The sequence below is a fragment of the Dipodomys merriami genome, unplaced genomic scaffold, assembly GCF_024711535.1.
Source record: "Dipodomys merriami isolate MVZ:Mamm:240054 unplaced genomic scaffold, mDipMer1.0.p SCAF_4, whole genome shotgun sequence".
Lineage (NCBI taxonomy): Eukaryota > Metazoa > Chordata > Mammalia > Rodentia > Heteromyidae > Dipodomys > Dipodomys merriami.
The window spans coordinates 66769961-67041071 of record NW_027205603.1 but is presented as its reverse complement, the minus strand read 5'-3'; the positions used below and the strand labels follow the sequence as shown (position 1 = coordinate 67041071).

The 271111-nt window shown below is 41.4% G+C and overlaps 3 protein-coding genes, 2 long non-coding RNA genes and 1 pseudogene across 11 annotated transcripts; 1 reads left to right on the top strand and 5 right to left on the bottom strand.

Annotated features, from left to right (window-relative positions):
• Window positions 1–18833: 18833 nt before the first annotated feature.
• Window positions 18834–40354, bottom strand: Fzd6 (frizzled class receptor 6). The gene is made up of 7 exons (XM_069991187.1): window positions 40211–40354; window positions 38949–39286; window positions 28407–28603; window positions 26704–27721; window positions 24286–24434; window positions 22409–22837; window positions 18834–20296 (listed from the first exon to the last, which is right to left on the bottom strand). Exons 2-7 carry the CDS (start codon window positions 39123–39125, stop codon window positions 20128–20130), a joined length of 2139 nt encoding a protein of 712 aa, XP_069847288.1. The 5' UTR covers window positions 39126–39286; window positions 40211–40354; the 3' UTR covers window positions 18834–20127.
• Window positions 40355–81912: 41558 nt separating this feature from the next.
• Baalc (BAALC binder of MAP3K1 and KLF4) lies at window positions 81913–138670 on the bottom strand. Of its 5 annotated transcripts, none has more exons than XM_069991185.1 (3): window positions 138362–138657; window positions 94772–94920; window positions 81913–84430 (listed from the first exon to the last, which is right to left on the bottom strand). In XM_069991185.1, exons 1-3 carry the CDS (start codon window positions 138519–138521, stop codon window positions 84320–84322), a joined length of 420 nt encoding a protein of 139 aa, XP_069847286.1. In that variant the 5' UTR covers window positions 138522–138657; the 3' UTR covers window positions 81913–84319. The 5 variants fall into 5 exon arrangements, 1 of the variants encoding a protein (XP_069847286.1); XR_011365675.1 differs by lacking the exon at window positions 81913–84430 and adding an exon at window positions 99006–99088 and having other exon boundaries at window positions 94836–94920; window positions 138362–138670; XR_011365677.1 differs by lacking the exon at window positions 81913–84430 and adding an exon at window positions 121188–121275 and having other exon boundaries at window positions 94843–94920; window positions 138362–138670.
• On the top strand, window positions 123196–124650 carry LOC138805923 (uncharacterized). Its single transcript, XR_011365679.1, has 2 exons — window positions 123196–123496; window positions 124398–124650. It is a non-coding gene; the product is annotated as an uncharacterized lncRNA (long non-coding RNA).
• A 9626-nt stretch (window positions 138671–148296) lies between the features above and the next one.
• On the bottom strand, window positions 148297–183308 carry LOC138805924 (uncharacterized). The gene is made up of 3 exons (XR_011365680.1): window positions 179024–183308; window positions 162519–162705; window positions 148297–152689 (listed from the first exon to the last, which is right to left on the bottom strand). It is a non-coding gene; the product is annotated as an uncharacterized lncRNA (long non-coding RNA).
• An 832-nt stretch (window positions 183309–184140) lies between these two features.
• On the bottom strand, window positions 184141–233520 carry Atp6v1c1 (ATPase H+ transporting V1 subunit C1). Of its 3 annotated transcripts, none has more exons than XM_069991182.1 (14): window positions 233361–233520; window positions 219445–219609; window positions 217649–217716; window positions 212500–212585; window positions 210458–210552; window positions 209203–209294; window positions 207852–207950; window positions 205734–205802; window positions 196797–196889; window positions 196611–196704; window positions 194741–194838; window positions 192378–192504; window positions 189321–189412; window positions 184141–184593 (listed from the first exon to the last, which is right to left on the bottom strand). In XM_069991182.1, the coding sequence occupies exons 2-14, from the start codon at window positions 219574–219576 to the stop codon at window positions 184479–184481; spliced, it is 1260 nt and encodes a 419-aa protein (XP_069847283.1). In that variant the 5' UTR covers window positions 219577–219609; window positions 233361–233520; the 3' UTR covers window positions 184141–184478. The 3 variants fall into 3 exon arrangements, with proteins under 3 accessions (XP_069847283.1, XP_069847284.1, XP_069847285.1); XM_069991183.1 differs by having other exon boundaries at window positions 184142–184570; window positions 233361–233519; XM_069991184.1 differs by lacking the exon at window positions 184141–184593 and having other exon boundaries at window positions 185216–189412; window positions 233361–233518.
• LOC138805528 (general transcription factor IIE subunit 2 pseudogene) lies at window positions 190988–192178 on the bottom strand (annotated as a pseudogene).
• Window positions 233521–271111: the final 37591 nt, after the last annotated feature.

Here is a 271111-nt window from a genome sequence, read left to right as displayed (position 1 = left end):
AGGTCCGTTCCACCTGTATAAATTTTCTTGACTGGTCTAACTGGAGTTAAGTTAAAATCTTGAGTAGATCTTTCCTTTTAACCTAACTGGAGTTAGATTAAAATCCAGAGTAGATCTTTCCTCGGTCTCAGATGAACAAATGAAAGTTATGCAGATTCTAATAACGAAACCTTAATTTTAGGAGTAAGTCTTGTAACAGCCATAATGACTCGTTTAAGTTCACTTTAAATATATGACACATTAAAGAAAATTTAACATTATTACACTGGTGATATTAATTTGAAGTGACTAATCACGTTTAATCAAATTTGTAAAGCTTTTAAATGATTAGTTAAACCTAGCCACTACCTTTCAGACAAGATAAACTGGGGGAAGTGTAGCATGGGACACAGAAGCTAGGAACTCAGAAACAAATCCTATATTAATGAATAGCTTGATTAAAAGCACATATGAAATACCAGAAGCTGATGACTCAGACCTGTAATGCTAGCTACTCAGAAGGCTGAAATCTGAGGATTGTGGTTCAAAGCCAAGTTGGGAAGAAAAGTCCATGAGACTTTTTAAAATCTTCAATTAACCACCAAAACACTGGAATTGGAGCTATGGCCCACTAGAGTGCCAGCCTGGAGGAGAAAAGCAAAGAGACAGCTCCCAGGCCCTGAGTTCAAGTCCCAGTGCAGTGAGCATGCATGTACATGTAATGTATACTCATGTAAGCACACACCCACACATATACTCACACAAGCACATAAGTATTCTTAGGTTTAAGCCTTACATTTCTCTCATAAACTACAACATTTAAAAAGGGGGGAGGTGAGGGTCAACTCTTTCCCCTAACCTTGTCGGTTTATCCAGATCATTATTTTGCTCTGCAAGCTGAGCAAGAATAACTTAAAGACAGCCTTATATATTTCTTATTGTAGACTCAATTACAAGTGGAACCTACATCTTGTATTTATATTACATTTCTATTATTTTGCAACAAATTACCACAAAGATAGTAGTTTTAACATAATATAAATCTATCATCTCAGAATTTTCGTGGGTTAGGAATCCAGACTACATATAAAGCCTAGGCTGACCTGGAACTCAAGATCCTACTGTCTCAGCCCCCCAAGTGCTGGGATTACAGGCAAGTACAAATGTTTGCCACTATAAACTCCTTCCGATTAATTCAAAGCCAATTGATTAGGGATCTTCATTACATCTATAAGATTCCTCCTGCCATGCAATATAAAATAATCATGGAAATGATGTAGACTTTATTCACAGGTTGTCACTCAAGGGAAGTTATATAGGGCTTGTATTTAAGGGACTTTAATATATTTGATTTTTATCCAAAAGTTTCACAAATACAGTATGTTCCAAGAATATAAAATAGAGAAGCTAAAGTGAGAGCACTGGATTTATATAGACATAGGTGAGTCAGACACTGAATCAGTGTGATGTTGGGCAATGTACTTTAAATCTATTTGAATCTCAAATTTCTCAAATGGAGATAGTGATCGGATCTTCACAGCATGTATGACGATCAGTTGGGAGTATACTGGTTTTGCACAATGCCTGATTCTTAACGAGTACTCAAGACATATTCAGAGTAACTGTTTTTATTACATAAATCAGGAATTCCACATAGAATAAAAATGTCTCTATATAAGCTGCACGCTCTGCTGTCCATTCAGAAAACAGGAACAACTCTGATGAAGCTAGGAATGTGACTCAGTGGTAGAGTTCTTGCCTTACATGCATGAAGCCCTGGGTTCAATTCCTCAGCACCACATAAGCAGAAAAGGCCGGAAGTGGCACAGTTAGCTCAAGTGGTAGAGCGCTAGCCTTGAGCTGAAGAGCTGAGGGACAGTGCCCAGGCCCAGAGTTCAAGCCCCACGACCGACAAAAAAAAAAAAAAGAAAGAAAGAAAGAAAGAAAGAACTCTGAGTATTTAAGTAGGTAATTTAGTAGTCCATACAGAATACAAGCTAAACAGAGAGCAGACAAATTAGCAATGTGTGAACTGCCACCATCTGTAGGTTAGAGATGTTAAGTGTCCAATTAAAGCTGGAACCATGTTGGCCTTGTCCACTGGAAGCTGAAATCACAAAAGAGACAGAGCCATCTGCCTTAGAGAAGGAAAATGAGTAATATCTGGCTTCTGTCTTATTCCCTCCCTGATTGGCCAGAGTAGCCTGGGAAACAGCCTGTGGCGATCAGAGCATAGCAAAAGCAGAGAAAATGGATGTGCCAGTGATGCCACCTATCAGTCCTGAAAAGTGGGACTAAACTCTTCCCTCCACTGTGTCATGGCCTGAAACTCCCACAATGTGGTGGCTTCATCCATATTCTTAAATAACTGGATCAACAGACTGTGGGGATTGATACTAAATGGTTAATCTGTTTCATATCCTGAGCTGATAGACAACACCCTTGCCAACTCTCTGTGGCAAGAATTTGTATAATCTTTAGAGAATACAAATTGATGGGAAACTTTAGATGCTAAATCATTAGTGGAAGACGACCAAAGCTTCCTGAACTTGCAATTATGGTGAATGCATTTTGCATGAATTCCTTTTTTAAATTTCTCTGAATTTATAATACTGGACGTTGACATCTTCTGCAATGCTTGAGGGCCAATACTGGTCTATTCGGCCTGGAAGAATTATATCTCATTTATTCTGAGTCACTGCATGCTACATGCTTTCAACTTGGATTGTCTTTAATTTCCTGTCAAATTTTCTTCCTTCTTATTAAGTTACCAGAAGCTGTGCTGTTCTTCCCCTTTTCATTATCCCTGTGTATAGAGGTTTATTTTAATCAGCATTCTCTGAACAGACTCTGCATTGTAAGATTCCTCAGAAAAATAGTTCACCATGGAGATCTGGGATTGCAAATGGTGAAGATTAAAGGCATTCCTGGGCAGTTCAGATGCCTCTTTGCAGCCTGTGTGTCTCTTTCAAGACACAAAGAACTGCCTGTGGTATAATAAAAGGAAGCCAAAGTAAGCAGGACTTTTGGAATCACATCCCAAAACATTTAAGTTTACAAAATACATTCACAAACCTCCAGTCCCACCAGTAGAACCGTGGTTTCTTCTTCATTTTCCGCCCTACCTGAGTGTTATGGAGGCAATTGCTTTGTTACTAGAAAGTCAAGACCTGATCATGGAAACTGTAATGCCAATAATAGCAATCTTTCTCATGTGCAAGGTTTTAGTACAGGACAGAGCAAACTAAACATAGTTTCACCTCACCCAAAATTATGTAATACAGAATGGTAAATAGTGACAAAATGGAAACTGACTGGTGACCAGACAGAGAAAGTTTGAGAGATTCAGATGCAAAATAAGAACTAAGTTACTACCTAAAGAAAACAAGATTAATGAAATGATTCATTGTCAGTTATGACACAGATGTTCTAATTGTCAGACTTGCTAATGAAAATTAAATCTAGACAAATTTCCTTCCTCTACTTCTCACAATGATTTGAAAATAACCCTGATGTGGTATTATTACTTTGGTAATACAGTACTATCAGAACTATTATAGACATCTTCTTACTTCCTTTTCCTTTTGACACTCTGCTAGATTGGTGATTCTTATTTTTATGGACACTATCAAACCGCTAATTTATTTATGAGTTCTATAGAAAGCATGCTTTGGAATTTTATAGAATGTCCAAAGCTAGAAGAGACAACAAACAGTGTGGAAGCTACTTGCACTGAAGCTAGGAAAAGATGAGATAGGTATGTAAGTGGAGAGTGAGTAGGGGAAAGCAAGGCTTCTGTGGAGACCACCACTGGTTAAATGACAACTACTAAATTGTTATCTCAAGAAAATCACCAGAGATCAAAGAAGAATACATAATAAAAATTCTCCTGCTTAAACAGATGTAAGCATTCATTGATCCCAGCCACACACAGATTTTTGCCTAAGTTCGTGTGTGAGTGTGTGTTGGTCCTGAGGCTTGAACAGCCTAAGTGCTGTCCCTGGGTTTTGTGCCCAAGTCTAGCACTCTATTACTTCAGCCACAACTCCACACTAAGCTTTGCAGGGGGCGGGGGGGGGGATTGGGGGGGATGGGGGGGTGGAAGGCCTCACAGACTTTCCTGCCCAGGATGACTTAGAACCACCATCCTCAGATCTGAGCCTCCCAAGTACCTAGGATTACAGGTGTGAGCCACCAGCAACCGGCTTCATCTAGGTTTAAATGCATCTGGTTGAATGCTGACACAAGTGATGTATGACTCTCATATGAAGAGTGATAGGAGATGAAAATGTAAAACACCTGGCTTTGCCGGGCGCTGGTGGCTCACGCCTGTAATCCTAGCTACTCAGGAGGCTGAGATCTGAGGATCACGGTTCAAAGCCAGCCCGGGCAGGAGAGACCATGAGACTCCTATCTCCAATAAACCACCAGAAAACCGGAAGTGGCGCTGTAGCTCAAGTGGTAGAGTGCTCGCCTTGAGCTGAAGAGCTGAGGGACAGCACCCAGGCCCAGAGTTCAAGCCCCACTACCGACAAAAAAAAAAAAAAAAAAAAAAAAAAAAAAAAAACACCTGGCTTAATAGGAAATGGTGGGATTCTTGTTACTTTCATATTCAATCTGGTGCCATGTTTGGGTCATATATCCTCTTGGAAGCTCCATTATGCAACAAATTACATGTTACTATGACCTTTAATGCGCCCAGGAGCAAACTCTTAGGAACAGGACCTGTGAGGTGGGGAGGAGAAAAGCAGAACCTGCAAAGAAGAGGCGAGAGGCAGGAGGAAAACCAGGCATGGATCCTGTGCTAGGAGCAGGAGCTTGGTTCTACCACCCCTTTGCCACCTGCCCACCTGAGTTGAACTCACAATCTCTCATGTACACAAAGAAGTGCACACATGCACGCACACGCAGAGAGAGAAAGAGAGAGAGAGAGAGAGAGAGAGAGAGAGAGAGAGAGAGAGAGAGAGAGAGAGAGAGAGAGAGAACTGTGAAGTCAAGTCATTGCAGACAGACAGCAAGTATCCTTACTGTAAGATGAAGAAATGTCATCTGGGCTGGGCGCCGGTGGCTCAGGCCTGTAATACTAGTTACTCAGGAGGCTGAGATCTGAGGACTGTGGTTCAAAGCCATCTGGGCAAGAAAGTCTGTGAGACTCTTATCTCCAATAAATTACTCAGAAAAAAGACAGAAATAGTGCGGTTACTCAAGTGGTAGAATTCTACCCTTGAGTACAAAAAGGCTCAAAGATAGTGCCTAGGCCCTGAGTTGAAGCCTAAGACCAGGGAAAAAAAACGTCATCTGTTGAAGCAACTGTTGCTGGTTTTCCCAGATTCTTGGACTCTGGCTCTACAGCCCTCTGCTGAATCTTTTGTGACTTTGTGGGCTTTGGAGTTAGATGGATTTCATGAAACATTGATTCTCTTCTTTCTTCTTGCCCTTGTTGCAGCATGCATTTCCTCCTTCATGACCTTTCCCCAACATGGAATGATTGCTGTGCTCCCTTTCAAGAATGAGAACAGTCCTGTCAGAGTCCTCTGCAGACTTCTCTCCTGTCTCCTTGGTCAGGAGAAAAACCATGCTTGGTTCTTAAAACAAATTTCTTGGTGAATAATATTATCCCTCTTCTAGTATCCCTATGGGGCGAGCAAAAGAAGATGCCTTCCTGAAGGACCCAGCTGCTTAGAAGAGGGTGAACACTTGAATTCTTGTAGCAAAGAAGATGACTTACTCAAGGGTAACAACTTGGAGTGTCTGCTACAGGATACTGTCTTACTAATTAGTGATTTTCTTATCATTTTCCTCTTTCTGTCAACCTCAGGAAGATCTGGTGTGTCTATGTAGCCTTCCAGTGTTATCAATCCCTCCTAGGCATCTTTTGGAAATGAGAAGTATCCAGAAAGCTGACTTAGCATAAATCGCCACAGAGAACTAAGTCTAAAAATTCAAAGAATATATCACATGCCATTCAACCATGCTAGCCTCTATTCCTATTCCTCTCTTCTGGTGCCAATTGTTTTTTCTAGTACACTAAAGCTAATTAGAAAGCCAGGTTCTGTTTTGAGAGAATTATCCTTAGCTTATTGGTGGTTGCTAAGGAATGTTTCATAGAAGATCCATTTTATGAATGTTTTGCACAAAGCCCAAAAAGCTTATATAAATTTCTTTGTTGACTGAGTGTCTTCATAATACATTTCTTTCCTACATCTCCAAGGAGATGGAATGTGCTTCTTTTCCTCTTGGAGTGATTATTTGTGGGCTCCACTTACTAAGAAGTCTTGCCTAAGTCTGGAAAATGTCACTGACATGCTGCTGGATTTTCTAGTCAGCCATTTTTCCAAAAGTATTTTTGTTATTTTTCAGTAATTCCTCAGACATCTTCTTTCCTATATGTACTACAGTCTTCGGTTCCTGAGGAATTGGTCTGTTGGCAGAAACTCAATTATTGGGCATTTATTTCCAAATTACATTTCAATGACAGCTACCATATCTCAGTCTCAGTATCTCACACCTTTTCAGTCAAGATTATGGTGCTTGAGCTCAGTGGTTTGTTTCCACGCTGATCTGTATCGCTGATCTGTATGTGGCCTTCAATTCCACATTGAAGTATGAGTCTTAGTAATAAATCTCTACTTACAGGGTCTTCTACAAATGTATCTATTGAAAGCAGTGTACAGCTTTTGTTCTAGTCCCTTTTCTAGTCTGCTATAGTCCAATAGAAAAATTAAACTGAAATGAATAAGCAGTTTGTAGGGTTTTTTCGTTTTGTTTATTTGCTTGTTTGGTAATACTTGGTAAAAAGGTTCTCTACCACTTGAGCCATGCTCTCAGCCCTTGTATTTTAGTTACTTTTTGAATAAGTTCTCACCTTTTTGCCTGGGTTTGCTTGGACAGTGATTCTCCTATTAACACTTCCTGTTATAGCTGAGATGGCAGGCTTGTTTCACTGTACCTAACAGTTGGTAAGTTTGGTTCTCAAAACACAATTTACCTGCCTAATTTTTCATCACCTTTCATAAAACAACTTTTACATATAGAGAGAGAAAATCTGAGTTTTAGTAGACTTACATACTGAAGAGACTACGATTTGACAGTTCATTTCCTATGTCCTTCAGTGTTATCTAATTTTTTCTTTGTTGTATTTGCTTTCCCCGAAGATTGCCAGATTGACATTAAAAAAAAATTGTACACCCCCCCCCCATTTTTTCCAGGAGTTTGGGTGAGGGAAAAGAGGAAATGGCAGAGTGTGGAAGGATTATCAGAGTACTAAAACTTCCTTGCTTGGTACTATAACTGTGAGTTCACTCATACAAAGCTTTAGAATGTGCAGCACCAAGAATGAATCCTATGTAACCTACAGGTTTTGAGTATCTATATCTTTTATTAGTGACCACAAATGTGCTACTCTTAAAGGATGTTGAAAAGAGGGGGGGGCTTCATTTTTTGGCAGGCAGGGCTAAATGAGAAAGCTTTACCTCTTTTTTTTCCCCCCTGTGAACTCAATTCTACTCTAAAAATAATCTGTTTTTAAAAATGCATATGATTGGGTGAAATAGCATGGGTTGACTGAGGTCTGCAAGATATCCTGGCTCTGTTCTTTTTGTTTGTTCAAAGGATACCTGAGTCATCCTTTGAATAAAGGCTCCCTAGATTGGCGTTACCAATCACTTCTTGGCTTTTGAGCTAAGATCAAAGGAAGAATTTCTGTTACCCCCAGTACAAAAACCACTTTGGCTGTCCAATATGCAAAGAATAACCATGTAAAGTAGCATTTCTCTAAGTACCACAGACTGTTGGAATTCAGGCCTTCACACACAAAAAAAAACCCCTTCAGCCTGTTGTTCTAGATGAGAGACTCAGTGTCTGTTTGATTTATTCTCAACCCATTCTTAGACTGGGAAAATTTTTTAGCTCATCACTTGTCCTTTTCTCCCATTGTTTCCTAATGTTGATAGCAAAATGTTCAAGGATTTCAATTGAAGGTTGAAATTTCCATAAGCATAAATCACATTTCCACAGCCAGATGGTTGCTGTTACTTTCTCTCTACTCTTCACCATCTGTGGTTCCCAATGTCCTTACTCCACATAATGTCCTCTTACTTTGCTACTCATTCTGCAGCACAGGTAGGTTCAAGTTCAGGCTTAGTTGGATGGAATGATGGCTTCTAGTTGAGGGAGGTCATCAGAGAATCTGTTACTACTTTCTTAGCACATTTCAATAAAATATTGCCTTTCATGTAACAGATGCTTTGTATTGGGGGATGTTATTACCTTCAAGAATCTGATTATTAAATCAGTTAAGATGCTTACACTAAATCAGGTACTGATAGCTCATGCCTATAATTCTGGCTACTTGGGAGGCTGAGGTCTGAGGATTGTGGTTTGAAGCCAGATGGGGAAGACAAATCCTTGAGCCTTTTTATCCCCAATTAACAAGCCAAAAGCCCCTAATGAAGATATGGCTCAGGTGGTAGAATGCCAGCCATGAGTGAAAGCTCAAGAGGACAAGCCGAGACTGAATTTCAAGCCCCAGTACTGGCACACACACGTGTACATGCACACACACAGACACACAAATGCATAGATCTAGTAATAAAAAATTGACTTGATGTGACTTCAATAATGACATTGATTTTCTTTCTTAAAAGAAGTTCAGGCCAGGTACTGGAAGGTTATACCTGTAATCTTAGCTACTCTAGAGGCTGAAATCTGAGGATGACAATTTGAAGCCAGCCCAGTTGCAAAGTCCTTGAGAATCTTATCTTCAGTTAATGACCAAAGAAGCCAGAAGTCGAGCTAGTGATAGAGTGCTAGTCTTGAACAAAATGAAGCTCAGGAACAATGCCCAAGCCCTGAATTCAACCTCCAAAACTGGCACACACTAAAAACAAAGAAGTTCAGGAGGCTAAATCCAGACCAAGTTAACTCAGTGACTTACCACTTCATAAAGGATTTGGATTGTTTTTCTTCTTTCTGTTTTGGGTTTCAGCTGTGTCTTCACACCAGTATCACCAAGTATCTTCACACACACAACTGGTCCAGGTGACTAGGCTGTAGCCATCAACATCTAGAAGAAGAGGATTGTCTCTTCTTGAGGAGAAGATAGGCCTTCTCGACAGCCCTTTGTCCACTTCATATCTCATTCTCTAGTGCTTGGTCATATACTCAACCTTAAAATAATACTAAACCAGTAGAAATACCCACAATCGATTTAGGTCCATCAAGAAGAAATTTTCTTCCAAGCAGAATTTCTAGTTGCATAGGTTCTGCTATGAACAAGGTTGAAGGACTCAAGGTTGAGTTGCCTATGAGCAGCTTAATACAGATGTGTAAAAGATGACTGTTCCTTTGTCTCAGAACTTTGAATGAAGCTCAAATAGGTGAGCTGTACATTCAACGAAGAGGTGCTAGACACTAATACAATCTTTGACCCTTTGGCAGACCTACTCATCACTAGTATACTTCTAGACCATGCACTCTTTATGTATTTATTTGTACCTTGTTGCCTTTATTTAGCCTAATATTTTTGAGATTCATCCATTGTTTCATGCTTTTCATCACTGAAAAAAATTCCAAAGTTGGTTGTCTATTTACCCAAGAAAGTTACACCTTGTCACCATTTCCACTTGAAGGTAAACGAAGACTATTAGTGTTGTTGTTTTTAGTCCCCCCCACCCCCCAGAGCAGTGTTTGAAACTGGGATCTAGAGCTCTGAGGTTCTACTACTGCAGACCCACAATACCCAGAGTCAGGACTATGCTGAGAAGAGGACAGTGCCTCTCCTGACCCCACTGATGGAGAAAGGCTGGACTGTCTGAGAGACTCCTGGAAACTCCCTACGCAGCCTCCCTTTCCCTACAATTTATCACCATGACTCTTTGTTTGGAGGTCCTTGGGCTTTATATCAGGAGCAAGAATCCAAGTCTATGGGCTGTTACAAAAATATTTCCCCCGCCTTCCTGACTGAGTCTTGGAACACAGAAGGCAGAGAGAGACAGGGAGGTTCCCTTCAAATCGCAGCTCAACAGGGTGCATTATTAGAAAACTCTTGGCCCTGAAGTTAGAAGTCAAGTCCAGTATCTCTAATTCAATCCCAATTTTCTGTTGGAGTTACAGTAATCCCAGACCTTAACACATCCAGAGATATGAGCCAAACACTTCATTCTTCATTTATTTAACTCATGTGGCTATGAGTCACTGCTAATATGTTCAACAGATATGTGGGTTTCCAAGCTGCATATACAAAGTCAGGGTTTTAATTATTTTTCTTAGTGATTTGCTCATGTCTGCATACCAGCAGTAGGGCTTGGCTGACCAAAGACCAAAGTCATCTTGAAATATTTAACTTAGCATTCAGTTATAGGGTCTTAGACACAGCAAATATTCCTAAGATCTCTATCCAGAGTCCAGGTCACATCAGTTAAGCTCTAAACCAATATTAGAGTAGAAGGCAAAATCAACTATATATTTTGTTTACTAATATCATAAATGAATAAAATCTTACATTATGTCCCAGGAAGAAGTATATAGCATCTTTTGCAAAACAATATAAAAATAGAAGATGATTTTTATCTGGTGAGAAATTTTGAAAGTCATTTTTGCTGACAATGCAATTCATTGATTACCTTCATTTATAGCTGCATATATTTGCCTTTATATGTATATATAGCCACATTTATATGCACACACATACTGAATATAGATAGAACTACAGTCTCTGAATTACTTGAAGTTATAAGCTAATTAAAGTACTAGAAGTTTGCTAAACTTACACAAGTAAGTAAACATAAAATACTGTTCCAGAATGTATATGTATATTTATGTTTATGTTATTATTTCCAAGTTTTTCTCTTCTCACACTTACTGTCTTACAGGTGTCTGTTTTAATGCACTTACATTTCATTTCAGGCCTTTTGCCTGCCAACCTTTTTATATTCTTACCCCTGGCACTTACAGATTCAGTACCGTCGGTTTCTCTGTGCTTGTTGAGAGGAGATCACACATTTTTGTTTTGTCTTTGTATTGAGGGGAGCTAGATGCTGGCCTCCAAGGCCCCTGAGGCCCCCTTCTCCATTTTAGATGTGTTGTGTTCCCTTTTGTGGTTTTTCCTTTTATGAAAAATACTTTGGGGCTGAAAGTAACACGCATGAAACCTTGGGATTCGTATCACCAGTAGCAGCACCACCACCACCACAACAACATAAACAAAACTATCTTTGGACACTTGGTGTCTGGAAGGCTGGTGTATGGAAGAGATGGAAGGACCTAATTCTCCCTCCTTATGGGATTTGGCACTGGTAGGTAATGCTAAGGATATTAGCATTAATAGCAAATCTTTATTAGACACACCCTTTAATGTTCAGTTTTCCTGCAAATAAGCCAAGCTGTTGGGGAGTGGGCCAATTTGATGATTTGACTGTCATCTTAGACCCTGCCTTGAGTAGCCAGTCTATTGGCAACTGGCCAGGCTGTCATAATGGCATCCTGCCTGCTTTGAACACTTCACAGATGTCTTGAAGAAAACTATACTCCACCACTGCTGAAAACGCTAACGCCTGTATCAGGCACCTTGCTTTTGACACAATGGCTCAGCCTTCACCAGAAACAGTAAAGTCATTAGTCATGACCTCCTAATGACCTTGTCAACAGCTTCTCCAGCCCCAGATCTATTTTGAGGGGGGGGAGGAGAAGGAGGAGGTTGGGGGGGGAGGAAGAGGAGGGGGGGAAGGAAGGAAGGAAGGAAGGAAGGAAGGAAGGAAGGAAGGAAGGAAGGAAGGAAGGAAGGAAGGAAGGAAGGAAGATTGTTCTCTAGAGATTCAGCTTGTGATCAGCAGAACAGAGGACATACCTATGCAAGCCTTGTGATCCGTCCTTAGGCAAGGCTTGGGGTGGGTGGAATTGGAGGCAGTGCATATCTAAATCTATGACTGGTGGGATTAGACTCTTAGCCTAAGTAAGTATGCCTGTTCCAGTTCAGGCTTTATCAACTGGCTGTGGCCAGTCTGAGCACACCCCTCATTCCATGTTGCAATATTAGCCCCAGTGTTTCTCTTGAATGGTCTTATGCCTATTTGTGGTCTTTATCTCAGGTAGAGCAAGATGAGACAATTGCATGTAAGGTAGGAAAAAAGCTGGGTGCTGATGGCTCACAGCTACTCAGGAGGCTGAGATTCTTACCTCCAATCAACCACCAAAAATAGAGCAGTGGCTCAAAGTGGTAGAGCCATAGCCTTGAGCACAAAAGCTCAGGGACAGTGCCCAAGCGCTGAGTTCAAGTCCCATGACTGACAAATAAAGAACAGTAGAAAAACTCCAGGGCTTCCTGCCCCAGCAATGCAGTGGCAGTGGCAGTGAGGAGGCCATTGACGTTTGGCACTCAGAGCTGAGAGTCTCGATACCCACAACCTAGAGCTGGAACCCCCAAAGAATAAGCATTCCAGAGAGCCACGAGAGCTAAGGGTTCCAACACCTACAGCTTAGAGCTTTAACAATAGGAGGTGGCTGAGGAGTTTGGAAGAAAAACTAAGGGCCAAATCTGCCTATGAAGGACAGAAGTAATAATGCAAACTCTGATCTCCAGAAGGGTCTGACAGATCCTCACCAAGGAATAAGGAGCGGAGGAGCCCAATACCCAAAGCTCTAGTTGCTGGGTGTGAGTACTTTGCCTCAAACACCCACAGTAGTAAACCCCTGGCTTGAAAGTCTCTTGTTTTTAGAGCTTGACAGACCCTGGGTTTGGAAGCTCTGCCTGTGAGCCTCAGTAATGCAACACTTCACCTCTCCAAGATAAATACAGCAAAAGAACCCCATTTGTGACATTCAGTCTGAAGACCAGTGACAAAGAGGCAGTGATGATTGTCACCTGAGGAAACAGTCCTGCTGTTTGTTTTTTACTATACTTCCTGTTTGCTTGGAGCCCGCCAACAGGGGCAACTCGAGAAACATGAAACATAGCAAGCCTTCTCTCTAACAGCAGGGCTGGTTCAGAGGCACGAATCGCCAGCCAGGGCTTGCCAGGAGTCAGCTTTAGTTACAGTTCTGCAGTTTTCTGTTTTATGAACATTTTCATGGGGACTCTTGAACTGGACTTTGGGAGGCTGAAAACCACTAGGGGAAGCTCTGAGTTTGCTGGTCACTTTTGTAGATAAAATTGGGAGTTGGTCCATTCAGACTTGCAAATTTCCTGAAAGTGACATAAATTAGGTCCCAGAATCATCAGTCCCTAAGGAAATAAAGCCACAAAGTACCAACAGTTTTACTTTCAGTTGGGGAAGTGATGGCATTGGTAATAAGACATTTTATTTTCTTCTGAGTTTAGAAAACACTTTCCAAATCGGATTCCATGTTAAACATATTCAAACTGTAATAGTATATAATAGTATAGTTAGAAGCATCAGTATTAAATGTAGACAGACAGAACCTTTGCAGTAGATATAAATAGGGTTTTTTTTTTTAATTTTGTTTTGTTTTTGTGCTGGTCCTGAGGCTTGAAACTCAAGGCCTGGGTACTGTCTTTGATCATTTTTGCTCAAGAATAGTGTTCTACCACTTGAGCCACTGCTCCACTTCTGGGTTTTATGTGGTTAATTGGAAATAAGAATCTCACAGATGTTCCTGCCTGAGCTGGCTTCAAACAAGGATCCTTAGATTTCAGCCTCCTGTGTAGCAAGAGTTACAGACATGAACCATCAGTGCCTGGTCTTACAGTACATACATTGAAACCCAATGTAAGTGAAATATTATAAGTATATTCAGTGAAGATCATCTAGTGAGGAAATTACCGTGTTTGAAAGATAATTTCTTTGAAATTTTCTTTAGGACATTTTTTTATCAAGAATTAAGTAAGTTCATACTTCTTTACCTTCTTTTGTGGTAGAAAATTAGGAAAGCTTTCTTCAGACTTTTTTCCTAGTTCTTTTTTTTTTTTTTCTTTTTCTTTCTAGGGATGGAAAATTCAAACCTCAGATTTAGCTACATAAAATGTGCTCAGCTAAAAGGGGTGATATCCACCACAATGCATTGTATTCACAAACTGATTTGTTGCACAACTGCCTGAGGTTAATAAAAATATAATTTGAAAACGTACTCATCATAGCAATCATTCTCTATTTATTCCCGTTTCTGTTTAACATTTACCACTATGTCTTTTCATTTCATTTTCTGGTTCCCAGCTCCTCCACTAATGTTTAACAAAAATTTCATTCATTTGTTGTGTCACATTCCACTGCCACCTAGCTCTGGGCCCTTCGATAATTGGTTATTTCGGATCAGTAGCAGTTTGATCCCCAGTACATGACAGGGCACAGTGGCTGCAGTTAAGGCCTTTGCTATCTGGAATGGAAGTCTTTGGCTCCAGCTGTGGGCAGGGAGGTTTTAAAGATTATGCTTTCCAAGCAGAAAAGCAATGGCAGGATTTCTTGTGGTTATTACAAATTACATCTTTCATTTCCTGAGAGCTCCAGTGTGTGTCTTGGCAAAGTTGAGCTTTCCAGCAGCAGTAAGCAGACACACCCATGGGGGCGGGCATTTCTAAGACAAAAGTAGAGAAATAGGAAAACTGCCTCTGATGATGGTTTTGGTCTAGTTTTACCAGATTCCAATGGGTGTTCTGGATCCTTTCAAAAGATGTTGTTTTGGACAACTGTGTTGAGAGTTTGTAGTAGACTTTCAAAGTGAAATATTGTCTTAGCAAATCTTTGCTGCTCTACAGTTGCACATTGCCTAGGCCAAGTTTATTATTAAAATTGTAAAGCGATGGAGTTATGTAATTTAAGTGAACTTTCTTGATTGAAAAATACTATGCAATTCTAACAAAAATTAACATGATGTCTTTCTAAGATACTAGGCATTTTCTGCATCAAAGAAGCTGGTCTCAAGTCAGACTGGTAAACAACCCTGACATTTTCTTTTGAATTAAAGGTATTTTTGAAGTTACTATTTGAAACGAATTACTTGAAATTCAACCTCACTAATTACAAGTAGTAAATCTATGGCTGGAAATTCATCTAGACTGAAGAATGTGCAGTTTTATCTTCACATATCACTAATAATACAAATGTAGCAGTCAATTAGTATTTCTGTGGCATCTCCACACAGGATGTTTTTCTGGGGAATGCGTTGGTGATTAAGTTGTGACCTGTATTATCTGATTTTTTTAATGGAATACTGGTTTTTTTTAATTGCTTGAAATAATGAACAACAGCAAACCACAGATTTAAGGGTTTGGCAGGCATTTTCTTGCAAATAAGTAAAATAAACCTGTCCTGTGAAGGAGAGCTACTTAACTATATTCATTGCCAAACAGACAATTTTTCCTTCAAATACAAATAAAACTTTTGGAAAAAAATCACCATGATCAGGAAAGGTTAATCAAAGAATTAAAGGATGGAATTATAGTAAGGTATTTATTGGACACATCACCTTAGCAGACTGAAATGCTCGCCAATGGCTTACCAAACCTGTTTCTTCTATGAGATGCACATCCAGACTACATTTCTCAATTTGTTGCTGTCACATGTGGATTTGTGCACGAGTTTTGGCAAATGCAACAAAGCTAGGAATGTCTCGTGCCACTTCCAGCTTTGGCCCATGAAACTCTTTCCAGTGTAATCTTCCTCTATGAGAAAGATGGCAGAGCCGCAGACGGGAGTGGTGGATAGAAAGGGTGATGAATCATTTGGAAGACTACCTCAGAAACACCTGCATATGTGATGTGAATATAATTGTTTTTTACATGACTAAGATTTCAAGGATTGTTGATTGTAGCAGTTAGCCTAGTGCTGATTATTGATAGAAAAAGATACTTGATAAAAATCAAAATCTATAATTTTAATCGTAAAATAGACTAATCATTAGAATAGCTAATAAAACATTTTAACATGGCTCTTAATGAAATACTTCAGGAATTTCATTAAAGAAAAAAGACAAGGATGTCTTTTGCTACCACTGTGATAACTGGTAGAAGGTGATATGTTAGCAATTACTATTTGAGGAGAAAAGATTACTCACCTAGAAAATCCAGGGGAAAAAAATCAAGAGTGACCCATTAGACACTCTGGGTCTGGGCGCTGTCCCTCAGCCCTTCAGCTCAAAGCTAGCGCTCTACCACTTGAGCCACAGCGCCACTTCTGGCCTTTTCTGTTTATGTGGTGCTGAGGAATTGAACTCAGGGCCTCATGCATGCAAGGCAAGCACCCTACCACTGAGCCACCTTCCCAGCCTATATAACAATTTTTCTTAACAAAGAGTCATTAGTAATGTTATTTGTTTAAAAATAAAATTTAAGTACCAAGGTTTCCACATAACCTTTAAAAAGTAAATTATAAACCTTCATAGTCATATGTATAATATATACAACACATAGTCATATATATCATATAAAATATATATTATTAGGATATATTATAGGAACAGGAACATATTATGAAAAAAGAACAGATAAGATGCTTTGTAAAATAAGCCAATAAAACTTCAATATAAATTGAAAGGTAAATTTTAGTAAAATTTACTAAAAAGTTAGTAAATTTTCATAGAATAAAAATTTAGAGATGAGTAAATGGAGGGGGAAAAAGGTAAATTTAAGGAAGTCTAGAAAGTCTATTTTCAGAGTAAAAAGTTTCAGTGGAAAAGAACAAGGAAAGGGGAAATTATCACATGTAATTAAAGGTATTTCACTGAATGACTAAGCAGGACTAAACCCTATGCTTTGTTCAGATTTTTAGTTCTTCTTCTAATCTAATGTACTTTTTTCTTTTCCACGCTATCACATTGTAGTTAGCTGCCATGTCTCCTTCAGGTCTTCTTGCCTATGACAGGTTCAGACTTGCCTTGTTTTCAATAGTCTCCTCTTTAGGAACACTGGACAAGTGTCTTGTAAATGTCTTTTTGCTGGGATTTAATTAAGGATATAGGCTTTTCGGGAAGATCACAGGGATGACCTCAAATAACATGAAAGGTAGCTACTCCACACATGACTCATGGTTGTTGACTTCTGAGTAGTCACTACTTATGGCCGAGATTGTTGCGTAAATTTCTTCAGTGTGTAAAACCTACTCACATCTCCTCTGTTCATTGTTGTTTCTGTTGTTTTCAGTGCTGGGAATGAAAGGCAAGGCTTTGTGTTGGTCAGGGGAAGTGCTCTACCTGGAGCCTTAGCACCAATCCTGATTTTAATCTGGAAGGCATTATTTATTGTCTACTTGTGTAAGGAGTGGAGAGTTGCACTCCGCATCCACAATGGATTATCTAGGTAAATCAATCAGATAAACAGGAGAATGACTGTGTCCAGCTGGAATAAAAACTGCCAAACTGTTTTCCAAAGTGGCAGCAGCATTTCTGACCAGTAGTGAACAGGATCCTGCTGCTCTGCTTCTTCACCAAAAATTGGTATTGTGCCTTTTGGATTTTTATCATTCTAATAGATATACAGTGTCTCATCTGTGCTGATACCTTTAAGTTACATGATAGATGTCTGGTAATTCAGGTACTTGTCCTATTTTTCTCTAATCTGATATTGGTGCTAATTCATTCATTTATTCATTCGTGTACCAGTCCTGGGGCTTGAACTCAGGGCCTGGGAATTGTCCCTAAGCTTTTTTGCTCATAGCTAGCACGTACACTTGAGCTATAGTTCCACTTCCAGCTCTTTTCGTGGTTAATTGGAAATAAGAGTCTCATGGACTTTCCTGCCCAGGCTGGCTTTGAACCATGATTCTCATCTCTGCCTCTTGAGTAGTTAGGATTACAGCTGTGATCCACTGGCACCTGGCTCGTTTATTTTTGGTAATGTTTCTTCTTGTCCTCCATTGATTATAGCATAAATATTACATTTTAAAAAGTACTTCCAGATTTTATAAAGAATAACATTTTTTTCACCAGAGATGATTTTCATTTAGTTCTGCATCGTGTTTGGTTTCTAATCCAGAACTACTCTGATCTAGTGCGTGCTTCTTCTAGTTCACCCAGATAACCTGAAACAGGATTGGTTTACTTCCAGTTCACACCTACTCCAAGGCCTCTGTCCTTTGAGGCACTGTTCTGTGTATACGGGAGTTACAGATGTCCCAGCTTGTCCTCTGCCAAGCTGTCTTCTTGTCTTCTTTTTTTTTTTTCTTTTTGTCGGTTGTGGGGCTGAACTCTGGGCCTGGGCGCTGTCCCTCAGCTCTTCAGCTCAAGGCTAGCACCCTACCACTTGAGCCACAGCACCACTTCTGGCATTTTCTGCTTATGTGGTGCTGAGAAATCGAACCCAGGGCCTCATGCGTGCAAGGCAAGCACTCTACCACTAAGCCACCTTCCCAGCCCTCTTCTTGTCTTCTTGTCCTCTGTTTTGTTCAACTTTTCAGTCACCTTTTCCACATCAGCAAATGCTGCTTTGGACCAAAAAACCCCAAACCCAAAAAGCAAAACAAAACAAAAAACTCTCCAAATGTTGAATTTGAATGTAAATTTTTCTTTTTTCAGATCCTACCTAGAAATTCCTTATTAGCTTTCTGGTATTTGGGATATTGTTTTATTTCATGCATATATTTTAGCTTTCTTTTTTGGATGTTTGTCCAAATTATCTAATTGACTGTCAAGAGGAAGGGCAAGATCCTGGGTTTCCTTTGCTTCATCCCAGGTTTCACTGCCTTTGTAAAGGTTAGTAAATATAGCTATATAATTTATTTGGGGGAAAAAGTATAACAATAAATTCTGTGCCATCCTCTTCCACTGTTAAAAAGAGCTTATGATTTATTACTGATAACATCACTCATTAGAAAAATTACACAACTTTCTAGGCCAAGAATATGAAATGCTCTATAATGTCTTATACAAAGACAATTTTATTAATGAAAAGTTCACAAGGTTCTTGTATACAAAGTTATCTGTTTACAAATGTGGAAAAGTTAATATTTAAAACATTTCCATACAGTACATGATATTTTTAAACTTTAACTGAGTGTTAAACAGACAAAAAAAATCTGAAAATTTTGTTCAAGAAGTAATACTTAATGAGAAAGAAAACTAACTTTAAAGTACAAAATACATTTTGCTTATTAGGACTAAATTTTCCCCATTTTGATTGGCACTAATATTGTTAATACATTTTTGAATGTTCAATTACAGAAATAAATTCTGTATAATGTCTGAAAAAGATACTTCACCATAGAAGTATTTATAGAATTCTGAAGTTAAAAAACTACACAAAGTTTACAAAAGGGAAAAGTACAAGAAATTGTGACTGGAAATGCTCATTGTGAGTGTTCAAAAACATTAAAAAGGGTAATCAATTGCACTTGGCTTAATTTATAAAAGATTAACATTTCATCTACTAATCCTCAGGACGTGTGGTATAAAATGTGCAAGGACCAGGGAGCAACCTGGACAATCAACCCTGGCCACTCCTCCAGTAAGCACCGTTATTTGAGCTGCAGGACAGATCTGTGAAATTTCTAAAACCAGACTAAATAAAATTTACCTAGGTTAAGATGGCAAGGTAGAAGTGGTTTCTAACAGTTGAATGCTTATCACAAACCTTTTGGTGCATCAACTATTTGTTTACATTATCAAAGAATACACTTTAGAAATCCAGTGTAAAAGCTACCGAAGTAGTGCTAAAATATCAATAAAAATAAAAATATTTGAATCAATCTTCCAGGATTTCCAATAAATTCAAATCCATTTAAGATTATTTGTAAATGTATATCTGGTATAACACTAAGTTTTAAATAGTTCTACAAAGAAAAATTATGACTTTATATCCAAAAAGTGAAATAATATGTATCTTAAAATAATCTCTAACAAGGGTAGAATCTTCATAAATAGAAAAGAAGACTCCTTAACTCCCTTCTCCCACACAATTTAAAAATATTATTAACCTGAACATTTCTGTTTTCTGGTACACTGTTGTCATTAGCCTTTGTGAAAATAAATTGTATTATTGTTGAAGTCTGTTTTCATTTGCTTGTTTTCCAGCTTAACAGTAGATAATGCAGCGTTAAGTGCAAAAGAACAGAGATTTTTCTTTTTTTCAGTCCTGGGAATTGAACCCAAGACCTTGAGCCTGCTAGGCAGGTGCTCTACCACTGAGCTACATCCCTAGCTGACAGTGATTCTCGTAAGGCAGTGCATTGGTCAGGTCCAGTGTAACATGAATTTGTTTCTAGGTTTTCAAGTATCGGAATGACTGCCAGCACCCTGTTCTTTTCTCACCCCGGAAGCTGAGTGAACAAGCAGTGATGTGGAACCCCTGAGGCTGCTCGGCTCTGAAGAACTGGGAACTTGCACACTGTTGCTCTGCACCAGGCCACTCTCAGTAACGTCATTCTTTGGACTTAGCCTGGACAAAAGAAAAGAAGTTGACAGACATGGACACATGCACTTACATATACACATATACCTACATACCTACATACATGCACACATATATACATACATATCTAAGCACAAATACAATGCCAACCATCCTTACAGCTGCTTCTCATTTGCCATGAGTTTTTTCTTCTGCCAGTATCAACCTTTAGGAGGAACTAATCCATAAAAACTTAGCATATTCTATCACTTCAAAATAAAAATCCTGCCTTCAAATACAAATCTTGCTGACTTCAGAAGTTTTATCAAGTGCTACTCATGTATGAGCAGAGCACGGTGTCTAATGGGGAACACAATTACTAAGGCCAGATTGCTGCCCCAGTTTAACACATATTTTGTTTTCCTACCACACATAAGATACCATGTAAGAAGATGGTAAGACTAAGGTGAGTAAGACCTCAGTTCTGCCTTTAAGGAGCTTTTCAATCTAGTGGAGGATAAAAGCATGTATGTAGTTACAATGTGATCATATGAAAGCTGTCATGGACACAGAGAGAAGGTCAGTTAGTCCCATCTGAGAGCCAGGTAGTTAGCTATCAGAATGTTAACTAATTCAATGCTTACCTGTGTTCTGATCACCTATGGAAATCTGGGAAAATTCATTAAGGATGTCAATATCTTTTCATGTTCAGAAAATAAAACATCTTAGTTATAATCATCCCCATGTAAAACGACAGCTCTGAGACAGTAATGTAATCTAGAATTTCTCCTAGTTTTTTGTAAGGAGGGGCACAGAGTCTTATGTATATAGTCTAGTCCAGGCTGGCCTTAAATTCAGCCCACAATGGATTCAAACTAGATCCTCCCACCTCTCCTTCCAAATGTTGGGATCACAGTGTAATCCCACTCTGATATAATGCAGTATTAACAAAAACAACCTGGAAGATGAGTTGTAAATATTCACCTAAATATATAAGTAACTCTTAACAATTTACCATAAAAAATAAAAATTACTTTCCCATGGGGGGGGAGCGGGGAGGATTGGGTGGGGGGGCAGGGGGAAGATGGGAAGGGATGGGAAGGGGAAACAAAGGAGGAGGCAACAATGCTTGATAAGAAATGTACGCATTATCTTGCGCATGTATTTGTAACCCCTCTGTACAGTATTTTCACAATAAAAAAAATTACTTTCCCACTTAACAATATATTTTAGGCTTGTTCTTTTTTTTTTTTTTTTTTTTTTTTTTTAATTTTTTTTATTGTAGAGATACTATACAGAGGGTTACAGTTACATGAGTGAGGTAATGAGTACACTTCCACTTCCTCTTGAACATTGTTACCCCCTCCATTGTTTTCCCCCTACCATCCCCTCCCTCCCTCCCTTCCCCAAGGTTCTTTTTTTTTTTTTTTTTTTTTTTTTTTTTTTTTTTGATCGTGATTAAGTGATTACTTAATTTCCGGAAATTCACAGTATTGTGGAATAATGATGCTCATTTAAAGTCACAAGTTCATTCTAACTTTCCTGGAGCAAATTGTCTATCACAGTCTGTAATATATAACGGTGCTCATATGTTATATACCATATATGTGATCAGCAGCATGGGGATATTTAGTAGTGGTTCAACCAGATGAGTGGGAGTTCTTTGTTTCTTAAGTCCTGTTAGTTTTGTCATATCACCTAACATTTTGGATTCATCATCCACTTATCAGGGAGACCATGTACTGTTTGTCTCTTCGTTCTTGGCTTACCTCGCTCAACATGATTCCTTCTAGCTCCATCCATTTCCCTGCAAATGCCATTATTTTGTCATTTCTAATGGCTGCATAATATTCCATTGTGTATAGATACCACAATTTTTGGATCCATTCATCTGTGGTGGGGCATCTAGGTTGTTTCCATATCCTAGCTATTGCGAACAGTGCTGCAATAAACATGGAGGTGCACGTGTCCTTGTATATTGGTTTTAGGCTTGTTCTTAAAACTAAGAATTAAACTACTAAATGCCATGTTTATAAGGCATTAAGAGTATCTAGACACATGATAAAATGTTTAGTTTCCAAATGTGCCATATTATAATAAAAATAGATAATGCAGTGGTTAAAGCTGGCAAATACTTTTGAGAACAACATTAAAGCTTACCTTCCTTCACTCTGAGCGCCTTCACACACACTGCTTTTCTCCCTCACGCTGCCTGCCCTGCTTTTCTTGTCCACCTGTTCCCCAGAGAGTTTGGAGCTGGACGCAGCTGGGGAAGCAGGTTCACCATGGTCCTGTTCCCTTAGTTTGGGGGTGCATGCTCTGTCAGTTCTCAGGTCTCTCATGGATGCCTCTGGGGAGGTCTGAATTTCTGTCAGAGTTTCTTGTCCTAAGTAATCATGGTCAGTGATGGCCACTGAAGAAGTGCCGTGATTTGCTGTGGCTCCTGTACTGGTTCCCATGGATTTGGAAATCACCTTCAGCTTATGTGAACTTGGTTTGTAGTGCTTCTTTTTGTGTTTCACTTTAGAATTGTGCTTTAAGAAAAACTCACATGACTCCTGCAGCACTCTTCGACTTTCACTGATGGGACTATAGGAAAATCCAAGGAGAATTTACTTAATACACTTCAAGTATTACAGCAGAAGCCACAAAGGTTATCATGTGTCATTTGCCAAAAATTTTCACTCATTAAAGTTAGAAATCCTAAATGATGGATATCAGTTATAAAATCTGTAATTACAAATCTATGAAATATATGGATTTCAAAAAGTAAAATCTTCTGTATATGCTTTATTGACCTTTGTCAACACAAATACTAAACTGGTTAAGGAATTAAATAGAGTGATAAAGGGGGTAAGATTGATTGGAATTCACATGGGAAAACAGCACAAGAAGCTCCCTTCCTTCACAACTAATGCATACTAACTAAAAGAAAAAACCTCTCAAGGATAATTGTCAAGGAAGCTGAATTAAGACCATCCTTATATCCCATGTAAAAATAAAATTTCCATTTAATAAAAACTACGCAAAGAAATTAGTCAAAAATCAAAGATTGAAGGTAAGGAAATTCAAACCAACATGAAACAATGGACTGATTGTTTTTGTATTATATATAAATAAACCAAATATAAAAGTAAGCCAGAAGAAAAGAGAATAGGGAACATAGTTGAAATAAACAGTCTGCTTTTTAACTTCACAGTTAACAAGTTGCAGTGACATAACTGTGGGTGTGCGGCAGGGGCAGGCATAGGGAAATACTGTAAACAAATAAAGCCCTGTTAAATGCAATTGTTCAGACTTCAAAAACTTACTAGTAAAAAGGTCTGCAAGCTGGGCACCAGTGGCTCACGCCTGTAATCCTAACTACTCAGGGGGCTAAACTCTGAGGATTGCAGTTCAAAGCCAGCCCGGCAGCAAAGTCTGTGAGGCTCTTATCTCCAATAAACCACCAGAAAACCAGAAGTGGTGCTGTGGTTCAAGTGATAAATTGCTTGCCTTGAGCTAAAGAGCTGAGGGACAGTGCCCAGGCCCAGAGTTCAAGGCCCATGGCCAAAAAAAAAAAGGTCTACAGTTCTGAAAAAAAAAAATCTTTTTGATGAGGCTGGGAAGGTGGCTCAGTGGTAGAGCGCTTGCCTTGCATGCCTGAGGCCCTGGGTTCGATTCCCCAGCACCACATAAGCAAAAAGAAAAAAGCCGGAAGTGGCGCTATGGCTCAAGTGGTAGAGCGCTAGCCTTGAGCTGAAGAGCTGAGGGACAGTGCCCAGGCCCAGAGTTCAGGCCCCATGACTGGACTCCAAAAAAAAAAAATCTTTTTGAAACTGGAGCATTCATTAATTGAACCAATAGGGAACAATTTCCCCAAACTATACAATGCATTATATACAATGTCTATAGCTAAAGCAAACCATTTACTAACACATGCATATCTATATTGTGATATGGTATTCCATAATTTTGAGTTCTTACTGTTTTGTAAAAGCTATTTGTATTGGGATCTAATTATTAGAATAATGTCAAATAATGCAATAGGTTCTTACTCTCGTTTGCGATTTCGTTTGAAAAACCCAGCCCATTCTGCACATGTTTTTTTGCTTCCAACCCAGAAGACAGCAGAGATGCCAACAATTAATGTCATCAGGTATTTTATCATAAATAAGGCCAGGTCTGGCCGAGCTTTTGTTTTTGCCTACAAACAAACAAACAAATAAACAATGACATATTCAAAATGTAAAGTCTACACTGTCAACTTGTTAAGCTAGAATAAAAACTATGACTCTTCAATTTTATCACAAAAGGTTTCAATCTTCTAAATTGGGGTATGATTCCCTGGCCCGTTTTCTATCTTGTATGCATAGCATTCTCTTGTAAAATAATTTCCTCTAAATATTTACCTATTTTCCCCTTACTATAATCCACCGCAAAGATCCACCCAAATTCATAACATATTTTACAGTATTTATGCATTCACTTGGATGACTAGAACAAAATAAATATTAGTGAAGTGGAAAAATGTAGAAATTTCATAAAAATTATAATGCTATTGCATCAAGCATAACCTTCAAATATTAGTTTTAAATGTGTAAGTATCATAATATTCCATGTCCTGCATGATAGCTCACTTTTTGCACTTATTAGCATTTCTGAGAGCATTCTAGATCAGTACAAGTAAGGCCTTTCTATCTTTTTAGCTTAAAACCTTTTATGAGTAAACCATAATGTACTCAATTATCTTTATTTAAAGATATTTAGATTACTCCCAACCTACTTCCATTTGCAAATGTTGTAGTGATTATGTAAAATAATTTCTTTTTTTTTTTCTTTTTTTTTTTTTTTTTGTCGGTCGTGGGGCTTGAACTCTGGGCCTGGGCACTGTCCCTCAGCTCTTCAGCTCAAGGCGAGCACTCTACCACTTGAGCTACAGCGCCACTTCTGGTTTTCTGGTGGTTTATTGGAGATAGGAGTCTCACGGTCTCTCCTGCCCGGGCTGGCTTTGAACCGAGATCCTCAGATCTCAGCCTCCTGAGTAGCTAGGATTACAGGCGTGAGCCACCAGCGCCCGGCTATTATGTAAAATAATTTCTAAGTTGATATACTGTAATGATAGTGCTCATGTTCAATAAGTTAACATCATACCTCAGTATGGAAGAAAATGTACAAAATTTATTATTATCATTACTACTGCTGCTATCACTATTCTTTTGCAGTGGTAGAGAGAGACACAACTCAGAGCCTGCCATGTGCTAGTAGGCAAGTGCCCTACCCTGAAGCTACATTCCCAGACCAATTGAAGCAATCTTCCTTCTTTCTTTCCTTTCTTCTCCTCCCTCCCTCCCTCTCCTTTCTTCCTTCCTTCCTTCTCCCTCCCTCCCTTCCTCTCCTTCTTTCCTTCCTTCCTTCCTCCCTCCCTCTCTCCCTCCCTCTTCCTTTCTTCCTTTCCTTCTTCCTCCCTCCCTCTCTCCCTCCCTCTTCCTTCCTTTCCTTCCTTCCTCCCTCCCTCTCTCCCTCCCTCTTCCTTCCTTCCTTTCCTTCCTTCCTCCCTCTCTTTCTTCCTTCCTTCCTTCCTTTTTTCTTTCTTTCTTTCTTTCTTTCCTTCTTCTTTCTTTCTTTCTTTCCTTCTTCTTACTGAGTTACCCTGCCTGGCCTCAAACTTAGAATCCTCCTGCCTCAGCCTTTCTTCCTGCCTCAACCTTCCAAGCAACTGGGATTATAGGTACACTGAACACTGCAGCCAACATTTAATTTTAGTTTTCTATTGAAAAACTCCACTAAAATGCTTTTAGAAATTACATAGTTTCAGAAATTTACTTTTACAAATCTTAAAAATACCACCTATATATTAATCTTAAGTATCAAACTTTTTTTCAACTGCTTTTTTTTCAACTGCTTTTTTAAGTTAAGAAATGAGAGAATGGGTTAGGCAAAGATGAAATTCTATTTTCATAAGCATGTACTGTTAAAATTATATAATATGATGAAATTAAATATACCTCAATATAAGGTTTTTCTACTAACTGAAGAAGTAAAAGCAATCAATCCTTAACTCAGTAGAAATTACTTTCCTTTTCTTCCTCTGATGAGCCTGTTCTCCTGGCTCTGTTCTTCCTTGCCTTTGGAATTAAATGTGTGTCACTGATAGGACCTGAAGTCAGTGCTCTCCCTTGGCTTTATTGCCCAAGAGTCTCTCAGTTTGTCTGTCTGGGATAATTTTGAACCAAGATCCTTAGATATCAGCCTCCTGAGTAGCTAGGATTACAGGCATGAACCACTAGCACTCAACTTTAATTTTGAAGAGAATGAGGCACTTTACTACTATGACTGAAACTTCAGCTGAAGGAGAAAACTTTTGGGACACTTCTGATATCTAATTTTCTGTCCATGATGAATACAAGTATATGCCTAGGAACACTTTCTATGTTAAAAGTGCATAGTGACAAAATCCAAATGATAGCTCTTACCTGATAAGGACATGGGATATGGTACTGGCGACAATGATCAGAGACCCAGGTTATTTCCCAGGTAAATCTGTTCACTAGCTCATAGATGTAACATCCAAGGAGTGTCACTAAGGGCACAAGGTATAGGCCACTGAAGACTCCAATTCGAATCATAAACTTCTTCAGTTTCTCTTGGTTCCGGCCATCATGCTGTATAACTTGGCGCACATGATTTAAGGAAATAATGCCAGCTAAAAGGAGAGACAGCCCCACAAACACACAGAGGCACAATGGCAAAAGCACAAAGTAGCGAGAAGCATCCAGGTCATAAAGGCCAATGAAGCACACTCCACTAATGTTGTCTCCTTCCACTTTGTTCATCGCAAGAAGCATAACAGTAAGAAAACCTGGTATTCCCCAGGCAACAGCATGAAACCACACTGCTTTTTGTTCAATGGCTTCACAACTCCATTTCCTTCCTGCAGCTAAGAACCAAGTGATGGTCAGAATCACCCACCACACAGTGCCAGCCATTGTGAAAAAATACAAAAACATAAATAATACACTGCAAGCCTTATTTTGAGATCCTAGGACAACTGTGTCACCAAGGTCCAGCTTTTCATCTGCCCTATTACAGGCAGTGCTGTTGCCCAGCAAAAATCCAATGAAGTACATAAGAGATACAATGCTGTAACAGACAGAGTAATATATAATTGGTCTTTCTGGGTATCTGAATCTTCTAACATCAATTAAGAAAGTAAGAAATGTAAAAAGAGTTGCACAAAGACAAAATATTGAAACTATTCCAATAAAACTTTTTGCAAAGTCTAGCTCATCACTTTGAAAATACATGTTGGGGCATGGAGGTGCACATTGTTCAATTCCCAGAAACTTATAGCCTTGTCCTCCAGAAGTCTTAAGATGCCTTGGACACCAAAATCCAATATCTCTTTGTACTTGTTCTGTTTTCTTCTGAGGACCAAGCACTTCTGTGTGTGGGTCAGAAGTTACAGGAACAGTGTCATCACAATATTGCAATCTGTAAAGAGAACCAAAGAGTTAAATATACCAAGTCAACGTTTTTTATTTGCTACTTAACCCTATGCTTTCTAACTATAAAGTATTTCCTTATGAATTCATAATTGACGGGAAGACAAACAGTTCTACATAGCTTACAGGTTAGGATTCAGTAGAATGTTTTTAAACTGATCTAAAACTTGTGATGATCCATGATGCCTTATCATTCTAATAGATATTTAAATATCCAAGGCAAGTAAATATGAAAATATACTACTGGGAAAACAAGCAGTCAAATAACAATTACTAAAATAACATGTTTTTAGAACTAGTTAAAACTTAAAATTTAGATGAATGGTTGTCTGAAAAAAAAGAGTACAGGCTTGCCTATGTACAGCATATGAATTGTGTTTGAGAAATTTACTTTTTTTCATTTTGCAGTGTTGAGAACTAAACCTAAAGTTTAGCATTGCACTTTACTGACATAATTCTTTAATTATTATTTATTCCTTCTATCTCATGGGAGTGTAAGAGCTAGGTCTGTTTGTTGTTAATCATTGTGTCTGAAACACTCAATGCCATTACATTTGGCATATACTAACTGTGCAAAATACATTTGATGAATAAATAATAAAAGCCTGTTACTAAAATTCTGGAGAAATTAATTTGTATCAAAATATCAGTTTTCAGTGAAAAACATAACTTACTTGTCACATTCAAGTTCCTCAGGCCATCTGATCCCAAATGTGTCAATTAAGTTTTTGCAATCAGAATATACTTTTTCACAAAATTTTCGACAAGGTGGAACCACATGAATTTGCTCTGTGCAAGTTGGTACAAAAGCTTCACAAAGGAATGTCTCAACATTTGGTGAACAATCCAGATTTGCAAGAGGAAGAAAATGCTGTTACACAAAAATAGAATGATAGTTAGACTACAGTTTAATCACAAATGAAGCAGGTGCCAGTGGCTCATCTAGTTATTTAGGAGGCTAAGATCTGAGAATCACCTTTTGAAGCTAGCCAAGGCAGGAAAGTCTGTAAGACTATCTCCAATTAACTACTCAGAAAAAGCCAGAAGTGATGCAGTCGCTCAAGTGGTAGAGCACTAGCCTTGACCAAAAGAAGCTCAGGGACAGAGCCCAGGCCTACAGTTTAAGCCCTAGGACTGGCAAAAAGAAAAAAGAAAAAAAAAAAGAAACTAATTTCCTATTTACTTTTTCATGGATACCCCCAAAACAGTCTTTAAATCTCTCTCTCTCTCTCTTTTTTTTTTTTTTTTGGTCAGACATAGGGCTTGAACTCAGAGCCTGGGCACTGTCTCTGAGCTCTTTTGCTCAAAGCTTTGCACTCTACCACTTTAAGACACAGCGCCATTTGTAGTTTTTGGGTTGTTAATTGGAGATACAGTCTCATTAACTTTCCTGTCTGGGCTGGCTTTGAGCTGCAATCCTCATATCTCAGCCTCCAGAGTAGCTAGGATTAGAGGTGTGAGCCACCAGAGCCCAGCTTTAAGTCTCCTTTTGAGTACAGTTAAAACTTAACTGTTGAGTTCAAGAATGAACTTTCTTACAGGCAAATATGTTTAATTCTTCTAGAATGCCAACACTGGTTAATCTAATAATGTTGATGTTCCTGTACAATGCAGAGGATAAATCAATTGTTAAAGACTCAAATGCCTTTGGACACCATGCAGGTAAATGCAAACGGAGTACCTGGGGAGCAACTGTCACTCAACTCTAGCAGCCTGTCATTTGGAAATGTGAGAACAGAACTAACTGTCAGATATATCCATTTTTCGCAAGAAAACAGTTCTTGAATTTTGTGTGAAATCTCTAAAATCTTGGATTTTTCTAGGAGGTGGGGTTGTACTAGGGTTTGGACCCAGGGCCTTTGAACTGCTGAAATATTCTACCACTTGAACCCTGCTCTCAGATATTTTTGCTTTATTTTTCAGGTGGGGGTTTCATACGTTGTTTGAGCTGACCTCAGACCTCAATCCTCCTACCTATGCCTCCCAACTACTTGTGATTACACATATGAACTACTATACTCAGCTTGTTCTATGAGGTAGGAACCACTTCATCTCTCTGCCCCTCCCCATTCCAGCTGGCTTTGAACAGTAAACCTCCTAGCTCTTCCTTCCAAATAGAGGGGTTACAGGTATGAGTCATTGTGCCCAGTCAGATTTTGGTACTTTATATACTTAAACACCACGTAGAACAAACACAACAACAAAACATCATCGGGACAGAGTTAGTGGAGCTGCCACTTTTGTTGTAGGCTAATACACAAGAGCATTTCAGACTTGGGAGGGATCTGAAAGAACCTTAAAGTCAATTGTTCTCAAAGTATCTGTGTGAACGTGTGTTCATATCTTGCTTGCCAAGAAGCATTTCTTTAAATGAGAAGTTACAAAGAAGCCTGATATATCCAATACATAAAGGCCCAGCTGTCTGGCTGAGAAGGAAACCCTCCCTGCTAAGATGTCTCAGTTTTCCCCTTTGCCAGTGACCTCAAAGCACCTCCAGCCATCACAGATTGAAAATCACTGCCCTAGTCCAAATCTCAGATCACAGTGAGAAAACTAAAGCCAATTTCTTATGGAAATTATTATTGAAATTCCACAATCTACTCTGGCTAGAATTGAGTTCTTATTCCTGATCTCAGACTTTAGCAAAACAATGGCTACTGGTAACAAATCTATGCTCTCATTTATTCAGCACTTAGAAGCTAGGCACTGACCTTTTCCACATAGTACCTACGCATTGAAAGCTTTTATCTCTACCCCACAGATGAAGGGAGGGCCCCAGGAGTCAAGAAAAAAGCACTAAGTAGCAGGAGTTGTCTAAATCCCCTCCACATGGCTCTAGAGTACATATGAAATCCCCAGCCTTTATACTGTATAGTGTGTAACCTATTCTCCCTGAGAACTACCCTTGCCCAGATACAAGGACAAAATGCCAGCAAAAATGAAGGGGTGAAAATGTATCAAAAGAGAAGGTAAGAATTCTACCTGAAGGAGCTGCCCAATTCAAAAAAAATTCACAAGTCACTTTATCAAAGATTCAAGCTGTGCTTATCATTCTACATCATGCTATACTTCCCAAAGCAGAGATATTTGGGGACTCATTTAGAAGCAAAAAAATATGGGCCAGACTACTATTGAATTCAATATGCCAATTTAGTATACTAGTCAGTTAATCAACACAAACAGGATGAAAATATTTCCTCAATCTCTTAAAGTAAAATTCTTGATAGGAATCAATGTTCTTCCAAAAAATGTCTAGGCACCATTTTTAGAAGCCAAATCTCAAGATGTAAAGACTACTAACATAACTGGTTATAATCATTCTTCTTTTTTTTTTGGCTCCAGTTGTGGGGCCTGAACTCTGGGCCTGGGCTCTGTCCCTCAGCTCTTCAGCTCAAGGCTAGCGCTCTACCACTTGAGCCACAGTGCCACTTCCGGCTTTTTTCTTTTTGCTTATGTGGTGCTGAGGAATCGAACCCAGGGCCTCAGGCATGCAAGGCAAGCGCTCTACTACTGAGCCACCTTCCCAGCCCCTATAATCATTCTTCTGTCTAGTTTTATATTCTGAAGTCTGTCATAATATTACACTAGGATTGAGCACATTAAGTGCTGTCTAAACTTATGAACTAAGAAAACATTCAAACTCCTTGGTCTCTTTAGTCTATCCTCCTCCCCCACTTCCTGATACGAGAGGTGCTGTATGTTTTTTTTTTTTTTAATGTTTTAGCCATACCAGGCACCAGTGACTCACACCTATAATCCTAGCTTACCAGGATGCTGAGATCTGAGGATCATGGTTTGAAGCCAGTCCAGGCAGGAAAGTCTCCAATTAACCACCAAAAAGCCAGTACAGCTGCGGCTCAAGTGGTACATACAGTACTTTCCTTAAGCAAAAGAGCTCAGGGTCAGACCCTGAGTTCAAGCCCCAGGACTGACACACACACAAAGTGTTTGTTTTTAAAAACAACATTTATATATACATACATATACACATACACACACACACACACACACACACACACACACACACACACACACACACACAAACACACACGTGCCTAAGCAGAGATATCTTGGCAGTGCCTTGTCTTTCTTAGTACTGAAGACACAGGATATGTAAACACCTCTCCCATTTATGAAGCATGAATCAGAATCCCAATGGAACATGAAACCAAGGCAAGAAACTGTATTTGATCCTCAAATCAGGATTTATGCTTTCTACTGCTGCCATTTACTCAGTAACTTGCATGAAATGATAAATGTTTTACTTCCTGATTTACTATAACATGAAGAAGGAAGCTCTGTTCTAGTGATAGTGATAGAAATCAAGGAAATCAAGAAAATCAAGGAAAATCAAGAAATTTGAAAAGTGAATAAAAATTGTGGTCGACTTGAGCAACAGACTCAATAAAATGTAAAAGATCCTAGAATGTTCTCTATTATACTTCACAGAACAAATACTATCAAAGTATTTCTAAAATCCAGAGTAACTTCTTTAAGAAGTCAATGGACTGCTGTTGCTTACTTTCATGAATATACTCTATCTTGGGCAAGTCATCTTGGAAAGTAGGATGGGTGACAATGTTGTCAGACACCTGACACCTTGTACTCACATACTGTTTTGCAGAATGGGAACTTTTTTTTTTTTTTTTTGGTTCCGGTCATCGGGCCTGAACTCTGGGCCTGGGCGCTGTCCCTCAGCTCTTGAGCTCAAGGCTAGCACTCTACCACTTGAGCCACAGCACCACTTCTCCGGCTTTTTTCTTATTGCTTATGTGGTGCTGGGGAATCGACCCAGGGCCTCAGGCATGCAAGGCAAGCACTCTACCACTGAGCCACCTTCCCAGCCCCAGAATGGGAACTTCTTTGTACAACTACTTAACCATATAATAATAAAAAATGTAAAGAAAAAAAGGAAAGTAGGGCCTAAGAAGAATAAAAAAACAGAATTTGCATCATTTCCATAATGAAGACCTGCAATTTAATAGAAACATTTCTTGACACAGAGCATCAGAAATTTTAAATTATTTCTACAAAAGAGCTTTCCTTAGAAATTAGAGAAATGTAATTATTAATTGGTTGGTATTACAAATCAATTTTAACTTAAAACTTCAAATATTTGTAAAAAGATTGGAAAGAGTTACAATTCTAAGGAAACTACATATCATTACATGTTCATCAAAGGTTAATGAACATATGACAAATATACATGATAGAAGTAGTAAGGTTTTGTGGCACATTTTCAATGAGAGGAAACAATCACCAACACAATACATTTATCTTCCTGTGGTCTGATGAACCTTGGGAACATGCCCTCTCCCAAGGGCATGACAATTAATATACTACTCCAAGGAATTCCAAGGAACAGGAGAGAAAGTCTACCAGCACAGTGTCTCCAGAAGAAGCAATCAGGGTACTTTCCCTGCAAGTGCAACTCAACATCACCAAGGAAGGTAATCGTGTGGTTCTATACAACAGTAGCCATTATATACACTGCTGATTAGAATGCTTTTTGGTATTTATTTTGCTGCATCTGACTAATATTTTACTTTAAGAATAGCTATAGCCAGGCTATGTGATATTCTGTGAAAAACAAAGAATCGCATGAAGCATGTCCTCTCCCAACACACCATGAACAGGATAGAGAAGGAGCAGGAAGGGAGGTTAACTGATAGTGAGACAGGCTCCACTACATTCTTCTAATCAGAAAAATGAAAACTTTTAAATATCACTGCACAATAGTCATAATTTTTTAAGAAGATCCAGTTTCCCTCCATTCCTTTATTTTTAATTAAACAGGGACATTTCAATAGTTCATATCAGGGGAAAGGAAAGGTTTTATGGCTCACTTCCTTTAGACTGTTTAAAAGTGGAATGCCACATACTGTTCCAAACACAATACAGGACTTTGCTTTTGCCTGGACCTCAGTGAAGGCAATTCAAAATGAAAAATACAATATTCCTGTTTTCATTTTCCCTAGATCAGTCTTCTGGATGAAATCAGTCTCTCAAGGGATGTCAACCTCACAACCAGAGAAACAATGCTCTAGATAGGAAACAAAAGGAACACAATGGAAAACCAGCAGCCAATTGTTTTTCCAATTAGGAGTTACACTGTGCAATATCCTTTTCATGACAAAGGCAAGTAACTATTTAAAGTCAGAAATTAACTCTTTGTAATACGAATGACTTTAGATTTAGATAATAAAATAAGGAAAAACATTTCTCATAATTTTTGAAGTATAACTGAAGAACTATCTCAAGTCAGATTCTTTTGTCCTGGGATAAATTTAATTTTAAAAAATTCAGTGGGCTCCAGTGGCTCATGCCTGTAGGCCTAGCTACTCAGGATTGAGGTTTGAAGCCAGCCTGGAAGGAAACTATAAGTCTGAACTCCAATTAACCAACAACATGTTGGAAGTAGAGCTGTGGCTCATGTGGTAGACCTCTAATCTTGAGCAAAAAAAAGCTTAGCAATAGCACCCAGGCCCCAAGTTTGAACCCCAGGTCCAGCATGCACACACATGTGTGTGCATGTGTGCACATACATACACACAAATTCATGTGAGGTCTGGAAACATAGTGCAGGAGGAAAGCACTTGTGCAAGGCTCTGGGTTTATTACCACTACCACAAGAAAAGAAAAGAAAATATGTGGAAGGTAAGTAACATATTATTCATTCACAATCATGTTTATTATATATTAACACCTTTTTTTTCTTTGCTTGTACTAGGTTTGAACTCAGGACCTGAACACTGTTCCTTCAATTTTGCACTCAAGGCTGGCACTCCACTTCTTGAGCCACACATCTACTTCCAGCTTCTTGGTGTTTGATTGAAGAATCTCAGGGACTTTCATGCCCAGGCTAACTTCAAATGGCAATCATTAAATCTCAGCCTCCTGAGTAGCTAGGATTATAGGTATGAGCCCAGCACTTTAAACACTTTTAAGTATATTAAACTAGAGTTTAGCAAATGGATCAAATATGATCCACTGACCATTTTTTTAGATGCTGCCAAGTTCTACTGAAACATCTCTACTCATTTGTTCATGTATTATCTGCAGCAGCTTTTCTGCTACAACTGCATAAGTGAATAGCTGTGAGACTGCGTAGTCTGTAAAACCAAAATTGACACTTTACAGAAACTGTTTCCACTCCTTGCTCTTAACCTGTGGGCCTCCAACATTAACATTCTTAACAAACACTGGACAGCTTGTTAACACAGTTACTAAGGCTCTATCTTCAGAGATCATGATTCAGTACGTAGGTGGGGTCCAGTCTTCCATTACTAACAAGCCCATAAGCTTGTTATGACCAAGCTGATCTATGTACTAAACTGTGAGAACACTGCTCTAAACCATTTCATATAATCATAGATCAACAACAACCATAAATGCCTAAACTCTATAAAACAGGCTATCACAAAATGAAAAGTGAAGCACAAAAGAGGAATGAGCTTCCTAACTGATGGGATTCTTGGTGGCGACAAACATAAAACTGAGACAGATGTGGTGATGGTTAATACAACATTCAGGAGGCTGAAGTAAAAGGGCAGTTTTTAGACCAGCTAGGGCTATATAGCAAGCTATAGGCCAGTCTTTTAAAAATAGTAGAAGAGTAAGAAGAAGAGGGAGGATGAGGAGGAAAAGGAGGAAGAAAGAGGGAGAGGGAGGAGAAGGGAAGAGAAAATACAACCAGTTGCCATAATCATCAGCCCCTGCTCTAATATTAATTCACTGAAAATTCAACAGTGACCAGGAAACAAAGTTAGTTGGATCAGATGTGTAAAATCTAATCTATTAAGTAGAGTGTAGAAAATGGCTTCAGTAGTTATGGTTGGGAGAAAAGAGTAAGAAAATCTCATTCAAGGCAGAGCTGTTGCTTTAACTGAGACCTGAAGAAACTGAAGAGGTGAAGAAGAGAAAAGAGCAGGTAGAGAGCTCACCAAAAGATACAAAAATACAAAAAGGGACAGGAGAATAGATTCAGGTCTTGCTAGTATGTGCAATGTGGAGAGGAAAGATGGAAGCTGGACAGGAAGGAAGGGTCTCACATGACAAGCCGTGGGCACCACTCTGGATTCAGGTTTTTATTTCTCTGATTTTAAAGACTTATGGTAGAGAATTTTTTTTTTGGGGGGGGCCTCCAGTCGTGGGGCCTGAACTGTGGGCCTGGGCATTGTCCCTGAGCTCTTCAGCTCAAGGCTAGCACTCTTATGGTAGAGAATTTTAACCTCAAGGTGGACTGCAAAGATTTATATCTTAATAAAATCATCTTGGCACTAATAAAGCAGAGGATAAGGATGTTATTTGTCAGAACAAGAATTCTGTAATCAAGACACTGATGAGATGAAAAATGAAGAGCTGAAACTGAATAGAAGTTTAAAAAGTCACCTAGTTTAATTTTTCTCTGAAACTTTTTTATCCATGAAGTCTGCAAAGAAGTAAAAGACTAAATTTAAATGTACTATTTAATAAGGTCAAGGGAATTAAAGATGAAATTATGCATCATATAGATTGTTCCATGGAGATTGTTCCAGATCCTAGTGCTCAAACCCTGGACAAATAATCACTTCTCTGGGCTTCAGCAGCCTCATCTGTATAATAAAGGAGTCTTGAGTTCAGTCATAAATAATAGTATCTTTTGATATAAAATTGGCTCATTTTATAATCCTGCTCATTTTATTTATTCAATATTTTTAGAAGGAATTAATGGCATACAAAGAGGTCAGGAAGCTCTGTATAACCTTTAAGTTCATGTACAGCTCTTAAATGACAGGATTTGGACAATTCAATATGGAAGTTAAAGAAAATGCTGCTGGCCAAGGACAAATAGGAATGCAACAGGAAAAGACAACACTACAGACTAAGAAATTATATATGGATGAAAAGTCTGACCCAGGTTGATATTATTTTGCCCTTTCTTTTCCCTTTTCCCTTTTTTGTATTCTTAAGTTAATTCTGGAATTAATACTGCTTGGTGGCTTTCTTCTTGTATATCCTTTTATAACCGACTTAAGTGAGATTTGTAACAAAAATACTGCCAGTATGATGATGGATCCTGCCTGTAATCCCAGTACTCAAAATGCAGAGATGACAGGATCATGGTTCAAGCACAGTAGCAAGACCTCAAATCAACATATACCTTGGTTATGGGGGTGCACAGATAGATAGATCAAAGTCAGACTGGCTGGCTCTGGGCAAAGACCTATCATCTGTAAAAAAGGCCTAGGGTATAGCTCAAGTGGTAGAACACGTGGAAAGCTTGAGGCCCTAAAAACTTCTTTAGTAAATGCTAAAATAAAGTTTAATAATAAGGAAAATGGCATAGGACCTCGATAAGCTAACACACAAAATTACCTGGGAAAGAATTGGTAGGTAAAGAAAAAATACCTTTTTTAAGCCAGAAAAGAAGTGGTTGGTTTTAAAATAAATGTGTGGAATAAAACCTTAATTGTTTGTGGGCACTGGTGGCTCACGCCTGTAATCCTAGCTACTCAGGAGGCTGAGATCTGAAGATGGTGGTTCAAAGCCAGTCCAGGCTGGAAAGTCCGTGAGACTCTTATCTCCAGTAAACCACCAGAAAACTAGAAGTGGCACTGGGGCTCAAGTGGTAGAGCGTTCACCTTGAGCTGAAGAGCTGAGGGACAGCGCCTAGGCCCATAGTTCAAGTCCCACGACCAACCAAAAAAAAGCAACAACTTAATTGTTACTGTCTTACAATTATAGGTCTTTAAAAATAGCATGGATGTGTCTCTCCACTATCGTTATACTGCATCCTTCAATAAGTAACTTGATCTAAACGATAGGAACTTACTCACTACTGGCATTCAGACTTAATCTATATGCAGTTCTGCATAGAAGGGAAATAAAATGCTTTAAGAACATTACTGAAAAATGAGCTATAAAACATTCATTGCTATCAGGGAAAATGTGAGTGGACAATGTCTTTTTTTTTTTCTTTATGGTATCCCCACTACATAACCTAATTTAAAACTGATTAGGGCATCAAATGATTAACCAATGGAAGTCTTACTGAATCATTTGTTCAATATTCAAAAAGTTATCTTGAACCATAAGGATGTACCTAAGCAGAGTTCTTGCTTAGCATGAATGAGCCCTTGGATCAATCTCCAGTATACAAAGAAAGAAAAGGAAAGACATTCCACTGGATTGAAGAACTAGTAAATAATTTCAGTAATATAATCGTATGTCTATTTTGTATTTAAAAGCTTTCCTATTCTAGACATGAATCTACAATGAGGTAGTCAGATAACCATTCAACTAAACAACAGTAGAAAATAATCAAAGCTGCGAAATCAGAAGTCATTTTTAAACAAGCATCTATATTAGATTGGGGAAGGGGGAGGTCTTAGAAACCACTTTTACGACTTCAAACAGTTTTTCTGCAGAAAGACTACAAATATAATACATTAGTCTTTTTTCCTCCAGGAAACTTATCAAGCCAACTGATCAGTTACAGGAGGGCAGGTTCCTGTCTGTACAGGCAGCTGTTTCTTCCCACACCTCCCTACAAATTTGCATATCTCCAAACCAGAGACTATAATAGGGAACTGAGGTATACCTGAGGCAATCTTTACTGTCACTCTGCTCCTCACCTAACTTGTGCTTTCATTTAATAAGTATCTTAAAAAGAATACTTAAGTGCTATGTTGTTGTTTTTTAAGTCACTTTTAATAAAATACTACCCTCAGCCCATATTCCAATGGTTTCTTCGTTTTGGAAAAACTGAGCCATGCAAACATTACAACCACTTAGGAAAACATGTTGTGAGGGAAAGAAATGTATTCTTCACCTGACATATAACTGTAACCCCTCTGTATATTACCTTTATAATAACAACAAAAGTTGTTGTTTTTTCACTTTTAGTCCAAGCAGTATAGATTATATGTTCAGTGAATTTAAAAACAAGTTCAGGATTTACATTTTTTTATAGTCTATCATACATAATAAAATGCATAAGATATTCAGAAATCACTCATAACTATATTTCATTATAAAACAAACCCTATCTTAAGCAAATTTACTAAAAGGAGACCAAAATGTATACAAAATATGTCAGTAATTTAAATTTTCAAAAGAAATTTTCAAACTGACTTGTACAAAACTTGAAGAAATACTTTATGTTTAAAGATAAAAGAGATTCTTATAGTTTTAGAACAAACCGTTTTTCAATAAAGTCATGAAGAACTACTTGCCTCCATTTCTACAGCAGCAATACCCTGGTCGTAATGACCCATCAGATTGGGGAAGAATGTCATGTTGTAGGTCATTTTCATGCATCTGGGAACAGTGATTGGTTCACAAGTGAAAAGACTGTGCCCCCTGATGAGGGGTAGGGAAACACACGTCAACAAAAACGTGAGCATTTCCATTTTCTTCAAATTTCTGGTTTCACTACATGGCTTGGATTAACCACTCCTTTCATGATCAGAAGATTCCCATCCAAAGGCAAAAGTGTTCAAATTCTTCATTTCATTATTTTTATCATTTTGAAGGAGGCTGCTTTCCTGAAAGTAAGTTCCGGGGTCAATTGCTGTAAAAACAATCCAGAGAGTGTTATCAGCAACAGTTGTCCCAAAAATCAAATACAAATCAAATTTCACTGTAGGTAAAAGAAAAAAAATGATGGAAAATTCCAAACTAGGAAGACACTTTCCCCCGGTTTGGCTTTGGACATTATCATTTGGCTGAGGAAATCTCTTCTCTGGGGAACTGCTGATTGAAGGTTTGTGCAGCATGAAAGATAGGGTAAGAGAGGAGGGCCGAGGATGAGTCCAATGGGAGAAAAGAAAAAGATCTTAAAATCGAAGGGTCCCTTCGACAATGATGGCCACACACACACACACACACAGCTGTGTGGCTTCTTGGTGGGTGTGGGGCAGGCTTCTGGACATTCACTTGTGAGTTTTCCAGAGCCCAGGTGGAGGGAGACCTGTAGGATTCTCGCTGGGGAGGAACGAGCTCGTTTTCCGGGGCTGGGGTGGCCGGGTGGGGCACTCCGCGAGCCTCCCGGGTCCGGGAAGGGTGACTGGGGACCCGGGGAGGACGGCTGGGGGCCTGAAGCAAGGCTCTCTTTCCTTCCTTCCTCCGACGCGCTCTCCCCGCGCCGCCCCTCGGTGGCGGTTCCCGAGGGCGGAGGCGACCCCCGGGCGCCCGCCCCCCCCCCCCGGCGCCCCGTCCGCCGCGCGCCACGACCGGGCACCTGTCCCCCGCCCGCAGCCCGGCCCGCGTCCCGGCCGCGCGGGGCCCGGCGGGGGCTCCGCCTGGCAGGATCCGGCTCCCACTTCCCGGGAAACTTGGGGCCGCTGGGGTCGGGCCCGTCGCCACCGCCCGGCCGGCCGCGGCTGCCGGCCCCCGTGGGGCCCGGACGCCGCCCGGAGCCGCCGCCCCCGCCGCAGCTCGCCCCGCTCCCCGCCGCACCCCCGGGGTCCGCCCGGCCCGGGGTGGAGGGGCTCACCTCGGGCGGGGCTCGAAGGTCACGCTCTCCCTCCCCGTCACGGACCCCCGCCACCGCAGACAGCCCCCCAGGGGAGCGTCCGGGACTCCGGGAGCCGCCGCGGGGGCCGCACGCGGAGGGGGAGCCGAGCGTTCCCGCGAGACTGCGCCGCCAGGCCGGGCGGGCAGGTCGGGGCTCGCGGCGCGGGCGGGGGGGGGGGCGCTGGCCCTCAGCCCGGCCCCGCCCGCCCGCGCCACGCCCGCCCGCCCGCGCCACCCTGCGCCCGGCCGCGGCCCCTCCACCTGGACGCGCGTTCCCGGCCCAGCATGGGCCCCGCGACCTCGGAAACTTTCTGCCTAGCTTCCCTTAAACCAGAAAGAACACTCACTAACTCGGAAGTCAGGTGGCCCCCTGAGCGCGGGCCGCCCGGCCTCGCCCCGATCTGAGCCTCACTAGGCATCACTTCAACAAATTGCTGACCTCCGGGACGTGGTTTTCCTCTGCAGACAGGTCCTAGTCACAAGGAGGACACATAGGTTTTGAGAACAGGGCCAAGTCCCTTCGTTCTTAGGCTCTGTAGGGAGCACCTTGCTCTAAGGGAGAGGAGATGAGATTGTACGTGAAGCAAATTAATTTGTTCAAACACTTGACAAATGCAAAGTGACGTGTGTGTGTGTGTGTGTGTGTGTGTGTGTGTGTGTGTGTGTGTGTGTGTGTGTTGTGTGTGTGTGTGTGTGCGTGCTGGTCCTGGGGCTTGACCTAAAGGCATGGGCGTTGCCCCTGAGCTTTTTTGCTCAAGGCTGGCACTCTATCACTTGAACCACAGCTCCACTTTTGGCTTTCTGCTGGTTAATTGGAGATAATTGGAGTTCCTTTCCTGGACTGACTTTGAACTCGGATCCTCACCTCCGGAAGAGGTAGAATGATAGGGACTGAGTGGAGGCTATTGGCAGAAAACTATGCTGCTACAAAAAAGAAGGAAAGAGAAAGAAAGAAAAAAGAAAGAAAGAAAGAGAAAGGAAGGAAAGAAAAAAGGTCCTATTTCAGTACCTGAGATGAAAGACACCATGCAATAACCAGAAGTCAAGAGTTTTGAGATTTGTCAAACCTCAACATTCGAAAAGATTGAATTTGGAGAGAGGAATTCCTCCTCAGCCTTGTGAGGAAAAGGTAGTAATGAAGAAATCTTAAAGTCATTAAGGGCTGGACAGTTTATGTATTGTAGAACAGAGTGTTTTTATGTAGGAAGAAAAGGTTTCTGTGGAGGAAGTTTCTGCGTGGGAAAAATGTTTCCCACTAAATTTGTAAGCTTCCATACAGGAAGACTAGGTCTCAGCCAGGTATGACAGTGCTTGCCTGTAGGCTGTAGTCCTAGGTTATTTTTTTTTCTTTGGGGGGTTGGGGGGAGGAGGATCATGAGTCCGAGGCCAGCCTGGGGTACTTAGTGAGACCCTGTATCAAGAAATATTTCTTCTCACAAACTAAGTAAACCCTTCTCTGATCAGGCTAGGATACCTGTACCAAACAGTGCCATTTTAAAGTGATATATTTGAAACTCATGAACACATTTAAATCCTAGGTACTCAGGAGGCTGAGGATCTTGATTCAAAGCCAGCAGGGGCAGGAAAGTCTGACTATTACTCCAACTAAAAGGTGGAAATGGAAATTGGCTTAAGTGGTAGATCACTAGTCTTGAGCAGAAAAGCTCCGGGACAGAGCCCAGGCCCTGAATTAAAGCCCTGGGACCAGCACAAAACAAAAACTGTCTAGGAATGAATTTAATTAATAAAAGACCTTTATAGTGAAAACTATAACACATTAAAGAAACGAAGACAGTAGAACATGGAAAGACTTATGCTCATGGATCGACAAGCCTGCTTGTGACTATTGACCTGTCTAAGACTGTAAAGGCTTAGGGAACAAATAACAGTGGTAATACTCTCAAAGCAGGCAGGGCTGAGCCCAGGCGTGGAAAAGAACAGAGGAAAACAAGTTAGAGCAGTAGGGAGGGCCCCCTCCCTCCTAAACTTCTCTCTCAATCCCTTCCTTGCCTTGGCCTTGAAAGCTCTACCCAGGATTCCAGTCCCTGCCAATGATGTGTATGGATTTAATTACACATTGACTTCACTTAGGGCAGTCTATGAACATAACATAGAGGATAGTCTTTATTTAGAAAGTAACTTTCCCATGAAGTGCATTACCTGTTGCTCCCTGCTCTAAAATCAAATTGCTGCAGTGTTTGTAGCATAGCAATTAACCTTGGGATTGCATCCATTATGGTTGGCCAGAAATAATATAGCTTCTAATTACTACCTTTAGTATGACTAGAAAAATAAAATTTTCAGTACAGTAGTGACACTAAAGAGCCACATATTTTCATGACAGTTTGATTTATAAGATAGCCTCTTCAGAGCTCTGGTATAGTCATTTATAAATAGATTTATAATGCTAAAGAAAAACAGCTTTAGCTCTCTTACTGCTGTTAGTTGCATCTTGTGTCTGTGAGTTACCCTACAGGGTTTGTTTTTAGTGGCTTCAATATCTACCATCTGGTCATCATTAATAGTTAATATTTTAGCCTTTTTTTCTTTTAGCAAAGCAGCAGCGTTAAGTCAATTATTTGAAACAGTATTTTCCCTAATGCTAATAACATTGAGAAAAGGGTTTCTTCCTCTAATTTAGTAGTTTGAACAGTGCCTAAATTAATTTCCTTTGGTATATAAATCCAGTGGTATCCCTATTTGCATACCATGGGCTGTGGCTTTAAAATATTGTTTTTAAGACAAATAGGATAAGTTCATGGATTAGAAGAATTAATGTTGTTGAAAGGTTTATACTACAAAAATAGCCTAGATCTACTAGTATTCGTATAAAAATTCCAATGGCACTTTTTTTAAACAGACATAGAAAATTATCCCTAGTACAGCACTACAAAAGAACCTGAAACCTGAAAAATTATAGTAATCAAAGTTATGTGTTACTGCAATGAAAACTGATGTGTAGGCCAGTAGAACATTATGTGGGATCTGAAATAAAGCTATACATGCACAGTCAACTAACTTATAATAAGGTCATTCAGAATACACAATGGAGAAACAATAGCATCTTCAGAAATGGTGTTGGGGAAGAAGGGACATCTGCATACAAAAGGATGAAATTACAGCTATAAATTTAATTTAAAATGGATTTGAATTAAGCATAAGACCTGAAGTAGGAAGATTCCTAAAAGAAAACATGGAGAGGGGCTGGGAAGGTGGCTCAGTGGTAGAGCGCTTGCCTTGCATGCATGAAGCCCTGGGTTTGATTCCTCAGTACCACATAAGGAGGGGGAAAAAAAGCCAGAAGTGGCACTGTGGCTCAAGTGGTAGAGTGCTAGCCTTGAGTTGAAAAGCTGAGGGACAGCGCCCAGACCCAGAGTTCAGGCCCACGACCAGACTCCCCCCCCCCCAAAAAAAAGAAAGAAAGAAAAGAAAAAAAGAAAACATGGAGAAACATCTTTTGATGTTAGTGTGGCAATGATTTTTGGATATGACACGAAAGGCCAGGTAACTAAAGCAAAAATAAACAATTGAGACTACATCAAACTAAACACCAGTTAAGATGATGATTATTTAAAATGATACAAAAAGATACCTGACAAATGTAATCAGTGTGCAGAAAAATGACCATCCTTATATGCTATTTTGGAATATAAATTGGGAGAAAACTATATGGAGATTTCTCAAAAAATTAAACAGAACTATCATACAATCCAACAAGCCCACTTCTGGGTATGGAGCTGAAGGAAATGAAATTGGTGATCTCTAAGAAGTATTCACACTGTGGTGTTCATTGCAACGTTGTTCACATTAGCAAAGGTATGGAAACAACCTGAGAATTCTTTGGTGGGTGAATGAATTTAACAAATGCAGTCTATGTGCACAAGTGCTGAGAGTCTAAGGCCCCCATCTCTGCTATGTGTATACACCCTTGTTTGGGGCTTTTATTCAGCAAACTGTTCTTCTGTCAGACAATGTCATATTCAACTCTGTTCATATTAAACCACTGTGAAGCAAAAGCAAATGCAGTCTAAGAGAAGAGGCCTCATACTATGTATTATATGATTCCAACATGTGACATTCTCGAGGAAAATTCTAGAGATATGAAAAAGATCAGTAGTTTACAGGGGCTCAAGAGAAGCAAGGAAACTAGACAGAACCCAGAGGATTTTTATGATCTATATGATATTATAATGCTGACTATGTATATATATTGATGATAGATATTTATATATGATGTATGCACCTATCAGACCTCTAGCATGGTAGAGCACCAGGAGTGAACCATAATGTAAGTTACAGACTTTGGGTGATAATGACCCATCTATATACATGCAAATATACCTCTTGGATCAGGTGGTGAGGAGAGGGACTATAAGTGTGTGAGGTCAGGAAATACATGGATGGGGAAAAATAAAGAACAAGAGAGTGAGATAAAAAGGTTTAGAGAAGCCGGGCGCTGGTGGCTCACGCCTGTAATCCTAGCTACTCAGGAGGCTGAGATCTGAGGATCGCGGTTCAAAGCCAGCCCGGGCAGGAGAGACCGTGAGACTCCTATCTCAAATAAACCACCAGAAAACCGGAAGTGGTGCTGTAGCTCAAGTGGTAGAGTGCTCACCTTGAGCTGAAGAGCTGAGGGACAGCGCCCAGGCCCAGAGTTCAAGCCCCATGACCGACAAAAAAAAAAAAAAAAAAAAAAAAAAAGGTTTAGAGAGCCTCCCGGAACAAGACTGGCACCTGGCTTTTGAGACTCCCATGAGTTAACTAATAGAGGTAGGAAGAGTTACGAGTTCCCTATTAGGGCCTTAAAAACCTCACAGGTAAGGAAGAGTTGAGACCGTAAGAGGATCCTAAACTTTAGCTACATGATGAGTGAAATAAAAGGATGGTCTCTATCTAGATAAATGAGGATTCAGAGTGTCCTACCTATAGGCATCAGTGAAGTCAGTAAGTATGGAGAGGGGCCAGGCCAGATAGAAGCTTCACATGAATTCGAGTCAACATTGAGCTGTACTGTGAGTATGGGGGTCAGGGTCCTGAGGGATATCTTACACACACACACACACACACACACACACACACACACACACATACACACACACACACACACACACACACACACACACACACACACACACAGAGCAATGGACAGAAAATTGAGTGATGATAATTACTCTAATGGGAAATTCAGACCAGGCAGAGGACATTTCTGGAGAAGCATTGTATGTCTTGATTATATTCCATCCAGTTTGGCAAATGAAGTTCTCATTTAAGAAACCACATAGCACAGAGTTGTATGTTGGCAGACAGTGCAGAAAATATCGGAATGTACACATTCCTTGGCTTTTTTCCCCTGTTATACTGGTTTAACTATGGGTTGAGGTGTTGGCAGGTCATTGTATTCAGCAAGAAAAAAAGTAAATTGAGACATTCTGTAACTATCATAAGCTACAAGGAAACTGTATCTGGGTGAAGAAACTCATATGATCACCAAGTCAGCCTTGATCGTTTTACTTAGCATTTGATTCCTCTGAAAGCTTTTTGCGTAAGTCCATCTCATATATTTTTCTAAACCTGATTTGCCAATGTTTCCAGTTCTGGGTAAGGTGGAAACTCTCAAACTGAGGAAACAATTCTCTTTTGAAAAAGGAGTATTTCTTGTACTTGTTCCCATGATTTGGGTAGTGAGTCTTTTAAAAACATTTCTCCTGGTCAGAGGTTCTAATTTGCAAGCTGAATGGTGAACTTTCTCAGAAAAGGCAGTAAGAAAAATGACTCCAGGCAGGAAAAGCCTGGAAAATGAATGAGGTATCTGATGACATCTTAGACTCAGTGAAGAGCATCTGGGGAAAAGCTCAGAAAATACAAGAACAGGTTTTGTGACTACAAGTATAAAGCCAGCAGACATTTCTCCCCTTCATGGAGGAGGGCAAGGGGCAATACTTTGCAGTTAACAACAAAGGCTGTAACTTTAAACCTCTTTGGTTCTAATCCTGGACTGGACTTCTACCTCTGTATCTTATTATAATTAGCTTAATAACAATGATACAATTCTCACTAGTTGTTGTGAGGCTAAGTGAATTAAGTCTATTGCTTGGCAAGTTGTAATGCTTGCCAGGCAATTAGTAGTCTTGCCAAGTAATATGCTCAGTTAATGCTGGCTATTTTAGGTCCACAGGGAAAATCCCTGGAACTTTCTAAGATGCAGGTACATAATAGTGGCATAAATTATTCCAACAGGGACATCAAGGCAATCCCTAGATTTTTCCCGTCATTCCAGGAAATTCTTTCTGGAATCACACAGCAATGATTTATTATGGACCATGCATTTGCATGTTAATTGAGTGGTTCTTCTGGTCTTAGCTGAGGGCTAAGCTGGGAACTCTGCTTCTAAAAGCTAGCTGCCGGTTGGCTGGGGACACTTCTGTTTTCTTCCATGAAGTCTCTCATCTTCCAGCAAGCCAGAGTTTGTTCAAATGGAAGTCTCAGCATTTCAGGAAGGAGACTGAAACTATGGAAGGCCTTTTGAAGCCTAGAATCAGAACTGGCATTATACTACTTCAGTTGCATTCCTTTCCAGCAAAGTGAATCAGAGGCCAGGTAAAATTCAAGGGGTGGAGAGAGGCCATCTCTCAAAAGGAAGAATTTCATACTCACCTTCAAAGGAGAATGGATGCAGAGAAGGGATTAACTGCAGCCATTTTTTGAAAACCATCTTCTACACTGTCCGATGTAATAATTTCTTTCTCAGCATTTCTAGCAGATGGACATTTACCTGGAACACCTTCAAAGACGGAAAGGACACAGTTTTATGAGTCGGCTCTCAGGTCTCTCTCTCTTTTCTTTTCCTTTCTGGCTTTTGGGGTATTTTTTGTTTTTTGGGGGGGGGGGAATTTTTTTGGCCAATACTGAGGATTGCACTAAGGGCCTTGAACTTGCTTGGCTTGCTTGCTTGGTGCTTTACCACTTGAGTCATGCCAGCAGCTCCAGGCACCTCTCGTTGTTGTTGTTGTTGTTTTCTTTCTGATTAGGACGCTATAAAGACATTGACGCTCATAGAACTCAGTCATAGAACTAAAGGTCATTGAGAATGAGCTTTTCAAAGCCAGATTCCTATACAGCAAGTCTGCAGTTTCCACTGACTTACCCTAATTCTACCTTTTGGACCAAAACAAAACATTATGATGAATAATATTTATTTTTAAAAACTTCTAATTAAGGCTTCCGTGGACATATATACCAGGTACAGACTCCATTCTATCCCCCATCTATTCATCTTTCAGTCATTTATTTACGCATTCAATACCTATTCAACCTTTTCCTTGGGTCAGGCACTTGTTTCCTTGTGAGTCTCACTATGTAACCCAGGCTAGTCTTGAATTTAGGATTCTCCTTCCATAGCCTCCAAAATGCTGGGATTACGGGTATACACCTCCATATCCAGATTTAGGCAACTCATCTTAAAATGACTGGTGTAGGGTTTCAAGTAATTTAGATTTGATTCTAAGCCTCTTTTTACCACTTGCCAACTGTGTGACTGGAGAAAATTATTTAATTTCTTAATTCTCCATTTCTACCTCACAGAGCAATTATGATAATTAAGCAAAATAGCAAATAACAATGCCTGGATCACAGCAGACAATGCATGATATTCATCATTGCCATTGTTATTAGTATTATTATAAAGGGATGGTTACTCCCCCTACAATCTCACATTAGGGCCATGATCTCAGCTATGTCTCAGGATCTCAGACTCTTCTCCACACCTTGGCACTGCTTCCTTCTTCAGAATGAATATTATTCTGCATAGACAATAGAGTGTTAGGGTATCAATTTGAATCAATGGCCCTTGAAGTCTGACATATCAAACATTGAATTCTGGCTTACTCTGAGATTTAGCCTCAGTTTGTAACAAAATGAGTGCAATAATCTAAGCTTTGACACAAGGATTATATGATAGAATGTTCATTGAAAGTTCCCACACTGTGTCTGCTCTCTACCATGCTGAAGCCGTGGAATTTCATTCAATGTATTTTCATGGATAGAACCCAGAAGAAGGGTTGGGTCAAGTCCCTCTGCTCTTGGAATCTTCACTACATCTTGAGAGGAAGAGAGCAAATTCTGTGGTCCTCTAAGTACCTTCAGGTCCAACAGCCTTGGGTTCACTTACTCTATGTTGCTGCATTATTTCTTTTTTCTAATTTATTATTATTATTCTTGTTTATGTGGTACTGAGGAATTGAACCCAGGGCCTTATGCATGCTAGGCAAATACTCTACCACTAAGCCACATTCCCAGCACCATTATTTATTTATTTATTTTTTTGGTCCGGTTGTGCGGCCTGAACTCTGGGCCTGGGCGCTGTCCCTCAGCTCTTCAGCTCAAGGCTAGTGCTCTACCATTTGAGCCACAACGCCACTTCTGGCTTTTTTCTTTTTGCTTATGTGGTGCTGAGGAATCGAACCCAGGGCCTCATGCATGTAAGGCAAATGCTCTACCACTGAGCCACCTTCCTAGCCCCCCCATTATTTCTTTTATCAGAAGCACAATTATGTAAGATATTATGTAGAGAGCCCAAGAAAATGGGAATTCAAAGGCAATAATCCCATAATTGTGACAATCTCAGTTCTTCCAGAATGTGGCAAGTCTCCTTGTCCTTGTTGATCAAGTGTGACTATGTCAGATGTGTGATTGGAGGAGAAACTGCCCTCTTTTGTCCAGGCTCCAGGCACAAGCCATTTCCATGTGGTGGTGGTATGACACAGAGCATGAAACTTTATAACAGCTGTAACTCAAAGAACAGCAAACTGGACGGTGCGTTTTGCAAAAAAAAAAACAAATTAATTAATACCAGGGGCTAATTTCTGTTCAAGAACTTAAATACTCTTCAGTGGGAGAAAGGAGGATTGGAATAAACTGTGAGCTTATGATTGCTAGTGCCTTAGCATATATATATATTTTTTAAATCAGTCTTGTCAAAAGATTTCTCCCCCAGCCATGAGGAACACTCCTAATACAAGATGAGGGAGATTGCTTAATAACTGTGGGCTTTGTGATTTTTTTTAAAAAAAAATAACCATGTAAAGAGCTCCTATTAGTATTAGTAGAATATCTACAGAAAAATACAGCACATGACATGACCTTGCCTGGCTTTGGTGAAGGGTGTTGCTCTGGACCTGTCATCACATATTAATGACAACAGCCAACCATAGCTATAGACAGGCTAATTTTGCTATGGTTGGGGTAGATCCCATTCAGGGCTCAAACATTCCTTCTTTTTTTTTTTTTTTTTTTTGGTCCAGTCGTAGGGCCTGAACTCTGGGCCTGGGCGCTGTCCCTTAGCTCTTCAGCTCAAGGCTAGTGCTCTACCACTTGAGCCACACCGCCACTTCCGGCTTTTTTCTTTTTGCTTATGTGGTGCTGAGGAATCGAACCCAGGGCCTCAGGCATGCAAGGCAAGTGCTCTACCACTGAGCCACCTTCCCAGCCCCTCAAACATTCCTTCTTATGTTTATGCTCTCCTCAAAACGCTCCCTTGGAAGTTAATAAAGTCATATACCACCTCCACACACAGTGAGACCAAAGGATGATCATCTTAGAGGAGTCACACAAAGTTGCAATGCCTATGTGCCTCAGATCATATGAAATAATATTTATTGAGATGAACTCCAGGAAATTTTTTTTGTCTTGTTTGTCTATTTATCTGTCTTTGGAAGGGTAAAGGGGGGCACAGAAATGGAGGGAGAAAGGGTGAACAAATGCAGCAGTGATACTCACTAGACACTATGTTGAAAATTATACAACTTGTGGGTGGGAGAGAGCGAGGGAAGGGTTGACATTGTCTAAAAAGAAATGTACTTATTACCTGACTTATGTAACGGTAACTAACCCCTCTGTAAATCATCTTTATAATAACAATAAAAAGTACTTAAGAAAAAAGAAACATACTATACCTTTAATGATGCAGTTGAGCAACAAAAGTGTGAGGGTTGTTTTATTTTGCTTTTGTTGTTTTGTTTTGTTTTTTAATCTCCTGAGAAGAGCCCTTCACTCCCAGGTAAGTCTCAGTTACACTGTTTCTGGCGTGAACTAAGAACGGCCCCATCCATGTAGTTGCCAGGATGGTTCTGTCTTATGAAATCCTGAAGATTTCAAGCGAGGGTTATTCTGTAAGCAGCTGCCAACATTTAGGCCCCCAAAACATGGTTTGTGTAAGAGATAAATCTCCAGATCACAGTCTGTTCCACAAAAGCAGAAATTGCAGGAGAAATGGCCAACATTGCACAAAATATTCTATTTTGTAATAAATTAAACTGCAATGTATTAGAACTATTATAAAAAACATTTGTAAACATTCATTCACCCCCCTTATCTTTAAGAACAGAAGGAAAAGTCAGACATAAACAGACAGTGCAATATGTTATGGTTAAAGTTCCTTAGTGTATGTCAAAATATCACCCTTGTGAGCAAAACAGTAAACAGCAAGGAAACAGAACTGTTTTGGGCTCAACAAACATTATTTTGACATCATTGTGGACTTCCATAGCATTTGATAATTGAGTCAGTCTTTCATAATGATATGATTATAATGGTATGATAAGTAAATCAAATAAAATCCATGCTATAAGTTAAATAATAAAGAAGCAAGACACTGGTGGCTCATGCCTAAAATTCTAGCTACTTAGGAAGCTGAGATCTGAGGATCTCAGTTTGAAGTCAACCGAGACAGACAATTCCAAGAGGCTCTTATCTTCAATTAACCAGCAGAAAGCCAGAAGTGGAGGTATAGCTCAAGTGGTAGAGCTCCAGCCTTAAGCAAAAAAAAGCCAAGTTCCTAGTACCAATACAAACATAACAACAAGCTGGGCACCAGTGGTTCATGCCTGTAATACTAGCTACTCAGGAGGCTAAGATCTGAGGGTGGCAGTTCAAAGCCAGCCCAGGCAGGAAAGTCTATGAAACTCTTATCTCCAATAAACCACCAGAAAACTGGAAGTGGCATTGTAGCTCAAGTGGTAGAGCACTAGCCTTGAGCTGAAGAGCAGAGGGACAGAGCTTAGGCCCAGAGTTCAAGCCCCACAACTGACAAAAAAAAAAAAAAAACAATAAAGAGGCTAAAATCATTTCCTGGACAAGAAAACAAAAAATGCAGAAAAAAATATGTAGTAAATACATTTACAGAATTGTAATCAAAAGAAACATTTGGAGACACATTGGACTATGATTTTTCCAGACTTTCTGCATCTTACCCCACCCTCTATGATCAAAGTTTTGGATGTATTTATTTTGATGATAATTACAATGAACATTTATTGGGAACTTACTATGAGTCAGGGATTTGTTGAATGGTTGCATCATTTTGTTTAGTTCTGACTGTGACTCTATAATTGTAGGTTTAGGTGGTGTTATTTGCTTTTATTATTGCTTTTTCTTACAGATAGCTCCCAGATATTGAGTAACTTGCCCAAGATTATACAGAACCAAGATTACAAACTTGACAGAGCCAGGGTTACAAGCTTGGCAGAGCTAGGGTAGGAGTCTTGATTCCCCACCAGTCTGCCAGCTTGCTTTAATGCCAGCTTGCTCCTTCCATCCTCTGCTGGGCATTTCTGATCCTAGATCTGTGCTGTTGAATATAAAACCTGTTAACCACATGTGTCTCTTCAAATCAAGCTAATTTAAAAAACCCCTACAACTTAAAATTTCCTTCCTTAGTCATGCCAGCCACTTTTTAAACACTCAGTAGTCCCCACGTGACTGTCTGGTGGCTGTTGTATCATGTACCACAAATTATAGATCATTTCATCTCTGAAGAAAGGTCTACTAGACAAAACTGAATTCTACATCCTGAAAGCAACATTTCCTATCAAGGAACTTCCCAGTGCCAAAGGGAAATACTTAAAGGGAGGAGGAAAGAGCTATTGCTCTTTCTCTAGTAACCTCTGATGGCTAAAAATTCCAGTGTTAGAGGTGGTGGCAATGGGCCACAACCATTGGTGGGCAGAGGGTGGCAGCGACAGACCTCAGCAACAATGGTGATAAATGCCTGATAGACCTAGATAACATAACAACATCATTTCCTTCTTTCTCCCTAGTCATAAAATGTGGTCGATTCCTTAGTTTCCTGAGCTCTGTTAGCTCATCGTTCCATTCTTGCTACTTCAGCCCTCTTCTTGCTTTTGTAACTTCTCTATTAAATCTTGTATGTGAAATAACTGAAGGTTTTTTTTATTGTGTTGTTATTATTGTTGTTTGTTGTTTGTATACACACACACACACACATACATATATATATGTATATATATATATATATATATATATATATATATATATGTCAGTCATAGGGCTTGAACTTAGGGCCTGGGTCCTGTCTCTGAGCTTTTTCATTCAAGGCTCTACCACTTTGAGCCACAGCATCACTTCCAATTTTTGGGTGATTAATTGGTGATAAGAGTCTCACAGAACTTTCCTGCCACCAGACTCTCCTGCTTCAGCTGGATTGAAGTAATTTTGATTAGACTCTGACTAGTAAGCCATGGTAGAAATGAAAAGAGTTGGGATTTTATCAAGGTGGAGTGCTTATTATCAAAACTAAAATGTGTGTGTATTGCATGTGGATATGTTCTGGTGGATTGAATTCAGAACTTTGTGTGCTCTAGGCAAACACTGTACCGCTTAGCTTCATCCCTGGCCCTAAAACTAGAGGAGAGAACCTTTCCACAAAGTGAAGGCATTTGGTCAGTCACTTTTTGCTTCACTCACATTCATCCTCTCAAATGCTGATAAGAGAAGAAACAAAAATGATGGAGTGGGGAGTTCAAGATATTTTAAAAAAATCATTCAAAGTGTCTGGAAACTGTCTACTGTGGTTTGTGTCCCCCAGCAAAGGCTACACGTGAGTGTAGCTTAGTCCCCAGTTAGCACAGCTATTGAGAGGTAATTGAACCATGACTGGTTGAATTAAGAGGACTCTAACTCCATGAATGGTTAATCCATTAATAAAAGCATAGTTCAATGGGCTTTGAGAAGAGTGAGCTGGAGGAAATAGGTCACTAGAGACATGAAGGGTGTATTCTATCTTTGGCTTCTTCCTCTCTTTTTGCTTCCTCACTACCATGAGGTAAGAAGTTTTGCTCTGCCATACTTTTTCTCCATGTTTTAGTACTTCATCACAGGTCCAGAAACATGGAATCAAGTGACTACAGACTGAAACCTCTGAAACTGTGGTCCAGAATAAAGTTTGCTTCTCCCAAAGTGTTTTTTTCTGGTATTTTGTTACAGTGATGAAAAATGAATGCTTTATCTGAAAGGCATTTAACAGTGGAGAAACATTCAAGGAAACCTACTAACAATTGATAGGGTGGTACATACATGTAATCCTAGCACTTAGAAAGTAGAGGTAGAAGTATTACAGGTTCAAATCCAGCGTCAGGTAGACTGAGAGCTATCTCTAAAGAGAGAAAAGGAAGGGATAACATTGTCCAAAAAAAAAGACATGTACTCATTACTTGGCTTATGAAATGATAATCCCTCTATACAATACCCAAATAATAATAATAATAATAAATTAATAATAAAATTATATTTTAAAAAAAATGAGTGATCACTGCTCAGTCAGAATCATGGTTCAAAAATAGCCTGGGCAGGAAAATCCATGAGATTTCTTATTTCCAGTTAACCACCAGAAAACCAGAAGTGACACTGTGGCTCAAAGTGGCAGCACACTAGCCTTGACCAAAAGAGCTCAGGGACAGCACGTAAGCCCTGAGTTCAACCTCCATGACTGATATAAACAATGCCACACCAAAGCAACCAGTATACCCATGGTCATTGCAGCATCATTTACTATAGCCAAGATACAGAATCAATTCAGATAACACTCAGTGGATGAGTGGATTAAGAAAATGTGAGATACACACACACACACACACATACACACACACAAACACTCACACACACACACACACATTGGAATTCTCTTCCATTAGAAAGAATGATATTGTACCATTTGTAAGGAAATGGAAAGACTTGGAAAAAATTATATTAAACAAATTAAGCTAAACCCAAAAAACATATGTGATAACTAGAATGTGGTGACTAGAATGTGCCCAAAAATCTGTAAGTAAACACACTGAATGGTTAAAAAAAAAAAAAAAAAAACGCTTGGACATGATAAATTATACAAATCTCTACAATCACACGGTGACTTTGAGAACAAAAGGGGATATTCCTAGAAGCAGATCACAAACGTTCAATAGCTATATGAATATGATCATATGAAATAATATTTTACAAAATCAGCTCCAAGAAATGGAAACAAGAGATTTGTGGTTATTGTTGCTGCTTTTGTTGTCTTTCTTCTTGTCTTGTTTGGTGGGGCGGGAGGGAAACAATGGGAGAGAGTGAGGGAAGGGATGACATGGTTCTAAAAGCAATGTACTCATTACCTGACTTAAGTAACTGTGACACCCCTGTGTGTCACTGCTACAATAACTTAAAAATATATAAATGTATCTTAAAATTAGAAAAAAAGGAACAAAGACACCTAGAAAATTAGATTTTGTTAATAACAGTGACAGTTTATATCATTTGCACTATAATCAGTAGTTGTAATGATCTTTCCCTTGGTGTTACAGAAGTTGTTCTTCAAGTGTGTACAATGAACTTGGGACAAAGGAAGGGGAGCTGACTTTAATGCAGCTCCAATGCTGAGAGAAGTAGAATCTACCATCTACAAAAGGAGAGCTAAAATGGAGACAACTGTACGCAATCCAAAATATGTCGAACCATTAGAGAAAATAATAGAGTGCAAGGGACTACATGTGAACAGGATATCAGAATAATCTGGTGGAAACCTATGATGTCTGCCTCACAAGTTCACAGGTTGTGAGTAGTTCTCAGGAATTACTCTATAAAGACAAGTTGTATAAAACTGCTTCAATAGAAGGCATATGAGATTTATCTCTGCGATAATAGAATTTCTAGAGTGGCTATATTAGAGAAGACAATGCATGTGCTTCTTAGGAATGTGCTTGGAATGCCCTATCCTTACTCAAGATGTGCTGTCTGTAGTACCCACCCATAGTCCATTCGTATCATTTATCGTTCTCTTACATACTAATGACATCCTGCTGCAAGCAGCTGTGATTCTGTGAGGGCTTTCTCTCCACCCAGCCAGTAGCAGAGTGGGAACGTTCACAGTGGTGGAAGCATCCCTAACCAATGACACATGGAAAATGTAAGGCAAAGATCCCAGCTTCTTTTCTCCCTGATGAGCCACCAGGGAGAAATATTCTACTCATCTACCAGCAGTCCCCATAGTTCTGAGTTCTAGTTGCTCAGGGAAATACTTAATCATCAGTAAGCGCTAAATAATACAGGAAATGCTTGAGATATATGACCAAAAGGAAAAAAAACCATTAAAAATGTATATTCTGAATGATTTCAGTTATATGCACATCAACTTACCTGATGTGTCACTTCCCAAGATGAGTTTTTTCTTTAGTAATTCTCTTTCCCTTCTGCTAAAACAAAACAAAACAAAACAACAACAACAACAACAACAAAAATGTCTTGTGGAGAAGATCACCACTCACTGAATTTGGAAAGCCCTTCTTGAGATTTCCCTAGGGAACTTGTGTTAATTCCAATGCAGTATATTCAGTTGTTCTTATGAATCTGTTCTTTCCACACCATAGAAAGGAGGAAGGATCCAAGGCCTTCACAAGCAGGTCAATTACTTACACTTCCTTATACACATGGTCTTAGCACAGGAGGTTGACAGACAGCAAAAACATATTGGTTGAATGAATCAATGAATGCTATGGTTTATGAAACATTCATTTAGTATCAAACTGTTTTATAGGACAAATTTTAATACAAGAAAGTCATACATTCACACACAAATAATCACCCTGATTCAAACTGATATTTGCAACCTCTCTTTGAACAGTGAACATACAATGTAACAAAAACATCATTAAGAAGGTGAAACATGTCTAGACTAGTGTGGATAGTAATGTCAGGGGGGGAAGCTAATGGAGCGGGAGAGGCTGATGAATATAGTCATAATCATCTATGTGTATGTGTGCAAATGGAACAAGAAAACTTGATGAGACTGACAGGGGAAAGAAGAAGGGAAAGGAAAAGAGGAAAGAGTGGAAGAGATAACTCTGGTCATGATACATGTATCCATAACCAGACAGGCTAAAATGAAACAATCTTGTTGAAGTAATAGATGTTCATAGCAAAAACAATTATGCCAGGCACTTTCCCTACATTAATTTTAATATGTAAAGGAGGTATGAACTTAAAAGACAATGTACTATGCTGTTTATCATTCTGTTCGTCTTGAACTCATAAATTTTTCAGGAACTTCCAGCAGATGGCACTAATAAATACTGTCATGGGATTGAATTGGAAATTAGTTCATATTATCCAACATGAACTTACAAGTCAAAATGACTAAACCTTCTTTAGTTCAGCTAAATAATGACTGGCATTTGTTTGGCATTTTCCCCTTTACAAAGTGCTTTTAAATCCTGGTCTCAAATCCTGCCAACGTATTGAGAAAGTTTTATTAAATATTTTAAATTTCTGTTGCAAGATAATTTATATTAGTCAATGTATTGTAAATTTGTAGTACTCCAATCTTTCAGAGATCAAACTTCTCCACAGACAATTTGGGCCTAATCTTACATGTGAGAATGAAACAGAAACATACATGATTAATAATTATGTGAACTGTTTCTCTGGTTCATTATGCAATAATGTTTCCTCCCATTTGTTGTAGTATACATACGCAGCCCTTGCCTAGAAACATAGCAACCTTTGATCCCTGCAATAATCTTTTCTCATGTACTCCAAACAGATACTATGTTATGAATCAAGGAAAAGTGGTTCCCCTCATTCCTCTTTCTGGGCCTCCTCGCATCCTCATTGCAGTTGCGATCAGGCATACTTATCTCACATATCATTATGATCACTTAGGTTATGCCTGAATAGCAATTAGTATTAGTTTCACTTAGCAACTTTTACAGAAATACTTACAAAGGTCAAAACTTATTTGTCAGGGCACGTATTTATCTGGCAGTAGGGTCCCAAGTAGGAAGAGCACCTTTTCCCAAAACAGAATGATAAGCCAAGAAAAGGCAACTCTGCACCCCCCCCCCCCACCAGCAGCAACCAGATGATAGAGGAAGGGATCCCTGGGCAGCATCCTCACTCACTGCTCTCATGGTAGAGCAGTCCTAGGGACATGCCTAACTACTTAGGTGTAGATGTGAAGGATCTTGGTTCAAAGCCAGTCCAGGCAGAAAAGCCTACAACTCCATTTCCAATTAACTGGCAAATACTGGGCTTGGAGACATGGCTCAAGTGATAGAGCACCAAACATAAATTTAAAAAAAGACCAAACAAATGGCAAAGCAAGTACCTGAGTTTAAGCTCACATCCTGGCATGAACACATGTATACACACACACACACACACACACACACACACACACACACACACACACACACACACACAACTTACATACAAAGGTAAATACATCAGAATACCTCAGGCATCTCTGCAAAACACTAAAACCCAGGAAAGTAAGGAACAATTTCAGTCTCTGAAAGAAATTAACTGCTAGCTAAGATTATTATATCCAGCAATGTTATCCTTCAAATTTGATGGAAAGATAAAAACCTAACCATATCAGCTAAAGCAGTTCATCTCCACCGATCCTGATTGCAGAAGGTACTCAAGGGAATTCTACACAGAAAAGAGGAAGAAAGACTCTCACAAACATAAGAGAGTTCAGGTAAGGGTTTTAAGAGAAGAAGAGATGAACCAATGAGAATTAGGAAAGAATCAAACAAAGCAGCAGTCAAACTAAACAAACTAGTAAAACCCAAAGATAAATAATTTCTTGTTTCCTAATAGACTATAGTGGTAAAATTAGAAGTCAATAGCTAGATAGCTAGAGTATTCAAACACATGGAGACTAAATAGTACACTTTTATTTTTATTTAAAATTTTTATTGCTACTTTATAATACACATTATGTTGGAAATAATCTTTACAACTTCCGGTGGGGGTGGGGGGTGGGATGGGAGTGAAGGGGAGGAGTGGAGGAGGTGGGGGAGGGAAGGGATAGTAGGAGAAAAACAAAGGAGGGAGTAAGAATGCTCTACATGAAATGCACTCATTGGGCTGGGAAGGTGGCTCAGTGGTAGAGCACTTGCCTTGCATGCATGAGGCCCTGGGTTCGATTCCTCAGCACCACATAAACAAAAAGGAAAAAGCCAGAAGTGGCGCTGTGGCTCAAGAGGTAGAGCGCTAGCCTTGAGCTGAAGAGCTGAGGGACAGCACTCAGGCCCAGAGTTCAGGCCCCATGACCGGACCCCCCCCCAAAAAAAAAAAAAGAAAAAGAAAAAGAAATGCACTCATTACCTTACTCATGTAACCATCTCATGTACAGCATCTTTACAATAAAAGAAACAATTTTTAAATTTAATAAAAAATTTTATTGTTCTTTTAAGTGTTCTGCAGAGAGGTTATAGTTATGTTAGTCAGGGAAAGAGTACATTTCTTTTTGGACTATGTCACCTCTTCCCTGCTCTCTCCCAGTTAATAGTATATATATATATATATATATATATATATATATATATATATATATATATATATATATTCCTAAATGAACAGTAGGCCATTGAAGAAGTCAGGACAGAAATTTAAAACTAATTAGATTCACATGAAAATCAAAATACAATCTACTTTTGGATCCTTTGGGACACAACAAAGCAGAGGCAGTGCTAAGAAGAAAGTTTATAACCATGAATGTCTTCATTAGCAAGTTGGAGAGATCTCAAATAAATAACCAAATGATGAATCTCAAGCTCTTAGAAAAATGTGAATAAGCAAAACCCAAGAAAGCTCAGGGACAGCACCCAGACCCATACAACCAGCACAAAACCAAATAAAAACTAATTTAGGGGAAGTGGCACTGCTGCCCAAGTGGTAGAATGCTTGCCTTGAGCTGAAGAGCTCAGGGACAGCGCCCAGGCCCAGAGTTCAAGCCCCATGACTGACAAAAAACAAAACAAAAACAAAACAAAACAAAAAAAACTTTCACATCATTTCTTTGCTGGGTGCTGGTGGCTCACACCTGTAATCCTAGCCACTCAGAAGCCTAAGATCTGAGGATTGCAGTTCAAAGCCAGCCAGTGCAGGAAAGTCTGTGAGACTCTTATATCCAATAAACCACCAGAAAACCTGAAGTGGTGCTGTGGCTCAAGTGGTAGAGCACTAGCCTTGAGCTGAAAAGCTGAAGGACTATGCCCAGGCCCAGAGTTCAAGCCCCATGACCAAAAATAAACAACAACAACAACAAAAAAACCAATTTAGGAATATATTTAATTAATGAGATAAAAAGAGCTCCTCAATAAAAACTATAATACATTGAAAAAAATTGAAGAAGACAATAGAACTTGAAAGACATCTCATGTTCATGGATTGACAGAATCAATATTGTAGAAATGGCTAGTCTACCAAAGTGATCTACAGATTCAATGCAACTCCCATTAAATTTTAATGACATTCTTCCCAAATACCAAAAAATCAACCCTAAAATTCAGATAGAAGCACAAAAGACTTCAAACAGTCAAAGCCAAAGCAACCCTAAGCAAAAAAAGCAATGTTGCAATTATCATAAAACCTAACTCCAAATTATACTACATAGTAATAAAACCATGCCCATGGAATATGGTAGAAAAACCAGAAAAAGTCCACCCATCTGATTTCAACTGAGATGCCAAAAACAGATGCTGGGAAAAAAGACAGCTTCTTCTACAAATGGTGCTAGGAAAATTGGATATCCACATGTAGAACAATGTAACTAGACCCTAATCTCTCACTCTGTACAAAAAGTCAAATCAAAGTAGACCAAAGACTGTAATGTAAAACTAACTTTGAAATTACTATAGCAGAACTTAGAAGAATCCCAGGAAGAAAAAGGCTACATGACAACTTTCTGACGAAGACTCCAATTGCTCAAGAAATAAGAGATTAACAAATAGGACTGCATCAAATTAAAAACTTGCATGTCAAAGAAAACAATTACTAGAATGAAAATGTAACCCTACTGAATGGATAAAAAATTATGCAAACTGTTCATCTGACAAGGGATATAAATACACATACAACTTTTCTAGTGGATAAAAATTCAAGTTTTAAGAAGAAAGTAAAAAATTCCTTTCAAGGGGCTAGGAAGGTGGCTCAGTGGTAGAGTGCTTGCCTTGTATGCATGAGGCTCTGGGTTTGATTCCTCAGCACCACATAAGCAGAAAAGGCCAGAAGTGGTGCTGTGGCTCAAGTGGTAGAGCACTAGCCTTGAGCTGAAATGCTGAGGGACAGTGCTCAGGCCCAGAGTTCACTCATGACCAATTTTTTTAAAAAGCCTTTCAAGAGGGGAATCTTTTTTAATTATTTACTTTAGTTATTATAAAGGTGATATACATAGGGATTATAATTACATGCATAAGTCAGGTAATGAGTTACATTTCCCTTCATATGGTGTTTTCTCTTCAAGATGGGGATCTTACAGAATAATAATCAAATTTGCACAAAGTTGCACATCTGCATCTATCTTGCAAATTAGTAGAGTTTATAGTTTAATCTAATTAATTAATTAATTTTTGCTGGTCCTAGACTTGAATTTAGGGCCTGAGCTCTGCCTCTGAGCTTTCATTTGTTCAAGGTTAACTGATCTACTATTTGAGCCATACCTCCACTTTCAGTTGTTTTTGATTGTTCATTGGAGATTAGAGACTCATGAACTTTCTTGCACAGGTTGGCTTTGAACCATGACCCACAGATCTCAACCTCCTGAGTAGCTAGGATTACAGGCACAAACCATGGATGCCCAGCTTAATCTAATTTTATTTTGAATTCCTAATTATTATATATATTTATAGGGCTTAAAAATCAGATGGCATTAATGGCCTACCATGACATAGAAGAATCTAGTTCTTTTATCAAGGGACTTTCCTAAATGTGTGGATATCCTGTTACTAGATGATGTTCTCTGAGAGTGCTGATCCAATGGCTGAGTAATGCTTCCTAGACAAGCATGACTTCATCCTGTTAAATATTAGCTTAAGCATTTTACATATGCATCGTTCATTTTCAAGAACTTAATTGGCGGAGCTGGAAAGGTGGCTCGATGGTAGAGTGCTTGCCTTGCATGCATGAGGCCCTGGGTTTGATTCCTCAGCACCACATAAGCAGGAAAAAGCAAGAAGTGGTGCTGTGGCTCAAGTGGTATAGTGCTAGCCTTGAGCTGAAGAGCTCAGGGACAGCGCCCAGGCCCACAGTTTAAGCTCTACGACTTGCAAAAAAAAAAAAAAAAAAAAAAAAAAAAGAACTTAATTGGCATGTTTGAGCTAAATCCAAGAACTGTCTATGTTGAGATTTCATGATTTATTTTTTACCCTTCCATGCTTGACTTAGAAAAGGATAACCTTGTAACGAAGAGTATATTTGCCATCTTTTCCTTCTCCACCTATATTTTGTATAGTTTAAATAAACCTTCAAAAGGAATGGCCTTAAAGTTAAGTTCTTCAGAGTGATGAGAAGATTTGGGGAGTCTTGCTAAATTTCTTGTAATACCAGGATCTGTGTCTCTGGTCTCCTTTATTAGCTCAGGAGTTTCACTGTGTCTAGTGTCTTCATACGACCATAATTGTCTAAGGTAAACTATGTGTATGGGTGAGGGTGTGCTCCTTAAAACTCAGTACTTTCATCATTCACCTTTCCAGCCTGTTCATTTCAGTCTGTTAGAGAAACACATTTTTGCTTTTGTTTAGCTGTGGAGCCAGGAAGGCTTCTGGTTGGGAATGAAAGGAATGAGGTCATCTCTGTTGATTGAAGTCATTGTTTAGGAATGCTTTAGTTTTCTTTCCTCCAGCTGGTTTGGCGGTCCCTGTGACCTGCTGAGGTGGGCAGGGGTTTTTTGCCCAGACATGTCTAGCACTGATGGAAACTTCTGTTTTTCCTTCTCCTCTAGGCCTGAAATGTGCCCTGACTTCTTTTCCTGTTCCGTACCATTTCTCATACCCTGTGGCCATGTCCCTTCATAGTTTTAAGGATTTAAGTCATAGATTAGAAGAAATTTCTTTTTTGTTATTTTTGCCAGCTTTTATCAGAAAGAGAGAGAGAGAGAGAAAGAGAGAGTATATGTGGTGGTGGTGGGGTGATAGTATGGTGTGTGTGTGTGTGTGTGTGTGTGTGTGTGTGTGTGTGTGTTTACAGAATTTCTAGAAAGGTTCTAGGCAAAGGTTGGAGGCTTAGCCTTCCAGGTACAAACTCTACTACAGCCGCATCAGGCTTGTAGGTCTAAGTAGCTGCTCTAAAATAGATGGAGAAAAACTTGTTCTTGATCAAAGCTTTTGCTATGAATTTGGCATTGATTATGCAAATCAATTGCTTTATTCTGTTAACTTGGAAGAAACAAATCTGTCATAGACCAACACAGGAAGGTCTATAGCTCAACAGCATTACAATCTCCTGGGAATTTGTTATAAGAAAAAAATGTTCATGCCTGGCCCCTACGCTTGTTGAGTAGAAGTTCTAATCAAGTCCAGGAATCTATATGTTTACAAGCCTACTGGGTGACATCAGAGTAACTGTATTAGGTTTTCATTTCTTTAACTAAAGGCTACTTTGTAAAGAAAAGAGGCTTATTTTGGCTTATGGTTATAGGAGTACAATCTCTAGCTAGGGGTTTGATCTGGTGATATACTTCTTTCTTTTTGTTTCCCTTCCAAGGTGATCCAAACAAGAGACAACCAGTGCACATGGTGTTATCTTCAGGTCTCTCTTTCTTGGAAGCCACCAGGATTCAGTCATGGAGGTTCCACCCTAAAGATTTTATCTGATCTTTACACCATAGTCAGATTAAGTTTTCACCCTTTTAACACCTTACAATAAATACTATATTTCAACATATGAAGCCTTGGGACATTCAAATCTATCCAAATCATAGCAGTGGATCAACTGTCTTGGTTTTTTCCAGGACTGTTGAAAAGGATTCCTGGCATGCTGTCCTTTGATTGCTAAAACCAGGAGAGTCATGAACAAACCAGAACAAATTGATCCCCTCAAATGCAGCCTGTTTACATAGTCTTTCACACTTGCTGGTATGGGCTGGAGAATGTTTGTAAATCATGGAAATAAGGTACAAGTGTTACTAAAGCAAAGTGACAATGATGCTCTGTTTGTCAAAATAACTTCAGTTTAAGCAGAAAAATGCTCACTAACCACTGCTTTTCATGTACCCTTGAAGGAAGAAGGTGCCAAAATTAATTCTGAATCACTTTCAAAAGTGAGATCTGAGCAGGGCGCTGGTGGCTCATGCCTGTAATCCTAGCTACTCAAGAGACTGAGATCTGAGGATCATGTTTCAAAGGCAGCCCAGGCAGGAAAGTCCATGAGACTCTTATCTTCAATTAACCACCAGAAAACTGGAAGAGGCCCTGTGGCTCAATTGGTAGAGAGCTCGCCTTGAGCTGAAGAGCACAGTGCCCAAGCCCGGAGTTAGTTCAAGCCCCACGACTGACAAAAAAAAAGTGATATCTGAGAAGTTGAGGGAGCATGAATTGTGCAAATCAGACCCTGAATGTATAATGGGTTGTTATTTCTGTAGCTAACGTTTCCTCTTAATGTCCTCATTCTGGTGGTGTCACTTAGTCCCAGAATTTTAAAGTAAGCTCAGCCCAGAGTTTTCTCACTCAAATCAGGATTTTATTCTAGTCAAGTTGGAGATTTCACTATTCCCTATTTCCTGCCTAAATGCTGGGATCGTTCACATCACAGAACCACAGTATTGGATGCGGGGGGAGGGAGCATTTGTTCCCACTGGTATCTACAATGATATACATCACCCCAGCAGGACATTTCTAAGACATCTGGGCCCTCCATCTGCCATCCAGCAGTTGGTCCAGGAAGGTCACCTGCATCGCAGTCCCAGCCTTCAGACTGGTGGTCCCTTTCAAACTCGTAAGAGAGAGAAAGGTCTCTCCCACACTATTGTGGGATCACAGGAACTCTCAACCTTGGCAAGGCTCTGCCTCCTAGTCATGCCCTTTTGATCCCATACCAGGTAAGACTGAGGAAGTCCTGTGAGATTGTCACCTCCTAAATGGCACAGGACTTCTCAGCTTTTGGATTTCCCCAGTGTCTGAGGACCTCTCTGAGATGAGTCCTGGGGATAAATCTCAGTGCAAGACTCAGATAAGTCTCAATGGGCCCACTTGAGACCCACAACACCCATTTTCACCCCTACTTCCTTTCTGTTCCTTCCCTTTGCCCTCAGTCCATCTCATCTCATGGGGGTGAGAACTTACTCTAGCATCATCAAGGATTATTCTCAATTTATGGTATTAATGTTACATTTTGGGTGTTTTAGTAATTCAGTGGGGTCTACTGTTTTCAACGCAACATGCAAGATCTCTTAATGCTTTACCAACACAGTGCTTATTTATTTAGATCAACCATGTGCCCTACCAATGATTTCTATTTTCTAGACTCTTTTGATGGCCATCTGTTTATATTTTGAAAAATGAAAAATAAGTGTGAGTGAGGTGTGAGACTTCGGAGGTAGCTATGTAGTGATTTGACTCAGTGGGAAGGGATGGACCTTGCCTTTTTGGGTCCCTCTTGTCTCAGATGTAGATGCACTGGCTAGAGGTCCAACAATCATCTTGTACCAGGAGGCCATCGTGAAGCTGGAAGCCAGCTTAAGAGGGAACTGAAATACAAATGGAGCCCAAATCTTTTTTTTTTTAAATTTCTTAAAAATTTTATTGTCGGGCTGGGAAGGTGGCTCAGTGGTAGAGCACTTGCCTTGCATGCCTGAGGCCCTGGGTTCCATTCCTCAGCACCACATAAGCAAAAAGAAAAAAAGCCGGAAGTGGCGCTGTGGCTCAAGTGGTAGAGCGCTAGCCTTGAGCTGAAGAGCTGAGGGACAGCACCCAGGCCCAGAGTTCAGGCCCCACGACCGGACCCAAAAAAAAAAAAACCCAAAAAACAAAAAATTTTATTGTCAAGGTGATGTACAGAGGAGTTATAGTTACATAAGTAAGGTAGTGAGTACATTTCTTGTCAAACTTGTTACCCCTTCCCTCATTTTTCTCCCACTTTCCCTCCACCTCAGCTTTCTTCCCCCCAATTGTACAGATCATTTCCAACAGACTCTCTTGTGAGTATCGCTGTTGCTTTGGTTCACCCTTTGTCTTTTGTCTCACCATTTTGTTCCATTCCTTAGTTCAGATAAACATATATACCATATCCAGGGTACCAAAACCAAATACAGTGTCAACAGGGGATAAACCATAGTGAGAAAAAACACAAAATAAACAAGAAATCACATAGTACATTTAAAAAAACAACAAAGAAAAATCTTTTATGTCCATGTCTTGGAGTTCATTTCACTTAGCATCATCTTACATGGTCATAAGTACACAGCTATTGAGCTATTCTGCTCATCTGCTAGGACTATCCTAGACATAAACTAATGATTACAAATGAGGAAAACCATGGGACCTATGTTTCTTTTGGTCTGGCTTACTTCACTTCATATGATGTTTTTTCCAAGTCTTTCCATTTCCTTACAGATGGAGCCCAAATCTTTGACCATACCAGCTTTAGCCCATCAGACCTCTGCCCAGACAAATAATGACTCGATTCAAGTCTTTCTCTTTTCTGTTTTAGGTAGCATATCTATGGCAGAAGATTTGACTTTCATTTTCCCTCAGTCTATTTGCTATAGCAAGTTTCAAAGATCTATATGGAGGGTGAAAGGGAAAAGTCAAACTGCTTTTGTTTCTTACAAATTTATTATAACAACCCTTTCCTGAGAGCCACAAAACATCCCTTTGCTGTGTAGAAGAGCAAAGTGAAAGAAACAAATGCTAGTATTTCCAAATGATTTATTCTCACACAGGGACTTTATCTGAACAGTTACCATGGCTGCGATTAAAGTCTGGAACTTAGGGCTTTGGAGCTCAATGAAAAGCTATCCATACAGCTGATATCTGAAAGTGTTCCAAGAGTTTGAAACAGTGGCACAAAACCATCCTGAACTGCTGCTTCCAGCTCCTATCTAGCACTCAAGCATCTGCGTCCATGCTGCAGGATCATATTTCTTCGTTTTACCAAATTTATGCCCTTAGTTAACATTTGCTTGTTGGTCTGCAGCTTGTTGGGTTGATTCTTCAATGAATTGGCACATCCATAACTTCATAAATTACTGTGTCAAAAATTACACCAAATTTTCTTTCTTCGTAAGCAAATGATGATTTTTCAACTGTAGTCAACTACATTGTTTCCTGAAATAGGGATATATCATGAGCATGTCTTTCTTAACTATATTTTTGTAAGGCTGTGACAATTTGGTTACTGAAACAATGATTTAGCTTGTCATCTAGAAAAGTAAAATCTATTCCAATAAAAATTCAGCAAAGGCGTCTGTCTATATGAATGTAGGTCCTATTGGGAAACTCAAGCCTCTCCTTTTACTGGTTATTTATAAGGTATAATTTTTAAGTTAGTATTGATTTTAAAAATTGTTTTTTGATCAGATACCACAGGCATGACCATGTCAGCAATGAGGCCATATGACATATTTTTTTCAGGTCAGTCTCGATTATTTATAATCTATTCTGCCAATAATATAACATCATTCATCATATCATAAAGAATAATTCCAGCTAAACTCAAATACAGAATTGGGACAAGGAAAATCAAGACTAGACTAAAAATAAAACAACTACAACAAATGCAAAAATACATAGAAGCCACAAAACTGAGCTGACAATTGTTTTCCACTTGAGTTTTCAGAAAGCCAAAACAAAAAGACAGGCACAGTAAGTCACAAAATTCTCATTAGAGAAAGGAAGTAGACTACTTCCTAGTGGTCCTGGCACCAAACTCTTAATGACATTTGTCATTTGGGACTTAATTGGTGCCCTTAACTTGCAAAGTGGACAAAATTGTGCTTCACTTTTCTTTTAGTTTAAATCAAAGCTGTAAAAGGAAATGACTTGAAATTCAGTAAGTGTTCTCTCAAATGGATGTCCTAGAAAGAAAATGTTCTGAAAACGTCCATAGGAATGTCATTCTTCACAAAAAATGTGCTCCATGCTCAGATAAGTTTGGGAACCACTGAATTAATTGGAATCAAGCAGATTTTTTGAAAGCTTTTTCAGAAGCTTTGACATCTTGATGAACATTGTGGATCTCCACAAAAAGGGAATATCCACTTCTTTTTCTAGAACTCATTTTATTATGGAAGCTTTTTTTTTTTTTGAGGTTCACCTAATCATAAGCTCTGAGTTCTGTGTCATGGTTTGGAAAGGATGAGGCCATGGTAAGTAAACTGATGCTTTTGTAATTAAGAGCTATTCATGAGGTAGAGATGGGAGGATCACAGTTTGAGGCTTGCTGAGCAAAAGTATGAAACCTTATCTGAAAAACAAACTAGAAGCAAAAGTATGGAGTGTACACACATAGTATCCTCACAAGGGGATAATACAAGACTGGACCTCAGAGGATTATTTTGAGGATTCAGTGAGATAATGGAAGTAGAGTGCTTAAACAGGGAGTACTAGCTTGTGTTCAACAAACAATAATTCATGTATATGGTCCTAGTTTCAGTATAAGTCTAGCATTTTCAGTACCTAGAAGGGCACAGAACTGTACATTCCTTTACCAATGAACAATATCTTTTGTTGGTAGAGCTTTTGATAGAAGCAGATCAGACTGCTGCCTTCTCTTTTTTGGGGAGGGAGGGAGGGTCCGATTGTGGGGCCTGAATTCTGGGCCTAGGCACTGTCCCTCAGCTCTTCAGCTCAAGGCTAGCACTCTACCACTTGAGCCACAGTGCCACTTCCGGCTTTTTTTCTTTTTGCTTATGTGGTGCTGAGGAATGGAACCCAGGGCCTCAGGCATACAAGGCAAGTGCTCTACCACTGAGCCACCTTCCCAGCCCCTGCCTTCTCTTTTAAGACTCTGGAATGCAGGTAGGTAACGATGAGCACAGATGGTCTGGAAAGCAGACAAGTTGGAGGAAAGCTAACATCCCTTGCACCAATGAACTGTGCATCAAAAGAAGAGACCCAAGCCCAACTTGTATGGAAGTGTGCGATGGGGTTCCTAGGCCACACTTTGATTAGGAAGCAAGTTAGATACTAAAGCTTGACCAAGCCAAGAGAAACTTATAGACAATAGTCAAGATGATTTGGAAAAGTCATAACACTAAATATTCTGTTCCATTGTCAGACTATGGCTATAAAGAAATATCCTGACCCTTTGTTATAAAATACAGTAAATGGATTGTGATAACATTTTGAAGTATCAATTTATAAGCATATATTGTGTATTTACCATGAATCTAGTATTGTCTTGTGGCCAGATGGAAGTGATTAATGCCTTTTTGAGTTATTTTTGGAAATATTAGGAAAAATATCACTCCATTTAGGAGAAATTTGTTGGCCACAGAGGACAAAGAAATGTATCACAAAAGAACTTCAAATATCATTATAGGTAATGAGTCCAGGTAAGTGTTGAAGGCATTGATATTGACAAATTGCAAAGGCATAATCAGTATCTACTAAGGTACCCTGACCTAAGTTCCTTCATATTATACCTTCAACTTTAAACATGCAATTTCTTCCCTGTATGTTAGACATCAGTATCTCACTTGGTAAGGCTGCTATGTGTCCAGCACCAGCATGATGCCCTCCCATCAGATCTATCGTAGGCACTGCCCTTCTCATTGTTAGGATGATTATTGTATAGGTAAGGAATTGAGAAGCTGGGATTTGAATAGATACTTCATACTTGCGAGTTCAATCTCTTAGAACAAACTGTGGAACATAAAACATATTACTTGCATTAAATAACTTAAAAAACCTTCAATCCATTTTTCTTTCTCTCTCTCTCTCTCTCTCTCTCTCTCTCTCTCTCTCTCTCTCTCTCTCTCTCTCTCTCTCTCTCTCTCTCTGTGTGTGTGTGGTGCTGGGATTTATGAGTTGAACACTGCTGAGAGGCAAAGTCAGGCCAAATGGTCCAAGTTCACTTCCAGCTGCGTGATTTTCTTCTTCTTTTTATTTTTATAGTGCCTATATCTAGAGGAGAGAAAACAGTGCAGCAATGAGTCATTCGCTGTGTGAGGCCAGTGCCTTATTCTTTATGCTAAGAGACGAAAAAGACCTAACCCAGAATCACCAGACTCGGCTCAGCTGATTTCCAACGAAAGTTGTATAAGATCATTACAAAAGCAATGGACTGTGACATGTCCCACATTACCCAATTGATCTCAAGCATTGGCTTACTTTTCTCCTTTGCAGGCTCTCAAATCTGTTCTTCCTCTCTCCTCTGCCCTTTTGAATTCTTTGTTTCCACTGCCCTTGGTGTGCCGGATTTCTTTTTTTTTCTTCTTCTTCTTCCTGGTATCAAGTGTATTAACGGAGAAGGTCACGATGAGCCTCTAAGATCTAACACAAATGTGAGTCATGTCCTCCTGCTCCAGGTTTTGTTTGTTTCCCAATGGCTTGCTTGTCATCATCTTCCCTCACAGCTTACATTTCAAGACATTTAGAGAACAATCTCAGCGCTATTTCCAGAAAGGTGTACAAATCCTATCTAGTTTTTTTTCTCTAGAGCTGTGAAGGAATAATTTGGACTCATCACCTTTTGCCAAACTGAAAGAGTTTAAGTTAGCTTGCTCTAAATGGCTATTTTTCACAGGCACTGTAAATGGCTGAAAAGTTGTAAATTTTCCAGTGATTACCATTATTATTTAACAAGCAGATAAACTCCATGGAGCAGAATATCCGAGTCATTTACAATATCTAAAACATCTGAAAAGTTTCTAGATCTTTAATACAAAGATTCCCTAATAGAATCCCACAAGATTTAGTTAAACAAATCATACCACAATGTCCTAGAGACTGTGATTTACAACCCTTATAAGATGATCCATCACAGAAGATTACAATTTGACTTCATTCTCTTTATTGGCTTCTCTAGTCAAAAACAAATATGCCTTTGCTTCCATTCTAAACAGAAGGTTTGTAGATTTGTCCCTGTTTCTCTAAAGGATCATCAGTGACTCTTAAACCATCCAACAGGAACAGGTCCAGGCACTGGTGGCTCACACCAATAATCCCATCTATCAGGAGGCTGAGATTTGAGGACCTAGGTTTGAAGCCAGCTCTGGCAAGAAAGTCTATGAGACTACCATCTCCAATTAATCAGCAAAAATCTGGAAGTGTATGTTTGATTCCAGAGCACCATCCTTGAGTGAAAAAGCCAAGTGTAAGTATAAATCCCTGACTTTAAGCCCCAGTACCAACATAAACAAATCAACAACCCTCCTTCCCCAAAATACAACAACATGAAAGGAGAGAAAAAGCACACTTATACCATACCTATCATGTATCAAATAATTTCATTTTTATATATTAGTTGTCTGATTTAATCCTTTATAAAAGCCCCTTCAACTCTACTTTTTTGACAGAACAAAGAAGTAGACTTGTGATCATTAAGTAATTCATCCAAAGTTTCAGAGCCAGTGATTGGTAGGGCAGGATTTGAACTGAGCTTTATCCAATGCCTGTGGTATCTCCTCTTTACTAGAGGTTCCACATCTCCGCTTTATGTTGGGATCTCCTGGTGTATTACAACTAATTTTATTTGCTGCTGCTGTTGTTGCTAGAAATGTAACCAGTAAGCTTCTCTCCAGAGTAGGAATCTGAAGCCAGAGTAGGAAACTGAGCAGACACTCAAACTATTCTCTCTGGCTGCTTCAGTAGTGAAGGGAAAAGTTGGCAGGTGAGTAAGAGAATATTTGGTCTGTGATGGCTTGAATGTCAGTGTCCCCTCCCAGATTCATGTTGGAACTTGAACTGCTAACACAACAGTACTATGAGTTTGCAGCCTCTAGGAAGCAGTTTTCCAATCCATGCCTTCTAAACTAAAGAAGTGATTCTGAAACAGTATTCTCTTGGAAGAGCAGAGCTAGACAACTGCAAGCTGGTAGGGAAGATGTCTAGAAAGATGAGGCGCTGTAAGTGATGTCATCTACTTTGTTTTTCTTTTTTGTACAGCCAAACTGTTTCAGTTTGGTTAAGAGATTCCTGTTTCTCCTTCTCTCAGGAGATCTGATGCCAGAGCCTGGGGCAAGAAAGGACTAGTAGCCAGAGTTACAAGTGAAAATGTGTTCCTTCAAGTTTGTGTTCCCATATAATAAATTTCCTCTCTCCTAAATATCTCCACATAAATTTCCCAATGACTCGAAGTCACAACTTAATTTCATAAAGAGAAAATCAGTATATGAAATGACCGTAACTATGATAAATGCTCTGGTACATTTACTTTCAGATGCCAGGTCATGCCTGCATTTTCAAGGCTGAATCACATAGCTCAATAATAAACAACCTCCTATTTATCTTCATATTCTAGAAATGGAGGTAAGTGCTCTACATGTATATTTTACTAACTCTAACAAATACCAGACAATTTATGAGCCCCGTATTAGATATGAGCTAAAAGCATAGAGAAAAGTAAGGAATATGCATATTCACAAAGTACATACATGGTAAAGTTGGCTGTCAAACCCAAAAGAGTCTGATTCAAGATGTCCTCCTGGGTCTGTGTGTGTGTGCGTGTGCGTGCGTGTGTGTGTGTGTGTGTGTGTGTGTGTGTGTGTGTGTGTGTATTATTTATTTGCCTTTGAGACAATGTCTCACTGTGTTTTCCAAGATGGACTCCGTCCTGAACTGAGGTTAACCTCTTGCATTCACTTCTGAATAGCTAGGACCACAGGCTGGCATTTCATTTCTCCTTGGAGACGCAGCCAGCCCAGATCCTTTCTAATTCTGAAGAGAGGAAGGAGTGATTGCCATTGTAGTTCAGTTATCCTTAAGTTTGCAACACATCTTAGAACCCCTTAACTTCTTAATAGAGCCCTCAATATTAGCTTCAGAGGAATTTTAATATCATGGTACAAGATTGTTATTGTTTTATTGTTAAGAAAAAAAGTTAAAGGTAAAATTTTGCAGATTTTGTATCCAGGGTGCTACAATTTATCCTCAGGTGCTGAGATATTGATTCTACAGAAAGAGCTGTAAAGTTGCTTGTCTTCCCATATGATCAGAAGATAATGAACATTTGCTGAGTGGTCACTCACAAGTGAATAGAAAGATCAGAGGCTTTCAGAGGCAGGCAAACATAAGTTCAAAGCCCAACTCTGCTGCTTCCTAGCTGTAGGGCCATGAGTGTTCCGTTTGTTTCCTTATATGTAAAGTGGGGTTGGTAAGGCTCACTTGGCAGACCTGTTCGATGGAGAGATCATGTGTGAGGCTCCTCCAATGGTACCTGACAGGCTACGATAACTATCAGGTGGCAGACACCATATTATCTACATTTGTTATCTCACTTAATCCTCAAGTTACACCCTCAAAAAGATGATGTTATTTCCACCAAAGGGAAGTGAGCCTCCCAGAGCCTCCACAATGTCCCCAGGGCCCACAGCTGGAAAATATCAAGTTAGGATTTATCTTGTTGCACCTGAAACCTATGCTAATTTTGTCTTTCTAATCCACCAGCTGCCATCTTTTTCTTTACAAGCTAGCTGATGGTTGATTTGTTGATTAAAATACAAAGATATAATCTCTTGACAACGAATTAAATTAAAAAGAGAAAGCCAAGCACTGCTGGCTCATCCCTATAATCCTAGCTACTCAGGAGGCTGAGATCCGAGAATTGAGGTTCAAAGCCAGCCTAGGCAGGTAAGTCCTTGAGACTTTTATCTCTCATAAACTATTCAGAAAAAGCCAGAAATGCCACTGTGGCTCAAGTAGTAGAGTGCTAACACTAACCTTGTGCAAAAGGAGCTAAGGGACAGTGCCCAGGTCCCAGATTTCAAGGCCCAGGACTGGCAAAAAAAAAAAGTAGGCAAAATTTTACTTATCTCCTAGTACATGACAGTGTTATAAAAAGGGATATTTGGGTTAGAAAGGGCAGTCTTGTTTATCTTTCCCCTTTAAAGAAATTCTGTATTACACTTATCTAAAAACTAAAACTGCAAAGATCATGTTGGCAATAAATATCTAGACTTTACTGAGTTAACCTGAGTTAAAGGATCAGGCCTGATCTGTTAATAATTCCACATTTCCAAGAGCTTTAAGCATAAATTTCTTCTAGGGCTGGCTTTTATGATCTTATGAAAATGGCTTTTGGGAACAATCTGAAGTAAAACTCAGTACTGCTGAAATAGTGAAGGAGCCCAGTGAAGGAAGCCCAGGAGGCAGGGGCCAGCTTTGTGTTCAGGAATGAAATGAAATAGGATTCCTTGCCACATTGGCCTTCAAAGTCAGCCTGTCTGGTGGTTACTTGGACATGTGCCACAGGATCTTGAGAGAGTGAACTTAGGACCTTGGATAATGGATCTATGAGGCTATAGGATCAGATAAAATTGTCCAGGAGTTAAAAAAAATGGATGGAATGGAATTAACAAAATATGGGAAAATAATGGAAAGGATGACATTGATCAAGATGCATTATAATCAGATCATAATCTGACTTGTTGTATGGAAATCCCTTTGTACAACTAATTAAAATAATTTTAAAAGAGTAGACTCAAAAGAGGAAAGGTTAAAAATGTAATCTTGAGGAATAGCAAGAGTAAAGGATATATGGGGAAAGTATAAAGGAGACTGAAGAATTATCAAATCAGAAAGGTAAGGAGGACCAAAAGGAGGATAGTATTTTAAAGGTTGATAGAGAATTTATGAAAGACAGTGATGCTAATCTCACACAGAGAGGTCCAGCAAGGTGAGGTCTCCTAAGCTATCGCTGGACTAGACAATTAGATGATCAGTGAGCCTAGAGAATAAGGCTTCTCTCAGGATAGTGGAATCAGAAGCTAAGAAGGAAGTATTAAGGAATGGAATGGAATGGAGCTGGAAGGCACAGAATTACTGATGTAATTCTGATCAGTTACTGATGTTTCTGATATTCCATGCAACTAATTATAAAATTTCTTATAGTAAATATACACTGTGCATTATCTTTCCCCATGTAGTGACTTGAATATTTTTAGTTAGATTCACTAAGGTGAATGTATTTATTCATTGGGGAAAGTAGGACATGGCACTTGACTGTCTCAGCATGGTGCACTGATTTCCTCTGGAATCTTCTTATCTGTGCTTGTTGCTGGGAGCAAATGAAGCAAGGAAGGGCATACGCATTCAACTTGAGGGGTTCTATGGACAGACCAAGTTCAAATAGCAGAGGCATCTTGGAAAAATCAAGTATAAACAGTTATAAAATACTACTAATCCAATTACTTTTTAGTATTTAATATTATCTGGTCCAACTCTAAACCTATAGTATGGGTTGAAAAAATCATGGTGCAATTGTTACCTTAGCAACTTTTTTCAAACTTCTGGTTCCCATAAGTGTGTCATGCACTTTCCTTCTTAGGTCCCACTGCTCCTAATTGTCTACAACATTCATCTGTGTCCCCTGCTTGTCCCCTGCAAGCATGTAGTTTGTAGCTTCTGTTCTTCTGATGACTCATCTCTGAAGCGAAACAGAATACTCATGTAGTTATTTTTATCTTAAAGTATGTGTTTGTGGTACAATATACATAAACAAAACATTTATAGTTATGAAAAATAGGATATCTATCTACTATACAAGTGAGAAGATAGGGGATTACTTACTGGTGGAAATCATGTCTTAGAAAATACAATGCTCGCTGGGTGCCCGGTGGCTCATGCCTGTAATCCTAGCTACTCAGGAGGCTGAGATCTGAGGATCAAGGTTCAAAACCAGCCCAGGCAGGAAAGTCCGTGAGACTCTGATCTCCAATAAACCACTAGAAAACCAGAAGTGGTGCAGTGGCTCAAGTGGTAGAGTGCTAGCCTTGCACTGAAGAGCACAGGGACAGCGCCAAGCCCAGAGTTCAAGCCCCATGACTGACAAAAAAAAAAGAAAAAAGAAAAAAGAAAATACAATGCTTGACCATAATAAGAGTGACAGAAAGGAGGAGGATGTTCATATTGAAGAGTGCAACTACGGCAATATACTTACCATGGAGACTCATCAGAGAAGTATTCAATAAAGGGACATGTTATTAAACCAGCTGGGTAACTAGAGCTTGAAAAAGCTGGAAGAGTCCTGGGAATTTGTATAAAACACATCTCTTAGCCTTGCCCTATCCAAGGTTGAAGGAGCCTCATCAGTCATTGACTAAAGAATGCTGGCATGGGAGGGAAGTGAATAAATATCTATAGCACTGATTCCCTGGCAACTCTTGCCATGGAGGTGGCAAGAGAAGGTCTTCAGGCCAAGGAGAGCAGATGCTGTGGTTGAAAGTCTGCAGTGGTGTCCTGGAGAGTTAAGGGGAAGGTAAATGCGGCAGTGTCTCCTTCAGTACTGTGTTCTATCCTCTTGCTATTCTGATTCTTTTAAAGCCAAGTTTCAAGAGATTGAGTACTAGCCCACACCTACCTGCCTCATAAAAATATACAAGTTGTCTTCTAAGGTATCATGCTTATTTACTAGGTCTGCCATAACTAATATCTCAGATTGGCTGGTTAAGGTGTCAACGGATGCATGTTTTCCCTTACATGTAAAAGCTAGATATTTAAAGTAAATACATTGGGTAGTATACAAGTGTGTACAAATATATTAACTGAAATATGCTCGTTTCAAGGCATAGCTCCAAGAGTGTAATTTTTTACAAAGGAAAAATTAAAGTTCAGTAAAACACCAGGAAATGGGTACTCAAAAGAGGTGTGGCCGGGCACAAGTGGTTCCTGCCTGTGATCCTAGCTACTCAGGAGGCTGAAATCTGAGGATCACAGTTCAAAGCCAGCTGGGGCAGGAAAGTCCGTGAGATTCTTATCTCCAATAAACTACCAGAAAACCAGAAGTGGCACTGTGGCGCAAGCGGTAGAGTGCTAGCCTTGAGCTTAAGAGTTCCAGGGACAGCGCCCAGGCCCAGAGTTCAAGCCCCATGAGAGACAAAAAAAGGAAAGGGTGATGGGGCCAAGGGGAGAAGAAGAATTTTGTATATTCTACAAAATTAAGAAGAGTGAGAGAAGGGGAGAGGAGGGGAGGGATGGGTGAGAATGTTGAAAGGAGTGACATTGGTCCAGATGCACTGTATTCATAAACCGCTTTGTTAAATGGCAACTCCTTTGTACACCTACTTAAAGATAATAATAAAAAGAAGAAGAAGAGGCAAAAGATGAAGATGTCAGCTGGGTTGCTTTCTTCTGAGTCCTCTTTCCTTGGTTTCTAGATGGCGGCCATGCCCTGGCATCTCATGGGCCTTCCCTCAGAATGACCTCATTTTATACTTCATTAACACCTTAGAGACCGCTGTCTCCAAATATAGTCACATTCTGTTGACAGGAATTTAGCACTTCAGTGTATGAGTTTGGGGCGTATAGCAGATACATTGTCCAAAACTGTCATTGTGCAAAAAGGGTACATATTTTAAATTGTAATAAATTAGCCAAATTTTCATTGAAGGGTGGCAGAAGATACCACCCAAAAGATGCCACTTTGATATAAGGGTTATTTGGAGCTAAACAACTTTCTTAACATGTTCCAAGAAGAATGTTCTGACCTCTCATTGTCTTCCTGAAAGCAAGAGATAAAGCTCTCAAGTGAAAGATGCCCTCCTTAAACCAGGATGACAGAAGGATTCTTATCACCAGGAACAGGGATGACAGAATTTTGCCCAAACAAACCTTGCTAAAATAAGTTCCTATTCCATATCATTTAGTTAGCTTTCCACAGTTGCCTCTCTTTGTACAGCCTAATTAAAAAGTGTAGAGAGAGCAGTCCTTCAGCAACAGGCTGCTATTTAGTTGTTCTGCAGACTGGGGCTGCATGCCAAAGCCAGCAGCCCTCCTGTGATCTCCAAGTGGTTACTGAGACCTTCAGAACTTCTGGTATGGACAAGGAGAGTGCGTTCAATCACAGTTCCTCTCTAGATCTGGTTTGTTTCTGCCCTCTGCTGGGCATGACATAAACAAAGCTCTATAAAATATGATTTGGTGGGGTATGCAAGAGATTTCCCAACCTGAATATTCTCAATTTAATTTTCTACTTTTGCTGATCAAGTGAAAATGTAATATATCTTTATTTCAACTTGCCTAATTGCTAGAGAAACTAGGAATATTTACGTGTGTGTGTGTGTGTGTGTGTGTGTGTGTGTGTGTGTGAGAGAGAGAGAGAGAGAGAGAGAGAGAGAGAGAGAGAGAGAGAGAGAGAGAGAGAGAGAGAGAGTCAGTCCTGAGGCTTGAATTCAAGGTGTGGGTACTGTCCCTAAGCTTCTTTAGCTCAAAGCTAGTGTTCTACCACTTCAGCCATAGTGCCACTTCTGCCTTGTTTTTTTGTAGTTTAGTGACTTTCCTGCCCAGGCTGGCTGAAAGCCTTGATCCTCATATCTCAGCTTCCTGAGTAGCTAGGATTACAGGTGTCAGCCACCAGTACCCAGCTTAAGGATCTTTTTATATGTTTCTATATAACACACACACACACACACACACACACACACACACACACACACACACACACACACACACACACACACACACACATTTATATATCTGTTGATATTATTTTCTGTTAATTACTGTTTTCTCTATATTTTTTCCTTGGGTCATTTGTCATTGTTCTCATTTCATAAAAATCTGTTTCACTATAATAATTCTTTTTCTAATGTTTTTATTGTAAAAAGTACTGTACAGAGGGTTACATGAGTAAGGTAATGAGTACACTTCCTATTGAGCATTGTTGCCTCCTCCTTTGTTTTTCCCCTACCATCCCTTCCCTTCCCACTCTCCAACTCCACCCCTTCACCCCCCCCAAAGTTGTAAAGTTCGTTTTCAGCATAGTGTCTTGTACATCTCATTGTTACAATGGGTCATCCTGTATCCTTATTTAAGCGTTTTGTTATTTCGCTTCCCCTCCCTAAGTTAGAAAAATGTATACACAAGATTACAAGATGCAGGGAACTGGAATCAAATACAGTAAAAATGGGTTATAAAAGAAACAGTAAAATATATAAAAGAAACAAAAACATCACATAGTACATTATAAATACATTAAAAACAATAGCAAGAAAGAAAAAAAACACTTGTGTCTATCCTGGGGTTCATTTGCTTAACATCAAGAAAATGTGATATAGGGGCTGGGAAGGTGGCTCAGTGGTAGAGTTGCTTGCTTTGCATGCCAGAGGCCCTGGGTTCGATTCCTCAGCACCACATAAGCAGAAAAAGCCGGAAGTGGTGCTGTGACTCCAGTGGTAGAGCGCTAGCCTTGAGCTGAAGAGCTGAGGGACAGTGCCCAGGCCCAGAGTTCAGGCCTCACGACCAGACCCGAAAATGTGATAATGTGATATATATATATATATATATATATATATGAATTCTATGCCTCCATCAGAAAGAATGACATTACCACATTTGTTAGGAAATGTAAAGACTTGGGAAAAAATTATATTAAGTGAAGTAAGCCAGACCCAAAGAAACATAGGTCCCATGGTTTCCCTTATCTGCAATAACTAATATATATCTAGGACAAGCACAAAAGGTCAAAAGCTATGTACCTATGACCATATAAGATAATTCTTTAATATATGTACTGGAAATATTTGTGTTTGAATTTGATTTATGTACATAGAAGCCTTAAATTTTAATGGCACTGTCGTCTTTCTTTCTTTTCTTTTTCTTCTTCTTCTTTTTTTTTTTTTTTGTCGGTCATGGAACCTGAACTCTAGGCCTGGGCGCTGTCCTTCAGCTCTTCAGCTCAAGGCTAGCACTCTACCACTTGAACCACAGCACCACTTCGGGCTTTTTCTGCTTATGTGGTGCTGATGAATGGAACCCAGGGTCTCATGCATGCAAGGCAAGCACTCTACCACTGGGCCAACTTCCCAGCCCCTATCTTTCTTTTTTTATCTTCTCAACCACATTCTGGTTTTGTTTTTGTTTTTGTTTTTGTCAGTCGTGAGGCTTGAACTCTGGGACTGGGCGCTGTCCCTGAGCTCTTCAGCTCAAAGTGAGCAATCTACCACTTGAGCCACAGCGCCACTTTTGGTTTTCTTGTGTTTTATTGGAGATGAGTCTCACGGACTTTCCTGCCCAGGCTGGCTTTGAACCTTGATCCTCATATCTCAGCCTCCTGAATAGCTAGGATTATAAGCATGAGCCACCACTGCCGGGCCACATTCTGTAATTGATGAGAAATATACTCTAGTCTCTATATCCAGCTACTGGTCTTCTTTTTTCCTTTTTTCTTTGCTTTAAGCAAAATTTCTCAAAAGAAATATTTCTCATTTTCAAAAAATAATTGTTCTTGTCAAGATTACCAATAATCTTTCTGGTGCTAGCTACAGTCCCATATCTATCTGTTTGTTGTTTCATTTTGTTTTTTTTTTTTAATTTAATTTTATTTTATTTGAGAACATACTGTACAGAGGGGCTACAATTACATGGGCAGGATAATGTATACATTTCTTACCAAGCATTGCAGCCTCCTCCTTTGTTTACCCTTCACCTCCCTTCCCAGCCTCCCCCCTCCCCTTCATTTTGTTTTGTTGTTTTTGTTTTTGCCATTCCTGGGGCATGAACTCAGGGCCTGGGCTCTGTCTTGAGCTTCTTTGTGCTCAAGGCTAGCATTCTACCACTTGAGCCACAGCACCACTTCTGGCTTTTTCTGAGTAGTTTATTGGAGATAAGAGTCTTAAGGACTTTTTTGCCCAGGCTGGCTTTGAACCACAACTCTCATATCTCCGCCTCATGAGAAGCTAGGATTACAGGCGTGAGCCACTTGCTCTCAGCCCATCTCCATCTTTGTTCTCCAAGTCTTACCTAACCTTTTGGCAGCATTCACCAGGACTGGTCATCCCTCTTTCAGTCATTTTCCCAAATGGCTTTAGTGAATTCCCAGTTTTCTTCCTCATCTCTGCTGACTCCACACACCTTGAATGCTGATGTGTCCCAGGACAAGTCTTGTGTATTCCTTTGTAAATTCTCAAGCAGACTAACAGCTGAGCCACTGGATACCTTCTTTGGGTTGACAACTCCAAATTCACTTCCATCCCTGAGTGACTCATTCATCAAACTACCTCTGCTTGCCCAGCTCATCCAACTGGACACCTCTGTTTGCATGCATCATACTTAATAAGTACAAAATTGTTCTCTGCCCCAGAAACCTTTTCCTACACTACCTTATTATCTTACTCTATTTTCTCCAAGAATCTTTTTGTTTAACCCAAACTTTAAGAATTACTCTGGTTTCTCCCTTCCCTTCCCTTCCCATCCCCAATCCATCAGCAAATCTTAATGTTTCTATTTCCCAGATATATTTATGCCTTTCAATATTTTTTTGGTTTTGGTTTTAGCACCAGTCCTGGGGCTTGAATTCAGGCTCTGGCGCTGTCCCTGAGTTCTTATGCTCAAGGCTGGTGCTCTACCACTTGAGCCACAGCTTCACGTCCAGCTCTCTCTCTCTCTCTCAAATTACTTGGAGATAAAAGTCACTGGTATATGTCTGCTGAAGCTGGCTTCCAACTGTGATCCTTATATCTCAACCTCCTGAGTAGCTAGGATTATAGGCATGAGCCATCAGTGCCTGGTCATCTTTCAACTATCTCTCTATTCCTTCTCACTGATGTTACTCCTCAGGGATGTCTGTATGCACTGAGTATTCCGACTGTATTTGTTCTTTGTTTTCTTTTTCATTCATCCAGAGCCCCAGTAGACCTCCCCCACATTCAAACTTGTTTCAGCTCCCTGAAATTGAGTGTGCTATACTATTAATTGCTCCAAAGGTTTACTCCATCAAGTTTTACTCCGACAGATATGACAGTCAGCTTAATCACGGAGATATGTATATGCCTCTGTCAGTGTTTACATGGGAGGGTGTAGTTTGGACCTAAGATCCACCTAGGAACAACAAAAAAATGTGTGCTTTGTCTTTCTGGTCCTGGCTTATTTCACTTTCTGGTATTTTCCAGATTCGTTGATTCCTCTGCATATGACATAATTTCAGTCTTCCTTATGGTTGCATCAAATTCCCAGTGTGTGTGTGTGTGTGTGTGTGTGTGTGTGTGTGTGGTATCAAAGGCACCCTCTCATACTAGGTCAAGACCATTCTCTCTGAAGGGGTATGTGAACCTGGACCAGACCCAAACATCCCAGGAGCAGCCCAGACATCTCTATTCATTCCTCTCTGCACCAGCTCTCTCCCATCTCCTATCACGCTCATAGGCTTGGGCTTGGCCTCACCCAGTATCAGGCTGTGACAATTCTCTTTTGTGACAATTCCTGGCCATGCTGGATCTTCTTGCTGTGGTTGGCACATAGCTATGGTAGGAAAGGCACTGATTTTGCAGGCCAATTTTTCTCCCTTAAATGCCAGCTCATCACTTCCTGGTTGAGTGGATTAAAAATATTTGTGTAAGTGTAAATTGTGGCTAATAATGTTCTCTTTACCTACTTTTCCAGGCTTTTGGAGGACTCACAGTGATCACTTATATAAAAGGCCTTAAAATTTACTGCACATAAACTTAAGATCCCAGTAAAGATTCTCTGTGACCACATATGCATTTGAATTAATGACTTTATTGACAAACTTTTCCATGGAAATATTAGCCCAATAAGATAATAAGGAACAGTTCCAGTCAAACATATATTTTTAAAAAACCCAGATGACTTTTCAGTGACATGGCTTACCTTCCCCTCCCTCCCTTAGTGAAATCAGATTGTTGTGGGGAGGGGCAGATCATGGATCCTCTATTCCCTTCTTCCTCTTGCCCAAGTGGGAAAAAAAAATGTCTGCCTATAAGTAGAAACAATTCAAATTGTTAAATTCCAAAAGACATGCAGCAGTGAACTGAAGCAAATGCAGCGTTGTAAAGAGAAACTAGGCTTAGCTCATGGCTGACGCTCGGTGATGGATGAGGCCACACCTTGCCTGAAGTACTGCACACACCCTGGGAAGAACAAGCCCTTGAACTTGCAGGATCACTGCCAACTTGGCAGTTGGGGGCTCCTGCTGAGCAATGCCACTGGGGACATGAGTCACGGTTTTGCTTTTTTTTTAATTTAAAAAGTATTTCAGAACATCAAGTTCCCTAACAGCCCTTTAACAAGGAATCAAAATGAGGTTTAGGGAAACTGTTGTTGTGTGCATGGTAAAGTCTTGTACAGTGATCAGAAGAACACAAGCTTACACAAGCTTACTCTTAGTGAAAAAAAGAGAGGTCCACAGCAGACCACACGCCAAATCTTAGGGTTTAAGTCAGTCTTCTGATTATGAAGTTCACTGTTAGATTCAGGATGTAGAGTTGTGACTGACTGGACTCCAAATCTCTCAGTATCTGTAAAGTGGCTAGTATGGAACTGACATCTACAGTTTCATGAATAAATATACAATCTAGCATGAAAGAACAAATGAATAACACTACTATTTGTGTTTTAGTAATGCAAGTTAGCAATGAAAGGATTTCATATCTGAAGTTTTAATTCTCTGGACTTTGTTATACAAACACACTCCATCAAGCTATTTCTGATAAACGTGGACTTTATTGGTATAGCTTCGTATAACTTTAACCCCTACCTTTCCCAACATCAGACATGTTAACAATCCTTTAAGAATCAATCATACTACATTACCTTGAAGAAAATACATTCAGCTGATCATGTTATTCCTATCAAAACATCATTTGACAGTGTCAGCTACCTGGTTTGTTGTTGTTGTTGGTTTGTTTGTTTGATTTTTTTGCTGGCCCTGGGGCTTGAGCTCTGGGCCTGGGCACTGTCCCTGAGCTCCTTTTGCTCAAGGTTAGCGCTCTACCACTTGGGCCACAGCTCTACTTCTGGATTTTTAACTGGAGATAATGATCTCACAGACTTTCCTGGCCGGGCTGGCTTTGATCCTCAGATCTCAGCCTCCTGAGTAGCTAGGTTACTGGTGCCTGGCAAACTCCCTGCTTTTTTACATAATGCATACCAGTCTAATGTCAGTGTGAATACGCATCAACTAGGTACTGGCTTTCTAAAGTAATTACTTTGCAAATACCAAAATAGTACAGTCCTGAGGCTGTGTATGGAGAGGCCAAAGGAAAGCTGTGTGTGCTGCCACATGTTCCTGTGTCACCTTCCTCCTGTGAGCATTGTCCTATCTTTGATTACAATTGCAAACGATCCAAATGGAGAAAGAAAATTTAGCAGAAGACAAGGAAAGGGAACTAGAGAGTTGGGGGTGGGGCAGCAGGGATGCCGTGTTTGGCTGAACCTGGGGAGTATCCAAGGTTATGTGCACTGACCACAAGGATCACAGCCTGAAGGATGGGAGGCTAGTGTTCGGATACCAGATAGCAGGCATTTCCAGGGAAGACACTTCCCAGTAGCTGCTGGGGTCAGTTCTGTGAAGCTAGGTCTAATCCCTCATCCTGAGCTAAGGAGGCAAGAATGAAAGTAAGTTTTCCTTGCTTGTGGGTTCTCATATATCTGGGTTTAGAGTTATGTGGAAGCCAGCCTTTAGGTTAAAACAAGATTTGTAATGGCAGAATTTAAAAAGAAAAGAATGAGCTTGTTTGAAACCCTACATGATCAAGCCAGGAAAGCTCAGTACTGCTTTGTGAATCTTTCCCCAACTTCTGCTTTTCTGTTTTCTATTCTAACCTGTATCTTTAGCTCACTGTGTCCACAGCAGATCCAATTATAGGAAGTTTGCCTGAACAGAGGCAAAGCAAGCTGCACCTTGGCAGTTCATTAACGTATTTGAGGACTGTGCACACAATGACTGTATGTGAGAAACGGGAAGCTGAGAACATCCTAACAGCTCAAGCCAGCTGTTTGCTGCCAGGTCAGACCATTGATTCTCAAGGCACTCAGCAGCATCCACGTTCACCAAGTGGCATCCACTTCTCCAGCTTTCCTTGGCAGGACCCCGGACTGTGAAGAACCCCAGAGAAGGTCATCTGCTTCTGTTTTCAGAGACTCTGCTAGTTGATGCAGTTCTTTGTGATTCTTTTACTTCTGTCCATTGGTCGGATGCCGTCTGTAACATTAATGGTGACTTCTTTTGCCGACATCCGTTTAGCATCTCTTTTAGCCTGTTAAAAAGTTTCAAATAGTGAATCAAGTTACCAAGAGTAATTCCAAGTCCTCACATTTCCATTAATTTCTTGAGATTATTAGGAACCTACAGGAAGGCAGGAAGAATGGCCTATAAGAACACATGTATATAAGCTCCTTCTCAGAGGGTTTTAAGACATTTATTCATATATATATGAATATAAAGTATATAAAATATATATTAATTTAAAATATATAAATATAGAAAATATATAAATAACATATATGTGCAATATTAATGGGATAACATAAAAGGCTTTGATAAACCCATTGGCTGATATTTTCCAAAGTTTCTCTGTTCCTGCACCGAGCCTGGTTCAAGGAATGCTCAGTAAAACACTGTCAATGAATGAATTTGCTAAGGTCTATCAAAGGGTAATGGGCAAGTTTTTACAGCTGGCTTTAGCAGAGTAGTTAAGGTTTTAAGCTTTGAAGTCAGACTTTGATTCAAATACTGGCTACATAATTCACACTCGACAAGTGTTTTCCAACCCAATACTGAATTTCAAAATGAGGAATGAGGGAGGTAATGCATGTAAAATCCTTATCACAAGGTTTATTACTAAATTATAGTGAGAAATCTTCAAAACAGGATTATCACCAGGTTCACACCTGTAATGCTAGCTACTCAGGAGGCTGAGATCTGAGGATCGTGGTTCCAAGCCAGCCAAGGCAGAGAAGTCCATGAGACTCTTTTTTTTTTTCATGAGACTCTTATTTCCAACTTTTTTTCCCCATGAGACTCTTATTTCCAACTAAACAACAAAATAAAAGCCAGAAGTAGAGCTGTGTCTCAATTGGTAGAGTGCTAGCCTTGAGCAAAAGCACAGGGTCAGCAGCCAGGCACCCAGGCCCTGAGTTCAAGCTCCAGGACTGGCACACAAAAAAATAAGATATTCTTAAAAAAATAGGTTTATTGACATGTAAATGAAGATAAACCAATGGCAAAAGCCCAGAATAGTAACACATAGTAACACATTCACTAAATCATAGTTTCTTCGACAATATGTGCCCCCACCTACTTTTTTGCAAAGTCAAAACCACCTTCCACTAGAGGTATGAGGGAGATTTTGTGCCTTTTCCATTCAATGATGTTATGCTTGGAGTGAACATGAGATGACCTTAGGAGCTATCTCCATCAGAGGATGGACATAAATAGGTGCCACCCAATGAGAATTTGCTGCCTAGACATCAGAGAGCCTCCAGTTATCCCTGCAGGGTGGTCTCACTGAAGTGCAGAAGAAAAGGGAGAAATAAAAAGATCTGACCATTTTGCTTCAGTGTAGCCCAGCTCTGGCAAGTCATTCCGCTCCGGATCTGACAGACTGCCTCATCCACCTGCACTGTGCTCAGCTTCTCCCTCTACTTCTGCTTTCATCTCTTTCCTTCCACACGTGTTGGCCCTACAGGCATTTCCTAATGAACATCCTGCATAATGACATGTCACATCTGCTTCCTGGAAAACACAGTGTCAATCCCATGGAAGCAGCTCTCACGGTGTGAGCATCTCCCTATGTTGGATATGCACCCATGGGGATAGATGTCTATTTTTCACACACCATGACCTCTGAACTCAAGCTGGCTCTATCATCTGTAACTCATGCAAAGAAATGGTAGACTGTTGCAGCAATAAACAAAAACAAACTATTCTGTTGAGCTTATTAACAAGTGATAAGTAAGTTTCTAACACGTTGCATAATAGTTGTACACTTGTAGTTGCTACTGCTGGTGTCCCTTGTTATATTTCCTTAACTAATCTGAGATATCCTTCTAGCTGCCTAGTCCTGGCTGCTTACAAATCACAGCAGGGCCATTCTTTGGAGAGTAATCCTGATCTGATAGGAGCCACCTACCCCTGAAGTGTCAACAAGGTGACAACCTAATTCCAGGAGAGGGCCCATGGCTAATGCTGGATCAACAATGTCACTCAAGAGTTCCCTATAGGATCAAGGTAAGGCTACACTACAAGCTCAACTGAGCTCACAAGGTGCTCAGCATGATCCTCTGGCCAGCCTCCCTCCCATGCCACCATGCAGGTGCCAAGAATCAACATCTTAGACTCTGCTTCTTAAGAACCAGGCCTAAAGTAATACTTAATGGGCGATTTGGGGTGCTTAAGAACAATTTCAACTCCATTACTTTATCCATTTATTTCTGTAGATAAGATTTTATTGTTTTCCTCTTAAATATTCCAAAGGCCTAGCACAGTTCTGTGATGTAGTAGGCCCTCACTTTAACTTTAGTTGAATGAATATACTACCTTTGCAAATGTACCCTTTCTGTAGCAATCAGTGGACAATACTGTCTAGGATTATTTTTATTTTGCTTTCTTGGTACTAAGGTCTCAAGCCAGGGCCTTGAGTGTGCTAATAAGCAAGTGCTCCAGCATAAAACCACATCCTCAGACCTTTAAATGTTTATTAAATTATTATTATCAGGTGTCTGTGAACTTGCTTAGGTTAGCCTAGACAGGCCTCAACTTGCTTTAACCTGAATCTTAGTCCCTTACCTGGAAAACAGGATAATAATGCTTGCTGCTTAGATTTTTTTTCCCCCTGAGAATATGAAGTATGTCACTTAGCACTGGTAAAGGCACCAGCTTCTGGTTTGCCCAGAACTGATCCATTGTAAAACTAAAACTCTGGCAATCCAGAAACCTCCTCAGACCCTCGGCACAAGCCAGGACAGTGGTTAGACATTGATAGTGATAGACATTGCCATGACTTTCATCTCAAACATACCAATGGACATCAAGAAACTAATTCTGCTATAAGTGATGACTGTGACAACAAGACTTCTAAAAGCTGGGCTTTGGGCTAAAGAACACGTGAGAGTTCTCAATGAACATAGAATGTTCGAATAGTGACTCTGATATTAAGCAGTGAGAACAACTGTGAGTTTTCTTGGAAACATTTCAAAAAGAGGAGTTTGGGAATGTGAGGCATCACCTGAACAATGCCTGCGCCTGTCCCAGCACCGAGGACAGCCGAGAGGTTACAGTCACTGCATTTAGAGTGAACTCGGTGATTTGGAAACCTTAGACTCCAAGGCCCAATGGGAGGGAGAAAAAAGATGAGAAAGAAAGCAAAATGCTGGGTATTTTCTCTAGAAGTTCTGAGAAGGAAGTTGCTTTTCCCTCTTATGAAAAAAGAGCTAGATAGAGAGAAGAAACACTCACATCCTTTTGCCCCTCCAGACACTTTATGTAGCATAGATGTGCCCCCTCCTTGGACATAGTTTTCTGCCAGCCAAGACTTCCTATTTATATCCTACCACCTCTTTTTTTGTGACAGGCAAAGAAAATGTGTTCCTATTGCAATTAATGGCTTTAATATTTTTTTTGGGGGGGGTATGCTTTTCAATTCAATGATGAGAGGAGCCTATCTGACACCTTTTTTTTTAACCAGCTGTCTGATAAATCAATTCAGTTCTTATTTTGTAAGCTTTCTCACCATTCACTCTTGTTAAAAGGCTACCTCTTGTTTCACACCTAGTCTGACAGCTTTTCTATTCTTCACTTGCCTCATTTTAATGCCTGCAGTTTGGTGGCCTGTGAATCACAGATCTGAGTCCTCTTGATAAGGCTTCTTTAATTAAAAGTCATTTACTAGCTGTCATTTCTCCAGGGTAGCCAGATTGATGGTGATAATTTCTTGGCAGTCTCCAGCCCAGTTGGACTTGTTTCTCTTGGGTTCACAGGTCAGTGGTCTGGCTCATTCTCCATGGGGGGAGGGGGGCTGGGAGGGTAGCCTGGCTGCTCTGTAGAGACCTGGGTTCAACACTGAAGACGAAATTTTGTTCAGCCTTTTCTCAGATCCATTTGAACTGGAAGTAGAGCTGTTTCAGATTTTGCTTGGACGTGACAAATATATCTGTACCTTACACATGCCGAACCTTTCTACAGGTCTTTGCAGACAACAAAGAAAAGTAAGGCCTACTGAGGTTGGAATGTACTCAGACATCATGTTTTCTGTATTAAAGAATATTTTAATTATAAAAGCAATGCATGACAATGGGAAAATTTTTAGTAGGGAAAGACACAGTGAGAAGTCATACAATTCCATGTTCTGGCCTCTACACACGTAATCATGGCTCATAATTTCCCATAGAGTGTTGTAGAAATTGCCAGGTGCCAGTGTCTCATATCTGTAATCCTAGCTTCTCAGGAGACTGAGATATGATGATTACAGTTTGAAGCCAACTTTAGACAGAAAAATCTGTAAGACTCTTATCTCCAATTAACTACCAAGAAAAAAACAAATGAATAAAAAACAGAAGCATAGCTGTAGCTCAAGTGGTAGAGCACTCATTAGCCTTGAGCAGAAAGGCTTAGAGACAGTACCTAGGCCCTGAGTCAAGCTCTAGGATCAGAACCAAAAAATAAAAATAAAAAATGAATGTTGCAGGGATTTTCCAAATATCACAGGATTCGGAAAGTCTCTCCTTCTACTCTCTACTTCTTTCCTGGCCTTTAACCATAGTTTCAACTATTTGTGCATTTTTGTGTTTATTCACTTCTTTTCTATTTCTCATCAGATTATAAACTTCAAGAAGGTTGGGGCTCCATCTCTTTTGCTCACTACAGCATGCCCAGAGTCTAATACTGCCTGTCACATACTAGACATGTGATGAGAAATGTGAAGGTAAATCTTAAGGAAAATCCCCAAGATCAGAGCCTTGTTTGTGCTGTCCTGCTTTAGTCCTCTGGAACATTTCCTACTGGATTTTGATCATGCTCATAACTGATTATTCCTTGCACTATCCCTAAAAGACAGATGAGAATCTCACAGTGTTTATTTCACCATGAGGCAGCTGAAGCCACTCCGGTTCCGGTTTGTGCACTTTGCCCAAAGCCATATGGGTAGCAAGTCAAACAAAAGATGGTAATACCAGTCCTGCATTTCGTTCTTTCCACAGCTGTGTCAAAGCTCACTCTAAATTCTCAACCACTGTGTTTCAAGTGATGAGAGAGGAGGACAAGGGCTTTAGCAACAGAGAGAGAGAGAGGAGAGAGACACAGAGAGACACAGAAAGAGACAAAGAGAGACAGAGACAAGTTCCCATTGCAAGCCAGCCAAAACACTGCTCCCTGGGCCGAGTAGGCCAAATAATCAGCTTCTGAGTCTCTATTTTCCCAGGTGAGAAAAAATAATGCTTATCTTTCAGAGTCTTGAGGGTTCAAAATGCTGTACACAGTGTGCCTGGTCCACAGTGGTATTCCAAAACTGTCAGAAGATTAACGAGCACAGCCTTGTAGGCTGCAACTTGAAACCTTTGATTGCTTTTCAGTCAGGTTCTCTATTAATGGGAGGCAGACAATACAAAATCTCCAGTTCCCAAATGCCCTGAATTAACTTGCTGCTGCTTTGTAAATGTTTATTAATGTGAAGTCAATCTGGGAACATTCCATCTTAGCAATGCCACCCAGGGCAGGTCGCTAGCTTTGGAAGGCTGGGGGTCAGACTCTGTGTAGACACCCTCAACCTAGGGGTTTTCAACAAGTGCTGAAAGGAGGTATTGCTTTTCCCCAGATGCTGCAGTTGGCCACTAGATCCCTAGGGGCCACAGAACCTGCTTTACAAAAACTCTGGTGCTGAGGTGGAGAGGGTAGGTGCAAATGCTGGGATACCTTTTTAATCATTCAATCAACATGTAGTTGTTTTCAGTGCCTATTAGAGGAATAATCCTGGAGTCGACTCAGATGTGGACAGAAGGAAAACATATTCAAAAATCATGAATAGCGGGGTGACAATGGCTCACACCTGTAATCCTAGCTACTCAGGAGGCTGAGATCTGAGGCTTGCGGTTCAAAGCCAGCCCGGGCAGAAAAGTCCGTGAGACTCTTATCTCCAATAAACCACTAGAAAACTGGAAGTGGTGCTGTGGCTCAAGCAGTAGAGCACTCGTCTTGAGCTGAAGAGTGCAGGGACAGCGCCTAAGCCCAGAGTTCAAGCCCTACGACCGACAAAAAATAAAATAAAATAAAATAAATCATGAAGTCTGTGCTCTAAAAGCTCTTAATTTGACTGGCTTTTCTAAGACAAATAGTGATTCTCTGAAACTCTATCAGCCCATATGTAGGGTGCTGCTAAGTTCCTTCCTTCTTTCCAGGAGAGAGCTGCTGACTCTATCAAAATGCCTTCTAACAACTTTTCCCGGTGGTTTCTTTCATTCTTTCCTTCCTTTTCATGTTTCATGTTTCTTATTTTTCTTTGCCTAGGAGGGAGTCATCTTTCCTTCCCAAACTGTCCCCTGATATGTCTCCCATTGCTGTTGTCTAGGAGAAATTCTCAGGTGGTTTCCTTATGGTCCTTTCTCCACCTGGTCCCCAGATCTATGGGGTTTCATCCATCCTTCCTAGACTGGGCCATGCATTGCCAATGGCTGTCAGCCAGACACTGTGGGCAGGGCAGTAGGAGGAAGTCCCTTTGCTGAGAATTAGTCAACAGCTAATTCCTTTAGCATGGTCTGGTTATTTTGCCAAGAATAATAAAGCAACTGGAAAATATGTAGCTTTTGAAGACCTCAAGGAGGCCAGCCACATACTTGGGAGTTTTGTCTGCTTATGGCTATACCCACAAGCACATGTCCACCTGAGCTGAATACTTACGGCTTTTTAGTGGGGAGGAAGGAGTTCTACATCCAAGGAAATGGTGCATCAAGGTTACAGAGAAAATATTTGGATACAGCCCAGAATTCCTGAATGATTAATTAGCAGGAGAAGGGTAACTAATAGAGATTTCTGTCTTGCTATTTGTGGAGCTGTGTGCAGGGCTAATGATTTATCAGATGCTGTGGAGTCATGGGGGTCCTAAATGACTGGGAAAACCAAGGTGCAAAGAGGGGAGCTCCCCACCGAGACAGCCAGCTTCAACTTGTGAAAGATCATTTTTAGCACCATCATTTTGCCATTTAATACCTATCAACATTAGGTAGAAAGCAGGGGCTGAAGAGGGCTGGGGGCCGGGTGGGGGGAGGAGATTTGGTTCATTTAATGGGACATGAAGTAGAGACAGGCTCAGAACACAAGTCGCTGGTGCTCATGGTCCCTGACACCATTGGCTGTGCCCCATCGCCTGCCAGAAAGCCATCTGATGCCATGGCGAGGCATCTGTGTGCATCGAAGAGCCAGCGCTGACCCCACCACACAGAATCTTCCAGTCCCTTCACAGCACAAGTCCAAGTCTGTAACTGCTTTGTTTATTTATTCTATGTTATTTGACTCTCCCCTTTAGCCTGATTAAAACTGGCAGCTGCTTCAGAGCAAATGCTATGCTTGCCTTTTCTACTCCTGGGTCCTTGGCACTAAAACAGTGCCTGGCACCTACACAGCACTCAATGCACATTTGATGAATGGATCTTCAGAGTTCTTATAGGAACCAAGGAAGGGATTGTCCAGGCCTGGCAGGGATTGCCTTTAACACACACACTTGTTTGGTAAATCTGAATGAGGAAACTGCAGAAAGCTTGGGGACTAGGCTGTATGCTTCTCCAGAGGCCTGGTCTCTTTTTAACAAATAGAGCACAAGAACCACCAGCCAGAAGGCCTGATGGTACACAACGGGAACACTGTGGCTGCTTGGCTTATGATGGGGTGACATCCCATTACACTTATGGTTCATAGGAAAGGTAATAAATCAATAATGTACATAGAACAAATAATCTTCTGAGCATCCTAGCTTCTCAAACCAGTGCACTGCATAATCCTGAGTGTTTCCCCTTGAGTGCTGGGCTGGGAACTGTGGATCCCTACTGCAGCCCAGAATCACAAAACAGGGTGAGATTTCATGTTTCTAGAATAGCAAAGACCCAAATTCAAATGACAAAGTATGGTTTCTACTGAATGCACATTGTTTTCACACCTGATGTTGAAAAATGGTAAGTTGAGCCTACATGGCTTAGGAACCATGCAAAGAAGACCACAGGAGGCAAGTGGACATTGAAAATACATGAAGGTTGGCCAAGGGTAAAAGAGACAAACTAAGTCATAGTAGTGTACACAGTCCAAGGTACTCAGGATGCAGTGTAGAAGGACCATGATTCAATATTGGTCCGGGCAAAGTTAACTCAAGACTATCTGTGGAGCATACTACAAACTAAAGGACTTGAGTTGGCTCAAGCTATAGAGCACTTACCTGGGAAAACTTGAGGCCCTGAGTTCAAACCTCAGTAGAGAGAGTAAGTGGGGATAGAAGGGAGGGGAGAAAAGACCTAAGAAGGGAGAGGACTGGATCTTTCCCAGGGAGACTAGAAAGAAATCAGAGAGAGAGAGAGAGAGAGAGAGAGAGAGAGAGAGAGAGAGAGAGAGAGAGAGAGAGAGAGAGAGAGAGAGAGACTGGATCTTTCCCAGGGAGAGTAGAAAGGAATCGAGAGAGAGAGAGAGAGAGAGAGAGAGAGAGAGAGAGAGAGAGAGAATAGGAAGAAATCAGAAAATTTTCTTCTCTTCTTTGGGTAGACTTTAGGCTCTTATTAAGGAGCTTGCCTGTGTTTGTATAATAAAACTCTGTTGCCCAAAGCTATAAAAAGAGGTAAATGGACACCTTAGGTAGAAAACCTTGGCTTGCTTGACCTTTGAAGGACTCAGATGTCTGGGTGCAAAGACCATTGATGAACTTCAGTGATGGAGAACTTAAAGAGTTATCAGTCTCTTGATGTTATTTTGAAAACAGTTACAACACAGCCATTGTTCGTTGATTTATGAAAACAAAAGCCACATAGACTGCTGATGGATACAAGTCATCTGCCCACTGGGCTGCCTGGGTCAGGTATGTGTGGTCTCTGATCCCTTTCCAAGGCTTCCACCACTGCTGGAACCCTTACTGACTCTGCCCGGCCCTGTTCTAACTGCCAGACTGGCTGCAGGGCCGCTATGTGTGGTCTTGGGGGTAACTGTCCTTGGCTATCTCTGAGTCTCATTGCTCAGCTGTCAACTGGAGACAAGGGTATCATCATGTTATACACTGATCCAAATATTGTGAGGCTTAAGTAAGATAATATAACAGTGCTCAGCACGTCTGTTGTACTTGGAACCAATAAATAGTTACTATCATAGGCCTAAGACAACTTATCATGGACTAAACACAGAATACTGATTTTTAAGCTGTTTGGCTCTCTGTTCTCTCTGTCTCTCTGTCTCTCCTCTCTCTCTTTTTTCTCTCTCTGTCTCACTGGGGTTTTAACTCAGGGCTCCTTGGCAGGCAGGCACTCTACTGCTTGAGCCATGCCTCCAGCCTTTTTGCTTTGGTTAGAAAGGGTCTGGCTTTTTGCCAGACTTGAACAACTAGTGATCTCAAATTCCCATATAGCTTCTAATCTTAAGTGTATAAACTGGAATTCATCCACTGTTGGTTAGATTAAAAAATGGTACAACCCCTTTGGAAAATTCTTTGTCAGGGCTTACAAAGTCAAATGTATACCTATTCTATGACAGAGCGATTCCACCAAAAGAACAGAATGTCCACCCAAAAGAATGCACAAAACATTAAGTAGATCCTTCAAGGTTACTTAGTAAATTTAGAGCTGAATTTGCAGCCAGTTTCCTGATCAAAGCTTTTCTCGAGTCATCACTAATACAAGCAAGAATTTCATCAGTAGTCATGCCCTCAGAAAACAAATGGCACTGACCTGGAGGGACAGGCCCAGAAAGCTCTGATAGGAGATGGGTTTGGAGTACAGAGTGCAGCAGACTCTGAAGCAGGTAGAACACTTGGAAGAAGAGGAAGTCAGAGGTGGGAACTGAAGAGGGGGAGCAGGCTAGACTGTAGCTTCCTGAGCTGGCCTGCTCCTCCTCTGGGCTCACTCTATTGTACAAAGGGAAGTACCATAGGCCTCCCTTTTTTCTAAGAGCAACAGGCTGGGGCAGATGGTGTCACCATGCAAGAACCACTTTCTACTGCTTGCCTTGTTGGAGGGCATGAGGCAAAAGTCTAGATTTGTTTGCTACCACACTGTTCTTCTAGTTCGTTCTTCTTCCTATTTCCCACCCCTGAGACTATCCAGCTGCCAGTTTAGGATGGGTTCCTGTAACCTGCGGTCTTCTGCTGCCCCCAGAAAAGGAGACCCTTGTACAAATCTGGGCCTGACCAAACAGGCACTTCCTCCAGAGTGCAAATATCAAGGACTTATTTCCGCTGACTCAACAAAAAATAGTATCCTTCAAGGCAGGAATTGGAAATCTGCGGTAACCTTCACAAGAGAGGAGGAGAGCATTTCCTTTGCCAGTGTGCCCTTTCCCAGAACACAGTTTGAGTGTTCCTGACAAGGGGCAAGCTCCACCCCTATTCTGTGGTCCCAAGCCAATTCTGGGGCTGTGAGCCTACCTCTGTGGTCCATACGCCATTCTGTTTCTGAGTCAGAGGGCCTGAGCTGAGGGTCTGGGAATTTGGACACTGGATCCCACTGTTCATATTCTTCTCTGGGGCTGTAGATCGAGGCATACCATTGGAGGGCAGTCCATCTTCCAGCACACCTGTAGTGGTGAGAAGAGGGTGGCACCAGAGACTTACATTTGACAGTTGTTATAAACAATCCCAAGACTGTGGAGAAAAAGATAAGCAAGAAGCAAAAAGGCACCAGAAATTCCACCATGCTATCCTTTTCTGTAAAAACACGTGTGTTTTTAATAAATAATTTTGTAACTTGAAATTTTGACTTATTCCATCGATGGCAGTATTTCGGTTTCGTGAAACATTCAGCCACATTATTTTTTTCATACATCTGTTGTATAGCTGTGTTTGATATTTATTTGCTTCATTTAATCAGTCATTTATTTAATAACTCCCTTCTCATTGGCCATTTGTTTCTGTTTTTGAATAACAAACATGACAGGGATGACACTTCTTGTGGTGAAAGCTTTAATCTTCTTTACTTCCTCTGGATAAATTCTTACAAGTGAGAATATTGGCTTGAAGGCTATACAGAGATTTTTGCATAATTCCATCTCTCTGGGTTACAATAAGCATGTGTGCCTCCCGTAAATAATGCCAAAAACAAAAATGACAGAAGTTTAAATAAATGACCTCACTGAAAATGTAGGAGGACAGTGCCAGAGTTCAGTAAGTATGGAAAGTATCTGATTGGAAAGAGTAAAGGTCCCAGAAAGTGTGAAGGGGAGCAACAAAGTAGGACACAAAGAAGGAGGCGGGACTCTGCAGTCGCCATAAAGACAGGAGCAGTTGGAGTGGACAGCCATTCCACCCCTCCACCAGCAAGGCCATACAGCAACACGGGGCTGGGCTCAGAAAAGAGCACTACACTTACAAAACTCAAATCCCAAGATGCAAACATTGGTAAGACTTTCCAGATTTAAGGCACCTGCAGAGCCTTAAATCCAAGCCAAGTATACCTGGTATAGTCCCACTAGTTGCACAAACATGAAGCTGACCCTGTAGGACTGACCAGATGTGGCCAAGAAGCAAATGGCCTGTGTCCTCATCTCAGCATTCCATCCATTCCTCGGCATCTTTTCTGGGCTTCGGGACTTTCACAAGCAGTCTGAAAATCTCTCATGTGGTTCAGGGTTTTCAGTTTCCATTGGTGGCTAAACCCCAATTATAACTGTCTTCTTAACCCCACCCTCACTAAGAGGGTTTTGTTGTTATTGTTTGGTGTGGATCTTTTGTTTGGTTTTGGGGTAGCTACTTCCTCTCATTTGCCTCCAGCTTACAATAATCCCCATATCAAAGCGGCATGTTTAGGGGTGGTACAGTATAGTCTTCTACACAAGCCATACCTCTGGTGGATGAGAGGAAATTTATTTTTCCTTTGTACTTTTCTATTACTGTACAAGTTTTCTGAGATTGAAATACAAGTTAGGTTGCAGAGGTAAGAGATAAGAGTTGATAACTCCAGATTCTTGATCTTCTGGGGGGTAGTAACCTCTTGACTAATCTGGTAGTCAGAATATATCTGCTCACTGCTTGGCAGTGAAGGTCTCCAAGTTGATGCTAGTTCTCTGCTGGTCCTCAGAGCATCTCTACCTTATTTATCAGGCATAGTGGGCCAGGAGCTTAGCACTTAGCTGGTGATGTGACTCCTAAGTGAAGAATGGAACTGATATAGCCAATGAGAACAGAAGGAGGATGAGGAACAGCTGGTGACAGGCCACAGATAATAAGTATGCTGTATGTCCCAGACACTGTTAGACCTTTACGTCATATGTAATCTCATGTAATCCTTATGGTAGCACAATAAAATAGGAATCATTGTTCCCATTTAATAAATGAAAAATCCTTGCATTGTGTTTAGTTGCTGGGCTCCCTGCACACAGATTCTGCAGACCATCTTTCTCCCCTCTCAAGCCTGGGAGTTAAGAAAATTGCTATAATATTTCAGGAGAAGAAATTGAGGTTTTACACGAGATCTGTATATTTCTAAAGCTTATGATGTCAGCAAGTATTTCTTTCTATGAAAAACTCCCAAGTAGGCAGTTCTCAATTTAATATTCATGAGACCCCCCTGGAGTGTCTTCAATTGAAGAACCAACCTCTAGTCTCCAAGAAATGATTCAGTAGAACATAGGAATATATATGTATATATATAGTATACTATGTATATTATGTAATATAATATATTATATATAAATTTATATATTCATTATATGTGTGTGTCATACACACACACACATATATGTATACTTGAAAGTCCTCTTAAAGATTCTGAAGCAAGGGATTCTAAAGGTCCACAAAGACTCGTTTATATTATGGATATAAATGTAGATGTGTACAGATCTGTGTCTGACAGAGAAACCAACATTCATGCTAGTTTTGAAGATTTCATACAAAAATGCTCACCTATGAAACCCCACCACTGGGGAGGCCAAGGCAGGAGGATGGTGACTTTGAGGCTAGCCTGGGCTACACAACTAGACCTGGTCAAAGAAACAGTGAACTGTAGACATTTGTGTGTCCTTGGAATATATCCTTTGTAATAATACCTTCCATAAAATTTCCATCCCATCCAGGAGACAGCCAAACATAAACTTTGCCAAGAGAAACAGCTGTGTAGAAGAAGCTTATTGATAAAGTACAACCAATGACTTCTTGCCAAAGCTTCTTGCTATTTTAGGAATAGAGCTGGGCAGGAGGGCAGCGTATAGAAATTTAAGATGGTAGCTAGGGGCCTTATGGAGAGCAGGTTTTCTCCTTAACCCCAGAACCTGGCTCTTCTGGGTGAAGATGATCAGAGTCTGTGCAAAGTCATCAGAGACTGCCTGAAAATCATTCCTCTCAATAATAGAGAACGAAGGATAAGACATAGCAATCCATTTAGAAAGGATCTCTTCAAGTCACATCAGATGAAACTCTGGCCTATCAAAGCCCTGCCTGGGCTCAGGTCCAAAACACACATCTGATGACATTTGTGTTTCAACAGAGGTATAAATTAAATTGTGACTCCATAACCACTTACTAAGAGTGTGTCTCCTCATCTCAAAATGAGCTGAATAGAGAGGTGACAGTCCTTCAGTCTGATGAGCTTTTCACTCCCCTGTCATAGAGAGTGGCAGCAAGATGCCACTTGTGGGCTCTTGTGCCACACTGGGATACTCAGGCTACCAGATTTCATTAGCACCCTGCAAGTCACCCGTGGCCTGCCAGTTTCTAAGACAGACATAACTGGGAGCTTTGGAACAAAGAAACAATTGGGGATCACAATCTGGACAGCCTGCCAGGGTCCAGGTAGCCACAGCCATCAAAGGTGGACATCGGCATGGGGAGTCATTCCTTCCCCGTTATGAGCAACTTCCTCGCCTTAGGACAACCATTTCTTTTTTTTTCCCCCCCAGAATACAAAAGACCTGGCCTTTGCTGGTAGAGAGCTCTCATTACTGAGAGATCATTTTACATTGATTGGTGGAAATCAAACGCGGGCCTCAGCTGTCAGCAGCCCTTCCCAGCCTCTCTATTCCCTGAGACCATTCCATAAAAAAAGCTTCTGGTGGATAGCTGGGACTACAGTGATCAGCTTATACTGACAGATTGCAAACAGCTTGTGGTCAGCCAGGCCTTGGAGTGAGCCACAACCTAGGAGCTCGGGGGCTAGAAACTCCTGAGGTTTAGGGACATTTAGGTCACCCAGTCACCAGAGACCACCAGCAAAGGTGGCTGAGACTCCAAAGGCAGCAGCATCTGACTGCTGGAAAAGGTACAGCAGAGGTATCATGATCCAAGACAGCTCATACCATAAAGGCTCGAGCACGGAAGTTTTGGTGGAACTCCTCCTCCCTGGCTAGGAGAGACTAATATCACCCGAGGATAAGGCAGAATGAACTTTTAGGCTAGTAGTTTGTGGAATACCCACTGTCCAAGGTCTGTTATCTGGCTCTACATCCTAAGGACTGAGGGAGACAGAGCCTTCCTACCAAGATCTAAATCATGTGATCTCCATAGCCTCTTATAACCCATAGAAAGCTATATACCAACATATAAGAGGGACTGAAAATCCCTGCCCCCACAAACACACCTCATACTAAGGTTTAAGAGCAGGACCTCATTCTTTCTTGGCTGGTGTTCTACCACTTGAGTCATGCCTCCAGCCTAGCTCTTTGCTGTTTACCTTCCTTGGAGATGGAGTCCACTGGATTTTTCTGCCTAGGCTGGCTTCAGATTCAGCTTTCTAGATCTCAGCCTTCTGGGTATCTAAAATTACAAGCATGAGACATTGTAGCATGGCTAACATGTTTCTCACTCTCTTCACTCTTCATACCTAAGTTTTAACATCTATACATATTACCCTTATTCTTTTATCCCCTACTGTACCGCATAAAAATGCTAATCTCCTGTATATAGCATATGATTGATTGTAGAGATCATGTTATCAATGGTATTTTACTGTTTTTAAAGTTCTGATTGGACAGTATATTGATGAATTTGTTAGTAGTGAGATATATTCATGGACCAGAGGTGAGAAATGGTACATCAACCCAGCTGATACCCAGTTCAATGAGAAGATAGAAAATAATCCAATGGAAAGCTATCAGGTGGCTAATCCTCATACTACAAATTGTCTTCAAATAAGAACTATGGAAAAGCAAGGCAATGTAATCCCTCCAAAACCAATAGTTACACAGGGGAGTAGAATGACAGCAAAGTGGAGGAAAATCCATACATATTGAGCTCAACACAATGATGATAAAAATGTTCAATGAAATAAAAGAAAAGAGAACATTTATCAAACAACTCAGTGAAATAGAAAAAAAGATTCAAATAAAGAGCTAAATGAATGCCAAGTAAACAATTAAATGAACTCAAAGAGAATACAAACTAAACAACACATTAAAAAGACATATAACTGAATAAATGAAGTAAAGAAGCCAATGCAAAACAAACAGTAAAACGGGTATGGATAAAGATTCAGAAAATACCAGGAAAAAAATCAAACTAAGTTCTAGAGATGAAAACTATACTGGAAAACTTCTCCAGCAAAGTAGATGTAATGGAAGATAGAATTTCAGAGTCTGAAGATAAAATATACATAGCAGAAAAAAAAACAAGAAAAAACAGAAAAGAGATTAAAGAAATATGAGAGGAATTTTCAAGAACCTCATAACATGATGAAAGGACAAAACTTATGAATCATAGGCATAGAAGGAGGAGCAGATGTACTAGTTAGGGACATATATAACATAGCCAATGAAATAAGAGCAGAGAGAGAGACAGAGAGAGAGGAGAAGAGAAGGGAAGAAAAGGGAAGGGAAGGGAAGGGAAGGAAGCAGCATATCTGTAAAGAGAATGACATGGGAAGCTCCTAAGGACATCTGTAATATCAGCAGCAAGTCTCCCTGTGGTCATGGGTCCTGACCAGGAGGTCACTTGAAACCCCTATTCCCGAAGATGAAGCCCAAAGTTCCTGCCACATCTGACCTTAGCAAACTTAGTGAAGAAACAGCTTCTCAGTGATACCAGGCAGCAAGTAAAAAGGATGTCCACTGGGAACAACAGCTGGAACCTCATGAGCACAGTGAACAAAAGCTAGGAGAATACTGTATGTCTGTGATAAAAATCAGGCCTGAATTTATTTTTCCCAAAAGAGACAACCAAGAGAGAGAGAAAAAAAAGGGAGGCAGCCAGAAGACAGAGTTAAACTGAGTTTTTCTTCTCCAGTGCCTCCTCTGGAATTTGTCAGTCTTCTCAGAGAGCTGTTTACTTCCTTCTCCCTTTGATCCCTAGGTGGTAACTCCCTGTTGGAAGCTTTATTTCTGTTCCAAGAGCCCCACAGAGCAGGTTCTTGGGAGGTGGGGGCAGGCACTCCTCTATCTCTGCTAATTACTGTGGGCCTTCCAGATGCTATAATAAAAAGTCAGCACTGTTCCAGCAAACATGCTTCCTACCTGACTGCTTCTAAGATGGTGTATTATTATTATAAACCATGATGGTTATAACCCTGTTCTTTTCTGTAGCCAGAATTCTTCCCCAAATTTTCAAAACATTTCTCTGGTGTTGTTCACTTTCTTGTGTCTCTCCTTGAATAATTCTCTCAAACTTTAAAATGTGTTCCTTGGTGGTCTTATCCTAGGGGAAATATAACTAATGGCTGCAGACTGAATAGCTTAAACAAGAGAAGTTCATGTTTCTCATGGTTTTGGATGCTCGAAGTCTAAGACTAAGGAGTTAAAAGTTTGTTTCTTCTGAGGCATCCTTCCTTGGTTTATAGATGGCCCATCATCTCCATATGTCTTTATAATGGTCTTCTATATGGGTGTGTCTGTGTCCTAATTTCCCCTTTAGATAAGGAATCAGTTACATTGGACTAAGTCCCATGGAATTTTAATTTTAAAGATAATGTCTCTTTAAAGGCTTTATCTCCAAATAGGATCAAATTTTGAAGTTGGCATAGGGGGAGGTGGGAAGTTATGACTTCAATACATGAATCTTAGAGAACACACTTCAGCCCATAACACCTTGGTTTTCTTTTTATAAAATAATATTGTTTTTCTTACATCAGAAATAGATATCCAATCTAAAAATGATACTGGTAAGAATAAGAAAATAGGGCTGGGAAGGTGGCTCAGTGGTAGAGCGCTTACCTTGCATGCATGAGGCCCTGGGTTCAATTCCTCAGCACCACATAAACAAAAAAAAAAAGCCAGAAGTGGCGCTGTGGCTCAAGTGGTAGAGCGCTAGCCTTGAGCTGAAGAGCTGAGGGACAGCGCCCAGGCCCAGAGTTTAGGCCCCATGACTGGGCCCCCCCCCCAAAAAAAAGAAAATAAAAATGATTCACAAACCTGGCAACCAGATAACTGTTAACTGACAGTTCCCAAAGTTTTTCCAATGCAGACATACATGGATTTTTAAACAAATGAGCTTAGACTGTAACACTAATCTGTTTTTCCACCCTTGGTTTCTACCGTGTTGTTAGATACCAGTGTTTCCATTCAGCTTCATTCCTCCTCCAGCTGCTTCTTCCGCATCACAGATGGCATATTCCTTTTTAAAATTTATCTTTCAAGCAGCAGATCTTTTTAAAAATAAGTATTTGAAGCTTCTGTGGTGCCAGGTACTAGACCAGAGCTGGGATACACCTGAGAGTTACAGTTTTCTAGCGTTGCAGTTTCTCAACTAAATACTCTCACCATCCACCTTCCCCTTCTACCTGCCTGCTCCTTCAGTTCCACACCAGAAAAAAGAGGTGGATGACAAAATTTGAATTATTATTAGAAGGAAAAGGAAGAGGATGGTCTGAGTACGTGTTCTTGACACATGCTGTCTGAGAGGGGGAGAATGAAGCAATATAAAGAATTAGAAGTCAATAAAAATGTATCTGTCCATGTGTCTAAGCTCCCTTTCCTCTCCCAAGTAACCCACATTGGTTCCTACTCTCTTAGGTTGCAGTGGCCTAACAAGAGGATGTCTGTACAAGCCCAGGTATCCCACCAACCAGCACCTACCAGGAATACTCTCCTGGATGACTAACAGATGCCTGAGAGAAATATACGGAGGGTTTGGAGGCCCTTGGGATCACACTATCTCTCTGCTGACTTGATCCAGGAGGAGCAGGTAATGTTCATTGGCTAAGGCCTGACCATTATGGCCCCATTTCTGCTTGAGTGGGCCCCATTTCTGCTTTGTTCTTTTAATCTTACCTCATTTCTTTATGTGTCTAGACAAGGTATGCTGCTTGTGACCCAGATTCTTTCCACAAAGTTGGCAGATCTAATCAATCAGAAATGTTAAAACACTCAGGGGTGACTCCCTTAAACCGATCCAAAGGCATTTGGAGCCATGTAAGGCTCAATGGCCTTCCCTTTAGAGTTCTACTTAGTCCATGATTTTTTCCTTTAGGGAATTTGGGGAATGAGTCTTCTAATGCAATTTTCTACTATGCTGTGGCCTGAATGTTTGTGTCCTGAGCAAATTTACATGTTGAAACTTAGCCCTAGTGCAACAGTATCCAGAGGAGGGCTTATCGTTATGAGGGCAGAACCTTCATGAAAAAGACTAGTGCCTTTATAAAATACCTAAAAAAAATAAAAAGGCTTTTGTTGCTTTAAAGATAACCCACAGCTTCAATGTTTTAGTCCTCTTCCCAATCCATTCTTTCACAATCAAGTAGGTCACATTCAAAAGCACCCAGAGAGAGGGTAAGTGCAACCTCCTTGTTGCATTTTCTTTTCCTTGCTTATGAAATTGTCCTGCTGCCAGGCACTTAGCCCGAGGTCATCACACAAGATTACACACATATTCCCCAGGGCTGGGACTCCACTGTTGAGCTTACTTTTGCATTCCATAGCTCTCAGGTCAACAGCACAGCCAGGTGGGCTATCCTGACCCATTTCCACCCCAGATAGGATCAAGACAACCTGCTGTACAGTGGAAAATGAGCCCAGGAAAGCTGTGCAATAGAACTTGGGGGTCCAACCAATGAGAGAGGCTGCCAAAACAAGAAGAGAAGGAATGGTGGTGTGTAGATTCCATTCCCCAGAGGGTAGTCAGAGCAACCCTGCAGAATCAGATTCTAGTTCATTTCTTCTCAGTACCTTTAGGAGGCAGGCCCCAAGCTCTACATACCTATGGGGCATTTTGTGGGTTCTCCTGCCTCTTCTGGCTTTGTAAGTTTAGGCTCTTCCTTCCATCCTCTCTGTTTAAGGCCTCTGAGACATCAAAGACATCTATACCTTATGGTCTCAGATGCTTTCTCCAGGCCGTGGCTCCTGCCACATCACTGTCCTTCCTTATTGGAGTGTTTATTTTCATTGGAATGCCTGGCTTCCCTGCTACCCAGGGAGCTCCATGAAGACAAGAACCACTCTAGCCTAGCTCACTTCCACACCTGGCATAGATATTTAGTAACTGTAGGGCTGGGAAGGTGGCTCATTGGTAGAGTGCTTGCCTTGCATGCCTGAGGCCCTGGGTTCGATTCCTCAGCACCACATAAGCAAAAAGAAAAACACCAGAAGTGGCGCTGTGGCTCAAGTGGTAGAGCGCTAGCCTTGAGCTGAAGAGGTGAGGGACAGTGCCCAGGCCCAGAGTTCAGGCCCCATGACTAGGACCCCCCCCCCGCAAAAAAAAAAAAAAAAAAGGTATTTAGTAACTGTTTGTTTGAAGCATCTTGATCCATAGAGTAGGTTACCAGAGTAGATATCATCAGCATAGGAAGAAGGTTCCCTGGGACCTCTATGTGAGAAAGTAGCTTTTCCTCTTGATGTTCCAAACCATTGAAATTCCAAAGGCAGCAAGAACAAATGTGAACCATGCTGTTCTCATTACTGTAGAGGCCTCAATGGAGAGAAAGGAAGCATTTACTTTGGTTCCATGGAATCCTGTCATAGCCCTTGCTAAGGTTTGGACATAAAATGCCTTCACAAGCTAGAGTGTTGAATGCTTGGTCCCAAACACTATCTGGGAGGTTGTAAACTTTGGTAAGTGGGACTTAGCTGGAGTAAATTTAGTCACTGGGAACAGGTCCTTAGGATAGCTTGTTTCTGGCCTCTTCTCATCTTTTTTCTCCATTTTCTCTACACCATGAGATGAACATATTCTTCTACCACATGCTCCAACCCCTGTGATATCTGTCCAAGGATGTAAAACCAAGCAACCATGGACTGAATCCTCTGAAACCATCAGCAAACTAAATCTTTCCTCCTTTGTTTTCTTAGTCTGGCCACAGTAATGTAAAAGTAACTGTATAGACTTCCAGCTACTTCTCCCCCTCCACTCTACTTCATCTTTCTAGGGCTTCCCACAGACTCCCATCAAGGATGGAATCTGTCCAGGAGGCAAGATTAAGTGTATTCTGGAGGACAGAACTGTCCATCTTCTCTAGGTTCCTCCTGAAGTCCAAGTGTTCCCATCTGCCACTGGGGATTTGTGCTATAGGGAAAGAAGACTGGCTTCTCATGAACATCAGAGACTCTAGTGAAAGTAGTTGTCAATGACTTCAGCAGTAAAGATACCCTAATTCCAACCAACAGGAGGGCTGCTGTCAGACTTGGGATGATGCAGGCAACCAGGGCTTCTGAGCCTTCATGATACAGACAGCTAGCTGTATTAATGCTAGAAAGAGGGGCATTAGAAGTGCTGATGACTTGATCCCCTAAACCTGTTATTTTAGTGCTGGAACTCTATAAGGCCAACTTTGTGCTGAACAGGTAGAGGATCCCCAAGTCTAAAATGTTCCCTTCTTTCCACTGATGTTTGAAATGTCTTCCACAAGTGCTATGGCTTTCATGTTAGTATCTCTTCAACACTGCATGAAAACTTCTTTCCATTTGGTGGTATTACTAGGCTGGAGCATTGGGGATGAGATTAAGTCACTCCAGTGAATAGATTAAGTACCTTAAAAAAAAAAGCTGGAGGGAAATAGCTGATGCTCTTTTCTGGTTCCTTCATTCTTTCAATAAATGAGGTCATAGTATTCATCTTTTTTTCTTTTCTGTCCTTTTTGACATGTGAGGGCACTAAACACCCATCCATTAAAAAACAAGTCACTATCAGATACAAAACCTGCCAGTGCCTTCGTCTTCAAACTCATTCCCAGGACTATGAGAAATCTGTTTTTTTGTAAATTACCCAGTCTCCAACATTTTATTTTATCATGAGCAAATACATTCCTTGCATTCCAGAAAACAATATCTTTTAGATTATGATTAGCATTAAGGGTAAACATGGTTAGCTGCAGGAGAGGGACTATGGCAAGCTGAGTTCACCTCTCTTACTTAGTATCTTAAAAGCGAAGCTCCTTGTTTGTTAGAAAGATCTCATATCCTTCACTTTCCTCAATGTCTTAAATGCATGGGGTTCTTCTTTGCTAAAATGATCTCATATTTGCTTCTGGACTAGAAAACTAAAGAAATTAGCCTATGGAAAGGAAGTAAAAGACAGACATTAAAGTGATCAGTAGGGTTAGAGTAGAAAGGGTACAGAAGCAGGAGTGGAATCAGGAAAGAGGAAGGAGAGATTTGGGGGAAATCTGCCTGGTTTGTAAAAAGAAAATTTCAAAAAGGTTATGTTGCACATCAAAAGAAAACTTTCTTTGTGATAGTTGTATTATAAGATAGAACAAGATTTGAGTCTCTGTCTCTGTCTCTCTCTCTCTCTGATTCTCTTCCCGCCCGCCCCCCACCTCCTGCTCTCTTTCTCTGCTGTCACATGTCTGAACTGGACTGTATTTTTGAGTCTGCCCTCTTGAGGCCCTAAGCATCTCTGTTGTGACTTATCATGTCCATCAACACGCCCTGTGATTGGGAAGGAGCATTACAGTGGAGCTGGTATAACCTGGAAGTAAATCTCAGTTCTGTGACCTTTCAGAAGATGTTAAATTACATCTACCATGTGTTTTATCTACCAAAGGCCAAAGGTTAAGCACTGTTAAATCCATTATCTATTTCTGCAAATGGGTATGATTACTTTGTGTTACAGATTAGGACCCAGAGACTTAGGCCAAAAAACTTGCTCAGAGACAAACAACTAACCAATGGCGAAGCTGCTAAGACTTAAAGCCCAGATCCACATGGCTTTCTCTAAAGACATCTTTCACCTATTGCCTTGGCCATTGCCCTACTACTTAACATCACCAAGCCTCAGTTTCCTTTTACATAAAATGAGAATCAGAACACCCACATCAAAGATTGGTGATCAAAGCAAAAGTGAAGGTAAGCTGGCATCAAGTCAGTGTTAATTTCACATTTTGCCACCCCCTGGGCACAGCAACAACCTGCAAACTAATTTCTTTCATCTTCTTCTTCTTCTCCCTCCTCCTCCTCCCCCTCCCCCTCTCTCCTCCCTCCCCCCTCCCTCCTCCTCCTCCTCTCTCCTCCCTCCCCCTCCTCTCTCTCCTCCCCCTCCTCCTCCTCCTCCTCCTCCTCCTCCTCCTCCTCCTCCTTCTTCTTCTGTCATAGTGCTGGACACCGTCCCTGAGCGTTTTCACTCAAGGCCAGCCATAGCACCACTTGTAGTTTTCTAGTGGTTACCACTTCTAGTTTTCTAGTGGTTAACTAGAGAAAGAGTCTCACAGACTTTACTGCCTGGCTGGCTGGCTTTGAACCATGCTCCTCAGATCTCAGCCTTTTAAGTAGGTAGGATTACAGGCGTGAGCACTGACGCCTGGCCTAATTTCAGGTTCTTTCTTAACAGCAAAGGGACACACAGAATGAGAGGGAAGGAGGAGGTAGGGACAAAGCAGTATAGTTAACCAACTTGGGGGAGGGGGAGGGGAGGCGGGTAGCAATTCCTAAAGAGAAAAACCCAGAGATCCTGGGTACCTCAGTGGCCTCAGAAAGTCAGAAACTAAGCCAAAGTAAAAACCCAGAGTGCCCAGATGGCTGTTCTACCAGGGTCAATTTACTGCTTGTGATCATGGGGCTGCAATGGAATCCATGTGACCAGGATAAAAAAGTGAGTTTTCATGTTCACAAACTCTTTTTGTGACCCATCTTCTTTAAAAGGACAGATAATCTGTAGCTTGGTTATCTCCTAGATCTTTGTCATGCTGAAGAGAAATGGACAGAGGAAGGTGGGAGGGGTGGGGGTGGAACTATCATAAAGGAGAGATCTATATTTCTGTCCCAAATATTTTTGGGCCTCTCTGCTGTGCTGAGAGAGCTGTGCTGGCTGGAGCAGGGAACTGGGAAATGCTAGAGGTTCAGTGCTTTTCCTCTAATGGTAATATTGTGTGTGCCAGTACTGGGACTTGAATCCAGGGCTTTGGCATTGTCCCTTAGTTTTTGTCTTTGTTTTTTCTCTAGACTGGCATTCTACCACTTGAGTCACAGCTCCACTTCTGGTTTTCTGGTGGTTCATTGGAGATAAGAGTCTCATGAGCTTTTCTGCCTGGGCTGGCTTCCACCCACAATTCTCAGGTCTCACCCTCTAGTGTAACTGGGATTATAGGCATGAACCTCTAATGGTAAAATTTGAGATGATGGAAAGAGAGAAATCTAAGAAGTATTGATGGTGGCAAAGCAAAGGATAAACTCTGGGTGGTTACATGTTCCTTGCTTAGAAATTTGGGTTCTGTCCTGTACCCTGAAACAGAGGACCCATTTGGGGAGCTCCAGCCTCCTAAAGGCAAGGAGCCCAGCCAGAGGAGTCTGGCCTCCAGAGCTCACTACCTCCAGAGTTTCCTTTATTGTCTGAAAGCATTTTTAAGATAATACTTTCCAAGCTAGACTCATCAAGGTGGAAGCTACTCTCACAAAGGCGATAACTCATATTTATGCCACTTTTGAAAGATGTGTTTTGCAAAATAAGCAAACAAACCCTACCTGAATGTAATGAAATATTTAGAAAGAAGAGGGTGGTTGTAATAGCATATATCTGTAATCTCAGCTACTTAGACGGCAGAAAAATAAGAGGTTCACAATCCAAAGACAACCTGGCCAAAGCTTGAGACTCTATCTGAAAAACAAACTAGTAGTACAGTGCTGACCTACCAATTACAAGATGGTGAGTTCAATCCTCAGTGCCCCCCCATAAAAAAGCAAAAGTAAACTAATTAGGAAAAGGATTATAGAAACATTTTAATCAATAGGAGAATTATATAGCTCCTATTAATGTTGAAATAGTTGGTGATAACCAAATTTCTTCTGTAGTAAGACAGTGGTGCTATGGGTTTTCTATTGACAGTACAAAATGAAAACTCCAATTGGGTTGATTCAATTTTGTACTTCTGAAATGCGGTTATTACTCTTAGTTTTAAAAGCAGGGTTAAGCTTACTTTTCTCTTCTGTGAAATCATGTCCAAGCCCTTCTACTTATGACAAGTTCCTGCAAGCTTCTGGGTATGTGCAGTTGGCTTTATCTTCAATTGTACTGTCATTCTTGGTATTTCTTTCTAATGGAAGTATTTGAATATCATCATCCATAAAGTCAATAAGTGCTAGTGTGATCTGACCCCTCCTTAAATGAACAGATCCCATGTGTTCCCATGGTCTGATACCTGGATGCCCTTTCTCGCTCCTTGACCTTTCCAAGCCAAAGGGAAATGGGACAACCATTGACCAATGTCTTAACGTTCACCACCCAAGTCAATATCACACAACTTAGCTAAAATGATTCCTGCTTATTTCCAGTGCCCAGGCTTTGTTGTAGGAGCTTCTTGGTCATTGTGGCTACTTAGCAGCAATATAATAGCATCCTTGTAGCAAACCCAAATGCCTTCATAGTGCCAAGTGTCCCCTGAAGAGGGTGGGGAGACAAAGCCACTCTATTGAGAACTGTTGTACAGCATGACAGGATGTGTTATTAACTAAGAGGGGATGTCGGGGCTGGGAAGGTGGCTCAGTGGTAGAGTGCTTGTCTTGCATGCATGAGGCCCTGGGTTCAATTCCTCAGCACCACATAAATAGAAAAAGCCGGAAGTGGCTCTGTGGCTCAAGTTGTAGAGCACTAGCCTTGAGCTGAAGAGCTGAGGGATAGCGTCCAGGCCCAGAGTTCAGGCCCCACGACCAACCCAGAAAGAAAGAAAGAAAGAAAGAAAGAAAGAAAGAAAGAAAGAAAGAAAGAAAGAAAGAAAGAAAGAAAGAAAGAAAGAAAGAAAGAAAGAAAGAAAGAAAGAAAGAAAGAAAGAAAGAAAGAAAGAAAGAAAGAAAGAAAGAGAAAGAAAGAAAGAGAAAGAAAGAAAGAAAGAAAGGAAGGAAGGAAGGAAGGAAGGAAGGAAGGAAGGAAGAAGGAAAGAAGGAAAGAAGGAAAGAAGGAAAGAAGGAAGGAAGGAAGGAAGGAAGGAAGGAAGGAAGGGAAGAAAGAAAGAAAGAAGCAAAGAAAGAAAGAAAGTAGTAAGAAAGAAAGGAAGGAAGGGTATGTCATTGTCCACTGGAAGTGTCAGCAGTTTCCAGTGCAAACATGAATATGACTGAATGATACTCCAGTGCCTAAACTATGGGGTACAGGCTGGAGAACAAAGAAGGAAGAGAAGTTGCTAATGCAGAAACTAAAAAGAAAAAAGAAAAAGAAAAACCAGGGTCCATAGTAACAGAGGAACATCTGGCCAGCATTATTTTTGAGATCCTCTGGGGATTCTTTGAAATGCTTTGGGAGACTTTACAAAAAGTGACAAGTGACAGTAAAAGACAGTGAGATACATGATTGCTTTTTTGTGTGAGTTTCTGAACCCAGAAACTGAGAAGACCTGGAATCTAAAGACAGAAAAATCCCATAACCCCGCACCATAGCAAATAGCCTGGCTCAAGACCTCCCGTGGCAGCCTGTGTCACAAGTACACTTCCTGACAGACACGCTTCATCTCAGCGTACCTCTGTTTCTGGGGAAACACCACAGTACGAGCATTGGGAGACAGGCTGAGAAAGTGAGAAGGGATTTCCTGGGCAAATTTAATCAAGAGTCACCGGGGAGACAGGAAAATTAGCTCTAGCAGAAGAGGCCTTGGTGTGGGTAAAAACCTTTCACAAGGGCAACAGGGGGGAGTTGGCGACAAGAAATAGGGCCCTTTGAAATTCTGAAAAGGAACCAGATTCATCCATTTCCCACAATTTTATTAATCACTCATGTTGAATGCTGAGGTGCTGTAGAGTAATGAGAACTAGCTTCTGAGTCATGGAAATAGAGAAGGGATGTAGAATTGAATCATCACTGGCTCCATGGAATACAGAGGTCTGAGCAGGAAATTGTGGAACTCACATCTTTGTAGGTTAAAGTTCTCATCTTTAGAGGTATCAAAGAAGTAATGGGAAAAAAAACAAGAAATAATGAAATGGTTAAATGAAAACTAACGATGATGACTCAACGGATGGTCCACTGCACTCAAAAATCGACTCTGATGGGCAAATGTAAAATAGAAAATTATACATTATATATATATATATATATATATATGAATATATGAGGTGGAGCACTGTCTAGCAAGCACAAAGCTCTATATTCAACACTCAGTACTAGAAAATAAATCTTCCCAAACAACTTTGCAAATGAGTTGAGGGAGAATCAAAATGTGGGGAAAGTCCTGAGGAATTTAGGTAGATTCCCTAATTAGCAAGTTTTTCTTTGGAGAGGTAGCCTTTGAACTAACATAGAGACTTTTTTTTCATGTCAAATCTCGTTTTGGGGGATTCTTCTTTGCCAGTGGTGACCTGTGCGGGCAATCTGTGTCACCTGAGTCTCCTGAGTTCATCAGGGGAGATTTTTTTTGATGGGAGGGTAAGATAGGAAGTTTGCTAGATCTTCCCAGAGCTCTTCTTTCCTCCTTGTGGGCCTTCGCTCTCCACAGGTCACTGTGTACCTCACATTTATCAATATGTCCTTTAGAACTGCAGTCCCTAGCTCCTTGGGAAAAGCTACAGCCTCAGCACAATTGAAAAGGTGGTGAGGGCCACCAACCTAGATGGCAGATTCAGCTATGGTGAGAGGGTTAAGGAACAGGTTAAACAAAGATAAGGCCGTTTTACTAAGAGAATACTTAATTTGTTCTACACCATAGCTTTTAACAATGTTTCTTTTTCCTTCCTTCCTTCCTAATGTCCTTATTTCCTTCCTTCCTTCTTTTCCTTCCTTCTTTCCTTTCCTTCTTTCCATCTTACTTTCTCCTATAGCAGTATTTGGAATCAGAATCTCATGCTTGCTCAGCTTTCTTGCTCAGGTGACATTTACCACTTAAGCCATGCTCAATCTTTACTTTTTTTTTGTTAGTCGTGGGGCTTGAATGCTGGGCCTGGGCGCTGTCCCTCAGCTTTTCAGCTCAAGGCTAGTGCTCTACCACTTGAGCCACAGCGCCACTTCCCATTTTCTGGTGGTTTAGTGGAGATAAGAGTTTCACAGCTTTTCCTGCCCGGACTGACTTTGAATGGTAATCCTCAGATCTCAGCCTCCTGAGTAGCTAGGATTACAGGCATGAGCCACCGGCACCCAGCTCCATCTTTACTTTTTACTGGTTATTTTGGAGACACACTCTTATAGACTTTTCTGTCCAAGCTGGCTTCATGATCCATGATCCTCCAGATCACGAGCCTCTGGAGTGGCTAAAATTATAGGCATGGACTACTGGTACCAGCTATAATATATATTTCTGTGCCACCGAAAAGCAAAACCTACATCAAAGAAAATTAAAACTTAGGTAACAAAACAAATAGGACATTATCAAACATGGCGATACACATCTGTAATCCCAGTATTCAGGAGGCTGAAACGAGAGGATGATGAGTTGGAAGCTAGCCTACCTACATGGTGAGCTCCTGTCTCAAAAACTGAAAATGGACGGGGAGAGACTAGGGATGTAGAGCACTTGCTTAATATAGGCAAGGCCCTACATTTGATCCCCAGCATTATAAAAAAAAGATTAAGTAATTGAATGAAAGAATGAATGAGGCAACCTTTTGGGCATAATCATGGATTTAAATCATTCACAAAGAGAAAAGAATTACATTTCAGCCAGTTATTAGAATTAGCTATGCCATTTGCCTTATGAACCAATCATGGGAATTAACCTGGAAGATGGGTATTTTCCAAGCCCATTTAGATTTAAAGCATCCTGATGTGTCCTTTGTACCAATCTAAGCCACTCTGATAATTGTGTAGCAGAAATCCAGTTTAGTTGCTGCTGTATTTAACATTACTCACAAAGAAAGATTATTTGATAGGTACAGCTTTATTTGAAGAGGATTATTACTGGGCTTTCAAAAAGGCACAAGGACCTCATTAATGACTAATGTGTTCGCTGGGTTTTAACAAATGTAAAATCCAGAAAATCATTCAAATATGTTCATTTAGCACCTTTAAAAAATCAGGTCTATGAGGACAACGTAAAACCCCTGTCTCCTTCCCCCATGATTGCTGGCAATAAGGGAATCTCCTTACCAGTGTCTCTGTCAACTCCAAAATGGTATCTGCTCTACCCACACATCCTCTTCTTTTTGTTGTTGTTGGTACTAGGGTTTGAACTCAAGGCCTTGAACTTGCTACAGTGGCACAATACTGTGAAGCCCTATTCCTTAGCCCTGTTTTGCAGAGGTTATTGTTCATATGCATGTGTGTGTCTGTGTCTGTGGGTCTGTGTCAGCACTGGGGTTTGAGCTTAGGGTCTCCTGCTCTTGATTAGAATTTTTGTTAAAGGCTTATGCTCTACCACTCAAGCCATACCTCTACTTCTGGCTTTTTACTGGTAGATTGGAAATAAGAGTCTCCTGACTGGCTGGCTTTGAACTGTGATCCTCAAATCTCAGCCTCCTGAGTAGCTAGGATTACAGTGCCTGGCTCTGCTGACTATTTTAAGGGTAGAATCTTGCTTCCTGGCTAGACACTTGTATGGGCCACAATCTGCTTACTTTCTGGCTCCTTATTATTATTGGAACAAATAGCCTACACCAGTACACCCAGTTTCTTTCACTGGATTTTTCTGCCTGAGCTGGCCAGAAACAGAGATCATATGATCTCAGACTCCCACAGAGCCTGGAATTACAGGCACATAGCACTGTTCCCAGAAGGGTCTCTTGAGCTTTTCTGTTTAGGCTGGCTTGAAACTGTGATCTTCCTGTTTCCAGCCTCTGAAGTAACTAGGATTATATGGCTATAACCTCCTACTTTATACCTGATTCAAGGAGGTCTCTAAAAATAGAAAATATTTCTGAGGCCAGAGAGAAGCAGTCCAATGAAGCAGGGCTCTCACTGCTCTGTCAAGGTTGAAAAAAAAAAAAGCTTTCTTCCTTTCTATCCATCCCCCTTCTCTCTTCTTCCAGTCTGGGTAGCAAAACAATCAAAGAACAGTCCTGCAGCATGTCAAGAGGAAATGCAGAAATAAAGGCTATAGACACAAGTGTACTCAAAGGCTCAAGTAGGACACAGAGTGGCAGAAGTTTACACTGTGAGTCCCTAAAGGACACTGGGCAAAGATGATCTCCTTTCCTGAGACATGTTCCTATCCTGCAGTGACAGTATGTGGTCACTGCAGAGAAAGCAGACAATGGAGAAGCCTCATGAGTAACAGCGAAACAGAGGACAAGTGAAATACTGCAAAATGCCAGACACCCAGCCACAATGCGGACAGCTAGCCCTGACCAGGCCTCTAGACACATCATAATGCTCCATCTGCACCTCAACATTCTGGGAGGGCAAGTTACTGTAAGAAAACTATAGCATAAAGAGAATGAGAGCCTCATCTGCTGTGTGGCGTCAACAAAATAGGGATGCCGCAAGTATCCACCTGGTTACAGCAACGGCAGGCTGGAAGTAAGATATGCAAGTATTTGTTATGTTCATCAATCCCCATTTTATAAAGAAGAAAATGCATTCGCTTCTGTTGCTGACAAGCCGTGAGACAATATCCTGAAGCTCTCTGGTCTTGATCATCTCCTTAAAACTTGTACTCCATGAATATTTGACTCCCCTTCCATCATAAGCTCCTTCCAGGAACATAATTTCTTTGTCATCTTTCTTTCTCTGGTGCTCATGATTTTATATCCCTTGGGCTCAAAACCAATTTAACAGGTAGAGAGATGAGGAGCTTGAAAAGCAACAGAGCATTCTTGAGTGTCTTGATAACAAGGGAGCTATCCTGCCATTTGGTGACAGTCCAGGGAAATGATGTTCAGCAATGTATACCATAATCCCACTAATGTCAATGGCTCTCTTGTGGAAAACATAACCTACTTTAGATCTTGGAAAAAGCAACAATGTGACTCACAGGAAAGTAAAGGGAACCTAGCCACAGAGCCAGGCAGATTATAGTCAGACATCTAGGCTGCTACACATTTATACAAGCAGCTACTCAACCGTGCAGCCATGTAACCACACAGAGCCAGAAATCCCACAATTTAACAGTCAAGCTACAGACTATCATACTTTTCAAATGAAAGATAAAATAACAAAATAGGTGCTTGCCTATTTTTGTAAAAATCTCAGAAAACATTAATGGAGCTCCTATTTTATGTGAACTTTTAATAAAACCAGCAAGGAACATGACACAATTTCTGACTCCAAGACATTTTCTTTTCTGTAAAAAGCAACTATAGCTACAAAAGGCTAACATGTAGTAGTTAAAATAATCATCAAAAGAAAAAGTATGAAACAAGGATCTAGGGGAAACTGATACTAGTTCCATGTGGACTGGGAGATCTTACAGAGTAGCTTTCAGTTACACTTGAACAATGACTGAATGCCAAGGCAAAATGTTCCTTTTGAGGAAACTGCAAAACTATAAAGATGGAGAAAAAGGAAGGATGAAACAATAGAAGGCTCTGGAGTATGAAACGAGTAAGAACAGAAGGCAGGAAAAATTCTGTGGAAGATATAAAAGAAACCCATTTCAGAAAGCTATACAAAAATACAATTAGTGAGTCTACCATGTTTTGTGTTTTGCCCATGAAATTACCTTAAATAGGAACAGTGCCTATGATGGTTAATCTTGATTGTCATCCTGGCTGGATTAAGAAATGCATAGATTAGTAAAGTACCTCTCTGGGTGTGTCTGTAAGGGAGTTTCCAGAGATAATCATGTCATGAAGGCTTGAACCTATTAAATGGTCAATCCATTGATGGATTCAAATGCTGAATAGACTATTGGGAGGAGTGGAACTGTGGAAACTGGGCCTAGTTGCAGGAAGTGGGGCATGTGTTTGAAAGGTATTATCTTGGCTCTACCTTCTTCCTGTTATGCTGATTGCTTCCTGGCTACTATGAGTTGAACAGCCTCCTCTGCCCCATGCTTCTACTGCCACGATATTCTAGTTTACCTTAGGCCTGGATCAATGGATCCAGTTAAATTCAGGCTGAAACCACAAGCCAAACAAATCTTTCCTTCCTTTAAGTTGACTTTTCTCAGGTAATCTGTCACAGTGTCCTACTGCTGCCAAAGAAAATACATTAAGACAGGCTCGTTCCTTTGCTGTTCTTTGCTCTGGAAAACGGGAAGTGTGTATAATTGTCTCATGCATGTATGTAAATGCCCCATCCCTCATATTTATGGTAATGCACACCAGTGAAGGTGTGTGGAAATAGAAGAAGCAGTTGTGTGGAAAGTTGATTTGGTTTGGAACGGGTTGAATTTTAAGCTGATGGCTAACACCAGTCATATGCCTATGAAATGAGAGTCTGGAGCCAGGAAAGAGAATCATAGGAGGTAACTACAAGGCATCCAGTAGGAGAGCAGTAGATGCATTCACTGGGAGAGAGACTGCTGAAGAGGAAAGGGGACCAGGGAAAGGGCATGAGAAGAGCTTTTAAAAAAGGGGGATGAGACAGAAAATATAATTAGAGGTAGAAGAGATACAGTGACATGGAGAAACTCAAGGGTCTAGAGTTGGGAAGAAATGGTAAGGAGAGTAGACTGGCCAGATGAATGTTGCTGGAAACTTCCAAGACAGCGAGGAAATAAACACTAACCCTGCAAAAGTCACTGGTTCCTATGAAGAGAATTTCAGTCAATTCATAGGAATAGAAATCTTCTGTGTCACATATACAAGAATCCTGGACCTACCCACTTCACTCCTGCCTAGACTTGGAGGAAAGGGGAAATGGTGCAAATACATTAATCCTAAGGACATTTGTTGTGCCATTGGAATGAAGTCCCTTTGATTCTGACCCAGGAATTTTATATTGCTCTAGCATCCACACAACTGAGCCAGGCTCACTTGTAAGGTAAAATCTAAGCTCTCTCACAGTTCTCAGTCCGCCTTTGTACAACCATGCCATGCCTCTACCAGAGGGTGGAGCCTAGGTTCCTTCCTTTTGAGCCTGGGCTGGCTTGTAATTCACTTGTAACCAAGAGCACAGTTTGAATGACCTCTAACTCTAAGGTTAAAAAAGGCAACCCAGCTTGCTAGCTGGGACCTATTTTGTTAGCTGGAATTTGTGCTGAAGCTTTGAGAAGTTATATAAACAAGCTGACTGCCCTCAGGTCCTCATGCTATGTAGAGAACAATTAGCCCATGTAGAAAAACCATATGGAGAAGCCCTGGGTCTGTGCATAGAGAAAAAGATGCCCAGCAAGTCCCAGCTGTTCCATCTGATGGCAAAACCCCAGCAATTTTATTCAGCAAATAACCTTAAGGACTTTTTGCTTTTCAGAATAACTCAGTTATCCTCAAAGGATAAAGATTTGCAGCTAGGAACTATGGTCAAAAGAACAGGCCTACAAATAGGAAAGAAAGCATACAGGGGGAAAAGGCAACTTGACCACAATCATATAAAAAAAACATCCACCTCACTCAGAGATGCACACTAAAACTAACTTAGTTACAAGTTCTCACCCATTAGAATAACAAAAATCCCCAAGTCTGACAATATACGAACTCTGATGATGAGGCTATTGGGAAACAGGCAGGCAAATCTCATATACAGTTGATGGGGATTCAAAACGTACAAGCTCTAGGCAAGGGAATTTGGCAAGAGGTAGTAAATGCATTTGCATTCAGCCTCTGGCCCAGTCATCCCACTTTTAAGAATCTAAATATACACTGGCAAAATTGAAAAGACACATGGTCAAAAGCATTGTTGTAGCAAAAGACTAGAAAGAATCCCAATAACCATCAATCAGTAGCCAACTGTTTAATATACTGGGACTCAGCAACACAATTAAGCACTGTATAGTTATACAAAGAACAAAAAACTCAGCTTGGTACTGGTGACCTATAATCCTAGCTACTCAGGAGGTTGAGATCTGAGGATGGAGGTTCAAAGCCACCTCGGGCAGGAAAGTCCATGAGACTCTTGTCTCCAATAAACTACTCAAAAAAAATACAGAAATGAAGCTGTGGCTCAAGTGGTAAAACACTAGCTTTGAGAAAAAAGAAGCTCAGGGACAGCATGTAGGCTCTGAGCTCAAATCTCATGACTGGGGTAAAAAAAATGAAGAACTCATGTATATAGAACTTTGAAGTGAACTCAGGAGTACAATGTCAAGTGGAATGAGCCAAAGTGCTGAATAGTATCTGTTGTATGCTATGGGTACATTTATCTTAAGAGTGAACATGAGTATATGTGTATGTGTTTCACTAATTACAAAAAGAAATGCTGAGTCAAAAAGTAATAAACTGATTATAAGATAACAAAAGAAATAGTATAAAAATGAACTATAGAACTTGTGAGCAGAGATGGGAGGAAAAACCTGGAGAGAGCAAAAGAAGGGGTAACACTGCCCCCAAAAGAAATGTACTCATTACCTGACTTATGAAACTGTAACCCCTACTGTATACCACTTTCATGATAACAATAAAATTTTTTAACGGAACAGGGTGCAGAGATTAAAGTCAGACTTTATAAATCTGTCTTATTAGAATCATAGTAATGTTTAATAAACATTAAAGAAACCTGAAGTGAAAGAAACTGTAATTTTTCCTAAAAAAGCAAAACAAAATGAAGCAATTGAGCCTAACTATGTGGCTTAACCATACAACAAGAAATTTTTTCAAGTGACATTAGAACATAGCAATTAAACTGTACATTCCTATTAGGAAATGTGTTAGTTTTTCATTGTTGTGACAAAACACCTGAAAAAGCAACCAGAGGGGAGAAAGGCTTATTCTGGCTCACAGTTTCAGTGCAAGGTTAGCCACCTCCCTTGCTAGGGGCCTGTGGTGAGGCAGAACCTCATGGCAGTGGGGTACATAGCAAAGGAGACTGCTTACCTCATGGCAGCCAGGAAGGAGAAGAGAAGTAAAGAGAGAGACAGAGACAGAGAGACAGACAGAGACAGACAGAGACAGAGAGACAGAGACAGACAGAGACAGAGACACATAGACAGAGAGAGAAAGAGAGGAAGAAGAGTAGGAAAAGGAAAACGAGATATGCTCTTCAAAAGCATTCTCCCCCACCCAAAAAAAAGGATGTTCCTAGTAATCTACTTTCTCCAACAAAGCACCAGCTTCTAGTTTCCATTACATCCCAATAATGCCACAATTATGAATCAATCAATGGAATTGCCAATTAGTGAAGTCAGTATCCTCATGGTACAGTCACTTAACAAATACCCATCAGCTGGCAAACAAGCCTTTATTAATACATAGCCTTTTGGAGGTGTTTCAGATTCAAACCATTAAAGAATATGCTCTACTAACAAGAATAACCACACAAATCTTAAAATATTTTCAACTCATAGGTATGTATATTATATGAAGCTTTTAAAATGTAAAAGGAAAATCCACACTATCCACACAAACACATTGCTTCTTTAAAAACAAAATAGATAGTTCTCACATTTGTTTACCTAAAAGGCAAGTGAACAGCAATTTACCAAACAGCAACAGGTGTCCTAGGTGTCCAGGCTGTAGTGTCTAAATATTGCAGTCAATGAAAGAAACCAGAGTTTCTTGGAAATGATCATTTCCAAGTTTAGCCCAGGAAAAACTCAAGCCTAGGAAATGTGTCATACCAGAAAGCAAGTACTATGGAAGAATATTGGAGTTCTACTGGAGTCAACAGTCAAGTTGGGAGCTTTCACTAGCCAAAGACAGGATGATATATGCACAAATTAATAACTACAATGAACTACAATGCATCAAAATTGATTAGTCATGCTAACGTCCATGAACTCATAACAATACCTTCATTAATACTCATTAGTCACCTTTGACTACCAGGGAAGAAACAGAAATGAAAGTTAGTAGAAGAGAATTGGACATTTTTTTCTGCTTTTTTTTTTTCAGGGAAATCAAGTGACCCATAAGGAAAACTCATTCTTAGTAAAAGAATTCCAATTGCTCTTGGCATGTAGGCTAAGACTGAGTTAAGTATAAAAGGATTCCAGCTAATGTTGAAGAGATGTCAGACTACCACAATTTCGTGATTCTTAGTGAAGTAATCAGCGTAGGTAATTATTATCAATAACTGCTATAAACCCTTAGGTGGAAAACTAATGAAAAACCATAACGGAGTCTCAAATTGTGTAAGCCAATCTCAGCACACAAAGAAAGAGAGAGAAAGAGGAGGGGAGGGAGGGAGGATGAGAGGGAGGAAGAAGGAGTAAACCAGATACAGTGTGGTTCAATAGGAGCAGCATATGAGCATCCATAAAATTTTCATGCCAATGAAAGTTCATCAAACCTGTAGTCCTAATTGCAAGTTGATAGGGAACACAGAACATTTTTATGAATGAATTAATTTTTATTAAACATATATATATATATATATATATATATATATATATATATATATATATATATATATATATAATGCAACAATGCTTTGACATATGTCCACATTGTGGAATGGCTAAATCAAACTATTTAACATGTATATTACTTCACATTTTTGTGGTAAGATTATTACAAACCCACTCTCTTCACAATTTTAAAGTACATGTTAGACTGAAATTAACCATGGTCGCAATAAGAGACTTTCTGAACTTCTTCCTCCTGCCTAATAGAATACTGGAACATTTTAAATAGTGTAGGGATATAACAAGTAAAATAGAGAAGCTGGGAAAGTTCAAAACAAAAAGTATTCAGTTTCTTCAACTATTATAAATAAACTAAATAAATTGAAGGGGTGATGGAGGAAATGGGAAACTCTAAGTTTAAATCAATGTAAGAAAAGTATCAAATACAGTGAACATTGTTTGTGTCCATATTCAAACAAGCCAGTTGTAGAAAAGCATTTATGAAACCACCATAAAAAATTTGGATGCTGACTAAAATTTTATTATGTTAGAGATTCTATGCATGTGTATCTAGTTTTATGTGTAATCATGGTGTTGTGGTTATATATTATTTGGAATTTCTGATAATCCACTATTGGGGACTACAAAAATAAAACTTTCATTTGGCCTAATTAACATCTTTTCTTTTTTTTTTTTTTGTCGGTCGTGGGGCTTGAACTCTGGGCCTGGGCAGTGTCCTTCAGCTCTTCAGCTCAAGGCGAGCGCTCTACCACTTGAGCTACAGCGCCACTTCCGGTTTTATGGTGGTTTATTGGAGATAGGAGTCTCACGGTCTCTCCTGCCCGGGCTGGCTTTGAACCGCGATCCTCAGATCTCAGCCTCCTGAGTAGCTAGGATTACAGGCGTGAGCCACCAGCGCCCGGCTGTAATTAACATCTTTTCAAAGAGTAGTTATCCCAGGCCGGGAAGGTGGCTCAGTGATGCCTTGCATGCATGAGGCCCTGGGTTTTATTCCTCAGCAGGACATAAGCAGAAAAAGCCAGAAGTGGTGCTGTGGTTCAAGTGGTAGAGCACTAGCCTTGAGCTGAAGAGCTGAGGGACAGCACCCAAGCCCAGAGTTCAAGCCCCATGACGGACAAAAAAAAAAAAAAAAAAGTAGTTATCCCTTAAGAGTGTCATACTATAGTATTCATGATGAGGCTACACAATTTCTAGAATTTACTTCAAAAATATCTAGTTGTAAAGCTAGGCACTGGTGGTTCATACCTGTAATCCTAGCTATTCAGAAGGCTGTGATCCAGAGGATAATGGTTTGAAGCTTGCCATGAACTTTTCTAAATCCATGAGACTCCATCTCAAAAAAAAAAAAAAAATCAGTCAAACGCTGGACTGGAATGATAGCCAGCTGTGAAGGAAAGGAAGAAAGGAGGAAAGAAGAAAGAAAAGAAGGAAGGAAGGAAGTAAAGGAAGGGGGGAAGGAGGGAGGATGGAAGGAAGCGTGAGAGGGAGGGAAGAAGGGAGGGACATAATTATCCAGTTGGTGAAGAGGAATGAGAGTAAAGATGGAACAACGCTGGGCATGATGGCATACATCTGTAATATCAGTCCTCAGAGAGAAGAAGCAGAAAAATCAAGAATTCCAGTACAGCCTGGGCTACTTAGCAAGTTCAAGGCTAACCTAAGCTACATAGTAAGAGCTTGTCTCAAGACAACAGACACACACACACACACACACACACACACACACACACACGCACACACAGATGAAATAAAATTTGCCATGTGTTAATAATTGTTAAAGCTGACCAATAGATATATAAGTATGGTGTATATATGTATTTGAATAGTGTTTATAATTTTTAATGTTTATATGTTTGAACTGTTTTGATGCAAAAATATCTCTCAGGCTATGAATAAGGAGTTCCGAGTGGCTCTGAGTAACTACAGCCACATGATGTCTTGCTGCCTGCTTGAAACTATCATCTGCCGGGAGGGGATGCATAACACTCATGTGCACAAACACACACACACACACACACACACACACACACACACACACAAACACACCCCACATCCCTAACTCACTGCTACATTTCCCACTGATGTTCTGCATATGGCATTGGGGTCTGCAGGGGCTTCCAAGAATGATCAGTTTAAATTCTGACTACATATGCAAAAGGAGGAAAAAAACTAGAACTGAAGAGCACAGGCATACTGTCTCTTGGTCTTTAAAAAAAAATATTTTTAGCAACCTCTATTTAAATGTTTTTTCCTAGGAAGTTCACTGGGTGTTTTCTGAAGCCTTACATAATGGCTTGAGGGCCACTTGCCTTTGAAAAGGGACACCTGATTGAGAAAAGTAAACCCCATAACAGAATCCCATTCATCTGTGGTTCAGACAGAACCAGCCAGACTTGCAGCAACTTTATAAAAACCCTCAGCCCTGCCATTATTGCCTGTGGCAATCGCTGAGAGTCACAGAGAGGTGAGCTGGCTTGGAGAGACAGAAGGCTGATTATTCTTCACACTTGGGGGAGTAGAATTCCATGTTCTTTGGGAAAAGGAGATCTGCCTGAATCAGGGTCAGCTGGGAAAACAACTCAACCGCAGCAGCAGCTGCTGTCAAAACGGAATCGACACTGACCTGTGCTGAAGGGATTGGGGTCACCATTTCCTGGAAACCCAAGGTAAGGAGCACTCCAGCCGGAAAGGAGGATCAAATTAACATCCAGGTCCCCCAATGCTTTTCTCTGCTTTTCCATATTGCCTTCAGCATTAAAGACAATAATTATGAAACCTAACTGTGCCTCAGAATCACCGAGGGCAAACGTGGGCGCTAGGACACGGCCATGCTGGCTCACGGATGAGTGGCCTGAGATGATACTGTCACTAAAAAGTCAGATCATGTGTCTTTACAGAAAACGTCTGCCAACCGTGATCCAGTGCCTCTGGTGTCTGTTAAGTGGCTCAAGGGCCAGCAGCACCAGCAACACTTCACAGCTTGTGAGGAATGCAGAATTTCCGCCTGCCACAGACCTATGCAGCTCCATACTGGCCTAGTCTCACCTCACCCCGCCCTTCAGGAGCGCCTGGGGGAGGAGCCTTCGCTTTGGCTCCCCCAGTGAATCGACGTAGTCACTACAAGAAGGAAGGTGAACGCGAAGATCATGGTCCCTGCCTGTAGAGGCCGCTGTAGGCGTCCCTGGGTCTCTGCAGCACTAGCGAAGAGTTAATTGAATGCCTCTCTAGGAAGTGGCCTCTGTGGTAGGAAGTGTCCTTACCCAAGGTGTTGTTCTTTTGCTGGGTATGGCCTGCATCCCTGTAGAATGGCCTACAGGTCCATGTAGGATAAAATGGCCTGACCTCTTCTTAATCGCTGAAGTGCCATCCCAGCTCCCCAAAGGAGCAGCAGAGGCCCTTGTTACAACAGCCATTCACGTCTTCTTCACTTCTGACAGGTAGTATTCTTCAGTTCTTTCCTCCCTACGCAAACCTTGTCGACTCTGTGAACCAGCCCTGGGAGCACATCGTATAATAGCAAGAAGTCACAGCTACAAATCAGAACACTCAAAACAGTAAGTATCCTAAAAAGGAATGTTTTAGGAAGGGCCAGATGTCCAAGCTTGCAGGCAGAGATACTAGGGAAGGGTGCTTGAGTCAGAGCAGTCTCCACGCAGGTTGCAGTGGAAAACTAGTGGAAGATGAGACTGGAGAGAAAGCCATAAGGGCAGGTCCAGACATGGACATTCAGCAGAAAATGGGAAACCATCGTGGACTTAGAAGAGGATTAGTGTGACAGTGATTGCAGCTATGGGTTTGAAGTGGGCACGAGTGGGCCTTGCAGGGATTAGCCCCAAAGCTGTTGCAAACGTCTAGGTAAAGGCAATGAGGACCAGAGCTAGCTGTAGGTCTTGGAGCTGGCACAGAGGAAAAGCCACATAAGACTGAGAAAGACAAATCTACCTAGGTTCTAAACCCCACCCACTACTTACCACTGCATGCACTTATTCAAGCCATCCCACCGCTTTGACTCCCATAAGATGGAGCTAACAGTTAGGTAATAACCATGCAATGTCTGGGACATGCTGGGCACACAACCAATGGGAAGAGGAAGATGCATTCAATGTGTTTTCACATATATCACTTATAAGCCCAGCAAGCCATGTGAGCCTGTTATGGAGCCTTCCCTCAGTAAGTGGTTCTTGGAAGTAGGTACTAATTGAATGAAGCCTTTGTTTCAAATGCTTGTTATTTATTGAGGTGCTTAAACCCACATCCTTTCTTCTAAAAATGGTACACAGGTAACTGCAGCTTCACTGTAACCAACACCATGCCCTGTTGTTATGGCAACCAGATTCCCAAACAGCCATGGTATTTCCTACAGACCCTTTTGCTTTCCTCATATGCTAAAGTCACAGGCCCTAGAGACAGCAACAGGATGACTTTTTTTTTTTTTTTTTTTTGTAATTCCTATAGGAAATGATGTCAACGCTTTTAATTTGCCAACTGGCCGAGCAGCAACATGACCCTGCCCTGAGAACTTCCACGAATGCTCCCACTAATAGGAAGTTAATGGCATGGACTGTTAATAAGCTGGCATATTAGTCTCTGACTGGCTTTAACCTTGCAGGAAAATGAAGCAGAAAACAAAGGAACATCCACCATCCATTTCATGTACCTAGCACAGAGCATGGAGTCCAACATTAAAAGACCATTTCTTAAGATTTAAGTTAGAGTAAGATTGTTATTTAAAACATTATTTCAGCTGGGCACTTGGCTTGTACCTGTAATACTAGCTACTCAGGAGACTGAGATCTGAGGATTGTGGTTGACAAACAGCCTGGATAGGCTTTATCTTAAATTAACTGCCAAAAAGCCAGAAGTGGAGCTGTGGCTCAAATGGTAGAGTGCTAGCCTTGTGCCAAAAGCTCATGGGCAGCACCCAGGCCCTGAGTTCAAGCCCAAAGACTGGCATACATACACACAAAAAATTACTTCAGTATTAGCACGTTGCCTTTTTAGCAAATGCTGAAAGTACCTTATGTACTCACTTGATGCATGAAAATATTCAAGGTGCTTTTTTTTCTAGCGCTCGTTCTTTTTATCGCTCTCTTTCTCAGCGCTCTTTCCCAGCTCTCTCTCTCTTTCCCAGCTCTCTCTTTTCTACCTCTTTCCCAGCTCTCTCTCTTTCCCAGCTCTTTCTTTTCTAGCGCTCTTTCTTTTCTATTGCTCTGTCTTTCTCAGCGCTCTCTTTCCCAGCTCTAAACCTACCCCTTACCTGAAAAAAAAAAAAGAAAAGAAAACATTCAAGGCAAATTAATATTGTAGCAAAATCTTTTTTTTTTTTTTTTTTACATTTTTTTTTTTTTGGGTCCGGTCGTGGGGCCTGAACTCTGGGCCTGGGCGCTGTCCCTCAGCTCTTCAGCTCAAGGCTAGCGCTCTACCACTTGAGCCACAGCGCCACTTCCAGCTTTTTTCTTTTTGTTTATGTGGTGCTGAGGAATCGAACCCAGGGCCTCATGCATGCAAGGCAAGCACTCTACCACTGAGCCACCTTCCCAGCCCCTAGCAAAATCTTAATACTGGTAATCATGTCCTGAATTTCTGGTAAACATTCTTCCAATATCCTTTGTCAAAAGGATCCTGGTATTTTCAGGATGACATTTGCTCAGCCAGAAGTCTTTACAGGCAGGATCTCCTATGCCACATAGTTCTGGCCAATGAGATACAAGCAAAGTTCACTGGGTTCTAGGAATGCTATTACTTTTGAGATCAGAAACAAAGCGTTATTTCCTGTCCTTCCCTTTCTTCCTCTCCAAAATAAGAAGTGCAGTAACTTGCAGCCATGAAGATAATTCCACACACTAAGGATGGCCAAGCAATCAACTCAAGAGGAGCCCAGGCCTTTGAGAGTCTCCTTGATCAAGTGCAGCTGCCACCTCCAATCTTCTGATACAAACACTTGACTTGCTATACTTACCTTCTGTTCTCACAGTCAGACACAATCCCTAACAAGAGGTGAGAAGAGTTCCCAGCATTTGACAAATATCCCCTCTATGTTGGACACTATAATAAGCACTCAAGCTCCAAGTGAGTCAGTCAAGCCCTGACCTCATGGAATGAGAGAGTAAAGAAACAAATAAGAAGTGAGAAGACCATGACTGTGGTATTAGAAGGAAATAAACAAGTCACTGGGTAGGCTGGTGTTCCTGAGGAGGTGACCTGTAGGTTGAGAGCTGAAGGTGTGTGTGTGGGGGGGGAGGTGCTGTCATGTAAAATGGTGTGACATTCCAGCAAGTGCCAAGGCCTGGCAACTGGAAAGGGCTCTGGTATTCAGAGAACAGAGGAATCCAGCATGACTAGAACACTCTGAATGAAGGAGAGAACAGGATAAACAATGCTTGAAAAGCCACAGGGACTGAATCCGGCAGTACTTAGAGAATGAGAGTATAAAGATTGGCTATCAGAAGGAATTAAATAAGAGAGCATTGTGCTTGGCATATGTGTTTGGATGATGGTTCTTCCCGGGAGATGAAGAATGGCTTATCAAGAATCAGAGTAGAGCAGGCTACTGAGGCTACTGCAGGAGTCCAAGTGGAAGATGAGAGTGGTGTGGCCTGGGAGTGAAGATGTGGGGGAGACCTTCACCCAAACGGAGCTGTCTGTGACACCTTCCCACTGGCCACAGCAAGGAAGAACCTCATCTGTGCACTTAGACTCCTATCCTGCCACTTAAATTGGAGGACTGGAGGACAAAAAATATTTTCAAAACCATCATGGTAAAAGGTTGTAGAATGGGTAACTGGAAAGAAAAATGGTAGAATTTACAGCAAGTTTTTTAAAATTTATTTTGGTATGCTGTTGGGAAGAATAAGCTAGCATTGGGACTGTACAGTGGAGACTGTGACAGCATATTAATAAGGAATTAATTGACTTCTGAGGAAGTCTCCTGAGGATCTAGGCACAGATGGCTATGCAGCAGTCACCATTACTCGTGAACTTACCAGCAGCCAGGCAGCGAGACACAGGAGGGAGGAAGCTCAGGGGAAGGGTGACTCAAGGCTTGGGATTGGTATGAGGAGTCTAATCAAGCCTGAGGAGGTGAAGAGACCCAGCAAAGAGACTCTGGGCCCTTTGTGTTTGGGAATGCAGTCATTCTGATTCCTGTCATACCATGTAGAAACTGAAACCCAGAAGAGCTAAGAAACCTGTCAAGGTCATTGAAAGTCAGATTTCTGTGTGTGTGTGTGTGTGTGTGTGTGTGTGTGTGTGTGTGTGTGTGTGTGTGTGTGTGTGCGCATGCGCGCGCGCGCGTGCCAGCCAGTCTGGAGCTTGAACTCAGGGCCTGCAGCTGTCCCTGACCTTTTGTGCTCAAGGCTATCATTCTATCACTTTGAGCCACAGTGCCATTTCCGGCTTTTTGGTGGTTAATTGGAGTTAATGGTCTCATGGACTTCCCTGCCCCAGCAGGCTTTGAACTTCAATCCTCATGCCTCAGTCTCATGAATAGCTAGGATGACAAGCATAAGCCACCAATGCCCAGCTTAACATCAGCTTGATCACATGCTGTCTCTAAGAAAAGTAGCATGGCAGGTGCTAGATGGGGAGAGTGGAGACAGGTCCAGGGATTTGAGGCTATGCTTCACAAGAGGAGCTGGCTTGATAGTGGGAAGAAGTGTGGGATGTTTAAACAGACCAGATCTGGCTGTGTGGTCCCATGAATAGATGCATCAAAGCATAGGACAGTTGTTTGGACGGGGAAAAAAAGTCTTGATTTGCACTTCCTAGCCAAGAGGCATCTGGCTGGCAGCACCGACTTGGCCTGGCCTACCTGCCCACAGAAATGCCTATACACAGAGAAAAACCAAGACTCACAACCTTACCCATGACGACTAACAGGAACTCCAACCTCAGCACGGAAGGAAAATGTGCACCATTTGTAACGCAGATGGCACTAGATTAACAACAGCCTGCTCAGCCTTCTGGCTTTCAGTCTTTACATAAAAGCTGCATGAACAGACATGGCCAGGCACGTCACACCTATCCCAGTGGACACTCAGACCCAGGAACTGGGAGAATATGGAGTCACAGCACAGTCAACCTGCCTGACCCCAATCCTAGACACTTACACACAGAGGCCACACATCCACACATCCACAGTCTCAAAGAGATTGTTTATCCCAGAACACAGCTGGGTAGACTATAAACCCTGCTCGCTGCCCATACTCAGCCCCAACCCACTGCAGGGGGTAGAGGAAACATGATTAGGATTACATATGCACAGTGTATATTTATCACACTGTCTGTTTACCCTTTGAGTAACCTAACTGAATTCAACTACATTTTCTCAATATTGGAGGTGGGGGGAGGGCTAGGTTGTAGGTTAGTAATAGAATGTTTGCCTATCAAACACAGGACCCTGAAATGTCATTATCTTACTTATGAAACTGTAACACATTATACAGCACCTTTATAATAACAATTTAAAAAAAAACAACTACAAGACCCTTCCCTTAGTACTTCAAGGGAAGGGAACAGAAAGAAAAGTCTCTTCATATGTGCAATACTTTGGCCACTAAATATTTTCCTAAACACAAACAGAAACAAAAAAAAATTCTTTTTCCTGGCCTTTGAGTTTCTAAGCAACTGGAAAGATTTTCTTTTCTTTCTTTCTTTCTTTTTTTTATTGTGAGAATACCATACAGGGGAGTTACAATTACATGGGCAAGATAATTATAACAAGTATATTTCTTATCAAGCATTGTTGTCTCCTCTTTCTTTCCCCTTTCCATCCCTTCCCATACTCCTCCCTCCCCCCCACCTGATCCTCCTCCCACCCCCACCAAAGTTATAAAGTTTGTTTTTAGACATAACAACTTGTACATCTCATTGTTGCCAATGGTCTACCTGTAAACTGGAAAGATTTTCTTCCTACCCTATGAACTTCAAAAGTTATCACACATAAGATGTAGCAGGTTCATCACCACTCAGAGGAAAGATCTGAAGGGGGGAGCTTAATTATTCATAGAAGTAGGCTGTTTGTTTTGCCAGTCCTGGGGCTTGAACTCAGGGCTTAAGCGCTGTCCCTGAGCTTTTTTGCTCAAGGCTAACACTCTACCACTTGAGCCACAGCTCCACTACTGGCTTTTTGGTGTTTGACTGGAGATCAGAGTTTCATGGACTTTCCTGTCCAAGCTTGATTCCAACCTCAATGCTTAGATCTCAGCCTCCTGAGTAGCTAGGATTGCATGCATGAACCACCAGCACCTTGCGGAAGTGTTATTTTCTTCTGTATTATTTTCCATGTTTTCTTCCACTTTTCTATCCTCTCCAAATTCTTATAAGGAATATGTGTTGCATTTAACATCAGAATAATATATTATTCTTCCCAAATAGAGTTTGTCACCAATGGGCCCATCCAGCAGGCGAGGGGGACCCAAATACTTCTGAGCACATCCCCTGCAGCCTCGCTCTGTGGAGAAAAGCACAGGGCATCAGGCTCAGAGAAGGAGTGGTATGAACGCCCAGGAGCTGCAGGACCCTCATATCTTCAGCCATGTAATGTTGGTAGGAGGCTCCCACACCACATGGTTAATATTGTCAAAAAAAAATAAAAGCAAAGAAAGGCCTAGGCAGATGGGGTGGAGGAGGGCTGCTCTGGATTTAGAAACGAGAGATCACTGGGCTCTTCAACTTCGTAGGTGAGTGACTTTGCTTAATCTTATACTTTCCGTGAACCTCAGATTCCTCTGCAGGAAAATGAGGATGCAATGGTTTATTGGGTTATTTTGGAGAATAATGTGAACTGATATCCAAAAGAATTTATGTTGAGAAGATGCTTAATAAATGCAATCTCTATCTAAACAGCAAAGAAATAGGCCTAGTTTCAGGAGGAAAAATGAGGAGCCATGGAAAGGCAGTAGCTGTGGAAATCCTCTCATTATTTCCAAATACTCATAGTGTCTGCACTCAACTCACAAACTCTTTTATATGAGCCTGCTAGTGCTCCTGTAACAAATTACCACCAGCGGTGTGGAATCTGTTATGCTCAGTTCTGGAGGCTAAAGGTCCAAGGTCAAGATGGCAGTAGAATTGGCTCCTTCTGTGCACTGTGAGATTGTCCTGTTTTATACTCAGAGCTTCTGGTAATTTGCTGCAATCCTTGCAGCTCTTTGCCTTGGAAAAATATCACCCATCTCTGTCTCCATCTTCATGCAGAGTCCTCCGGTGTGTTAGTCTGCAAATTCCCCATTGTATAAAGGCACTGGTCATATTGGCTTAGGACCTACCCTAATGGCCTCATTTTAACTTGATTCCTCTGTAAAGGCCCCAGAATTTCATCCCCACGGAGATGGAGAACATGGGGTGCTGAGCCAAGAAGTAGACAACATGGGAGGAAGTATGGGTTCCTGGTAGCTAGCTTGGCAGAGCAATTTGGGCTACGGGTACAGGGCATACGTGTAAAGTGTGCATTATAGATGGGAACTACGGGGACACTTAGACTCATCCAAGAAGCTCTGCAAGAGTCCTGGAGGGCCTGTATTTGCACAGAAGCTAAATGGTCTGCTGTGCACAGCTAGAGGTCGTGAACCAGACATGGAAAGCTGCCAGGTTGCATTGGCATCTGGGTTCAGACCCGGATTCACTGATGAACCAAAGAACCATGTCAACAGGAAGGTGTTGTGGGTCTTGGGTACACAGATGCTATAGTAAGGGTCCAAGACCAAGAGATTATTGTGTCAGGATAAGCCAGGAAAATATTCCTTGATGGAGGAGAGGAGACTGTTATTCCCACTAGGGCCTAAAAAAATCAGGAGGTGATTCTGGAATGCACTTAGGATAGTCCTATGCCTTGCTGGGCGAATAGCTTCTCTATAGTTAATAGTTACAATTGCTTTATCCAGTGTGCAACAAAGATTCAATAGACCAATGTATAAAACCAAATAATCTGGGGCTAGGAAGGTGGCTCAGTGGTAGAGGGCTTGCCTTGCATGCCTGAAGCTCTGGGTTCGATTCCTCAGCACCACATAAGCAAAAAGAAAAAAGCCGGAAGTGGTGCTGTGGCTCAAGTGGTAAAGCGCTAGCCTTGAGCTGAAGAGCTGAGGGACAGTGCCCAGGCCCAGAGTTCAGACCCCACGACAGGACCCCCCCCAAAAAAAATAATCTGAGACCTGAGGAAGGGGGTTCCAGGAAAAACAAAGCTTCATTTACATAGCAAGCTTATTTATCTATCTTTTTATTCACTTTCAGAGTCATTCAACAAATATGTGATCATGCCAAGCTCGAAACATAATGTAATCGTACACCTGGAAGAGCTTACCACCTAACTGGAGAGAGCACGTGACAAGTTTGGCAAACACAATATGGCTAGCAATGTCACTGAACTCTCAGAGTAGGAAGAGGTACTCTTCCTAGGAGACAAGGTCCATGAAAACATGAGACTCCCTAGGCCTGTACAAGCGGCCTAGGTTTATTTCCAACTGTTTCTTGTAGTAATTTTTGCCAGACAACACTTATTACAGAAAAACTTGTGTTTAGCAAAAGAGGTATAAGAAAGGGATGTTTTCTTACTATGCAAGTCAGTCAGGTAGATAAAAGAGCCAAAAATAAAAATGATCAGCAGATGTAAACTGATGAGGAAGAATATTACCTCTGGAATATATGTGAAGAAAGAAGTATATTTATTCATCAAGAAAGCCCTCCAAGGGCTGGAAAGGTGGCTCAATGGTAGAGTGCTTGTCTTGCATGCATGAGGCCCTGGGTTCGATTCCTCAGCACCACATAAGCAGAAAAAGCCGGATGTGGCCCTGTGGCTCAAGTGGTAGAGCGCTAGCCTTGAGCTGAAGAGCTGAGAGACAGCGTCCCGGCCCAGAGTTCCTCCCAGACAGACAAAAAAGAAAAAAGAAAGCCCTCCAGATCCTATCCTATAGGGTGGGGCACAGAGATTCAATGATGTGTGAAAAGTGCCCTTATCTAACAATTACCCTTAAATATAGCAATACTAGTCAATCATAATTAATAGTTTATTTGTTAGGTACTGGTGGATAATGCTTGTAATCCTAACTGCTCAGGAGGCTGAGCTCTAAGGATCTAGGTTCAAAGTCAGCCCAGACAGGAAAATCCATGAGACTCATTTCCAATTAACCACTAAAAAGCCAGAAATGGAGTTGTGTCTCAGTGGTAGAGTGCTAGCCTTGAGCAAAAAAGCTCAGGGAGGAAGTGGTGCTGTGGCTCAAGCGGTAGAGCACTCGCCTTGAGCTGAAGAGCTGAGGGACAGCACCCAAGCTCAGGGTTCTGGCCCCATGACCGACAAAAAAAAAAAAAAAGCTCAGGGACAGTGTTCAGGCCCTGAGTTCAAGCCCCAGGATCAGCACTGCACTATAAATTTGTACCCGTGGTAATATGTAGGGTCCGGGTGAGGGTAAAAGAGACTGTCCCTTATGAAGTCTCAGAAGTTCTCTCAGGGGCTCCTGGTGGTCTCAGGATAGGACTCAAGAAACACAGCCTACCTTTCCTCAACCTCTCCTGGCTGGAAGGGGTTTCTGGAACAGCCTGTTTCCTCAGTTGGGCTCCTGCAAGATCTGTACAATGATTCCCCTTCCCTAGGAAGAATGAATTGCCGATCCCTGACCACCTCCAACACTTTTTCCTTTATTCTCTTCCAGTATGAACCATGCTCACCTAGAATGTGTTCACTTTGGCATTAATCTCCCTTATATTATTAACTTTTTATTCTTATTTTTAGTCAGGCATGGGGCTTGAACTCAGAACCTGAGCACTGTCTCCAGCTCTTTTTGTTCAAGGCTAGCACTCTACCACTTTGAGCCACAGCTCCACTTCTGGTTTTCTGGTGGTTAATTGGAGCTAAGAGTCTCAAGGAGTTCCTGCCAGAGATAGCTTTGAACTGTAATCCTCAGCTCTCAGCCTCCTGGGTAGCTAGCATTACAGGCATGAACCACCAGTGCCGAGCTATGATTAATTTCTTGAAGTTAAGAAATAGACCTGGGGCTGGGAAGGTGGCTCAGTGGTAGAGCACTTGCCTTGCATGCTTGAAGCCCTGGGTTCACTTCCTCAGCACCACATAAGCAGAAAAAAAAAACCAGAAGTGGCGCTGTGGCTCAAGTGGTAGAGCGCTAGCCTTGAGCTGAAGAGCTAAGGGACAGCGCCCAGGCCCAGAGTTCAGGCCCCACGACCTGACCCTCCCCCCAAAAAAAAGAAAAAAAAAAAAAAAGAAACAGACCTTTCCTATCTTTGTGTTAAATGTCTACTGAATGAACAAAAGAGCAAATAACTGCCTTCACCTTTAGTCTATCTATTCAGGAAAACAAAGACCTAGCATATTCTCTTCTTAGTATTGTCAAAACAAACCAAGGTTAGCAAATTGAAACATTAAGTGGAAACCAACAAGATGAATTTTAACAGGAATAAATGCAAAAATATTAAGCTCCCATACCAAAACTAGTAGTACTAATACAGGTTTCATGAGGGAAAAACCTCATCCATTCAACATGTATTGAGTACCCCTATAGTCCAGTAGTCACTGAACCAGGTGCTGGGTATATAAGTAGAGAAAATACAGTGTTGCTGGTGTCATGAACCTCCTATTTAATTAGAAAGCGTCTGAGATCTAATTGCAAGTTTAGTATGACTCATCAAGTACAACAAGAAAAAGAAATCCCAACCTGATTTTACCTGTAGAGAGGTTCGCTTAGGGCCGCATCAGAATGTGACTCTACCTGCCTCAGCAGCTGAGCATCAGTGTGGGTTCCTCTATATTGAAAGATACTTTGAGAAACTGAGTAATGTGTTTGAAAAATCTGGTCCAGCCCATGAGAGACATGAAAAATGAGTACAGACTAGCCTGTGCTTGGCCTGGAGATTCAATGGTACAAAGAGATGGGCGGCATCTTCCAGGATTGAGAGAGATGCCCGCGCAAGGTTTGATCCCACTGGTCTGATCACTGGTCTGGGGCAATCACCAGAGAAGGAAGCGTCTCACAGAGAAGTTGCTCTGACTTCGCCTATGGAAGAGAGATCTCATCCTTGGAGTTAATGTGGGGAAGAAAAAAAAAGGTCCAGTCAAGAGATTGGACTAGACTTTGATCCTGTTAACTGTAAAATCAAGAATTCTAACACCAATCCCCATTAATTAAGTTGGTAGGATTTAGGAATATGAATTTTGAAATCAAACAGTAATATTTCAGTCCTGGTTTGGAAAAGTTGCTCATACACTGATTTTCTGGCTTGTAAAATGAGGACATAATAGATCCTACTTGATCCTGGCTGTAAGTATTAAATGAGATGATTTACTTAAAGTATAAAGTATAGTACCTGGTTTTGATAAGTCATTAGTAAATAAATATTAGCTAATAGTAATATTAAATGTTCTTTGTCTTATTTGGCTATCTTTCAGTTTATTTAAACCATTTTGCTGTCTTCAGTTCTCCAAAGTTCCATAGACTAAAGCAATTGTTATAGTAATTAAAACCATAAGGAATTACTTTAGAGAAATCTGAACTGTTTACTTTTTTAGAGAAATCAGATGGGAAAAAAAAAACCTAAAAGGGGCTTGCATTAAATGGAGATAAACCCATGTTATTATTGTATGGAATGGCTGAACGGAGCTGAGTCACAACAACCTTGCCCACCTTTCTCCTACAGACTGCTGTCTGACAATGGAAGTGAAGATCCAAACCTGCAAACTAGTTTTATGTAAATTAAATCACATCAGACCAATTTAATTTCCTTCTGTGACAAAGAGACAAGCTCTGATGACAGAAGAATGCAATGGCTGTGACTTCAGTTGAGTCCTACATTCCAGCCTACATCATAGTCAACTCTAAAAAACTTCATTGAGTTCTGCTGGCTAGAGAAAACAGTCTCCAAAACAGGGACCAGAGGCTTGTGATCACTTTCTAAGTAAGAAGGAGGAGTGAGAAATTCTTTTGTGTGACTAGCAGAAGAACGTGTAGCCCGCTTACCTAGCATAAAATTCACAATTCATTCCAGAAATATTTAGTGACACCTACCGTATGGTATTCTCTTAATCTGGACTGGGGATGACAAATAGAAGTAAGATTTCAAAGCAGCCGGGTGCTGGTGGCTCACACCTATAATTCTAGCTACCCAGTAGGCTGAGATCTGAGGAACGCAGTTCAAAGCCAGTCCTGGCAGGAAAGTCTGTGAGACTCATCTCCAATAAACCACTAGAAAACCAGAAGTGGTACTGTGGCTCATGTGGTAGAGCACTCGCCTTGAGCTGAAGAGCTCAGGGACAGCACCCAGGCCCAGAGTTCAAGCCCCATGACCAACTAAAAAAAAAAAAAAAAAAATTTCAAAGCAGACCTGTTTAAATGGGGCTTTTCAGCAGGCCCACTTGTGGAGTTGGAGTAGAAGGGCAGGGCTACAGAATCTTTAGATGGGGCCAGATATTTCAGTAGAGTAAGATAAAGTTGGGGGAGGGAAGGGCACTTGGGAGGACTTAAGTTAAACCCATTCAAGCCGGAACAGTTCAGTAGCAATGACTGCAAGAGACAACAATGAGGAAGAGTCTAGGAAGAGTCTAGGAAAAGTCTAAGAAGACCTAGGAAAGGGGCAGGTTTAGACAGAGTGCTCATTCAGAAAAGCTTCAGAGAAGTCATGATCTTGGGGCACATACATGCTAAATACAAAAGACATGAGAAGTTAGGCCCACTCCATCTCTTAAGCTTCCATAGGTGAAGGTAGCCAGAAGAACAGTGTCTTCAATTGGACTCTGAAAGAATGACCAGGGACCCAGTCTCTGAAGTGATACAGAGAGTGACCAGGGCTGGCGTGATTCACCCCAGAGCCCGTTTTCCTGGATAAATGAATTTCAGAGACTGCTCTAGATTCTACCATAGAGATTTTGGTTGATATGACAACCTGGACTCTTCTGAATCCAATTTTTCTATGTCTCTACTTCATCAGGAAAGTATTGCTGAACAGGTAAAAATCAGGCTTCCTATCACAACACAGCCCCTATGGACCACTAGGTAGCTCATAACAGCCTGGGGTGAATTCATGGTGAAAGTATTCATTAGGGATGGGTACTTGTCAGGGAGCTGGAAGAAAATAATAAAGAACTCTGGCTAATCGCCCCGGGGGGGGGGGGTGGAAACCCAGGAGACTTGTAGCTTTCCTGGATAACCCACTCTGACTAAGAATGACCAGTTTCCAGGCTGTGAAGCCCAGGAACCCTGTCCGCTTAAGGGTTCAGTCTTCAAGAATGGCCCTTTACTACTGGGACTAATGGAAATTTCTAGGGAACTGAAAGGATGCTTGCCAGTTTGGGGGTGTTGTGCTGGGACTAGAACTAGGTCCCTCATCTGAATGATACTGGTTTTCAGGACTACCTGCCTAGCAAGCCCCTTGCCATGTTTAGCCAAGTTTTATGAGTGCGTATAGGCAGGCTCCACTTGTGAGGTACAGATCTTATGGTGGATGGGATGAGTCAGAAGAGCAGAGTGATACATGAATAAGCCATTGGAAAAGACTCATGTACATATTTAGCTAGTCTACAACAGTTCACACACACACATACACACACACACACACACAGAGTTACCAAAGCAACCATCCACTGAAGCTCTACTTTGTTCTTTTTCATGCTGAATCTTTTCAGCTGTATTTCCTTGCTGTGCAGCCCTGACCCTGGAGTCTATGGAGAAGTACTTCACTTCCCTGGGAAATGCTGTTACATCTCAACATTTACAAGTCCCTCCAGAGGCCCATCCTGACACCATAATCGGCCAGCACATCATTTGCTAACCTGCTAAGACGGTAACATAAAAAATAACCATTATGATTGCCACTGTGAGTCAGGGTGAATTACATATAAATCCAGTGTTATGACAGCTTTCACAGACAGTTCTAAGTTTAAGGGTAAAAAAAGAAAAAAAAAACAGAAAAAGAAAAAGGAACTAAGATGCATGTCTGCTACTTGGGAGGCTAAGGAGATGATGTGAACCCAAGAGTTCAAGGCTAGCCTTGGCAACATAGCTGCCAGACCTTGTGTTACAAAAAGTGTGTGTGTGTGAGAGGGAGAGAAAAGAGAGGGAGGGAGAAAGAGAGGGAGGGAGAGGGGAAGGGAAGGAAAGGGAAGGGGAGGGAAAAAGGAGGGAAAGGAAAAGGGAAAGGGAAAGGGAGAGGAAGGAGAGAGACAAGGTATGGGGAGAGGAGGGAGTAAAGAAGCCAGTATTGGTTCTAAAAGCTGAAGGGACCTATTCTCCATGTTAAAGTAGTAGCTATGTTTTAGAATGCATGGATTTAGGGTTATTAGTGGGAAGGTGGTTCAGTGGTAGAGCACTTGCCTTGCATGCATGAGGCCCTAGGTTCAATTCCTCAGCACCACATAAGCAAAAAGAAAAAAGCCAGAAGTGGTACTGTGGCTCAAGTGGTAGAGCGCTAGCCTTGAGCTGAAGAGCTGAGGGACAGTGGCCAGGCCCATTGTTCAGGCCCCACGACCAGACCCCCCCCCCAAAAAAAAATCCTAACATAAAGGGGTCGAGAAACAGCAAAAACTTCTTAATAGAAATACTGGTCTGGGTTTTGGAGAAATCTGTGATAAGCCCTTAGGTATAATGTTTTTTTTTTCTCTTCTCTTTTAACTGTTAATAAGTTGACTACAGGTAGTAAGTTTGTGTGTCTACACTATAATAGGTTCGATTTTTTTAAAATTGTGACTTGTGACTGGACCAGAAAGTTGTTTGCAATTCCGATTTCTGCTGACTGGGAATTAACCTATGGGTTATTTAATTTATGGTTAAAATCTTTTACACTTTCATAAAGCATTGTGACACGCTGGAGTTGGGAAGAAAGCCCCTTTCTATGCTTGAAGTAAATCCCAGTGTCCCAACTAGTGACGGACAGGCGTTCATTGTTTTGCCCTGAATGAAAATTCTAGCCTTGAAGCCTATGTAGGTGAGAGGACAGGGAAAGAGACTGGCTGCCACCCAGGCGATCAGATCTAGTCTTTTCCATAAGGGAGGGCCAGGTGGCCAAGTGGGTGGAGAAGTCCCCGAGTGGGTGAGCAGGTACCCAGAGGGGAAGCTGACCAGAGCAGTGTGAAGAGGAACCTGTCAGATGAAGGGCAGGGGTTCCACTAAAGGACCGGCGTGGGGTGAGATGAACTATCCACTCACCCATCCACCCATCCACCCATCCATCCATCCACCCATCCATCCACCCACCCCAACTCCTCTCCTCCATGCGCATCCTCCGTGTGGTCGCCGGCCACAGGGGATTAGTCCGGCCACCTAGGGGTCTGTGACTTGACCAGTCCAAACCAGGTCCTACCTCTCTCTCTGTCCCTCCTCCCCCCCCTCCCGCACCCATCCCGCCATCAATTCTCCGGCGGAGTCCTGGGCTTCCCCTCCCGCTCCCGTTGGGTGCGGGGATCTGCGGGCACCCAGCTCGCTCACCTGCTTGCAGGCCGCCCGCCTCCGGGCCGCCGTCCGGCGCGGCGACGCTGGGCGGCGTGTCCGAGTCGGTGTAGGTGAGCCAGGTGGACTCGGTCTCCCGGGTCCAGCTCTCGTAGTAGCGGGGCTCGATGGCATCGGCCCGGCTCCCGCCGCAGCCCATCCTGCCGCGCGCGGGGCGCGCTCGGCTTCCCGCCCGAGAAGCCGCGGCTCAGCCCCGGGCCGGAGGCGGCGACATCGGCCCCCCAGCCGCAGCCAGCGCCCGGCTCCACAGGGCCTCTCCTCCCTCCCCTCCTCCGCTCTCCGCCTCCCAGGCCCTCCCCGCCCCGCCCCTCCTTCCCCACCTCTCCGGCCCTCGGCTCCCCCACAGCCCGGCTCCAAGGCCCCTGCCCGGATCCCTCCTCCAGTGCTCCCTAGCTGGCCACACTCCGAGCAGCGGCTGGTGCTGGGAAGGGAAAAAAAGGGATCTCCGGAGGGGCTCGATCTCCCTGTCCTAGATAATTGTTCCCAGACTCCTACTCACCCAGCCACACATCCACTCACCCACCCATTCACCCAGTCATTCATCTACCCTCCCTCCCTCCCTTTTCCTTGTCCTTCCTTTCCTTCCACAATGGGCTGGGAACAAACCCCAGAAAACCGTTAGAGTGGGAACTCAGAAGCAGTCAGAGCTGGAGCCTAACTGTCTTTGCTGGTCTGGGGAGGAGAGGTCTGGCCTATGATTTCAGAGTAGGGCTAGACACTTGTGGCTCCCCCCCCCCCAACACTTTCCAGTTCTGTGACTGCAAATCTTTTTTCTACATGAAGCCAAAGACCACTAGGACTCTGCGGCAACCAGAACACGCTCTGTGAATGGGCTGAGAGGCAAGGCAGGCTTTCCTCCAAACCCAGGAGTGATCTGACATACCGCACACCTACTCCACAGTTGACAACTTTTCTTTTTCTGGTGCACACCCAGGTCCATGTGAGTTTAGCCCTTGAGTTCAGATTTGGATAGGCTAATACATCTGCTTACCAGTCCCCAGAACAGATGATAAAAAGTCCTTCAAAAGAGTGCTGGCTGCTGGTGGGGATATAAACTAGTACAACCACTCTGAACAGCAGTCTGGAGGTTCCTCAAAAAACTAAACATAGGGGGCTGGGAAGGTGGCTCAGTGGTAGAGCGCTTGCCTTGAATGCATGAGGCCCTGGGTTTGATTCCTCAGCACCATATAAGCAAAAAGAAAAAAAGCCAGAAGTGGTGCTGTGGCTAAGTGGTAGAGCGCTAGCCTTGAGCTGAACAGCTGAGGGACAGCATCCAGGCCCAGAGTTCAGGCCCCATGACCCGACCCCCCCCCAAAAAAAAAAAACTAAACTAAACATAGATCTTCCCTATGACCCAGCCACACCACATCTACCCAGAACATCACAAGCCAGGATACCTAAAGACATTTTGCATCCATGTTCACTGCTGCACTATTCACCATAGTCAAGTTATGGAAACAGCCCAGATGCCCTACAATAAATGAGTGGATCAAAAAAAAACGTGCTGTCTATACTCAATGAAATTTTATACAACCATTAGAAATAACAAGCTGGGTGCTGGTGGCTCATGCCTGTAATCCAAGCTACTCAGGAGGCTGAAATCTGAAGACTGCAGTTCAAAGTCAGCCTGGACAGGAAATTCTGTGAGACTTATCCCCAATTAACCACCAGAAAACCAGAAGTCGCGCTGTGGCTCAAGTGGTAGAGAGCTGGCCTTGAGAGGAAAATCAAGTACCCATGTCCAGAGTTCAAGCCTCACAACCAACGAAAGAAAGGGAGTGGGGGGGCGGGGGGGAAGGAAAGGAAAGGAAAAAAGACAAATAATATGTCATTTGCAGGGAAATAGATAAACCTAGGACAAATCATGTTAAGTGAAATAAGCCAAGCTCAGACAGACAAATGTCACGTGTTCTCACATATGTGGAAACTAGATCTAAAATACAACTAATATATAATAATGTATAATAACATACATAGGCATTCACACACAGAGCAAAAGGAGCTAGTCTTAGAAGAGGAACACAAAGGCACAATATCTATGTGCAGCTGATCCTATCAAATAATATTTATTGAAATGAACTCCAGGAAATGGAAACAAGATTTTTCTTGGTTGCTGTTTTTCTTTTCTTTTTGTCTTATTTGTTCATTTATCTGTCTTTGGGAGGGTAAAGGGGGAACAGAAATGGAAGGGCAAAGGGTGAACAAATGAGCAGTGGGACTTACTAGACCCTGTGTTGAAAATGAACTATCTAGGGAAAAACTGGAAAAGAGTGAGGGAAGGGGTGACATTGTCCAAAAAGAAATGTACTCTGTAACCTGCCTGTACCTCACCTTCGTAACAATTTTTTTTAATTTAATTTAATTTTATTTGTGAACATACTGTACAGAGGGGTTACAATTACATGGGCAGGATAATGCGTACATTTCTTACCAAGCATTGCAGCCTCCTCCTTTGTTTACCCTTCACATCCCTTCCCAGGCTCCCCCCTCCCCCCCCAATCCCAATCCTTCTCCTTCCCCCCCCTCCCCCCCCCCCCGACGTTGTAAAGCTCGTTTTGGACATGACAACTTGTACTTCTCATTGTTGCAACAGGTCCACCTGTATCCTTAAACAACTGGTTTTTCCCCATCTCCTCCACAAGTTATACTGACATCAAATATAGTGAAAGCAGGGGTTATACTGTGGGGGAAGGACATACAAAGCAACAAAGAGATAATCTTATAAATGCGTTCATAACAATTTTTTAAACTTAACTTAAAAAAAAGTGCTAGGAAAACGCAGAGTTTGGAAGAAAATAATCAGTGACAAGGTTCTGCTAAAATAGAATATAATCATAGATAAATATCATATTTATCCAACATGTTTCTTCTTTCTTCTTCTTTTGTGCCTGTTACAGGACCTTGAGTTTGAGGCCTAGTCACTAACCCTTAGCTTTTTCACTTAAGTATGATGCTCTACCACTTGAGCCACCCCTCCACCTCCACTGGCTTTTTGCTGGCTGATTGGAGACAAGAGTCTGTCTTCTCTGATTTGTCTGCCCAAGCTGGCTTTGAACTTTGATTCTCAGATCTCAGCCTGCTGCATATCTAGAGCTACAGGTGTGAACCACCAGTGCCCAGCTGCAACAGAATACATAATGTATACAACATAATGCATATTACCTATTGTATATAGACTGTAGTGTATACTGTTTAACACAACAGATAAAGTATATAAAATATAGATAATGTGTTCATTATATCCTATAGAATGTATAGATGTACACAGTCTACCATTTTACATGTAAAATCCAGTAGTTAGGCCAATGCCAGAAAAATTCTTGATACACAGTAAACTCTCAACACATGTCTTCTGCATGAATAATTACCTTTTTGTGATACTGGGATTTGAACTCAGAAACTCACTCCTGCTAGGCAAGCACTCTACTACTTGAGCCATGCCTCCAGCCTATAAAGTAGCTTTTTGTACCAATTCAGTTTAATTATTGCAATTCAAGGTAAGAAGGAACAGTTAGAATAAACTGTCACAAATCTCTGTGGCGAGCACTATAGTACCAGAGGGATAGGTCAAAAGGATCACAGACTCAGGGATTCAGCACCAAGAACTCCTCTTCCTCATGCTGTCACCAGAGGCTGCTCCCACCCCAGAGCCCAGGCCTTCTCTGCCAATTTTGCTTTGCTTCTCCTTTTAAAACTGTCCTGGCAGGCCTCTGCAACCTCATTTCAGTTGGGGGCAGGAAGGGCTGTCACTTACCAAGGATGTGTATCTCCATCAGCAGGCCGGAATTAGGGTTCCCTATGTATCCACCATCCTCACCCTGGGTGCTTTGGGTTAAAAATAACAAGCTCTAAGAGCGGCTATGGGTTTAATCTTCTCTAGCACCAAAGAGGGGAGGGAGAGGGAGAGAGAATAACAATAAATAAAGAAAAGAAAAATAGCTTATTGGGAAAGATAATTCTCAACATATTGATAAAGCCTGTATTTTCCTGAAAGTGTTCCTTTCATAACCACCTGAAAAGAGCCTGTTAGAAGGTGCTCAGGGAAGCCCCAGAGCTGAAGTCTGTGAGTAAAGGAAATGAGGGGAGTATAAACAAGGTGGCACAGTCTGGGGTGAAATAGGGTAGAAAAGACCAAAGGAGAGAATTCAGACCTTATTCTAAAGGCAATGGGAAACACTGGAGGACTTTAAGATACCCACTGCACTGATTCTGCTTCAGGACAGAAGTCTGGAGGTAGATAGAGAACGAGTAGATAGAGAGGCCAGAGCGGATTCTGGAGAACATTCTTTTTCCTGGAGAGAAATGGGGATGTTGGAGGACTGAAGAGTTGAGTTGGCTGTGGGTTACTGAGGAGGGAAAAGCTAAATTCATGTGGTGTGGAAATGATGAACAAAGGAATGCAGTTAGATTCCCTTGTATCTGCATTCCACTTTCTGCTTTTCAGTTTGCTGCAGTCAACTGAAGTCCAAAAATATTATAAGGAAAATTCCAGAAATAAACAATTCCTAAGTTTTAAGTCATGTACCATTCTGAGTAGCATGATGAAATCTCACACCATTGAAGTCGTTCCTGCCCAGAGCATGAATCATCCCATTATTCAGTGTCTCTGCTGCCCTACCGTAGTTTAGATCTGAAATGTGCCTCAATAGTTAAGGATATAATCCTCAGCATTGCGCTTTTGGGAAGTGGTGGAAACTTCAAGAGGGGGTCCTAGGGGAGGCCTTTAAGTCATTGCGGGTATGCTCTTCTCTCGACTTCTTGCAAGAAGTGAATGGCTTGTGCTATCTCATATTTCCAGCATATAGGCTGTTTCAACATAAGTCAAAACAACAGGCTAATCAACGAATGAACTCAAACCTCTACAACCCAAAGTAAACTTTTTCTCTTTACAAATTAATTGTTGCAGTTAGTCAGTAGTCATTATAATTGTTCCATTCTATCATTAGCTCTTGCTGTTAAATCTCTTTGTGTTTTTTAAAAAATATATTTTTATTCGCATAGATTAGTTGCACAATTAGTTTCATGGTGGCATTTCCGAACATAAATACAATATATCCCCATCATATTCACCACATCTCTCTCCCTCATCCCTTCTTAAAGCAGCATCAACAGGTCAACAGGTTTCTTGTTCAATTTTCATACATGCATGTAAATCACTTCTACTATATTCATTCTTCTTCACCATCGCCTTGGCCCTCTCTCCTCCTGCTGATATTTGCCCCATCCCAGCCTAGAGCCTGTCCTTTCCTCCTTCCCTTCCTCCCTCCCTTCCTCTCCCACCCTCCCTCTCTTTCTTTACTTATTCGTTTTGTAACTTTTTATTAGCACACATTAGTTAAACAAGGGGGTTTCACTGTGGCATCTCCACAGTAGCCCAGTCAAACACAACCCCACCATCATTCTCCCTAAACCCTTTCTCCATTCCTAATACAACAGTTTATACACAAATGTTTATAAACCTTAGGTATGTTCACGCAGGGAAAATAGTGTGTTTAGAAGCAGACACACTGAGGTTTGAAGCATGCACTGCGGGTGTTAGGACCCCCGAGGATAAGGGTTGAATTTGAGATGTCTCTGACGCTTAAGTTACCTAATTCAAACTCGTAGTTTAACTACAATGACATGGAAAAAGCTGGCTTTCATTATCAGATGGCTACAAGAACTTAGAAAAGGTTTCAACTAGAAAAATTAAATTTAGGAGCGATGTCAGCTGATAAGATACCTGGAAAAAATGTCTCTTTTTCCAAATATCCTGGTCTTTGGAGTCTTCATTTTCTAGACCTTACAAGTACTAGGTCCCCTCTTGTCGCTCCCCCTCTCCTGCCCCTAGACCTGCCCCTTTCATGTGAAGAACATTCATCTCCATCCCAGAACCTCTGTTCCAAATTTGATATTCTAATTCACTAAGTGAAATTTTCAGAAGAGGGCAGAGAAGAAGTTGCGAGTGAGCTTGAAGGATGTCCAAGAGTCAAAGGCTGATCACAATGAAAGAGCCAGAAAAGGACATGAAGGATACATTCAAAGACCTGGGTGGATGCCAGAAATAAGATAGTATTTTCCTTTCTATACAGTAGGGGCTTTTTTGTTGTTATTGTTTGAAATAATTCTTAATATCTATTGCAGGCTTAATGATGAGAGGAAAACAAGACTGGTGAGTGAAAGCCCTGAAAGCAGAGTCATACAATGCAGATCATGCAACATGGCCAGGCCATGGGAGTCACCTTTTAGTGGACTGGTGGGAGGAAAAGCCAAACTTCCAGGCTTTGAGAAAGAAGAGAGGCAGAGAATTCCATCGCAGAGTGGCAGCTGAGGGGAAAGGCCAAGGAAATTCAAATAGTTGTTCAAATGAAGCACGTGGGCTGGGAAGGAGGCTTAGTGGTAGAGTGCTTGTCTAGCATGCATGAAGCACTGGGCTCGATTCCTCAGCACATACACAGAAAAAGCTAGAGGTGGCGCTGTGGCTCAAGTGGTAGAGTGCTAGCCTTGAGCAAAATAAGCTCAGGGATAGTGCACTCAGGCCCTGAGTTCAAGCCCTAGGACTGGCAAAGAAAGGAAGAAAGGAAGAAAGGAAGAAAGGAAGGAAGGAAGGAAGGAAGAAAGAAAGAAAGAAAGAAAGAAAGAAAGAAAGAAAGAAAGAAAGAAAGAAAGAAAGAAAGAAAGGAGGGAGGGAGGGAGGGAGGGAGGAAGGAAGGAAGGAAGGAAGGAAGGAAGGAAGGAAGGAAGGAAAGAAGGAAGGATGGAAAAAAAGAAAAGAAAAAGAAAAAAGAAATCAAATGAAGTATGCTTGGGGCTGACAGTATGAGACTACTGAAGTGCACAGATAGGACAGAGAAACACACAGGAGTGTGAGGGATCCCACCACTAAAAGACTTATATGAATACCCAGCACTAATGTTGTTAGTTGACATACTTTGGGGGTAAGAAACAATAGTGACATTCTCCTCTCTTTCCCTCCCTCCCTCCCTCCACCCCCCACTCAGAACAAATATTTAAAATTATTTTATTCTCACATGACAGTGTCAGTTTCCCTGACACATTGCAAAAGCTGTGGCAGTATTTTTCCCCCCTACTTTTTTGCTTCCCTTCTGATCTTATAGCTCAGAAAACTTTATGTAGTTGGGGATGGTGGCTCATGCCTATAATCCCAGCACTTGGAATGGTAAGATTGAGACCAGCTATTGAGACTAGGTCTACAAAAAAGATGTGAGAAACTGTCCAAACTCTCTGCAGAGCTCAGATCTCAGCCAGAGCTCTGAGCCTCTGGTTATGGGTTGTGTTTTAATTATAGTTCCCTAGTTGAATTTTTCTCCCAAGGCTTTAGGAATAGATTTTTTAAAATAAATTAAATGTAAATATGTGAAATGTTATGGTTTTGATGAATTACCTTAAACTATCTCTTTAGAATCTTTCATTGGACTGGTATCAATTGATCATCTTTTCCATCAAGTTTGAAAGATTTATATACACAAACACATAAGTTTAGGGGTGGCGGGTGGCAACAGGAAAATAGTATTAGTAAAGCCCTCCAGAACAATAAAAAGAGAATTATCTCTTTAAAAGTTATTGCAGAGAGTCCTGCAATCCTCGCTACCCAGGTGGCTCAGATCTGAGCATTGCCATTTGAAGCCAACTCAAGCAGAAAAGTCCATGAGACTCTTTTCTCCAATTAAGTGCCAAAAAATGGGAAGTGGAGGTCTGACTCAGAGTGGTAGAGGCTAGCCTTGAGCAGAAAAGTTCAGGGACAATGCAAGTTTAGCACATGTGCATGCACACACAAACACACTATTGATATCTGGCATTTATTATATTATTGTATTCTCAAGCCGAGTGCTGAGATATAATCCTAGATACTCAGGAGGCTGAGATCTGAGGATTGCAGTTCAAAGCCAGCCCAAACAGGAAAGTCCCTGTGAGACTCTTATCTCCAACTAATCGTCAGAAAACCAGAAGTGCTGCTGTGGCTCAAAGTGGTAGAGCACTAGCCTTAAGCAAAAGAGCTCGGCCCAGGCCCTGAGTCCAAGCCCCACAACTGACAAAGAAACAAAGCTTCTCAAAAGAAAGTATCTGTGGCTTTAAGACTCCTTATGGTGGGTACCACCATACTGCTTGTTTCTATGGAAACTGAAAGGAGGCCTTGAGGGCATAAAACCTCCCACCAGCAGAGAGTGAGTAGAAAGGTCTTTGGTAAGGCAGACAAGCAGGACAGAAGAGGGCCTGGACAGGAGCCTAACCTGCCTCTCTTCACTCCTTTTCAGAATGACAATCCTAAAGGATCAGTCAAGAGTCAAGAAAGACCCTCTGCCTTGCAGTTCACCTAGGGTGAACAATAGCGGCCGTAATTCTGAGCCCATGGAGGCCATCCCCAGCTCAGCTCTGAATGTCCAGCCCCAACTATTCTTCTAGCTATGCCAAGCCCTGTATCCTCCCTCCAGAGAAAGCCATTTCAACTGAGCCCCACCAAAAAGACCAAAGCTAGCACACAAAAGCACAAAACTGATTCAGGTACCCATGCCAAGAGAAAAAGTCAGAATGTCATTTGGCTATGGCCCGATTATGCATCTCTCACCTTGACAGATAACTGCACCTCCTAGGAAAGGCAGAGAGATGGTAAACACTATGCTGACGTGAAAGTGAGAAAGAGAAACTAAAGTATTAAAATGGAAAGATCAATATTTTGGGAGAAGTGCTGGTACAAAGGCTTGAACTCAGGGCTTCAAGCTCTCATGTGGCTTTTTCATGCTTTGTATTCTACCACTTGAGCCACTGCTCCAGTCCAGCATCTTGCTAGTTAAGACAAAGTCACTCAAACTTTTCTGCCCAAGTTGGCATTGACTGTGGCTCCCCCAGGTTTTAGCCTCCTGAGTATCTGGGATTACAGGCATGAGCCACCAGTGCTCAGCCTACTTTTCATTTTGTTTAAGAGGTTAGAAAAGATAAAAGAGAGTCTACAGTACCTTGCTTTTCAAAAGCCAAGCAAGGTTGGGCCTAGTCAGTAATTGAATGGGAGAAAAGGTAAAAGAGGGAATTCTAGAAGAAGGGAGAAATTGTTGCCACAGACATTTATTTATTTATTTATTTATTTATTTATTTATTTATTTGGTACTGGGGACCGAACCCAGGACGTTGGCACTTGCTAGGCAAACGCTTTGCCACTGAGCTACATCCCAGCCCAACCACAGACATTTATATACGCATGAAATTGAAATGTTAAACTAAATGCTGTAGTTACTTTCCCATGCACATAGTATGTTTTAAACCAGATAGTGGCCAGCTCCTTTAGGTTACTGCTGGTAAGCAAATTCTTCAATGACTATAAATTTCTTCAGAATCTATCTCAGTGCCTAGATTAATGCTTTGTGGTATTTTATTGTGCTCCAAATTAAAACATAGAACAAAGCAGTTTTTTTTTTTTAATTTTTTGCCAGTCATAGGGCTTGAACTCAGGCCTGGGCACTGTCCCTAAGCTTCATTTGCTCAAGGCTAGCACTCTACTACTTGAGCCACAGTGCCACTTCCAGCTTTTTCTGTGTATGTGGTACTGAGGAATCGAACTCAGGGCTTCATGTATGCTAGGTAAACACTCTATTAGGTAAACACTGAATTACCTTCCCAGAACAGTTTTGAAATTGAGTTTTCAGACCTCAGGCCCAAATTCCAGGAGTCCCAAATTAGCCCTGGACACTAACCTCTTTGTGCCAGATACAGAGACATGGTGAAGGGCAGAGAAGAGATTTTTTTTGTTGTTGTTGTTGTTAATATATATTTTTTTTATTACAAAGGGGTTGCAGTTACATGAGCGAGGTAATGAGTCCATTTCCTATTGAGCATTGTTACCCTCTCCTTTATTTTTCCCCTACCATCCCTTTCCTTCCCACCTCCCCAACTCCCCCCCCCCCAATGTTGTAAAGTTCATTTTCAACATACTGTCTTATAGATCTCATTCTTACAATGGGTCATCCTATATCCTTATTTCGGCATTTTGTTATTTCCCTTCCCCTCCCCAAATTAGAAAAATGTATATACAAGATGCAGGACACAAGAATCAAATACAGTGACAACAGGGGTTGTACCATGGGGGAGAAACATACAAAGAAACAAAAAAAAATCACATAGTACAATGTAAGTACATTAAAAAAGAACAACAAGAAAGATAAAATCTCTTGTGTCCCTATCTTGGGGTTCATTTCACTTGGCATTAGCTTATATGAGCGTATGTACATAGCTTTTGACCTCTTCTGCTTGTCCTAGACATATACTAGTTATTGCAGATAAGGGAAACCATGGGACCTATGTTTCTTTGAGTCTGGCTTACTTCACTTAATATAATTTTTTTCCAAGTGAGAAAGGAGATTTATGGGAGCGATGGGAAGACAGCTCTTCAGTACATCTTCAGCCATATTTGGAGGTACAGACATTTGCCTCAGGCTAAATAAAGAGAATTGGGCAGGTGGTGAAAAGATATGTGCAGTTAAAACAGTCCCAAGTCACAGCTACAGCTTGGTAGATCACTCACTCAAGCTTTGTCTCAGAAGGCTTGACCTTGCAGGGTTTGTAGCTTTTGGTTGTGTTCTTTAAAATGGTAAGAAAGAATTGCCTGTCTGAGGGCCAGTTTGCCTTTTGTTACAACATGTTTATTGGTGAATCTTGTTTTTACTGGAGTCATGGTGATTGTAAAGTGACTACAGGAAGGAAAAGCTCAGGTCCAAGGTCACAGATGCAATGTAAGGGCTGGGGGTCCAGATTTTATCCTGTTTTTAGTTAATTTTCAGGTCCAGCAAAAGCATCCTTTAGGTTGCCTCTTTCAGTTTCTGACTTCATTATACTGTCTTTGGTATAGTGCCAACTCAATGATAAGATGTAATGAATAACCAATTTGTTCTTCCATGGATGAATATGAGCCATAGTCTACTGAAAATGGACTGAAGAAAAGATGTGGTGATAATGAGATAGATGACGAGGTTTTTAAATTACAGAACAACTTCACATTGTAGATTATAACTGAAGACGGCTTTCGGGCTGGATTAGAAGTAAGAAGAGATCCAGAAAGACATGTTCCCATTGGACTAAGTCTAAGGACAATTTTGAAAACCCAGGGAAGATTTGGAAAGGAGGGGTTTGTTTGTTTTGTTTAGTCTAGCTTTTTGAAACAAGATCTCATTCACTATGTAGTCCAAGCTGGCCTCAGACTTCCTTTGTAGCCAAAACTGTTCTTGAACTTATGAGCCTCCTCTTATAGGGCTCTAATCCTATTCATAAGTCTTGACTTAATCCCTCATGATCTAATCACTTCCTACCTTTCCATCACTTTGGGGGATACAGATTCATACACATTCAGACTATAGTAGTCTAGTAGGTGACTTTCGATTAGTGTGAACACCAGAAGATTACTGCAAACAATCTAATCTGATTAAAAGAACTGAAATAGCTGAGTGTTGGTGGCTCATACCTGTAATCCTAGCTAGTCAGGAGCCTGAGAGTTGAGGATTGTGTTTCAAAGCCAGTCTTGGCAGGAAAGACTGTGAGATTCTTATCTCCAATTAACCACCAGAAAACAGGAAGTAGATCTATGGCTCACTAATCTTGATCAGAAAAGCTCAGGGTCAGGGACAGTGCCCAGACCCTGAGTTCAAGCCCTATGACTGATAAAAAAGAAATAAAAGAAAAAAAATATATATATATAACTTTATTATTAAGGTGCTGTACAGAGTGGTTACCATTTCATAAGTTAGGTAATGAGTACATTTTGGGGGACAATGTTACCCCTCCCTTCCTTCACTTTCCCCCAGTTTTCCCCTCTTGTTTCTACCTACAAAAATGTCTCTGACCCCTAAATAACTTGCAAAATGCTGTAACTGAAAGTATGGCTCATGTAACAGAGGGACAGCCTTGGGTGGAAAAAAAAAACAAGCGAGAACATGAGGTCCTAAATCCAAGCCTCAGTACTAGAAAAAAAACAGAAAAGAACTTAAAGGAATAGATTTGAGCTGATGCTTTTGGCAGAAGATTGCTAGCTTACAATTCACAGAGCCTGGGAGTGCAGGCTTGCATATCTAAGGCAAAGCTTGAGAAGTGAAACAAAATGTTCTCTTCACCTCAGACCATGGTCAAGCTTGGAGGCAAACTGTTTCCTGGAACTCTTGAAGGCTCTCAGAAATGTTCATGTAGCACAAAGTAGGCTAGAGAATTGAGATTCTTTTTGTGAACAAAAAGAAAGCACTACTGCTTCTTGGGCCAGGCCAGATTGCTAATTGTACTTATGAATAAAGTCAGAGCAAACACAGCAAAGCTCAAGGAAGTAGCAGATGATGACTCAGTCACTCTACTGATGCCATTTTAGTTGTTGCTTTTGCGACTGAAGCTTCGGTCAGGTAAGATGCAGACAAGAAGAGAGGAGTGACAGACTTGGAAGTCCTATCCTAAACCTGGAACATCAGCATGGAAAGGTGGCTGTTTGCATGTTGATGGCCTCAGTCACCCCAAGAGTGACTTAAAGGAAGTACAGAAATGGAGAAAATGAGCAGGATAGGCAACTGATCCCTTGTTGTAATTACCCAGTAAAAACATGGCCTTCCAAGAGAGCAAGAATTCAAAAAGAAGCCCAGGTGGCCCAAAGGTTGTTTGGCAGTTAAACATTGTCCAGGGTCATGAGGATCCTGGGATACTGTCTGATAGAGTAAATCAGTGTGACTGCCTGAATTGGGAATCATCAAATCAAAATCAAAGATGAGATTGACTTTTGTCTTCATCCTGCAAGCCCACATTCAAATAATGATGGTGGTGGTTTCATGGTGTTGGGAAGCAGAGATAACACTGCTCTTTTAATCTTTTATATATGTGTGTGTGCACACGTGCATGTGTGCGTACGTGCACACACAGGTGCTCACCAGTCCTGGGGCTTAAACTCAGGGCCTGGGCGCTGTCCCTAAGCTTTTATGCACAAGGCTAGTGATCTACCACTTGAGCCACAGCACCATTTCCGGTTTCCTGGTGGTTAATTGGAGGTAAGAGTCTCACGGACTTTCCTACCCCTGTAGGCTTTGAAACCCAATCCTCAGATCTTAGGCTCCTGAATAGCTAGGATTCCAGGTATGAGCTGCTGGCACCCAGCTGTACTCTTTTAAATCTTGAAAAATGTTTTATTCTACTGAGACGGTTGGTTGTGGGTGTTTTTTTCCTTTGACACTGCAGGGCTGCCCTTTTATGCGTCACTGACAATGCCCTTAATGTCCTGTCACCTTCAGTGCAAGACAAAAAAAAAAAAAAGCCAAGGTAATGGCTAATGAAGTTATGAAAGTGTGGAGATCCCTGGTCCTTTCTCTGGGTTTCACAGATGATCTTGTTTCACCTGAGGGTGAGCCTGGAAACCTTCTGGAGACACTAGGAGGGTCCCTACCTAAAGGGCATCTTGTCTGGCAAACAGATAGCTTTTGTGGGCATTGGTGCTCATGGCCTGTTCCCCAGGCTGGGAGTGGAACATTCAGAGGGAGGCAGCTCCTATGACTGATAATAGGTAGCCTCCCTCACTTGTCCTAGGCACTGAATTCTAGGCTCTTTGCACATAGATTATTAGCTCACTTAGCCCTCACAGCAATGCTAGAAGGGTATTTAGAGCTCTCAGAACACTGAGACCTGGGGAGCTTAAGTGACTCATCCAATGTCAACTTTAAATCCCAAAACCATAATATTTCAATTCAATGATCATATATTAATTGTACAAAATAATAGGCTTCATCATGACATTTTAGACACATATGTAATGTGCTTTGATCATAATCATCTCCTTTTCTGTCTCCTTCCCATTCCTGCTGGTCTCTTTCCTCTTCTCATGTGGTCTCCCTTCTGCTTTCATGTCTGTTTGTTTAAAAAATAATATTCTACATTCCAACTATAAGGAGAAACATGATATTCATCTTTCTGAATCTGACTTACTTCATTCCACATGATGATCTCCAGTCCAATCTATTCTCCTGCAAATGGCATAATTTCATTCTCTTTATGAATACGTGTCATGTTTTCTTTATCCATTCATCCATTGATAAATACCTCGGTTGGCTGTGTATGTTGATATAGATTCCTTCTCTGATCGTGAATCTATTTTTAGTAACTTGAGGCATCTCCATACTGATTTCCATAGTGGCTGCACTCATTTACATTCCCACCAACAGTGCAGAACAGTTCCTTCCTCTCCACCCATCTTTGTCAACATTTTTGTTGTTTTCTTGATGACTGCCACTCTGGAGTGAGATGCAATCTCAGTAGTGTTCTGATTTTTATTTCTCTGGTCCAAGTCAAGATTTCAGCCCAGGCCTACAAGACACCAAAGTTCAAACTCGTGATCACAATGCCATTGTCCCATTTTTGAGCTGTTCTCCTGGGACTACCTACACATGTCTAAGGAGGGGCTCTATCAGAGCCCCTTCAAGGACAGCCCTGTTGTGAATGTGTACATGTTTCCTATAAGCTATGGGGATGGAAGGCAGGGACATGGTGGGAGCTATTAAGAGCTCTAGGGGAAATTTTCTAGTCTCAAACAGTGTCTATGCAGTGAGTAATCCAATTCAGAATTGAGAAAAATAGAACAGTTGATGGAAATAGGGTGAAAAATATTCCCTCCACAATTTAGAACTCTCATGAACTGTCATATGACCAGATCCAGGAAGAGTCATGAATATAAGAATGACGACTTGATTTTGTCTATTATCTATGTTACTTGAGCTGTTATCCTGGTAACATGGGGGAGAAATGAGCAAATAAAAATTATGTGTGGGCTGGTAGAAGGTCTGAACTATCTGTATTGCTGATTTTACCTCCCGATACTTTCTTTCATGAGGCTGAATTAACTCATGCACATTACTAGTTCTCAGTACATTACTAGTTCTCAGCTTCCAGAAAGCAGTTCATTGAAAGAATTCCAAGGAGCTGCTGCTTTCATGCAGGTAAGAGTGTAGAGGCTTCACTTTAATCAAAGCATCTAAAAGTTGGGTTCAGAGGCTCATGCCTGTAATTCCTGCTATTGCAAGTGAAGATAGGAGGATCATGGTCTGAAGCCAGCAGGACAAGAAGAGCATGAGACCTTATATGAAAACTAATTAAAAGAAAGAAAGAGGGGTTGGAGTGTGGCTCAAGTAATAGAACACCTGTCTAGCAAGACCCTGACTCTAGTAACACTAACACACACACACATACACACACAAACACACACACACACACACACACACACACACACACACAGAAGTAGGACTTAACTTTTTTAAGAAAAATAAAAAGAACCCCTTACTCAAAAATCCTGTGTTAAGCAGAACAGTGTACCTTTTGTATCTTTTTGGTCCCTCAGAAAGGCATGCAGATGTCCTAGAAAGAAAAGAATGTGGCAATTGCAGAAAAAAAAATTATTAGAGAAAAATTTTAAAGCTGGGACAAGTTAAAAATAAGCTTTTTGGACACATGTGGGCACATCTGGATAAAGATCCAGATGGGTTTTATTTGCTTGAGAAGCCTCTTGGGGGAAGGCTTCAAGAAAGCAAACTTGCTCAGGAAAGACAAGGCCCCTGCTGTGGGAAAGAGAGAAGGTTCATTGCAACTGCATTTAATAAGAATATGGAAGTGTTTTGAGGAAATATGTGTGTTACCTCTTACTGTAGAAAGGTTTTCAGGGATGGGAAGGTGGCTCAGTGGTAGAGTGCTTGCCTTGCATACATGAAGCCCTGGGTTCCATTCCTCAGCACCACATAAGCAAAAAGAAAAAAGCCGGAAGTGGCGCTGTGGCTCAAGTGGTAGAGCGCTAGCCTTGAGCTGAAGAGCTGAGGGACAGCGCCCAGGCCCAGAGTTCAGGCCCCATGACCAGATCTCAAACAAAAAAAAAAAGGAAATGTTATGGATTGGCTTACTCGGTAGCTGAGCAGTCCCACAATGGCCTTCTGCAGGCTGAGGAGCCAGAGAAATCAGTAGCTGCTCAATCTGAGATGCTAGAAGCCTCAGAATGAGGGACCAGTGATGCAGCCCCAGTTCCAAGCTGAAAGCCTAGGAGCTCCCAGCAGAGTCGCTCGTGTGAGGCTGAAGCAGCTTGAGTCTGGTATCCCTGGAAACACTCAGAGTGTTGCTCAACACACTGGGTGTTTTCCTCTTCCTCCCCCTTTTGTTCCATCCAGGTCTTGAGCCAATTGGACAAAGCCAACCACATTCAGGGAAGTTGTTTCCCCATTTGTTAATGTCTGTGCTAAATGTCTGTGGGAACACCCTCACAGATCCTAATCTCCTAGGTGTGTCTCAACCCAATCAAGTTGACTATGGAAAGTGGCTATCATAGGAGTGGGAATTAGAGCTGGATGCAGTGAGTAAGCCAGAAGGAACAAAACAACCTGAGGACAAAACCATGGTAGCAAGGCTTAGAGACATCATGAGAATTGCCCAGTTCACAGAGTCTACAAATGATAGAGCTGAGACCCAAACCCATGACTCCACCTTGCACCTCCTTCTGAGTCCTCCAGCCTGATGCCTTTGCTGGCTCTCCTTCCCCTGCCCAGTGGCTCAACAGTAGGCCCACTGTGTGGTTCCCACTGAGCTTTCTGCTGACTGAGCAGGTATGTGGGCTGGGTCCAGTGCCATTGTGATCTAGGCTGTCTGTACTGTGCTCCAATGAAGAAAAATGCAGCTAATCATTCAAATGCAGAATAAAAAAAGCTAAACCTTGACATGGTTTATGGTTTATGGATGCCTATGGATGTCTCTCCATAAATCCCATATTTGATTGTTTACCCAATTAATTAACCTTTGGTCCCATGTAATTTGTTTTGATGACAGAGTAGCCAATTAAACCTAGAATGTCAGGACTTAAGAGTTACTGAATGATTTATTACTTCATTTCCTTTGAGAAATGTACTTCACTAACTTTCCAAAACTGTTCAACAGTGGGAACAAAATTTGTGTTCTCTACAGACAAAGGACTCTATTGCTGGATGTGTGTTCATATATTAAAGGCCCAGAGAAAAGCAGCTGCTCAGAAACTAGATCAATTCTGTTCTCTAGAGATGGTTTCTTTCTGCTCATCTGTCTATTGTCATCTTCTAAAGGAGCCTCTCTGCAACAGAAGTTTGGGGAAGCCCTGGAATAGGGGGCAGAGGCCCTGGAGTCTTTCTGGAATCTTCCCAGGATGTTGAGAGACAAGCACAGACCTGAGTGGCCTGTAACATCTTTGGTTAATTCCTGGTGGTCTTTCAGGATTCAGCTCAGGGCTAGGCAATAGTGGCTCACTCCCGTCATTCTAACTATTTTGGAGGCTGAACTGTGAGAAACATGGCTCAAAGCCAAAAGTCTGAGACTCTTATCTCTAATTAACCACCAAAAAAGCCAGAGGTGGAGCTATGGCTCAAGTGGTAGAGTGCCAGCCTGGAGCAAAAGTCCTAAGGGAGGGGCTGGGAAGTTGGTTCAGTGGTAAAGCGCATGCTTTGCATGCCAGAGGCCCTGGGTTTGATTCCTCAGCACCACATAAGCAAAAAGAAAAAAGCCGGAAGTGGCGCTGTGGCTCAAGTGGTAGAGCGCTAGCCTTGAGCTGAAGAGCTGAGGGACAGCACCCAGGCCCAGGGTTCAGGCCCCATGACCGGACCCAAAAAAAAAAAAAAAAGTCCTAAGGGAACTCAGGGTACCCAGGCCCTGAGCCCTAGAACCAGCACACACACACACACACACACACACACACACACACACACACACACACAAAAGTTCATTTCAGGTTCATTCCTTCCTGATGCTATTGTACATGTACATATGCATGTGTGCACACATACAAACACAACACATGCTCTCTTCTCTTTCAGTACAGACCTCTGTGTATTTTCTCTTGCTTGATAGAAAATTCAGCCCACACTGATTGGCTAGAGGAAGAACACAGCTCAGACATAGGAGGTATGCTGCTAGACTCTTTACCTTGCTTGGAACATGCTAAATAACCTAGGTTGGCCTCTAACTCACCATCTTCCTGCCTCAGCCTCCAGAGTCCTGGGATGACAGGCATGTACTACCACACCTGGCTGTATTGCTATGCTCTTACACAACTGTTCTCATGCAATAGACTGGTTTACAGCAGCCTCACTGCACAACCATGATTGGGTGCTACAGCAGGACACTGTAGTGGCAAGGATGCTGCTAGGTGATAGGAATTGTCGGGCCCCATCATCATCTTATGGGATTACTGTTGTATACTCAGCTTATAATTGAAATGTTCCTGTGTGCAATGTGACTGTCCTTCCCAGGGGATGAATCCAGGGAAAGTGGCCAGAAATCTCATATCCAGCCCTTAGCATCTTACCTGACTTTACTGTAAACAAATTGTAAGTGGGCACACAAAATATTCAAAGGAAGACTCCTGCCTCAAAGAGTTTATGGTCTAGTCCAAGAGTTCATGCTCACACAACAAAAAGCCATTTACCAATGCTAGGGAGCACAATATAAGCACCAAATGAATGGTGACTTTTCAGAACCTCTGTATCAAGTACAGGACAATATCCAAACTGTAAACAGCCGTGACAGCCCTCTCTGTGCTGACCCTTTACTCTCCAGCTCCTAGCTGAACTAGTCCATGCTTACCCTTGCTGGCGCTGACCCTCTGCCCAATGCCCTTCTCCCATTAGCCTGGCTCACAGTTCTTTAAGTCTCAGCTCAGCTGCTGCCTTCTCCAGGAAGCTTTCTTTGCTCTCTCTGCTAGTGGAGGAGTGCTCCCATGATGCTCTGAGTGCCAAGCTATTCATACACCACAGCTAGAAACCTCCATCCCAGAATTTTAATAAAGGGTCTGGCATGTTTTGGACATCCAATGCAATTTCTGTTTTGCTGTTTTGTTTTTTTTTAACATGATCTTACCATGTGCCCAAGGTGGCTTCAAATTTGTGATCCTCTTGACTTAGCCACCCAAGGGCAGGGCTTACAGGTGTGGAATACCTGACTCCAGTATGATGAGTCTATGTCTCTGGCTCCTCAGTCTCTCCAAACCATCTTCCTTCAAGATTTCTGTTCTCTATATTCAGGTCATAGGACCTGAACTCCGGGGCTGGGCACTGTCCCTCAGATCTTCAACTCAGGGCTAGTGCTCTACCACTTGAACCACAGTGCCACTTCAGGCTTTTTTCTGTTATGTGGTGCTGAGGAATCGAACCCAGGGCCTCATGCATGCAAGGCAAACACTCTACCACTAAGCCAATTTCCCAGCCCTATATTCATACTTTTTAATTGCTCCCTTCTTCCCTTCTTTTTCTGTCCCTCTCCTACCTCTAGATACCATTTATAGTTTCTAACAGGAAAATTTCCTATAAATTATCTTCCCTAAGTATAAATGACTAACATAACATAGCTCCACCTGCCATTACCACCATCAGTACAGCCGTTTTTATTTTGGTGGGCGTGGGGGGGCAGTCCTGGGGCTTAGACTATGGCCTTGGCACTACCCCTGAGCCTCTTTGTGCTCAAGGCTAATGCTCTACCACTTGAGCCACAGCACCACGTCTAGTTGTTTTTTTTTTTTTTTTTTCCTGAGTCTCACGGGGACTTTTCCACCCAGGCTGGCTTCAAACTATGATCCTCAGATCTCAGCCTCCTTAGTAGCTAGGATTACAGGCATGAGCCACCAGCACCTGGCTCAGTGCAGACTTTTAAAATAACTCAGTCCTAGAACTAAAGGCATAAAGTTGTAATGGTGGGTATTTCAGGCATAGGCTGGGTACGTGAGGGCTGGTGTCTCCTCTGTTCATTCTGCTTCTCTCCTCTTGGGGGAGAGAGTGATGAAAGTCTGGGTCTCAGGACAGGCTATGGAGGGCGTATGCTGCAGGAGGAGGGTGGGTAGGGGACTCAGACTGTCTGGATTGAAATCCCACATTCATCATTGTGTGACTTTGGCTTGATCACTTAACTTCTGGCCTAGTGACAAAAATCTTTTATCTCAGGGACAGTCAGATGAAGCGAGGTAACACAGCATGTAGCACCCAAATGTGAGATCCTATGTCAACCATTGTTATGTCATAAATCAGCCTCCAGTTTAATGGCTAGAGACTATGATGATAATGTATTATTGCTTTGTGAATCTGAAGATTCTCTCCCACGCAGTTGCAATCACATGGTGACAGGAGCTAGAATCACTTGAAAGCTTGTTTATGTGTCTGGCACCTGGGGTGAGGCACATTAGTTGATTAGTTATCATCTGTTGGCAGATGGCTGGAATAGTAGGGCTCCTGAACGTCTTCTTTACCATTTTGCTATGGTGGGCTTTGGGTAGCCAGATTCCTTACATGGAGGCTGGGGCTCCAAAGAAAGTAGAGGTGAGGAGAGAGGTGACAGGCTTTCATGACCTAGCATCAGAAGGCTTAGGGCACTGCTTCCTTCATGCTTACCAGGCAAGGTAGTCATGAAAGCTGATCCAGGCTCAAGAGGAAGAGACATAGGTTCCATCTTTCCATGGGGGAGTGGCAAGGTCCCAAAAGAATATTGGAAGGGAAAAGGGTTTTGGGTCATTTTTGGAAAATACAATCTGAGACAGTGTTTATAGTTACCAGTAACTTGCATGTATTATCTCGAAAAATCTTAAAGCACTAGATTGGTTGACTGAATTGAAAGCTTAGGAGAGTATTTCAGTGCATGAAATATACATGGAGGAACCTGGAAAACTCACAGAAATTAAATTCCTTTTCCACAAAAGGGAAACTAGGGATGGTTATTAATTATCATATGTATGAGAACTGCATACAACCCATAACACAAATTATACTTGAAGCAAAGTTTAGCAAATTTTATTTCAACCAACTACTTAGGAAATTAAACTAATTTATCTCTCCAACTAAAAAATTATTTGCTGTCTTTCTACCTAATAGTGTCTGTGACACTTGAGCTGCTTTCCTTTGTCATCTGTGCCATGCTGGAGTGCACTCACCTGACTTCCACCACCCACTTCCAGATATACAGCACACCTTCCATTCCAATACCCCATACCCTCAAGGATAGTAATAAGCACTCATACATTTTGGTAAGAAAAATGGGTTTCATGAGAGGGCAAAACTGGGAGGGAGCAAGAGAAGAGTGACATTGTTCAAAAGAAATGTACTCTCTACCCAAGTTAGATGATTGTAATCACTTTGTACATCACCTCTATAATAGCAAGTTAAAATTAAATTAAAGAATTAGTTCCCTAGTTAAGCATGCAACATTTTCCCCTCCCAGATAAGGGTTTTATGGAATACCAGAAATGGAGGCAATCACAGGAACAGTGGCTAAGTGATGGTTCTATGTGCCTGACATAGCCATCTACTCTGGCACACAGGTGTGTGAATATTCCTTCTTCCTCAGTGCCCCCTCCTCTCTGGGGCTTTGCATAATTGTGTTGTAAATCTGGAAGTCACAGCCCTGAAAAGGGATATCCTACATCCCAGGACAAACTGGATGTTTCATGATTTTTTTCTACAGTCAACTCTATACCATGATCAGTCTTAAATGGGATATATATATATATCCATTGGAGGTCAGTCAGGAAAGTAGAAACTTCATGAGTTGTCTTAGAAAAAAACAATACTCTCATGCACTAGGTGAAAGTTATCACTTCAATTCCAAGTACAAAAGGGTCCTCATTGTGAGGACCCTTGTGCTAAAGAAAATACTATTCCATCCTCTCCTATTAGTCCCTTGGGAGAACTTCTTGTCCACTCTTTGAGGTCCTAATGAAATGGTCAAGCCTTACGTAGCAACTTGCTTCTATCAACACGACCACATGATACCACCTAGCCAATCACAGCTTCCCATATGTAGGCTGGGATTGAGGACTGTTCTGTGGTAGAATGTGATCTGATTTGTCTCTGGGTTATAGCTATGTGGCATCTGCTGAAACAAGCCCATTCTCTATTGTGCATTCTGAGTTGGGAAGAGGGAGCCTGGGAGGCAAAGAGGGTCAGGAGGCAAAGAGGAGGAAAGTTTGTTGAATGAAGTGTAGCACAGCTAGCTGAGGTATAGCAAGGTAGTTCTACAAACAGCCACATTTAAAACCAAATCCACTCCTGAGCTTCCTATAATGAACCAGTGCATTGCCTTTCTGCTCAAGCTAGTTTGAATTGGATTTCTATTACTCTTAGCCAAAGAAGCCCTGACTGATGTCAACAGCATCCCTTGCTATCTTAGGGTTGTCTTAAGCACCTCTGTGAACACCCAAATCCAAAGATGCTCAAGTGTCTTTATATCACAGTATTCATAAATTGACTATAACCCATGTATTTCTTCTCATATATTTTATATTTTAAATCTTATCTAGATTACTTATAACACCCAATATGATGCAAATGCTATATAAATTGTACTTTGTTGCTTAAGGAATAATGGCAGGGAGAGCTTGTACATGTTCATTTCAGGTGTAACTTTTCTTCCAAAATGTTTTTTTTAGGCTGAGCACCAGTGGCTCACGTCTATAATCCTAGCTACTCAGGAGCCTGAGATCTGAGGATCGAGGTTCAAAGCTAGCCAAGGCAGGAAAGTCTGTGAGACTCTCTAATAAACCACTCAGAAAACTGAAAGTGGTGCTGTGGCTCAAGTGGTAGAGCACTAGCCTTGACCTAAAGAGCACAGGAACAGCGCCCATGCCTAGAGTTCAAGCCCCACAACTGACCCCCCCCCAAAAAAAGTTTTTATTCATAGTTGATTGAATATGCAGATGTGGAATTCAAGGATATAGATAGCTGACTCTACAAGTTCATGCACTAGAATGCATGGTACTCAATACACATATTTTTCCTAAGCCATGAAGCTGTTTTAACTATTTTAAGATTTAATATATTCGTTTCTATTCCAAAGGACCTACAAACCTATATGGCACTGGTATTTTAATTGAAATCTCATCTAAACAGCTCAATTCACAAACACCATAGCAGAGCAAAATTTAAGAAATTGTCTCATTTCCTTCTTTGAGGGCAAATAGCACTTCTTAAATGGAGCGCTGCATTTTCATTGCTAAATTAGAATCTAGCCTAAATAAAATTAATGAAAGAGAACAATGGATTCTCACATCCCATATCTGATAACTATTCAACACATGTCTTTTATGTGAATATTCATTTGGCTACAATAGGAATGGGGGCACTGGGGGCAGTGTTGCATGCCTATAGCCCTAGCTACTTGGGAGGGAGGAGCACTGGAGCCTGGGTAATCAAGATCAGTAAGTGCAACACAGCAAAACCCCCAAAGAACTAAGGAACAAGAGAAGGGCGAGGAGGAAAGAGAAAACAGGGAAGGGAAGGGAGGGGAGGAAAAGGGAGACTAGGAGAAGAAAGGGAGGTGGAGAGGCAGGGAGGGAGGAGTGAAGGGGAGGAGAGTGGCCTCTGCTGATCCTTTTACTCCCTATAAAGGAGATTCCAAAGTTAACATTAACCTAGCTATTCATCTAACTGTAACTTCTTTCTTGAGAGGGTACATTCAGTGTGGTACAAACAGAAAAATATCTCAATCTATTTTGACTAGCTCCTCTTTACATAATTTCTGTAAAATTGGTTTTTCCTGCCCCTGGATGATTTTTTAACAAAGTCTCATAACTTTTCTAGTCACTCTACTTGTTAAATTATAGTCTCCTTTTTTGAGTATTGAAAAATTCAGGTCTGCCAGGCATGGATGGCTCCTGCCTGTGATCCTTGCTACTCATGAGGCTGAGATCTGAGGATCATAGTTCAAAGCCAATCTAGGCAGAAAAAGCTGGGCTGGAAATGTGACTCAAGTGGAAGAGTGCCAGCAATGAGCAAAAAAGCCTTATTCTATTGACTCTCAACGCTATCTCACCCATAACTTAAGATTCAGGCTGAGAAACAGCACTAAGAAGAAGAAGGAATGAGCCCTCAGTCTGCTCCAGGGCAGTCCTGGCCCTCGGGAGCTACTGTGGGAAGGGGCAGGGTGGAAGAGTTAAAGGGCAGGAACCCCTTACGGTGCTTGGTCAGTATGTCCTTGGAGTTGGCGCCCTTGGTGAGGCATGCCTGAACACTCACTTTCTCCCACAAGGAGCATTTGCAGGTTCCAAAGGTACCCGCTTCGGTTCCCTGGGCCCCTTGATGTTCCTCAAGCTGCCCACTGAGGACTCCCTCTTGCTCCTGGCTTCTGATGTCTGGACCCAGACTCATTCTTGGCCACCTACCTTGTAGATGGTCCTTTGGGGCATAGCTCCTTTCAAGATAGATGGGCACTGGATTTCTTCTGTGTGATTATCATCCAGCCATAGGAAACCGGGTCCTAAATTCTGTGGTTCTGAGTGTGGCTTGCGGTAGGTCCTTATCCTGGACTCCACACACTCCATCCAGGCCCTTCCTCAGCTGCCTCGGCTGCTGTGTGGAAGTACCACAAACAAGTGCTTAGTTCAGGGAGGTACCATGAGTGGATCCCGAATTGTATTCTCCCACAATTCTGGATAAGCCCTGGTGTTCCTTGGTAGATATCTCTCTAGTCTCACTACCATTTCCACCCGGCTGTCTTCTCTCTGTATCTCTCTCCTCTTTTTATAAGGACACCAGTCATCTGGGATTAAGAGGCCACAGACACTTATCTTGAAAATAACCAGCAAAAAGAAGGGCTAGAGTTGTGGCTGAAGTGATAGAGCACCAGCCTGGCAAGCAAGCTGAGGAAGTAGGAGGACCTGAGTTTAAGCCCCAGTACTGCCAAAAAGGGGAAAGAAAAAGAGGAGGAGGCAGAGGAGGAGGAGAGGAAAAGGAAGAAGAAGAGGAGGGGGAGAGGAAACAAAAAAGCTTTGTTGGTGTCAGCTATGGCAGTGTTTGTGGGGAAAAAGTAGTCCCTCCTGAAGGGATTCCTCTGACCCCAGGGCCACCCGTGAAAGGGTATGCATTCAAGTGAGCGAGGGTGGGCTGAGCTTCATGGCTCACACCAGTAATCATTACTTCGGAGACAGAGATAGGAAGATTGCTAGGGCTGGGCAAAAGCACAAGGTCCTAACCTGAAACAACAACAATAACAACTAAAAAGCAAAAGGAGTGGAGGTGTGACTGCAATGGCAGAGCATCTGCTTAGCAAGTACAAAGCCTTGAGTTCAAACCCCAGTACTGCTCCTCCCCTCACCCCCCTCCCAAAAAAAGAAAAAAAGTGACCGGGCACCTCCCTGTAGCCAGCTTTCTGCTCCCCTCACAGGGGAAAAGGCAGGGCAGGGGAGCACTATGTACATGCCAACCTAGCCAGTGTCTGGTGTCATTTAGAAAACCTAATTTTTGTCATCATTGGTTTGGGACCAGGAATATTCTGCTGTCTTTGCCTACTCTGTATGTCTCTCCTTGCATCTGGCCCAGCCATGGTGTCTGAAACACTGATTGATGACACTGGGCTGCTGTATCTGCTCTCCTGGAGGCCAGAAGTTCTGCTAACTCTGCATCTGCTTCATAATAGATGAACAAGTTAATTAGTTGCTTTTATTTTTTTATCTCTTTTTAATTAATCAATTATTAATATAGATGAGAATTTGGGGCTACCATAAGTCCAGGAAAATGGAATCTCTCTAACTGACTTCTATGCTATCAAATCTCCAACTCTTCCTTCTCCAATCACTTTGGCCTCTGTCTGAAAAATTCTGGAGACAGTGATGGGAGTGGTTGCCAACAGTTACTCAATTATCAAAGTGGTTCAGGGGACAGCAGTAGCTTCATAGACTCAAAGTATTCAGGATCTCGAGGGAGAGTCACCCTGTCCAGCTTCTATCCCAGTAGCAGCTCCTCAGGCCGGTGGGATCAAGTGTTGGCCGCCAACCCCTCCCCACTCCACCCCCCCCCGCCCCACACACTCATATCCCCCACATACCCACATATGTTCTCTCTCACACATACATGTCCACATACATGCAATCATATACACACTTGCACACACCCATGCAATACTCTCATTCTTTTTCACACATACATGAACACATACTCTCATTGTCTTTCTCAACATACACACATGCATGAACATGTACACATGCACACACAAACACTTATGCCTCAGCCCCTCTCACCCTCTGTAGACTCCCTCACTTTAGGAGTGACTGGTAGACACATGTAAAACAGGTTTTCTGGGTGTATTTTCCCTGAGGGAAAACCTCAACCTGCATTTTCTCCCCTGAGCCTTCAAAGAAGCCCACACTGAAGTGGATAGAAATCTCATCAACATACAAAGACACCACTCAAAATGCCTCTTGAATCCCATTCTGCTGTCTATGGGACTCCAAATATGTTATAAAGCATAGAATTACAGTTCAGGCCCATGCCTCCCAGACCCCCAGCTGGGGGACTGTGATTTCTTCAGGAGTAGCAAAAGTGGCTCTGATGACAGAAAAAAGAAGATTCTTTCCATGTTAGTAAACACAAGTTCTTGGATTTCATTCTGCACTGTCTAGTTCTGAAAAACAAGTTTTGTACTTCACCAAATACAAAACCTGACAAGTATTTCTTCCAAATGAACCAGCAGGGAGGAGCTGAATTGACATTTTTTTAAGAGAAATGAAATACTTAGAGATAGAGTTTTCTATTTTTCCCCCTAGGGAAGAGACCCTTTAATATTCCCATCATGGTTGACACGTGTGAATCATGGGGCTTTCATTCCTGTAAAAACATTGTGACTCATCTCAAGCCGCGCCAGCTGTGGGCTGCACATGACCCTCCTGACAGCAAAGGCTTCCCCAGGGAGAATTCTGGGAATGTATGGTCCCAGCTGCACGACACTGTGGTCCACCCCCCTCCCTCCTTGCACTTTCCTATAGCCTAGGGGCAGATGGGTTCATCCTGGGGCTCTGCAGAGGAGCCATGTTCCTCAAGCAAGCAAATTTGTCCTTACTGTCAAATTTTGTATATCAAGAAAGATAGTTACTGGTTGGATAATCTTATTGAAATACACTGTATACACAATCAGCTACACTCACAGCTGTGGGCTAGTTATATCTTTTCCAAAATTCACGTGTTGAAACCTAAGTCCCAGGCTGGTGGCAGGAGGAGGAGGTGTGGCCCTGGGGAGGTGGTTAGGTCACAAGGGTGGGGCCATATTGAATAGGATTAGTGCCTTTATAGAAGAGACTCCAGAGAGCATACTCAACCCTTCCTGACTCCACAAGAGGACTCAGAAAAAGAAGTAATAAGGAAAGTCCTCACTAGAACCCTGCTGGCTGGTGGCCTCATGGCCTTTCATCCTCAGTACTGAAAGAATGAAATTTCTGTTGTTAGTATACTGCCCAGCCCACAGTGGTGTGGCTGCCTGAAGAGATAAACACATCCACTTTCTGGGTCCAGTCTATTTTTTTGCAAATACACATAAGCACCTGCCACCCTAACCAAGATACAGAACACATCTGTTTCCCCAGAAAGGTCTTACATGCTTAGTTCCGGTCAACCTCTTCCACTCTCATCGTGGGCAATGACAAAGACACTTCCTATTACCGTAGATAGCATGTGATAGAATCTCACACATATAGATCTACACAGTGTATAGTCTGTGTCTGACCTTTTCTGCCAAGTACAATGTTTTTGAGATATGCTAATATTTTGTTTTCCACATTTGGTAGTTCACCCAAAGGCAGAGTGATATTCTATTGTATAGATATGTCACAATTCATTTATCCATTCACCATTAATAGCTGCGTTGGGGTTGATTCCAGATTGTCTATTGCAAAAAAAACTCTTGTGACCACCAATGTACAGGTCTTTTCTGTGTATATACATGTTCTAATTTCTCTTGCACATACACACTTAGGAATGGAGCAAAGTATATCTCATATATATATATATACATATATATATATATATATACATATAATATATAATATATTGTGGTGGGAATCTGTTTTGTTATCATAACTCAAAGTTGCCCCTATGGGCCACTGACCAGCCTCCCTTGAGACCCCCTCCTGGAAATCTTTCTGGAATCTTCTCACAATCCCTATCCCTGGGCTAATCTCAGCAAAACCTCACCCCTAGCCTGATCTGAAAGTGCAGGACCATCTGTGGCAACTGAAAGGACATCATCAATCCAAAACAGAGCAGTTTGATACAACTACAAAGACATTACAAGTCCCCAAAACTCTTATGTGCAGTTGTATTTAAACCCCAACCCCCCCCCCCAGGCTCCTCACCCCTTGTATCTCTGACTCTTTTCACTGCTACTTGGTGTCCCTCTTCAGCGATGATTAAATCCTCATCTGATCTATTAAGTTCTCTGTCTTCTTTCCTTTCATCCACTTGATCTTTCCTAACATATCTAATACCTAATATCTAATATTTAATATACTTTTATGTTCAGGACCTTGCACTTGCCCAGCTTGCTTTCTTGGCTAGTGCACTACCACTTGAGCCATGTCTCCAGCCCAGCTTGTTAATGGTGTTTTGGAGATAAGAGTCTTGAGGACATTTTTGCCCAGGCTCACTTTGAACCACAGTCCTCTGGATCTCAGCTTCCTGAGTAGTTAGGATTACAGGTGTTAGGGTCCTGTGCCTGGTTTAGCCAAGCATATTTTAAATATGTATCAAATGCAATGCTACAAATCATGACTGGAGATTTGAAAGAAATGTGAATATTGCAGATGAGTAGAAGAGAAAGTTATACTATTGGAGTGGAGATGGTGTGAATTCCTGCAAGACAAGCCATATAGCAGCAAGTTCAGAGTTTCTCAGTCTGGGAAGTTGAAAATGTATTCCTTAGAATTTATTCCTTTTCTCCAGGTGGTAGAATTTAGTCAAGTCTCTTCCTAATGGAACCACCACAGAATGAGATTTGTGCTATCTGACCCTTACATCCCTGAGCTTTAAGAAATGAGTTCTTGAAGAGAACTTTCAATGTAAAAAAGATGATGAACATACTCACAACCCTGAGTGTCGAAGGCCACACAAAGCTCACGTATAAGATAGGGGATCTTAAGCCAGGCACCAGTGGCTCATGCTTGTAATCCTAGCTACTCAGGAGGCTGAGATCTGCCAACCTGTGCAGGAAAGTCCATGAGACTCTTATCTCCAATTAACCACCAGAAAAATGGAAGTGGCACTGTGGCTCAAGTGGTAGACTTAAACTGAAAAGCTCAGGGACAGTGCCCAGGTCCAGAGTTCAAGCCATGACTGCCCAAAGAAAAAAAGATAAGGGATCGTATATGTGAGATAGATAATTAAAAGCAAATACCCAGGAAACCCTCTCCACAAAAGCAATGCTTTCAGCATGAAATGAGCATTAAAACCAAAGGATGATATACTTTCCAGGTGATCAATCCACTAAGAACTGCAAGGCAGACAGGACCTCACAGCCTTGGTCACTCAAACAGCTACTGGCTGCTATAAAATAACAAGCTGTCAAGGAAGAGATCACACATGATTCGTTCTAACTTACTTGATATTTGGATGACCATGAGGTTAAGTCCTTAACTGTCCCCTCACTGACACCTCATGTCCCTACAAATAGGTAGTTTTGCAACTTGGGGGAGGCCCTCCAGTTTAGGTATATACTTCCCTCAGAATCTAGAAGATGGGTTCTTATATATCTTGATGCTTGTTTTGCAGAGAAACATGGTCCTAGGTTTCAAAACAGACAAAATATGAATTCTTCAAAAGAATTCATATACATTTCAAAGAAAAGTGTACAATTCCAGTTTTGTAAAGTAAGTATGCAAAGGGAAAACAAAAGGAAAGGGGAAAGCTTTTTTCAATGGTAAGAAGCCTTCTGTGTTTTTTTAAAATTTTGACTTGTCTACAATGAAATTTTATTCATTTGTTTTCTGGTGCTGATGATGGAGCCCACGGCCTACTGCACACAGAATGTGCTGTGCCACTGAGTCCCACCCCAGCCCCCTTAAAATGATGCACACAAAACAAGTCACTTTGGGTCCCAATTCTCAGTCTGGAGCCTCAAGCTTTTGCGATGAATGCACAGAAGTGACGGATGGAACTGAAGGCTCCAATGCCAGTGGCACTGGGTTCAGGCAGTAGATTCTGACTATATGCGGTCTTTCCTTTCCAACACGACTCTTCCTACCTCATGTTTATTCATGAGGTGGTGGCTCATCGGAAACCTCCCTTCTCTTCCTCCTCCTGCTGGCCTCAGGTCACTTTAATCCTTTAGAAGCCCCAGCAGAGTCCTTAACTGACCCTTACCTCCACAGGTACTCAGGGCCAGGGTGGACACAAACCTGCCGCTATGGCTGGGTACTGTTTTGATCACTCACTGGCTCCAGGCAAGACCTCTTTCTTGAGATGATTTGCCTATTGTTTTGCTTGAAAAGAGACATCTGTAAGTGGCTCCATCCAATCACTGTAGTTTCGTTCTCTCTAAAATGCTACCAATTTCTGCATCTTTTCAAACTGCAATTGGGTGGCTTTCCTTTCTAATTAACTCAAGTAACCTCTTCCCTGATAATGGTGGTTATAATTACGCCTCACTTAACTCCCAGAGGACTGTTTAAAACTGGGGGATGCACAAGGTGTCCTTTTCTCCCCCTTCCCTGTATCTGAGCCTGCCAAACAGATGCACTGTGGTGTCCTGCAGCCCAGAGGGACATCCTGTGACACCCCCTCAGGCCCCTGTCCTGTCTCTCCACCCCAACTTTGTGCCGAGTGGCTGAGTCACTGGGTTCAGGGACAGTGAGCATGTGTTTGATAACGTGTGACACTGTAGGAGGAGGGAAACAGCGATACTGTCATTATTTAAAATCACTTCCACCCACCAGGCTGAGTCACCGGCACGTCACTGCTTAGGATTTTGCATCAGCTTCAAAAATATCCCTGTGAAAAACTTTCCTCTCTTGGTGGCAAGCCTGCGGCCTCCCTAGATGACTGAGCACCTCTGCAGAAAATGTACCCCTGCATCGTCCTGACCAGCGACACAACACTTGATGGTTCCAACCTGAATGCTGACCGAGGCCGTGGGACTGTCCCCACTTTCCATGCAAGAAAATGGGGCCTGAGGATTCAATCTCAAGCTAACAAGAGGAGGGCTAGTATCCAGGCTTCAGGAATAGCTTAGAATCCTGGCCCAACCCTGAGCACAGGAGAGAATGAAAAGGATTTTGGACTTGAATATAGAGACCTTGCCAAAATATACCCACAATAGGTAAAAACCCCACTCGGTTGAAATTATCCCACCACCCAGGATTCAATTAGAGATTTCAGGTTAAACCAGACCACATCTTTTTTTGTTCTCCAAATCATGAACAAACATTCGCTCCCCATTCCTCAAAATCCAATCTGAGAGCCCTCCTTTAAACACTTGGCTGGTTTCCAGAACGCTAATAATTGAAGGAAAAGAATGGTTTATCACACAGTGGGGCATACAAGTTAGCAGCCAGACACACCTCCATAGATGCCCGTGTGACTGAGCAGGTGGCTGAGACCCTTCCTCTAGTTTCCTGTGTGCTGACCATACAGGGTTATTCTGATGATTAAATGAGACAATGGCTAACACATTTAGGACGAGACTAATACTAAATCTCCCCACATGCTGCTGATATTATTATGAATTAATAACAATTACGTTATCTATCTGGCAGAAGCCAGATTCTGCCAGCAATGGCTCTGCTCTCGCCTTTTGTTTTCTATAATTGTGTGTGTGTGTGTGCGCGCGTGCACGCACATGTGGGACTGAAACCAGGACCTGTGCATGCTAAAGCTAAGCTCCACCATTGAGCTACATACTTGACCCTATGACTTTTTTTGGAACTCTTATGTGTAAATAATCACATTACAGCAAATCTATAACAAAAACATTTTACTTTTATCATGTGGGTGAATGGAGCCCCCTACTGCCAAAGAAGTCTTAGCTACCTGCTTGGGAGGAAGGGGGACAGGGGGGCAGAGAGGCTAGGTGATGTTTTGTTTGTTGCTTTTTATTCAGATTCCAAATAAACTTTTGGAAGACTCTTCTTAGAAGAGTCCTGGTGAAACTCAGGAAGACTGGTTAGACCATGAGAACCAGAAAAGCTGCCTCTCCACACTAACTGGCATCATCTCCATGAGCAGAATACAGTGGGATTTCTTGCTGTCACCATCCTCAAATAAGAGCCTCCAACCTTCTCACTGTTGCTTAGCCATGGCTCCTCCATCTTGACACCCCTGACTTTTGCTTAGACTTCAGCTGTCAGCATAAAAACTTACCCTTACTCTAACACTCCCACCACCTGTGAGGGACTCCTTTCTACTTGGTGTAACCACAAGCTACTTCCTTAGCAACCCTTATAACGATCCAACCATGTAAATTTCTGTACTCCAATAACCTTCCTGATAATCCCCCTGATAAGTACTCCCAATCTGTATGTGGCAGTGGGGCGGGCTCTAGCTTCTCTGTTGGAAACCATCCTTCACAGGTATCTCTGTGGAGTAAGACCTGTGCTGATGCTGAGCCATCTCCTGTCTATCTCTCCATGTACCTACCTCTTGAGTCTAACACTAATAAAGACTTGACTGTATCAGTGAAGATGAATAACAGGCTCTTGACCTTTCCAAAGAAGTAATTCAGAGGTGGAAACATGAAGGAGTTTAACATAGCAAGATTTACTTAAGCAGAACAAGTGCAATTTCAAAGGAAATTGAGGCTGGGAACTTGACCAAGTACTCCAGTGTAGCTCCTAGGTCCCTAGGTACATTTTTTTCCCCAAGCCCATGTTGGCTTCACAATTATGAAACTCCTATCTCTGTTTCCTGAGTTCTGGGATTACAGAAATGCACCACCTAGCCAGCTGTCAGGTATTTTTATGGACAACGTTTAGTGATTATGCTAAAGATATGTGTAAAATTGTGGTGTTTTTCAAGCAGTAGGAGGTCGTTTCTAAGAAGCAGGGACATGCCCTCAGAAGCCAGGTAATGGTGGTTCACGTTTGTAATCCTAGCTACTCAGGAGGCTGAGATTTGAGAATTGTGTTTCAAAGCTATCCCCGGAAGCAAAATCCGTGAGGCTTTTATCTCCAATTAACCACCAGAAAACGGAAAGTGGAGCTGTGGCTCAGAGTGGTAGAGCACTGGCCTTCAGCAAAAGGGCACAGGGATAACACCCAGGCCCTGAGTTCAAGCCCCATGGCCAACAGAAGGAAAAAATAAAGAATCAAGGTGGTGATCTGAAGGGAGAACATTCAGGAAACAGCAGCATGACATGTAAGCCTTTGACTTATCTATAGAAGCCAGGATTACAAGAGTTCCCTTTGGGTACTACTTCTAGCAACCACAGGTTGCTGAAGCAAGTCTTTGGTCATCTGTGGCCTAAGACTGCAAAGCAATGGTGATGCAGGAGTTTGGTAAAATGTAGCTGGACATAGTGCTGAGTTGCTCCCTGACTTCTTGATTGCTCCTTTCTGCCCGCCTCCCTCAGCTTAGCTGCACTTCTGTACTAGAAGTACCTTAGGGCTCTTTGGCAAATGGAAAGAACCAGAATTATCCATGGCAGACATCTCATTGTCCCCACTCTGCCCTGCAATGAGGAAGAGGTGGGACCTGGGAGCCTCCTCCAGTCAGTGCCTTTTACAAGTAAATTCTAGTTGCAGGTAGCATAGGGACCTGTCATGTAACACTGGTGAGGGTTGGGACAGAGATGAGACTCACTGCTGACGCACCAATCCACGGAAGAGCCCAGGTGCACACATGTGGCCACGTGGGAACTGTCACAAAGCCTGACAGCAATGACGTGACACTGTGGCTATGTATATACGCATGCACCAGTGCCCAACCCAGCCTGTTTTTGAGATAGTGCCTCACTAACTTTCATCCTGGGTAGCCTTGGCCCATGATCCCATGTGGTTAGGATTATAGGCATTACCCATCAGGCCCAGCCTGATTTACCTTTCAACATCCTAAAGAAGTGCAATGCCTCTCTGAAGAAGCAGTCATTAGATCCCCATCAGGGTGAAGGGTTGGAGGATGGAAATGTCTTGGCCTTGTGCCTTGGGCAGATGAACTGTAGATTTGCTAGTCAAAGTTCCTTGTTCCCCTTCAAGCCCAGACCATGGGCACACCTCATCCCTCACATGATAAACAAATGATCACACTAGAATATGGAAGACTTCGAGTCAGCCAATCAGGCCTACCAGCAGTATGGTTACTAACAAAATATAATGGGAATTCAGAAGGTTCTAGTCTAAGTAGAATGTCCCCAGAATGCTATGGGTTGGAAACAGAACTTGAGTCTGAGAATACCAGTACACAGGATTTAGTTTAGCACTAAATAAGGCAACACTGGTTGTCAATTTTCTGTGTAAAACTCGTTATTTCTGAGAGGCAAGCTGCAGAAGCACTGTTTCTATAAGTGAAAACAGATTTGGACAACCCCATCACCTAGATCCACTTCCATTATCTTTTCCATTAAAAGGAAATAGCCCAAACACTTTCAGTAAAATTAAGAATGGATAACTAAGCACAATAAATAAGAATGCACCAAATTAGTGAAAATAGAATACCAAATAGAACTTGAAAAAAAATCACAACTACACTACGTACACATATAGTATAATGTAAGACATTAAAAGTAATGAGGAAGCCAGGCACTAGTGGCTCATGCCTGTAATCCTAGCTACTCAGGAGGCTGACATCAGAATTGTGGTTTGAAACCAGCCTGGGCAGGAAAGCCCATGGAACTCTTATCTCCACTAAAACTACCAAAAAAAACTGGAAGTGGAGCTGTAGCTCAAAGTAGCCTTGTGCATAAAAGCTCAAGGACAGCTTGTCAAGCCCCAGGAAGACCAGCAAAAAAAGAAAAGTAACGTGGAATTACTCTATTTGTGAAATTGCTCTCTTTGGTAGGAAACAGAAATGACACATAATGAAGTTGATTTGGCTTTCAACATACAGAAGCACAATTTCTCAAGTGCTTCAATCCCTCCTCACATTAAGCAAAGCACATCCAGACTCTAACCCTCAGCTCTACACTTAGCTAGTGGCTCCACCAGCCAGCTCCAAAGAGGATGGGTCCAATCAGGACTAGGACAAGAATAAAGGTCGTCCAGTCTCACATTTAAATGTGTCACATGTGCTTGGCTTCTGTGTAATAGAACCATGACAAAGGGGAGTTATGTAGCTTGTCCTAGACAACCTGCTCTCAGAACTCTCAGCTTCTAAATCCTTTATTCAAATGGTATCACTTCTGGATCCTTTATTGACAAATCTGAAACCTCATGATTCTAAGTGGACCTCTGACATGCTACAATAGGAAGTCTAGATGGAAAGAAATTCTCACCATGTCAATAGTAGTTGGCTACTTTACTCATAAAACTACTAAAGTATACTAACCTTAACAGAGCCCTTGAATGGAGTAGACAAGTTCCTACATCATTATTTACAACTTCTTTTGTTTCTACTTTTCAAAGTTGAATTTAATGAGCAAGTAGAAAATATGAGCAGAGGCTAGGAAGGTGGCTCAGTGGTAGAGCACTTGCCTTGCATGCCTGAGGCCCTGGGTTTGATTCCTCAGCACCACATAAGCAAAAAGAAAAAAACTTGGAAGTGGCACTGTGGCTCAAGTGGTAGAGCGCTAGCCTTGAGCTGAAGAGCTGAGGGACAGCGCCCAGGCCCAGAGTTCAGGCCCCACGACTGGACCCCCCCCCCAAAAAAAAAGAAAAGAAAAGAAAATATGAGCAATAATAAACTTGAACAACTTGGTTAATATTTACCAGTGTTGCAATCACTCAAGATTATGTACACTACAAACACACAAAAGATAAAAATTCAGTCTTTTTTAAGTTGTCTCCCAAAGTCAAGAAGAAAATGGGTTAAGCTGGGTGTGGTGGTGACACCTGCAGTCCCAGCAGTCAGAAGGCTGAGGAAGATCACAACTTATGACCAGCCTGGGCAAATTAGTGAGACAATGCCTCATAATGAATTTTAAGGGCAAGGGCTGTAGCTCAGTGTGGAGCACTTTCCTAGGACACTGAAGGTACTAGGTTCAATCTCCAGCAAGAAGGAAAAGGAAAAAAAATGGATTAAGTCAGTGATTTTCAAACTTTGACGCACATCTCACAGCACAAAATGCTTTTCACATTGTAATATCAAGATGATATTTTCCCTTACAGCTTATATGTACGCTAATGCTTTTGAATTTTATCCTGTTCTGTTCTACTCAGTTTTCTTCCTCCTTCCCTCACTGTCTCTTCCTATCTACTATTCTTTTCTTTGTTTTTTTATTTTAAAAGTATGGGTTGAAGCTTCCTATATGGACTTCACAACCCCCATGGATTTTAGCCTACAGTTCAAAAACACTAGATTATGCCTATAATCCCAGATGCTCCGGAGGCAGAGATTGGATTTGGCAGTTCAAAGCCAACCCAGGAAAAAGTCATCAAGACTCTATCTCATTAACAAGCTAGGCAGATGGTGCCTGGCTGCCATCCAAGCTAAGGCAGAGATATAGATAGGAGGATCATGATCTGAGGTCCACCTGAGGCCAAAACACAAGACCAGCTGGGTAGACTGTTTTCTACCTGCAATCCTAGCTACTCAGGAGGCTGAGATCTTTAGCATTGCTATTCAAACCCACATTGAACACAAACATCCAAACCTATTATGTGTTATTGGACCCTTTCTTCCATCCAGTGGGCTGAGTGACTACAGGGTCACACAGTATCTTGGTGGTTTAAGAGTTAAATTCTTGGGTTGAGAGGAACTGGAGCTTGTCTGGCTGTGAAGATAAGAACCTTTCAAAACATTGAGTTTAGAGAAGAAACTGCTGTGAGGGCAAGCAGCCAATTAAAATCTGGAGAGCTGTAACTATGGAAAGTTTTACATTTCCTTTCAACTTAAGTACCTCATTACACAGGCCCCAGTTGCAGACCTCAAGCAATCAGCTCAGTGTTGCTAGGACCAGTCTCTGCAGAGCTGCTGGGTTTCCCCAGGGAGTCTGGAAGGGATCCTATGTAGCAGCCGCACAGATACCTTAAATGACTTGAGATGCAGAGGCAAGAGAGAAGCTAGGGCAGTGATTTGTGAATATCATATTTACACTTCTGCCAAGTGAGTAGAAATCACTACCTCTTGTCTCTCAGCCCAAGATAGGGGCTATTTAAAGCAAAAAAGATAACCCTTCCATCTAAGGGAAGAAATAAAAGCATATTGGAAAAATACAAAGGAAATCAACACTTCCACACACCGTAAGGCAAAAAATAACAAAGAAACCTTATTGTCACGTGTTGTCTATGATCAAAGACTGCTCTGACTAATTGGGGGAGGCAGAATCAGCCACAGGTGTCAATTCTTATTTTAAATGTCAACTACTTTTTTTTTTGGTGGGTTGTGGGGCTTGAACTCTGGGCTTGAGCACTATCCCTCTGCTCTTTAGCTCAAGGTAAGCACTCTACCGCATGAGCCACAGAGCTACTCCCAGTTTTCTAGTGGTTTATTGGAGATAAGAGTCTCATGGACTTTCCTTGCCAAGGCTGGCTTTGAATCGTGATCCTCAGATCTCAGCCCCCTCAGTAGCTAGGATTACAGGCTTGAGCCACCAACGCCGGGCTCAACTAGTTTTTATAAATGTGACCATTCTGTTTTTGAAGAAATCAGAGCAGGTATGAACAAAGCTAGTAATAATATTTATGGATTACTAAAATTTGCCTGGATTGTCATGAGTACCTGGAGGACAGCGTAATCATTGTTAAAGAGTAAGAAGTAATCTGGGCATTGGAGGCTCACACTTGTAATCCTAACTACTTAGGAGGCTGAGATCTGAAGACTGTGATTTGAAGCTAGCCTAGGCTAGCTTATGAGATTTTTATCTCCAATTAATCACCAAAAATCTAGAAGCAGGGCTGTGGCTCAAGTAGTAGAGCACTAACCTCAAAAAGCTCGGGGACAGTGTCCAGGCCCCAAGTTCAAGCCCCAGGACTGGCATTCACAGGTGCATGCATGCACGCACACAGGCATATATGCACCGAGTAAAACTAGCCATTGTCTAGCATGTGTGAGGCCCTGGGTTCCACATTTGCCCTGAAGAAAACAAAAAATTAAGATGGAAAGTAGTGCAGAGGCAGGCATACTTCTGTTACAGAGGGGACTCAATAAATTCACCCACTGGAGAAGCAGGACCCAGAGCCTACAGTGAATGTATCCAGCACAGTGTAAGAAATTAGCTAACAAACAGATGAGTAAATCCATTGTCAAAAATGAAGACAAAATGCAGCAGTGGTAGTCACCAGCCACCATGTTGAAAATGAACTATACAACTTGTGGGTGAGGACAGGAGACAAGGGAAGAGATGACATTGTCCAAAAAGAAATGTACTTGTTATCTGATCTATGTAACTGTCACCCCTCTGTACATCACTTTTATAATAACAATAAAATAACAACATGTTAACTGTAGACCCCCTGGGATCCTCCTCCTACTAGAATCAAATCTTAGTTCTGTCCTATGGTCTGGAAAACCCAGCCTCCCACATTCACTGTGCCTCTCCCTCCCGCCCTCCCACTCTCAGCTATGGCCACGCTGACCTTTGACCCTGCCTTGATTTCCTTAGTCCTTCACGTGGCTAGCATCCAAGCTCTTTCCTCCTTTTCCAAGCCCAAGTCAGCCCTCTGTTGGCTCCAAAGCTTAGCTAGTGAAAACCCATGTCATGATTAGATCCTAAATGTTGCCCAAAAGGCCTGTGTGCCAAAGGCTTGCTTTCCAGCCTGTGGTGCTAAGGGGAGGTGTGGATGTAGGAGGTAGGAGTCTAGTGAAAGGAAATTAAATCATTGGGAGCACGCCTTTGAAGAGGATCTTGGGACTCCCAGTATCTCTGCTTCCTAGCTACCACGAGGGAAACAGCTTCTTCATCACCCGATCCCGCCATATGTAACAGTGCCAACTGACCAAAGACTGAACCTTCTAAAGCCATTTTAAGTTGGCTTTCTCAGGTATTTGATCATAGCAATAGAAATGTAACACAGAATGCTCAGATTTAGAAATGGAGTCACTGCTTGGATTACTCCTGACAATATGGTTCCTTTAAAATCAGTTAGTGGGAGGAGATTGGAAAGGCTTAGAGAACCAGGCTAAAGAAAGCAGAGAATGCTATAAGCAGAGTTTGATAGGAGCTTCTGGTGAGAACTCGGAATGCCAGAATTCAGATAGGAATGTCAATGGTAAAAGTTATATTCAAGAGTTTTCAGATGGAAATGAGGACTCTATTGGGAATTAGACCAGAAGCCATGCTGGTCTACATTTTGTCCATCCCCTGGGACTATGGGAAGCTAAGTTTAATTAAGACAGCCCAGCATTCAGGCTGTGGCCTGGGTATTGCAACTGGGCTAGAAAAGGAGTGTATTTAATGGGGCTGCCAAGTAAGGAAGGTACAGTTGCTAGAGAAATTAACACCATTAAAAGAAAACCAAATACTCTGCAATGGGACTACAGAAAAAGATGTCTTGACAACATCTCTGGAATTGATCACTTATTACAGGTTCAGAGACATAAAAGTGTAAACTTTTTAAAGACTTCTTTGAGAAGAAAGCCCTATTAGGGCTTCTTGCCTGCCCAGGGCCACCTAAGAAATTGCTTCCCTAGAACTTGTTTCTGTGCCTTGAAATGGTTAATGAATCTTGGCAACACCCATATGATGCTGGTTTGGAGGCATGGACAACATTAGAGTTTTGGGGTTATGATGGCTTCCACAGAGAAATCAATGAAATCCTGAGAGGCCAGGCAGTGTGAGGTGGGGTCAGAGTCCCTGCAGGTGGAGTGAAGCTACACTACAGCTGCTGGAGACCCAGGAGAATGGAAATGACAGGAATGTGGAAGGCCTGCAGAAAGCTACAAGGAGCAAGCACAAACAGCCTAAGTACAAAGGCAGCAAAGATCCAGAGGCAGAGCTGCCCAAGCCCTGTTTGCCCTGTTGGCTTTCAATCTCACTCAGCTTGGACTCCTTTTTGCTATTCTTTTCCTGTGGTGGATGGGGATGTGTATCCTGAGCCACCACATGTTGGAAGTATGTGATTTGGTATTTTGCTTTTTATAGGAGCCTCACAGCCCCGTTTGTCTTGAGTCTCAGAGGAGACTCTGAACTTGGCCTCTCCAGCAAGGCTGGAGTTGTTAAGATTTGGGGGTCACTTGGAGATGGAGTACTATATGCATTTTGCATTGTGAGATGGGCCGCTAGGGCCAGAATAAAATGTTATAGGTTAAATTTTAAATGATCCCCTTATTAGCTAAAGTCTTCTCCCCAACTATTGGGAGGCAGTAAAACCTCCCAATAGGAGGTGAGGCCTATGGGAGGAAATTATCTCCTTGAAGGAGATATTGGGGCCTTAGCCCCTTCTGTCTCCTTCTGCATCTTGGCCACCAAGAGGTAAGCAGCACTGCTCCAGCATGCACTTCCCACTGTGATGTCCTACCTTATCACTGGCCCCAAACAGTACAGCCAAACAACCAAGGGCTGAAACCCTGGGCCAGAACCACCTCTTTCTTCTTTTAAGTTGATTTTCTTAGGTATTGTGTCACCATGACAGAAAGCTCTTGCTAGGTAGGTGTTTAGTTTTCACCCACTAGCAGGAAAGCTGTAGGTAGTGGGCTCCTTTTGTGAAAGTGCTCCTGCCCCAGAGCTAGGTAGTTAGCAACTATTCAACATTGGCGAAGAGGCTGAGGATTCTGCCCTCAGTAAGTGGTTGCTGAGTTATATCTAGGAATGTTGTTGGTGATGTGGAATAAATAAAGCAGCCAAGCTATCAGCAATAATAGAAAAGTGTGAGACACTTACCCTAAGCCAGTGCATCCAGTTCAGGGACTGCTGGGAAGGAATGGCTGTGGGCATGGGAACGAGTGATGGACCATCCCGGAACAACTCTGTAACTCAGCCCTGGGGGGAGGAGGGTTTGCAGCTGCAAACAAAAAAAAGCACCAACTGACAGAATAAATGGTAAGTATAACCGTTAGGTTCCAAACTCCTTATCTTTCATAAAAGGGAATTCAAATTAGAATTTTAAATTACATAAATATTAAGCAAATAATTAAGAGAAGTTTCAGGTCATTCCTGGTAGGCTTTTAAAACTGACAATTCCTAAACAATGAAATTCACTCTTTTCATTATTATGTTACTATTGAATTTTTGAGGGAAGGCAAGACCAGGATTCTCCCTGTGTAGCCTAGGGTAGCCTTAAACTTACCCATCCTCTTGCCTCAGCCTTCCAAGTGTTGGCATTACAGGCATGCACTGCCATCCCAGTTGATATTCACACTTTTCAAGTACCAATAGCATTTAATATGCATTCAAAGTTGCACACTATGACTACTATCTAATTCCAGAACATTTTAATCACTTTCCTAAGAAGCCCTGTGCTCACTGGCAGCTGCTTACAAACCCTTCTCTCTTTGGTACTTCCCAAAACTAATCTTTCTGAATCTATGGGTTTGCCTGCCATTTTACACAAATGACATCACACAACACTTGCCTTTTTAATTTCTTTTTCTTTTTTGGTCAGTCTTGGAGCCTGAACTTTAGGCCTGGGCACTGACTCTCAGCTCTTCAGCTTAAGGCTGAACTACTTGAGTCATAGCGCCACTTCTGGCTTTTTCTGCTTATGTGGTGCTGAGGAATCGAACCCAGGGCCTCATGCATACTAGGCAAGCATTCTTCCACTGAGCCAGCTTCCTAGCCCTACACATGACTTCTTTGTGTCTGGCTTCTTTCACTGTTTCTATGTTGTGGCAATACCCCATTCTTTTTATGGCTAAATAATATTCCATTACATGGAAATTAAGTTTTGTTTATACATTCATCCATCAGTAGATAGACATTTGAGTTGTTAATACTTTTGGCTATTATGGATGCTTTGAACTTTCATAACCAATTTTTTTTTGTGTGTAAATATAGTTTCAGTTCTCCTGAATGAAATTGTAGTCATGTGATTCCAGCAGGACTTTTTTTGTTTGTTTTGTTTGTTTATTTTTTCCTTGAAATAGTGTCTTGCTTTGTAGCAATCCTCCTATCTTAGCCTCTCCAAGGTTCGAATTACTGGTGTGCACCATGGTTCTGGCAGCTTTTTCATGAGGAACCTGCCTTCTACATAGACATACAATGTGAACTAACTTAAATTCACATATAAAAGGCAAAAGTGAACAAGAAACAAAGCTGTGCTTTTAAAAGTTAACACTAAGAACAAAATCAGCAGTTAACTTGCTGCACCCCTTCCTGGTGCCTTGTGCTGTGTTAGGAAATTTGTGCCTGGGGTTTGATCCTATGCATGATCACAAGTATCTTTGCGGTACAGACGAAAAACCACAGGAGATAATGTTGCCCATACTCATACTCTGTAGAAGCTCAGGTCTACTGGCCACATTGGCCAACTCCAAAAGGGTGTCAGAGAGAAAAGCAGCCTCTTGGCACATTCCTAGCAAAGATCCATGGCCCAATTCCCCAGTCTAAGAGAGTCCCATCAAATAAAAAACTAAAGAAACAAACATTAAACAACATCCTGCCTTCAGAAAGCACACAGAAGCTGAGTTTAAATGAGGGAAAATCCAATTTGAACAAAGGGTCTTTATTCTGGGTCTGACCAGACTCTGCTCTGCTGCAGCAAGGGTGAACTGAAGGTGAGCAGAGAGCAGCTGGGGACACGGCAGCCATGTTGGGGTGCTGCCATGCACACTGAGAAGACATTCAGACAACAGAGATAGCAAAGGAGAGGCCAGAAGGAAGGAAGGAGGTTCCAGAATGCTCCCTGCGATAGGGGCAAAGGAGAGATGAACAGCTAAGAATAGGAGTGCCAGGTTGCAGGCAAAGAGCTTGGCTCTGACTCCACCTCCCTTCATCAGACAGAGTAGTGTCCAGGGGCTCAGAGCGAAGTGAGCCACGCCCACACGCCAGTCACAGAGCATATCCTCTTGGCTTTCCTGCTTTACAGAGTGCCTCTTCCTGAGGACACTTATTAAATTCATCAGCTCCATGCCCTAACTGCTTCACCATTTAAGGAAGCTAAGCTCTTCAGCTCCTGTCAGTAGTGACAGTGTCTTTCAAGAATGTGTGCTGAGCATCTCCTTCAAGTCTCCCTGGAGCCTGGCAGAGCCAGTGCGCAGCATACAATGGACGCTAAGTGAGCGCTGATGGAGGAAATTATGCTTCCATTAGAACCACACAGCTGTGTTTTCAATTCTGCTGATTCAATATTTCCCATCAAAGCCAGCTTTCCATCTTTCAATATTGCAACTGGTTTATCCTCATCACATAAAGGCACAAAGTGTGTGGAGTGCCTTTTGTGATCAAAGAGAATGCTGTGTAGCAATCTGAGGCTCATCCACAATGATTCAGAGCAATTCTCTTCTCTCCTCACTTCTCAGCTTGTTGGGAAATCGCAATCTCGCAATAAAAGCAAACAGAAGCTAGGCTGGATCTTCCAGTTATGAGGGGGAGGAGGGAGCCAAGGGATATGGAGACTATAGAGACTATCACCCTGGCTGACCAACTAAACCCGAACTGTCCAAGGAAGCCACTTTCCAGACACAGCTAATTACACTAAATGACCCATTCCTCAGTCACATGAGCCACACTGCAAGTGATCCACCACTCCATGTGACTATAGGCCATCACAATGAGTAGCAAAGATACATGAAGTCCATCACTGCAAAAAGTTCTTTTGGATACTGTTCAACCAGATCTACTGCCTGGTCAGAATTGGAAAAAAAAAATGTTTTTTAGACTTCAAACTTCAGAGATCAGAACAATCCTTTTGATAATCTGGGGTTGCCAAGTTTGTATCTTCTCTAATATGGCTGCTACCAAATGACTAGGCTGTAAGCTCCATGAAGATATGTGCCTTTCTGGTTGATCAGCCTGAAAGCAAAGTCAAATTCACAGCATGCTCAGCCACTAGCAGCTAATGAAAGGGTATACATGCATACAAAGTACACAGCATACATCTGTTTTAAGATTAAACTCAGGTCCCTCACACTTTCGAAGCAAGTTCTCTTAAACCATACTCCCAGCCCTTTTACTTTTACTTCATTTTTCAAATATAGTCCAACACTTTTGCTCAGATCACAATCACCCCATTTCCACCTCCAGAGTAGCTGGGATTATAGATGTGTGCCACCACACACTGATTATCTTTTTTTTTTTTTTTTTTTTGTCGGTCATGGGGTTTGAACTCTGGGCCTGGGCACTGTCCCTTAGCTCTTTAGCTCAAGATGAGTGCTCTTGAGGAAAGTTTCACGGACTTTCCTGCTGGGGCTGGCTTTGAACTGTGATCTTCAGATCTCAGCTTCATGATTAGCTAGGATCACAGTGCCTGGCTATCTTTTTCATTTTATCTTTGCCAGCACCAGTCTGCTGAAAGGTGTCTGGGTTCTATATATACACCAACACACACACACACACACACACACACACACACACACACACACACACACACACACACACACACACACACACACACACACACACACACACACACACACAGTGAGTCAGCTGTTTTCTGAGAACTTTATATATATTAATACATTTGTAACAAAACATTCCACATCAAGTCTACAGAGTGGACTTCTCTAAATTGACTTCAAACTTAAGGGGAAGACAGGGCAAGAAACTTGCCTGTTTGCTTTTCAACGGCACCCAAGTGCCCCCTTGTGGTAAGCCATAGAATGTATTGTCAATTTTAGTTTCAAAAGCAAGTGACTTTATGCTTCTAAAAACACATAAAACCCATACTGATGCTCTCAGAATCAGTCTAAATATATACCTAAATATTAAATACTGCAATTGTCATTGATGAAAAAGAACCACAACCTAGACAGTGGCAACATATATGAAAGCAGCTCTCAGAATCTGATCTGCGGGGGCAATGGTGGCTCATGCTTGTAATCCTAGCTACTCAGGACACTGAGATCTGAGGCTCATGGTTCAAAGCCAGCCCCAGCAGGACCCAATTAGCCACCAAAAAACTGGAAATAGTGCTGTGGCTCAAAGTGGTAAAAGTGCTAATGTTGAGCAGAAATGCTCAGGGACAGTGCCCAGGCTCAAGCAACATGACTGGGGGGGGGGGGGGGGGGGGGGAAGAGAAAGAATCTGATCTTCTAGAGTGTTCTGTCCATCTTCTGGTTTTATGACCACTTTCAAGTTTAAGGCCTTATAATAAATAGTTTATTCCTTCCTTTGACATCAACGAAAGTAATGTTTATGGCCACTATTTCACCTTTTCCTTGGTGTCCTCATATCTACAATTCTTTAGAAGTCTGGTTGTTCTACATTTCATAAGCTGTGATAAATCAGACTATATGGATTCTCAAAACATAAAAAATGTGACAATCACTGTGGACAATTGTTGTTGCCTGTCTTAGGAGTGAGGCCATCTGCTTCTGCTGAGGCAGAATAGTGAATGACATGGGGACTTCACAGGTGACACATTAGAAAACTCAATAGCATGGTGAGTGTATCAAGTGTCTGTTATACAGACAAGAATAGCTATTTGAAGAAGGCCTCAAGGTGCTCACAAAGTCAATGGCCAGGAGGCTGGGAAGGTGGCTCAGTGGGTTCAATTCCTCAGCACCACATAAGCAAAAAGAAAAAAGCCGGAAGTGGTGCTGTGGCTCAAGTGGTAGAGTGCTAGCCTTGAGCTGAAGAGCTGAGGGACAGCACCCAGGGCCCAGAGTTCAGGCCCCACGACTGGACCAAAAAAAAAGTCGGTGGCCATTCTGCGATTTGGAGAAAGAATCTTTATAACTGGCTGAGCACTATCAACAGGTTCTCTTCTATATATGTTTTAAGTACAGATCATTCAAGAGGTTGAGAGAGGAGGCTACAGCAAAACCCTATCTCATAGGCAAGCTTGGCATGGTAATTCATGCCTATAATCCAAGCTATTTAGGTCATGGCTAGTCAAGGCAAAAGTGTGAGGTTGAGAGCCTACTTAAAAAACAAACTAAAGTCAAAAGGGCTGAGTATGGCTTATGCAGTACAACTGGAATCCCTAAATTCAGTCCCCAGTACCACAAAACAGAAGGTAGATTATTTCTCAGATTGACTCAAGACTATAAACCACCTCTCTGTGGAGTTCAGTAATGAATCTGCATTTTTATTAAATTCTCCATGTTGGACATAACCAATTTCTGTGTTAAGCAACTGTCAGGAAACGTCCTTCTGCGTTGTCTCAAAGCTTTTGTTTCTTCTTCCATTATCGTGACAATTTCTGGCTGTCCTGCTTCTCCTCCTCTTCTCTGTAGAGCTAACCAATCCCAGCAGACAATCTCTGACTGTTAAATGATGCCATGGTTTTACTCTGGTCCCTTTCCCTCTCACAGGTCTTGGGGCTCAGATCTACAAATATTATAAAAGTAAATCTGCGGGTGAATGAAATGGATCCAGTATGCCATAATCCTTCTTGTAAAAAAAAAAAGCCAGCATTATATTCAGATATTAAGGGATCAAATGCTATCGATACTAGAAAGATAAAGACTGTGAATAAGTTTACATTAATGAAGACAAGTACTAAAGTACTAAAGTAGAAATCTTTTCCAGATTTTCTCGCTCTAGAACATAATGTTATAAACTTTTTTCTAAAAGCAGGGAAGGGCTGGGTGCCAGTGGCTCACGCCTGTAATCCTATTCAGAAGGATAAAATCTGAGGATCACAGTTGGAAGCCAGCTGGGCAGGACAGTCCCTGAGACTTTTATCTCCAATTAACAACCAAAAAGCCAGAAATGGAGCTGTGGCTCAAGTGTTAGAGCTCTAGCCTTGAGCAAAAAAGTCTCAGAGACAGCATCCAGGCTAAGTTCAAGTTTCAGGACTCTCTCTCTCTCTCTCTCTCTCTCTCTCTCTCTCTCTCATACACATAGACACAAAGTAGAGAACATTTTAATTGTAAGCTGTAATATGATTTGTAACCTTATGAATGTTACGTTGATTCCTTCTTAAAATAAAAAGGTAGCCGAGAATGAAGGAACAACCCTTCACATCTAGAGTAATTTCTTACATTTTATTTCCAACATTAGGGGCTATAATTTTGAACCATGAGCAAGTAAAAATTCACATTGCTGAACATATATGCACAAAGCATTGTTTTAAAGGAACTACCATATATATTCATTCAAAAAACCATGTAGAATATATTCCACAAAGAGTTTCTGCTTAAGCACAACTACAGGAGTCATGAGAGGCAGGAAATGTAGGTTAGTAAAATTAATGTAGGTTAGTAAAATTAGCATGCAGCAACTGGACATAATGTCACCTATTGTCAAAGACATGTTCTGGGCTCCTGCCAAATACAAACACAACATATTATCTGATTATTCATTCCCCAATCTACCTTTTATCACTGTCTAGCTTGGACAAAGGTTAAAGGTGTGTCTGACTGGCTCATACAGCACCTGGTGGACAAAGGTGGTTACAATATGAGGAACCCAGCAGCCAGACATCTTAGGATCAAATTCAACTGCCTCAAAACTTGTGAGCCCAAATTTTGGGGCTAGAAAGTACAGCACGGTGACAAAGCAGTTTCCTAGTTTATATGAGGGTCTGGGTTCGATCCCAGGCACTGTACACACAAAATTAAAGTTTGTTGGGGAGAGGATGAGTGGAGAAGGGGAGGGGGAATCAAAATTACCTATATACCTGTGTGAAAAATGGAACAAGAAGCTTGAGATTGGTCTGGGAAGAGGGAGGGGCAAGGAAGGAGAGGAATGGAAGGGTGACTGATCAAGATACATCAAATACATCTTGCTAACTGAAGTTAATGTTTAAAAAGGAAAAAATTATGACTTTTAGCCATGAAAGCACTTAGCTTTCTTTGACCCTGATCTATGTAAAACAGGAACTGGTTTCCATCACAAACAGGGAAAGGCTGAGGCAGTGATGTGAAGATCTCTAAATGTTTAACGAGTCTCAAAAGTTATCTGAGCTCCATCCAGGAGAACCAAGAGTCAGTCTCTTTGGTAAGGCAAGTGAATAGGACCAGTCCTTTGCCAAGAATGGCGGCCACCAGGAATAGCATAAATAATTCAATATATACTGAAGCTCAACGACATTCAAAAACTGCTTTAATATTTTAGTGTCACAGTCACAAATTCTATTTATCTACACATAATTACTCTTTTCTAAAAATCTCCAGACTCTATAAGTGCTTTGAATTTATCACACTTAAAATAGCAAAAAAGAATCCCATGTACTCAAGAATTGTAAATACATGTACTGAGCTTTCAGCAGGCACCACTAATACCCTTGCTGGGCATATGGAGTCATTTACTCATTCCAACACCTCTAACCATCCATCCATCTCTAATGGAGACAGAACACAAGTTCCTCAAAAGAGAGCCTGGGATGCAGAGCTCACTCTGCCCAGGACACAGGCCTCAGCAGTCACAGGGCTGGGCTGGGGTCTGCTCCAGAGCCAGGCCCCAACCCTTTTGCTGTATTGTGTCCCTGATGAAACCTTCAGTGAAAGGGCCACACCTGCAAACACACTGGGATTCTAGACTGATATGGTCCCTATCTATTGCATCCAAATAGTTGTGAGGGCTACATACAATCTACCATGTCAGCTTGTGGGCCTACCAGTCACTTCCTGTCAAACACATTCCCCCTATGATTATCTCCATCTTAAGACACACTAAGGCTCAAATAACACTTGCAAAAGAAGACAAAGGAAAAAATATTCTGATATCAAAACTACAGATCTTCAACTTCTGTCTAAAGCAAACTAAAAACAAAACTACATTCCTAACATGTCTGTAATTAGAATTCTGAACAATAACTAGCTTGGCAGTGTATCAAATTTTAACTAAAAATACCTCCTGGTGCTGGGCTCTGGTGGCTCAGGCCTGTAATCCAACTACTTAGGAGTCTGAGATCTGAGTATCACAGTTCAAAGCCAGCTTACACAGGAAAGTCTATGAAACTCTTATCTCTAACCACCAGAAAACTGCAAGTGCCACTGTGGCTCAATGTGGTAGAGTGCTAGCCTTGAGCAAAAGTGCTCAAAGACAGTGCCCAGGCCCCAAGTTCAACCCCATGACTGACAAACAAAGCAAAACAAAACTTCCTCTTGGCCCTACAAATTCTAGGCTTACAGGATACTACAAGTACACAGAGATCTGTGCAAGCATGCTCAATAAAGAGCAAAACTAAAAACACCCATCACTGGTTAAATCATTATGCCATAGACATGTGATGGAACACCATGTGGCCAGTCAAAGCAAAGAGGTAGCTCTAGCCACACTGACACATATAGCTATCTTGGACATACTAGCAAGCTAAAGAGCAAATGACAGAACGTGTTTACTATGATTCTGCATGTGATTATGTGTGTGTGTGTGCGTGTGATTGTGTGTGTGTGTGTGTGTGTGTGTGTGTGCATGCATGCATGTATGCATGAACACGTGCATGTAATGAGGCTTGAACTCAGGGCCTTACACCATTGCTGAGCTTTTTTGCTCAAGCCTCAAGCCACACATCCATTTCTTGATTCTATTTTTATTAAAAGCAAACTTTGTGTGAGAGTGAAAAAGGGGAGAAGGAACAGAAGGAAAGGAAGAAACAAAGTCAGGAGGGAAGCAGGAGAGAAGAAGGTCGATAGTAAGATGCATGGATGGATAATGTTACATAACAGAAGTATGAGCAAACTTCCCTTAGGAGGTGGAAATTATACAGGGACAAAGAATGTCATTCATGTTCTACTTTGCAGACATTTGTACTTGAAGCTAGTAATTACTTATGAGATAATAATATAAAGTTCTGAAATGAAAAGAACTTGGAAAGCTAATTTTCTTAAGGGAATATGACCGAGTTTATAGCAGTACTCATATTTCCAAAACTGGATACACAGTATTGTAGCACGGACACAAACCCTACTTTAAAAGCTTCTTGTAACCAGGCATTGGTGGTACATATCTGTCATCCTAGCCATGTAGGCTGAGATCTGAGGATAGTGGTTCATAACCAGCCTGGGCAGACAAATTTATGTCATTCTTATCTTAAATTAACCAGCAAAGAGCTGGAAGTAGAATTGTGGCTCAAGTGGTAGAGCACTAGTCTTAAACAGAAAAAGCCAAGCAAGAGTATGAGGCTGAGTTCAAGCCCGGTACTCCCATAAAAGAAGAACCAACAGCAGCAACAGCGGCAGCAGCTCCTTCCAACACTAAGCCATTGAGTTCAGAGGTTCCAAAGCAAAGGCTGGCAATGTCTGTACTTTCAGACGATGCCATAAATGACACAACTTTCAAAAAGTAAACATGTGAAACACTTAAGACAAATAGCTAAAGCTGTGTTCTGCTATAACTATTCAACACTGCCCCTACTTGGTATTTGAGAGAACTAAGTCTAGGGTCCAAATGTCAATACACACTATGTATTGAAAAACAGTCTCCAGATTTGTACTCTGACCCAAGTTTTGGCACAATTAAATCATACACAAGTCAGATACAAACATTCACACCTGAGCATGTAGCAAAATCCTGAAAAATACCATAGCATGTTAGCCATAACATCGTTTATTTAAACTCTCACAGTGAACTATAATCTTCTTAAGTCACACACACCACAATACACCTTTGCACAGGTAATTTTATTTTCTCCTGTGGGTGTTGACAGTGCTTATAGGTTTTAATTTGAAACATTCAGAAAGCACATACCTGAATATTGTCACATTTCTTTACATCACAATTCTGTAACTATTAAACAACTATGTCCACTAAACACAATGAACAACATGGTATGTTTACACCATTCCCTTGTAAACAAGGCTTTTGTGCACAATGATAACAAATGGAATTAATGCATATCACAACATCGGTGAAGAAACGACCTGCTCTTTAAATAAACTATTCTGTTTATAAATAAACTCTTGATTTTTTTAGTACACATTTACAGACCTGATCAATAAAAAGAAACAATATGTATTTCTCTTTTAAAAAGAAAACACTGAGCTAAGGACCACTGTGGGAGAACTCACCAAGGGAGAGGGTAAGGAGCAAGCAAAAGCTAAGAGGGTAAAAAGTACTGTCATACTGCAACCTGTCTGTTAGTATACACCAACACGAGGTCAGGATTGTCTGGGGAGGAGCTCATCTTTACTTGAATTCCAGCAAGTTGCAGTCGATCTTATAGTACACATAGGGGTAGTATTCTTGTTGACTCAGGTTCAAGCCAGGAATGTCCATAGGAGCCTATGGAAAAATCAGGAAAGCCATTCATGTACTTAAATAACTTGGAAAAAATAAGCATTATCATTTACCTTTGAACACCTATTCTGGGCTAAATTTATGTACTGATGCTGATTTAACCAAAGTTAGGCACTGTCTCCATTCTGCAAGAATGGAAGCAATCCCTGAAGGCTATTCACTTCTAGAAAACAGTGAGCAGCAAGCCAGATTCAAACTCTTGACTCCAAAACCCACATGAACCTTTTGTCCTTTTTGTTGACTACTACAAAAAAAATCATTCTTAATTCTCAGGTTTAGGACAGACACTTGGTTAAGGATGTACAAGGCTTACAAATGTATTAAAATAAGCCAACTATGGTTTTAAATGTGACACTTACAATAGCCTAAGAACTGACAAGTGGAAACTATGTATCAAAGAGTTTGGCCTGATATTTTATTCATACTTTCAGGAATGGGTTCTAAGCAATCAATGCATGTGTAGAATACTATCATCCTAAGAAGAAAAAAAAATCAGTAATGTACCTTTAATTAAATATATAAACGTTTACTATAAGGTGGAATAGCAGCAACAGAGAGCACATATACTTTTTAGATATTCTTTTGTTTAAAAACCACTTTAGAAAAATGATAGTTTAGGCGAGGAGCCAGTGGCTCATACCTGTAATCCTAGCTACTCAAGAGGCTCTGAGATCTGAGGATCGTGGTTAGAAACCAGCTCAAGCAGGAAAGTTCATGAGACTTTTATCTACAATTAATCACCAAAAAGCTGAAGTAGAGCTGTGGTTCAAGTGGCAGAGCATCAGCATTGAGTGAAAAGTGATGGGACAGTACCCAGGCCCCAAGTTTAAGCCCCAGTACAAGTGAGCACTCACATACGCACATGCGAGTGTGCGCACATGCACATACACACGTATACAGACACACACACATATCCATCCAGTAGAATTAAAATAACTATGTATTTTCTTCCTTTCTGAAATTTATAGGTTTTGAAAACTAGTGGCCTAGTTGTTTCAGGAGTTCTGAAACTATAAACATCTGATACATTAAATAGTAAGGTCCCAATGGGTTTCTAGAAATAGCATGAAGCAAAGCACAACTATCAATAGTATGTAAGAGTAAAAATAAATTACTTGCTAATTTTACCTCAGAACCTCAAAGCAATGATTACATACCATGATTAAGCATCATTACCATGATACATATTCACTATCCTTTTTGTGTATAGTCTTTTTCTTCTAATTATAAATGTTCTTTTGGAATAAAACAATGTGGCACTCAAGACTATCTGCCAACTTGATTTCAAGTAATACGGAGGAAAAATGGAACCAGAAACCATTTAGTAGAGAGAAATAGCAAAGACACCCTCCTGCCATGCCAAGTGCCTTTCTCCCAAGTAGTGACAGAAGGTGAACAGAGCTATCATATTTCTTCCCTGCCTACTCGGTTAAAATAAGCTTTGTGTTCTGTGATCCACACTGGTTCTGAAAACTGGACTGTTCCTCTCCGCTGTTCTCTCCTGAGAAGCAGATGGAAAGACAGTGGGTCATCTAACCCCAAATATCAACAAGATCTCAATTATGCCTTTGTAGCTTTGTTCCAGGACAAGTGTCCTCTTTGGCCAAGGATAATATCTGAGTAATCTTTCAGCACCCTGACCAAGTGTTCATTATGAGTCTTTTTTCCCCCTTCTTTTTCTTGTTTCAGTACTGGGACTTGAAGTTAGGGCCTGTTGCTCTCACTTGGTTCTTTCTCTCATGGCTAGCACCTTACCATTTGTGCCACACATCTAGTTCGGCTTTATGTTGGTTGAGTGGAAATAACAGACTTGAAGATTTATCTGCCTGGACTTAAAACAATCTCAGCCTCCTAAGTAGCTAGGATTACAGGCATGAGCCACTGGTGTCCAACTTCATTATGAGCACATTTAAACAATCAGTTTTTCTGTGAAACTAGCTTTTTTTTTCTTCCATGAATTGGGGCTACTTTTTTTGGTCTAGATTCAAGCATGGAAGAAACAGTCTGTCGCTTCAGGTATTGTTTAAGTTGCTCCTCATTCGTTGAATTCATAATGACACTATCCCAAAGCTCCTGGAATTCTTTATACACAGAAATGACAGCACTTACAATTGAAGAAAAGTCTATTTTTTCTATTAGGAAAATTTACCAACAACATCTGGTCCCCTAAAGCTTTGATGGCTTTCTCCTTCAATGTCTTTTGAGAGAATTCTTTTAATCCCTGGCTAGTCAGGGTGATCTAAGAGGCTAAGAAGGACATTTTTATCTTTGAAGTTGTGCTTGGGCTTGAAAGCCTATTTCCTATAACTTCAACTTTGGGACTGTTGACTAATGGCTCAGTTTTTGACTATTGTTTCTGTTTGAGTCCCATACCTAAATGCTAAATTTCATCCAAAATCTCTTCTAAATTATGAGATATGTATTTCCTCACTAATAGCTCATTTCCAGGCAATTCACAAACTTAGCAAGAATATCAAACATATTCAGAGCTTCTTGATAAAGCTTTCACATTAGATGATCTATGGCTATGACTTTAGTTTTGTTTAGAGCCTGATGGTCCGCCATGTTCTATCTTTGCTACATTCTTTGGTAATGACAATGATTACTCAAGACACAAGATGTTTTGTCTACTATAGGTGTGCAAAGAGCTTGCTTTCTCAACAACTCTCCATAATTCTGGGTGAGGAAGGAGGGCAGACTCACATGACCTTCTCCCTCCTGTGCCTCTCCAGAGCCTCCACCTGCGCTCATGCCTCTAACCCACAGAGCCTCCACCTGCGCATGTGTCTACACCCACAGAGCTTCTCCTGAGCATGCCTCTACACCTAGAGCCCACCTGCCAGCTCAGCGTTCCACCACTGGAGGCAGCAGAAGTGACTGTATAATATTCCAATAATTTGTTTCTGTCATTCTAATTCCTGCTCTCCCAGGCTATCTAATAAGTACTTACATCAATAATAGCTGCTGCACTGCTGTCTAGATGTTTGTACAATTCATATAATACTTCTCTCAGTTTTTTCATTGTCTTCTTATTAGGCTGAAGTAGCATTGCTTGGAAGTTCACTGGCAAGCCATACCTTACAAGGAAGCAAAAATGGTGTACAACACAAATAAGCACATAAAGAAATTTTCTCTCAGTACTTGTTACTCATAGACAACGTATGTCATTTAAATAACTCTCTTTACAAGCTCAACTAATATCCATAAAAACTTACACTATCACAAACACAAATATCTGGTTCCTCACTACCCACTAGGAAGCTCTCTTTAAAAACAAACCACAGCCAGGCACCAGTGGCTCACGCCTGTAATCCTAGCTACTCAGGAGGCTGAGTTCTGAGGATTGCGGTTCAAAGCCAGCCCACAGGAAAGTCCATGAGACTCTTATCTCCAATAAAAACCACTAGAAAACTGGAAGTGGCGCATTGGCTTAAGCAGTAGAGCGCACACTTGAGCTGAAGAGCACAGGGACAGCGCCCAAGCCCAGAGTTCAATCCCCACAACCGAATAAAACAAGACAAAACAAAACAAAACAAAAAAACCACTGGGCTGGGAATGTGGCTTAGTGGTAATAGTGCTTGCCTAGCATGTGTGAAGCCCTGGGTTCCATTCCTTAGTACCATGTAAGCAGAAAAAGCCAGAAGTGGTGCTGTGGCTCAATTGGTAGAGTGCTAGCCTTGAGCAAAATAAGCTCAGGGACAGTGCCCAGGCCCTGAGTTCAAGCCCCAGAACTAGCAAACAAACAAACAAACAAACAAAAAAACCCACAGCTGAGCTTAGTGGTATATGTCTTAAATCTCAGTACTCAGGAAGCTCGGGCAGGATAAGCACAAGTTCAAGGCCAACAAAACTATACAAGATCTTATGTTAAAAAAAAAAAAATCAATCAATAATAAAAAAATTAACCCATTATGAGGAGTTACTTCAATTACTATTCAATTTTTAAGGTGAAACATGAATACTTTCAAGAAGTAAGGAAAACATGGAAGGCTAATATACTTGAAAACTTGAGACACTATTTACACCTACTTTGAAAATTTTAATATGTACAAAGTATCTCAAGACTAAGATTTTATATATCCTAAAATATTGAAATTTAGGTTAAAATGAAATGATTTCAGTAACTCATTAGTATACTATGTACCAAAATACAGGTAGAACATTTGAAAAATCTTTATTTTAAGAAAACATTGGTTAACATTTTGTAGTCCAATTTTAACTATAAGTCATATGCTGCATATCAATGTTTTTGCTCAATGACAGACAATGTACATGATGCTGGTTCTCTAAGGTTATAATAGAGGTTAAAATTTTCTATCACTTATTGATGTCACAGTCATTGTATCACATTACTATGTGCTGATGCTGGTATATACAAGTCTGGGCCGCCAGCATATAAAAGCATAGCTCATACAATTATGAACACTACATAGTATATGGTAATAATAACTATGTTACTGGTTTAGTATTTATAGTGCTATACTTTTTTTTTTTGGTCCAGTCATGGGGCCTGAACTCTGGGCCTGGGCGATGTCCTTCAGCTCTTCAGCTCAAAGCTAGTGCTCTACCACTTGAGCCACAGCGCCACTTCCGGCTTTTTTCTTTTTGCTTATGTGGTGCTGAGGAATCGAACCCAGGGCCTCATGCATGCAAGGCAAGCACTCTACCACTGAGCACCTTCCCAGTCCTAGTGCTATACTTTTATCACGATTTTGGAATGTGTTCCTTTTGATTAGAAGTTGTAAAAAAGTTTCCTATAAGATAGTATGCCATGTTATACTAACAGCAGTCTCATGCATGCACCTCATGTTTCATGCATATCTGTTTTGTATCAAGAAGCCACATTAATCTTGGCATGGTGATGTAGAGCTTTAATCCCAGCACTCAGGAGGCTAGAGGAGGATAATTTCAAGTTGAAGGCTAGCCTGAACTAAATAGCAAGTTCCAGACTAATCTGAAACATAGCAAGACCTTGTCTCAAAATGAAAAGGGAAAAAAAATGCCATGTCAAGTGACTAACCTACATCATGCACTCTGTGACGTCTACACAACGATGAACCATGAACTTCTCAGAAATAATCTCCTTGTTAACTGACTATACATAACAACCAAAGAATATATCCACAAGAATGTCTTTTTATAACCTGGTGTCAAAGGATAAGAAAAATATGTGCTTGATAAACTGTTGGGTACTGACTGATTGTCTTTCCCGCATGAGTGGCCCTTGTTGGGACAGTGTTCTAAGAAAGAGGTCCATTGAACTCAGAATCTCTGAGCTCTTCAGGCCCAAGCTTCTTAACTAACTTTCCTTACCTTAAAACAGATTCAACAAAAACCCTTAATGCCTTCACATGAATCCACGCAATGAATGCCTCACTGAAATTCACTTTCAGCCACCGTACAAGTGGTCCCTTTAAAAAAAAAAACACAATCACCACAAATTAGGTCTTGTAAGTAACAATCCAGTAGGTCAAATATTTGTAAAGGAGTATTAATCCACAGAAGAAATAAGTCAAAGAATTTATTTTTTTAATGTCAAATATTTCAAGAGGTTTTTTTCTTTGTTGCTGTTGTTTTTAATGTACTATGTGATTTTTGTTTCTTTTGTATGTTTTTCGCCCTATGGTATAACCCCTGTTATCACTGTATTTGATTCTGGTACCCTGCATCTTGTATACATTTTTTCTAATTTGGGAGGGGAAGGGAAATAATAAAATGCTGAAACAAGGATATAGGTCAACCCATTTTAACAATGAGATGTACAAGACACTATGTTGAAAATGAACTTTAAAACTTGTGGGTGGGGGGCTGGGAAGGTGGCTCAGTGGTAGAGCGCTTGCCTTGCATGCCTGAGGCCCTGGGTTCGATTCCTCAGCACCACTTAAGCAAAAAGGAAAAAGCCGGAAGTGGCGCTGTGGCTCAAATGGTAGAGCACTAGCCTTGAGCAGAAGAGCTGAGGGACAGTGCCCAGACCTAGAGTTCAGGCCCCATGACCGGACCCCCCCCCCAAAAAAAAAACAAAAAACAAAAAAACAAAAAAACTTGTGGGTGGGGGGAGACATAGTAGGAGAAAAACAAAGGAGTGGGCAGCAATGCTCAATAGGAAATGTACTCATTACCTTACTCATGTAACTGTAACCCTTCTGTACAGTATTTTTATAATAAAAAAAAATTAAAAGCCAGGCACCAGTAGTTCACACCTATAATCCTAGCTACTCAGGAGGCTGAGATCTGTGGATCCCAGTTCAAAGCCTGCTCCAGGCAGGAATGTCCATGAGACTCTAATCTCCAGTTAACTACTAGAAAACTGGAAGTGGTCCTATGGCTCCAAGTGGTAGAGCGCTTGACTTTAGCTGAAGAGCTCAGGGACAGCACCCAGGCCTAGAGTTCAAGCCCTACAACCGACTTAAATAAATAAATGAATAAATAAATCGCTTTTTAACAATTTAAAATAGTATTCTAATTATATTGAATATCAGATTCTTATCTTAAAAAGTTAAGCCTTTATTCTGAGTAACCTCAACAGATACAAATGAATTAAACCAATTCATTAGAAAACAACAGATAGGGCTGGGAAGGTGGCTTAGTGGTAGAGTGCTTGCCTTGCATGCATGAGGCCCTGCATTCAATTCCTCAGCACCACATAAACAGAAAAAGCCAGAAGTGGCACAGTGGCTAGCCTTGAGCTCAAGAGCTGAGGGACAACACCCAGGCCCAGAGTTCAAGCCCCACGACCAGAAAAAAAAAGAAAGAAAAAAGAAAACAGCAGATAAAACCGAATGATATAGAAGAGGAAGTTAACAGGATATACTGCACACATGTGTAGAGATGTTACAATGAAACTTCCTGTATAATTAATATATGCTATTTGTGTGTGTGTGTGTGTGTGTGTGTGTGTATGTGTGTGTGTGTGTGCACAATAGTACTCCAACTTGATCTCAGGGGCTAGGTGCTGTCTGAGATTTTTTTTTTGTTCAAGGCTGGTGCTCTACCACTTAAGGCACAGCTCTACTCCCAGCTTTTGGGTGGTTAACTGGAGATAAGAGTCTCACGGAATCTCCTTCCTGGGCTAGCTTTGAACCACAATCCTCAGATCTCAGCCTCTTGAGTAGCTAGGATTACAGACATGAGCCACTGGTGCCTAGTTTAATGTATGCTATTTTTTAAAGAAAAGAATACATACAAATTGCTTTTTCTTGTCAGTAGAAAGCCTGTTCATTTCTTCTTTATCAGCTTTCATCTCTTCTTCATTATACTGAAAGTCACGAACAATGAATCTAAATTTGAAGGGAAAAATAACCACAAATGTGTTCATACTATATACAGCTAATCTAACAAATTAAAGAAAACAAAAACATAATAGTCTTACTTGTTTTCCCTGGCTTTGTGTCTGAAATCATCAACCGCCTTCCTAAACAAGGTGACATTACAAAGGTAACTGTCTTGGTCCTCTGAGAGAACACTGAGGACAAAACAGAAAAAGATGGTTATGAATTTCTGTACTTACTGCTCTCATTCCTATCAAGAGCAGAGTTCAGAAGAGGTGCAAGGAAAGGGATACCACCGTTCCCAAAGCATACCAATATTCTTTATGTGTACTGTCTCTATACTGAACCCCCTGGATGTTTCTTTATGATGCCTTCATAGTCTCTATTATATTTACTTCTTATTAACCAACAAAATTAAACTACTAACTCAAGTGAAACATCTAAGAAGCACTTTTCAAAAAAAATAAAGACCCAGGACCTATAACAAGTGGTAAAGCTCTTGTCTGGCAAGTGTGGGCACCACATTTGATCACCCGTATTAAAAACAAAACAAGCAGCAAGCTCTCTATCAGTTTCTCTATCAGTGCCAGATTGGTTGTTGATAATGTTTCCTTGCTACTCAAGCATATTCCCTTCTTGTCTGGAAAATCAGTTCTCTTTCCTCTCTCAAATCTAACCCAGCCAGCCTACCAAGGCATAGCCCAACTTCACAGCACTGACCCAGCCTCATACTTCAGAGATCTTTGTTCTTCCATCACTCAATGTACTCTGCATATCCTAGGCTCTATTTTACGTTTCTAAAGATGTCAGTGAGCTTAGAACTCAGTCCCATCTCTAGAAATCACTAGAAAGACCTCTCTGGGAACAACTGCCAAGAAATTTTAACTGTCACATCAATTTGTAATGCCTTCGGGTAAAAGTCCACTATTTGAAGGGCAAACTGTATGGCTCATATGATATGTAATTTGGCTTTCAAAAATCACCTATGAACATACAAAGGCTATGGAACTGTACACCCACTCCGTCATGACCTTGTGCTGGGGGATCATTACCAAGAGTTTCTTGCTCTTCTGTAATTCATGTATTTAATTTGTGTATTTTTAAAGCAACTTTATCAAGCTTTGATGACATAAAAAATTGTAGACTTTAGTTAAATCTGGACACATATATACATATGAGACTATCCTCTACAACAAAGGTAATTAACACTACTATGTCTAAAAGCTCCCTTATGCCCTTTATTGTTTCATTTTTAAATGTTTAGTTTTAATTTACAATGTAGTGTTTTTAATTTTTTTTTGGGGGGGGTTGATTCTGGGGCTTAAACTGTGGGCCTAGGAACTATTCCTGAGCTTTTGTGCTCAACACTAGTGCTCTACCATTTGAGTCACAGCTTTATTTCTGGCTTTTTGTAATTGGAGATAAGAGTCTCACAGACTTTTCTGCCCAGGCTGGCTTCAAACTGTGATCCTCAGATCTCAGCCTCCTGAATAAGTAGAATCATAGGCATGAGCCACTAATGCCCAGCTTCTTCTGAAAAAAAATTTTTTTTTGGTCCAGTCATGGGCCTGAACTCTGGGCCTAGGCGCTGTCCTCAGCTCTTCAGCTCAAGGCTAGCGCTCTACCACTTGAGCCACAGCACCACTTCCAGCTTTTTTTTTTTTTCTGCTTATGTGGTATGGAGGAATTGAATCCAGGGCCTCATGCATGCAAGGCAAGCACTCTACCACTGAATCACCTTCCCAACCCACTTCTTATGAAATTTTTTAAAAAATTAGTTTGATGAAATGGAAGGGATCTCGTGGAACTTAATGATACTTTATTAAATTTTACTAAAAATAAAAAGCAAATTCCATTGTTCTCAGAAACTTAAGGACTACTTGGCTAGCCAGATACATACTGGTGCCAGCTACAAAGCTGAACTGAAGACTGGCTTAAAGAACTGAACCAGTCCTGGCTTTTAGCCAAGCGGAGAGGGACAACCTTACCTCCCTAGCATAGGACCAACAGATGCTTCAGAGTTGCCATCATTTTGTGATCATTTACATGCAGAAGAACTCTACTTCTCTAGATTTAGAACATTTAAATCTCCTCTTGAATTATGTCTTCTAAAACTATTACCCTTTGCTCTTGGTTCCTAATGCCTTTGAAATTCAAATCAAGTCAGCTACCAAGTAAACAGAGTTCAATTTTAAAACCTTGTTAGGGCAGGACACTGGTGGCTCACACTTGTAATCCTTGCTACTCAGGAAGCTTAGATTTGAGGATCGAGATTCAAAGTCAGCTCAGCAGGAAAGTCCTTGAGTCTCTTATGGCCAATAAACCACCAGAAAACCAGAAGTGGCACTGTGGCTCAAGTGCCAGAGCGCTTGCCTTGAATTGAAGAGCTCAGAGACAATACCCAGAGCGAGAGTTCATGCCCCACAACCAACCAAAAAAAAAAGTGTATTATGCATGACATATAACTGTAACCCCTGTGTACATCACCTTTATAATAGTGATTGAAGAATTTAAAAAAAAAACAAAAATGTTAAACCAGGTGTGGTAGTGCATACCTATAATCCCAGCACTTGGTAAGCTGAGGTAGGTAGATTCTCAGTCAGAGGCCAGCCAGGGCTACATGCTAGCCTGGGCAAAATAATGACAGCCTGTTTCAAAATAACAAAATTTAAAGGAAAAAGAAAAAGCTTTTAACTATATTTTCCAAGGTTGATTCAATGATGAGTAAACTGGTTTGAGATCAAAATAAATAAAAATTTTGCTGTGGTCATTTCACAGTCATGAGCAATATTCTACCATTGTAATTAATTATGCTATCAATCATAACTTTATATAATACTTTGGCATTGGTAGGTTTTTCATTTTGTTTACTTAGGTAGGGAGGGTCCACAGGTTTAAACTCAGGGCCTCGTACTTGCTCAACTTGCTTGCCTGCCTGGTACTCTAGTACTTAAGCTATGCTTCCAGCCAGCATGGCTGGTTATTTTACTGATTCTTTTTGGAGATGGACTCTTATGTACTTCTGCACCCACACTGGCTTTGAACTGTAATCCTCTAGATCTCAGCCTCCACAATAACTAGGATTACAATGTGACCCACTGGTGCCAGGATTATTTTGCTGTTTTGAAGCCCTTCCAAAAGCATTTGAAAGCAAAGTAATACAGCTGATTCAAAATCCTGATGGCTAAAGAAGCCAAGATAGAAAAAAAACAAACAAACAAAAAAAAAAACTTTGTTGTACAGTTAGATCCTACTGTGTGCCTTATCAAGAAAAAAATAAGCTGGGCGCCAGTACAGCAGCTCATGCCTATAATCCTAGCCTAATCAGGAGGCTGACGATTGTGGTTTGAAGCCAGCCTGGGCAGAAAAGTCTGTGAGACTCTTATCTCCAATAAACTACTCAGAAAAAGCTAAAGTGGCAGACTACTAGCCTTGAGCACAAAGAGGCTTAAGGATAGCACCTAGGCCCAGAGTTCAAGCCCTAGGATTGGCAAAAAAAAAGCAGGGGAGGGAGAGAAAGAAAAAAAATATATGCCAGGCACTAGTGGTTGTAATCCTAGCTACTCAGGAGGCAGAGACCCGAAGATCATGATTCAAAGCCAGGTCAGGCAAGAAAGTCTATGAGACTCTTATCTCCAATTAACCACCAATATGCTGGAAGTAGAGCTGTGGCTCAAATGGTAAATGGCTAGTCTCGACAGCGCCCAAGTCTGGAGTTCAAACTCTAGGACTGAAACAAAGAAAATAAGATAAAATAAATATGTAAGAGCTACTTGTTTTTTCCTCTCTCTCCCCAAGAAAGTATTTTTTAAATACCATATAGGCCTATCATAGTGGCCAAGACTTTAATCCTAGCTATAACAGAGGCATAGTTACTTAAGAAGATCATGATTTATGCCAGCCCTGGGCAAAAACACAAAACCTATCTGAAAAGTAACTAAAGCAAAAAAAGATGGGGATGTGGTTCAAGTGGTAAAGGGCCAGCATAGAAAACACAAGGTGGGAGGCGGGGAAGGGAAGTGAAGGGTAAACAAAGGAGGAGGCTGCAATGCTTGGTAAGAAATGTATGCATTATCCTGCCAATGTAATTGTAACCCCTCTGTACAGTATGTTCTCAAATAAAATAAAATAAAATTTAAACTAAAAAAAAAAAAAAAAAAGAAAACACAAGGTCCAGAGTGCAAAAAAAAAAAAAAAAAACCCTTACAAAAAATAAACGTAAGTCCTTAGTATACTGTACTTTTAGTCATGTACATGTACTTAGCTGCTCTAATGTGCCCCATTCTTATTAAATTTTAGGTGAAATTTGTAAGACAGAATTCTCTGACCTCCAGGTATGGCTCCAATTGAGGAAACATATAAACAGATAACTACTCTAAAGCTGAAGACACACATTAGACTATGGGCAATGTGTACTATGGGCATTCAAGAGTTTCACAGATAAGGCCATCCAACTGGTAGTTTGTGAGACAGGCAAAAGAAAACATTCCAGGTAGGACCTCCTAGGCAAACAAACCCAGAGGAGGAACTGCCCCCAAGTAAGTATGGCTGGAACACAGCATGTCAAAGTGAGGAGGAAGAAGGGTGTTAAGCAGAGCAGCAGCAAACAGACTGATTTATCTCAAGATGGAAATGGCAGCAGTGACTGAGGACAAAGAAGACCAGCAGAGGGCAGTTACCAGGGGCCCAGCCGGGGATGACAGGAGTTTAAACTGGGGCAGCAGCAGATAGGTGGAAGAGGAGGGAGCATTTAAAGCAGACAGAAAAAACTTCATGAAATTAGGTATCTATTTTCACCTACAGAACAGAAATTTCCTATGTCTCCAATAACCATGGGAGGAAGAAATGACATGAGTGGTTGGGGTGGAGCTGGGGGAAGAGGAGTCTTGATGGCTTCTGGCTGTGCTTTGGTCTGGATCACTAGGCAGGCAGTGCTACTGCCACCTACCACAAGGAAAATGGACAGCTGCAGTCTGAGCCTGGGGAGGTCATGCTGATTTCCTAGGGACAGTCCACTGGGAACCCAGTGTGTTAAATCTGAAGCTATGGGTAGGGCAGGAGACAGATGAAGACTCCAAAGTCCCAAAATTCCAGAGATGCAAAACCGGACTGTGCCCCAACACAAAGCAGCTTAGGAGGGGGTTAAAGTGATACCAGTCTCTTCCACTCACTTAGCAATGTAGGGGCAGAGGCTAGCCATTACATTTGGGCAGTGAATTGCAGGGCTAATGTTGCTGGCAGGAGAAGGCCTGGCAATGACTAGAGAGTCTAGTCTATGCAAGGGGGAAGCATGATGATCAACAAATTAAGGCAAACAAAGGGCTGGGCCTTTGCACCAAGATCAAACCAAGGGGGAGTAAAAAAAACAGAGCTAGCCTGCTAAGGAGTTAAGACTCTAAGGCAGAACTTTTCAAGAAGTTCAGGGTGAGACAAAAGATAAGTCACAGAAACCAAGTAGAAGTGATAAAACGTGTGACCATCAGGGAGGTGACCAACGACAGATTTGAAACCAAGGCAAAACCAGTAGGGACCTAAGTAACACATGAAGCCAGCGTGAAGCAACAAAATATAAGCCACAAGGAGAGAAAAAGGCAAGAAAGTCACCTATCTTCATAACTAAACATGGACTTTACTCTCCTCAGATACAGGTCAGCCAGAAACTGTCTGCCAGGAGGCTTAATTTGATCCAATTTGCAAAAGTTCTACCAGCTTCTAATAAATAAGTAAACTCACTCCACTGAGTTCTACCATTATGACTTCTCATAGGTGTCACATGCCTAAAAAGCCATGCTTATGTGTTTTTCAGATGTTTCCTGGTATTTCCAGTCCAGTGGACGCTAAGAGAGGTAGTGCTTTCTGGAGCCTAGGAGCTTTTACTGCTGTTTGTGGTCCCTTGCCTCTGTCCTAAGAGTTGGGCCAGTCATGCTGGCTGCTCCCTCACCAATCCATCTAGTTGCTTCCCTAACCTTTGCAAAGCTCCAAAATCTTTGCATAGCAGCTAATGTGATTCTTTGTGCACTTCTGGAGAAACTCATCTTCACTTGCAGTTCTAGCTCACTGAACTGATCCTTTGAAGCCCAAATGAATTTATGGTGGAGGAAAGGCACAAATTAATCAGTCATCTGACCCAATCAGACTTTATTTTTTTCTGGTGCTGCTTTCTGCATGTTAGGCAAAGGGCTCCATTACTGAGTCATACTCCCAGCTTGAACTTCTGGTTTTCTGGTGGTTTATTGGAGATAAAAGTCTCATGGACTTTCTTATCTGGACTGGCTTTGAAATGGGATCCTCAGATCTCAACCTCCTGAGTAGCTAGGATTACATGTGCCTGGTTCCATTCAGACATTTTAAGAAGCAAATGGAGACACAAGAAAGGGGAAAGTGAAAAGCTTCTCTCTCTGAATAGTGTTCTAACAGCAGCCCAGCCTCTACTTCTCTGCACAGGCTTTTATATACATCTATGCATTTTGCCATACAACGCCAGTTTTTCAATTGCCCAATATTTTCAAACTTCTGGGGGTATTCTGCAAATAGATTTTGAATTATTTCTAAAATGAAGCCAAGTATGGCACACGTCTATAATTCTGGCATTCAGAAGAGCAGCCTGGGCTACACAGTGAGATACTATCTCAAGCACACACAGATGAAGGAAGTTTGGGAACAATGTTTTCCAATCTTCTACTTCAAAATGCCTCTTTCATCTTCACTGCTTCCAAGACTAATCGCTCATTCATCATGCTAAAAACTATCAAGTAAGCTGGGTGTAGTAGCTAACACCTGAATCTTAGTTTCTTGGGTGGCAGAGATCAGCAGTTCAAGGCCAACCAAGGCCTAAGAGTATGTGAGATTCATCCCATTCAATGGCTAACCAGAGTGGCCCAAGCCTGTCATCCCAGCTACCAGGAAAGCACAAAGGCTGGGTGCATGCACCTGTCATCTCCAGTAATACAGAAAATACAAGGAGGAGGACCAAAGCCCAATGTAGGGCATAAAATGAGACCCTATCTTAAAAATAACCAAGATAAAAAGGGCTTTGAAAGCATGGCTTACATGCCTCACTTAGCATTTACAAAGCCCTGAATCCCAAATTCCATGCCCAGAACTGCAAAAAAAAAAAAAAAAAAAAAAAAAGTATCAAGTACTGTCTATATTTATTGATTTGTGTAAAGCACTTGCAATATATAGAAATTATTACTTTAAAATATTAGCTATTAGCCTACCAAAAAATATGCATTAGTGGTTAGAGGCCTTTCCTGAATAACATATGCCTTGGAAACATGCCTATCCAAGCTCTTCATGGTGCTAGCTGTGAAGGTGCTCCATTCTCTACAACATGTGAACAGCTACATTTCTGAGTCAATGAGTCCAGATGTATTTTGAACTGAGAAATAGATATTTGAACTGAATGAGGCAGGGTTGGGGACTCTAGGAAGCTCATTCAGAAGACAGATATTACCTGTTCTCATAGGCATTTCTGCCTTTAAATTACTAAGGTGATTAGCAAAGGGTCTAAATTTCTGAATTAATATTTTACAGTCCTACTTTCAAAGGAGGATTTAATATTGTGAAATTACAGCCTCATTTGTGAAATACTATCTTATTTTTGTATACTCTCTCAAATTTAAGCTAACTTCATAACATAAAGAAGGAAAGTTCTATGCTCACTCTACAAAGAAAATGAGGCCCAGAGAAGTTAAAAGACTTACCCCAGGTCACACAGCAAGCTGGTAGCAGAACGCAATAGAACTCAGATCCCTGGGTCCAGGACTCTTTCCATTATACTAAGCTACCTCCCATATGACACAATGAAACTGGAAAAGAAAATATTTCATGGGCCTGACCTGACTAATTCTACTACTTTTCTAGCTCCTAATACCTTTCTTTCACAGGGTTGTCTCCTCCAGGTATTTTACATTCTTTTGGTATACATATACTATACTAGTATTTTCTCAAAGAACATCTTATGTGACAAAGGCAAAATACAAGGGAAGATGACACAGAACAAGGTTAAATACAAGATCTGAAGTTAAAGATCTGAGCCTGAGTGAGGTGCCAATGGTTTACACCTGTAATCCTAGCTAATCAAAAGGTTGAGGATTTGAGGAGCATGGTATGGTTCAAAGCCAGAATAGGAAGAAAACTCCATGAGACTCTCATCTCCCATTATCTAGTAAAAAGCTGAAAACAGAGATATGGCTCAAGTGGTAGAGCACTAGCCTCAAGCAAAAAAGCAAAGGGACAGTGCTTAGGCTTTGAGTTCAAACCCTGGTACCAGCATAAAAAAAAGATCTGAGCTTGCTAACTTTGCCACTGGATACCACATAAGAATCTGACTTCCTCACCTATGAGTGAAAAGATAACAACCTAAATTGCTTCATGAATTGCAGTAAATATCAAATTGCATAATCTATGGTAAGTTCATAAATTGAACAACTGTTTCACAAAAATGGCGGTGTTGCTATTTTTAAGAAATGTATAGATTCGGCGAAGTCAATACTCAAAGCAATGATGAATATCTGAAGATCAACTGAGATTATCTGCAGCCACCTAGTGAAAGTTCTTCCAAGACAAAATGAGGAATTAGTGACACAGTGGGGATGCAGGACACAGGAAGTGAAGATTTCTCAGAAGGTAGCATGATACAGCAAAAAAAAGTGCCATACTACAGACTAGGGTTCCAGTTCTAAGGCTGTCTGGGCAATGACTCTGGGCAAACAATTCTTCCTCACTGACCACAATCTTCTGTCTATAAACATGCCAAGTCTGTGTCAAGTCTCTTTCACATCTAAAACTATGATTACTGAATTTATCTTACAGCATAAAAATGATACTCTAAAATTATAGGTTTGCCACAAAGGAAAAACAGCAAAATCATTTCCTGACCCAATGTCCAAACTGTGAAGAAAAATGATAGGAATTCCTCTTTTTCTTTCTGGTAGTACTGGGGATCAAACCCAGAGCCTTGTGCATTCTAGGCAAATGTTTATCACTACATCCATGGGCCAGAAACAAATGGTTTTACAAAAACTACTACTTACTTGCTAGATCTTGGAACGACCATTTCAGCTAATGTTTCATACTGCTTAATCCAGTCATTGTGGTTTAACCTGCAGAGAAGGAAGAGTAAGCACTGGAAAAGAAAAACAATTACTATTTCTAGCCCCATCCAGGAAGAGAAAAAAATACAGGACAAATAAGAAATTTAGATAGAGTAAAATACACCCCATATATGGAGTAAACACTTCAAACTTTCTAATGAGAATAAATTTCAAAAACAGAGTAAGATAGGAAGTACAAATCACCACTCGTATGGCCATTGTCTCAAAAGAGACAAATCCTAGAATTGAAATGGAAAGGAAACAAAACTCAGTAAACATTTTATACTTTCTATTCTATGGCTGGTAAGTATTACACCTCATTTACCAAAACTGAAACACTACAACCTGTTCACAGGACACTGGTTTCTGGAGGTGTGGCGAGATAACTATGTTTGGGATGCAAAATAAGGTGTGTTTGAGTGTTAAAACAAAGACTAATATAGTCTTTGTGGACCATAATAAAGAATAATTTATTATGTAAGGTAAGCTACATAAGTCAATTACAAGATACAGAAATGTTCTGGTTTTAAGCAAAATTGAATTAGACAAAAATATGGGCAAATATAATTTTCTGACAAGATATTAAAGCACAGGTATGCAGAAATTCCTCATTAATAACAATGCTCCAATACAGCAGGGAAGAGTCTTATATCTAAAATATAAAACTAAACTTTCAGAGCCATACCCTGAGTTTCAAGTCTTTCTCTATGTGCAAAGAAAAACAGAAAAGCCACGAGCTGGGATGTTGGCTCAGTGGTAGAGCGCTTGCCTTGCATGTATGAGGCCGGGGGTTCGATTCCTCAGCATCACATAAGCAGAAAAAAAATGCAGGAAGTGGCGTTGTGGCTCAAGTGGTAGAGTGCTAGCCTTGAGCTGAAGAGCTGAGGGACAGTGCCCAGGCCCAGAGTTCAGGCCCCACGACCAGACCAAAAAAAAAAAAAAAAAAAAAAAGCCTGCATACTACAACAAATCAGATAACATTACAGCCATTGGGAATTCCACGGAGGTAAATTCCCTCCCTTCTCTAGGAACCACTGTTTTCGAGTATTCCCAATCTAACTAGATAAACATGCAGAGCAAGGTAAGGAAAGCTCCATGCAATATCACTCTGAAAAGATTCCAAGTTTCTCATCTCAGCTGGGATTCCCCAAGGATTCCAATACCAAGACTTCAGTGTAAGAAGTGAAATCATTAACAGTGCTACACATCATTCTGATCTTCCTCCTATTAGCCAAAGATTTCATTTTACCACTAGCTATGATCAAGTAGTAATTAATATGGAAAGCCTATTCAAAATGAGATTTAAAAGAGTTAGCTAATCCAGGGGTCAGCAAATTATTCCCATAATAGAACCTGTTTGGCAAATAGTTTTACTGAAACAAAGCCATATCTTCTTGCTTGTCTGGGCTGCTTCAGCTCTAACAACAAATTTGACATAATAGAGTTGAGTAGTTGTGATAGAGTTCAGATGGCTAGCAAAGCCTAAACTACTATCTGGCCCTTTTTGGGGGGAGACGGGGGGGGGGGGGGGGGGGGAAGGGGAGGAAGGGGGGAGGGGGGAGATAAGTGTCCCTAATCCAATCTATTCTTTGTTTCTTACAGGGCTTAAATCCATCTAACTAGTCAGAAAGGTTTTTTTAGAAAAGCAAATCCCAAGGACTTTTCTATTTCAAGAAATCCAAAACCTGACTCTAAGAAAATACAATAGTAACTTAGTATTTAATTTTTTTTTTTTTTGGTTGGTTGTGGGCCTTGAACTCTGTCTTGAGTGCTGTCCCTCAGCTCTTCAGCTCAAGGCTAGCGCTCTACCACTTGAGCTACAGTGCCACTTCCAGTATTTAATTTTTTAATGAGTCAACTCTACCAATCTCAATTTAAAACCAGTGTCTCTATTACCAGATTATGAACTAAATTCTATTGTGTGTGCCACATGAGTTAATGTTGGTTGACAGATAAATGACAAGGTTATACTCTCTATACTTCAGTTTTATAGTAAAACAGACACTAACATTTTTCTTCTATTTTAACAAATAAATCTTTTTTAATAGAAAGACATACTTAGGAACTACTACCAGTAATGTGACAAGATATTCTGAATCAAGAACAAAGTCATCCTTCTTCACAATTTCTGCCAGACTTCGCGTTAGCAAACTTCCTCTGAAAAGTAAGAAAAAAAAAATCATTTGGTGAATAGTTATGCTTTTCTATAACACAAGTCTTCACTTGTGTTAGACTAATCCTATTTATGCATGCTACATATATATCTCAAGGCAATGGTTAGCCTTGGTTAACACTTTGCCAAATATATTCCATCTCTATAACCACAGAGATGTCAACATTTATCAAGATCCAGTGTCTACCTTTGTGTTTGCTTTATTATAACTCAGTTTTCCTGATTACATGTAGTATTGACTAGGCAAGTGCTATTTATTAGATCAAAGTCTATTTCAGTGTATTATGTCATCTAAGCATAACCTTTTAGTTTTCTTCCCTTTCTCTGGCTATCATTTGATTCTAGGCAATTTTCCATTATTTAACCTAGTAATCAGCTCTTTCAAACCAGTCTTCATTTGGTCCTCCAGTAATGATATGCCCCTAGTAAAAATGACTTGTTCTGTTTGTATACTGATAATCTGCAATTATGTTCCTCTCTAGGTAATGCAAATACAAGTTGAATAGGCATATACTTCAAACATTGGTAATAGTCATACAAGGAGATCAGCTAAAACAAGGGTATCCTTTAATAAAACCTAATGTGAAAAACCTAGACCTGGAAAACAGAAAGAATAATTTTATATCATAAAAGGATATTTTTATAGAATTCTTAGCAGGTAATTGTTGTATAATTAATATTCTGACTGAATCTAAAATTATTAACTTTCAAGAGGAGGGGTCTAGAAGAGGGGTGAGAGATGAATGAGAGAGGAAGGACGGGCAAGTGAAATCCTAACAGTCAATGTATATGTGTGAAAATGGAACTTGGAATGTGGAGATGAATGAGGTTGAGACATGGGGGAGAATTATGAAAGGGTGACACTCATCAAGATGCACTGTGCTCATACACTGACATGTTGAAATCAAATTACTTTGTAAACTACTTAGTAATAATAAAAAATAAAATCAATAATTTTATAAGTTTTCAGAAAAATATCAAATATAGAAAATGGTAAGCCAGAAGTCAGTTCACAATTACTTAAGAAACAAGAACAACAAATCAATCTCAAAATGTTTTGATTTATCTGAATTCTATAAACTTATATTAGTAAACTTCCTTTATGAAATAAAAACTTCATTTTGGTTATGGAAACAGCATAATTTGGAACTTAGTAAACACCAACACGACTTCATCCAGTACATGTTATTATATACTTTGTTATACTTAATAGTCATATATACTTGAGATGCTTACGCATTCTTTCGCTCCAAATTCTGAAGATTCCCTTTCAGGTTATTGTATGCAGATGCTCGAGACTTCAGGTCATTATCAATCTGAGTTACTCCCTTCAGAAAAGAAAAAGAAAAATAGGTCTAAGTCTGCTTCTATTAACACAATTAAAATAGATACTAAACTTTAATTTGCACAAAAACTGCCAATACTTCCTGATGTGAGAATTTTCTGCAATTGGTACAGAAGATCAATATAACAATAAGAGAAGAATCAGAAACACATGTAGTGTCTACACAAGTACTGTATACATATATACCTAAGTACCAGTTATCTCTTTGGATAGCTAATAAATCTTTACTAGATTCTAATTTCCTGTCCTATAAAATCTAACTTAACCTTAAAATTTACATAAATAATAATAGAATTTGAAAATCTCTTCTTAAAAAATTGTTGATCTAAGCCAGGTGTCAGGGGCTCACACCTCTAATCCTGGCTTGAGACCAAAGGGTCATGGTTTAAAGCCAGCTGGAGCAGGAAAGCTCTTGAGACTCTTATCTCCAGTTTACTACCCAATAAAGCTGGAAGTAGAGCTATGGCTCAAAGAGTAGAGATCTAGTCTTGAGCAAAAAAGCTCAAGAGAGTACCCAGGCCATGAGTTCAATCCTCAGGACTGACACAAAAACAAAAAAGCTTGATGTAATATTGAAATTAGCCATGTAAGCAAGCAAACCACACCATTTTGATCATCTATACGTGAAAGTGCTATACTTTATAACATTTTTCCCTATCTAAGGTTACAGTCGAGATACTTCTGATTTCTATCTGTGACACATACTTAAGCTGCTAGTCAAAAACCTAAAAAGTACCAGATGCTGGTGGCTCATACCTGTAATCCCTATGGGTGAGATATGAGGATGGTGGTTGGAAGCCAATCTGGGCAGAAAAGTCAGTGAGACTTTTACCTCCAATTAACCACAAGAAAACCAGAAAAGCCAGGCGCCGGTGGCTCACACCTGTAATCCTAGCTACTCAGGAGGATGAGATCTGAGGATTGTGGTTCAAAGCCAGCCTGGGCAGAAAAGTCTGTGAGACTCTTATCTCCAATAAACCACTAGAAAACCAGAAGTGGCACTATGGCTCAAGCGGTAGAGTGCTCACCTTGGGCTGAAGAGCCCAGGGACAGCGCCCAGGCCCAGAGTTCAAGCCCCATGACCGACAAAATAAAATAAAGCCAGTATAAATTAATGTGTCCCATCCATCTCAATTTTTGTCTTACCTTGCCAATTATTTCAGAAATATTTTTCAGAGACTGCTTGATTGGATATTTGGCCATATCCCACTGGAATCTTGTTATGTAAGTAACCAAGTCAACTGAAGTAAGGAAATAAATTAATTATTGAATAGAAGCAATAGCATTGTTAAGAGTTATTTTTTCTAGTAGAGTAATACACTTTAATGTTCAAATTGGTAATGAAAAAAATTAGTAAAGATATCAGTTCTCAAGATTGTTAGGGAAGTTACATTAAGTAACATGGATTTATCAAAATTTTTAATCTTTTTTTTTTTGGGTCCGGTCGTGGGGCCTGAACTCTGGGCCTGGGCGCTGTCCCTCAGCTCTTCAGCTCAAGGCTAGCGCTCTACCACTTGAGCCACAGCACCACTTCCGGCTTTTTTCTTTTTGCTTATGTGGTGCTGAGGAATCGAACCCAGGGCCTCATGCATGCAAGGCAAGCGCTCTACCACTAAGCCACCTTCCCAGCCCCAAAAATTTTAATCTTATAATCTCTTCTCAACTCAAAATTTTATGTAGACAATGTTCCTTCTAGTTTGATGATTGAATAAATAGAATATGTTCATATCTATGATAAGCCTCATATGTAGGACAAAAATATAAATATTAAGAAATTACTTCAAGGTGTCTTTTCCACATATTTAATTTGTTCTTTCCTTGACAAGTTTACCTGTAATCCCACAACTCAGGAGGCTGAGGCAAGAAGATCGAAAGTATGAAGCCTCTAAGCTACACAGTGAATGCAAAGTCAACCTATACAATTTTGATAATCTATACGTGAAAATGCTATACTTTATAACATTTTTCACATTTAAAGATATAGTAAAGATTACTTCTGATTTCTATCTGTGACATATACACAGCTGCTATATAGTGAGACCTTGTCTCAAAATACCAAGGGTTGCCTGGGTGCCGGTGGCTCACACCTGGATTCTAGAACATCTGAGGATCCCAGTTTGAAGCCAGCCCAGGCAGTAAAGTCCCTGAGACAAGATCTTATCTCCAATTAATCACAGAAAAAGCCAGAAGTGGCACTGTGGCTCAAATGGTAAAGTGCTAGCCTTGAGCAGAAAGGAGCTCAGAGACTGTGCCCAGGTCCAGAGTTCAAGCTGAGGACTTAACCAAAAAAAAAAAAAAAAGAAAGAAAAAAGACCTAATTTAAAATGAAGCAAATGCTAAAGTGATATTTTAGAAGAAAAGAAATCTAAGTAAAACTCACCATGAGGTCAAAGCCATCTTTATAAAGCTATTAATACATGGAGCAAATTCTAGTAACTATTAGCTTCTAGCCGAAGAAACACAGAAATGTCAGAAGTCCATTTTAAGAAAAGCCATTATTTGAGTTTGAGGGGAAAGAACCATAACTCTGAAATAAAATCAGTAATTTAATTCTAAGACTTTAGCAGTGAGATGTTGTTAAACAGAAAAGCTAGAGATGATAGCTGATATATATCTGGATTAATGCTCAGATACACAACTTAGAAACTTACATAAAAGTTAGCAAACAGAATCTAGACAGAAGTAAAGCCCTAATAATACTGCTCTTATGGAAGATCTGAGTTCATCTCATAAGCAACATTAAACATAATGTAAGGGATGGGAAGGTGGCTCAGTGGTAGAGCGCTTGCCTTGTAGGCATGAGGCCTTGGGTTCGATTCCTCAGCACCTCATAACCAGAAAAAGCCGGAAGTGGTGCTGTGGCTCAAGTGGTAGAGCGCTAACCTTGAGCTGAAGAACTGAGGGCCAGTGCCCAGGCCCAGAGTTCAAGCCCCACGACCGACAAAAAAAAAAAAAAAAACCCACAAAACCCATAATGTAAGATTATCTTATGTGAAATTATGTTTTAGGGGCGGACTGGGAATGGTTATAGTATCACCAAACTCAATAATATCAGTAACTATTAATGGCTTTCTGTTGTATTTAACAAAATCTTTACATACAGATTATTTTCACATCTTTTATTCTTGTAGCTAAGTCATTTACTTTATACAAGTTAAAAATAATAAAATCATGAAACATTAGCTTACCTCCATTGGCCAACAGATTCTCCTGAACTTTATCTTTACTATCCTCTAATACATCAGCCATATATTGAGCCACTTTCTTAACCACGCTGGGGAGTAAAAGAACAAATCATCATTTTCAAGAAAAAGACCTATATCCATGTTATGCAATGAACATGGCACACAAACATAAATTTGAATGAATATATATACCTATATGCAGACACACATACTATATTTCCACACAAATATCTAGAAGGTAGAAGACATGGGTCCTACCTTATATAACATTTTAAAGACAAAATGGACCAAAATTTTGTTATACACAAAAATCAAATGTCTAATGGTAGTTTTAAAAATGCATAATGAATGTGTTTGTGACTTTAACTATCACTATCCCTCAATAATGAAAAATTTATGTAATCAATCACAATAAAAAAAATTGCTTAAAAAAAGATACATGTAATGTGTTTATTAGCCTAGAAAGGAAGGGGTGGGATACTAAGGGGAAATGATCAGAATATTTCATGAAACAGTTTGTATATTACATACCAAGAAACTGGCTAATGGATCTGACTGCAAGGGTCAAGGACAGAGGAGGAGGTAGGGAGTTAGCTTTTACAGCAGAACCATGCCTTCACTTAGGATAGATGGGATCAGACCACCAACAGACATCAGCAATTGTCATGAAGATCACAGTCCTACATTATTTATTCAATTTATTCATGAGTAACTACAGAAGCTATGCTGTAGAAGAAAGCTTAGTGCAGAAATTACCTGGGTCTGACCTTGTCAATCCTTTCATTTTATAAGTAAGATACTGAGATAAACAGAGGATTAGTGACTTATCCAATGTCACAACAATTAAAGGCAGACCTCTGAGAAGAAACATGGTATCCTGACTCTGGAGTTCAGTGCCATTTTCCCCATCCCATGCCTGCCTGTAGGCCTGGTGGAATTCAAAATTATACAAAACAAAATCACTACCTTCACATTGCTTGCAATCTAACTGGAGAGGTACCAAGATACACAAATGAGTAACTACAAAGAAATCTGAGGTAAGTGCCAGTTGAGACTGTCAGGTTACAAAGAAGCACACAGAGAAAAGCAATCATTTCCTGCTGCTACAATCAAGAAAACTTAGTATAGCAGTTCAGGAGCAAGGGCAAGAAAGGATGGCAAGAGTTTATTTTTCCCATACAATCATGGGAAGAAAGTACACTCTTGCCAAAAAGCATCATCTGAGTCAAGATAAGGAGATACAGAAATGCCTGGGCATTCAGAAGAGGGAGGAGGTTGGGACTCATGCTGAGATTAGGGCAGTTTATGTTAGAAACTGTGTAAGTTCCTAACTATGATTTACTACTATGATTTACTTTACATACCACCTGATCAGTCTTTAAAAGATGGAACATTTAAATCACTAAGCTACAATCTGTCAATTCTACCCAGGTCTAACCACAGATTTTCAAGTTTCCCATCTCAGGTAGAATAAAGACAAGCTTGCAGAGCAACACAGATAAGCCAACAAACTGCACAGGTAACTCTCTATTCACCATGCTCTCTACATTTGCCCTAAATACTTTTCAGATTCCTCTCTAAAACCCCTTAGCTAACGTAAACTATACTCTGAACATCCCACTGAAAAGTTGAAAACCAGCAGACAGCCAACAGGATGATTAACAAAGGCCATATATAATGCTGATAATTACATTCTCAGGAACTTCCTTTCTGGTTGTTTGGGTTTTTTTTGTTTGTTTGTTTGTTTGTTTTTGTTGGTTGTGGGGCTTGAACTCTGGGCCTGAGCTCAAGGTAAGTGCTCTGCCACTTGAGCCACAGAGCCACTTCCAGTTTTCTGGTGGTTTATTGGAGATAAGAGTTTCACAGTTTTCCTGCCCAGGCTGGCTTTGAACCATGATCCTCAGATCTCAGCCTCCTACGTAACTAGAATTACAGGTGTGAGCCACCAGCGCCTGGCTGAAACTTCCTTTCTTAAGTGTCTCTTTGGTTGTCATGACCTGAAACTATGAAGAATGACACAGAAGGGATCTCAGAGAGGATAATCACCTCAGGACTGGTAACTAAAAGCCAGTAACCAAAAGCCTATAATCATGTTGCAATTGTAACTCAATGGTAGAGCACATACTTATTAGCAGGCTAAAAATCCCAGGTTCGATAACCAGGAGTAAATAAACCTTAAAACTTATAATAAAAAAAAAAAAAAAGAGACTACTCTTTCCATCAATTAGTCTTTGAATATATCTTGAATACATTTCACTATATTTACAATAATTCATAATTATTTGCTCCAATTGAATACACAGAATTATAACCCTGAAAGTAATTTGTTCTATTTCCTTCATTCTTTCTTTTCCATTCTATTTGGCCAAATACCTAGACTTATTTGAAGGTTTCAATATCAGTTGACTAATAAAACTGTCTCCTACAAGGCCTACTCACCTCCATTATTAAAGGCCATCAATGTAACATTTTAAGTCTGTTTGCTTTTTCACTCCATGTTATTTTGAAAGATCTCTCTCTGCAATCCTGATCTCAGCTGCCTCTGCCAGATCAGTTGCTTTGTGGTAGCTCTATAAATTCAGATGTGTTTAACAACATACACAGGCACGTTTCCAGAAAATATTCCCCTGTAATCAAGGCTATTGTTTTTAAACTTTAAGCAAACTTCAAGTAATTTCTAAATCCTCCAGAATTCTGCATTTTATAAACCACACTTATTTACCTAGGTCATACTTTAAAGCTCTGTATTCCAAAAATCAATGAGATTCTAAACTGATTCTACCAATGTATCAAACTTCAGAATTTTATGCCTATACACAGCACAATGAAAGTGACAGAACCTGTAGTTTAAAAAAACTTTGCTAACTGAATTTTCAAGACAACACCATCACATCTTCAAACAAATGGAATGAAGACAATACTGTTAAGATTGGCAATGCTTCTTTGTTGATCCACAGACTGAACATAATCCTCATAAAATTCACATGGCACTGTGATCCTAAAATTCACGTGGCAATGCAAGGACTCCACAGTGGCCAAGTAAACAGTGAAGAAACAATGAAGTTGGAGAACTCACACTCTGATTCTAAAACTTGCTAAAAAGGCACAATAACCAAGATAATGAAGCCGGCTGGTGGCTGATGCCTGAAATCCTAGCTACTCAGACAGTAGAGATCTGGGGATCCTGGTTGAAAGCCAGCTCAGGCAGAAAAGTGTATGAGATTCTTATCTCCAATTAACCACCAGAAAACCGGAAGTGGAGTTGTGGCTCAAAGTGGTAGAGTGTTGGCCTTGAGTGAAAGCGCTCAGGGACATCCCCCAGGCCCTGAGTTCAAGCCCCATGACCAACAACAACAACAAAAGAAAAATCAAGATAATATATAGGCAAAAGTATAAAAATACAAATAAAACAGCTGTAAGTATAAAAACAAACCATCACATTATGTTCAACTAATTTTCGGGGGGGGGTGTCAAAACAATTCAATGGCAAAATCACATCACATGGTGCTGGGACAACAAGATATCCAAAAGCAAAAGAATGAAGTTGGGCCAGATGTTGTGGCACACACCTATAATCCCAACATTCTGAAATAGAAATCAAATATACAATGGGATACTACCTCATTCACATGAGCCTGGCTATAAAAAAATAAACAAAAAACACCAATAGTAACTAAGTTTTTCTAAGAAGTAGAAAAGTTAGAACACTTAAACATTAATGGTGAAAATATTAAGTAGTATAACCATTTGAAGAGCAGTCCTGCAATTCTTCAAAGCAACCAAATGATCTAGAAATTCCACTCCCAGACACATATTAAAGACAAAGAAAACCTTAGAAGCACCCCCCCCCCCAAAAAAAACCCATGTATACAATGTTCATAGCAGCATTATTCATATTAGTCAAGGAGCAAAAATAAATAAATGTCCATCGACTGATGAATGGATTCATAAATGTGATAAATCTATGCAATGGATTATTACTTGGTAATAGTGGAATTTAACAGAATTTTATTTGGTTGTGTTAAAAAAAAAATGAGTAAGGACGGATGTTAGTGGCTCATGCCTGTAATCCTAGCTATTCAAGAGGCTGAGATCTGAGGATCATGGTTTAAAGCTAGCCCAGGCAGGAAAATCCGTGAGACTCTTATCTCCAATTAACCACCAGAAAACTGGAAGTGGCGCTGTGGCTCAAGTGGTAGAGTGCTTGTCTTGAGCTGAAGAGCGCAGGGACAGCGCACAAGCCCAGAGTTCAAGCCTTATGACTGACAAATAAATAAATAAACAAATAAATAAAATATGAGTAAGTGTGGTAGCACAGAACTGTAATCCCAGCATTTAGCACGTGGGAGGCTAAAGCAGGAGTATGGAGGAAGGTTTAAGGCCAGCCTGGCTTACCTGGTAAGATCATGCCCAGGACAAAAAAAAAGGGGAAAGAAATGAGATGTTGATATACAGCATGGGTAAAATTTGAAAATACTATGTGCTAAATAAAAGAACCAGTCACATGAGACCATGTATTATCTCCACTTATATGAAAGCAGCAGCAGGATAGGGAAATCTGTAGTGTCAGGAAGTGGATAGTGGGTGTTGGGGGATAAGTGTCTACTTATCAGAAACAATATCTGAGGGGAAAATTGATAAAAATGTTCTAAGGCCATAGTTCCGTTCGCACATTGCTGTGAATATACAAAAAATAACAATAACTGAGCACCAGTGGCTCATACCTGTAATCCTAGCTACTCAGGGGGCTGACATCTGAGGATTGCAGTTCAAAGCCAGCTGAGGCAGGAAAGGCCATGAGACTCTGATCTCAAGTTAAACAACAAAAAAGCTGAAAGTATAGCTATAGCTTAAGAGGTAGAGTGCTAGCCCTGAGTGAAAAAGTTCAAAGATAGTGTTCAGGCCCTAAAATCAAGCCCCAGGACTAGCATCAAAAAAATTATTAAAAAGAATTCCACTATTTTCACACTTCAAACTGGTAGATTTAAGTATATAAAAATTGTACCTTCACAAAACTGTCTTACAAAGAAAATAGTAATCATTTTCTAAAACCATTCCAATAAACAAAGTATACATTGATAATAAAGCCAATGCTCAGGTGGCCTGATAATAGTGTCTCATTTTGCTCTACTCCATGCATGTAAATAATTACCCTTCTACAAATGCATCCAGTTTAGCCAGTTCATCCGACAAGCCAACCAAAACATCCAGAGTGCCAACCTAGAAGGGAAATGGAGAATTTTATTAAACTTCCATCTCTCTTTCCTTCTATTTTTGAGACAGGGTCTAACTATGTAGCCCAGACTGGCTTTAACCTCAAGCTCTTCCTACCTCCACATCCTGTCATCATGTCTGGTTTATTTTATTTTATTTTATTTTATTATTTTTGTCGGTCATGGGGCTTGAACTCTGGGCCTGGGCGCTGTCCCTTAACTCTTCAGCTCAAGGCGAGCGCTCAACCACTTGAGCTACAGCGCCACTTCCGGTTTTCTAGTGGTTTATTGGAGATAGGAGTCTCACGGTCTTTCCTGCCCAGGCTGACTTTGAACCACGATTCTCAGATCTCAGCCTCCTGAGTAGCTAGGATTACAGGCATGAGACACCGGCTCCCGGCTTGGTTCATTTTATTTTTTAAAAAAGATGATACATCTTCATTTGAAATGTTCACAAATCATTCTCTGCATTTTACTTCCTAAAGTAACAGTGTAGTAAAAGAAGATGTTTGCTAAATATTTCAATCTTTTTAGATATATGAGGGAATTCTCTATTCATGGGTATAACTACCTCTAAGGACTTGTCTAGGGAGGTCTGTGTTTATAATGTCCAGTGATAATGGGTCATCTGAAATCCTGCTTTACAACATTGGTTCTTGAGCAAGTCTGTGGGTATATATCAGAGGATATGTAGCTGAATTGTATGCAATAACTGTGTTTTGGAGAAAAATTCTGTCCCCAAAGAATTCATGATGCCAAACTATACCAAAAATAAGTAATTTCAATTATTCTTTAATTTTATATATGCTACATATGACTGTTTCAAAACTAGCAAATGGGGGCTGGGGGTTTAGCCCAGCGGAAGGGCGCCTGCCCGGCACGCGCAAGGCCCTGGCTTCGGTCCTCAGCCCTGGGAAAAAAAAAAAAACACTCAAAACTAGCAAATGTAAACACCACCATCTTTCCCATTCTTTACAAAAGCATATCAACTGATTCCTGGCAACCTGTTAAGGACAGATTAGGAGCTGGAGGAATGGCTCAGTGGTAGAGTGCCTACCCTGCAAACATAGAGCCCTGAATTCAAATCCTGATATAGTCTCCCCCAAAAAGGCTACTTGATTATTAATCCTGTTAAAGAGATTAACTGGGTTAAATATGTTAGATTTTTCAAGTATGAGTGAGTTGGTGCTATGATAACACATTTAAAGTATTAGCAAAATATTAATTTAATAACAAACATTGGCACTGTGATATTTAAATATTTCTATCATTTTGACTTTTGAAAAATCCTATTTTGCAAGGGTATTTATTTTCATAAAGTTTCTCATTATAATTTAGAAAAGCACATAAAAGTTTAAGAAAGATTTTTCCTTTGGTAGTTGTAGCTTCTCATAGAACAAGAATACATTTTAAAGAGCTGGGAAGATGGCTCAGTGGTAGAGTGCTTGCCTTGAAGGCATGAGGCCCTGGGTTCAATTCCTGAGCACCACATAAACAGCAAAAGCCAGAAGTGGCTCTGTGGCTCAAGTGGTAGAAGAGCTCAGGGACAGTGCCCAGGCCTAGAGTTCAAGATCTACAATCAACAAAAAAATAAAGAATACATTTCAAGTTATGCCAATGGTGAGAGCTGAGCAGCTTTTTCTCTAAAGGAACCTGGGATCTCACTTCTGCCAAAAGAGAACTGCCCCCTTCCTCCAATAAGGAACTCGTAGGCTTTTGCTCATTGCAGCTTCACCTTTAAATCAGGAATGTTGAACTTGGAAGTGACAGCAAGATTATTGTTCTTCGTAGTTGCAGCATGCAGTTTCTCCCATGTTTGCTGACAAGTTTTCTCCCCAGGAGCAGATATAAGCCAGAATTCAGTCATGTTTCCTACCACTTCTTAGGAAATGGAGAGAGGCTATAATGTGAAAGGAACAAAAAAACACATTTAATATAATTTGTTTCTACTGTTTCAGAGTCTCAGACAAGTGCTAAAGTATAATCTCTTTAGTTTGGATCTAAAATGTCTCCTATAGACATTAGCAGAAATTGTTAAAGGCTGTGTCCCCAGCCTGTGGCTGAGAAATGGTAAAAGCTTTCTGAGATGGGACCTAGTGGGAGGAACTCAGAACACTGGCGATGTGCCCCTGAAGAGAACATTAGGACCATGTCCCCTCCTCTCTGTTTCTTTTCTGTCCCCCACTCCTTTTTTTTTAGGGGGGGGGGTCCGGTCATGGAGCCTGAACTCTGGGCCTGGGCGCTGTCCCTCAGCTCTTCAGCTCAAGTCTAGTGCTCTACCACTTGAGCCACAACACAACTTCCGGCTTTTTCTGCTAATGTGGTGCTGAAGAATTGAACCTAGGGCCTCATGCATACGAGGCAAGCACTCTACCACTGAGCCACCTTCCCAGCCCCCCCCCCTTTTTTTGCCAACATCTCAAATATTGTCTATGTTGGCCTCAAACTTCTGGACTCCCACTATCTTCCTACCTCAACCTCTCAAGAAGCTGGAAATACAGGCACACGCCACCATGCTAGTTTCTCTTTTAGTTCCCTACTACGATGGAATGAATAGGCCTCCTCTGACATACACTTTGCTCATGATGTGCTGCCACACCACTGGCCCAAAGCTGCTTCTCTATTAGCTCTTAGTGATGACAAGTTATATTTCTCAAGCCAAAGAGCTGTATTTTCCCAAATGGCTCACAGGCTAACCACAGACTTGATAGTTATGGAAAGCCCAAACAAAGTACTTAATCTGGCCAGTACAGCCTAAGTGGCCCACACAAGGATGGTGGCTGGTCCAGGCCAAAGTTCTAACGAGCTCTTTCAAAGAAAAACTATGACATCAATATAAAGTGAAAAAGAAAGACCTAAAATCTACAGCCTACAGGAAGTATTTTAAATGTTAAAATTAAATCATAACACCTATATTCATTTTTTTTGTTCAACCTACTTTTTACAATTATCCATAGTGATCCATGAAGATAGAATTCATCCATTTTAATTACTACATGGAATTCTGTTATATGAATGAACTAAAATTGAGTACCTTTTTGCCTTCTGAAAGTGTTAAGTTCTTTATTATAAACAATTCTGTAGTGAATAACTTTGTACATGTGTATGTGTCTGCTATTTTGAAAAAAGTTCAGGACAGATAGGAGTAAAACAGATAAACTGCATAATCTTGTGGTAGATTGTCTTCTTCAATGATGGAAGAAACAGGTCTTTACATGCTGCTATACAATCAGTGTGACTTACCAATCTTTCAAGAGTCGGACTTCTGACTCACTTGACCAACAAAACACATGGGAGCCACATTATGCAAGGTCAGCAGCCAGCTCTCAAGGACTTGACAACTTCTAACTTCTGTTCCTTCAACTACTGCTCTCAGAGAACCATGGAAAGTAACCAAGCTAGTATACTGGAAGATAAGGGGTTCTCATGGCAGAAAACTGCCAACCACTGAGGGAGACCTGCCCAGCCAATCTCCCACCTGAATGCAGTCACATTAGTAGCCCAGGTGAAACTAGAACAGCCACTAAATTTTTTTTTTAGGTGATTTGGGGGTGGGGGGTGCTGGGTTTGAACTTAATTGGAGATGAGAGTCTCACAGGCTTTCTTGACCAAGCTGGCTTTCAATCACGATACTCAGATCTTAGACCTCCTGAGTAGTTAGGATTACAGGAGTGAGCCACTAGGGCTGGAATGAAGTGATTTCTTTATCATAACTGAAATAAATCATTGCCAGTTCTCTTGGGTATTGTCAAATTGTTCACCACAGCCGTTATCAACTTCTAACCAGCAAGATAAAAGTGTCCATATGCACAACTTTAAAATATACATGTTGTACTCTATACAGAGTTATACACTTATAAAAGGTATAAAAATACACATAGAGAAGACTAAGATTTTGCTTCTCTCTACGATTAAGCCACATACCGAATCCCTTATTTTGTTGTTTATTTGGAATAGGGGGTCTTACTTTATGCCAGACAGGATTAGACTGAAATCCTCTTACTTGTGTTTCCTTACATTGCTGGGAGTAACAGGCGCCAGCCACCACACTGAGCCATTGGTTGAGATAGTTTTCTTCTCTTCTTTTTGCCCAAGCTGACTTACAACTAAGAATCCTCATCTCTCATCTCTATCTCCCATGTAGCTAAGAGTACAAACTTGAGCTACCACACCCAGCTAAGGTTTTATTTTTTGACAGTGATTTTTTTGTTTCTGTTTTGTTCTGCTTTGTTTTCACAGTGCTAGGGTATTGAGCAAGTCCCCACACTAGGGGGATCAGAGTCGGTTCCTCAGGCATACTAGGCAAGCACTATACTAATGAGTCATATCCCCAGACTTTAAGAAAAATAGCTAGCGTAAAAAATGGTAAAATGTTCATGTGTGTTAAATCTGGGTAATAGGTGTATGGATGTTTGTTAATCTGTAATATCTATTATTTATCTGAAATAAATTGTATACATTAAAATGCAATAATCTTAGCCACTCAAGGCTGAGATGTGAGGATCACCATTCAAAGCCAGCCCACACAGGAAAGTCCATGAGACTGTTATCTCAAATTAACCACCTAAAAAAGAGGCTGGATATGGAGTTGTTATTCAAAAGGTAGAGTGATAGCCTTGAGCAAAAACTACACAGGGACTATACCCCAGCCCTGAGTTCAAGCCCCAGAACCAGCACAAAATGAATAATAATGATGATGATATTAATACAGATAATGTAAAATTTCTTAGTAATTTATTTTAAAAGTAAAATTTTAGTGAACTTTCAAATAGTGTATTTGGAGAACAGAATAATCTAACTTTGAAATTAACTTTTCTGGGCTGGGAATGTGGCTTAGTAGTATAGTGCTTGAGTAGCATTCATGAAGTCCTGGGTTCAATTCTTCAGTACCACATAAACAGAAAAAGCCAGAAGTGATGCTCCTCTTGGGTCACTATAAATAATCCTCCCATTGGGTCAATATTCTCAATAATTCCAACTGTATAAACAGCACAGAGCATGATTTGGACTATACCTGTACTAATTCCAGAACTTCTCTTGGGAAGTTGCCTTTTATAATAAAGGCCTGTCATCCTCTTTTTCTATTTTCCACTGCACATGGGAATCATTGACACTTTTTACTTCCCATGGGCCACCCTGGCCTTGGCTGTTTCCTATCTCTGTTAAAATATATTTGATAATATATTTTTTATACTTCCTTATACTGTTAAATTACCTAAATTGCCAAGTGCCAGTGGCTCACACCTGTAATCCTAGCTACTCAGGAGGCTGAGATCTGAGGATCACCTTTGAAGCCAGCCTGGGCAGGAAAGTCTATGGGATTCTCATCTCCAATTAACTTCCAAAAAGGCTAGAAGTAGAGCTGTGTGACTCAAGTGAGTCACAGTCACTTTTTTGCTCAAGTTCCTTGAGGACAGTGCCCAGGCCCTGAGTTCAAGTCCCAGGACTGGCATGAGTGCTTGTGCACATGTGCTCACATGCGTATGTGCACACGCACGCACGCGCGCGCGCACACACACACACACACACACAAGTATCTGCTCTATCTACTTCACTGGGCTTTCATGGGGATCAAAGGAAACAATATTGTGAATAATCTAAACAATAGTTGAGAAATGTCTAAGAAAATCACAGGAACTTCTCTAATTTTTAACTGAAGCCCTCTTTTAAAAGATAAGAAGGAAAGAAAAGAGAACCCTTTACCTTTGGTTCTTACTTGATGCATACAATACCCTATGAATACTTGAGGTTGGAAATCTATCCCATGTCACACAACTGGTAGATGTCTGACTCCAAAGACCATGTTTTCTTTATTGCACCATGCTAACAGAGAAGAATGAATGCTCGGCATCTAAGAGCTTTTGAGCTCTCCCATTTGAAGAGATACGCACTATACTTGGAAACACTAGTCAAATTTTAAAATACTTCTACCTTGTCTGGCTGAACCCTGTGACCCTACCTCTATAGACCCAGGTTCAGAGAACATTGGGGTCTAATGAATTTGGTTACATTCCCTTTCCTTTTCTCTTCACTCTGAGCTCTGCTTTATCCTCATAACTTCAGGCCTGCCTTTAGTTCTCTTCCCTACTCTGTCTACCTCTGCCTCAATTTCGCACAAAACAACTTTTCTCTACCTGTTTAAATCAACTCATGCTTCCTTTAACAAAATCCTTTTCCCAACTAAGTTTATGCAGCACTAAACCCATTTTTATACTCCCAACTCCTCTCTGAGCCCACATATCCATTTAACCCAAGTAATTCACTACAATAAAACAAGTTATCTATTTTGTGTTTTGCCACACATCTCTTACTTAGCTGTGCTAATCATTTTCAACTTAAGGTTGTATCATTCATTTTGTACAGGGTGCTTAAGTCCCCAGAATTGTGGCTTGGCTCTGAAAGCAAGATTTAAAACTGCAGTCCCTGTCTTCAAGGAGACTACAGTGGTGGGGTGGTGGTACAAGTCTATCTACATACATATTGACCAATATGAGAAGGTACAATGTATAGACAGGGAGGGGAATTGCCATGTAGATGCCAACTAGAAGCAGAGGCACAGGGAAAACACTAGTCATATTAAACACTTCCATATTGTCTGCAATAATTATACTGCTTTTCAAAACAAAAGGAAGAAAAATGGGAGAGAAAAAAGGTAGGCCTGGTCTACATCTCTGCAACTATTATATTACTTACTATACCTCTCATTTGTGCAAGTTAGAAAGCCTGTGTATTATTTTTCTATAACTGATATAAACACAAAACAAAGACAATGCAATAAGTTACACATCAGCACAAATGGTGGGATGCTGGACTTGCACAGGATATCTGCTAGCACAGATTCTATGTATGAGTAGAGTAGGACTCAAAAGAGGGGTAACCACAGAAAATAAGACAGTGGGGGCTGGGAAGGTGGCTCAGTGGTGGAGCACTTGCCTTGAATACATGAGGCCCTGGGTTCGATTCCTCAGCACCACATAAGCAGAAAAAAAAGCCGGAAGTGGTGCTATGGCTCAAGTGGTAGCGTGCTAGCCTTGAGCTGAAGAGCTGAGGGACAGCGCCCAGGCGCAGAGTTCAGGCCCCACAACCAGACCCAAAAATAAAAAAAAAAAAAAAGAAAGAAAATAAGACAGTGACCTCCAGTAATTGCTCCAACATTAATGCTTTCCTGAAACCAATACTGTAGTCTCTGAAATGCAGTTATTTCTCACAGTAAATTAAACTGCACAACAAATTAAGCCTAGAAGATAGTCTAGAGGCAAAAAAAATTTACCTTTAATATAGTCAACCTGGGCTAGGAAGGTGGCTCAGTGGTAGAGTGCTTACTTTGCATGCATGAGGCTCTGGGTTCAATTCCTCAGCATCACATAAGCAGAAAAAGTTGGAAGTGGTGCTGTGGCTCAAGTGGTAGAGCGCTAGCCTTGAGCTGAAGAGCTGAGGAACAGTGCCCAGGCCCAGAGTTCAGGCCCCACGACTGACCCCCCCCAAAAAAAAATCTTCCATATTCACACATTTCACATCTGAGAATTCAGCCAACCACAGATCAAAAATCTGGGGGGAAACGTGCCTGCACTGAATATGCAGACTCGTCCTTATCATTATTCCCTAAACAATATAGAACTACTTTTTGTGCTGTGTGTGCTAGTCCTGAGGCTTGAACTGAGGGTCTGGGTGCTGTCCCTGACCTTTTCTTTTTCTGCTCAAGGCCAGCACTCTACCACTAAAGCCACAGCTCCACTTCTGGCTTTTTTTTTTTTGTCAGTCGTGGGGCTTGAACTCTGGGCCTGGGCTCTGTCCCTCAGCTCTTCAGCTCAAGGCTAGCACTCTACCACTTGAGCCACAGCGCCACTTCCGGCTTTTTTCTGTTTATGTGGTGCTAAGGAATCAAACCCAGGGCATCATGCCTGCAAGGCAAGCACTCTATCACTAAGCCATCTTCCCAGCCCTGACTCCTGGCATTTTTGATAGTTAACTGGAGCTAAGAGTTCCACAGACTTTGTAGTCAAGGCTAGCTTTGTACTGCAATCCTCAGATTTCAGCCTCCTGAGTAGCTAGGATTAGAGGCATGAGCCACCCACGGTGCCCAGCTAGAACTATTTACATAGCATTTTCACTGTATTAAGTAATACAGGTACTATAGAGATGATTTTAAAGTATATGGGAAAATGTATGCAAGTTACATGGAAATACTATGTCATTTTATATGAGACACTGGAACAGCCCCACCAACAAGGGGTGTTGGAACCAAGTTCCTGGAAGCAACAAATAATAACTGTACCAACTTTACTAAAGAAGCTTATTTTAACAAGCAAAAGGCATACATCAGATAATAGTAAAATTCCAGAGTCTTCCAAATATGCACGTCAACTCTGTGTGCACACGCATATGAGTTTATAGGTAAAGATACTGAGACTTGAACTCAGGGCCTCACACTCTTGCTTAGGTTTTTCTTTCAATGCTGGTACTATATCACTTGAACAATACTTTCACTTCTGGCTTTTTACTGGTTAATTGGGGATAAGAATCTCTCAGATTTGTCTGCTCAAGCTGGCTCTGAACCCCAGTTCTCAGATCTCAACCACCTGAATAGCTGTGATTACAAGGATCAGTAGCCAGTTGCATTTCAACTTTTAAATGGGTTGATCATTAAACACTTTCCACAAACAATTCATTTTAAAAGCTGCTATATCCTACCCTAGCTATCACCAATATTCTACAAAGAAAAAGTATAACATGTCGGGTGCTGGTGGCTCATGCCTGTACTCCTAGCTACTTAAGAGGCTGAGATCTGAGGATTGTGGTTCAAAGCCAGTCCGGGCAGAAAAGTCTGTGAAACTCTTATCTCCAACTAACCACCGGAAAACCAGAAGTGGCACTGTGGCTCAAGTGGGAGAGCACTTGGTTTGAGCTGAAGAGCTGAGGGTCAGCACCCAAGCCCAGAGTTCAAGCCTCATGAGAAAGAAACAAAAGAAAGAAAGAAAGAAAGAAAGAAAGAAAGAAAGAAAGAAAGAAAGAAAGAAAGAAAGAAAGAAAGAAAGAAGGAGAAAGAGAGAGAAGAGAGAGGAGGGAGGGAGGGAGGGAGGGAAGGAGGGAGAAAGAAAGAAAGAAAGAAAGAAAAAAAGAAAAAAGAAAGAAAGAAAGAAAGAGAAGTATAACATCTCTCTTGAATGTAAACCTGTTATCCTTTCTAAAGCAAACAATTTGAGTGGGACTTTAAGAGGGGTTTCCTCCTAACATAACTTGTGTTGATGTTTCTAGTAAAAGGGGATTCTTTTTCAAAGATATTTCTAAAATTTACAATAAAATTTCAAAACTGCTAAATATACATCTTTGATAAATATTAGCTATGCATGTTTTACTTTCAACTAAAATAATACTTACAAATATTCCACATTGAGGGCTGGGAATGTGGCTTAGTGGTAGCATGCTTGCCTAGCGTGCACGAGGCCCTGGGTTTGATTCCTCAGTGCCACATAAATTATAATAAAATTATAATATAAATAATTATTAACCTCCCCCCAAAATATTCCATATCCTATCAACACTAAATTTCATATAATACACTTAAATTATGAAAGAAAATTTAATCTTTATAAACAAGTACCATCCTTCCATGCCACAGATCATAAGAAAAAAAATCTGCAGCAGGAGAGCTTTACTTTCACACAGAGCCCATCATAAAGACTAAAAATATGGTGAAGGGTCAGGGAGGAGGAAAGTAGTAACAGAAAATTCAATGGTGGAAAGTTTCTAGTAATTTCTGGCAAAAAGTATGAAGAGTTGAAGAGTCTGAAAGTCATCATCAGAGTATTTTCAGCTCCCACAGACTCCTCTTCACAGACAACCAAGCAGTAACTCAAGGGAGAAAACAATTCCTTCCAGGGGATTCCCTAAATCCACACTCATGTCTTCCATTAATGTTACTTCCTTTTCTTTAGGGTTGGTCACTTACATGGTCATTCATAATTGGCACTGGACCACTGTTAAAGTTGCTGATATCTCTGATACAATGTATTCAAGCCCAAAATTCTTCAAAGTAAAGACTTCAAGTAAGGTGGCTTTTCCTAATTAATGAGTCTAGGAAGTATGAAATTTTATTAACTGGTCAGTAACCACTTATTGAATACATACCACTATGTAGTTAGTGCCCAGTGATAAGCAATTTAATATGCTAATCAATTCTGTACTTATTTCATAGTAAGTATTATTACCATTTCCACTTGTAGTCATGGGAACAGCTAATGAAATTACTTGCCCACAACTAATGACTACATTTAATTGGGACTGAAGGAAACCTATTTGAGTTATTCATTAAGTTTTTATAGTAGACAAATTCTTCCCAAAAATATTATAACAAATTTTTGCAGTTTTATGCTAAAAATTACATTAAGACATCAAAAAATGAAATTATGAAAACATTACTTTCAGACTCTGTATGGGCAACATTTAGTATCAGTCCAAGTACATGAAGCATGTGTTGAAACTAAATAGTACACCTCTCTTTAAGAAGTCTAGCCGGGCGCTGGTGGCTCACGCCTGTAATCCTAGCTACTCAGAAGGCTGAGATCTGAGGATCGCGGTTCAAGTGGTTCAAAGCCAGCCCGGGCAGGAGAGACCGTGAGACTCCTATCTCCAATAAACCACCAGAAAACCGGAAGTGGCGCTGTAGCTCAAGTGGTAGAGCACTAGCCTTGAGCTGAAGAGCTGAGGGACAGCGCCCAGGCCCAGAGTTCAAGCCCCACAACCGACAAAAAAAAAAAAAAAAAGAAGTCTAGAAATCTGGGGCTGGGAAAGTGGCTCAGTGGTAGAGTGCTTGCCTTGAATGCCTGAGGCCCTGGGTTCGATTCCTCAGCACCACATAAGCAAAAGGAAAAAAGCCGGAAGTGGTGCTGTGGCTCAAGTGGTAGAGTGCTAGCTAGCCTTGAGCTGAAGAGCTGAGGGACAGCGCCCAGGCCCAGAGTTCAGGCCCCATGACCGGACCCAAAAAAAAAAAAAAATACATATTGGAGCATTTTGGGCTGTCCCAATATGAGGATCATTAATAAGAATCTGGGCCGGGCACCAGTGGCTCACACCAGTAATCCTAGCTACCCAGGAGGCTGAGATCTGAGGATCAAGGTTCAAAGCCAGCCCAGGCAAGAAAGTCCGTGAATTAATCTCCAATAAGCCACCAGAAAACCGGAAGTGGCACTGTGGCTCAAGTGGTAGAGCGCTGTCTTGAGCTGAAGAGCTGAGGGACAGCGCCTAGGCCAAGTTCAAGCCCCACGACTGAGAGAGAGAGAGAGAGAGAGAGAGAGAGAATTTGGTAGGTAAAGACTACAATAAATATGGGATAGTCCTGTTCTGCCCAAAATGTCTGTACCACTCATTCAGAAACACTGAACTAGTACACACTGAAAACCTTTCATGGTGGAGTTAATGCACATGTTAATTAGCTTAAATTACAAATAACTTCCTGTTCATTAGTAGACTGTATAAAATGCTTAGATTTGGGGGCAGGTGGCTCATACCTATAATTCTAACTACTGAGAAGGCTATAGACTGAGTATCATGGTTCTAAGTCAGGCCAGACATGAAAAGTCTGTGAGACTCTTGTCTTCAATTAACCACCAAAAACACTGAGAAGTGGAGCTGTGGTTCAAGTGGTAGAATGTTAGCCTTGAACAAAAAAAGCTCAGGAACAATGCCTAGGCCCTGAGTTCAAGCCAAAGGACCAGCACAAAATAAAAATACTTAGAAAACATGTCATTTTAACCTCATATTAACCTGTTTAACCTCAATGCTATTTTCAAATTATTTCTTTTTTTTTCCATTTTCTTCCCTTCCCCCATTTTAGTCTACCACTATCCCAATATAAACAAAGCACTTCTGCTCCAACGCTAACCAGCTTTATTTAAACTCAGTAAGTGTATATTACATGTTTGAACAGTTGTATATAACATTTCCCAATGAAAAAGAACTTTGTTTCCAACACTAGATGTGGTTGCTCACATCTGTAATCCTAGCTACTTAGGGGGCTCAGAAGTGAGGACTACAGTGCAAAGCCAGCCCAGACAGGAATAATCTATGAGACTCTTATCTCCAATTAACTACCAAAAATACTAGATCTGGAACTCTGGCTCCAATGGAAGAATGTCAGCCTTGGGCAGAAATGCTCAGGGACAGCATCCAGGACCTATGTTGAATCCCTAGGACTGGCACCAAAAGAAAAAAGAATTGTTTCATTATCAAGATTAGCAATTGAGTCAGGTACTGGTGGCTTATACCTGCAATCCTAGTCACTGGAGGCTGAGATATGAGAATTGCAGTTCAAAGCCAGCCCGGGCAGGAAAGTCCCCAAGATTCTTATCTCCAACAAACTATTCAAAATAGCCAGAAGTGGTGCTGTGACTCAAGTGGTAGAGCGCTTGCCTTGAACATTAACAGGTTCAGGGGCAGTGCGCACGCCCTAAATTCAAGCCCTAGGATGGGCAAAAAAGAGAGAAAAAAGAGAGAAAAAAAAGGAGAGAGAGGGAGAATGACAACATTCATGATTTACTGTTCCATTTTAAAGTAGGATTAAATTAGCCCCTTAGTTCTCAGCATTTTGCTAGTTCCCAAGTACTATTTCTTGAAATTTTTAAATCTAGTATGTGCAAGGTATACCAAAAAATAAAAGAATCCTAAAATTCTAAGACACAACCCTGAGACTTGGTCAGCACAATTTAAGACTCACTTGTTGCCAAAGAACCGTGATTGACCCTTGAGCACTTTCTGCTCACCCATTTGCTAGTCTGTAAATGGCAGTACTTTACCCAAACTCATAGAAAGATAGTTCCTAAGCACAGACCATCATTGCCAAAACCCTTAAAGCTGTTCCTACTAGACAAATTCCACCAGAGGAACCAAATCATAGATAATTATGTACGTCAAAAAACTCATCTCAGGGCTGGGTATGTGGCTTAGTGGTAGAGTACTTGCCTAGCACGCATGAAGCCCTGGGTTCGATTCCTCAGTACCACATAAACAAAAAAAAGCCAGAAGTGGCCCAGTAGTTCAAGTGGTAAAGTACAAGCCTTGAGCAAAAGAAGCGCAGTGACAGTGCCCAGGCCCTGAGTTCAAGCCCAGGACTGGCAAACGCAAACACACACATACACACACACACACACACACACACACACTCTCTCTCTCTCTCTCACTCACTCACTCACTCACTCACTCACTCACTCACTCACTCTCGCTAGATGTGATTATGGTAAGTACTGGATAGCTAATCAGCAGGAACTATTAGCAGTGAGAAGACCACAGAAGTCATGCTAGATAGACTTAGGCAAATTATTTTACTAACCTGTTTCCAGTTCCAAGGATCTAGGTAGGTTCCTATCTATACAAGGAATAGCACTTTTCACCTATTGTCTTTCAAGGATTTTTGAGAACCAAACAAGCATGAAAAGAGTTGATTACTTCCTGTAATCAACTATACTTTAATTAAAAAATACTATTCTGAAATAGGTTACCATACAAAGGGATAAATATGAAAGGCCAAATTTCTGCAAAAGAATCTCCCATTGACTCCAAAATGATCCAGCTTCCCCTGCATATTTCACAACTGCTTGGCACCATTCTTAGGAAGGGGGGATACAGAATTTAATTATACTTTCCAATCCCCTAATCCCTGGAAACGTAAGTAGAGTTAAACATTTTTCTTAACTCCTTAGTGGAAAAAGAAGGGTGTCTTCAAGTCCTGTGGTTTCCAACAATGTCCTCTTAAACTAGTCTCCCTCATTCACTTCTTCCACGCCTCCACATTCTTCACAAAATTATCTTTTCTAAAGCCACAGTCTGACTCACTACACTGTCTATAATCTTAACTGTCTTCCCTCTGCTTTTGGAGAAAAGTCTGTCTGAGACTGACCCCAGTCTCACATCACTTCCCAACTTTTCAACCACAGCAGCCTCCCTACAATCCCTCAAAATTGTAGACCTGACATTGGCAGTTCTCTCAGCCTGGAAATGTTCTTTTCATTGTATACCTTCACAGACCCTTGTCCAGCTCCTTCTCATTTCTTAGGTCAAGTTATATACTCAATAAAGACTTCTTTGAGTCTTCCATAAAGGGTCATATTCCCAGTAAACTCTTGAACGACTGTTATTCCTTCAAATCACATTTCACATGTGCATGATTCTTATGAAAAAAATTATCTTCTCCATTTGACTATAAGCTTCAGACTATAAGCTAAGAGACTCTGCCTGTTTTCTAAACCTAAGAATTGCAGTACAGGTATATGGTATGCACTCAATATTAGTTGAATTAATAAGTAAATGAGTATAACTCAAAAAAGTCCTTATCACTAGACCTCAGCTTTATCTCCCACCTAAGCACAATGCCACCCACCACAAACTTTCATCCCTCATCTTCAGACCTTCAAATCCTGTGACTTTCACTGCTTAGAAAGTTCTCCCCATTTCTTTCAAAGGGTTCAAATTCCACTGGCTTAACCAGGACCCAGCTCACATTTTCTTTCCTACAGGATATTTTCTCCTGTGCCAGTTCACATATCTCCCACCCCATTTGTGCTTTCAAAGCACTTTGCACTTTTTTAAAAAAATAATTATAACTTCACACTACTGTCAAGGTTTTTTTTGTTGTTTTTGTTTGTTTTTCGTCGGTCGAGGAGCCTGAACTCTGGGCTTGGGCACTGTCTCTCAGCTCTTCAGCTCAAGGCTAGCGCTCTACCACTTTGAGCCACAGCACCACTTCCGGCTTTCTCTGCTTATGTGATGCTGAGGAATCGAACTCAGGGCCTCATGCATGCAAGGCAAGTGATCTACCACTGAGCCACCTTCCTAGCCTATACTTTCAAGATTTTTGTGTGAAACTTTTCTTCTAAACATGTGAACTCCGAATGTCTGGATACATGTACCCTACTCCACAATTCCCAAAGCAGTGCTGAGGACTGAGTTCTCACTGAGACACTTGATTTTTCCCTAGCATACCAATTTTTTCCTCTGAAAAGAACACTGCTTCCTTCTTACGCCTTTGCCCAACAGGTGATTCAATTTGCCTATGAGCCTCTCCCAGTAAGTTCCTTCTCTGGGTGTTTTTTTTTTTTTTTGTCTCCCCCTTCCCCCACTCTAACACAAAGTAATATGAGTTCCCTGCCTCAGTGATGGTTGGTCCTCTGTCTGTAGTGTGGGGCTTTTAAGCCTTTAAAACTGCCACCACCACCCCAACTCGCGCGCGCGTACCCCCAAGGAAGACCACTGAGCTAGCTGTGACCTCTCATACACTCCCCAGATCCTCCCTGGGCCACTGTCACTTTGCAACCCCTCATCAGGCGGCGTGGATTCGTTATGATCTCCCCTTCCCAAGAAGAAACGTCCCAAACTTCTGAGCTTCATTTGGCCCCGGCTACCGAGTGATCCCCAGTGCCCTTTCCTTTTTTCCCTCCTTCCTCTTCCCTAGAGCGGAACCCTAGGCCAGGATTGCAGGCAAGGAGCACTGTTAAAGCACACACAGCCATCCGGCCGGCTCCAGCTGCAGCCGCCAGTCCCGCTCACACCTCCCCAGCCCCCACCCCACCGCTGGCCCCCAGCTCCCGTCCAGGCGACGAGGGCGGCTCCAGCTCCGGCCTGGCCAGGGCTCCCCTCGCGGGGCGGCCATCGCTCACTGACCCAGGAAGGTGTCAAACGAAGAAGCAGCCGCAGCAGCAGGTGTAAAGGCAAGCAGCCTGACAGACGTTAACGGCTCAGCGCTCCATCCCTCTTGGACCTCAGCTCCGGCCTCTCGACTTCCTCGACCCCGGGCGCCCACAGAGCAAGTCACGTGCGGGAGGAAGCAGTCAGCTGACCGCGGTGTGCGGCTCTCCGCCTACGTGCGCGCCATTGCGCAGGCGCGGCTCTGAAGAGCGGGGCTAAGAGAGTGCCGGAGGCCTGGCGGTTCCGGGATGGGCGGGGCTCAGGGGCTCCCCGCCTCTCAGCGTCTCCGCGTGCGTGCGTGCGTGCGTGCGTGTGGGTCGCCTCCCAGAAACGTCACTCCCCTCACCCCTACCCTGTCCCCTTTGGGCTTTCTGCAGGTAAGAACTTCCCTCCGTCCCTCTGTCCGGGCTTGTCCAGCGGAATTTGGGGGGGTAATTAACCTGGGAGTGCGCTTCACCTAGTTCTGCCTAGTTTCCTAATTGCCCCTGGATGGCTGACCGGGCAGCATTGAGTTTGTTTTTAAGAATTACCTACCGGAGCAAGTTGCCCTTTGCCACGAGCCCTTCCTTGTCCGCTTCCCGAGTGTGCTGAGCATGTGGTAAACACACGGAGCGCAAGCCACATCCCATTTGGGAAACCACGGAAGGCTTCAGGACAGGCAAGGACAAGGGAAGGTAGAGTAGCAAGTAGCTGTTCTGAAATATCCTTATGGTGTAAGGTGGATAATATAGGTGCCACTGTTCTTAGAACAAAAGATCTTGAGATTTTTCTCATTAAACCTTTTAGGTTTGCACTGGTAATTTGTGTGTGTAGGTGTGTAGGTCCTGGGGCTTGAACTCTGGGCCTGAGTGCTGTTCCTGAGCTGCTTTTGCTCAAGGCTAGGGTTCTCTCTGGAGACAGGGCGCTATAGGATTTTTTTGTTTGTTTTTGTTTTTTTCTGAGTAGTTTATTGGTGATAAGAATCTCTTGGACTTTCCTGCTGGGGCTGGCTACAAATCATAATTTCAGATTCCAGCCTCCTGAGTAGCTAGGATTACAGGCATGAGCCACCAGTGTCCAGCATGCACTGGCAATTTTTGACATTAAGAGTCTTGATTCCTTTCCAGCCTTGTGCCTGAGTCACAATCCTATTTTTTTTTCTTCCCTTTGTAGCTAGACTGACAGACATACACCACCACACCCAAATTTTTCTATTAAGATCCAGTCTTCGAGTTTTTCTACCCAGGCTGACCAGCCTCCCACATACTTAAGATTACAGGTAGGAGCCCCCAGTTTAAATTGATCACTCTTGAAGATAACACGTTCATTCCCATCATTTTCCACAGTAAGGTAAAAACTTAGTTGGTCATCAGTTAACAACAAAAAAAAAGTTCTAGGGCCTCAGGAGAGATATTTAAATAGGAGGAGTATGGAAATGAAAGTCCATGTTCTAGAGAGGAGCCTCACAGAATGGAGTCACACCAACAATAAAATTCAAATGAAAGAAAATGGGAAAGTGTTTCAAACAAATAGTATTCATTTTATTCACTCTCTTATAATATTAAAGCTATCTTGAAAATTGGTAAAGGTAATCCCTTCCAGGAAAGAAAGTGTACTTGTTTAGGGAAATACTTTGGTCTAATAGGGCAGAGAAGATTAACTCAGCTGGGATAAATGAGACAAAAAAGGCAAAACAACTAAACTAGACTTAGTGAAAAGGAGCAGGAATTGGTGTGTGGATGGGTGGAGAAAGGCATGGAGAAGTGATGGAAAGAGATCAGAAAAATAAAAACATCCAAAGCCTTATACAAAAATTAAAAAACAGGGCTGGGAAGGTGGCGCAGTGGTAGAGTGCTTGCCTTGCATGCATGAGGCTCTGGGTTAAATTCCTCAGCACCACATAAGCAGAAAAGGCCAGAAGTGGCACTGTGGCTCAAGTAGTAGAGTGCTAGCCTTGAGCTAAAGAGCTGAGGGACAGTGCCCAGGCCCAAAGTTCAAGCCCACAACCAACAACAACAACAAAATTAAAAAACAACAACAAGAAGAAAAGCAGATTTGGTACAGGATAAGGAGGTAGTGTTTCTGAGGAATGGCTCTTCATGAGATATTCCCAGTGCATTGATCTTGAACTTCCTAGACTTCAAATTCAGACAAATAAATGCTTATTGGTTTAAAACAATAATTCTAGAAAAAGACAAACATTTAGAACTTCACCTGAGATTATATTAAGTGCAGTATTGTAAATCTTTGCTATCTGCACAATCCTTTAATGAAACCTACCTCAACTGCTTTAAGTAAACTTTTTTAGTGTAAATTTGTGATATCCAAGTTACATCACATAAAGAGTTCTGACGAAAGACAGTACTGAGACCACACCAAAGAAGCAAAAAAAAAAAAAAATTGAGTAAAGGAAAAAAATATACCACTAGCTAAAGTATGTGGGAAAATGTTTATACTTTATAGTGCTCAAAAAATATATTTACAAAAAATACAAATAAGAAAGTTGAAGACAGCAGAGAGTTCATATATGGTATATTTGTTTAGCTAAGCTTTTATAATGTCCAGCCTGAAAGATTGAGGTTGCCTAAGTTCAGGGTTCCTCTTCTGTAATGTGCCCCACTCCCTGTCCAGGCATCCACCAAAACCACCACATTAACCTTTAAGGAATTAAGGGCCAGGGAGCTGATGGAAATCTGCTGATGCTCAAGCTACTAACCCAAGAGACTTATGTAGTACACTAGCACCCATTAAGTCTGAAAAAACTAGCTTATAAGCCAGGTAAAATCGTAAACCCTAAACATTTGTTGACAGTTGCCCCATCACCATCATCAGATGACTGCAAGCAATTTGAACACAAGGGAAACATTCCTATTTGATTATACATGTTCGATTGGATTAAAATGGACAAATAATTATAACTGGGCACCAGTGGCTCACATCTGTAATCCTAGCTGCTCAGGAGGCTGAGATCTGAGGATGATTATTTGAAGCTAGCCAAGACAGGAAAGTCTGTAAGACTGTTATCTACAACTAACTATCAAAAGCTGAAAGTAAAAGTGTGACTCAAGTTGCAGAGTGCCAGCCTTGAGTGAGAAAGCTAAGGTGTAGCACCTAAGCCCTGAGTTCAAGCCTCAGTACCATGAAAATTACATATAATGAATAATGACTTTGAGGCCAGAGATCAGGGTGATTTTGGCATAAAATGATCATATCAACCAGTTTTTGCCTGTTAGTTGAAAGAGAATGGGAACTTGTTATCTGGGTCCATGAAAGTAAAACCATCATTGCAGGGGTGAAGATAAGAGATAGAGTGTTGTGGGGGTTGGACAGGTAAGCACTATCTATAGGATATAAGAGCCATATAGACTGATTAATAAAATATCCAAGGATGAAAGGAATAGACCTCAGGTATCGCATGAGAGTATAGGTAGAGGGCTAAAAGTGGAAATAAGTCACTCCAGGTCTGGCATTCACCAGTAGTGTTCTCATCCTAGGCTGATCAGCAGCAAAAGGCATACAGGATATGAGAACTGGAGTACGATCCTCAAACAGAAGAGGTGGGATATAATCCGAAAAGCACTATTAATATTACATTATCACTTTGGATAGGAGGGTTAGGTAGATACATGTTTAATACAAATTATAAGAATTAATCTCTGTCCAACATTCTTAGCATAAGGGCCAGGTGTTTTGGTATACTTCTGTAGTCCGAGGTACTTGGGCAATGGAAGTAAGAAGATCACAGCCCAGGCAAAAATTACATGAAACCATACCTCAAAGATGAACTAGAATAAAAGGAGCTGGGTGCTGGTAGCTCCTGCTGGTAGCTACTCATAAGACAGATCTGAGGATCACAGTTTCAAAGCCAGTCCAGGCAGGAAAGTCCATAAGATTCTTATCTCCAATTAATAAACAGAAAACTGGATGTGGAGCTGTGGCTCAAAGTGGTAGTGTTAGCCTTGGGCAGAAGAACTGAGGGATAGCGCCCAGGCCCTGAGTTCAAGCCCCACAGCCAACAACAAAAAGAAAAAGGACTGAAATTGTGGCGCAAGTGGTAGAGTGCCTGCCTACCTAGCTTGAGGCTCTGAGTTCAATGACCAGTACTTGGGGCAGGAAGGGAAATCCTTGGAATAACTGATTCTTTGAAACAGGACATGAGAGTCTTCAAAGCCATAGAGGCATGGCTCAGGTGGTGAAGACAGAAGGATGTTCATAAAGGGCTGAGTCCAGTTCCTGGGGTATGTGGAAGATGCTCAATAAAAAGGAGGGAGCATGGCTCAACAAAAGATAGAAGGACTGTAGACACTATGTTTAAAGGGACTGGAGAGTGGCATGGGCTCCGTAATGACTCAGGTGGGCCTGGCTCTGCCAGTGTGCTAATTTATGTGCAGCTCAATTGTCTCATCTATAAATTCCCCAACAGGCTTATTGGGAGAATTCAGTAAAATAATGTAATAATGCATTTAAGCAGGTACCTGGCACCAAATGACTCCCCTCAAAGTGCTAGTTATAATGATCATTATCATTTTATGAATAGAATTAGAATACAAGAAAAGAAATTGGTATATGAAAGGATACTACCCAAGGGCCAAATATGGTGATACAGGCCTGTAGTCTTAACACAGAAGGCATAGATAGGGAGATCTTGATCCTGGCCAGCCTGTAGGCAAAAGTATAAGACCCTATCTGAAAAATTAAAGCAAAAGGGACTGAGAAGGTGGCTCCAGTGGTAAAGCACTTGCCCTGAGAGCTTGAAGCTCTGTGTCCAAAATGCAATACAGATGGGAGGGGAGACAATAAATAAAAGGATAGTAGCCAAGTTACAGGTACAGAGGTACTCAGCTAGGCAGGTCCAATAATAATCATAAAAATCATCACCTCATTTCTCTGCTTTGGCAAGCCCTTAATATCCAGGAGAAAAGTCTGTTTGCAAGTAGTACACAAGTAGTATCTAAAGAGCTATGTAGGGGTTGGAGGCATGGCTCAGGTGGTAAAGCCAAAGTTCATAAATGGCTGAGTCCAGTTTCTGGGGTATGTGGAAGTTGCTCAATAAAAACTGGTTGAGGGGCTGGGAAGGTGGCTCAGTGGTAGAGTGCTTGCCTTGCATGCATGAGGCCCTGGGTTCGATTCCTCAGCACCACATAAGCAGCAAAAGCTGGAAGCGGGCCTGAGGCTCAAGTGGTAGAGCACTAGTCTACAGCTGAAGAGCTGAGGGATAGCGCCTAGGCCCAGAGTTCAGGCCCCACAACCAACAACAACAAAAAAAAAACCTGGTTGAAAGCTGGGTGCTGGTGGCTCAGCAGGAGGCTGAGATCTGAGGATCATAGTTCAAAGCCAGCCCAGGCAGGAAAGTCTGTGAGACACTTTTCTCCAGTAAACCATTAGAAAACTGGAAGTGGTGCTGTGGCACAAGTGGTAGAGTGCTAGCCTTGAGCTGAAGAGCTAAGAGACAGCGCCCAGGCCCAGAGTTCAAGCCCCATGATCAACAACAACAACAATAAAAAAAACATGGTTGAATTGTCACTAATTATGCTGTTGAAACATCCCAATGACATTGTGCTAGTAGAATACTTCTTGGCCAGTTGAAACAGAGATCCTGGCCAGTTGAAACAGAGAAGGAAGGGAGTTGCAAAGGGCAAGACCCAGCCAGTTTGTCCCAGTATCTGCTAGCATGACTTTATGAGCCTTAGGCAAATAAAAATGTCTTTGTTCCAAATGACATTTGTCTGGTGATATGCTTGTTCTTTACATTTCCATGATGTGTGTGTGTCTCACAGATCTCTCTACTTCCTTATTCTGGGGACCAAAACTGAACTCAGCAGTATGCAAACAGCAGTAGTTTTCTCAGAGGTAATCTATGGCACAGAACTGGTGAAGATGGGGCATGTGAGTGAAATCTCTTTCCTGATGGGCATCAAGCTTCATATTCTGTTAAAGAAACAACAGTTCCCCCAGTGCTGAATTGGTTCTTGCTATTTTGTCAAACCCAAAGGCAAGTGAAGGGAGTGTTCTTAGATAGGAATGTTAAATATGTGTCTTTCCAGCTAAATTTCCTCACATTGGGGGGGAGGGAGGAGACAGGATTAGCAATTTAAATCTCTCTTTGAACTGAGCCACAAATTTACTCCCTACAGCATTTGATTTTGACAGCATTCAGACACGGTTAGAATGTTATGATTAACATAATAAGAATCACCTAATAAGTAAATATTTCACTCTTTACAAATCAGGACAGGAGCTATAGTTAGAAATCTGGCCTATTTCAGATTCATCTAATCCAAGGAAAGCCCCAAAATTGGGGCTTTGGAAAATATAGCACCACATATACACATGAAAGACAAGAAATAAAATTCTGTGATGTTGAAGGTACACCTGCCCCAGCAAGCATTTTGGTAAGCCAGACACATATTAACATGTCAAGGACAGCTGAATTACTTCCAGTAAAACTACAACTTTTCCTTCTATCTCTAGCATTGCTATATAGGCAATACTCTACTTCCACGGCACCTAGAATGCTTATCAAAAATACAGATTCCTTTACAGGCTCACACCTGTAAAACCTAGCTACTGAGGAGGCTGAGATCTAAGGATATTCCTGGACAGGAATGTCCATGAGACTCTTACCTGCAATAAACTACCTAAAAATCAAAAGTAGATGGACTGGGAAGGTGGCTCAGTGGTAGAGTGTTTGCCTTGTATGCATGAGGCCCTGGGTTCAATTCCTCAGCACCACATAAGCAGAAAAAGCCAGAAGTGGTGCTGTGGCTCAAGTGGTAGAACGCTAGCCTTGAGCTGAAGAGCTAAGGGACAGCACCCAGGCCTAGAGTTCAGGCCCCACAACCAGCAAAAAAAATAATAAAAAAATCAAAAGTGGAGCTTTGGCTGGGTCTGTGGCTCAGTGGAAAAAAGCTCAGAGACAGCACCCAGACCATGTGTTCAAGTCCAACAACTCCCCTCTCCACTCCCCCACCCCCCAAATTACAGATTCCTAGGCTCAAGCCAAGCCTGGGATTCTGTATTTTTAATAAACACCAAGGTTTGGGTTGACTCAGTCCTCAACCCATAATTACTTTGTTGTATTCTGGTGCAAGTTCTCTGATTTTCTCTTTTAAAATATGTCCTTCCAGGGCTGGGAAGGTAGCTTAGTGGTAGAGTGCTTGCCTAGCATGCATAAAGCCCAGGGTTTGATTCCTCAGTACCACATAACCAGAAAAACCCAGAAGTGGCCCTGTGGCTCAAGTGGTAGAGTGCTAGCCTTGAACAAAAGAAGCTCAGGGACAATGCCTAGGCCTGAGTTCAAGCCCCAGGACTGGCAAAAACAAACAAACAAAAACCTTCCAGACCACCTGGAGATATCCCAGCCTTGACCAACTGTCCTGTCCTCTACTCCTTACTTCTCTTTCCCTCATCAAAAGACACTCTCCTCAAACCCTTCAAGACCTCCATGAAAAATAAAGCTCCTCTGATAGTTAAAGAAAATGAGCTCTTTCTTTTTTCTGTGACCATCAGTATCCTGGTAAGTTTTTCTTCTATGATTTCTCTTTAAAATAATGGATTTAAGTTAATTTTTTAAAAAGGGGAGCTAATAATATTGAAATACATCATCAAAATGTGTTTTAAAATATAAAATGGTAATATATATTCTTCATCAATACATTAAAAAATAATACGAAGAAGTGCTAGGGATGTGGTTCAAGTAGGACTGTGTCTGCCTAAACACGGGTCCTGAGTTCAAATCCCCAAGACTGCCAAAAGAAAAACGGGAGTGGTAGTATGCACCTATAATCCTAGCATTGAGAATCTAAGGCAGGAGGATCTAAAGTTGGAGGCAAGTCTAGATTAAATGATTCAAAGTCAGCCTAGGCTATATAACAAGATCTTTTTTTTAAAAAATCTAGGAGCAATTTTAGTTTCAAAATATAGAAATCATAAATATTTCGAAATAACTAAAATTTCAGTTTGATGCTAGGACATGGTAGCATACAACCGCAATCCAGCACTCAGGAGGCAGATCTGGAATTAGAGATCAGCCTGGACTGCATAGCAAAACATTATCTCTGGAAAACAAACAAATAAATGCAGTTTGGTTATAATACACATTCACAGATGTTCACAGGTTAAGAATCTTACTCTAAAAATCACTGTCTTACTTGCTGGTAGGAATTCTAGGCCTTACTGCTGGCCTTACAGTCTCTTTCTATGCAAATAGGCTGTGTCTGTTATAGCCTTTTTAGCCTTATATCTCTCTGTTACCCACTACTTCATCTGACAAGAAGTGATTTAAAATGTTTGTAAGCATCTCTGCCTTGAGTATCTGTGCTTCGTGACCTCCATCCAGTTTTACCTCCTGCAGGCTAGCCCCACCCCTGTGGTCATCTTTTTCTGGAATCTTCAGCTGATCCCCAGAACTTCAGTGGGTCAGGCCTTCTCCTCGCACATACCAGGCTTGCTACTCCAGACTCTTCCAATGCTTCTGCAGTTTCTTTTTCTCCCACCCCAACCCACTCTCAAACACCCCATGTTTCCTAGTAAGCTCCTGGGGCTTACCTGGCCACAATCACCTGCATGTCAACACATACATAGAAAATTCTTCAATGGCCTAGTCCCGGAAGGAATGCAGAAAAATAATACTTCTCTTGCCATAAAAATAGGCACTTACTATCCTTGAGAGGAGAGATTTCTTTCCATGTTATATAAGGAACCATATATCAGAGGCTCAATAGCAGGTCCAAAGGCAGACAGTACACCAGCAGTGGGAAGCAAGGTTCTCTGAGGTCCCGATCCATATAAGTAGAAGCTCAACAAAGTGTGAAGTTTTGGCTTTCTTTTTTTTTTTTTTTTTCTTTTTCATTTCGGTTCCCTAGAAAGAGATTATGAGGGGCTGGGAAGGTGGCTGAGTGGTAGAGTGCTTGTCTTGCATGCATGAGGCCCTGGGTTCGATTCCCCAGCACCATATAAGCAAAAAGAAAAAAGCCGGAAGTGGTGCTGTGGCTCAGGTGGTAGAGCACTAGCCTTGAGCTGAAGAGCTGAGGGACAGCACCCAGGCCCAGAGTTTAGACCCCACAACCAGACCCAAAAATAAATAAATAAATAAATAATAAAATAGAGATTATGAGACAAGGAAGACTTGGACAAAAATGATTTATTAAAAAGTGCTGCCAGGAATGACCATGAGGGAATAAGAAATCAGCATAGAAAAGGAGAGAGGGCTAAGTAGGGAAAGGAGGTTCTAGGGGGCAGAGTTAACTTGGAGACAGAATAGGTCTCATCCCAAAGTTGTTCCCTGGCAGGAAAGGAAATAGGAACTCATAAGCCTATGCCAACCAGCCATTGGGCAGGGAGAATGGGAGAGGATGACGGAGATTCCCCAGAAACTGGGCTGCTCAGAGGAAGGCACACACAGAGCCTGAACATACACAAGATGGTGTGATCTGGAAATTGGAGTAGTAGCATGCAAAAAAGTAAGGCTGTTGGGCTTTGCTTTCTGTCTTTAAGTCTGTCATACATACCGTTGCATGCAAAGAGCATGTAGTCTGAAGAGAGTCAGAAAGTCTGGGCTTTTGTCCCAGTTTTGCCCCAAATGAGCAATGTACCATTAAAGGCGTCATTTAGTCCCTGTGACTCTCAGCATCCCTGGAGGAACTGTGGAACCTTAAAGGAAACATAGATGTTCAGCACACACTTGCTGGGGAGGAGGTGGAGAGTAAAACCAGGTTATTATTTCTGCCCTGTAGGAATTTGGGTAGTGGCTTGCCTCCAAGATCCCTTCCGGCTTGGTCTCTACAGTGAGACTTTCCTCTTGTTTTCCATGCCTTGGCTTTCCTTCTAAGGAAGTTTTCTTTTGTGTATGTGATTCAGCTCTTCACAGGGAACCCATGACAGTCACGTGAGATGGTTTTAACTTTGTACAGTTTTAACTGTGAATTACTAACAGAGTTCACTACATGACTTTGCATTTCCAATGAGACTGGAAAGGAAAAATCATTTAAGATTTTCATCTAGAATTTAAAGGGGGAAATAGCAATGACTGATTCTTATGAGCATGTTGTAATAAATTAATACCAAAGGTTTTTTTCTAATATGAATGAATAAATGATCCTTTAAAAAAATCTTAAGATGCTAGGCTCCTGTGGCTCATGTCTATAGTCCTTCCTAGCTACTCAGGAAGCTGAGATCTGAGGATCATGGTTCAAAGCCAGCCAGGGCAGGAAACTCCATGAGACTCTTTAATAAATTACAAAAAACCAAAGTGGCTCTGTGGCTCAAGTGGTAGAGCACTAGCCTTGAATAAAAGAAGCTCAGGGATAGTTCCTAGGCTCTGAATTCAAGCCCCAGGATCCACCAAAAAAAAAAAAATCTCAAGATGAAATTTATGCTGTTTAGACTGGTCTTTCACTTTTATGGTATTCTCCAATTGGTATGCAGCTGTGGTGAATTGTGTGGGTGTGGGTGTGGGTGTGCACGCACACATGCCAGTTGTGAGGCTTGAACTCAGGGCCTGGTTACTATTTTGTAGCTTTTTCACGCTAGCTGGCACTCTACCACTTGAGCCACAGCTCCACTTCTGGGTTTTTGATGGTTGATTGGAGATAAGAATCATACAGACTTTCTTGTCTGGGTTGATTTTGAATAATCCTCAGATCTCAGCTTCCTCAATAGCTATGATTACAGGTATGAGCCACTATCTCCCAGTTTGCAGTGAACTCCTCCGTTTTTCTATTTGAGGCAGAACTGGGTTTGAGGAAGGTAACCTCAAAGATACCAGAGGCAAAAATGAAGATCTAGCATAAAATCCTCCCCCACGGAAGAGCACTCTAGAGAATGTGGTCAACAGCCTGCAGTGGTCAGTTTCTTCAAGTGGCTCAGTGGCTTCCCCAGAGATCATGTCCTTCCCCGCTGAGCCTGTGACTAAAAGAAGTGGAATGTAAAGCCATTTTGACCTAGGAAAACTGACAAGAATTGCTTGTTCTGGATTTTCCTCCTCGGTTGCCAAAGGCTGGACTGACATTGTAGTTAACTTCTTCCTTAGTACTCACCTGCTTCTCACATTCTTTGAAACGTTGATGTCTAGTCAAATATCTATTCTTCATACTTCCAAAGGCCTTAATCTACAACAGTTAATGTTGAATATGATCCATGAAAACATACAATAAGGTTTTTTTTGGGGAGGGGGGTTAGTCTTGGGGCCTGAACTCTGGGCCTGGGTGCTGTCCCTCAGCTCTTCAGCTCAAGGCTAGCGCTCTACCACTTGAGCCACAGTGCCACTTCTGGCTTTTTTTCTTTTTGCTTATGTGGTGCTGGGGAATCGAACCCAGGGCCTCATGCATGCAAGGCAAGCGCTCTACCACTGAGCCACCTTCCCAGCCCCCAATAAGGTTAAATTTGGGAAGAAGATCATGAGGACCCCAATCCTGCTAGCCAGTAGCCCAGGCACCAATGGGTGGTCCACTGCTGAATCTTTCAGAGTCATATTAGGAATGTGTTATAATGGCAGGTACACAAAGTATTAGACTTTTTTTTTTTTTTGTCGGTCGTGGGGCTTGAACTCTGGGCCTGGGCGCTGTCCCTCAGCTCTTCAGCTCAAGGCTAGTGCTCTACCACTTGAGCTACAGCGCCACTTCCGGTTTTCTGGTGGTTTATTGGAGATAGGAGTCTCACAGTCTTTCCTGCCCAGGCTGGCCTTGAACTGAGATCTTCAGATCTCAGCCTCCTGAGTAGCTAGGATTACAGGTGTGAGCCACCAGCGCCTGGCTTGTATTAGACATTTTAGACTGAAGGAAAAGATAGATATGAGGACAACAGGATTGGGTGTCTATTGCTAAGTGTCATCTAAGTTGTATGGAGTCCTAAGGGTAAACGTCAGCTGTGAAGTCTAGAAGCCTTTGGCCCACAATGGAAGCACCGAAAAAGTTTAGGATGAATAGTTCAAAAGAGGCTAGTCTGCTAAGGTTGGGACATAGGTTAAAACACCTCTTAACTCTCACAGATAAAATGAAGACATCTTTTGAATGACCCCAGAGATTTTTAACATATCAGACTGTGGCCTTTCTAAGCCATCAGCTATGCTAGAACTGACACAATAGGCACATGAATGGAGTGGTCATGAGGTGCAGGTGGAAGCCATCTCTATTACATGTTGTGTAATCCTCCTAAGACTGTACTTTTCTCTGAAACTTTTACAGATTTCCTGACTTAATTTGACCACAAAAATTTTTTGGGGGGTGCTGGTCTTGGGGCTTAAATTTAGGGCATGAGAGCCTAGGCATTATTCCTGAGCTTCCTTCCCCTCCTCCTCCCCCTCCTGCCCCAAGGCTAGCACTCTGCCACTTGAGCCACAGTTCTATTTCAGGCTTTTCAGGTTACTTGTAGTCTCACAGACTTTCATGCCCAGGCTCTACCACTTAAGCCACTGTACCACTTCTGGCTTTTTCTGTTTATGTGGTGCTGAGGAATCAAACCCAAGGCCTCATGCATGCAAGGTAAGCACTCTAGCACTAAGCCACGTTCCCAGGCTGTTTACTGTGCTTTTCTTTTAAACAGTCCTTTATTGTAAAATATGTGACAAGGAGAAAATACAACAAAGGTTTTGGAGTTATACTGGCCTGCTTTCTGTTCTTACCAGCTCTGGAGTGACATCTTAAGGGACCTTTTTGACCTTATATGCTTCTTTTGTATGGGAATTATAATAGCACTGTATTAATTGGTTCAAACAGTTAGCTGAATAGTTTATAAATAGGAGAAATCTGTATCACACAGTTGGACAGGCTGGGAAGTCCAAGATCCAGGTGGTGTTAGAGTTAGTATCTTCTGGGGCCTTCTTACTGACTATACTTTTGCATGGTAGAAGCGGTGAGCTACTTCCATGAGGATTCTTTCATAAAGGTACTAGGCTCATTCATGAGTGCTCTGCCCTTATAACCTAATCACTTCCCAGAGCCCTCACCTTCTAACACTCACCATGGGGATAAATTGAAATTGAGGACATTCTGACCATAACAAATAGTCACCTGCTATTTTGTTGAGAAGAACAAATAAGATACCAAGAAAAGAAAAAAAAAAAGGTTGGAAAAGGTTGGTACACAGGTACCAAAATAGTGGTAGTGATTCTTACCCCTGCATGGTTGATGAAGGATATGCTCGGCAATAAGAATGAGTGAAGTTGGAAAAGCACACTAACAGCAACCGTGCAGGTCACCAGGCCTTTTACATTTTGAACTAGAACAACCCTGCCAGATTATAGAGAATAGCAATCTAGGGCCCACAGGCCAAATCATGTTTTACTGGAAGAAGGCTGTGCCCATTTGTTTACCTGTGCTTCGTGGTTGCTTCCTCACTCCAATGACACGGTTGAGTAGTTTTCCCAGAGCCCTTAACAACTACAAAGTCTAAAATGCTCACAGTCTGTCCTTTTAGAGAAAAACTGTCAACCTTTGATCTACACCACCTTTACAGATAAAGGATAAGGCTCTAGTAAGATGAATGGCTATTTCAAAGTCACGTGGTGAGTTAGGGGCATTAACAGGACACAAATTTAGATTCCTTGACTCCTCAAAGCCTGGACAAGGGAGATATATCAATAGTTCTTACCTAAATCCAGTGAAAAATGAAGTCCTTTGTCTCTGAGATAGACTAAGAGAAAACCGCTAAGGGCCTTCCCGGATGCTCCAAGGTTGGTTCACTTCTGTTGTTCTGATATTCCAACTTACAGACTCACTCCACAAAAAATGCTAAAGTGAATCCTGTAGCATGAATATGAAAAGGATTCTAGATAGTAACTGGAAGTCATGTGGAGAAATAAAATGCAAAGAAAGAAAGACCTTACCCTGGTGGCTCACACCTATAATCCTAGCTACTTAGGAGGCTGAGATCTAAAGATTGTTATTCAAAGCCAGCTCTGGCAGGAAAGTTTGTGAGACTGTAATCTCCAAGTAATTATAAAAAAAAAAAAAAAAAGCCTCAAATGGAGCTGTGACTCAAGTAGTAGAGTACTAGTCTTGACCAAAAATAAAAAGTTCAGGAACATGCTCAGGCCCTGAGTTCAAGTCCTAGTACTGGCACACAAATACAAAAAAGTAAAAATAAAAAAGAAGGAAAGCACACTTGTAAATGTGTCAATATCAGTTAAAACATAGCTAGCATTATTGTATTTTAGTTATAACTCCTCCATGATCCAACCTGCCAACACAAAAACAATCATTATAGATCTATGTTAATGACCACATAATGCATAAGATATAATTTGTGAGGACAACAACATCATTAAAAGGGGATAGAGGCATAGAAGAACAGAGTTTTTATATACTATTAAAGTTAAAGTGATAACATAGGTTGCTACCTACAAGATATGGGAAAGAAAAGGAGAAAAACAGTATACAACAACAAAAATCAGTTAAGCACAAAAGGAAATTATGGAGGTATTAAGAAGTACTAAATTTCTTCCGATGTAAAAATGGATACTTTCTGTTTAAGAATATTCTAAATGACTAATTAAAATGACAGAAGGGTGTGTTCAAGTGAATAAGCTAAAAGAAGAGCTGGGGGCTGGTGTTACGACTTAAATGGTTAGAGCACTTCCTTAAGAACTTTGTAAACCTTGACTTCAAACTTTTAAACCCCAGTACTGGCAAAACAAAAGAAAACAAAAACCTGGGAAGAAATTTAGAGCATGAGAGGGAAGGTTCACAGCCTTGTTCCCTAGGGTTATTCAAGGCTAGCACTAGTGTTCATAGCTTCATGCCTGTAATCAATGCTAAGAAGCTGTGATCTGGAGATCAGATTGAGGTTTGAAGCCAACCCAGTGGGAAAGTCCATGAGACTCTTAATCACCAATTAACCACCAAAAAGGAGAGCTGTGGTCCAAGTAGTAGAGCACTAGCCTTGAGTGGAAAAAGCTAAGGGACAGTACTCAGGCCCTGAGTTTGAGCCTTAGTACTGGCAGGATTAAGAATATTGAAAATAGAGTTTTTAGACCCCAAACCCAAACTCCAGGAGTTTCATTGTCAGGTCCAGTCACACATTCTCCAAATAAGGAGGCATGTTAAGAAGCAGAGAAAGGAGATGTATTATGTGCCACAGGCATGTCATAGAAATACCTTAGCCCATCTTGAGTTACCTTCAGAGTCCAGACATGAGTTTTAGTTTTTATAGACAAAGAACTGGGGGCAGAAGGAGTCAAGTATTCATAATTTGTAGACAATTCTGATCAAAGTATGGCTGTTCTCACTTGAGGGGAGTAATCAAGTCACTGATGCCTAGTGGATGGTCTGTCCTCTATTTTCCCTTAAAGATATTTTTGGTTCCCATAAAAATGTTATCAGTCAGTCCTGTCCTTCCCAGATTCCAAGGTGATTTCAGAGCGACTGCATAGAATGGTTTAGAGCAGAGACAAATACAAAATAGAGGCAGAGATGCCAGGCTTTTCTCCTATTTTTCATAAATTCATGGGCCCATGTAAGGAGTCAGTGCTTTTCAGCAAAAGCAGCTTTTAAATGCCTCTAATAACATGATTATTCATGATAACATTTGAGATTATCATGTTCTTTTAGATAAAATTGGGTGTTATTGACAGGTACAATAGTACCTACCCATACTTCTAGCTTCGGGGGAGACTATGGCAGGAAGATCATGTGAGCTCAGGAGTCCAACAGCCAGGGAAACATAGTGAGATTGCATATCTTTTAACAAACCAAAAATGAATTGTCCAAAAAGAAGTGTGTTCCTTGCCTGACTCATCTAACTGTAGACCCTCTGTACATCTCCTTTATAATAACAAAATATTTTTTTAAAAATCCAAGTGAGACGGGGCTGGGAAGGTGGCTCAGTGGTAGAGCACTTGCCTTGCATGCATGAGGCCCTGGGTTCGATTCCTCAGCACCACATAAGCAAAAAGAAAAAAGCCAGAAGTGGCACTGTGGCTCAAGTGGTAGAGTGCTAGCCTTGAGCTGAAGAGCTGAGAGACAGTGCCCAGGCCCAGAGTTCAGGCCCCATGAACGGACCCAAAAAAAAAAAAAAAACAAACAAAAAACAAAAATCCAAGTGAGAGCATGAGGCCCTGAGTTCACACCCTAGTAGTAGTGTCAAAGAGAGAGAGAGAGAGAGCGAGAGAGAGAGAGAGAGAGAGAGAGAGAGAGAGAGAGAAAGGAAGGGAGGGACGGAGGAAGGAAGGAAGGAAGGATGGAAGGAAGGAAGCTGACATATGTGGTGGCATATGTCAGCTACTTGAGAGCTGAAACAAGGGTCACAGTTCAAGGTTAGCTTGAACCAGATCAATGGCGTGGGGGGGGGGGGGCAGGGGGGGACAGTGGTGCTTTTAGCCCTGGGTGGTAATGCACAGTTAAAGGCTGAGGTAGGAGGATCTTGAGTTTAAGGACATCCTGGGCTCTGTAGCAAGACCAACATTTCAAAACAAGATTTTCTTTAATTAGAAAATAAAAGAAAGAGAAAGGAAGGAAGGAAGGAAGGAAGGAAGGAAGGAAGGAAGGAAGGAAGGAAGGAAGGAAGGAAGGAAGAAAGGAAGGAAAGAAAGAAAGAAGGAAGAAAGGGAAAATCTAGGGTATTCTAGACCCTCACACAGACCATTCTAGTAAAAAAAAAAGGGGGGTTAATAGAACTTCCTAAGTACCTTACAAACATCTTTCTCAGAGGGCTGGGAAGGTGGCTCAGTGGTAGAGCGCTTGCCTTGCATGCATGAGACCCTGGGTTTGATCCTCAGCACCACATAAGCAAAAAGAAAAAAGCCGGAAGTGGCGCTGTGGCTCAAATGATAGAGTGCTAGCCTTGAGCTGAAGAGCTGAGGGACAGCGCCCAGGCCCAGAGTTCAAGCCCCACAACTGGACCCCCCCCAAAAAACATCTTTCTCAGAATAAGAAAGCTGCTGAGTATGATGGTGCATGCCTGTAATCCCAGAACTCAGCAGGGGGGGGCAGGAGGATCCCAAGTTTGAGGCCAGCCATACATGGCAAGTTAAAGACCAGCTTAGTTCTTTAAAAAAAGAAAAATGAACAAAGAAAAATCATAACATAGTTTATTTCCTGCTATAGCTGAGAAAATGTTTACATATGTGTATGCAGATAAATACGTGTATGCACATGTATGTATATATAGTATAGTGAGTAGATATGACATTTATGGGTAGAGATATATGTGTATATATGTGAGTGCTGTTTGATATTGAATGTTGAAGACTTGGCCCCTAGCCTAGTGCTCTTGGGCAATGTATTACGTTTGATACTTTAAGTAGGGTGTAGTAGGATGCCTTAGGCCATTGAAGGTGTGCATTGAAGGGGATTATGGAACCTTGATTCCCTCCTACTCTCTTTTGCTTCCAAGGGAATCAAATCAGTGCATTTTTCTGCCATATGCTACTATCATGAAGTGCTGCTGTGTTACAGCCCCAAAGTAATAAAGCCATGAAACTGTGACCAAAATAAACCCTTTCTCTTTATATGTTGATTGCCTGAGGTATTCTGTTATGGTGATGGAAAACTAACAGTGTGTATGTATGTATGTGCACGTGTGCATACATGCACTCCTGTTCATATATGCATTTTATACTCATTCCTGACTAAAAACACTTTTTTTTGTGCCAGTCCTGGGGCTTGAACCCCAGACCAGGGCACTGTCCCTCAGCTTTTCTGCTCAAGACTAGCTCACTAACCCTTGAGCCATAGTTCCACTTCCAACATTTTTTTTTTGGTGGGGGTGGGGGGAGGTGCAGGAATTAACTGGAGATAAGATTCTAATAGACTTTCCTGCCTGGGCTGACTTTGAACTATAATCCTTACATGTATGGCTCCTGAGTAGCTACAATTACAGGTATGAGCCACTGGTACCTGGCCTAGAAACACTTTTTTTTTTTTTCTTGTACCAGTCATGGGGCTAGAACTCATGGCCTGGACACTGTCCCTGAGCTGCTTTTTACTCAAGGCCAGTGCTCTACCACTTAAGCCACAGTTCTACTTCTGCCTCTTTTGGTACTAATTGGAGATAAGAGTATCACAGACTTTCCTACCTGGGCTGGCTTTGAATCTCAATCCTCAGATCTCAGCTTCCTGAGTAGCTATGATTAAAGGTGTGTGCTACCGGCACTTTTTAAATTTTATATATATATATATATATATATATATATATATATATATATATATATATTAACTGATTCTCACAGTTTTTCTGCAGTTTGCATCATTTTTATTGATTTTTTTTTTTTACTTCCAAAGATGGGAATAAATACCACAAATAAATATCCCTCTGAGCCATGACTATTGGAGCTGTTGCTGGAAGCGAGGCTCTCATGTCTGGACATTTTCCCACATTCATCAACAAAGTGACAAAGCATAGATAGGTTATGAGCTCCACCAAGACATCTGGCAAGCTTAGGCTCTGCTTTGCAACAGTACTGCATGTAGCCAGGGATATATTACATCACTGGCTAACCTAGGCACAGCTTCATTTGACTATGTCATATCAGAACAGTGTGAAAGACCTAAAAGCAAGGGCGTGAGTGTGGCTGAGATAGAGAACAGAATTTTCCTGTGATTTAAGAGACACTATACAAATCGAATCCAGATATCCAAACTGGTACTAGGCCCAGAATTTGGCTTTTCTTTCTCTAGTATAATCCAACATGTGTTATGTATCACTGTGCCCTGAAAGCTAACAACCAGGGTTGTTAGGTGTGGTTCACATGCTATATCTGGAGGGTTTTGTTGGGGTTTTTTTTTTTGCCAGTCCTGGGGCTTGAACTCAGGGCCTAGGCACTGTCTCCGAGCTTCTTTTGCTCAAGGCTAGCACTCTACCACTTGAGCCACAGCACCACTTCTGGCTTTTTCTGTTTATGTGATACTGAGGACTCAATTGAACCCAGGGCTTCATGTATGCTAGGCAAGCACTCTACCACTAAGCCACATTCTCACCCTGTGGAGGGATTCTTTTACTTACAGTTTCATACATGCACATAAAAAACAGGGTACAGCACTTGCCCAACATGTGCAAGGCTGTGAGATTCCATCCCCATTATATCTAAATAAGATCTGAGGATCGTGGTCAAAGCCAGCCCGGGCAGGAAAGTCCATGAAACTCTTATCTCCAATAAACCACCAGAAAACCGGAGGTGGTGCTGTAGCTCAAGTGGTAGAGCGCTAGCTTTGAGCCGAAGAGCTGAGGGACAGCGCCCAGGCCCAGAGTTCAAGCCTCATGACCAACAACAACAACAAAAAATTAATAAAGCTATGTAAAAGCTACGAGTTTATTAAAGATACTTATAGTTATTCCAACAATATTTACTCAGAGCCAGGTGTGGAAGTGCCACCTATAATCCCAGCACTCAGGAGGCTGAGACAAGAAGATTATGAGTGCAGAGCCAGCCTGAGCTATATAGCAAGACCCTGTCTCAAAGAAGAAAAAATAAATAAATAAAGGAATTTTATTACTTAGTGGTTGTTATGTTGCAGGCATTGGCTACGGCACTAATAGGAAACAATATAACAAATCATCTTTAAATAAACCCATTCCTCCACTGTGGCAGATCAGTAAGACCCCTTGGACATGCTTATCCAGAAGTCTGTGTGGTTCCATTCAGCTCCTTGTCTTCTGTTGGTCAGCAGACATTTCCAGCCTCTCCCAAGAGTTCATGCTGTGTGTGGTTTTCAGTCCCATTTTTCTCCATTTGTGCACGTAACAAAGCTGTTTTTCTAAATTCTGTGTCAATAATTTTCATAAACATTGGTTATAGGGAGAATCCACATAAAGCTGGAATTTAAGAAATCGCTTCAGACTGAAAGCAGGCAATCAGACTACCATGGCCTGTACGCCTGGTAGTCACTGTCAGAATGAACTGCAGTGTTAAAAGGGGTTTCAGAAGTACATGCTCTTTGTTGGAAGTTAAGAATTTCCAGGGTGAAAATAGTTCTAGGTACTTTAATTACCTGGAAGAATTTCCTGGATTACTCAGAAGTTCTTGAACTCTGTGATACTTCCTGTTCCGCACCAGAAAGTGTTTCCTCTGAGGCTGATGGTCATCTGACCTCTTCCAAATGGCCATAAATTTTTCCCACAGTTACTTCTGGAAGCTAGATGCTCCCACAATTACATACTCTGGTTGGGCCACCAAACATCAGCTGAGTAAGCAGGAGACCACTGTGTCTCATTTGCAGCTTCTCATGAGACTTCTGAGGCCTTTGGCCAACCCCTGTCCTCTGACTGCTCAAGCACAGCTTTTGGCCCTTTGCCACTGGTCTACAATTGATCACTTCTTTTTCCTTTCTGCACTTTTAGGAAAGTGTTCTCAATAATCATACTTTCAAATCAAGAGCACAATTTTGAAAACTGCATAAAGATCACTCTGAGCCAAATGACTTTGGTCCCTGCTCTAGCAAATTAAACAGAGGCTGCAGTTTCTGAACTTACTGTTCATCAATCCTAGCACTCAATCAAGTTGGCTTGCCAAGATTAACCAGATTATTTATCATTTTATTTTTGGGCAGTATTGAGGTTTGCAATCAGGGCTTCACACTTGCTAGATAGGTATTCTACCACTTAAGCCACATTTACACTCCTTTAGATTTTATTCTTTTTCACATAGAGCCTCATATATTTTCTCAGGGAGCAGCACTACACTATATCTGAGTTCATAAATGAGTGCCACCATTCCTGACTTATTAAGATAGCAGTATCAACGACTCCATGTCTAGCAAGATCTTCCTAATTTCCAATTCCTGAATAACTGAAATTACAGGTCTGAGCCACTGTATATGGCTGCTGATTATTTATTTAATAGAAGAAATCAGTATGCTGCAGAGACATCTGCACTTCTATGTCGTTTGTAGCCCAGTTCTTGGATAGCCAAGAAATGTCAACAATCTAAGTGTCTTTCAGTTGAAGAATGGATTTTTAAAATGTGATACATTTGCAAATGACATCTTCAATAGGCTGCATTATAAATATGACTTATCTACCTTTACCCCCCCCATATTGTTATATTGTGTATAATAAGCCAGGCCCAGAAAGTCAGCTAACACATGACCTCTCTCATACATGTAATCTAAAAAAGTTATCTCATAGAAGTTAAGAACAGCATAGTAAGGCAGTGCATGACCACAATCCCAGCATTCAGAAGGCTTGGGCAGAAGGATGAATAGTTTCAGACCAGCATGGGCTATGTAGAGCCTGTCTTGAAAAAAGAAAGAACAAAAGGGAGAAAGAGAGAGGGGGGAGGGAGGAATGAAGGAAGGGAGAGAGGGAGGGAGGAAGGGGGGACAAAAGGAAGGAGGGAGGGAGGGTGGAAGGATCGAAGGGAAAAAAAAGCTGAGAGTAGAATGGTGATTACCAGAGGTTGGGAAGACTAGGGAGAGAAGGACAGAAGAGATTAATAGGTACTAAGTTACAATTAAATAGGACTGTGAAGTGGGAAGTTCTGGTATGCTATTGCACAATAGGGTGACCATAAATAATAATGTAACTATATTTTTAAATGCTAAAAAAGACTTTTAAATGGTTTCATCATAAAGAAGCATTAAGTGTTTGAGGAGATAGATGTGTTCATTTTAAACATTTAAAATAGGCATGGTGGCTCATGCCTGCAATCCTGACTACTTAGGAGACGGCGATTGGGAGAACTGAGGTTTGAGACAAGCCTGAGCAAAAAGTTTATGGGATCCTCCTCAGCTGTCATCCCAGCTGTGCAGGAAACATAAATAGGAGATCAAAGCTGGCCTGAGAAAAACAGCAAAAGTGTATTAGAAAAATAATGAGAGCAAAAAGGGCTGGGAGGTGTGGCTCAAAAGGTAGAGCACCCAGTACTGCAATAAAGAAATGAATGCATTAACAAACATTTAAACATTACATAATATTGCATATATTGAATAAATACCACAATATCCTATAAATATAATTTTTAGGTATGTTTTATATTTTTGTTTTTGATGCTGATTGAACACAGCCTTGACCTTGCTAAGAACCACTGAAGGGCCAAAGGCCAAGGTTTTCAAAGGCTGAGTGTGTCTGCAGAGGTAGAGGGCCGGAGAGATACAGAAAGAGAAACACTGTAACACAGCAACAAAGAGAAGCAACCTGTGGTGGGAAACACAAACTTGAAAAATTTGTTTTACCAAACAGTTTGGGAAGAGATTGCAAGTGACATTGAATTTGTGCAATTTTATCTTTTATGCAATTGATAGTGATCAAAACCCTCATGTTGAAGAATAATTCCAATAGCAGTGTAGAGAAATAACTAGAAGTGGGGTAACACAATAAACTTTCAAAATAGTCTTGAGCAAGATCTAAGCTAGCAGTATTTGGTATCTTGGAGCCACAACTGAGTTATTTCAATTCTCCTGTGCATATTCCTCCAGGCAATTGGAGAAACCAACCTAAGGTATAAACCATCCAGTATCCTGTGTAACTTCACCAAATGTCAATACATGCATATGTCCTTTCTGATCTACGGTGGCTGCAGGTATGGCTCCCTAGTCCTGAGTTTCTCTGCTTCTGCTTGTCTGATTCTCATTGCCTCTTCCTGAGTACCACATTGGCCCTGCTAGCTCTCAGATCTGTTCTCTGCCTGCTCAGCATTTGATTATATAAGTGCTTCCTCCATTTAGCCACCGGGGCATTGTTTCTGCAGCTGCAGAGTCCTGCTGCTCATGCATTAAGCCAGGTTTCCATAGTAGGAAGTGTGGAGCAGCAGGCAGCACCCATCCTGGAGATGCCACACTGTCTCTGGCCTCCTGAGGTTCTACATGGCCAGTGGCCACCTGGCTGACGGCCCCTGTCTGGGTTTGACTTCGCTGACTGGTCTGAGATTCCCAGATCCTTTGAATTCCCTGATTTATCACAGCCCACAGGACAGTCACATGACTGCCACTATCATGGCTGTACCACCTATTTCTAGGATGGCTTTGAGGTAGCCGATGTACCCCCTGCTGGGAGGTCCTGTGACTTCTACAAGACTGTGGGCATGGGATAATGCCCACTCTTCCTCTCATTCTTTTCCTGTTTTCCTTTTCTTCCTGTTCTGGGAATTAGAACCAAAGCTGGGGTCTGTCTCTCCCAGCACCTGTACAATTTTAGTGCTCTTGCCGGTAGGTATGTGTGAGGCCCTGGGTTTAATCCCCAGCACTATTTTTTTAGTATATCAAAGACAGGTTAACAGTAGTAAAATGTACCATTGATTCTCAAATTTGACTATTAGAATCAACTGGGGAGCTTTAAAAAAAAAATGCAGAAGCCGGGTGCCAGTTTCACGCCTCTAATCCTAGGTACTCAGGAGGCTGAGATCTGAGGATCACCGTTCAAAGCCAGCCCAGGCAGGAAAGTCTGTGAGACTTTATCTCCAATAAACCACGAGAATACAGGAAGTGCCACTCATGTGGTAGAGTGTTCCCCTTGAGCTAAAGAGCGCAGGGACAGCGTCCAAGCTGTGTTTAAGTCCATGACTGACCCCCCCCCCAAAAAAGCAGAGATTCTGATTTATTTGGTTTGGGGGGGAGGCCTGGTTATCAATAATCTTAAAACTCCCAAACAGAGCAGGTAGGAGTCGGGGTTGGACAGAAAGGGGTGGCACATGCCTATAATCCCAATTCAGAAGTCATAGATTGGGAAGATTGAGGTTTGGGGTCAACCTTGCCCCCCATCCCCCCAATAAAGATTATCAAGTCACCATCTCAGTAAATGACCAGAGCATGGTAAGACATGTCTATCTATGAAGGGGAATATGTAGTAGGATTGTAACCCAAGATCAACTGGGGGAAAATGCAACAGCTATATCTGAAAAATAAAGCATGAAAGAGCTGTGGGTGGTAGAACACCTGCCTAGCAGTGGAAATCTCTGAGTTCAAACCCCAGTACCACCAAAAAGAAAGAAAAAAATGAAGAAAAACTCCCTAGCTAGAGCTGAAAGTAAAACAACTTGCTAGTAACTGCAAGGCCAGGTTTGATTGCAAAAATGAAATACTGATAAAAAATATTTAAAAACCTCCCCAAGTGATATTCTGGTGGCAGTCAAAACCGAGAACCTCTGCTCCTCTGCCTGACACTTGAGTTTTGTAAACTACATAATGCTTCAAAACTTCCTGCGGGTTGAGACCTTTCCCCCTTCTTTCCCCCCACCTCTGATAGAAAAACGCTAAAATAACTTGATGTTCTTCCAAATTGCTGTGTAATTAACTATCACTAAACAAACTTCTAGTAATACTTTGCCAGTGGCATATTCCTATACCTGTTTAGGAGCCAATTTTCCAGCATGGGGTAAACTTGGGTCTGTGGGAACTGATTACTAAAAATCACCTGGTGGCTCAGGAAGGAACTGAGATCATAAAACTGTGGGCTGTTAGCACTTGAGAACAGAGCTTTCCAAACTTTATTGTGTTATACACAGGAGAAATGAGGGGGGCGTGTCTTGTAAATTATAAGATACTAATTTAGAAACTCTGGAGCCAGAGCAGATTTTACTGACAAGGTATCAAATTAGGAGAACAAGGCAGTAGGAAACATTTGGATAATGAAGAGTTTTCATGTTTCTATTTATTTTTTTTTAAATTTTGTCTAAGCCCTACCCCAAATCAAGTGAATTAAAATCTCTTGGGGGTGAGGCCTCAGTTTCAATTATTTTTTTGAAATATCTTTGTACAGCCGAGGTTGAGAACCAACTCATCTGACAGATGAGGAAAATGAGACCCAGAGAGATGAAGTAAAGGAGCCAGCTGCATATCTCACAATTTGAAACCAGTACCCAGGCCAGAGGCCACAGAAACCTTTTGTTTGAATTCCATAGGCAGAAAGCAGCTTCATGGCTGCCAGGGGCAGAGGCAGCGGGGGCAAGGGGAGCAACCACAGAGAGCACAGGGCTTCTTTTTAGGATGAGGACAATGATCTAAAATTAGATTGTAGTGACTATTCACAGCCCTATGAATGTACTAAATGCCACGGGCTTGCGCACATTAAACGGGTGAGTTGTGTGACATGTGGTATGTATAAAAGTCTACAAGAGGGCTGGGAAGGTGGCTCAGTGCTAGAGCACTTGCCTTGCATGCATGAGGCCCTGAGTTCGATTCCTTAGCACCACATAAGCAAAAAGAAAAAAGCCGGAAGTAGCGCTGTGGCTCAAGTGGTAGAGTATTAGCCTTGAGCTGAAGAGCTGAGGAGCAGCACCCAGGCCCAGAGTTCAGACCCCACAACTGTACCCCCCCCAAAAATTAAAAAGTCTACAAGATTGCTGGGTGCCCCTGGCTCACGCCTGTAATTCTAGCTACTCAGGAGGCAGCCCGGGCAAGAAGTCTGTAAGACTCCTTTCTCCATAAACTGCCAGAAAACCGCCAGAAAACCGGAAGGCACAAGTCCCAGTACTGGCATGTGCACATGTATGCACACATACACACATACATATTAAAAGTTGAAAGATTTAAAAAAGGACATTGTAATCTGTAATGCACTAGCTGGATAGCAAAAAGATGTTTGAAGAGCATAATTGTCTCCAACAGACTCAATGCAAAGTGTGGAAGAAATTAGGAATAAAATGTCAAATGTCTCCATAAGATGTGATTGTGTCTCCTCCTTTTTTCAATTTTACCCAAAGGGACTTCACAGAATCAGTCTGACTTAGATTCCAGAGTGTTCCATACCCAAAAGGACATTCTATTCCTCCCAGTTAGTTCCTCAAGTGCAACCAGAGCCACTGAGTAAAGCATTTCTCCCAGGCACTGGACTCAGACTAATTGTTAATCTGCACACAACTTCCAGTCTGTTAACCAACAGCGGATTTCTTTATACACACTTCCCAAGCACTTTCTCCAAAGAATGGAAGAGTAAAAGAGGGACAGCTGTAATTATTCTTCCCTTGTTTCTAGAACATGGGAACTCTTAATGGATTTATGTTAGGGCTGGTGTTCAAACCCATTTGTCTTTTGGGAAAGAATCAAAATCCCTTTCAGCACCCAGGGTGATTTTCAGTCCACCAAGGTTGCTTATTAAGGAGTGGCATTTGTTTTGTGACGTCTTCTGATCTACCTTTAGGAGAAAATAAGGTGATTGTGTTCCCAGCTATTTAGGAGGTAGAGGGGAATGTGGTCCAAGGCTGGCCCAGAGAAAAAGCACAAGACCCTACCTAAAAAAACAAACTGGGGGGAAAAAAGGGACTAGGGATGTTGGTCCAGTGTTGGAGTACTTGTCTAGTAATGGAAGGCACTGAGTTCAAGTGCCGGTACTATAGGAGGGTTGGGGGACAGAGAGAGATTGAAAACATGTGGAATGAGATAAGGCAGGGTAGGTAGCAGGATAAATCCTTGTCACTCACAAAAAATGTGATCCCTGGTCCAGCAGCAGCCCTGGTACCATCAGAGAGCTTATTCAAAAAACACAAGAACTTGGACTAGAGGTGTGTCTCAAGTAACAGAGCACCTCCCTAACAAGATCAAGGATCTGAGTTCAAACTTCAGTACCCCCCCACACACACACAAAAGCAGAAGCTTCAGATCACTCTCCAGCACTACTAATCACCATCTGCATTTCAAACAAATTTCCCCATTAGGAGGATTTGCGAGTTTGTAGCACCTTAACACTTGAGAAAGCATAATCTGGGTCAGCTATTAGTAAGCATAGTTACATGTTAATTACTCAAAAAAAGTCTTTTAATGTCCCGGTACTTAGATCAATTACTCAGTCAAGGCATCAGTATTTTCCAAAGTTTTCCAAATGACTTCAATGTGCAGCCAACTCTGAAATGAATAGTCTAAGTCAGGCACCAACAGGACAGAACCTAGGGCCTTGTGTGTGCCAGGCAAGCACTTTGTCAGTGAACTTCACCCCTAGTTCAAGAATTATTCTGTAAATAGCCAAATAATAAACATCTTAGGGAACACAGGGGATACCATTTATACCACAGCTATTCGGCACTGCACTCTAGTGGGAGAGTGTCCAAAAGCAACCTATAATGAGGTAGTATGGCTGTCAACCAATAACAGTGGCACTCATTCTGTATTTCACCTAATTTAATATTTCAGGAAACTGTGTGTGTGTGTGTGTGTGTGTGTGTGTGTATGTGTGCTCGCATGCACACGAATATGTGCAGGCAGTTTCAGCCATGTAAGTGTGTAAAAACAATTCTTAGCTGGGCACTGGTGGCTCACGCCTGTAATCCTAGCTACTCAGGAGGCTGAGATCTTAGGATCAGGGTTCAAAGCCAATTAACCACCAAAGTGTGGCTCAAGTGGTAGAGTGCTGGCCTTGAGCTGAAGAGCTCAGGGACAGTCCCTAGGCCTTGAGTTCAAGCCCTAAGACTAGCAAACCCCGCCCCCCAAAGAAACCACCAACAAGAAAAAACAAAACAAAACAAAACAATTCTTAGCACAGATGGGTGTTGGTGGCTCATGCCTTAATCCTAGCTACTTAATCCTGGCTGAGATCTGAGAATCCCAGTTTGAAGCTAGGCCAGGCAGGAAGGTCTGAGAGATTCTTATCACCAGTGAAACACAAATAAAATAAAATAAAATAAATCCAGAAGTAGAGCTGTGGCTCAGGTATGAGAGTGCCAGCACTCAGGCCCTGAGTTCAAGCTCGTGTGCTGGAACAGCAACAAAGCAACAACTTAAGCTGGGCACCAGTGGCTGACACCTGTACTCCTAACTATTTAGAAGGTTGAGAACTGAAGATCATGGTTCTGAGCTAGTCCAGGCAGGAAAGTCTATGAGACTCTTATCTCCAATTAACCACCAGAAAACTGGAAGTAGAGCTGTAGCTCAAAGTGGTAGAGTGCTAGCTTTGAGTGCAAAAGCTCAGGGTCAGCGCCCAGATCCTGAGTTCAACCCCCACAACCCCCTACACCCCTCCAAAAAAAACCCAACTTAGTTCAAAGACCACACTTACACAGGTGGCCCGGGGGGCGGGGGGGGGCATACTGGACCCTCACTGTATAGTTTCTGGATCCTTTGGCTAGGGTCCAAATGAATCCAAGCAAGATTTCTGCTTTAATTTAGGCTGAGGCATGAAGCAGCTATTAACTAGGATTTTAGAACAGAATGCTTGCTGTGAAGCAGCTAGACCTCTTGTCCTGGGATGGCTACAGGAGAATAAAGAGAACCTTACCTCACTAGGCAAATCTCCCACTTAGCTACCACTTTCTTCCACTTAGCTTGGAAGATCTGAGTCAACACAGCTCAGACTTAATCTAGTACTTGTCCTCTGCAGAACACTTTGTTGGTTGCTTTCAGAAGTTCCAAAAGAACTGGAAAAAGATGATATCCCCTTAGGCTTTTGAAAGGGCATAGGTGATAGGTGGGAAGGTGGCTCAGTGGTAGAGTGCTTGCCTAGCATGCACGAAGCCCTGGGTTCCATTCCTCAGCACCACATAAACAGAAAAAGCCTGAAGTGGCACTGTGGCTCAAGTGGTAGAGTGCTAGCCTTGAGCAAAAGAAGCTCAGGACAGTGCTCACGCCCTGAGTACAGGCCCCAGGACTAGCAAAAATAAAAATTAAAAAAGGCATGGGTAATAGTTCAAAGGAAATTGGAGGGCTTACTTTACTCTCTTCTAGATGGCCACAGTGGGTTCTTAGGGAATGCCAAAGCATTCCCTAAGAAGCTCAGGACCTTTGTACCGTCTATTCCTTCTGCTCAGAAAGATTACCTTGGAGTTCTCCAAGTAGCTGTTTCACTTTGGGGGGTGTTTGGTCGAATGCTGTCTTTTCAAAAATAGCTTTATCTGACTGTAGCACTTAAACAGCTACTGCCTACTGCTAGGGTCTTCTTCCATTATGCTCTCTCCTTTACTTTCTCTATCTTATCACATAATACCACCAAATATACTAATCACTGCTGTGAAATTTACTTGTGTATTTTGTTTAGTATTTGTCTCCCTCTACATTAAAGATGTAAGCTCTGTGAGGTTATAGACTTCTTTAAGTTGTTGTTCAACTCCTTAAAACAGTATTTAGGAGCCAGGCACTGTGGCTTATGGCTGTAATCCCTAGCTTTTTAAGAGGCTGAGATCTGAGGATCAAAGTTCAAAGCCAACTGTATCAGAAGAGTCCTTGAGACTCTTACCTCCAATTAATTACCAAAAAGACAAAAAAATCAGAAGCAGAGCTGTAGCTCTGTAGAGTAGTACCCTTGAGCAAAAAAAGCTCAGGGACAGAGTGAGGGAAAGGCTGACATTATCCGAAAAGAAATGTGTCCTTGGGTGGCTTAATGGTAGAATGCCTGTCTAGCATGCATAAAGCCTGAGTTCAATTCCTCAGTACCACATAAACAGAAAAAGCCAGAAGTAGCACTGTGGCTCAAGTGGTAGAGTGCTAGCCTTGAGCAAAAGAAGCTGAGGGACAGTATCCAGGCCCTCAAGACTTACAAAGAAATGAAATAAAAAATAAAATAAATGTACCCTTTACCTGACTTATGTAACTGTAACCCCTTTGTACATCACCTTTATAATAACAATTTAAAAAAAATTAAAAGTCCAGGCCCTGAGTTCAAGCCCTAAAGATTGGCATTAAAAACAAAATGGAAAAGCAAAAACAGAGTTTAGGACACAGTCATCTAAGTCACTGAATGAATAAGACTGAACCCAAGGGCTGAGGTATGGTTCAAGTGATAGTACTTTAGGGTGGCACAAAAAATAGTAGTATTTTGTGTGAATTTGATTAAATTAACTCAGAACCCCCTAATGAGTCCCAACTAAGTGCCAGGCTTTACCTGTCCTATGTAAGACTGAAGCTATGGAGGCCAAGACATGGTCCCATTCCTGAGCTGAGATTATGGCCAAGCAGGTCAATTTGCTGTCTCGAGGTAGGCTTTAGGGCTAGAGGAGCAGAAAGATGAGAAGGGAGCCATAGTTTTCTGAACTGATCTTTAGGTGCCAGTTAGGGGAAGCAGGCACAAGTGAAAAGGGGGGAAATGTGGAGAACCTTCTAGGTAGAAAAACAGTATGAGCAAAGTCATGGATTTGTGATGTTTAAGATGCAGGAATCCAGAACAGATGCTTCTAATGCTAACTGGATGTGTTTCATCAAGTGGTGAGGATGAGAAGAGCTGTAAAGAACCAGTAATCTAGGCTAGAGGTATGGTTCACATGGCCGAGCACTTAGCAAATATGAGTTCCTGGGTTCGATACCCACTTCCACCAAAGAAGTAAAAGAACCAGTAATCTATGAGGCAAATGCAGGCCTTATTCCACATATAAGAATAAGTTTTGGGGCTGGGAAGGTGGCTCAGTGGTAGAGCGCTTGCCTTGCATGCTCGAGGCCCTGGATTCGATTCCCCAGCACCACATAAGCAAAAAGAAAAAAAAAAGAATAAGTTTTTGTTTGTTCTTAGTGAAACTGGGGTTTGAACTCAGGGTTTCATGCTTGCTAGGTAGATGCTTTACCACTTTGGCCACTTTTTTGTTTTAGTTTTCAGATAGTCTTTGAGCTGCCTAGACCCCAATCCTCTTTGCATGCCTCTAATGTGGATTGGATTTTAATAAGGTGTGACCTTATTCTTTGAGATAGGGTCTCACATTTGGATTTTTTTGTTTTTTGTTTTTTGTTTTGCCCAGACTGGCCTTGAACCTTGATCTTCCTATCTCTTCCTCCAAGTAGCTGCTATTAAAGGCACAAATTACTGTGCCTGGCCCAAGAACAGGTAGTGTGGCATTCATTCTGGGCATGCAGTCTGGGCCTGGTGGCACATTCCCATAATCTCAGCTACCCAGAAGTCTGAGAGAGTTCAAGGATAAAAAGCTCAAGGCCAGTCTGACCAATGTAATCAGATCCTTGTCTCATAAATAAATAAATGGAAAAGAGTATGCATTGCAAAATCCAGGCTGCCTGACTTCTGTCCTAGTTCAACACTATCAGTATGATCATGAATAGCTTTGATGTTGTTGAGACAAGGTCTTGCTATAGAGCCAATGCTGGTCTTGAACTCAAGATCTTCCTGCCTCAGCCTTACAGGTCTGAACCAACACACTTAGCTTGGATAAGTTCTTAACCACTCTACACCAAAAAAAAAAAAAGGATCTAAAGCCAGGCACCGGGTGACTCATGCCTATAATCCTAGCCAGCCCAAGCAGGAAAGTCCATGAGACTATTATCTCCAACAAACTACTCAAAAAAGTCATAAATGGCACTATGGTCAAGTGGCAGAGTACTAGCCTTGAACAAAGGAAGCTCAGGGACAGTGCCCAAGCTCCAGGACTAGCAAAAAAAGAAAGAAAAAGAAAAGGAAATCTAAAAACTTGGAGTTGATAGTGCCTGACTTAGAAGGTGGGTCTGAGGATTAAATATGATAATAAATGCAAATCATTCAGCCTGGTACTCAAAACAGTATAAATGTTCATAAATATGAGCTATTATCATTAATCATAACTTGTTTAACTCAGCTACTCAGTTGATGAGGGCCGAGGTAGGATTTGAATTTGGGTCTCCCTGGCTTCTATGTCTTGTTCCCTGTGCGACTCTGCCTTTCAGAATTGTGTATTTCTTCAACATGGCATATTTTGGGTCTTCTGAAACAGGGCCTCTCTGGCCCAGGCTGCCTCAGAATCAGTACCTTCTAGGGTTAGCCATTACTATTTGTCTATCATATTTGAGATTTTTCTGTGATCACACCCAAGTTTCTCACCCATGTCTCATGATCATGTTCCTTGGGCTGGTAAAGATTAATGTTTATAGTTGATTCAGATTGCTGTGAGGAGTCATCTCTTGCTCCACACACTGATGCAGCCTCTCCATCTTTTCTGAGGATCCTGTTTGGGAGAGCCTACATGAGTCAGGATATCATACCTCCTGTTACCACAGAGAAAGATGGTGCAAAGTACCCAAGTCAGTTAAAGTAGCTAGCCCACAGCAGGATTTTGCACCTTGAAGGACTGCTGTGCAGTACAGACATGTTATTCAATATGGTAGCAACAAGGTTGTGAGTCAACAGATGAGTGATGGGGACCCATAGCAGCAACTCCACCAAATCGTTAATGCCAGGACTTGAGCACATTTTTCTTGCTGTGTAGTTATTAGTCTATTTTCTGATGCTGATGCTCCAGCCATCTCATTGATTCTGTGTAATACAATATCCTCCTAGTACATTCCAGCATATAAATCACTGAGAGCATTTCTACAGTAAACACTATGATAGACACTCCCTATCCTCCTTCCTGTCTGAAGGATATATTCTATAGGTTGTTGAGTGGGCTACTGGCAGGCAGCCCTCAGCTGACAGTCTGAGCGTGATTGCCTTTGAGGACGAGTCTCATTGCCTAAGGTGGAGCCCCTTACTCTACTCCCCTCCCCTCCCATCCGCAAGGAGGCTGCCAACAACATAGGGTGTAAAAGCCTGGCCCCTCTCACCCTATTGGAAAATAACATACATGACATCTAGTTCATTTGGATTTCAGATAAACAATGAAAAGGATGTAAGTATCTTGTAAGAGCCACATGTTGAAAATTACTCATTGTTTACCAGAAATTCAAATTCAGTTGGACACCCTGTAGTTTTATTTGCTAGCTCTGTCAACACAAAGCTCAAGGCAATTCTGACCTTGCCTGCCTCAGAGCCTTCCTCTGGGTTAGCTAAAGCCTCTAGGAAGACTCATTAGCCCAGCTCAGCCCACCCCTCTTTCTATGTCCTTTTTCTTCCTTTTCCATGGTAATCACAGAGCAGTTTCCTCTTCTACATGCTGTAGGCAACTGGGGACAGATTCTCTTACCCAGGCAGGACTGATGAGGTTTATGAGATGATTTTACCACTCTGCCTCACACGTATTCTGTGTGTGTGTTTGTGTGTATGTGCATATGTGCGCCAATCCTAGAGCTGGAACTCAGGACCTTGAATTCTTACTAGGCCTTTTTCACTCAGGGAAGTCTCTATCACTTGAGCCATGCCTTCTCCACAACCAAGTATTCCAACATATAAAACTCCCAGTAGCTTAAATGTCCACAAATGTCACTCTTTCTTGTCCTTTGAGATGCCTGTGATAAAAACATTTATTTAGAAGCTTGATGGTGGTACATACCTAGAATACCAGTACTTTGAGAGGTTGAGGCAGGAGGATTGTGAGTTTAATGCCACCCTGAGCTACATAGCAACACCCTACCTTCTGGGAGAAAAAATATATATGTAGTTTGTCCCAAAGGATAAGCTCCCCAAACCCTTAGAATTTTCTGGTTGTCTGTTGTTATTACAAACAAGCCTCTTTTGATCACACTTAAATGTATGCTGAAAAGATGACTTGTGGTGCAGCCCTCTAGGTAACCTCAGGATGAGATTGGTTACCAGAAAAGCTAAGGGATGAGTTAGAACTCTTAGCTTCCCCATTGACCTCAAAGGTACTGGAGGTTAAGCTTTATAAAAATTCTTGGGTAGAGTATGCTGGCATGGTAGCACACACCTTGACTCCAGAGTTCTAGAGACTGAGATGAAAGGCTCTCTAGTTTGAGGCCAGCCTGGGCTACATAGAAAGTTGGAATCCAGCCTAGGAAACATAATGAAACCATATCTCCAAACAAATAAAACAACAACAACAACAACATATATATACATATATATATATGTATATAGGGTCATGCCTATAATCCTAGCTATTCAGTAGGCTGAGATCTGAAGATCAAGGTTCAAAGCCAGAAAACAAAACAAAGCAGAAAACCAATTCTTGGATGAGGGATGTAGCCCAGTGGAAGAGTGTGGGTTTAGCATGTAAAACACTAGGTTCACCCAAGCATCAAAAAACCCTCTTACACAAGGAGATTTGTTGGTGAGCACATTAAGGAACAAAGAGGGTGAAGTGACCAGAGAGGTCACCAAGCTGTGTGTACTTCTCATCCTTTATTTTGCTTGTGCATCTCTTCTATGTGACTGTCCCTGAGTTGGTTGCAACCTTATAATTAATAAATGTAAATAAAACTTTTTCCTGAGTTCTGTGAGCCATTGTTACTGAGGGAAAACCTTTCTACTTTACTGTTATTGACAAAAGACCTAAATAAAACCCTCTAGTTGCACTGGCTCTTAGTTGACTTTAAAAAAAAATCACTAAGTTTGGAGGTTATGGAGCTAAGCAATAGGTAATTAGTTTCCCACTAACTTTGTGGCAGATCATAACTCTGTCATATGATTTCTAACCATTACCCAAATTACTTTAAAGGCTGTTTTTGTGGCTTGTAGATGACCACTAGGTGACTGGGCTAACACAAAAAACCTCACAATCTGTCTTCTCATCATTTGTGCCTGGTGCTTCTCTGCCCTACCAGGAGCCTGTATCCCAGCACCATCCACTAAGGTCTGAAACTCTGCTTTCTTCTATTGATCCTGTGCAACCTAGAACTTATTGCTCTTACTTGTTGAGCAATGAAATTTTCCAGTTCCTGAATTTCCTCCTCCTCTCTCTTAACTTCAGGATTGATTTACCTATCTCTCACTGGATCCTTTATGACTGGTGTCCAAGGATACTTGACATTTTCTTATTAAATAGCTCTGATATTTGCTCTAGAGCCTGACTCTCTCCTTCCAGAGCCAACTTCTTCTCAATAGTTAATATTTCTGAGGTCATATGCTTGAAGATCCTTATACTATAATTAGAAATCTCTGCAAATGGCGAAAAAGTATATTTATGTTCTCTCTAGTAATATTATTTGAGTATTTCCTATATGTACATATTAAACTTGGAAATTCATTCTATCATTCAGAAAGTAATTGATTGCTACCTAAGTGACAGATAATATACAGGTAGATTAAGGACATAACCATGAATAAGGAGATGAGGTATCTGCCATGGCAGAGCTTATTGAAATAGTCCATAAGGAAGCATAGCCAGTACTACCCTAGTTTTGTTGCCTGATACCTCTGCACTGTGGTAGTGCCCCTCCAATGGCTCCTGTGTCTGCTGGATGAGTGCATGTGGGATTATCCACATGCTGGAAGAACTTGGGAATTGATCCCACCCTTGCCCCAGTGACCCTAGCTAATGACTAGCTGGTGCAGGAGCAAGAATACACAATGGTTCATTTGTTTCAAGTTGGGATAAAGTCAGAGGCAGAATTTTTCTGTAGAACTTCCCGGTGGACTGAAGTTGAAGCAGGACTTTTCTAAAGGCCCACCTTCTATATTCTTCCTCCCCACTCCTGTGCTGCTCCTCCTCCTTTGCTATTTGGGAGCATTTCTTAATAAAGACTTACCTCAGGATCCATTCCCTAGTGAGTCAGAAAGTAATGATCAGACATGGTGCTCTATGAAGGAAGGACCACTGTGATAGAAAACAAAGGAGGAAGTTACTTCAGACAAGGAGGCCACACAAAACCACCCAAGGAAGGGACACTTCAGTCAAGAAAGACTCAGCTAGAGCCGAGCACCGGTGGCTCACACCTGTAATCCTAGCTTCTCGGGAGGCTGAGATCTGAGGATCCTGATTCAAAGCCAGCCCAGGCAGGAAAGTCTGTGAGACTCTTATGTCCAATAAACCACTAGAAAACTGGAAGTGGTGCTGTGGCTCAAGCTGTAGAGTGCTCGCCTTGATCTGAAGAGTGCAGAGACAGCACCCAAGCCCAGAGTTAAAGCCCCAGGACTGACAAAAAAAGAAAGAAAGAAAGAAAGAGAGGAAGAAAGAAGAAAGAAAGAAAGACTCAGCCAGGCAAGAGTGGCTCACACCTATAGTCCTAGCTACTCAGGAAGCTGAGAGCTGAGGATCACAGTTCAGAGCTAGCACAGGTAGGAAGTTTGTGAGACTCTTATCTTGAATAAACTACCAAAACACCTGGGTAGAGCTGTGGCTCAAGTGGTAGAGTGTTACTCTTCTGCAAAAGAAGCTGAAGGACAGTGGCTAGATCCTGAATTCAAGCTGCAGGACTGGCACTACATAAATAAGTAAGTAAATAAATAAATAAATAAATAAATAAAGGACTTGTATACATGAAAAGCCAGGGAACAGCATCAGAGGCAAAAGAAAGTTTAGAATTGCACAAAAAAATGCAGATGGATAGCAGGTAGTAATGGTGACAAGGAAGTGGAAGGCAGAGGTCAGCTCCTGAATAGTCTGGTAAGCTATGGTAACAACTTTGGAGTTTACAAGTAAGTAGAATATCACTGAAGGGTCTTCTGCATGATGTGATCTGATCAACATTCAAGAATGACTGTAATTGTCGTTATTAAACCCTTATTGTCACCCATGTAACCCTAGCAACTCAGGAGGCTAAGATCTGAGGATTGAGGTTTGAAGGTAGCCTGGGCAAACCAATTGGAGAGACTTATCTCCAATTTTAACCAGCCAAAAGCCAGAAGTAGCTGGGTGTTGGTGACTTATGCCTGAATCTACTAAGGAGGCTGAAATCTGAGGATCATGGTTGAAAGCCAGCCCAGGCAGGAAAGTCCGTGAAATTCTTTATCTCCAATAAACCACCAGAAAACTGGAAGTGGCACTGTGGCTCAAGTGGTAGAATGCTAGCCATGAGCTGAAGAGCTGAGGGACAGCACCTAGGTCCAGAGTTCAAGCCCCACGACTGACAAAAAAAAAAACAAAAAACAGAAGTAGAAGTGTGGCTAAAGAAGTAGAACACCAAATTTGAGTTAAAAAAAGCCAAGCAAGAGCATAAGGCATAAGAGCATAAGTTCAAGCCCCAGTACAGGTATGCACATGTACACACACACACACACACACACACACACACACACACACACACACACACACACACACACACACACACACACACACACACACACACACACACACACACACACACACACACACACACACACACACACACACACACACACACACACACACTGTTCTGCCCATATAAGTGGAAGAGTTAGAAGCAGTGGGAAACCAGCCCAGTGAGAGACTGCAGAGGTAGCAGTAGGAAGGAGGAAGGTAGGATTACCAGGACCTGTTGATAGGTGTAGCAATAAGAAATTAAGAATGAGGTCTGGGAAGGTGGCTCAGTGGTAGAGCGCTTGCCTTGCAAGCCAGAGAACCTGAGTTCGATTCCTCAGCACCACATAAGCAAAAAGCCAGAAGTGGCACTGTGGCTCAAAGTGATAGAGCGCTAGCCTTGAGCTGAAGAGCTTAGGGACAGCACCCAGGCCCAGAGTTCAGGCCCCACGACCGGACCCCCCCCCAAAAAAAAGTCCCAATTTGAGAACACAGAAGCCCACATACAACATAAACATAATTTAATTCTCACAAAAGCCCTTTAACCAGTGTGGAAACTGAGGCCTGGGGAAGTTGAGCAGTAAGCTCTATTTACTACTACTAATACACAGCCCTGAACATTCAAAACTCTCTAACTACTGACCTTGATAGCCCTTAGCTGTCATCTCAAGTCATCGGCCTATCTACATTAGAAGCCCTCTGCCCTGGGAGAGAAAAACAAGGGAAGTGCCATACAGATGCCGAGAGGGAAATGGAAGAGGGAGCTGGAGTCATCCGTCTCTCAGAAGACTAGTTAGGAAGCTCATCCTGAAAGTTATTTCAACTCCTTTCAAAAGCTGACTGAAAGAATCAGACAAAAACCACATCCCCTCTTTGCAGCTGAGAGGGCGCTGGTGCGATAGAAGGCAGCCAGTGAGCCAGGAGCAAAGCACTGGATTCAGTGAGCTTTCCTCGCCCCAAATTTCCCACTGCCAGACCCCTCCCACCCATGCAGCCTTCACTGCAGCCAGGATCGTGTTGTGCTGCGTCCTGAACACAGCAAGCTCTTTCATGCCTTTGTCAAAGGCACATGCTGTTCCCTTTCTGGGGGGACAGGGAGTGGGGTGCCTCTGCAATTTGTACCTTCTAGCTACACCTCCTTTGCCTCCAGTGTTCA

Bases quoted from the DNA above. Each gene is read 5' to 3' on its own strand.
- Fzd6 (XM_069991187.1), bottom strand. From the start codon at position 39,125: ATGGAAATGCTCACGTTTTTGTTGACGTGTGTTTCCCTACCCCTCATC. The intron at 24,435-26,703 runs GTAAGAGCTATC...GTTTGTTTGTAG, and splicing joins ATATCCCATGTCCTTATCAG to GCAAAAACAAAAGCTCGGCC. The intron at 22,838-24,285 runs GTAAGAACCTAT...ATTTTCCTATAG, and splicing joins AAACGAAATCGCAAACGAGA to TCCCATCAGTGAAAGTCGAA.
- Baalc (XM_069991185.1), bottom strand. From the start codon at position 138,521: ATGGGCTGCGGCGGGAGCCGGGCCGATGCCATCGAGCCCCGCTACTAC. The intron at 94,921-138,361 runs GTGAGCGAGCTG...TCACCACTACAG, and splicing joins GGCGGGCGGCCTGCAAGCAG to GTGTGCTGGAAGATGGACTG. The intron at 84,431-94,771 runs GTAGGCTCACAG...ACTTTTTAACAG, and splicing joins ATGGCGTATGGACCACAGAG to GCTAAAAGAGATGCTAAACG.
- Atp6v1c1 (XM_069991182.1), bottom strand. From the start codon at position 219,576: ATGACTGAATTCTGGCTTATATCTGCTCCTGGGGAGAAAACTTGTCAG. The intron at 205,803-207,851 runs GTATGTCTTTCT...CCTTCTCTGCAG, and splicing joins TTACTGGTAGTAGTTCCTAA to GTTAAACCACAATGACTGGA. The intron at 194,839-196,610 runs GTATGTATTCTT...TTTTTTTTAAAG, and splicing joins CTGACAAGAAAAAGCAATTT to GGACCACTTGTACGGTGGCT.